Raw genomic sequence first — 276442 nt, forward strand, 5'->3', positions numbered from 1 at the left:
TCACTATACATCATTGAGCCCGTAGTAGATTATAAAGTTCAGCCTACTCAATGAAGCTTACAGTATATTTTCCGAAATACTGTTATGGGCATCTACGAGTTATAGTATATTGTTGATGTTCATTAGCTCACAATTGTTGGCCTATGTAATCTCAAGTCATTTTAAAACAAGCCATTCATAATTGATGCGGTTTTACTGTTCATCTGAAATATTCAGCACTTTCATCCATTAGTCCCTCAGTCATAAACATAAATCCGTTGTGGTCCATGAAAATGCCTCCAGTTAATTCAAAAGGGAACAGGAATTCCAGAACTGTTATGATTTATTTTCAATATATTTCAGATTAACAATTAATTCTGACAACAATGCATTCATCGATTTAACTTCAAAACACTGAAAACTGAACTAAATGATCCATCTATTCCACATTGCCTTATCAGAATACATGCATAACTGCACAGATATCACACGCAGAAAATATCCAACCAATGAAATTCCAAGCTTGACCTGAACATGCAAAACATGCACATCATTTGATTATTTAATATCATATTTGTAGAATATGTGCGGGTATGACATCACTCAGCCAATGATATCGGAGGTAGAACTCGACATCACATGCAAACGAGATCAAGATTTAACCTCCTTTCCAGCACCCACATTATTCCATTTTATGGATGATTTATTAAGGAAATCACCAAACTCTGCATTCATTATGACAACAGTGTTTGCAGTTCTGATGTTGGTCTGAAACTACTGCATGCAGACAGTTGACTTTCTGCAAAGGCTTTACTATGGCAGCCAAATGAAGTAAACTCCGGACATTGCAACTCATGCTGCAAGACATAACACTCTGGATGGAGGCACATAAATTAGTCATCAGTCAATAGAGATCAATGGGCTTATTTACACCAGGCTGAAATTAGGAGCACAGAGTTTAGCTCTTGTCCATGCAAACTGAGAGGGATAAACACATGGGCACACTGAGGAAAAGCACATGCTATTTGCTCCATATGAATTCATAAATTGCAAAGGATAAACAGTGAGCAATGAATATTTTCATGATTTGTAATCACAACATTTTTTCTTTTGTCAAATCAACTTAGATAATTAGTTCAGATAACATAATATTTTGAGTTTCTGATGATTAAATTAATCTCCTTCATTCTATTAACTCAATTTTTCCATTTCAATGAACTTAAAATTTTAAGGCAACCAGGTTACTTATTTTTTTAAGTTAAACCAACAATATTTTTTTACAGAAACATTCAACAATACCAGGGTTGAATGATTTACTTGTGATAAGATATGTAACCTCAGTTTATAAAATCAGGCATCAAATGTCATCACATATGTCTATAAACGCTTTTTTTAAAAACTAATTCTGCTGTATTTTAAACAGGAATTGAAATAACAATTTAAGTATATTTATTTTTCAATTGAAAAATTGTTTATTTTCATTTTCATATATATATATATATATATATATATATATATATACACATATACACATGTTGAAATAAGAAACATTTAAAATTTCTGAAATTCATTTTATTTTTCCAAATTGATTGTTATACTAATATATATATATATATATATATATATATATATATATATATATCCCTACTTTATTTAATTAAAATGTAATTAAATAATCTATTTAAAATATTTTTATTTGTTTTCCATTGAAAAAATAATTTATTTATTTATTTATTTTTTTTTTTTTATTTATAAAAGTCAGAAACCACTTCATAATTTTTATTTGGCACTTCAAACTTCTTGAAATCCTGAATTCTTCATTTTTGCTGTATTTTATTTCTTATATTCAACTACATTTTAAATATGAATTAAATAAACAATTTATCATTAACAATAACAATTTTATTTAAAAATTTTTTTTTTTAATAATTAAATCCAATAGTCATACGCCACTTAATTTTATTTCAGAATGTTTCTTTAAATCTTCAAAATACTCCCGGTCCAATGTGGTATAAGATGAAAAATATACAATTGAGAATGCACAGTCCATCTACACTACACTACAGAATAAAGATCATTTGGATCATTTTAAAGACCAGTCACTCAGGCCTAAATATTTGAACACTGCATCAGTTAGTGTCGCAAACATGTTGGCACATGTTGTGTCTTAAGTTAAATGCCAAGGATACTTGGTATGTGTGACTTCTACATGTTTTCAGCGAGAGTGCAGAGTGAGAGAGAGTGTAAAAGAGATTGAAAGTGACAGTAAGAGAGAAAGAGATGTTAACAGGTGGAAGCAACAGGAGAATGAGCTTTTCTCAGCTGTTAACGTCACTGGCTCTAATTTTCTGACCCGTCATTGGTGACCTAGAGTCCCGCACGCGGTCCCTGCAAAATCCCTGTCACTTCTTGCACCTACTGTACGCTCACAAGTGCAGCACATTATCACATTTCGCATGGAGTGCGGTCCATTATCATATGCTCAGTGAATCACAAGTCACAACTGTTGTTACGATTTTCACTGATCTTGTATCAGTTACTATCGAAGATGACAAAATCGACTGAAATGGTCTTTTATTTGACTGAAAGATACAAAGGGCAAAACAATGCATTTTCATTTTAACTAGGGATGTCAATAATGATTGAATTTAGCCTATACTTTTTTTATTCATACATATTTATGCGTTTTTCCTATTCGTAATAAGTATCAGACATAGGCAAAAAAATACTCTCAGTATAATTCACGTGTCACGGCCCCTTCGAGGGGTTTGTGTATGGATTTGCTTGCATGAATGCATTTTATTCTCTGCTATCATTTCTTAAGCTTTCTTTATAGTTCAGATATGCCCCAGAAGTGACTCAATGTACTGTAAGTGGTGTTCTTTCACATATTATTGAGCGGAGCCCTTGAGTGACAGGGGTTGCGCGTATCAGTTGAATTAAGCAGGCCGACAGCCTGTGTGTGGAGGGGGTGTATGAGGACAGAGCGCTACGTGATAATAATGTTAGCTTAGCGTTAGTGAGCAGAGGCCTGTGGGAAGGTGTCCGGAGGTTCTCCCACTGTGTTTATGTAACAGCACACTTCAGCTTGTGTTAGCATCTTCCCCCGTCCACTGACCTGCTTTACACAGCAGACCACGGAGAGAGGTGAGATATAGTGAGCGGTGAAAGGGAGACAAGAAAGAAAGATTGCATTTTATTCTGAGTCTGAGCTCAGCAGAGATAAGAGGAAGACTAGCAGATATTGCTAATGTGTTGCAGGGGAACTGGATTATGAATCCCAGTCTGATGAAGTTTGTGTGTGTGTGTGTGTGTGTGTGTGTGTGTGTGTGTGTGTGTGTGTGTGTGTGTGTGTGTGTGTGTGTGTGTGTGCACGCATGGTGGAACTTTGTTCGTAATGGAATACTAGCGTATACTGCAACTGCTGCTTTTTTTAACTACCATAAGTCAACATAAAATGTAAAAAAAAATTTAAGCACCTAATCTGCATGTTATCCTGATTTATAATAAAGATGACATTACATTTTAAAACAGAAAACAGTTATTTAAAACGAATAATATTTCACAATATTACTGTTTTTATTGTATTTTTTTTCTTTGTTATTTATTTATCGCTCATTTAATAAATAAATAACAAAGTTAAAGTTTTATTAGCTCAAATGGTCGGTCGCCCTGTTAGGGTTAGGGTGTGATGCACGTTCGTGACTCTCCTTTTCAAACTCGATCATCAAAATGAACAAATCTTTTCCTGAGTCAACTTGTTCATTTCGTTCTGACACGAAAAAAGATTCGTTCATTTTGATAAACGATTTCAGCATTTGAGCTTATAAAACTTAAACGTTTTTTAAATGTGCGATCGTTTCGCTTGATAAGACCCGTATTCATCGTCTGGAGTCGTTTAAAGCCCTTTGAACAGTTTGCAGTTTGCACTGAAACTGTCTTTTGGACCTTGAACCGTTTGGTTCCCATTGAAGTCCATTATATGGAGAAAAATCCTGGAATGTTTTCATCAAAAACCTTAATTTCTTTTTGACTGAAGAAAGAATGACATGGACATCTTGGATGACATGGGAGTGAGTAAATTATCAGCAAAAGTTTTTTTTAAAAGTGAACTACTCCTTTAAATGTATTTAAAGCCCATGTTAAAAATAATATAGCTATTTATAGACATAAACAGATATGTTTGTTGTTTTGTGTTTTACATATACATCATATGTACAGTTGATTAGTATTCTATTCAAATATATGCAAATTACAGAGTAGTGAGGCCGCATATAACCGTTTTAGAGATCATCTCAGTGCTGGAGGAGTGAGCAGGTGGGACTGTCCTCTCAGAACAGGGCAGATGAAGAGCTGGCCACACACACACCTCTCCTGCTCTGAATTATTAAAGAGAGAAATGGAAAGAGCCGCGCTGGACAGAACGAAATGTGTGGGGAGATTGTATGAGACGGAAGGAGAAAGACACAATTTGATGGAGAGCATGACATGCTGGGAAGAGAGATGAAACCAGATATAAGTGGATAGGCACAGAAAGACAAAACGAATGCAATTTCATTTGTTATCTCTGGAGAGCTTTCCCTCCGTCACAGTGCACATTAGGCTGCTTTTCCTGTTTTGTTATTATACCGGTTTGGTTAATGTGATGAGATGCAAGTGTACAGTGATTCTCTGACACAGTCTCTGCATTTCGTGATGCAAATCTTAAAGGAATAGATTTACCCTAAAACTCACCAGCATGTCATTCCATTTCAAGATATTTTGGTGTACATTGAAGTCCAAATAAGAAAAATGCAATATACTGTAATTTTCCCTGGGCTGGTGAAAGAAGTTTTTTTTTTTAAATAATAATACTTTAATACATTTAGCATGCTATTCAAAGAATGTAATATTCAACACTAATATTTGCACTTCTAATGTATAATGTACTTCTAATTCAACATCATTTTTTGAGGGCTGCAATTATTTGATCCAAAATACAGAAAGTTAATGATATTGAGAAATATTACTACAATTCAAAATGACTGTTTTCTATTTTTAAGTAATTCATTTTTAAAAAAATGTATTCTGTGCAAAGCTGTATTTTCAGCATCACTACTCCATTCTTCAGTGTCACATGATCCTTCATGATTTGATGCTCAAGAAACATTCCTTACTATGATCATTGTTGATTAATTTTTTTTTTGGTAACCTTATAAACGTACAGTATACTATCTCTTTTGATCAATTGAATGCATTCTTGCTGAATAAAAGTATCATTAAAAAAATAAAAAAAACTTTTGAATGGTACTATATATATATATATATGCATGATCAGACATTAGGTGACATCAACTGAAAAGTAATTAGAGGTTGGTCAAATTATCTTTTTTATCTGCAATAACATTCACTGATAAATCGTTCAAAATACAGAGTATAGGAATATGTATGGAGAAAGTAAATAGTAAATCATTTAGATTTATTCTGACTTTAAGGGCTCTTTAAAGTCAATATGACTTGTCTTCCTGTCAGCTGAGGCGACGTTTGAAGCAACCCGTGTGTGCGTAGCGTATGTAGGCTACAGTAAATGTGTGTGTGCAAATGAATGGAAATTTAAAAGGCTAACAGTAGATAAGTAGATGGAAGTAGTCCGTGCAAATGAGTGGAACAGTCATTCTGGCAGATGTTTTGACTGTACATGTGAATAATGCATGAAGACATAAACAGTGATGTACACTTAACTGCAGTCCAAGTGTCCTCATTACTCATTGTGTGCGTGTTTGTGATTTTTGCATGAGTGTGCAGACAGAGAGAGGTCATTGGCGGCACAAAGAGAGAGTCGGTTGTGTTATCTGTTGTGTGTGTGTGTGTGTGTGTGTGTAAGCTGCGTGGGTCGCTGCAGTGCTCTGAGATGGGCTGCAGTGCTGATGGTACATGACAGTTCAAATTTCTTCCTTACACCCACAGAGAAACCAAAGAGATGTTCCCCATCTCTCTATATAGCAAATTATAATATTATGATACATGGACAAATATCAGTATTACACAAATGAGTTTCATCTTTTTTTCCATTGTTCAGTCAAAATGAATCTGAAAATGAATCATAGATCGATTTTTTTGTGTGTGTGTGTCAAAATAGTTTTAAATAACTGTTCATTTTAATGTCATCATTTTATATTGTGTATACACTACCATTCAAAAGTTTGGGGTCAGCAAGATTTTTTAAAATAAGTTTCTTGTTTTACAGGGTGCATTTATTTGATCAAAACAAAGTAAAACAGCAATATTGGGAAATATTATTACAATTTAAAATAACAGTTATTGGTTTTGAAGTATTTTAGAATGTAACATTATTCCATTTATTGAATTTACCATTTATTATTGGAAACAGTTGTGCTGCATATATGTATATATATATATATATATATATATATATATATATATTTATATATATATATATATATATATATATATATATATGAACAGTTCAGATGCAAAAGCCTCTAAATGCCATTTGAAATTTTCTTCTTTAATGATGATTTTTATCAAACTTGTATATTTAAGTTCAGTAATTTCACTTAAATAAGAATTAATAGGTAATTATCATTGCCATTTAAGTGAAATCACTGAACTTAAATATACAAGCTTGATAAAAATTATCATTCTAGAAGAAAATTTCAAATGGCACTTAGAGGCTTTTGCATCTGAACTCTTCATATATATATATATATATATATATATATATATATATATATATATATATATATATATATATATATATATATGTTTAATTTACCACATTAAACAACTAGATTTGATGGATCGATTATTCAGCCAGCACAACTTTTGAGAATTCAAAGTCTAATTTAAACCTGAAAACAGAATCAATATACAGTGATATCTAATTGAAAATGTAGGATTAATCTGACTTTTGGACCCTATGTGAATACTATTCACTCAGGATTATTATGAACCTACTTCATCTTTATTATTGTATGACTATGGAGCTCATGAAGACCAAATTGTCCGATCAAATAAAGATTGCAGGGTCAATGTCTTCAAGATTTCATCCATTTTGCATTATATAGAGAGATTTCAGAACCAAGATTTCAGTCATATTTCCAGCAAGATTTAAAAAAGGTCTTACTGGATTAAGGAGGATTTTTGTTAGTTAGTTTTTGTGCATAATACACAACATTCAAAAGTTTGGGCTCAGAGTTTTTATTTATTTCTTTTTTTATAGACATTTATAATGTTACCAATGTTATAAAAGCTTTCCGTCTCAAATTAATAATCTTCGTTTTAACTCTTTATTCATAAAAGAATCCAGATTTTTTTTTTCAACATTGATAATAAGAACAATATGTATTACTTCTTAAACACCTAATTAGCCTATGATTTCTGAAGGATCATGTGACATTGAAGAAACATCCCAGTGAATGGCGGCCTTTATTTAGCCATCACTTTCATGATTATACTACAAAAAAACAACAACAACAAAAAACAAGAGAAACGAAAAGTCACCTTGAGTTACGGTGTGAAGTCGACGCCTCATCAACTGTCAGACATGACAGACTGTGAAACAGACAGACAGACTATTAGAGAGTCAGATTAGACTGACAGTAGGACACATAGCAGCGATCAACACATGGAACAAAACCCCAGAGGAGACTGTTTTTTAAATGTTTGCAGTGCTCCCCTAGTGAGCGGCAGATACAGACGAAACGTGAAGTTATCCTACAGCTGTCCTCTATGCCGCACATCACCACATGTCAATAGATGGATGACTCAGGTGAAGCTTGTGTTTGTCATGGGGGAAGGTGGGTGATGATCTCAGGAATAACTATCCTACCCTATCTCACGACCAATTCGTACGAATGATTCAAAAGTGGCTAATTCGTACTAATTCATACGACCTCACTCGTACAAATTTGTACGATTTGTCTAAACCCACGTGACGGTTATGTTTAGGGGCGGGGTCAGGGGTAGGTCATTCGTACGAATTCATACGAATTTGCTAATTCGTAAAATATGTACATCTGTCCAGTGTCATAAATAAATACCCTAACATTTAAAGTTTGGGATCTGTAAGATTTTTTTTTTTTAAATACTGTACAGTTAAACAGTAATATTGTGAAAAACAACTTGATTAAAACAACTGTTTTCTATTTGAATATATTTTAAAATGTAATTTATTCCTGTGAATGTTCAGCATCATTACAAGATCCTAGAAATCCTTCAAATATGACAATTTGCAGCTCAAAAACAAAAACAACCCAACCCCCCACTCTTGGCTGTCCAAAATCTCCCCATATAACCTCATTCACTATTGCCTACTTTACTTAAGGGAGTGAATGAAAACGAGTGAGTGAATTCGGACACCGAGTACGCCGGAAGGGCTGCCACTTTTCCAGTTGTTTGTGCTGCTTAATAATCATTTCATTTGACAATTAGCTAACCTGCAGCTTCAGTAGTAATGAAATATTCATCTTAAAACCTGTCATGAAAACTATGTCCTACAAAACCTTATTTAACAATTTAACAATTAATTAAAAAGTAATTTATACCTATGATATTAAGCTGTACCCACATTGGACAAGCAGTTTTGGAAAATGGATGGATGGATGATTCGGCATTCAGAGCATTATGAGTATTCTCTTGTTGAGTGTACATGTAGATTATTGCATTGCATTGTGGGATTGAAGAATGCACTCGATAACGTCCCCAAATGACTGTCCATTTTTGAAGGACTGACATATTTCCTTAATTGAAACCAATTTTGATAAGTGTCCTCTTTATGTTGTGACTTTAAGACGGGGGTCATAACATAAATTGGAGGCTCGTCCGGGACCTCTCTCAATTTTATAAAAGATTATCGAAGACCTGGATGTGTTTATAGCAATAAAAATGTTTAATATTTTTTTTAGTTACTTAAAGTTAAATGTTTTTTTCTCTAAATTACCAATATAATAACCTGTGACAAATGTGCAGTAAAATGATTATTTTTACAGCTACAAAGATGCGTGAAAAATACTATACTCCAGAAGACTTTTATTTCTATTTTTCAGCCATATTGCAAGAGAAACGTCCTCTTATATCAAAGACACCAGCCAGGTTACGCAGTAAAGTGTGAAACCGTGAGGCATGACTGTTTGGTGCCCTTGATGGGGAGCCGCTGAGAGCAAAGCGCGCATCCGGAGCGTCAGCGCGAACGGGTGGATGGCAATGTGGGTCAAGCCTGAGCACGTCTGCTCTAGGGTAGAGACGTTCCTTTAATAGCTGACTACGGATTAGTTTCTCGTTTTCACTTCTACTTTGCGGCTTATTGTACTCACTGCATCAGGACTGATCTGAGGTCAGGCGGAGAGGGCACTGGGAGGAGCACTCCAGGGTTCTCCTTGGCAAGTCCTCGGCGGGTACTGAACGCGGTGATAGACGAGCCAGGGGACCGAGGGAGTGCAGAGGAGTGCAGCATCCCTGCCTTCTTTTCTCATTCTTTGCTTTTTTCTTTTCTCTCTCTCTCTCTCTGTTAGCAAAAAATGCCTCATCTCTATACAGTATATATTTGACCTCACTGGATTAGAATGCACACAGCTACAATGCCTCAACAGCAAATTGCATGTCTGTATTGGTTTTTGATGTTTCACTTCATGCCCAAGCTAAAATAAGCAGGTAAACGGCCATTTTTGCTCCATTAGCAACAACAAATATAAATAAATTTGATGTTTTCGAACAGGTTTCCAGACCACGCCTCCCGTATGTTATTGGTCGAAAAACAGTCCCACTTCAAACTTTTAGTTTCAAACTTTTTTTTTTTTAAAGATACAGCAGAGTATGTCATTTCATACATGGGGTACTTTTTGGACAGATGAAACAATAGACTGATTATGGGAATTTTAAAAAAAAGTATTCAATATTTGGAATCTTACATAATCAAGATTACATGAAATCAGTTCTATATAGGGGGCTTTTCACCATTCTATGGTGTCGGACAGTGGGGCCTTTAGTAAAAAAAGATTGCAAACCACTGCAATAGAGCATACAAAGCTTTCATTCTCTGATTAGAAATGAAAATAGATATGGACCTATATATTCTGGCTTACTTTGGAGTTTGGATTCAGGGCTAGGAAAAGCAACGGCTCACACACATTCATACACACAAACGCATGCATATGCACAGCTGTGACCCATATAGCTGACAGGTGATGATGCTCGGGTAGGCAGGTGGTCATCCTGGTGGGTGGGGAAAACTGTCCTGACAGACAGACAGACACACGGACACATACAGATGGCACAAGAACTCTGCCTTCATTCTGTCTCCTTAAGAAGAATCTTAAGTTCATCTGCAGGTCTTAATCAGGACACACAGAGCTGGAGCTTCTGTGTGATTGCTCAGATATTTAAATGTGTTATGACAGAAACAGGCTATACGAGGACAGAACAGAAGACCGTGTGTGTACTATCCTCAACACACTGACACCTGCTGGATAAAGTGTTGAAATTATTCCTTAAACTGGAAGAAAACATTTCTTTTATTTTTTAAGGTGTAGGCTAAATATTATAAAATCTCATTTTATAGCCAGGCTTTGAATTTTGTTTTGTAGCATTTTTTTGTTTTCTAGGATAAATCGCTTATATTGTTGTTAAAAACATGTTAAATAAATAAATTATAGCATTTTTGTATTATTTTTTATTTTTTGTACATTTATTTTTAATATTATTTAGCATTTTGTCCCTAACACAGACTTGTACGTGGGTGTTAATTCAACTTAGTCACATCAAAACGTTTTAGAAACAGTATCCATGCATTTATTTATTTTTGCTATTTTTCATTTATTTTTCCAGGCATATATTCTCAATCTTAAAATCCATTGTAAAATATAAACGTTTGCACATTGTATAGTAAAAATTGTTTTATTACTTAAGAAATTACTACTGTCCCTCATTGTCATTTCCAAGTTTTTCAAAAGTTATAAAATGTTTGAATTTTATATTAAAAATGTCATTTCCACCACAGAATGGAATTAAAGTAGTTCACTTAAAAAAAAAAAAAAAAAAAAAAAACTTTTGCTGATAATTTACTCACCGACATGTCATCCAAAATGTCCATGTTATTCTTCTTCATTCGAAAAGAAATTAAAGTTTTTGATGAAAACATTCCAGGATTTTTCACCATATAATAGACTTTACTGGGAACCAAACTGTTCAAGGTCCAAAAGACAGTTTCAGTGCAAATTGCAAACTATAAACGATTCCAGACGATGAAGGGTCTTATCAAGCGAAACAATCCAACAGGGCCTGAAATTAACATCCGACCACCTGCCAAATGCGGGTGAATTTTGCTATTGGCAGGTAACACTGTCAATCTACCTGCCACACAGGTAGCCAATGAGAATTGAGTGATTCATTAGGATTTTTACATTTAAACGAAGTCCGCCATTGCGTTGGACTTTAGCTAAAATGTGGCGGCACATTACTGGGTTAAAGAGGCCAGCTGAAACAAACAACCAACAAAAAGATGAGGATGAAAAAAAAGAAAAGTAAAAGATATTTTAATAGAAAGTGGACAATTGGCGGCAATGGCAAAGTTCAATCATGGCTGATTTATGACAGCGACTGCTCGTAACGTTCATGAAGATGAGGCCCTTTTCTGACTATGTTTGGATGTGCCAGTATTAAACTGTTGGTGAGATGGGATGAGACAATGTAACGCTGATGTAGGCTACAGTACAATGACAGTTGCATAGATGTATGTGCGTGTGCAACTGTGCATGTTGGGAGTTGGGAACCGGTGAGAAAATGTCTGGTACCCGGTAACTCTACCAGTAATAACAATATTAATTTAGTTCATAGTTAATAGTTCCCGAACGCTGTAACTAAAAAGCTGTAAAGACCTGTCTACGTGACTGTAGCGGATGTTGGTGAGCCTGGGTCAGGTCAATTTGAGTTTTTATTTAATGGAATTTGTTTACAGTAAAGAGTACACAACAGCATTATTTTGGTTTAATAAACTTTATTTAAACTTTCGTTTGGAGGTAAGAGTGCACACTCTTTAACGTTTAGTTTAAGTTTATTCTTACCGTTCCTTTTGTTTGTTTGATACGTCTGAGGTCTGAGTCCCGTGAGCTGGTGCACCATCAAAAGGGGTTCTAGTGGAAACATTGGACATATTTATATGGTTCCGGATGATATATTTATATGGATGATCGGGCCACAACCATTCCGGTTTCTTCTCCGGGGGAACTTCAAGGACTATTTTGCTTGCTTGCTTTTCTTTTGTTTGTTAGTAAGGAGTATATTTATTAAGTGAAGTTATTATTATTTGAGGTGTTTATGTATATTGGGTGTTTTTTTTTATATTCGTTTATTGTGTGTAATGGCAATTATATGTTTGTGTATCCCCCTTTATGTGTTAATTGGTGCTGGCCACCAAGGTATAAATTTGTTAATTGTTTCCTTCTGTATGTGAGTTAGTGTTCTGTGTGAGAGAACAGTTTCTGTTAGCCCTTGGCCTCTGTAAATGTTTGAGAGGCAAATGCAGTGACCCAACGTTATTGTATGTTTGTTTTTTTTTTTTTTTTTTTTTGGTTATTTGATTTTTGGTGTGTTTGGTTTACCACCATTGGGTTAGCATTGGCTTTACTTTTGTAACCCCATCCTGTGGAAATAAACCCCTAAACGTTTGCAGTAGCCTGCTGCCTCCGTGTTCTCTTATCCTTTGGTCACATCTATCACAGTGACTAAATCAGACATCAATACAGCCGCGTGTGATTTTTGTACATACCGACCTTAGGTCTATCCACGCACACACACACACACACACACACACACACACACACATATATGTGTGTGTGTGTGTGTGTGTGTGTGTGTGTGTATATGTATGTATATACTGTATATATATGTGTGTGTGTGTGTGTGTCAATCAGTGAATAAAAAATGTATGTTCTTAGAGTTATTATTACTTGACAGCACCTAAATGTGTATTCTTACAAGTTAAAGAACAATATTGTGAAATTCCTGGGGTTTTTTTTTTTCACCTTTATGAGGCAAAAAAAAAAAATGGGTAAAAAGTCTCTGTGGCTGGTGAATTTTTAAATCCACTTGCCAGAGTGGCTGAAAAAGTTAACTTCAGGCCCCTGCTCTGTTCTGTGATGCGCGTTCGTGACTCTCCTGTTCAAACTCGTTTATCAAAATGAACAAATCTTTTTTCGTGTCATTTGGTTCATTCAACGAACAAAATGAATGAGTTGACTCGGGAAAAGATTCATTCATTTTGATGAACGAGTTCGAATAGGAGAGTCACGAACGCGCGTCACACCCTAACCCTAACAGAGCAAGGCGAGCATTTTAGCTTATAAAACTTAAACTTTGTTTTTGTTTTTTTTAAATGAGTGATCGTTTTGCTTGATAAGACCCTTATTCATCGTCTGGAATCGTTTAAAGCCCTTTCAACAGTTTGCAGTTTGCACTAAAACTGTCTTTTGGACCTTGAACTGTTTGGTTCCCATTAAAGTCCATTATATGGAGAAAAATCCTGGAATGTTTTCATCAAAAACCTTCATTTCTTTTCGACTGAAGAAAGAAAGACATGGACATCTTGGATGACATGGAGGTGAGTAAATTATCAGCAAAAGTTTTTTTTAAAGTGAACTACTCCTTTAAACAACATTAAAATTTCAATGGGCTCTATGCACGGCGTTATTTCCGGTGAAGCATTAGGGATGCTCGATAACTTCCGCCGATCATAGAGTCCAATGCAATACCGAGAATTTATATTGAATTTTATACTCCATGGTTATACTAATGAAACGTTAGTCACAAAAACAGATAAAACAGACACCCCTCGTTGTGTTTATGCTTCTTTTTAAAATTATATTAAATAAACATAACTATATATAAAATTACATCTAAACGTATGTACGTTTCGTTTCAAAGACGGGAGGACAGTAAATATTGAAGACTCTGCCATAATCCCGTTTTCTCCGGTTTTCCTCCGCTTTAATCTACACAACCGGAAATGGTCGAGCATCCTTACGTCAAATGCGGAACTTATGCGTGCATATAGCCCATTAATTAGAAAAGTATAGCATATCTCTCCCCAACAAGCCACGTGATTTGAGATGCTATTTAAATATCTAAGGTTGTAAATAATCAGCATATTGAAAACAGAGGAAGAAATGTTCAGTGATTTGGTTGCAGGTATGAGATAATCCAGCAGTCTCAGTCACAGTGCTTTTCGCGGGCTATCAAAACAGCAGTCATATGGGACAGGGACTAATCACCTCTGCCTTGGATTTAGAGAGACAGTGTTCAAAGCAGAACGTGAGGTGTGTCATGTGTGTGTGAGAGAGAGAGAGGAGGGTGGCAGGGGCCTTGTTAATGCTAAGCATCTGATGTGGGTTGCGATTGATCTCACTGCAGGTGTCAAAGGCCTGATTTGCTTCACACAAACAGGGAATTCTCCATGAGCCACAGTCTCCCTGGGTTCACTCTCCATGATGTCACAGGGCCAGCAGCGCTCTAATTGGACAGCATTTACAAGCTCCAACCGTCAAAATATTTATAAAAAAAAAAGTGGTCTTTAACATATTAAATGCATTAAACCTAGTCCTCATCACCCATGAATTACATATTTTAAATTGATAGACATATTATTATTTTTTCAGGACAGATTTTAGTGACATCTGTTAGTCATTATATTTAATAAGAGGTAGCCTATTCCAAGCAAATGTAATAACATGAATAATGTAAGCCTCTTATTTGATCTAATTTAAGTCTTATTTAGTGAACTTCAGTGTAATGTATAGGTCATTTTCATACTCTGCATACTAGGCTCAATAATACTGCTGTCTCGCTGGAAAAGGCAGATGTTGAGTTATTACCCAGGAAGTTAAAGAAAGTCTTTTAATGAACAAAAACGACAGACGAGAGGCTGAAAAAATATGATTAAAGGAAGCAGTTTCCACTTCACTTGATGAGTGCAGCAGATTTCTGTCCCGTTGGAAGTATATAATATCTTTCATTGTCTATGCTACCCTTTCCAGGAAACTGATGCTGCGTCTCAATTCGCCTATTTATACTACGGCCTAAAGCTGTGTACTATTTTTGTGAAGAAAAAGTAGATACTTTTGAGTGTGTAGCAAGTGTACACAAGCTTTGGGACATTCTATCACGTCATACCATTGCGTAACGGTTGCTCTCTGTCGCATCCTGTCACAATAAACTAGCTAATCATCTACTCAGTCATAGACATAGTTAAAGGGTTAGTTCACCAAAATGAAAATTCTGTCAGTAATTACTCACCCTCATGTTGTTCCAACCCCGTAAGACTTTCGTTCATTTTCGAAACACAAATTAAGACAGTTTTGATTAAATCTGAAAGCTGGATCCCTCCTCCATAGGCTTCTTAAAGGGATCGAAACTCGCCGGCCTAGAAAAGTTAAAGACATTTTTAAAAATCTCAATCTTAAAGGGATAGTTCACCCAAAAATGAAAATTAAGTCATTAATTACTCACTCCCCATGCTGTACCAGCCCTAAGTTACGACTTTTGTTCATCTTCAGAAAACAAATGGAAGATATTTTTGATTAAATTTGAGAGGTGGAACCCTAAGGGATCGAAACTTGAAGGCCCAGAAAGTCATTGAAGAAATGTTCAAATATTCCATGTGACTAAGTTACAGAGTCTCAAGTATAAGTTTATCAAGCGACGAGAATACTTTGTGTGAAAAAAACAGTTGTAAACAGTTTCGTAATGTATTGCTAAATTTTTGTTTGCTTAGGCTATATGTCTATTAATTTAGAATGATATACTTTGGCTTGACATTTGATAATACTTCAAAATATAATCAATTTATTGGAAGTGAGTCTTTATTGCTTTTTAATAAACAGTCTGTTAACAAACAATTTGATTAGAAGAGATATCTGCTCAGACTTATTATATTGAGGAGTGTTTGTTGGCATGTCTTTAATTCTGAATCTGACACACATGATGCAATGCGTATACCAGTCTTTCTCTGTCAAATTTTGCGGGGTTTAACCCACACCAAGGCCATCTGTATGCTCAGGGCCGGCGCTCCGCACACGCACATCACGCACTGCGCGTAGGGCACCAAGTGCTTGGGGGGGCACCAAAAAATCTGGGAGGTGAAAAATCATCACAATAGGCTACTAGTATAAATAACAAATACAATATGTCTAAAGCATGTTAATATACAAAAGCAATACAAAAGTAATATAGGCCTAGACCAAATTAGTGGAGAAAAAGGTGAATCTCCTGTGCCACTCTCCCTCTGGTGCCCCCCCTTCCCCACCTCGCAGTGGTCTGTTCCTCAATCAGTGTCAAATTTGGCAGACACCTGATCGACATCAGACATGGCCTCGAAAGAGTCGGGGGCGGAAAAAAGGAAAAAGAAGAGACAGTGGGATGATACTTGTTTGCAGGTAAGACAATGTTTTAAATAAAAGTGTTAGTTTTGTAGGCACCCTTGCTTCGTGTATGCATGTCCAGAGGGGCGTCGCTAGTTGTGCAAATGATCCAGGGCTTTGCCCTGCATGTAGAATTTTTTATTTTAACGGGGGTCCGGGGGTTTCTCCCTGGGGTTTTTTTTTTTTACTTGGGCTGTTTAAGATGCAGTTAGTTTGTTTGAGAAGAAAAGGAAGATCGCTTAGATATGTTTTTTCGTTGTTGTTCTATCGGATAATGCGGTCAAAGGCCCAAGGGCGACATCTATTGGTGAAACTGCAATTAAAAAAAAAAACACAATCTCACTGTTTGTATATTTTCATATGGAGTTGTCAAATTATTAGGGCTGGGAAAAGCGTAATCACATCCAAAATAAAAGTTTCTACATGAGTACTGTGTATAATTATTTTGTATAATATACACACATATATATATTTAAGAAATATTTGCATCATACTGTATATATTAATAGATAATTTATATATTATATATATATATATATATATATATATATATATATATATATATATATATATATATATATAAATTAAAATATTTTATATATAAATAACAAATATTTCTTAAATACATATACAAAATAATTATACACAGTACACACACATAGGCCTATATCATTAATGTAGACACAAACTTTCATTTTGGATGCGATTAATCGCGATTCATCTTTTCCCAGCCCTACAAATTATGTACAGAATTATTATACTGTGCCTCATCAGACCTCTTTTAAAGGTAGAATAGAGTTTTGAATTTTAAATGTTCCAGTGACACATAGGCCTATATTATATAAAAGACTAATGTGTGCAATATTTTTGTATACGATGGTTATTGATTCAGTACAATCCCTGAATATTTTGTCTTGTATTTCTGAATGCAGGGTCAATGCTAAAATACATGCAAGGAGCAACTCAAGGCCAGGAGGAAGAACCATCAACCAGCAGTTGTAGCCAGTTCCAAAAATGTGTTTTTAGTAATTGTGGTGGTTTTTGGTATTTATAATTTTAACCTTTTTATTATTTATTTCTTTTCATATTTGGTGCCATTGTTATGTAAATGTATTTATTTGCAGCAGTTATTTTGGAAGTAAAGAGAACCTAACTAAGAAATTCTGAATGGTTGTTATTCCTTGGGTGAGTGGGTGGTGGGGGTGGGGGTGGGGGGGGGGTGTTGTTAAGGGGGCACCACCAAGCATTTGTGCTTAGGGCACCCAAATGGCTAGCGCCGGCCCTGTGTATGCTTGTGTACTCCTAAAAAAATGACAAAACTTAATTTTTACACACTAAAGGCCAACTCTGCACTAGCATGGCATCAATAAACACATCTTTAAAGCAACCATCACATCACTTCCTTTTTTCTTGTGTGCGAGCATTGCGTGTGATCAGAAATCACGACACAAGATCTACCTCATTTGAAACAAATGAAATGAAAAGTTGTTAAATTCTTAGACTTAAAATTTCAATGTTCACTTCTGCAACATTTGGCCATCCAATTGTAACCCGAATCCAGTAAAGAAACCGAATTGAATTTGTACGGGCAGGACTCAAGTCAATGAATTAATTTATATAGTTATTTATTTGCAGTCAAATGCAACAAGAAAGACATTGAGCATATGGCCAACATAAACAAATATGGGTTAGAGACAAACACAAAATTCTTATGTACAGGAAACAAGGCTATGCTGTAGCTAAAACAGTAGAGCGTTGGTGCTTGCAACACCAAGGTCATGGGTTCGATTCCAAGGGAAAGTAAGAACTGATAAAAATGTAAATGTGTACCTTGAAATGCACTGTAAGTCGGTTTGGATAAAAGTGTCTGCCAAATCTAAAATAAAGATAAGAAAAAAGGCTATCCCTCCGTTCTTAAAGAGAACCTCACTAGGATAACTTCTCCAATAAACACACACCTCTATATAAAAGAGCTCTGTAATATTGGATAGAGATAATGATATATTTCAGAAAGTCTGTGAAAGGACTAAGATGAGCTTGTAAAAGACTTCAGAGCACTGACAAGAAAATAATCATTCAGCTCACCCAAACATCATATGCAGTTCACTTAAAGATTCAACAAAGCACACTAGCTTGACATCATTTTTAAAATGTGATTTTTAATTCTGTACATGTAATAAATGTGATGACAAGGTATTCAGTGTTGATTGCTTTTAAGGTCACAATTCCACATGTGCTTGACGTCGCTCCCTTGGAAAAGCAGTTAGAAATGGTCAGTTTCTAATGAGTCCCACACTCCACTCTCAGCAGCACAGGCCTCCACTGCACAAAGAGTAATATCCTAGAGCAGATAGACCCCACCTGCACAAAACCATAAGCCTTCACACAGATTTAGAACATAATATTAAATCATAACTGATACATGATGATCAAGCACATGTAATATACAGGTTACTAACAGACCATACAGTAAAGAAAAAAAAAAAAGAGGAATTTAAAAGGGAACTCAAATGAATGCCAGAATGCTTCTGTAATGTATGCCCAATTACTGAACCATCTGAAGGGACTCGACAACTCCCATCCTCACGAGAGGCTCATCTGAAATTCAACTCCCTGTCCGGGCATCCGTGAGGATCCATATTCCTCATCAGGACGCAGAACCAACACTAACTCATACGTTTTAGACGTATCTGCATCTTACGGTGAGGATGAGGGTGATGGCAAGACAGATAATATTCGTCGGGATCTTGAATAGCTTTCCCTCTCTTTCAAAGATAAGTTAATGCATAGACTTTTATTTCAAATAAGTTCTGAGTAAAAGACATTTTGAATGATTAACAGCACACTTCACACTCCCACAGAGTCTGTTAGGTTTTTCGCAAACATTAAAAAGGTGAAAATTACAGAAATTAGACAAGATAAACAGAACAACGGATGAAAAAGGAGAGACACGATCAGTAAGGCCAAGATTGAGAGCGATAAATCAAAGGGAAACAGAACTTAAGCAGAAAAAAACAAAACAAATAGTTGGGTAGACATGAATCTAACTTGTTCTAAAACATCTTTGATTCATATTGGAATAAAATGAAGGATTTCATTTCACTGTATTCCGAGTAGGACTAGATTAATTTCTAATTCGGTTATTTTTCTGTCCCTCCGTACCTAGAGGCCATCAAGCAGTGCTAGTGTTTCTCACAGTCAAAACACCCAGTACAATCAGCATCGAAGTTCACAGTCAAGCACACTCTAAAACCGGGTAGCTGTTCGTTTCACAAAGTGGGTTAAGCTCTAATTCAGGCTACGTAACCTGATCCCAGATCAGCTGTAGAGCGGTAACAACAGCACATCTTCTTCCCTATCCCACAGTCTCACGAGCCTGCCATCAAAAGAGGAGGAGAAGGTCGGGTCAAAACTCCCACCACTAAAACCAAAAGAACACCGTAATCTGACGAAGCAACATTTTCTTTAAAAGGTGGCATCTTCCTCAAGAGTCTGGGTGGATGAGATTATACTTGAGGAAGAGAAGATGATGGGCAAAGGGATTTGTGTTTATTATGTTAAATAAAAAGTTAAAGCGCTTCTGGGTACAGAGCCAAGGGAGGAGGAGGAGGAGGGTGGACCCGATGCTCCTAGCTCAGGAGCTGACGAATCTCCTTGTGCATGTGACACAGGAAGTCCACATAAGAGGCCCCACCATTGTTGCTCTTATCCTCCACCAGGAAGTGCTTGAAAATCAGCTCCAGCTTGTCTTCCTGTTTCACCACCATGAGCTGAAAGACAACAAGTTCAATTCATTAATTCTTAGGTTAAAAAAAATGTAATGCAAGTAAACTAATGGAGGAAAGAACATTAATAGCTGTTGGCAAAATTACAAAACCACAAAATAAATAAATAAATGTCAAAACAACAATTAGCATTTTCAAGAACCCACCCATTAAAATAAATTAATTAATTAAATCCCCAGCATGACTATGTGGTCCAGAAAGAGGCGACGGACAGTGTGAAAGCAAGCTAGGTTCTTTTTCCATTATTAGTTCCTTTTTTGGTCTAAATATGGTTATTTTAAGGAGGACTCCAGTGTAAAAACACCTTATAATCATGAGTGACCCAGTAGTGAGAAATAAATCGTACATGAACATTAATCTGGACAGGAAAATCCTCTGTTTTTCCCCTTAATCAAAGTCATGGATAATTCCTGGATTATCTTGCCTTCCTATTCCTCATGCTCAGCTCATTTTGCTAATAATTTTATTGTACTGGAAAAAAAAAAAAACACAAATGAAAAGTAAACAATCTTTTCAGCTGTCCAAATCACAAAAATCTGCAAAAGCATAATATCAAGCCCTGTGACGTATTTACCTTCATGTATCGTGAGCGCTGTGCCCTGACAGACTCAATAATCTCCCTCAGTCTCTTTGAAAAAGGATTATCCAAAGCCGGAAGAGATGTCTAAACCAGCAAAACACACAATAAAAATTGGCAATGTTCACATAACATTTTTAAAAAACAAAATTTAGCATGCAAAAACAGTTCAAGTATCTTGGTTTCACGTGCTTATAAGTTGGAGCTATAAAAAAAGCTTCTGTATGAGGTAAAAAACGAATGATTTGTGGATAATATGCTTGTTTTATTTTCTTTGAAATGTAACATTTATAAAGGGTCGTACCATGCCGGGGTCTATCTGGCTGAAGGCAGTTGTGCCAAAGATGTTCTGAAGCAGCTCCTGCTGGGCATTGACCCCCACCCAAAGGAAAATATTCAATCCGTTTTCTAAGAGGTACACTCCTCCCCTAGACAGTCTCTCCTCCGAGTCTCTCACTGCCACAGGCAGAGACATGCTCTCAACATCCAGCTGTTGCTGTAGACAAACCCAGAACGTAACCATCACAGCTCGATTACAAAATCAAATGGGCCGATGATATTGTTTGTTTCTCACCAGCGGAAGGAGCCGAGGATAGAAGAACACATGGCTTTCGGCCACATCCATAGCGCTGACCAGCTGTCTCAGGTAGGCCCGGTCATCCAGGGAGACGTCCGCCCCGGGCTGCAGAACGTCACTCTTCAACACACAGTTCAGATACACGGGCAGCAGCTTCATGCATTCTGGTAAAATCAACTGTACACAGACAAATAGACAAGAAAATATCAATACAATGTTGGATGACAGAATTATTGAGATATATAAGAGCGGTAAATAGATACAATTCATTTTTATCGTGATTAATCGCATAGGCCTACTTATTGTGAAATTAAGCATACATCATTAATCTTGTTTAACTTGTTTATTTTGTTGGTCGTCATTTGCTATATCCAGCAAAGTAAACTATCTAGGGCTGCAACAACTAATTGGTAAAATCGATTATAATAGATAATGATACAACGAAAATAATCTACAGCGAATTTTGATTAACGATTAGTCGTGTCTGCATGCTCTGACCGGAAAATAATCAGCCAATCATGTTGCTTTACAGTAGTCTATAACCCGATTTCTAAGGACAAAATGCACATGGAAAATAGCGGCATACACAGAGTGAGCTGCTGAAAGAAAGGTACATGATCTAAATTTATATAAGCACTCCATACATTAATGCACACCAAAGCACCCGTGGGAATTTTTGTTTTTGTTTTTTGTATATGAGAGAAAAAAAAAAAACAAGTAAACTATCCACCTTGACCTGACTCCATATACCTACTACAGGGATTACTAAACACAGCAACGTACACAAGACAGATAAAAACATTATTCTGAATGTGGTGAACCATGTCTGTGCATTGTGCATGAATACAATGTGCGATCAGTGCATCAAGAGTGCAAATATACTGTTTGTTTGCACATCAATATGACAAACTCACGCATGCTTACTGTACCACTCATGTACGCCACTGCAATCGTCTTTACCTTGATTATAATCTGCATCTATCAAAACTTTACAAGCGAGGATGCTAGTTTCCTTTATTCAGCCGAGAAACATAGTTTGCGTATCATCTGGCCATTCAGCGGTTTAATTTTTTGACGTTCAGTTAAGTCTGTATTTCACACAGTGTGTTAGGGCTCGCGCTCCTTAAAACATGACAGAGCTCGTGTTTTAGAGCTGAACAGACACTGGAATGGATTCATTGAAAATGGCCGCAAGTGAATCAGTTATCTCTCTAAAAAGCCAGGGTTTTTTTTATATTAGCGCTGTTTTGTACTGATTGTGTGAATGAATTTGAATTTGGAATGAAATCCAACACATTGGTTTCTAATCATCGTCATTCACATAGTTTTCCATTAAAATACAACGATTTAGGACAAATATGCACGTACTGACTTCACCCAAGGAGATCTTGTATTGTACAAGTTATTTATTGTATATACATCGCACTTTCGCTTTCCATTTGCACTGTTTTTCAAATACCTCACTTCAAACTCATCGACGCCACTGTTCATTCTACACTGAACGCGAGTACAGAAAGAAGCGAAAGACGCGACCGGTGTGCGATAAACCTGCCTGTGAGATGTCTGCTGTGTGGTGCTTCCCATCTGCTGTGCCGCCAGAGCCCTAGGAGACAATTAAGAGACTACTTTTTCCAAACCGTTCTCATAAATGCCGCATGTCCAAGACTTTTGGGCAAAAAGCACCTTAGCGTATTTATTGCCACGTGCAGGTTATTATAAAGAGAAGTCACAGAGAATTTTGTTTTTATTTTTATTTCCATTTTATTTTATTTGAACGGTATCCACAAAATATTGACCGTTTTGAAGCTGAAAATAATACAATGATTCAGAATCAGATTTAATAATAAATATATTTAAATCTAAGCTGTGACTTTGATGATCTGGTTTATTTCTGATATTTATGTTTTGGCTAGTAAATGTTCTGAATTGATGGTAAATATAAATAAATGTATTTAGTATATACAATTTTTAATTATTATATTTTAATTATATACACAAAAGCATTTTTGAAAGCATCACCATGGCTTGAAATATGTTAAATATTACAAATTAAAATAACGTTTTTATTTTAATATAGCCTATTTAAAAAATAGAATTTATTCCAGTGATGACAAAACTGAATTTTCAGCATCATTACTCCAGTCTTATGGTCACATGATCCTTCAGAAATCATTATAACATGCTGATTTGGTGGTCAAAAAAACATCAGTTGAAAAGAGCTGCTTAATATTTTTTTTTTCAGGATTCTTTGAATGAATAAAAAGTAAAAAGCAAAACAAAACAAAAAGCTTTACTGACACTTTATCAATTTTATGCAACCTTGCTGAATAAAAATATCTCTGTAATTTTGATCCAAAACATGCAGCCTCTGTGAGCATAAGAGACTTATTTCGAAAACAAATATCTTACCAACCCCAAACTTTTGATTGGTAACTTGTGTATAAAATCATTAGAAACAGTATTTGTCTTCATTTTAGCACTGTTTTTGTGGGTGGGTTTCTTTACTTACCTGTCCTGCTGAAGATGGACTGGCACAATTCTTGCGGTAACAGGCTAAGATCTGTGCACACTGATTCACCAGGCTATCACGTACATTCTTGGTAGGACTGCTGAGTATACTCCGATATGCTGCAAACACATTCAACAATATATTCGTTAAAAATTCATTCAGATGGTCCCAAAACAATAATAAAAAAAAAAAATTCAAACTGGACCTTTATGACATAAATGACCTATTTTATGATTAACTAACATGTGAAATGCAAAATAATGTCCTACAAAGCTGCTGAATATGTAGATGTTGATGGTTATGACGATCAATCATGACAATTGATTCATGAAATTCATGAGTTTAATTAAAATGTGTGTAGACGGATGAGGGAACTTTCCCTCTTGAAAACAAAGCAAACAAAAAAGTTAAATCAAAATAAAATAAAATGAAAATAAATTATAACAAAATAAAACAAAATCTTAAATGGGGTTGGGAAATCAAAAATCGATTCCAATTCTGGAATCAAATGTGATGCGATCTGTGCAGCTCTTAAAGTGACAGCATTACTGCTGCTGTAACATTAATTAAAAACAACTAAAGACAGAGAAAATTCACTCACTGTTCTTAATAACTTTTGTAACTACATTTGTAATGTATATGTAATTTATTTATAAAGTGCAGCGTTATTTTACATTTGATTTCGGAAATACCTGAAAATCTTAAAACACTTTTTAATCGTATCTTTATTTGTGTGATTGCTAATTTGTTTATTCATTCTTTTTTAATTACTGAGTGTTTACTTGTTTTTAATAATGCTTGAAATGTATATTAGTTAGGCTAGTTGTTCTTGAATTGATATTTTTAAATCCTTGTTGATTTTTATTTATCCAAGTTTATTTTTACCTTATTGAAATTGACAGTGGGAATCGATACGCAGAATCGGAATTGTTCAATTTAAAACGAAATGTTATACCAGAGGTGGCCCATAGAATACTACTGCAGGAAGCAGTGAGAAGGTTTTAATCCAACCGGTTTGAAAGGATGTGTGTGGTTTCTTACCATATTTGACGAAAAAGTTGATGATGGTGTCAGTCTCACAGTTCCTGTACAGGTCTGCCAGCTGAGAGCAGCAGTTCACTGCCATGTTATGGATCCGGAGCCGTCGCTGACCATTGCAGCTGGTGTACAGAACAGCACACTGAAGGGAGAGCAAGAAAAAAAAAAAGTACAGACAAAAAGGTCAGCACGGCTGAGGTGATTAAATGTTGAGCTGACTGAATTCAGTGTAGCTGACGCTTCACATATGTGTGCAAGACTAGACACACACACACACCTGCATTAAAGCTCCAGTTTCCTCGCTGAGCTTGTCGTCATGTCTGAACTCCACGGTAACGGTCTTGTCACAGTCTAGTCCTGCAAGTTCTACATCTGTGGTGTTGCTCATGTAGAAGGAACCAAAGAAGTCGGTTGCCCGGATACCTGCCACAGCACAAAACACAAGTTCAACTCGGCCTTTATGCCAGTATTTTAAATCAATGATTATTTAAAAAAAATAAAAATAAACAGGAAAATAAATATTAATAAATATTAATAAAACATAATAAAAACTCAGGACCCAAGAACAGTAATACAAACCAAATCATAAAATCACACATATAAATTTGGGCTTTTTGTGGGGCAATTATAAATAAATCTGTCATGGTTTTAAAGCGTCCCTCTTTGCTTTTGAAGTTGAGCACCTCTGTCATGATCAGAGGGAATTTACACCACCGTTTAAAAGTTTAAAATGCTGAAATGGTAATAAGAAATGTTTCTTGAGCACCAAATCAGCATATTAGAATCATTTCTGAATGAACATGTGACGTTGAAGCTGCCGTTTAAAAAACAATTATTTTAAATGATAATATTTTAAAACTGTTTTACAGTATTTCTGATAAATGCTGCATTCAATTAGAAACTTCATTCATAAACTTTCTCTCTTTTTTTTTTTAAATAAAAAATAAATAAATAAATAAATCATACCAACCCCAAACTTTTTGATGGTAGCGTATAAATATATTGCGGTAAGTAAATGGCAGGATGAAGAAAAATAACATTAAAAATCTTGTGTATAGAGCTGTGAATTCACCTGTGCTGGTGCGGACCCTCATCACTGCATCAAATCCCACCTGCTTCTGCACATCTCTCCGCAGGTCATTGAGGAAACGCTCCTGGTCAGTCGAAGCCTGAAATAAACCATAGCGTGAATAATCATAATGCATGTTGTTTTTGGTTAAGGAGATTTCCTTGATCTGGTCATGTATGGTAATATAACTGGGTGGTATAGTTCTCTCTTACCTGGAAGTAGGTGTATTTGTAGATGGATCCGCCTGTTGAAGTGGGGACCACCCCTAACGTTGCTACATCAACATACTGGTTGGGAAAGATGAAAAGGTCCACACAGCAACCCTGCGCCACACAATCCTTGGCTAAGGTGTTGTAAAAACTAACTTGTGGCTGGAATAATGACTGCAAAAGAAATAGAAGAAACTTCAGGATGTGTTGAATGGGGAGGGTCTCCCTAAAAAACATCCTTATAAATACCACAATAAAAATACTACTCCTGTTACAATTAGGGCATTATGGGCTTAAAAATATACAACAATATTACTGGTATATATTGTGATAATGATATTAAATCAAAATATAAATATAGTACCAATGCAATCACCACTGTTTGCACCACAAGTGATAGCAGCATGCATTCTTAAGAGCCTCAGAAACACAAATATTGATCTAAAGTAAAACACATCATCATCACATCATACCCATCATCAAATAGGCTCATATAATTTACCAATTACATAAAAGAATACAAAACAGTAAAAATCCAAACACCAGCTCTTGCAGAAATGGAAAAGCTCTAAATCAAATCTAGAGCCATATCACACTCTATTGCGTTGGGAGGGCACGTCTCTAGATCAGGGGCCCGGCCCGAGGATAGACTCGGGAAATATTGGCTAATATTGACTAATCGCGACAGGCCCAAGTGACAGAGAGTAGAGATTTGAGGAAAGGGTCATGGTGGTACCTTCTCTTTATCAGTGCCCACTAGTTTCTTATCCTCCCTGTTCTTCAGTTTGCCTGGAGCCTCAGCAATCGGAAGAGACGAGTGGAAAACAAAGAGCTTTCCAGCACAGTCTGCAGCCTAGATGACAAAACAGTCATTAAAACAGAATGTTTGCACTCAGGGTAGACAAAATACTCAAGCCAAAAAATAATCTTCCATGAATAACACTACACTTTTCTGAAATGCTCCATGTAACATCTCGAAAAGGTGCTACAAGGCTGATATCATTTTGAACCACAAGGAGTTGTGGGAATCATTAACATTCATATGATGATGTACACTCACTGTAGACTATGAAACCTGTGCTGATGCAATAAGATCACATACCTTGAGCGCTTCCAGTCCGGCCTGAATAACAGGCCCAAACACAGTCTCAGTTTCCCGTGTGTCAGCAAACATCTCAGGAATCTGATCCAACAAACTGGGGGGCAACAAACATTTTCATAATCAATCCACTTCGACAGTCAAAAATCAGAGCCCTTAATATTTCGTTTTTTATTTTTTTAAGAAATTGTTCATTTTATTCATCAAGGATGCATTAAATTGATCTAAAGACACAGTAATGAGATTTATAATTGTACAAAATAGTTTTTCAACTTTCTATTCTTCAATGAATCCTGAAAAATCCTGATTTTTTTTTATTAAGCAACACAACACTGATAATAAGAAATGTTTCTTGAGCACCAAATCAGCATTTCAGAATCATGAGAGAATGACAGCCAGAGTAATGGCTGATAAAATTCAGCTTTGCAATCACAGAATCATCATTTTAAATAGCATTATACATTACATAATATTACTGTATGTTGATCTTACCAACCCTCAAATTTTGAATGGTAGTGTACAAAAACCGAAGCCTACCTCTCAATAACCATCCGGGACTCCGAGACATTGACCAGAAATCCGTCCAGTAGGGGCACAAACATGTCAGCCACATCTGACACAACCATCATCTGTGGCTGGGCAAGGGAGGCCTTCACGTTATAGAAATGAAGCACTTTATTGTAGGTGACAAAGCCAACTCGAATGTTTGATTCCACATCAGGATTCTGTCTGCAGTAACAATAAATAGGCAATGTCAAATTTTTACTATTGTAAATGCAAAAACACCCTCTCAAAAGATTTGTGATGATTGAAACTTTGAACTCTCACCTAGGCAAGTAATCCAACAGTGTCTTCAGCTCCTGGCACACGATTCCCACCATGCCATTCTTCACAGCATTATAGGACACGTCAATCAGGAAGATGAAGGCTGGCGGTTGAGGAATCTTGTTGTTCTGTCAATAAATAATATGTAATTAAGCAATCTCACACATACCAGCACAGACTGAAGTGGCACGATTGGAACTTATACTGTACCTTACAGTAGTCCACAGTAGCCACAAACTCATAACTGCCCATTGAGAGCTCCGGTCGGTCGTAGCAGTCCACCCTCTTCCCTGTGTGATCCAGATGCTGGAAGTAATGGGGAGGCACTAGGAGAGTGAAAGGAAAACAAAAACATTAGATGTTGATTAGGATGAATTCAACATGATAAATGTGTTCCTGGATCATGACTAACCCTCGGTGACACAGCTGCAGAAGCCACACTGGAAACGACGACCACCTTCAATAAACTGCATGTACGGGCACATGTAGGCCTTACAGCGATTACAGCGGATGGGACCTGTTTCCCCATGATCCACGAGATATGGTGGTGACTGCCAGTAAAAAGCAATGACATGCCATTACCCACAGGCCCTTTTGCAATCATTTTGCAAAAGGCAATAAACAACATTCTTATGTGGCCTTTTACCTCATCTGGAGGCAGAGTGGCCAGGGGTTTAATGACAGCAGCCAGGGGCACCTGGGACTGTTTCGCCATGTCGGCATTGCAGGGCATGTTGTAGGCTGTACAACGGATGTAACGTGGACTCGCATTCCCTTTAAAGAGATGAATATAATGCAGATTTTATTCAAACCCGTAATATCGTGGAATAAAGCCTATTGTTTTACTCATGATAAAAAAAAATTATGCAGTATAAAGAATTTAGCAAGTATATTAAAGCTAGTTTTCCATTTGACACATACACTAAATGTATCTAATCTCTATTCTTACCTTGATCTCTAGCTTGGAATTTAGTGGTGACAAGAGGTGGGGCTTGACCTCTGACCCCTGTAGTAAAAGGTTCACTTCCCTTGTTTGCTTTATCATCTTCGATAACCTGAATCTGAGAGAACAAATATCAGCCTATGAAAGAGTGACACACCTTTATTCGTGAACTAACACAACCCAACCCAACCTTCCACCTGATAAACCTCTATATGCCCGTATAGAACTAATCCAAACAGGATCAGCAAGTTTAAAAATTGAGTGCCACATCTGCTAATCTAAAACAGATTAAAGGAATATTCAGGGTTGAATAAGTTAAGCTTAATAATCAGCACCTGATACATGCTGTCTCAATCTGTTTGGCCCTAATATTATTGAACAGTCCCATAGACTTCCAAAACAAGAGCATATAGTGCTACAGGAATGACTTCTAAAGACAGAAGCGAGTTAGCATTTTTTAACTTTAGGTTCCATCATCCGAAAGTAAAAATGTTCTTGGTTAAATGCCTGAAATAAAGTGTTTGGTTATAAAGCCCACTAGTTGTTTTTATTTGTAAATATTGTCTTGATGTGCAAGAAACTGCATTATTATTAGCTTATTTTATGCAAAAAGCCAATGGAAAATCTTTTTGTCAAGGGAACTCAAGAGAAATGTTAACTTCTGGGTTGGCCAACAAAATTACGTCAACCCTGCAGCTCTATCAGTGCCCTCGACAGAGCTTGAGTAGCATCTTACTCTATTCTTCCAGAATATTCCTTTACATGATGGGCCATAATGTTACATTAGAGAGAGCCCATTAAACCATAGCTAAATAAGAACATGCCAGTCATGCACACACGGTCACTATATAGCATGCGGGAATGTTGATAGGAATGGTTTTGGGTGGGTACCAATGACTGCTCTAAACATTAGAAAATACAAGTAAATTATCCCAAATCATTCAAAGAATTTATTGATTTAAATGGATAAAATGACCAAAATTGCCATTATTTACTCTCTCTCATGTCGTTACAAACCTGTATAACTTTTTTTCAAAAGAATACATTTAGAAGAAAGTTGGGAACCAAATCATTTACTTCCACAGTATGAACAAAATAAGGCATAGAAGAAAGGAAGTCACCGTTCTGGAACAACATGAGGGTGGGTAAATGCTGACTACTCTCATTTTTGGGTCAACTATCGCTTTAAGTATTCATGTTATACATGTGTGTCCATTTCAACAAGGAAGTTGGTATGTTGCACGGCGCTATCATCTAAGCTCCATAATAAGAACAGAGCATAAAATATTCATCTAGATAGTCACTGGCATCCCTTTGAGAGTAAGGAACAGAGAAATTGGGATACAGTATAACAACACAGAACGGCAGAGAGACACGAGGCACTTACTGGACTGGGGATTGCGTCTGGGTCTATTCTATGTCTTGTTTTCTGCACAGGCGGCATGTCAGAGGCTTGCTTTACATTTTAACAATTTAGTCAGCAAATTATAAGAGAGGAGAGAGAAGCCAAAACAAAAGAAAAAGAGAGAGAGAGAGCAGAGAAGATAAACAGAAGTGTAACCACAGTTATGGTTCCTCTGTTTTTTTTTCCAGGCCTAGAATTACTGATAATTAATCACATTGTTTAGCAGGCAGTATTAGAGACATGTGTGCAGTTATTGCAAGGTGGCACGTGCAGAATTTTCAAGCCTTAAATCTATGAATCTGGATGTTGTTGTTAATTATAGCCACCATAGTGCATGCACATCAGACACAGGAGACTCCAGAAGCCTTTCTTAACACAACCACATCACACATCTATATACATAGATATTCTTTGTTACTGAGCGTATGACTGTGTGTATGTGAGTGAGGGTGTATCCAAGTGCATTAGTACTGAAAATGATGGATATTATGTATATGTGTGTGTGTGTGTGGGTGTGTATGTGAACATAACGTTTAATCGTTCTGAACAGAACCGTTTTTTTAAAGTTCCCATTAACTGTTTAATAATGTTATTTTATCTTCTGTCATAAGGAAAAAAATTCCGGTGATCACGCAGGTGCCTCACGTGCAAACACACAAAACATATTGTAGCATAGAGACAGAGTGACACAAGCTATAATCTGAAAACCACGCCCACCGGGGTGGAAAACGAACCAAACCTCTACACTGACTTTGTATTACGTGAAGCTGCCACATTGTCATTTCTTACAACAATGCCTAAAAGTTGCTGTGTGACAGGGGTGTATAGCAAACAAGCTAAAAAAACCCAGAACAACATTTTTATAGGATTGGATTTTTTTTCACGTGAAGAAAACTAACCTTACCCCTTTCTAATAAAACCATTTTTGGAACGTTAATGTTACAGAAGTAACGCATGAACAGAAAAGTTCAAATATTGTTTCTGCACGGAGTGAACTAATTTTGTTTAAAGCCCTGTTAAAAACACACTTGAGAAATTAACACAGTAGATGTGTGGGACGAGGTGTGGTGGACAGTGATTGAGGTATTTGCATGCGTCAGATCTGAGCTTTTCATACCGGGCTTGGAATAGAATCAGGATCAAGCCTCTTTGGGGCGGCTGGTGCTGGGGCAGGTGCAGCGGGTGGTGCTCCATAATTTGGCTGCCCAGAATACGGTCCTGCATAGCCAGGCTGAGGACCTCTGACCTGCCCGAAAGCACCTAAAAGGGGAAAAAATATCACAGGGAAAACGATTCACAAAAATCCAAGTCTTGTGAATTATTTAGGGTTGTTAAAATTTAGTTCACCCAAAATTAAAAAATTGTAATTGTTCCAAACCTGTCACATGATTGAAAAAATTTGTTTTAGTTTTTAGTTAACAACAATGATGCACACCATTTTGCTGAGGGGGATATCCCTGCATTCCAGGCTGTGGTGGTGGCCCTGACAGGGCAGCATTGATAGGACTAGGTGGCATGCCAGGTTGTGAAGGGGGTACATGATTAGCCTGTGCCATTGGAGGGCCCTGTGATGCCATTGGAGGAGGACCTTGCATTCCAGCAAGGGGAGGCCTTGGTGGAGCACCAACTTGTGGTGGAAACCCAGTAGTGTTTGGAGGTGGGCCTGAGTGGTAAGGTGAGGGTTGGGAAACTGGTGGTTGGGGTTGCATGCCTCCTGGGAGCTGAGATGGAGTTGAGGTGGGTGGTGGCCCTCCAGGGAAATTGGAGAGTTGGGAGGTGGGAAGTGGAGGTCTTGGGAAAGAGGGCTGTGTTGGAGGAAGTGGGCCTCCATATGACTGGGTTGGACCTGGAGGCAGGGCTGTGGAAAACGGAGGCTGAGAGACAGGTGGAACTTGAGAGAAGGATTGTTGAGAAACAGGTGGTGGGGCTTGGGGCTGAGTGGGGCCAGTGGAGGAGAAAGGGTGGGCAGCATTTGGGAAAGGCTGCTGGGCAGGAGGTGGAGCTCCGTAGTAGGACCTTGGGGGAGCCTGAGCCATAGCTTCAGTAGGCGGAGGCTGTGTGGGAGCAGTGGAGGCGAGTGAGAAATTGGGAGGAGCTGCAGGTGCAGGTGTGTAGGCAGAGGAGATAGGAGCCTGGGATACAGAGGGAGGGGCTAGAAAAAAAACAAAAACAAATTGTTGATCACAGCAATGCTCTAAATCTTTTCATGACGTAAAATTTTTCAAAAAAGGTTATTTACCATAGCCTGGGCCTGCAGGGGATGGTGCAGTGGAGCCAACCTGCATGCTGGCCATCTGATTGGTCATCTGCTGCATGCTGACAGGTGGAGCTCCAAACTGCTGGTCGTACGGGGGCTGAGGACCAGAGAGATTCACCACAGCTGGAGTGTAAGGTTGAGACACTGGAAGCCTGAACGAGCAATTAAAGTAAGACCAAAGTAAGACAAGACAATGCAGAGAATGAAAAATAACTCACTTTGCTTTCATTAAGGGAAAATAATTTATAACCAATAGAAATTGATAACGGAAAGAGTGAAGGAACATGGTTATGTGCTGATATGACAGGTAACTGACCTCTGTGGTGGAGCACCCATTGGAGGTGGTCCATTTTGAGTTTCTCCTTGCCCAAACTGAGAATAGTTCTGGGCACCTGAGACAGGTGGTGCCCCTGAAGTGGGGGGTCCTCTCATACCTTTAGGAGGAGGAGAGACAATAAAGAATTAAAAAGTTTGAGTGAAGGCCAGGACACACCAAGCCGACGGTCAGCCATCGGACAAAATCGAGCAGTTTTTGATCGTTAGTCGGCTTAGTTTTTTTGGTGTGTTCCTCTAGAGGTTGGCTCTAATCGGAAGCCGTCGGGTTTTTCAGGGCTAATTCAGCATGTTGAATCTGCGTCAGGCCGTCAGTGAGAGAAAACTCTGATTCTCTGAAGTCAGTGGACGTGAATAAAAGCAAAAGTGATCAAAGAGAGCAGAGAAGTCAAGTTGGTACAGACAGAAAGCGGTTCTATTTTAAATCAATCTTACCTGAGCATTCGAACGCACAAATATTTTCAAAACGAGCCAACTGGAATGAATAAAGGGATCAGTGTGATGGATATCTAAAATGGTAAGCCAACGCTGCTTTGTTTACAGTTTGTATATCTGCAGTCCTAGTTTTGCTTCGCTATTTGAATGACGAAAATAGATTGATACCTGCTGATATAGACAGGCAATTACTTGTGCGCAGAATGTACGTGCTAATTGAGTCGCCTTTAGTCCTTTTGGTGTGTTCAAGAGCAGCTTTTTGACCCAGAAGCAGACAACAACAGAGTTAGCTTTTGTCGCTGCTAGTTCTTTGATGTCGGCTTGGTGTGTCCCAAGCTTAACACACTTTTCAAACTTTTATGATTATCTGAGCAACAAAAGGCATTTAATATAAGCAATAATGCAGCCTATAATATAGACTTGTTTGTCTTTACACTTTAGACATTTTTTCTTTCTCTCTCACTCTTTCTCATGACTTTGAATTTTTGAAAGAATTTTTTATTGCAAAGAATAAACATGCAAAAATGTGGGACCTAAACAGAGCTGGAGGGGATTGGGAAAAAAAAATATTATAGGCTAAAAGCCAAAATGTATTATGTTGCAGTTGATTACATCACCAACCAAATGTGTGCAAACTAATTCTGTATAGACAAAGGGAATTTTTGCTTGGTTTTGGTACCAGTGTCAATTTTGTACTGTGTATAAGTCTTACAAATATACCAATGCAGTCAAATAACCCCATTGATACTTGTAAGTTCACTCAATGAACATGTAAGGAGACTGAGACTATTGTAAAAAGAGAAAATTATTTTAAAAAAGTGTTGTAAATATCACAGGGAATAGAGAAGAGGACAGGCTGCTAAGCAGAATTAAACCAGTTACCTAGGTCAAGAGGAGAGGAGGAGGACAGGTCAGAGACTAAGTTTGTTGCAAGAGTCTTAGTGGGAAAGCTTGCATAAGGAGAATATCCTGCAATACAAGAAAGAGAGAAGTAAAAAATGGGAATAAAATGTGAAAACAGGAGATGACGGGTAAGAAGAGGAGGCTGGGAGGGATAAATCTGGAGGTCACTTTCTTCTTCGTGTTCTGAACAAGCACAACTTGAATATACACAAGTATACACACCTTGCAGATTGACCTTAAAGGATTAGTTCACCTCAAAATTAAAATGTCCTGATTATTTACTCATCCCAATGCCATCCAAGATGTTCATGTCTTTCTTTCTTCAGTGGAAAAGAAATTTAGTTGAGGAAAACAGGAATTTTCTCCACACAATGGACTTCAACGTTGATCAAATTGTTGAAGTCCAAATCAATGCTGTTCAAAGGGCTATGGAGAACTTCACAGGGCTCTGCACAATCCCAGCTGAGGAATAGGGTCTTATCAAGCAAAACGATCTGTCATTTTCTTTAAAAAAAAGTAAATACTTTTTAACCACAATTGTTTGTCTTGTGCTGTCTGCGCAAGGCATTACGTAATCACGTTGCAAAGGTCACGTTAGATGGAGACGGAAGTACCGCCCCATTGTTTTAAACATTCAGGATAAGCACACGAAAGGACAATTTTAAACTATAAACTGACACCGACATAAATACGTCATTCAACCTACAATAAAATTTGAACGATCCTCCCCCTCCACACTTGTAAATAATGAGGCGGTACTTCATTCTACAGCATAAATTTGGACTTCATTGAAGTCCATTGTGTGGAGAAAAATCCTTTCCTTAAAAAACTTAATTTCTTTTCCACTGAAGAAAGACAGACATGATGGCATTGAATGGCATCTTGGATGGCATTGGGTTGAGTACATTATCAGAAAACTTTCATTTTGAGGTGAACTAATCCTTTAAGGCCCTATTAAATGATAATTATCTGTCATAAACATTTTCTGAATCAGTCACAACAATCATATTGTAATTTCACCCCCTTACCTTGCGGTGGACCTTGTTGGTAAGCAGAACCCGGCCCGTTATAAGGTGCGTACTGAGCTGGATATCCCGATGGCACGTGGCCACCCCCATAGCCAGGCTGAGGGTAGCCCTGATACCCAGGCTGAGGCTGCCCATAAGGAGAGGCCATGTGAGGTTGCTGGTTGACATTCATTCTCAGTTCATCCCTAACTCTGAAGAGAGGGCAGAAAAAGGAAAAAAGGATAAGGAGAAAGTGAGTGAGCAAATCTATATTTATGAGGTACTGCTGTGAGAAGTGAACAAGAGGTCTTGTTAGTCGCTCTGATGCTTTCAGAGGTCTAAAGACATGTGCTGCTGGACTGCTGGCACAGCAAAACTCCCGACTAATCATTTAAGCTCAGACCAGTGCAGCAAATGTTGACATAAAAAGAAAAATTTGCCCGAAAAGCTCTTTCACTCTTTAAGCCAAAAATGCTTTGGGATTTCTAAAAGCAAGCAACACAAGGAAGATGATGAGCAAACAAATAACATGTGCATTTCACTTTAATTTTAAGTATCAGAATCAAAATGATTCATTTATGATGGCAAAACCCATTACAGCATAGACTTTAGCCCTGTTTAAAGTGGAATATGATTCAGTATTCGAGAAGAATCGTTAGTGGAAAACATAGGCCTACATCTCATCTGTTGTATTCTATGGTCAAATAATAAATCAAGACCCTTAAAGTAAACAATAGCAACCCTTTAAACTTGCATAATGTGATACTTCTTAAGGAAACAGTTAAAAATATTACAACCGGATTTGAATTATCAAAGGGGAATTTATTGGATCATGTTGCAGATCAGAATAGAGCGCGATGTGAATGAAAGCTTGCAGTGGATCATGGAGGACTATGTGGAGGTCAAGTTCATCCTGAAGATGGTTTTTTCACCATTCATTTGTAACACTTTAGTTTAGAGTCAAATTCTCACTATTAACTAGTTGCTTATTAGCATGCCTATTACTATATATTGGCTTATTATGATTTATTAGTACTTATAAAGCACATGTCTCATTCTGAATGACCATATTCTACATCCCTTAATCCCACCCAATACCTAAACTTAACAGCTACATTAACTATTAATAAGCAATAATTAGGTGTTTAAGACAAAAGTCATTCTTAAGTGAGAATTAGAAGTGTGAACATTAATTTTATTAAATTAATGTTAACAGGCATGACATTTTCACATTAATTGGCAAGAATTTAGTAGCCTAAAATATCCATATTTGGATATTAGTTAGCATTAACGAACAGCCCACATGGCTTTGTAAGTATTGCCAGCCAATTGATCCAAATAAGAAAGAGAAATTCAGAACCGAACATGTTATTTTGTTGTGATTAATGAAATTATGTATTATAATTAACAAATAAATAAAAGAAAATGCATTAATAAAGTAAAAAGGTTAAATTGATTTCATGTTAACTTTAAACTATGCCTGAAAAACCTTGAAGTAAACCTTGATCCTTTTAAAACTCTTCATAGGCATAACACTATTTAAGAGGACTGACAGTACCAAATTTCAAAAGAAAGCACACCCTAATTACATTCACAGAACACAGCAGATGTATGACGGCAATACTTTCACACCCATCCCAAACATCTGAAACTCATTACAAACTCACGACAACCTGAAGTAACTTCTGAAGCTGATAACATTAATAGTGTCTCCCACATATCAATTTCACAAACATCAATGAAACACAAGCAGATTGTAGTCTACTCAAATTAAACAATTAGTGCCAGCACACTTGCTTTCTTAATAGCAGATACCTTGAAATCAAAATGCATATGGAAAGTAGATTCAACAACAGCTATTATGAAATCTCTAGATCTAAATTTAAGTGTCAAAGTATCTTCTATAAAAATACTGTTCCTCAGGTTTATAGCATGTAACAGCTGAGAAGCTTGAGCACAACACAGCCTTGAATAATATGTTGAATAATTCAAGGCAATGGATACCGTAATAGTATACAGTCTCCCATGTGTGAGGACTTTCAGAGGTAAACACGCTAATTTTCCATCTATCTGTCTGAAATGAAATGACAGGTCTGCTGCATGACCTGAATATACTCATCGAAGTTGTGTACGTTACATAAAGGGAAGCCAGCAGACGTGGAAATTCAAGTCAGAGACTCAAACTCGAGTAGCAAGTCTTCTGACCCAAGCAACAGGTTTCATGACCTAAGGCTTAAAAACACTGATATTCAAACCAATCTGCCTCTAAAATTGCTTGTCCATCTGTGGAATGGATTTGACCAAAAAGCATGGTAGAAAAGTGAGATTCTCTAAAATTTTGAAATGAAAATAGAGATACATTTGTCAATAAAGGGGCGTGGTATACATTAAAATAAAACATTTCTCAGTTACCCATTAATTTACTATGGGGAACAGTAAGATTAATGTCCTTTTTAATAGATTTTCACAAAAAACTGTGAGAACCTTACTCTTGTTCAGTTTAGGTGAGCATAACTATCTTGACAACTTCATATGACACCACGTCAGAGACTCTAACGTGTCTGGAAACCAGTGTCGTGCTTTCAGTTTCATTCACACAAATTTGGAAAATGTAAACAAAAGAGAGTGACATGAGCGTGCTACGCGAATAAAAAACAAAGCAACTAAAATACAGTAATATCATGATATTAAGAGACTCCAAGTAGAAGATATGTCAAACAACTTGAGAAACTAAACATAAGTCAAACAGATGCATTAGCACCAAACTCGTGTGCTAGTATTAAAAGTAACTAAATAACATACTATTAACTGGGACATTAAGTTACATTCCACGCGTTATGCTTTAATTCATAACTATATTTTTTAAATCACTATGTGGCGTGTAAGGACATTAAATCCACTCACTCTCTCACGTCTTGCTAAGCTAATTTGAGATGTTTACCGTTGCCGGTTATTAAAACACAATCAGGAAATGACCCACTTGGTCTGCCAACACGGATCTTACCTCAATAAACCCTTATATCGTATGAATTACAGCGAAATGTGTCACTTTAACGTATTAAAAATAGATAAAACGCATTAGTGACTCGACGCTGCGGCTAGCGATGAATTTGCTAAGCTAAGCTAACAGTGACAGGGAAATAAATGTCCAAATAAAATAACAAATATCTAGCGCCATCTGACAGCTCACCTCATAAACAGCTCGATGGGTTAAGGAACGATTCGTCAGGACGCCGTTCCGGTTCTAAACGCCGGTAAACGCGACGAGGCTACCGTTCTTTCACGGAAAGAGCAGAGAGACAGACGTTTAATCCCTTCCTCACGCGCACCGGAAGAACTGAGGCTGTATGCCACGTCCACATCCGGTCAGGATGAAGTGGTAGATTATGATGAAGGACATTTAACTTTTACATTTTGGACAAATAGAAATGTGGCATGTAAGAAGTCTCTTTAGAGAATTATAAGTAACTTGGTTGCTAGCTGACCTAAAGGTGTGGCTCGGTGAATTAGTCACCACAGACAACTAGGCTAGGCTTAGTCAAAGTCCCTAAAGCTCTAACCCTAACCCATACTTTTATTTTCACCGACAGAACTAAAACTGAACAGTAAAGATGTGTTGGTTATTTGCAATAATGAGCAAACCAAACAATTTTATTAATGTATTCATTTCGAAGTAATAATAATGATTATTATTAATAATAAAACAAGTTATTTATATAGGGCTTTTATTTTGAAGTACATCATTTCCGGTAGGCCGAGTTGCTGTTTTCTTCCACAGCTCAAAATTCAGTGTTGCTGTCATGGATTTACAGACATACGAGGCTTATGGAATTACCATTTTCTAAATTTTAAAAACACCACCCCTGTCTCGACGGATAGTGGCGGGGATGCGGCATCGACATGGGAAATCTTTTCGGGAAAAAGAAAGCAACTCGGGTGACCGAGCAGGACAGAGCTGTGCTGGTGTGTGTTAGACAGCTGCTAACTGGCTAATAAGTCTTATGAGAGAAGGAAATATATATATATATAAATGCAAATACAATATATATATATATATATATATATATATATATATATATAAGTTATAAACATACTATATATATATATAGTATGTTTATATATAAATTGTATGTATATGAAAGTGCAGTTTATTTTGTAGAAAACAACTCTGCTATAGGATCATAAATCTTGTCACTTTCACTTTCATTTAATGTTTCTTTATTATTATTTGTGTGTGAGCAGCAACTGAAGCAGCAAAGAGATAAACTGAAGCAATATCAGAAGAAGATCACTTTTCATGTAGAAAAAGAGCGACAACTGGCCAAACAGTTATTGAAAGATGGAAAAAAAGAGTGAGTGTGATTTCTCTCCTCGTGTTACTCGTAGAACTAGTATAGTCTAGTTTACTAAAACAAACTGACTCTTCCTTATAATATTTTGTGTTTGTTCAGGAAAGCACTCCTACTTCTCAAGAAGAAACGCTACCAGGACCAGTTACTGAACAAAACTGAAAATCAGATAAGCAACCTGGAGCGGATGGTAAATAAAACAGATCTTACCTCGAGAATGTTTGATACATGTTTTAACATGATTGCGTCTTTTTCTGTATTATTATCTTTTTTAATTTATCTGACATTATTCATGCATATCACAATCAGATCTATTTTTATTTGACAGGTACAAGATATTGAATTTGCACAAATAGAGATAAAAGTCATTGAAGGACTGAAAGTTGGCAATGATTGTCTGAAGAAAATGCATGAGGTATGTAATGAGAAATTAAATGTTATTCTTGGTCACGTTCAGTACAATGTCCTGGTTAATTTAACTTGTACAGCCATATCTCTATTTTTTTTTTTTCCTGATGCCAGATGCTGTCCATAGAGGATGTGGAGAAGATCATGGATGAAACAAATGATGCCATTGAGTATCAGAAGGTACATTTTACTTTTCATAATCTAACTTGTAAGTTTAGTCTAAGCAGTTTCCGGCCACAGTAAAAGTCATAAGACCCTTTATTGGAATACATTTAGATATAGCCTACAGTAGGGGCCAAAGAGAAAAAAGTGCTTCTCTTTTGGATATTTTTATTACTAATTAGTGACAATTATGTATCTTCAGTTCTCATTAAAAAAAAAAAAAACTTTTTACACTTAAATGTTTCTAAATCCTAAAACTTCCAGATTTAGATGAATAGGTCTCCCACTGTACTCCTGCAGTTGGATTTGTATGTTTTAACAGATTTCTCTTCAGATTGTTATGTGCAACAAAATGATCTTTCACTGATCATTATTTGAATTTGAATTTATTGAAAGGATAGCCCCTTGAGATTTCATTTTGCGGGGGCATATGCCAGAGAAATATTTGCACTGACATCTTTGTCAAAATGGGGGAAAAAAAGTCCAAAGATAAGCAGCCATAAAAGGCTGTAATGATCTATTATACTCTACACGACATGTGCTACATCCTCAAATCTAGAAGAACTGAGAGGCAGCTGGATCTCACCCACAGACACGCTGGGTCTCTTTTGTGCTTGTTTCTATGTAAATCAACTGTGCACGATGTACAAGTGTTTTTTCCCTCATTCCTGGTTGTCTCTGTGTGTGCGCAGCAAATTGATGATATGCTGGCGGGATCTCTGACCCAGGAGGATGAGGAGGCTGTGCTAGCAGAGCTGGAGGCCATCACTCAGGTGTGTGCATGAACACACTCTGACAGTCCTTGTTTCTGATGTTGTGTCAGCTGCTGTTTTTTCATCCATCTTATTCATTTCCTATTTGTGCTCAGGGAGATGCTGACCTTGAACTTCCTGAGGTGCCTGAAGAAGAACTACCAGAGGTTCCAGAGCAAGAGCCAGGTCTGTGTTTTCTTCTCTTTTTCTGTACTATGCATAAAAGAGTGCAAAATGCAAATGCTTAGAAAACATGTTTGTAATGTTTCAGTGCGGGAGAAGGAGAGGGCGAAAAAGAAACCAGAGCGAGAAATGGTGGCAGTGTAAATAAAGATCTGTACATCCGTACCTCCATGTCTTCTCTCGAGCCATCCCACTGGAGACCCCAAGGGCTCATCCTAAACAAAACTCTGAGGAGTGATTAACAGTCCTCCTCCTCGTACATGTTGAATACCCTTCATCAATGCCATTTTTTTAAATTGTATATACACAGACAGCATACTGTACACCATTTAGTTTAGTAAGATGATCATTCTGAAGATCACTCTTAACAGTGCCTGGTATTTCTAATCACCCTTCAGTTTTGTCTGATCTTTCAATTATATATCAAAGGCATATCATGTCTAAGCTTGTCACTTTTTAATGCATGATTACTTTTATTATAACAATCTCTGTTAAAAATTATTCTCAAACTTTAGTACGCCATGTTTTGTCACAAATAACATAAACCTGAAGCGTTTCCATTATGAACATAAACTTTTACAAAATTTTCACTGTGCTGTAAGATGTCATTAAAAATTAAACTATGACAAGCCTGGCTTAAGAAGTAGTTAAAACTGATTTATAGATTGGTAAATAAACATCCTTGAAGGAAAATGCAGGTATACTACAACAGAAATGTCATTTTAAAGTCAAAACCACTTCTGTTCAGAGTCATTGCATTATGCTGTACACACAGTGTTTTGTTTGTATGCATAAGATACAAGGATATGATGTATAGAAGCATAAATAATCACATTATCCTTTTTGTTTTTGACTAACACACTGATTTATTTAAACAAATTAGCCCTCTTTTACTGTACTGTAAATTTGCTGTTCATTAAGTACATTAGTTTATAGTCTGTCTCCCTCGTTTCATTTTGTAAATATGCAACAATGGATTTTTTGTAATAATTTTTCATTACTGTTGTGCCTAACTCCCTGCATGTATATGTAGCAGCCACTAGGCAGCAGTATTATACAAGGCTGTGCTATTGCAGGCAATTATCATGCATTTACTTAAATGGTCTAGATATACAGCATCACATCTTAGTTATAGAAACAAAAGTACACAAATTAGATTTTCTTTCTTTATTAATGTTTATTATATTCTCATATAAACTACCTTTCAAAATGTGGGCAATATGGTTAGATTTTTTTGTTTACATTTTTAAAAGAAGTCTGATAAGTTCACCAAGGCTGCATTTATTTGATAAAAAATACAGTAAAAACAGTAATATGAAATTTTATAACAATTTAAAATACCTGGTTTATATTTGAATATATTTTAAAATAAGATTTATTCATGTGGACCTTACAAAGCTGAATTTTCCACAACTATTACCCTTAATGAAATCAATTTAATGCTTCCTTGCTGAATAAAATGTAATTTATTTTTATTTAAAAGCACAAAATGTTAGCATAGTAGTGTACAAAGTATGTCTATTATATATAAACACAATATAATAACTAGACGCAGCATTGACATGAAATGGAGATGTTTGTTGAAAACTCGAGCAACCCAGATTTTTCTGACAATATTCAGACAATAAATCTCAAACTTAGCTCAGATTTGCCAAGATAAAGCCTGCAATCAAAAAAAAAATAAAAAATCAAAGAACTGTTTTTTAACTAATAGTTTAGATTTACAGCAGCAAATGCATTTCATGTTACAGCCTGTTCCAGTAGAGTGCAGATTTTCTTTAGCAAGCTTAAGTTAGAACATTGTTTGTATGGTATTGACCTAAAACCAAGTACCTGTGTTGCTTTGTTGGAAGTCCATTGTCTGGAACCAGGCAGTTGGAGCTGTGTGGGGCTGCTCTTATCTCGCCTGGCACAAAGCATTATGGGAGTGGGCGGCTGCCCCCCCGAGTCTGAATGGCTCCAGCAGAGCTCAATGTGGAGTAGTTTCATACTGTTACAGTCAGACAACAGACTTTGATCTGTAAACATATGGGGGTGTGAAAAATGTGCAGTAAAGACAGAAACTGGGTTTCCTAGAAACAGAACAGACTGATATGTATAATGAGATATGGGACTCCTACACAATTTTAACTCCTTTCTTTTTAACTTTAAAGTCTTTATTTGAACATGAAACAGCTTCTATCTGTATCTTAATTCAATAACATTTGGCCTTTTCTCATAATCCCACATTTAAAATGTGTTCTGAAGCAATGCTGGTTTTAGCTGTCTGCATTGATCTCTGTTTTGCGTTTTATTTACCCTTTACATTCAGTCTTGATGCGTCCAGTAGATAAGACTTCCACTGTGATATGAAAGCAATCGATGTGGCCTCTAGACAGAAGCATCTTATCGTTCATATGCAACTAACTGAAAAAGAAACAAAAGAAAGGAAATTGTCCATTGTCTCAGATTCAACTTCTTGACCTTTGCAATCAAGAAGCGTCGCACACCAAATGCAGTTTACTCTCTCGCTTGACCTTTAAAACAGGGAAACACAGGAACTCAGTCTGGCTCTTCGGGATCTACCTTCCTGTGAAATTTAGTTCCAATTGTAATCAACAGAATCTAATTAATCAAGGTCTTGGGGTTCATTCGAAAATTACATACAGGTGTGCAACAACACAGTTTGAACTACAATTGTATGCTTTTTCTATCGAAACAGCTGAAAGGTGTTGTCAGGGCCATTATCACCAGTGTGTGGCCAAGTTCACACGCAAAAAAACATTTGTTTTTGATTAAGGTCCAAATCTTGTGGTTACTATTACTGTATAATCCTATTGGAATACTCATGAATGCACATACACATCTTTTATTATAATACACAATGTTGGGGAAAGTTACTTTTAGTAATGCGTTACAATATTGCGTAAAAAAAGTAATGTTATGTTACTTTTGTGTTACTTTTTCTCACTCGGGCTGGGCTTGCTTGTTTTTAAATAAGAAAAACACAAATGTTCTATTATTGGCTAATCAAAGGCCCTTTAACAGCAAAAGTTAAATGATTTAAAGGGATATTTTCCCCAAAAATAAAAATTCTGTCAGTGTTTACTCACCCTCTTGTTGTTCCAACCCCGTAAGACCTTCGTTCATCCTCGGAACACGAATTAAGATATTTTTAATGAAATCTGAGAGCTGGATCACTCCTCCATACTAGTCCATAGGCTTCTTGAGGAATTGACTCTTGCCGGCCTCGAAAAGTTATTAAAGACATCGTTAAAATAGTCCAAGTGACTTCAGTGGCTCAATCTTAACAACAAAATATTTCCTTAATCTAGCAATCATCTTAATGTCTATTGCCAGGCTTATACACAATTAATATTCAGAAAATATTACTGGATTACAAGAACACAAAAACTTGAACTGAATTGAGCTGAATAATAACCCAATTGTTCTGTAGAGTTGCTAAATAGTTGAAAGTGAAATTGATACATAATTGATAACCTTTTCAAGTTCAGGCTCATTTTATTTATACAGCACATTTTACAACATCAGCCACTAGCTGACCAAAGTGCTTTACAGAACAGCAGAATTAAAAAAAATAATACTTAAATTGAAATTCTGAAAAATAAAAAACGAAATAAGTAAATAAATGTGTTTTGACTAAAAAAAAAAAGTCAAATTTTGATTTAGGCTATATAGAAAAATTCTTAAATGATCTCATCAGGTGCTCTAAATCCTGAAAATGAGGTTTTATTCTTGGTTTGTGTAGTTCTCTCAGATAGTAGAGAGAGGGAGAGTGCAGCAGGGAAAGGTTGTGTGTTGGTGGTGTGGGTAGAAGCTGCTGAGGGATACAAAAGGAATCCCTGCCTACATCACACGCACAGACCCACGCATGAATTGCGCAGTGCCCACTATGCTGTACTCATCTCATCTGATCCTCCTCCAGTCCTTGGGTGATATTTGTACTATCTGAGTGAGTCATGACTCTTAATTTTGGGAATATAGGCTAAAGCAAATGTTTCTCAAAACAGAAAAAAAACCTCATCTAACTCATACATTTAGAGATAGATTTCTTATTTTTACTCAACAAATCAATGATTAATTGACTCCAATAGCTCATTCATAAAATTAGAAATCGTTTATGACGTTTATTCTAACTGACAATGTCAAATTTCATTATAACATTGTCTCGTTATTGTCTCATATCAAATTAAATGTATTTGTGTGACGTTTTTCACAATATACATACTGTTCTAAAGATCCACTTTTTTAAAAAAAAACTTTTGGGTGATAATGAATCTTGTAGCCCTCATTAGCCCTTAATCCTGTAATTGTGGACAAATGTGGGCACAGAGGGCTCAGGTGTGATCCTAATTTTTATTTATTATAAATGTTATATCACTGTCTTCGATAAAGTTTTGTCTATCCATTTATGGTGTGTTTTTTTTTATTTTGGGGGTATTTTTGAATTTATTTACTTCAAAAAGTACCATATTTTCTATGTAAATTATGCTTATTTTTCTGTTTTATTTTTTTTTTAACTACATTAAAATATCATTCCAATAAGTTCTTAGAGCTAAAACCTAAAGATGAAATAACTTTGCTGTCACCTGGTGTCTTATTTTTGGCTAATTTTAGAATGCTCTAAATTACAGTTTTTCCCATTCATTTCTATGGGTGCCCATTTTTGATCCAAATACAAGATTAAGGAGTTTTTTTTCACCCACTTAACATTGTAGAATTGAGTCAAAAAAAATGGCCAAGTCTTGTACCGCTCAGATCAAAGGAAGTATTTTTTTTTTTAATAATAAATCAAAACTATTATGCCCACATTTGTCCAGAATACGGTTTAAGGGTAAAACAAACAAATTGTTTGAACACTTTTTTGTTTGTTTGTTTGTTTACTAAAGCAAAAGTTGTGTTCGACTTGTGCTCGACGGCTGCGCAGGCCGAAAGTACCATGAGATTGGTATCGATCGATCGCCGCTTCGAAACAATCGCTTTCGAAGTCGAACACAACTTTGCTAAAAATTTATAATGCAATGACTTGCTCATTTCACACACTTTCACGAGAAAGGTCAGTGTCTTTTTTGGAGGTTTCAAACTTTCAAAAATTCAGCTCATTAAAATGAATTAAAAATGCCCCCTACTAAAAGGGCTGTCTGAAAACACCTCCTATACCATTATTTGAAGGCATAGTCATTTGTCTAAAACCATAGTGGACGTTCTCAAGTGCACTCATTCAATCCCATAATGCAACCAACGCCATAATGCACACATCATACTCGCCAGAAGTAAGGCATCCGGGTACTCTTTGCCAGGTCTTTTAGGTGTGAATTACTTTTGTCACACACTGCTTTTTGCCTATAGTAGGGAAGTAGATGCTATTTCTGAATGCTGCCCAATGTGCCCATGTTTATGCTAATATCTACAGGTATAATTAATTTCCTTTTTAATTGATTATTAATTTGTTTATTTGGTTTGTACATGCTAGTTTCCATGAGAGAGTTCAATATAGGTCTTCATTACTGGAACTGCCAAGTTTCAAATGATTATTAAAGCACAAACCATGCAAACCTTCCGGCGCAGTTCTTTTAATTCACTCCTAGCTTATAATGAAATAGGGTATACATAGGGGGCGATTTTGAACATAGCAATGGTACCCACATCCAAAGTACAGACTGTTCCTGGCACCCCCCAACACAGCGGTAACGACGCGCAAAACATGAACGCTGCAATTATGATAGTCTGCATTCTTCGAAGGCAAGCGACGTAATGTTGTAATAAATGGTCACACATCTGACTGCAGCTCTTTCACTGCCCGCGAACGCTTCTGTTATAACCAAGAAAGAAAGCTCTTTTGTCGCGTCGCGCCGCATTCGCAGCGTAGAAGGTGAAGAAGAGGAAAGGCGGAGTCCGTTGGAATATCAAGCGCAGTTCCAGTGACGAGGATGAACGCGCACGGTGGATTCCCGCCACTCCGGCGGCTGCGCGTGGGCATCAGTGAGAGAGTTCCATATAAAAGCTCCCGCATCCTCCTCAGCCTCTGACACTCTCTGTTTGAACGATACAGTGTCTCCTCTACCTCCTCCTGCTCCTCCTACTCCAGTGTTTTCTCGGAAACATTTTCCTGCAGTAGAAATTAAAATTCTCGTCTATGGTTCTGACTCAAGCTTCCAAAATGTCCCGGACCGACGAGGTGCATCGTATAACGGAGAATGTCTATAAGGTGAGTTTCACTGTTATTATTAAATAGGCAGATTTATAGTGTTGTATTTGTAATAACGCTGCATTGGTTGCATTTTATGTATTCTCTGTTAGATTTATTTATTCATATTGTAAAATTAAACTAAAATGTGTATGCAAAGGGTTTCTCTTTTAAAGTTACTTGCTGATTAATAACTTGCTTAAAGGGACAGTACGCCCAAAAATCTTTTACAATGAAAGTGAATAGTGACTGAGACTAGATTATGACAGATGTTATATTACTAGTGAACTATTCCTTTAAATGATGCAGAGTAGAGGCTCATGTACTTAAAGGCAGAAATATCTGGTTTCAGTGTAGAACCAGTTTAGCCAAATATTTGAACCTGTAATCTCACTGCTGGGAGACAAGTGAGTTTCGAGTGCCTAGAGTTTGATTTCATCACTTGTATGTGAAGAGCATGCATATGTTTCAAGTGTTTACTTTTTTAATTTTTTCTCTACTGTTGTTGTTCTTTCATGTTTGGAATTTGTGAAATGCTCAATATGTAAATGATGCACTGTATGTAACTTAGGGTTTGTTTTGAGTTTTCTGGCTGTGAAGCTGATTGTGTAAAACAGATGGAGCACATCTGAGTCCCAACAGGAAAGAGCGACTAACGCACTTCCATGGATCCCCACGGCACGCGCATGCGATAGGAACGTACATTTACTTCATTTCTCTGCCAGCTTTTCCCTGGTGGAGCTCGTGTCTGTTGTAGCGTACCTCTTTGAAACCACCTGACTCACCAAACTAAACCTTGGTGGCTGCTGAGGCTGACCCAGTGAAGCGTGTTAGTCCAATCCTCCGGACATCTGTTAAGGGACTTTAATGTTTAGGCTGTTAATTCCAACCCATGGAGCTAATATCCTTGGCTAGAGAAGGAAGGCACACTATTATTACTTGGGCATGCAGGGGTGGCATTTTTCTGAACTTTTAACTTTTCTTTGGGTTCAGAGGAAAACAGTGCACCTTTTTTAATGCCAATATTTTAATGCGATATGTGAAAATAAGGCGTCACGGCATATGTTGTACATTTCGTCCATGGGTATACAATATATATATATATATATATCACTGTAAAAAAATATTGTTGGTTTAACTTAAAATTTTAAGTTAAAATTTTCCTGGTTGCCTTAAAAAATGTTAAGTTGATTGAACCAGAAAAATACAACGAAGTTAATACAAAAATAATCATCAGAAACTCAAAATAATAACTTATTTGAACTAACTAAATTATTTAAGTTGATTTGACAAAAGAAAAAATGTTGTGATATCAAATTATGAAAAATTTAACAGTATATATATATATATATATATATATATAACGTTTTTACAGCTAAATAGTCCTGTAGTGTGACATTAATTTTGAAATGATCAAATAGTAAATAATATGAGGTCATAAAATGTTTATGTATGGTAATTAATGTTTATGAATGGTAATATCAAAAATAGGAAAATATATATTTGATAATATTAGTTGAGTTAAGCTTTTAAACAAACATCAATAGTAAATAGGTTTAGATTAACTTACTATGTCAAACTGCATGTTATGTAATTTTTCATAGATGATATATAGTAATATAATACACAATGCTTTTTTAGTGCTCTCTTGGATATCAGTCATCATCTCTATAGTGATTTTGTAGAGCTGACTTGTTACTATTAGGATTCTCTTTTCCTGTGATTGGATATGTATGGTATTTTTAATTGGAGGTTTTGGGAAAAAAAAAACATGATTAGTGCTTATGAGGAAATGACAACCTGCACAGTAAACAGTATGTGAACAAACAGGAAAGTTGCTCTAACTTGGTCAAAATGAGGTCATGATAATATCTCAGGTCCTAGAGGAGGTAGTTATTTCTCTTGTACTGTAAGTCTTACAAACGGAGATACATTTTTCATGAGCCTGGAGAAGTTGTGTAACCGGCCAAAAGAAAAGCTTTAGTTTAATAACTGGACGTTTCTTGACCACGTAATCCTCCTTCAGGATTATTTTGCATGCATTAGTATTATCTTCTTGTCGATGGCAGAAGTTTCAGAGTATTTACAGTCTCCAATGTTTTTATGACCCTTGATGAAAATTTCAACAATTTTTTTTTCTGCTGGATTGTACTTGATTGATTGTTTCAGGATTAACTAAAGACATCAAGCTTACGCATTACCAATCTTCTCATAGATAGGATGATTTTAAGCAGGATGAAGTCATAATTTATAAAAACTGACTACTTCAAAAAGACACTGTGGAAAGTAATTATTTCCAAGAATAATGACTTTAAACCTCTTTGTATCATTAATTCGATATCCTGTAGCATTTGTTGTATTATATGAGTGGTGAGAAGTGGCCAGTCATGACCAGTGTTACCTTTAGATTTGAGCATTGAGGTTGTTTTGTCCTTTCAGACTTTAAGTGGGAGAATATTCATTCCTCATTGGATCTCTTGGCTTCTTTAGTCTCTGTGATTTGTATAATTATGGGTATTGTGAGGCCGCAGTGGGGTTTTCTATTATAAGAAATAAAGAGATGCGGATGCAGTGGAGCAGTAAACTGCACTCACTGATAGAAGAACAAAGTAGTGGGCCTGACATTATCCGGCATCATCTTTCACTTCAGTGATTCTCAACTGGGGGGTCATGATCCAGCATTTTTGGTTTTATGACAGACAGCATGGGAAAACCTTGTTAAATTCAAAAAGATGCAATGTAACGTTATCCTATGTATTTTGTGTTGTTGGATACATAAACTCTACAGTATTTTGTAGTGTTGCACTGAAATTTTGGCAGCTTAAAATATTTGGCAGAAAGAGCAAAAGTCAATTTTCGCTTTTAGAACTGAAACCATTGACCGAAACTATGATGTTTAATTAGTGCTTTCCTGATGACGCATTTGACAGTGTCAGTGTCTATACTGTGCACACAAAGTGGATAAGGTAAACATATCAATGTGTGGACGCTCTTCACCGTGACCGAATTGGATGATAGATAGCAGTAAGAATTGTTTAGCTGAAATATAGAGTTAGCTCAGTGCCCAAGAATTTTAATACAACTTGTTTACTTTATCACCTGAGAACATGACACACTGAACAGAATACCAAGATCAATTACCCAATTAATCAAATTGAACAACCCAAGCATCATATTTGATTAAAAAAAAAAAAAAATATATATATATATATATATATATATATATATATATATATTTTATGCATAGTATTTTGCTACAAGTTAATTTACCGCAAATAAGACAGATGCCAACATGTACAGGTTACTTCCTTTATCCCCGATTCCTCACACCAAGAACAAACTTTTAGAGAATTCCAGTCCAAGTGAACCTTCTTTTTAATGGTTCACTTGTCTTGAACTAGAATACTAGAATAGACATGGTTTGTGCTGACTTCAGTGTGTTTTGTTTACATTGAAATATTGGACATTTTCAATTGTCCCATTCAGCTTATGTCATGTTTATCATTTTGCAAGTTGTTCGGCCTATTCAATTTTGTACAATAAATGGTAATGTGGTAATGTGTCGGGTTGCTACAAGTAAAATCTGGGATTTCATGGGACTGCATAGCTGTCTTTTTAATGCATTTTTAAAAAACTTTTGTTACATTTTTCTGCATTGGTTTTGGGGGAGAAATCTATGAAATGTATTTAAATTTGCTAAAATGTTTTGAATGGAGATGTAGCCTACTACACACTATTGTTTGTAAAATATGATCAAACTGTTTAATCAACACATAAGGCACAAAGCTTGTGTGGAACTTGGTGAATGACAAGCCTGCCAATTTTGGGAAATTTGCAAATCTTTCAATGGAGTTCCACGTCCCATGTAAAACTGGATCTGATGGCAATTTCTTTTGTCCAACTTCATGTGTGATTTTGGGAGCATGTCGATGTATGTTTGTGTGTACGCCAGGCAGCTGCTTAGTAATCTCACAGGACCCAGGGAGCTCGAATCCACCCGTCTGCACTTACGAGTGACTCAGCTTGCATCTGCCAGTGCGTGTGGGCAGTGTCTCACGGGCCAATGGATTATGTGTGTCAGTGCATGTGCCTCTGTCTCTGTGTGTGTGTGTGTGTGTGTGTGTGTGTGGGTGGTGTCTCGCAGACCAAACGGTCTGATTGTGCGAATGTGCCTCTGCCAAAGCGTAGGGTTTGTGTGTGAGTTCAACTTTGTGTGTGCCCACGGTGAGTAGGACAGTCAGACCTCAAGAGATATTGTCATGTGTTGGGGGCTGTTTCTTTCGTACCACGCTGCACTGCCCACAACCTGACCACATGTCCACGCTTCAATTGGCCTTGTGGTGGGTTTCATTTCTTTGATGTAGATATCAGCTCTTGTGTTGTTTGTTTTTAAGAGATATGGTGTACTTCCAAATAGGAGGTATTCTGTAATTCTGTTCAATTTACAAATTTTTTTTGTCATAATTTAAACCATGTGAAACTGTCGAAAACGCCTGCCTGGAAGTTTCTAGTAATCCTGTAATTCTTTGACCCCTCCCACCCCCCCCCCCCCTTGCGTTTTCGACCTTTTGCTACGTTTGCACCTCCCGTCCAGACTAAAACGGGAAAAACGAAGACCTAAAACGGAGAACTTTAGAAACGCTGCAGCTCTGTTTTGCGTTTTGAATCTCCGAAGGCCGTTTTAGTGGACGAGGCTGACGCTTGGCTCCACGATTGGGTGTTATCAGTCATGACGTATCCTTCCCTGATTCGTCAATCACTGTTTACACCGGCACGCGCATGCCCAGTGTTGGTGAATGGTCACGTGATCCGCGTTTTCAGTCGTTTTAATGTGGACGGAGATCATTTCTAATACGCAGATAAAACGCTGGTGTGGATGGAGTATTCGTATTCGTTTTAATTCTCCGTTTTTTAATGAAAACGCAGTAGTGTTGACCGGGCCTTAAACTCACCGTCCCTTTGGGGTCATGCCAGTAATGAAAGTAGTGCTGAATAGGCGAGAGTTCAACTGGTGAAACTGTCAAAGATCATCTTATATAAATTGTGTTTGAAAACACAATGAAACAGTGCTTATATCCACCCAAAGTTCCTTTGTTTGATGGATCTCCACCTTATTCCAAAATCAACATTATCTGTGTGTGTGTGTGTGTGTTTGTTTTGTGTTTAGGTGTGGGTCATCAATGAAATGAAGTGTTCGTGTTCAGGGTGGAGTGGGGATTTCTTTTTAGGCTTGCTATGAGTTTTGGGAGAGGTCAGTTGGGTTTTCTCTGTTTTGATTACACATTTCATATGCATAGCAATTAGAGTGGCACAGTATGCATCCCTTTGGCATTATATAACCAGTCCTAGTTTCAACTTTTCCTCTTATCTTACTCCAAGTCATCTGGAGAGCCTTAAAAGAATATAGATGTCATTAAAAAATGTTTTGTTTGTTTTTGTGTTGTAAGCTGTCAGATAGAAGACAGATGGCAGCTTAACAGCATGTTGGACGAAAGCTGTTGGAGTGTGTTTGTGTTTTTTGACTGTCTGTGCCTGTGGTACCTCTGAAGGCAATGGGATTCTTATTTGAGAAAAGTAGATCACGAAAGCTTCTGAAAAAGGCAAAGCTTATGACTTAATGCAAAAACCTGGTATTTACAGATGGCCACATTATGAATGGACTGCCTTATATCATAATGCCATGTTTTAATGATTAATTTATGTCCTGCTTTCTGGACTCTTGGCTAAAGCCGAACACCACAGTACCTGTGTTGTTGCTTTTCTACTTTGAAAATATGTTTTGACAGTAGATTGGCTTTTAATGTATTGGTTTTCTTCTAAATATAGCTAGTAATAGACACATGTATGTCTAATGGTTAAAGCTAAGGTAACCAAATTCAATAGTTTTATGGGCATCCAGATGGAGAGAGAGAGAGACTGCACTGTTGTCACTGTGTGATTTGTAGGTGAGAGGCTGGCCAGCTGTTTGAATGTCAGAGATGATGAAAGAGTGAATGAGAAAATGGAGGAAAATATTTTATTTTGCCAGCAGCGCATCATCAGATTATCGTGTTCTCATAGGCACAAAATGTTTTTGTGCTTCAAACAAATCACACAGATATACTCCTGGAGCACTAAACAGAGACATCTGTGTGCCCTAATGAATTCTTTTATAATTGTTTGTATCCCAGCAGCTTGAAGTTTGAAATCCACAGATTTATTGATAGAAAATATCTAATGGTACACGTTGCTTAGACAGATCTGCAAAGTAACTATATTAGCATAACTAGATTTAAAATTTTCTAAAGAAAGTAGATACAGTTTGTATGAACACATCTCTTTTGACATTTAATCAAGGTTGTGATATCTTTCTCTCAAACCCAAAGGTGATTTGCTTATGTGTTTCTGTTTCTGTCGTGCCTGTTATGAATGGACAGCAGGGCAAATATACTACTGTCATGTCTGCCAGGCAGAGTGGTTTTAGGATGGAGGATAGAACTGGCAAGGAATGAGAGAAACCTATTTAATATCCTTGATGCCTCTCCAACCTGCACAAATGTGTAGGTTACAGTGAAGATATTCTATATTTGTCTTGATCATCCAAAAAAAAAAATCTGCTCTGCCATTGTCAAGGAATGTCTGGGATTATTCATCTTATATTTCACGCATATAAAAAAAAAAAGAAATTATATTTCGCATACCATTACTTCCAATTCTAGGTAGCCTATTTGAACATTTTAAAATACTATACTGAAAAAATAAATTATTATATCTCAACCTAAAATATGCTTTCTTTTATTCATTGCATAATATTAATTTTCTTTTCCTTTTGATTATTGTGTCTTTAACAGTCAAAGAGTGCAAGAAGAGGAAAAACAATAGAATAAGAGACATTGAAGGTGAATGCAATGCTGATTTGATGCATATGTGTGTGTGTGTTTGAGATGGGAGGAGATGATTGGGAAATGCTGGAATCTTTGCAGTGACATTTCAATCGAGATCTCATGGGAGGGTACATCAGCAGGAAGACAAAACCGTGTCCGTGTGCTTGAGCACCCACACACAGCCCCCATTATATACATTCATTATACATAGGCACATGCACGAACACATGCATCTCAGTGGTATTTATCATTGTCTCCTTGCACTGAAATTGAAATTGCGATTCACCAAATTCTCATTGGCGATTCTGTGAATGAATTAGGCGATGGAACAAAGGGGGACACATTGTTCCATCAGTCAAAGGTAATGAGCTCTAGCAGCACAAACTCCCCCTCATGCTGCGATCAGATGGTATGATCCAAACGTGCAGGGAATAGGAATACAAGAGAGTAATGCGGGGGAATTCCGACACAACCATATATGGGCAAGGAAGTCATTCTCTCTCTATCTCACCTCTCCAAGCTCACTCTGAAGTGGGATGCACACGCAGTGCTGATGTTCACGGTGAACTCGCACAGGCACACATACACCCACGCACGTACACAGACGGGCTCATCTGAAATGGAAATTGGTAAGATGAGCACCAGGGCGGCTTGTAGGAGTGAGACAGCTGTAACAAAATGTCATGCAGCATCCGCAGTGGACACGGAAAGATCTTTGTCCATGTGGAAAGCTGGAGGGAAAATATCACATATCAGGGCCGCATACTCTTGCTGTTAGTGTCGTAATGTATTAAAATGGGGAAACTGACCTCGATTCAGTGTTGTCTTGATGCTAGGATTATGTGTGTGTGTGGAGCCACCGAGCCACAGAGAGTCTGATAGATTTAGGAAGTAAATTGTTCAATTCCAATCCTTCAAAGTCATTATGAAATGGACGTAACACCAGATCTTTTGTTCAGTATTGTGAGTGTGACATACATTCGAAAAAAATCTAAAAAGACAAACTAGGTTCTTTACGTCTATTGTTGATTGGAAGGAGAATCGGCTGAATGCGAGCTTGCAGCTGATAGTAATACTCAGTCACCAGAGACAAGTCTGTTGTTTCAACGGAAGATCAAGTTGTGACATTATTATTAGAATTATAAGGTAAAAAAAGAAAAGAAATATGATTTTAGTTACAACAAAGTCATTAACATGCTTTTTATAAATACATACACTATTAGAAGAAATGGTCCTATTTAGAACCAGAAATGGTTCCATCCCCCGCTTCATATATGGAGCTATATAGAACCATTTTTTTGGTAAAAGGTTCTATTGGCCAAGTATGGAACCCCAGGGTTCTATATAGAACCCAGAGGAACCCTTTTTTTTAAGAGTGTATAGAACCTTTTAGGGGTTCCAAATACGTAGCGCTAATAGAACCTTTTCTTCTAAGAGTGTAGGGTGAATTGGGAGATGGGTAAGATAGATATAGATGCATAGATAGATAGATAGATAGATAGATAGATAGATAGATAGATAGATAGATAGATAGATAGATAGATAGATAGATAGATAGATAGATACAGATAGATAGATACAGATAGATATGGGTAGAATGTGTGGATAGATATAGAACAATGTGTATGTATATAATGAATCATTTTGCATGATAACAAAGGTTTATGTGGTTTAAATACACATGTAATGTGTGTGTGAATTGCCTGTTGTTTTTATATCTCTTAGAAAAAGTGTTTGTGACAATGCTGAAATGTTTTGTTCACTAGTAATCTTACAATATATAAATGATAGTGTTTGAGGGAAAATGTCTCCAGTTAGAAAAATGCAAGCCTGGCTCACCTTGAGCTTAGTTATTTAGTGAGTTCATCTTCCCTGCCCACGTTTAGTTCGTTGTTCTCGCTTGCAGAATAGCATAAAGTTGCAAATTTGTCACTTTGGAATTATATAGTGGCCCCGATATTTTAAGCCACATTTAAAATTGTATGAATGTCATGCACACTTGCATTTATACAGTGTGACGTAAGTGTACAAATACTTTTTGAGGCCAACTGTGTATCATTCTAATAAATGTAAATGAAATAAATAAATGTTTAGTTTATTTCCAGCACAGAATAATATAATTAATGGACAGTGTAATGCAATGCTTTGAACAGAAGGTTAGTCGTTTAATATCAACCCCTGACATTTGGGTTCAAAAACCTATTCAGACACACTGATTAATATACATCATCATTATCCATTTCGCTACTCAACTGTCCTGAGGCCGTAGGACTCAAGAGCATTACATAACGCTGAACAGCAGGAAGCTTTTCCCAGACTGCAATTCTGCAACTCACATCAGTGGCCACACGGCTGTTTTAACTTGTGTTGATGACATAAAGATGAAAACGAGCACTTGTGCACCCACCTGACACTCAAGTTGTCAGGTGGGTAGTTATAGGACTGACACACACACACACACACTGACATAAGAGTTGATTATATTCATCAATCTGATCCAAGCTGTCTGAGACTGCAGCAATAGTTCCACATCACAGGTTTGTGCAGGTTTATATATAGGTTAGTTGATATAAGGGGGTTTTTGTGATTAATAAGGTGACCTTGCTTGTTCAACAAATACTAATCATGTATTACCATGACAAAGCCAGTTTGTTTGCATGTGCACAGAGAAAATCTGAGGCAGTGACTCATTCATATTCTCAAAGGGACCTTGTGCTTTAGTTGGTTTATCAAGGCATTCTCAGGGTAAAGTTAAATAAAAGTGGGAATTGATGCACTCAACATTTTTGCCACAAATGCTGTACATTTCTGCTGATATCTGTTAATGGACAGCCCGTTCCCAAGGTGTCATCTAACTGACGCTTTTGACCATGCGTCAACATCCAACGCACATGGCACCCTTTAGCGTTAATATGAGACGCGCCCCCTAGTGTTTTAACCCTAACCCAACCCCAGACCTAAACCTACCCGTGTCATCTAACTGATGCTAAAGGTTGCCATGTGAGTGTCAGATGACGCCCTAGGATGAGAATGCGTTGCAGTGGACTGTGAAAATTGAAACTGCACTATTTTATAGAAAAGGGAAAATTATACACTCTCTTCTTAGGTGAGCATTTGTATTATATCTAGTTCTGTAATGTATACTGTAAACTATGCACACCTTCATTTCAGGGGGAGCATTAAATTCCCTTCAGTAGTTTTTGAACGGGCAGTCCAGCTGATTGAATATGCATCAAATTAAAATCTTGCTCATTAGTCAAGATTTTTAATTACGTCCTAATGAACATGTCTGTAATGAAGTGCTGGGAAAATCACATGGTAATCTGTGTTTAGTGTCTGGTAGAGAAACTCTTATCGGGGGTTTGGTTGCTCTCGTTCATGTTTGTTAAACCTAGATTGATTGCTGTGGGACTAATCTCAAGGAAAGAAAGTTTTCCCAGTGGTGTGTTTTTAATGATTAAATGTAGGGTGGACTGTGGACATCAGCTTGGCACTGGTTCATGTATAATACTGATTTCTTTAGGACAGAGCTTTGTGGGAAATGTTGAGGAGAGGAAAAGCAGTGTGGTTAAATGTAATGGCTTGGTCCACATAGAAAAGATGAGATTTTAAGGTTTGCAATGCATTCTGGATATTCTGGATATTTTTGCAATGCATTCTTACGGACATTATACTGGTCATAAATGGGTTTTCAAAATGGGCAGAAATTAAAATGGTACACTTCACGATTGTTTACCAAAACTTGACATGCAAAAGCTTCACCCTGGTCCTTGCATGAATACCACACTCGCACATTTCACATGATCATGCACTCTCATCTCTTAGGCATGTGGTGCAGTGAGATCCATCACACTATGATTGTGTAATTCCTTACTTGATGAATACATGCCAGCTGTGCTTGCTTGCTTTGCATCCAACCAGGAATTTCTCCTGTGCCTTTATTTGATCTCATCTCTTTTGTTGGTGTTTTTTCATGGGTCTGTGTTTCCTTTTTAAAGACTTAATAATGAAGATTACTACCGCTGCCTGGACAGACTCTGCTGTATGATTGCATGCAGCAGATGATGAATTACATAAGAAATAATTGTGAGTTGAGATATTGTGTTAGATAAGACGTGACAGTGAGAGAAAGACAACAAGGTTTATGAATGATTCACTTGGAGTTGATTTAGTTGCCTTGTCTCTTTCTTATTCATCTTCCTCATTGTTTAGCTGTTTGTACAAGTTTGGCATATTTGCAAAGTTAGAAATGAAACATATTTAAAAGAATATTTACGAGTTTCGCCAATCCCTGTTTAAAGAGCCAAAGCATCTAGCATAGTTGGATATATTTTTACTAGTTGGATATATTAAATGTTATTAATTGAGGTATTTTGTTTATTTTTAATTTTTTTTAACAGTCCATTCCTCAAGACCTCTGAATCACAATTTTCTCTACAGCAAAAAAAAAACATTCTGCCTTTGTCCTCATTTTCACTGGAAACCTGTTTTCATTGAAACTGGAGCATAGGGTGGCGGGGATTTAGTATATTCCCAAGAAATCAGTTTACCGTCGACCTTAATTAATCACATAAACAGCTTCACTCCAAGTCTGTATAACCCAGAGTGGAGACTTTCATTTACATAGCTTCATTCTCTCTTAATAGCTGCCACAGTATTTGTGTTGTACAGTGCTTTATTGCTGGTTGTTTTTTTGCACATCCTCTGCTCTTCTTGGCTTTCCTAGATTCTGTCTCCTGGTATACTATTTTGAACCCTTTTTCTGTCTCTTTATATGTCGCCCTGCTATTTTGGAAGCTGTGATAAAGCCTTTAAAAACAGGAACAAACGGGACATTGGGGCAAACGTGCACAGAAAAAAATCGTCAAGTTGAGAGATTTTACTTTGAATGGAGCAGCGAAGCTCTTTTTTAAAAAAAGAGTAGTTTCAAGAAGGAGTTTCAAAAGAAAAGGAATAAATTTTAAAGGGCAACTCTTAATGTTACATTAGGTGAGTCAGGCTGTTAGTAGATCTCCACATATTCCCACAATTCTGTGCTCACAGCAACAAAAGAATGGCAAATCCCATCTGGCATGATGCCCTCCTTGTCCCACTAATGAGAGTGTTCTGAAGAGTGGGGGCGTGAGAGCTCTCTCTATATCCATCTTTCTTGGTATCTGAACATGCACTGCAACAGACAGAACTTTTATTGTAATACGGAGTTGAGACTTAGAATTAGAAGTTCACCTTGCCAATTATCTGCATCCTTAAAGATGTGACCTCCCATTCATCTTTTTGTGTTTGTCCCACTGATGTTCTTGCTAGTGGTGAGTATTTCTGTTAAACTGCTGCTGTTGTGCTGACTAAAGCTGTGCTATTTCTGTTGCAGTCCATCATGGAGCAGTTCAACCCTTGCTTGAGGAACTTTGTTGCCATGGGGAAGACTTATGAGAAGGCCCTCTCCAGTGAGTACATCAGCGGTTTGTTCATTATCACTCTTGCAGGCAATGAGCCAGCTTTTCAAGCTCTTTTTTCATTGGTCTGCTTTAATTTATGAGAAGAAATTGCTTGAAATTCATGCTTATGGGGAGCTCCGCTCCTTGACACTTTGTGGTTGCATACACTTTCACGGCTAATATAAAAACTCTTGTATAGAAATCTAGTAGAATGTTGTTTAAATGTTTGTTGAATGTTTGTTAAGAATTTATGTTTGTGGGGTTCCTTCGTACTAATGATGTCATAGAATGTTACATGTCTAAATCCATTTGCACCCTCTGAAACCCCCTAAACTTCCATCTGGTTCATGCATGTAGCATCTTCAGACCTGTCACATACATGTAACACACACACACACACGACACTCGATGATGTGCTGACCTCTGTGTGTGTTTTCAAGATGTTGACTGGGTAATGGCAAGGACGTAGGCATTTCAGAGAAGAAATATGCACTGGGAGGAAGGGAGAGTAAAGTGGAACAGAGAACAGGCGTAAATAGGCCAGAGAGAGCTCTGGGAGCAGACACAGTCCCGCAAAGGAAGCGAAAAGGGAACAGGGAAGATGTATATTCAGGACAAAAATGGTATGTCACTGCAAGAAGGACGAAGCATGGCAAAATGACAATTGGTAGCATAGTTATTTGGTGTTCAATGCAACACTTAAATGCCCTTTACTGCATCGCTTCTTTCACAATGCTTTATTCTGGGATTAATAATTACTAACATTGTCTCATTCATAACTTGGATCACTCTTGAAAAGCTGATTTTTATGACAAACCCTAACTAGGTGCGACACAACAAGATGACTAGCAATTTGTCAATCCATACTAAAGATGAAAATCAAGTGACCTACACTCTAAAAAATGCTGGGTTGTTTTAACCCATATTTTGGTAAAATATGGACAAACCAAGATGTTGGGTTAAAAGTGTAATTTAAATATTTAACCCAATGGCTGAGTTTGTCCATATTTTACCCAAATATGGGTTAAAACAACCCAGCATTTTTTTAGAGTGTAATCAATCACAAAACAACCAATTACAACAGTTTCCGCCGTTTGTGCACTCTCTTGCTCTCGCAGCACAATTAAGCATAAAAATAACAACACAAACCTTGCATTTTCATGCTTTTTCAGTTATTTAATATAATATCTGATTCTAAGTCTCTTCAGTGTCTCCACGTCCATGTGTGATGTTTAATATGTATGAGGAGTATTATCTCAGTCCAGGGAGATTTCAATGTGTGTGAGGCTGCGTGGTGCGATGCAGTAGAGAAAAAACAACTAGCAGACAAAATCTGGTGGCAGGTGAGAAACATTTTTGAAAGAGAAAGAGATAACTTTTAAATTACGTGTCCCTTTTGAAATGTTGATTCTGGTTAGATAACATTGTTAGGGAGATTTACAGTTTTAAACATATGCTAAACCTATATGATTTTCATGATAATCAGGTAAATAATGGTGCCACGTTGTCTGATCTCAGGGTATGATGTGTACAGTGTTCCTGTGTTCAGTTTAGGGGCAGAAGTTTCAGGACAAATCCCTGTAGAGTTTTAGTATTGTGCCAAGAACTGCAGAGAACCAATAATTTCACTCATCATTCCAGAGTCCATCTAATATTTTATGAGGCAGAAAATACAAGAAAAAGACCAACACTCTAGAGGATATAGACCATGACAGTGTGTGTATGTGTGCGAGAGTGTGAAGTCTGAGAGATAAAGTTAAAAATAGACCCAATAGAGTGAGATTTGTGCTCCCATCCTTGTAGATCTATGGATGTTCACAGAATACCTCATTGGGATTTGCTGGAGTTGTAAATATGCCAGGTCTTGCAGGCAGCAGAGTGGAAACACTCCACAGTACCCACTAATGATGCAAATGGTGGCCACTGGGCATTAGCAAGTTTTCGGGTTGCTTGGGAGATGATAGTAAAACTAATAGATTGTTTGGAGATAATGAAATATCTTAGTAGTACAAAAAGAAACATTGGCTGCAAATGTTCAACAGTGGCTTGCTGATCTTGGAGGCCCATTTACATGCCGTAAAGTGGATGATTATGTTGAGATGTATTGTGCATAAGCAGCTGTTAAGTCTAAAGTATCTCCCCCTTTGCCTGTTTTTTGGAAGTGTTGGAGGATTCTTAGAAATAAAGGATTGAAAGGGTTTGGAGGTTAAAAATTTTATTAGAATAAGAATAATTAGTGACCAAAGACCGTATTCAATAGAGACTTCTATATGCACTAAGCAGGAGAATATTACATATAGACAACGTGATGTGGTTTTTAACTTGGATTTAACGATTGTCTCTTGTGGCCGATCGGTGTTTCCTCAGGGATGGTTGGAGAGACTTTCTGTCCTATTTTTCAGATCTCTGTAATCCTCTTTCCTTCTGCTGCCTCTCTCGTTTCTTTACCCCTCACCACTCAGCCTAACCGCTGGAGCACCAAAGCCCCCAGATTTCCCCCTCTAATCCCTCACAACCAGGACGCACCTTATCCTGAGCATAGGATTTGTGTGGACACTAGCAAATAAGTCTATACATTCATATGTGACTGGGCTGCCGTTGGTGTAGCCTAACCACCCCCACCCAAACACTCCTTCTGCATTGAATTGGGATGGCCATACAGCATATTTAATTTGATGCGACTATTAACAAGTCTGTTAGGGACAGAAGTATGGTCTGATTAAAATGTCAGAGAACAGAAACAGATCTTTAATCTTACAACACAAGTATGTGGCAACGCTGAGAAAGCTATGCTTGGGTAATGAATTAGATGCATTTTCATTTAATGGCTGATAACTGATAAATGGCTCATATTAAAATTCAACACTATTTTCTACATAAATCAAAAGTAAAACACTAAATTCAAAGGTTTTAAATGCTACAAGTAAATTTAGATGTCACAACATTATAATGTAGCGTAGGCTACAGATGAAAATGGATATTCATTTTGAGATTTGCTAAATATTAAAATGTTATACAGTGCTATTCCTTTTGTGGTGTTTTAATGATTAATGCCAAAGTAAGATGGTGACAAAGCTCATATTAAATTGAAAAAATGAACATTCACAGTATGCTTGCTGCGGTATTCAGTGTTACACAGTGTTTGGCCATATATAGATTACATTACTTGCTTACCACGACACTGCAAATACAATAAAAACCATTTAATTTAGTTGGACCAAGGATATTACATTTACTGAAAGCATCTTCTCATCTTCTTCAGAGTTGCAGCAGGAGTCTGCTTTAATTTGAGAGAGTTTGAGAAATTGATAAACTGATTGACAGGATAGTGGAGGATTTGGTCATTAACAGATTTTTTATAGTGTAAATGTGCGGTCAGATACTGCCCGCTCCCTACACCAAAGTAAAAAGTGAAAAGTCTGTAACATTTCTTCACTATGACATCCCTATGGCACAGTTCAATTTCCAGTAATGGAACAGATACATTGTGCATCACTAGAATTGCAGGATTTAGAGACGCAACAATGAACGAAATAAACTTGCATTGTGACATGTCTGTGTTCGCATATTTAGTGTATGTTTCAGGCAATATAGTTAAATGTACCATGATATTGATTGTTCTTCTAATGAAAACTTAAAGTCTTTACAAAACATTTCCAATAGACAAAAACATGCAATGAAAATTAGATGTGAACAAAGATCCTTCAAAATATTGAATGTACCTCTATCTCTCACAGGCTTTTATATTTGCATCAAATTAAATATGCTGTGTCAGTCTGTATGATTCTTACTTGATTTTAAAATGATGAAGTCTATCAACTAAAGTCAAGGGAGAACTTGGCTTATTCCACTCTGCTACACATGCTAACCTTCGCTAACCACTTGCTCAGTACCTTCTGGTTCTAAATTTCCCTGTGCTCCAAGATACTTTGTGCTTCTTGGCACTCTCCCGCCTCGCTAAACTGCCATGATCCTCTGGCTCCGAGAGAGCCTGTTTCAGAGCCAGCCCTTCTCTTCCATGGTGACGCAGAAGAGGCACAGCTGTCCCTGTGGCGGGACCTCACACAGAATGAGTGATTGCTCTCAGTAATGGGCTATCTGGTGTGAATGTTACGTTTTGGAGGGTATCAAACGTTTTTTTTTTTGTTAAATTATTATTTTAAAGTAATAGTACTTTTGCTATTCATCGCTCACCAATCACAAGCTCCACCCCCACCTCCCCAGTTCTCTGGCCGAGACATCATAGAACATAGAGCTTAAAGCTTTCCCATCCACCACTCCTGTACCTGTGGGTTGAGGGAAGCTTCGGGTCAGCAAGTTAGCACAACCCCGATTCTTATGTCCCCAATGCTTCCATGTTTCCAGGTGTGACATTTGCAGCAAAAGGCTACTTCGACGCACTGGTGCGGATGGGAGAGCTGGCCAGCGAGAGTCACGGCTCTAAGGATCTTGGTGAGTTATAGACTGTAGCTGCAGTGGCCCCTGTGGTTGGGCGGGCGATTGCAAAAGAGAATAACTTATGGTTTCAGTGTGAATGGCTTTGGATGTATGAGTATTAGTACAGCATATCTAAAGACTGTATCTTTGGACATAACACACATGTACAAATGTACACACTCTGCAGATTCATTAATTTGCTCATTGGTGATTGGTTTGCACTATGTTCATTCTATACTGTTGTCTCATTTCCTTGTCTCTCTCTGAACAACTATCCAACTGTAACAATTAGGATTTAGATTTAGGGAGTCATGATGAGATTTTAAAACTATTCTTGACGAATCTCAACTTTTTACTTTCTTTTGCAGTAAAATATGAAAATCTAGTTACCTGCTCTGCCCTTTCATGACCTTAAACTTTATCATTCGGCTGTGCATGAGAACAAACAATGCATTAATAGTACCTGAAACCATATGAAAAAGTTTGTGTCATTTTTTTTTCGTCTTAGCAAGCCAATTCAGATGGCATCTGTCCCATTTTTTCTAGGTAAAGTCATATATTTTTTAATATTTCAGTTTAGTTGAAGTTTTTTGTGCACACCACAACACCTTTTATTATCTATAATATTTTGTCTTGCATATGTTTTTTTTAAATTAATTAAAATGAATTTAAATTTTAAATACACTATGAAGTTTTGTGCATTAATAGGGCATCTGTGAATCATTTGTTTTCGCTCCAGCCCTTGTATGAATTATGCCCTGATGAAAAATTGAATATGTGAATCCTTTTTGAGATGACATTCAGAGAACATTTCTGAAGTCACAGCACAAGCATGTTTTTCTTTCCTCAGTAATGTTGCTGTCCATTCATTATTTACAAGTGACTGTGCCTTGTAGCTAGCGGTGACTAACTGTGCAGTAAACACTATAGCAACCAATGGATGCACCAAATATCAGTATACAAATAAGTCTTTTGGCATTTACCTTTCCAGGAAGTGTTCTGTTCTTTTGGTATTTCGCTGAAAAGAACATTTTAGACCTGTAAGTCTGAATTTCATTTGATTTCAATCAGGTTAGACTAAGATTTCTTGATCTCCAAGGGGAAATTTATTGACCAGAGTGTGTTTGAACCTTCAAACATACAATCCTTGTCCAATTGTGTGTCCAGTCATCACTCTGGGTAGAGTTGGAGTCTGATTAGATGGACCTCAGTGGAATGTGAGGCTCTTGATAGGATTGGCTGTTAAATCTATTGCATAATCTATTGCATTCTTCAAGATTATGCTAAAAGCACATCAGTGTCGCAGCAGCAAATTTGAATAGACGTTTTATCTTAGAAGAGGACCGGAGGGAGAGGCTGGTTATACTTCCATTATTTATCTCAGAATAATTTTTCTGAGCATTCACTTTCTCATTTCACTGGTGGTGTCTGTCTCATTGAATACACGTTCAATGGAGATCACGATACCAGCTCTAATTTGATAACTCAAAAGCTATTATTTGAATGAATTCAGCTTCATCTCATCCTGATATTAGTTACCCGATTTACAACATTCTCAATATCTAAACAGTACAGCCGAGCTGGAGACCTTATGAGATTATATTTTGGGCTGCAGGAGAGATATTTGTCTGCTGCTGTCTCAGCATTGTAAAAAGCAGCAATATCGCTGTATGAAGAAGTTTAATGAAAAAAGTTTTATGAAAATTTCTCTTAGCCTTTTCACTAGAGACATTCATCACTAGACAAATTACAGCACGTCTGTTTGTTTTATGCCTTAATGTCATATGCATGTCATTATCATTATGCACATAATATCTTTTAATGTTGAATAGAGCCCATCAATAGAGATTTTATAAAAATACAGAATATATAGAAGAGGAAATGTCCCAAATAAGTAGTTGTTTGCTAATATATTGTTTTTTAAACTGTTTTGCAGACTACATTAGTAAACTCCCTAATGTATTAACTATCTTATGCTTCTAGTTATTCCAGTAATGCTTATGTCATTTGTCTGTGTCTGTTCTTTGCAATAAATGACAGCCAGGCATGAATTTTTTTTTTTTTACTTCCTGTACATTACCATGTGACTTTTATTAGGGATGCATGGTATATTGACATGATATTGGCCCAATATCTGCAAAAAGTTCTATTAAAATTATTATTATTATTTTAGCAGCATATATTGTATATTTAATTATTTATTATTTGGCAATCCCAGAAGTTCCTTCTCATTTTTATGTGAAATATTATGTAAGCCAAAACATATTTAAAAAAAATGCTTCATATATGGTACATTTATCTAATTAAGAGCGCTTCACACTTTTGTTGCATGTGTCTGTTATTTTGTGAGTCTCATTCTTGTCGTACATTTCTTGACACTAATAAAACGTGCCATATTACCATCCCTTCACATCCAGAGCATACCAGATGCATGGGATAACCACAAGTCATACCTGTTCCTTTGTCTGGTTGTTGTCTGAGTGAGTACTTTTGATTGATTTCCATGAGCAAGACAAAGAAGTGTGTGTTCCTCGTTGAGTGACAGGTTTTGTTAAGATCAGGTCTGTTCTGTAAGTATATGTTAAATGTCAGACAGTGTTAGTTAGGGGCCATGGGCTTTGAAAGAGCTTGCAAGAGAACATTGGCATGAAGTGGAAACTTTTATCCAATTTGGCCACAGGCAGAATGAGTCTGTGTTATGAGTTTATACTCATGCAGACAAATACGTGGGTGAGGATGCATGCATTCAAGCACGTGGAACCATAGCATCAGCCATGTGGACCCAACCGATTGCTGCGTGCCTAAATAAATCTCTTAAGTGAGGTCTTAGCCCAGTGTTAATAATTGATGCTGACTTATTTTTGGCTTTAGTATAATTGTATGCAATAAGGAAGGCAGATCTGAAGATAGGCCTTCACTGGCCTTAGATCATCGTGATGGCCTTGAAACCTTACAATCAGTCGCACAATCTCAGTCGAGCACTTTTGTCCACCACAGTCAGCTTCAAGATGTTCCTGTCTTCATGGAGTTGTTATCATGTCTGTGAGATGGACTGGAGGGTTTTAAAAGGATGTGCACCACAGCGGTCGCATTAATAATGTAAGACCTAAAGCGTAACCGGTAGCACAGTTCACATGCCTGAGGTTTGTGTGCACTTGTTGTCCCCCATTTTATAATATTTCTTATGGATGTCGACTAGTCATCCAACAATCAAGTTGATTAGTGCAATACAGTAGATCAGGCCTTATGATTTGTATTTATATGTATATTACATATATTTATTTTGTATTTATTTTCTTTGTATTTATTTATTTATTTGTATTTATTTCTTTGTATTTGTATTTATTTAAATCCTCCTAATGAAGCAACACTGCATCACATCTAACTCCCTCCATGAGTGTTGTGATTTTAAGACACTGTGATGTTCTTTGGACAAAATGTTCTTTGGATTGCAAACATGCATCGATCTTACACTGTAAAAAATGCAATCAGAGTCAGGTGAATTTAAAACCAGCCTTTAAAGGAGACTTAACCCAAAAAAGAAAAATCTGTAAGTGTCTTGCCCTTGCATTTTTGGGCATGTGACTAAAAGCACGAATCTCATTGGTTGGCTAGTGTTCATTGCAGTTCGAAGAAAACTGGAACGACTTGAGGGTGATTAAATTATGCCTGAATTTTATTTTTGAGGGAAATATTCCTTTAAGAACGAAAAGTCAACTATAGTCAGTCATGCAACCCACCCACTAGTTGATTTACAAAATCTGGTATCAGTCTAGTAATAAAATTAAATGATTTTAAGTAATCAAAATTGATAAAATTCCTTTACATCATTGCAAGAGCTTCTTTTTCGGGGTAGTGGATAATGGTAAGATTTCATTAAGTGCCGTTATCTTCCTCTTTATCGGATCTTCAACTCTGAATAACTCGCGATCTCTTGCTGTGAAGAGAGATGCACAGTGATTCTTCAATGCAGCACTTGTGCGTATCGCATCACCCAACGCCCGCAGTCAGCCTACGCACTGATGCAGGAACGCAGCCGGCCCGAGGAGAGAGAGGGAGCCGTGAGCTAAAAATAGATGAAGCACTTGCCTTAACAGGAGAAGTTCCGCTAGAGAGAGAATGAGAGAGCAAGAGTAATGTCAATGCGGCCCGTGCTGTGGATTTAGAGTCCCAGAATGCCTCCTTCGTGATGTCATGAGTTTCCAAAAACAGCTTCCCCTGTCTGCCTTTTCAATGCTGCACGAGTGTGAGGAATAATAAACAGCTTCCAGTTCCTCCTGCCCAAATAGGGGTATCAGTCGTCATGGATGTGAGATACCAGTAGGTCGTTGTCTTCTTCTCACGTTTGTAGTTTTAGCTTTGGGAGTTTTCCATCAAATTACAACTGTTTGTGCTGATAATTAGTCTAAATCCTGGAAATTCTCACTCAAGCACAAATGTTTGCAGAAAGCCAACTGTGTTCTCTGACTAAACAAGATTAATTGCGTCTGCAAGCATCTTGCTCCGGCTGTAGTCACAAAATAACTCAGGGGTGTTTGAATAATTAATGCTGGCAAATCTTGGTGCAAACTGAAATGCTCCAGCAACACATCCGGTCTCATTTTTGATAAGCTATTTAAATAAATCCTCTAAAATATGCCTCTCAGATTGGATTTCCTCATTTTTAGCTTCTTTGCTACTGTGGCACACCACAATGAATGTAATTTTTCATCTGTGGAGAATGGTCCGAAGGCTAAATCACTCATTAAGTAAATTTAGAGTGAAGAAAAATTGGACACATCTGCAAAACCATTAGCCTTTTCTGACCTCTGACTGAATAAAGGAATAAAAACACTTTAACACGTTTAAGCGATTTGATTTATGCATATATATTACAAAAAAGTTACAATTTTAAAATGTAGATTTTTTTTTCTATACTACTGTTTGTGGCCAGTACGATTTTAAAAAAAATAAGTTCATGCTTTTTATTCAGCAAGGATGTAGCCTGGTTAAAACCAGACCATTCTCAGTTGTAACTGAGTTATGGTCTGGCAAAGCGGCATAGACAAATCATTTCCAGAGGGGCGTCACCAACAGACGTCGCGGGTAGACCTAAAACCAATCAGAGCGATGAAGGAGATGACGTATGCAGAGCGGCAGCCGGCGGAGAAACATCTCCGAGTGTTGTTCTTTGCTCGGTTTTTAACAAAAAGGAAACGTTCAAATCGCTTAAAACAGACACGCTAGCTGATTCAAACAAGTGATGTTCGACGGCGGCATCCATCTTTGTAATGTAGGCTACAAAATCTGCTTCAAAATCCCAGCACTGTCAACATCGTGTAAAGCCCACCCCAACGTTTCTGATTGGTGCCGCGATTTCTTTTTATTGTAAAAAGAAACTTGTTTCTTTTATTGTCGCAACAGAACATTGCCCTCTGGTGGACAAACTATACAACTCCAACACTCATGACACGTTTCAAGCGTGTTTCGTCCATTTTTATTTTAATCTTGAAATATTCATTTATCGGCCATTATAACTGCTGATACCGATAGTTTGGAAAATGCCTAATATCGGCCGATAATATCATCCTGCCGATATATCGGTCTGGCTCTAGTTCATAATGTTCACAATTAAATTGAGCACTGCAGGTCGTGTGTGTTTTTGGGTTTACATAATAGTTCAGATGTTTAAATATTTAGTGCAGAATATACAATAAAACATGTAATAGAATACCATAAACAAATAAAAATAAAATAAACATTCAACAAGACATTTAAAACTGTGTAAATATTTTTCTGTAGACATATACAGCACCAGTCTCTCTCTCTCTCTCTCTCTCTCTCTCTCTCTCTCTCAGTTCTCAAACCTTCTTCCATTCCTGTTCACCACAGGAATAGCTGAAATAGCACTTTATTGTGTGATTGACTCTATTCTGATGTTGGGAGCACAGCAGCAGGTTGGCACAGACAAAGTTCAGGCCAGTTGTGGCCTAATGGTTAGGCAGGATATGACTGAGGTGCCCTTGAGCAAGGCACTTAACCCCCCAATCGATTCCCAGGCACAACAGCAAAAATGGCTGCCCACTGTGTGTGCATCCACAGTTTGCAGTGTGTGTGTTCTCTACTCACTACTCCTAATGTCTGTGCACTAACTTAATGCAGAGGACAATTTCCAAGTATCAATTGCCTTACTCACTTCCACCTTTTAAGTTTCATTTTCACTAGGTGGGATTGTTATAACATGGTTTGAGTATTTCCTCACCACACTGAAAGCCACTGTCTCACCCTCTGGGTATCTGTCCCTCCACACACAAACAAGCACACATACAAAAAACGGCAAATGGTTCAAACACCTCTGAGGAATGAATCACAGAGCTGATAATTGCTGCTACAGATGCCATTGCAAACAGAGGAGTCGCTTGGCAATGGATCCACTGCTGCGACTTGCATCAGGGCTGCTTTGGAGAACATTCTTTCAATAGCATTTCATCCTCTCAAAAAGGATGGTAGACAAATTAGTGGGTCATGCTATAGAGAAAAATTTGCTTATGAACATTAATAAATTAACTTGTTACTTGTAAGCCGTCCAAACCAAGCTACTTAGACAGCATTTTTAGGCATCATGTAGGTACTTTCCTTCCAAAATATCCCAGAATGAATTGTGGCAAGCCTCAAAATGAATACAAATTTGAATAAAATTAAATAATATTAATAGTAGTAAAAGTGTTGATTTGTAAAGTAAATATTGCAAAGTATAAATTTGCTATTTTCCTCAACTTTCCTGATTTTTAACTCTCATTAGAGTATATTTTTGTTAGCTTAGCAACATTCTAATGCCCGACTCCAATGGAATTAGTTGCATTCTAAATCAGTTGCTTATAAGGTTAAATTTTACTTTGAAGTAGACACACATATGTAGGTGTAGATAGTGAGGCAGCTCACTAGGTTTGGAAATAGATTTGTTTTATAATTAATTCTCAAGCTTTTGCTTCAAATTATTCATTATTTAGCCACCTGTAGGTCTAAATAAAGTTCAATAGCCATGGACAATGATAATAATGTTACTTCGATATTTGCTAAAATGAATTTGGCTGCCCAGCACATCCAACCCACAACACCCCCTCCCCGAATCTGTTCTGCTGCAGTAATCAATCTCCATTACGACCTCATCAGCTGCTCTCTAATAGTCATGTATACAGTCCTCTGCCACCAAGTAATGTCCGCAAATAACTATTTAGGAGTTTCAAGCTCAATGAGGCATCAATGCATTTCATTTTGGGTCAGTGAGTTTTACAGATTCAAATACGGCTGGATTATTATATTGAAGCATATGGATCACTTTGACTGTTTTGTTTGTTATGCCTATAGATATACAACCATATGTGAGCTTATTGGAAAGAAAGAGCTGTGCTCTAGGTTTATGTCATTTTTATTGATAAAAGTTCTGCTGTAAAGCGTCTTCCAGCGCTTTGGAGACTTTGGTTCGAAGGCACTAACGTTTATCACATCCATCTGTGTGCTGTATAATTAACCCCATATTGGTGTTTATTACTTCTACCAAGGGTAAAGCGTAAAATAATTTAAGAACATCAAGAGATGGAGAGGGAGAATTGAGTTAGTTTAATAAGAGACAGGACAACCGAAGAATGGGCAAAGAAAGAAGAAAAAGATAAGGAAAGCGTAGCACTCTCTCACTTGCTTTCTGATGAGAGTACATTATGGAGCTCATCTTCCCTTGGAAAGGTTAGGTTGACCCAGTGACTCTACGGTGTCATACAGCGATGCCGCTGCTTCGCCAACCATGGTATAAAAAGGCCACTTCTCAGTCACAACCCAATTTTTTTTTTCTCGAATATCCTGTTTTACTTTGAAAGGTATGGAGCCCCACACATGACAAGTGGAAGTAAAAAAAAAAAAGAAAAAAAGAGTTAAATCATGGTCACGTTGTTAAATCAGTCACGTTGTACTAATTTGTTCCCTCGCTTTAGTTAAATTGTGGCCAACAAGGAAACTAATTAAGTGTTGGCAACAAATTCTTAATTCGTGGCCATGATATTTTGACCTCCACGTGCATGCCATGTGCGTGGGTCCATAGAGAAGTATAATTTTACAAAAATAAAATGGGTTTCATGTTGACTTGTGCAGAGCAAATCAAAAATCATTCTCATTTTAAGCTCTTTATCTTTTTGCATTTATTCTTGCCTAAGTCCTCAGTGCTTTATTTAAAAAGTATTGATGATTGATGTTTTTGTCAAACATGACAGTTTTTAGTCGTTTTTTTAGGGTGCCGACTATGCCCCAGTGTTTCTTCAGACTGTACCTTAATTGATTCGGCCCTTTAAGAGCGGACAACAATATGTTTAAGTCTTTCAAAGCTGCAGATGTTGTGATCCGTGCTGATTACTGGTAAGCGGCTTAGAGCCCTGCCGAGCACGGCTGAATTGCAGCAGAGAGCTTCGGGGGTGTGAAGGATGAGGACGGGGAGTGGTGTCAGACCATTGTGCTGACTTAGACAGGAAATGAGAGTGTGTCGACCTACAGACGAGATCTGGACTGGGGACAACCGGGTGAGGCTAGGGCATGGTCATGCACTTTTATATAAACCGGAACTAGTATGCCCATAGGAAGAAAAATCACAGATGATATTTAATAGCTCAGTTGTTTCTCCTAGAACGCCTTGAGAAAACATCTTAGTGATCTCACATGTGTATAGACTTTCAGAAGACATCTATAGAGTGTTACAATTTGTGCTCAGATGTAATTGCAGACTTGGCAGTTCGAAATTTCTCAATTATCCTTTTTAATTTTGTATCACAATACTTTTACTGTATTTAGACAAATGCCTTGTTTATTTCTCCTAGAGAAGTTTTGAGGAAACATCTGTGATACTTTGATGAAGAATAACTGAGATCCCCATTACATCTTCCGAGCTATGAAAAAAAAAACGGCAACAATTTTTTGTTTCGAATGTTGTCGAGTCACTTGCCCATCATATCTAATGAAGTTCTTTCTGAATATTTAATTGAGGTCCCATTAGAAAACTAAGGCTATTCTTGTTTGGTACCTTAGAAAGTGTCCTATTCATGCCTGCTTCCCCTTTCTTGCTATTTTTTTCTTCATTCTACCACAACAAAAAGTATGTACTGAATTTGGATACAGCAAGATAAGCATAAGTATAATATGTGTTTGCATGTTCACCCTTATTAATCTCTCTGTTTCGTTGGACGTTACTGGTTGGATGCAGTCTGCTGACCTTGAACTCAAACAACTGTATAAAACGGACTGTCCCTCTATTTCTCAGAAGGCAGGGCTTAAAGGGAAGGCTTGATTAGATATGTACTGCAGGCTGGTGCAGTTGTCCTGGGTCCAGCTTGACGGATTCAAAGACAGAGTCACGCTTTATGAAACACACTGTGTGGAGGGATGTGCATGGATTTCAAATATAAATAAATGTGTGCATTGATATTGAATTTTTTAAATATATCTAGTAATATGGAAAATAACAGACAGCACAATTTGAGTTATCAATCACGTCCATGCAAACAATGATGGGATGAGGGATGAGTTGCCTCTACATATACAGCCCTATGAAGACTTGCATTACCAGTTCAGGAGCTAGAGAGATGTCATGCAAGAGCATGAACGTGAACGTCTGTCATTGTTCTTTTACAGTTGATTTGTTTGTAAATGCCTTGTCTTTTCAAAGTGTCTGCGGCTGATGCTGCCCTCTATGTTGCATATTGTGTGTGTGCGTTTTTATTTTTATTTTATTTCATTCGTTTTTCAAGCCAGTTCAAACCTGGTTAATGCAGAGTTAGGCAACAGTTTGATGGATGGATGGATGGATGGAAGGAAGATGTCTCAGCAGTACTCTACAATAATTTCTGTCCATGTGTAAGTGTGTATTACTAATGTAATGAATGGGCTGCTTTGATTGAGTAAAATGATTTGAGGCTTTATAAGCACACCTACAAGGATGCCACCAAATGCACTTGCATACTTTGATGGCCCTTGTAGCTTAATGCTGTATTTTTTCACTGTGGCGTTATGGATTCAGCAGCAAATAGCACTTTCCGCTTTGATATTGATATTGTAGGCCACGAGACTAGGGTAGCCCTCTGACCTGTGTTATTTATGCATTTAGTGTTTTGGGAGGTTTTACTCATTCACTCTTTCTACTGTCTTAAGGTCTTCTGTACATTTGTTCCTGCTCAAACTAGGTCTTTTGTTCCTTTTTTTTTTTACAATGCATTGCCTAATCAGAAGAGGCAGCATGTAGGTACCCCGACACTGCACAAAACACCACAACACACGTCTCAAATGGCTGCATGATTCATTCACCTCTTCTCTCTTTGTGCTTTTCTTTTGATTTTTCTTCTTTTTTCTCTCTCTCGTACCACAGAATGATACGTTGATATGAGAAAACTGTACTAACAACATGACCTTTTTGACATCTTTTCTATCGTCTTATTTGTTTCTCATGTTTATTAAACATGCACTTGCAATATGCTTTTACTGTTTCCCATGAATGTTTTATTTTGTTTTGCATCTTCATGGAAGAATATTTCAGACTAATATTACTTTTTCAGTGTGATCTCTCATTTGTTTTTGTTTGTCTTTTAATGAAACAATATGGTTTAACACTGGTGTTTTTTTTTTGTTTTGTTTTTTTTAGTTCTCATGTTTGTCAGATTCTTTCTTGCACCTATAGCTTGACTGTCGACAGGGCCAGCGCCAAGGGGTGGCATTCGCGAACCATGCCCCCCTCCAGCAAATGAGTTAATGTGCCCCCCCTTCCCACCCCGCTGCATATGATCATATTCAAAAACAAAAGTAAAAGCGAAAAGCAAACACTCAATCGAAAGCGATTACAAATATGTGCCGCTGAGACCCCCCTCCCACCCCCTGAAATATAAAGGCCCCCCACCCCCTAATTTATGTGCCCTGGCGCCAGCTCTGACTATCAGCTCACATTGTTCATAATTTGTTCGTAATTTATCTCTTTTTTTTTCTCTCTTTCCTGCACCCTTGTCTGACTGCATGGTGTTCTGATAACAGATGCAAAAGTATTAAAATGACAATTTCATCTATTTCTTCTGTCTATCTCTCTCTCTCTCCTTCTCTCTCTCTCTCTCAAGGGGATGTGCTTTTTCAGATGGCGGAGGTTCACAGACAGATCCAAATGCAGCTAGAGGACATGGTGAGTATCATTAATGTGATGAAGATCGTATTGCCTCATTGGCTCACATTTTCTCATTACATTTTCTCGTCAGGTTGTATCTAAGAGCCCACATTAGCCTCCGGGGTAAGGAAATGGAAGGGAGTGGCGTCTCTAAATGTCACATCGACTCAGACGCTTCCGTATATACATGGAGGACAATAGCCCATGGTCACATGTGTAAACACACCAACTTAGACAGAACACAGACTTTCCTGTGCTGTGACACAGCTGCATATGTTAAACAAACCAACCATATCTAAATCCTTCTGAAAATGGTAACAGGGCAGAAAAAGGAGTCAACAATGGTTCTGTAAGGCTACTATGTCAAGTGTTAATGACTTTGGTGTGAAATGTGTGATCAAATGCAGAATCAATGTTTGTCATATACAGTATGAGGAAAATTGCTGGTCTGTTGTACTGTAGTGTGTGTGTATAATATAAATTGTATTTGTCTACTGTAATTTTCAGCTGAAATCATTCCACAATGAACTACTCACAGAACTGGAGAAAAAAGTGGAATTGGATGTTCGCTATTTAAATGTAAGTATATAAGCACACACAAACACTTGCTTAAGGTACGGTCACATTTGTAAAATTATGCTGAAATTTTATTGGCAAAAAAGCTTAATTATTGTGATGAGGTTCAGTGTTTGGAAGGAAGAAGACAGGGCCCTATCTTGCACCCGGCGCAATTGACTTTATACACTAACACATTTATCATTCCTATTTTGCACCCACGCAAAGTGGGCTTTTTTCCTCCAAAAACTTGCACTACCTGGGCGGGTTGGTGCAAAAAGGAGGCGTGTGTCAGCGCAAACAATCCCTGGTGCAATTTTGCAGTTCCAGAAAACAATTGCGCCACTGACCGGAAAAAAAACTGGTCTAAAGTCAGTAGCATGTTGCGCGTACATTCAGATGCTATTTTATGGCATGCTTGGCCATAATACAGAGTGTGAACAACGCGCATACACTTTAGATGATTCTCTCATCTACACAGATGCATTTTACTTCTTGCAAATGATACATTATTATAAGGAAAAATATATAAACATGAGGGAAATCATTGTTGTGTCCATGACGATAGGAAAAATAGGCATAAATCTTACACATTTACCCAAATTACTATATGCATGTTTAACCGAAGCTAATTTGGGTGGGTTTGTCCCATCCCCAATGCCCCTTCTCTTTCTTTCACGGCCCTGACGAGAACATCGATCTCCTCGGCTGTGAACCGATGCTGAAGCGCGCCTAGCAAATGTGCCGTTAAAATAGAATTGCGCCATGGAACAATCGCACCTCGTTCATCATGCTCCGTTACGCCCAAACCACACCTATGAATAATGAAGCTACTCCAGACCAACTCCTTCTAAACTTGCGCCCGGCGCAAGAGTCATTTATCCCGCTTGTAAAATAGCAACAGCGCCCAAGACCCGCCCACAAAGTTACTTGTGCTTTGCGCTTGCTATACTTGCATTTCAGATCGTTAAAATAGGGCCCGTGGTCGGCGAGACTGGGACTCATACGTCTTATTGTACAAACTTAAAACAAAAGGCGTGCACACAACGCATTCACCGTAGCCACGCTACAGCACAAAACACTTTCACATTAATACTCTTTCCACTGGATCAGCTCAGACTCTTTCCACTTTCTCGTCGATCACTATTTTTTTCTACTTGCTGACGGCGTACTAGTTCACTCCGCAGCTGCTTCTATCCGGTCTCTCCATGCCAATTACTGCAACAAGACACAGGTGTTCATCATTTGCACTTGACCCTACCTTTCTCTCTCCTGTTACAGACCTCGCGGAACCACGCCCCCCTCACCTCAATTGCCTATTGTCAAAAGTGTTGTGATGCATAAAGCACCGCTCACGCTGAAGTCACTTTCAGCTTTCTGTTGGTCAGGCGAATCCGCATGAGCAACTTGAGTTGTGAAATCTGTGTTTAACTTTCATCCTCACATGAAATTCCTGTTTGCAATGACTGGATTTCACTCACAAAAATGTATTTCTCTGAAGTTTCTCTTTTACCCAACTTAAAAGTTAAGGGCTTTCTGTCTGTCTCGTAAAGTTAAGGGCTCTCTCTCTCTCATTTCTTCATTTAATTGTTTTAAAACATGTATAATCGCTTCCATAACATAACTAGATTTATTCTCCATTTTACCTAATTGGCTTTATCCACCCCCAAATACCATTACTTTTAAATGCAATAACTGAGTTTACTGCATGTAATGAAATTGACAGTATTACTTACCACCATTAACACTAACATTTTCTAAAAGGCTAGTCTTCTGGTTTGTGTTAAGTCTGTTTATATGCATGAAAGCATCTGAAATGAGGCTTTCAGCAACATAGATTGTGAAGTCTTCTTACTGAGTCTCTAAAAGGCTTGTTTGTAAATGCATTAGATTGACTCTCAGCTTATTTGCAAAAAAAAAAAAAAAAAATCAAAGGCCCATTTTTTTCGGTCACTCATTTCCAGAATTGACAAACATAATTAAACATTAACTATGCTCCCATGCTTTTTTGTTCCACACATAGTAAGGATACAAGATAAAAGTGCTCAGTCAAATGAAGCAGAAGGCTTTGGCAGTGAAGACTAGAGGAAACAAAGAGGCTTGGTCTGAAACACAATGAATCCATGAAGCAGGGAGCTCTGGGAAGACACTTTGAGGACAATGAAAGACCTTATTGGGCTAACTCAGCCAAGTTCCCATTAGTAAAGAACACATGACGACCTTCAGGTCTTTTCGATTCTGGATTCAGTTCAGTAAAGCATTGTTAAGAAACAACTGACTCACGATGGGCAAGATAAACATTTATTTTAACCTTTAAACCTCAGGATGTCCTGAGAATAAAGTTATCAAGAATACTGCCACATCTTATTCTATTCTAGTTGAAGTTAGAGTTCATCCACTCTTCTGGAATAGATGCTTTATATAGATATTTGAAATACAACCATTATTTTTCTCATCTTGTCCATTTGAAATTTCTTAGCTGCTGATTGTGATGAGAGCTGTGTTATTTCGTCTGGCAGGCAGCTCTGAAGAAATATCAGATGGAACACAAAAGTAAAGGAGAGAGTCTGGAGAAGTGCCAGGCCGAACTGAAGAAACTGCGCAGGAAGAGTCAGGGCAGCAAGAACCCCTCCAAATATGGAGACAAGGAGATGCAAGTGAGTCAGCTCTTTTCTTCACATTTCAACAAAGATAATTACTTTTAAGTAGTCTCTTTTTGGTGGACTAATTACGGCCAAAAGTACAAATTCTCTCAACATTCACCCTCATGTCATTCCCATATGACCTTCTTTTGTGTAACACAAATGAAGACGTTTTGAAGAACGTTGTTCCCAAGACCCAAACGATTTTAATTTTAGTTTTTGTCCAAATGACTGTCTTGACAGAAGACCTGAAATTTAACAAATGAGTTTATGAAGTTGAAGTAAGTATGAAGTAGGGCCAGACCGATATATCGGCAAGACGATATTATCGGCCGATATTAGGCATTTTCCAAACTATCGGTATCGGCAGTTATAATGGCCGATAAATTAATATTTCAAAAATAAAATAAAAAAAACGGAGGAAACACGCTTGAACCATGTCAGAAGTGTTGGAGTTGTATAGTTTGTCCACCAGTGGGCACTCTACACCGTTCCTGTTGGCAACACTCATTAGGTGTTTCTCAATGTCAAGGATACTTCCTTGGAAGGACGGGTCCTTCCAAGTCATTTCCTTCAGAGGCTAGGCGAGGGTCCTCTTTAGCATTCGGAGAACACGTAAATGGAACAGGCTAGCAAGTGCACGTCATTGCGTCATTACATCAGTGAAAGGTTCGCTTCGGCGCTGCAAAAAGGGGTTGTATTCGCTGTAACAACCGCCTCGCTATACATTTTCCCACTTATAACATGGCTACCTACCAAATAAATCAATAATTTGACACAAAATATTGATTTAAAAAGAAGTTTATTCATTCAAAAACGATTATATTACCTGAGTGAACAGAACTACGTCCATAGCAACATGATCTAGCTGTTAAAACATGCAATGGTAAAATATGTGACTAACAAAAAAGGCTATTACGTTATATGAAGTAAAAATGTAAAAGTTAATCACCAGTAAAAGGGAACAGCTTTAAATCCCCTTTGCAAATTTAAGCCGATATGTTAAATAGTTTAACAAACATAAAATAAATGGCTAAACTTAAAATATACTTGCTTACATTTGAAAGCATATTGCCGTTATCACTCCGACTCCGGTAACGGTCGACATTTTTATTTTTTGAACAAGCTAGCAAAGCTGCGCATAGGATTGTGGGTGATTTAAGAGCGCGAAGGCTACACATATGCATCCTTTCCTGTGAATGGGATATTTTCCGATCGAAGGACTCAGTCCTTGGTTGAAATTCTGAGGATCCTCGACATTGGAACAGTCCTTCGACGGACGTCGATGACGTAGCATCCTCGAAATTACGGCTTCCGAGGATCCTTCCTTGACATTGAGAAACGCCTATTGAGTTGGTCACGAGACATACATTGCTTGAAAAACAATTAAAAGAACATCCCCATCAGTTCTCCTAACTCAAATAAGCATGACAAAATTTGTGACTATCATGTCCAGTTTTGCTGCTGTTAAATAAGCCGAGAGTAAGCGGAATTAGCTAGTAATAGTTAGGTTATGTTGTTTGTCTTTTTAACTTTTGACAATGTGACTGAAGTATTTCTTTAATAGCGCGTGACAGCAATTTTATAGCAATGAGATGCATCATCTCTCCTTGGCCTGTTATATTGAAAATGTATGTTTTAGAATTTGTTGCGCGTTTCTGAAATAATAATTTTAAAAAAATATCGTCGGAATATTGGATTTTAAAACCAATAAATATTTGCATCAATATCGGACTTCAAAATCCTTTATCGGTCGGGCTCTAGTATGAAGTTTATGATACTTGTATGGTGTGTGCAACCTTTCTGAAGCTTGAAAGCTCCAGTCTCTAGTCCAGTTTCTAATAATTGCACTGAAAAGAGTTTCCAGTACATTCTTCCTGTTTTCTCCTGTTTCTGTTTTTTCCCATGGAAAAAGTCTGGAACAACATGAGGTTGAATGAGAGAATTTATTTTTGGATAAATTATTTCTTTAAAACGAAAAACTATGTATAAATCAATTCAATCTTTAAAAATGTATGTCCCTACACTCAGAGTTTGGCAGTAGATTGGAATGTTCCAGAACTTAGGCAAAATTTGTTTTTGATGTGTGTGATATCAAACAGAGTCTTCCTGCTGGGATTGAATATCGTGGGAATTCTATAAATCCCTCTACTTCTATAAATAATTTCCAAAAATCCACTCTTTTCTCCCTTCACAGTTTGAATATACACCTTTGAACACACTTGAGAGGATATGAGAAATTAAACATGCACATGATCATGTTTACATTGGCAATTCATGCTATTTTGTCCAACATATTTTTGTTTTGTTACATTTTGTTTTGAGTTATTAACTCTAACCCTACAGGGGGTTATAAATGTTTGAAAGTGTATTTTTCCTTTATGATATGCTGTTGCTCTTTTCATGCTCCTGCTTTGCTCTGAATCAGACAAGAAGCTGTGAAAACATTCCAGTCTTAGTCTCTTTGGCTTTTAAGGTGCTAAAGAAAATCCCACTCTGTTTGGCTGAAACCCTCCCATGCAATATTGTACTTGTTTTGTGTGGGTTTCATTTCATTGTCCTTGGGCTTTTGTTCACGAGGCCTCATTGTACGGGGGTTGAATTGTCGGGGCCGCTGTTTGTTTTGAACGTACGCCTCTCACTACCGTCGTCACCAGGTGTGAGGTCAGGGGGAAGTGGGAGTGTTATGCTGTGGACTGACCTGGGGTCAGTTCATGCCATTAGCTGTAGGTGTGCTCCTCGTAGTAGTGTGGGAACACACTGTTGCGTAAAACGCTGTGGGCTCTGCTTGCATTTTAAACACACTCAACAGGTGTGTATAAGAGAAAACACAGAAAGGAAGAAGATGAGTGGGTCATTTAAATTAAGTGAACACAGTCAGGGTAACTTCCTGTTCCTGTTCTGGAGTCTAACGGAAGCTCCATAGACCTCAACAGATTCAGTTCCAATCAGAAACAGAGGCTCTGATGTACTTATTTTCTGGAGTCGATATTTGAAGCTCCAAGTTAAAACGTCTCTGGCCACAGCCCATAAACCCCAGCGCTCGCCAGCTGAGAAAACACTGTATGTGTAAACCCTTCCCATGGTTCCCTATATGTGGCATCTCTCTCATGAGATTTCTTAAATGTCCAATGAATGTTTTTATTTTCTGTAATAGCTTTTGTCAATTATTTATAGGTGTGTGAGTGTGTTCATTCCACTTAGCAGCTCAGTATGAACCATGGATGAATTTTACATGATGGGCTCATGGTCCCTGCTGTGCATCCTGCTGTGGAGAGTCTGTCTTCAGAGATGCCATGAGCAGAACACTGAAAAACACACTACACCAAGCCTTAGGGAATATCTGAAAGACTTGATAGCTGGTACCTTATCAGTTATTTGCTGATATTGGAGATTTGTTTTATAGATTATAATTATTTTTTTAAAAATTGCCAAGGATATTTAATTTCGCATGAATATTACCCTATATTTTTCATTTAGATTTAGTGAGAATTAGATGTAAAAAAAAAGGTTAATCAGGTTAAAGGTTAATAAAAAGTTAATCTTTTAAAATAATAATAATTTTTAAATGTTATATTTGTAATCCCAAATCAATTTTCAAACTCTACATTGTAATATTGTGATGCGTAAATTCACTTTGACAAATTCTTTATCTATTTAGACAAAATCAAGATTTAATATCAACCTTTTAAAAAAAATCGGAATTTGCCCCAAAAATGCCAATATACTAGTTAATATTTTCTGCAAAAATTCTATTTATTCAGTGAATCAGCTGTTTTTATAATAGAATTATAACAAGAATAAATAAGAATAATTCTTGTTATAATTATAATAAGAATAATTATAATTTTGTAATTTTCGACAGTTGTTAAAACATTTTGTTTTATATAAGAAACGATTCAATTTCCATTTCAATTTCCTCCCTGATTACTAAAGAGAAACGCTCCAGTTCTTCACAGAACTGCTGCCAATATTAATACCGTGACTAATTTAATCTACTCATTTCTCTCTTTTTGTTTCCTTGAGGAATCATAATGCACAGAAATGATGGCGCATTGCGCTCGTATCCTGCATTCATATTCTGCATGTGTTAAAATGAGGCCACACGGAGGGCAGGCAGATTGATTTCAACTGAAGGGTCGCTTATGATTTCAGACTGCAGTAGTGTAGGATATGGACCCACATTACATCATCTTTGTGCGTGTATATGTGTGTACATTTGTATTCCCCTTGGGTATCAAACTAAAGGCACATAGTGCAGAAATCTGAATATGATTTCTGAACCCATTTACCCCGACTCCACCACAATGAGCCATACGGCTACCTACTCCCCAGCATACAAATACACTGACTATGCAGTATACAGTACCTGTTTACCAACTCTAGTGTGTAAACCTGTGTTAAATGCAGTGTTTTTATCCTGACAGCTATTTAAAGAGTGTTTACTTGCTTAAGGGTATGATCATTTTAGCCACTTCACAAGTAGTACTTAACATCATGCTAATCACACTGCCTGTCTGTTACTAAAGGAGATTGTAAATACAGATGTTGAATGCCATGTTCCTATGCATTTAAGGTCTGAAGGTGAAAATATAGTTTACATAGTTTTAAATAAATCACGAGTGAACTTATTGTCTCAGGCTGTATTGCAGTAAACATAAATCAAAGCTGACATAAAAAAACTAGTTCTCATACATTTTACTCAGCCACTAAATAAAATAAAGAGAATTACTGGCAGCAGTGAAACTCTATGTGTGCAAATTAACTAGTCCAGGGGCAGTCTGGGATCTGTAAGATGCAGAAATGTGATGAATTTGAGCTTTGCCTGTTGACAACATATTTTTGTACTTGTATCTGGCAACGGACTTTCACTGGTTTTACGTCTGCAGTTGTGTAAGTGTACTTGCTGAACCTCAAGGTTTAATCTCAGTGTGCAGCTTGTACATGTTAATGTGCTCTTCATGACTCAGACACTGAAAGAATATTTAATAGGAGCCTAAAAAGGGGTTTTGACCATGGGTCATTCAATTCAAAGAAAATCCTGCTGTATAGTGCTGTCATTATCCAGAGAGAAATGTCATATGTGATCCATTAGCGCATAAATGTATGCAGTCTACATGCAGATGTGGGCAACGACATGTTCAAATTCCAAAATAGAGATTCAATCATAAATTACTGCTGCCCACAAAAACGGCCATTTTAGTAGCTTACATACCACTTAAAGGTTTGGATTTGGTAAGATTTTTTTTAAATTTTATACAGTTGTTTTATTACAATTTAAAACAACTGGTTTCTATTTGAAAATGTAATTTATTTCTGTGATTGCAAGGCTGAATTTTCAGCAGCCATTACACCAGTCTGACCCTTCAGAAATCATTATAACATGCTCAAGAATTATTAATTTGTTTTTTGTTGTCAGTTAACAGTTGTGGTGCTTAACATTTTTGTGAAAAGCGAAAAAAAGAAGAGTAAGGATTCTTTGCAAGTCTAAAAGAACATTTCTTTAAAATAGAAATGGCTTTAAACTTAAAACTTTTTATCGGTAGTGTAAATCTCAGGTTTGTTGAAGGAAGAGTGGACCCAAATTCAGGGAAGAACTTCAGCAATCTTTATTTAGATTAAAAAAATAAAAGCAAACCAAAAGTACCCTGTTTGCGTGTCCACACAAATCATGACAACATGAATGCACACGGCCAATAATAAACACAAGCCTCATGCTACACAGACCGCGAGAACACAAGAGCGCCGTGCCAATGAACACCAGACGCTCAACAAAAGCACAATGAACACTCAACTTGCGCGCTCACAACAAGAGACTAAACATGGAGCATGAATGTCTGTAACTGAAAGTGCCAGAATCCAATCACCGTACTCAGCATATACAAGGTCCCGATCGTACGAAAGAGTGTAAGGCTCGCCCACACAAAGACAAGACGATAAGAGTGTCAGGGCTTTGTCACCAAACCAAGAAAAAACCAGACCAAAGTGACAGAACCTTAACCATATACTAGTTTGTCTTAAAAAAAAAAATGAATCCTGAGTTTCTCTTTAAGGGTGTTTACACTGGAGAACCGGACTCCAAAGGGGAGGGAAAAACCTTCAAAGAACCTAGAAAGAACAGAGGCTGTTTGAGGACAACCATGCTTTGCCCTCAGCGTTTTCTTTTCAGTCTCCTGGAATATATTTTTTTTTGCTGAGCAAGTCACAGTTCACTTTAAATAAAGTTGTCAAGATTGATAATGTGATGTGACTGACACTTTGCAGAAATATTCTGCAATCAGCTGTTTTTGTGTGCTGAGCATGTTACCTTTCACCTGTCAAACTCCCACTCATGTTCAGAGAGAATCCTGGAAATCCTGTTGCATTTACATCTTGTGTTTTACCTACAGGCGGATTACATGTATACTAGCTGGACAACCCAATATCTGCTTTTATATTTGACACTGCAACATCTTTTTTGTTGTGTTTCTCTTTAGCTTTTCATCTGTTTTCAGTCTTTCACTTTCTTTCCCACATGAGTTTTATGCTCAAGTATTACAAGATGCACATTTGATGTGCATCAGAGTAACTAAACCTACAAAGCTGTTTTGGTGCTGGTTGGATATGTACCACCAATTACATAATGTGGCATTGCTTTATTCATTTCAGTTTGGTAAGTCACTAAACTCATGACACGTCAAAGAATGACAGTCTGGGTGAACATATTGTACACATTCATACATCACTATGAACCTGTGACACAGTTCACATGATGCAATGACCTTTTCTAACCGAAAACTAATAATAGACTTGCAAACAGCGATTCCAGCCTTTTTCATTTACACTTGGTGGGAAGGAATCAGCATAACTCACTGTGGTATCACGATGCCTACACAGGTTGAGGAACCTTATGGAAGGTGTCATCTGTGTGTGTGCGTTTGGATCACATCCAGTTCCTGCAAGGTGTATGTCCTTGTTAGATGATGTTTTGACTGTAGTGTGATCTCTACCGAGGCAGCAGCCTTGATCATTTCTATGCTGTTATACAGGCCTCTTGAGTTAATGTTATGATTATTTTAGTTCATTTTTAAAATGTATTTTATTATTATTATTTATTGAATGCTAAATAATGAACATGACCCACTTTGCTACCCACTTTGGATTCTCTGATCAAACCAAATAGGAAGCCTTCACCAGCTTTGTGTGCTATGGACCATTCCCATTTGCTATCACACAATGAGAGTAACAGCAAGCCTACATGGTTGTCATTTGAAAAGTGCATGTCAATTTCTCCTAGCATGACATTACATCAGTCATCAGTCTGAGTCAAACTTGGGCATTGTTTGCCTTTTTTTTTGTTTGCTTCACACCACCTTCCCTGTCCCCCAGTACGTCGAGACCATCAGCAGCAAACAAAATGAGCTGGATAACTACATCTCTGAGAGCTACAAGAACGCCCTGTCCGAAGAGAGACGGAGGTATTGCTTTCTTGTTGACCGTCAATGTGCAGTGGCCAAAACGAGCAGCACCTACCACACCAAGGTGAGAATCCATTTTATGTTGAAGAAAATTTGGGTTGCAGAAACACTGAAATTCAGTTAATTTAAGTAAAAATATCCTTAATGCATTTTAGCACTTGTTTGCACATTTAAATGTTAAAGACAACATTTATAACACATTTAACTTCCACATTGTGACATCATTTGAAGTGAAGCTGAATAATCAGTGAGACTAATTTGATTTTATCCATATTTGGTTCAGTTAAATTGATATTTGTTAATATTATCGTTTAAGATTTAACGATAATGCCAACTTGTCAATGACCTCATTTATATCAACTTGGTTACATTACCTTTGTTACATTAGCATTTATGAAAATTATTACATTTGATCAAATATTCTGGAAAAATCTGACATGTCAAAAGACTTTTTAAGTATATATGTTCAATTTCATGTTGTCTTTAACCTTTCAGTCATGTAATGTAAGCATTAAAGGGATAGTTCACGGTCATGTTGTCCTAAACTGGTACTGTATGAGTTTCTTAAAATATAGAAGATATTTTAAAGAATTTTGGTAATCAGACAGTTAATGACTTCAACCATATACATATATATTTTTATATACTATGGAAATCAATGGCTACCGGCGTCAACTGTCTGGATATCAGTTTTAAAAAATATCTTCTTTTGTGCTCAACAGAAGAAACTCATACAGGTTTGGAAAAACATGAGGGTGAGAAAGACATAATTTTCATTTTTGGATGAACTATCTCTTTAAAGCAGATCATATACTATAAATTAAGTATCCATTTTGCCAAGTAAATAATATACTTGGACAACTTCACATTTTATGTTCAGTTGTTTCTGCTCCTAATTGCCATTTATTCAGTAATTCATTGCATTTCATTGCTGATCATTCCACCATGCTTGCTAGAGAATGTGCTTGAATGTATATTGAGGAAAGATTCATTTGCTTATCAATCGTATTAAGATTTAATCAAGGTGGTGCACCCACATTAAGGTTCACACTGATCAAAAATAGAGTAGATATTCAGTAATCTGGTGGATTCACCAGCATGCAGAAGAACACCAGTCATTCCCAAGTAAGCGAGATTCACTCCTCTGCTGTGACGCCTACTCTTCAGAGATGGTGATAGACAGAGCATTGGGAGCAACGATGGCAAGAGAAGGAAAAGAAAACGGGAGGGCCAGTCAGAGAGTGGCCCACTTTTACAAGAACAGACTGTTCAGACGATAATCACTGTTTTCATGTGTGTAGGAAGACTCTTTCTCAGCAGGCAAATGGAGAAATATTTTAGACAATGTGGCGGTACTTCATTGGGTAAATTGTATTGGTCCATTCTCTTACTGTCTTTATGATCTACTTTTGTGAGAACAGGAAGAACAAAGTGATGTGAACTAAATGACCATCTGCCAGAGTTCGTCATGGTTGGATCTTAACACTGTTGCCCACGCCAGCCATGCAATAGCAGCAGTACTTGATACTTAATCATTCGTCTGCAACTGAGGGCAGAAGTAACAAAGAAAGTATAAGAGTTTTTCTCACGCTCAGATGACTAAGATATTTTACCACTGGGATGAAAATGGAAAATAAACATGCAATAAGATTTGTATGCTTGAAGGTTTTATATATTTCTTGGGAACTAATGGGTAGTTAGTACTGGTCTCTGAATTGGATCTGTGTGAAAACAAACACAGCAAAATTTACCATTCTTATGCAGGGTCAGTCCCTTTGGAGCAACTTGGGATCAAGTGCCTAACTCTTTGAGGTATTTGAACTATATCAACATGTCAGTGAGCTTTATAACCAATATGTCAAAAGGAGGAGATGTTTTGCAGAATAATTGACTCTTCTTGTGCTTTATTGGTCTTACAATACCTTTTTATGAAGAAGAGGCTAATGTTAAATGGTTATTCGCATACTGCATTCAAAACTCTCAAATCCTATTCACTCTCCTACATTCTCAAACTTGTTTTGTGCTGTGAACCACTAGCAGCATTTTAGCTGCATTGATTAACCCACCACAATATGTCACTAAGTATCATTTTTGAATGTAAATTAATGAAATTTGATAACTACTGTATGACAGAGCAAGACTTTTAGGGAATAATAGTTTTATATTTAGATTTTAATATCAGTTTGCAATATGTGTTCCACTAAAGAAATTAATACAGGTTTGGAATGACATATGAGTAAATTATGATCAATCTTTCATTTTAAGGTGAACTAGCCCTTTAAATCAATTTTAAAACCATGTTGCTTCAACTTGGCAATTAGTTTAATTACCTTACTGAATGTCATGTCGACTCTTGATACTTTTCAGCATTTAAAATAATGAAGAATTGGAAAGTGCGCTCATCTTTTCTTCCCTATTGTGAAGTATATCTGAGTGAAATGTAGGACGGGACTTGATTTAGGGATTATTGGAGTTTACTAACTGCTTGCATGATGTGAGATCTCATTAAATGAAATTATGTTGTTGCAAAGAGAAGGGGAGTTCATATTTTTGATGAAAGATTGTGAAGGCATATGAATTTTTAAAATGATCTGCATGGATAAATTGACTTAAGTTCTGCCAATTGTGTTCAATGCAATGGAAACAGCGCTAGCGTTTTTGCTTTCATGGACCCAATGAGGTCGTGACAGAGTCTGCAGGTGCCGGACAGGCAGGCGGGTGATAATTGCTTTGGTTGGGGTGGTATGAGATTGTGACTCAGAAAAGGACCATGGGGGCTCGGTAGATGCGGTACTGACCTGTGCTGGTCAAATAGAGATATTAGAAGAACCGAGTGAAGGAGAATAAAAACAAAGATTAGATTAGAAAGGTTTTGACATGTTAAGTGAAGTTCTTAAATGTAATTTCGGGATGAGTGAACCCATTTAATCTTTCAATTAACTGCCGGACCATATAAGCATTCGATCGCCTTGCTCCGGCATCGGCTGTTTTGGTATCCCTCCATCTCCCCAGCTCCACCAACATAATTTAGGCATTTTGCTATTGTTGAAGCTGCTTCCTCGAGCCCCTTCACTCAAAGGCAAATAAGTTTAACCTTAATATAAATTTTTCACCCTAGTACAATGTGTAGTACATTTATCACACTTATGTTAAAGCAGGGGTGCCCTGTTCCTGCCTCCTGGAGACCTGCAGAGTTTAGATTCAACCCTAATCCAACACTATTTGGGTTGAATTATCAAGTTCTTAAGTAGCTGGTTCAGTTGTGTTAGATCAGGGTTGGAGCTGAACTTTGCAGGAAGGTAGACCTTCAGGAACCAGATTGGGCACCCTTGAATAAAACATAAAAAAAAGCAATGAATTATGTTCCAAACACATGTTCTGTTGTTTCCTAGTCTATAAATAATAATAAATTAACCATTTTTGTGCAGTTCTCAAATCTGATTCACACACACAAACTAAATGATAATTTTTTTCTTTATTTGAATCTTTATTTGAATGTGAATGCAAATCAGATTTCAGGGCTTCTGTTAAGGGCAAGATTATCATTGAATACAGAGATGTTTAGTACCATGTTTAGCATATGCCATATTATGGTTAATTATAACCCTATCGTAGTCATCATCTGTCAGACACCATTGAAAAAGTTCTTCATAAATTGCCCTCTTCCGGTTTGGGACAACATGCGGGTGTCAATATATTTTGGGGTGAACTATAAAAATGTCACAACACATGTGGGTCTGCAGAGTTTTAAACAAGCATCCATGCACTGCTCAAGCAGATGCTCTGAATTACAGAAAAGATAAAAATCGCACTTCCTGTGCTCTACATTCGGGGGTCTCTAGGCGTTCCTCATCTCTCTCTTTTACAGCTACTGGTCGTAACACTCAGCCAGGGCCAGGCTCACTGCCTGTGCACAGGGCAGAGTAATGAGGCTATTTCAGGCTTCAACATACTGAGAAGGGAGGTTATCAGGATAGAGAGGGATGTCTCAGAGCTTCAGAGGAACGATTGGTGAGGAGGAATCACTATATCACACTTTATCGCATTCCCTCTATCAGTCCATCAGTTGAAGAGCTCACCCCTGAAACCTCAGCTGTGCAGGATCTGAAGTTTATTTTCACATAAAGAGTCTCTATTGGTCTATTCAAGATTTACCCACATGGGTTTTCTAAATTGTTCTCTTGCAGGTATGTAAAGTTTGTCACTCATGCTGGGTGCTAATACTTGTTGTGGTGTGGATTGTTTGTTTTAGGGCAGAGACTTGCTAACGCATAAGATCCCATTGTGGCAACAAGCATGTGCCGACCCAAATAAACTCCCGGAGCGGGCGATGCTTCTGGCTCAGCAGATGGGCTCAAGAGCGGTGGGGACGCTGGGACACCACACCTCTAAATCTAACCTGACCATCTCAGACCCCATCCCTGGGGCCAAGCCACTTCCTGTGCCACCTGAGCTTGCAGCTCTCATGGGGAGCCAACAGACGGTGTGTTAGAAACCCTGTTTGACCTGAATAAAACAATGAGAGCTACAAAATTATACGTCTCAAGTGCAGCTAGAAAACGTGTAAATGGTTGCATTAATTATGTGTATAATTACGTCCTGAGGGTGTTTGGGGGTGTGAGAACCACTCACGGCCAAATGATGGATATAAAGTCATTAAAATGCTGTTTGATAATGACCACAATGCTGTGGAAAGAATAATCCGAAACCTGGGGGCATGTACAACTCTTCAGTTTACTGTTTATTATCACAAAGGCACAGCTGAAGCAAGAAGTTACTGTATAGTAGAAGTAAAGTGTTTGGTTTTGCACATGAAAACTATGTGTTTTAATTGTTCCGAAAAAATCCTCTTGCAGAGGATGATGGGAGCCGAATGTGTACCCATAATGAATGGATCAGGGGCCCATGGAGGAGAAGATTACCAACGCTGGATGGAGACCAGAGCCGCACACGAGAAACCATCCGCGCAATCTCACAGACACGGTGTAGAGACCTTCTCGAATACCCTGCCTGTCCGCAAAGGTGCTCCTGCAAAGCCTAAGAACACTCTGGGTAAGTTAAGGATGCAACAAGCGAAACATCTCCCATTGCATCTAACTCAAATGGAAGTTTTCAGTGCTGTTTATTCAATACTCAGCTACGTATATAACTTATTTATGATCTGGCATCTGCGCTTTACAGCTTTGTCAGGGTCTGTGCACCTGTGCGTTTCTCTCTCAAGAAATTAGTGAGTATTCCTCTAGTGAGTGGACAATAACAGGGCAAACACTGCTGAAAATGAAAACGGGGCAGAGCAGCTGGGAATAGAGAGGACAGCTTTAAAAATGAGTAGAAAATAGGTGAAGGTTATAGCTTCTCCTTTGAAGGAAGTATTTTTAAGAAGCAGCAGAAACAACCCCTTTTAATGAGTGTTGTACACGACCTTTACGTTTAATTTTATGATAGCACTTTATTTTACAGTCCTGTTCCCCATGTATATACTAGTATGTACTTCCTATATTTTTTTATAATAACTGGGTAGTAACTAGGTACTAACCCTGAACCTACCCCTAAACCTAACCTTAACTCATGTAGTCACCCTGGCTTATATTAACCAGTTCTTTCTTGGGTAAGTACATGTACTGTCAAATAAAGTACAACCAAATTTTAAATAGCCGCCTTGTTGTTAACTGCCTACTTTGGCAGGATACTAACTGAAACTAAATCTCGGAAGTGACCGATTTGAGCGGTCTGAGAGGTTTGACTGATCTGATTCCATTAGTTTGATGTTAGTATGTTAACAAGACAAATATTTTAAACACAAAAACAATTTATTTTATAAAATATACATGTTTGTGTATAAATACACTAACATTTCTCTTGCATAATCAATAATGAGGAATTTCTCATCTTTGACCCTAGCAGAGACACAGACCCTGCCCAGGTCAAGCTCGATGGCAGCTGGGCTGGAGAGAAATGGCCGAACACGCGTTCAGGCCCTTTTTTCCCATGCCGCCGGGGACAACAGCACTCTCCTCAGCTTTATGGAAGGAGACATCATCACACTGTTGGTGCCCGAAGCCCGAGATGGCTGGCACTACGGTGAAAACGAGAAGAACAGAATGTAAGCATCTTATGCTTAACATCTCAATAAAATTTGCTCGTGCATAGTGACTTTAGAGAAAAAGATTTTTGATGATGAAAATGTTTTAAAGCAAATTGACTGAAATTGAAAATCTGCTTCAAATGCCATGTTGTATGTGTCTTATCAGGAGAGGCTGGTTCCCGTTCTCTTACACGCGTGTAATTCCCGAACCAGACAGCAACAAACTCCACGTCAGGTAAGTTTTACAAAAGCCTTTTCAATGTCTAAATGCTGGGTGGTGATGGTGAATTGTAAGTCGCTTTGGATAAAAGCGTCAGCTAAATGTAAATGTTAAATATTGTGCTGGCTCTTAACTTATAGTATGAATGAAGTGCAATTAGAGAACAATGATCATCATGAGCTGAATAACACCCTAAAACATGCAATTTAGACAAGCTTGATGCCTGTGCATTAAGATGTTAATGTTGGCATGACAAATCAAAATGAACCTTTGATCCTCTGTGCATGTTATTCCAAGAAAAGAAATGCCAGCATCCTTTAAATGTACAGTAGTCTAGCTCAGTCTCACTTTCCTTTTCACTGATGCCACTTGGATAATGTTATCCAATTTCATAATGTTTAGACATTATTTGAGCAAATGTGAATTCAGTTTGGCACCATTCTAGTATGCAACATCCAATCAATTCCTAATGGATAAAATAAACTACATTTCTCAATTCAATATCCAAAAATGTCACATTATAGACATATAAATGAGCTGCAGATGGCAAATCACGTTGACTTGAATGGTGTGTATATATGTATGTGTTTGCAGTTTGCAGCATAACAGGAGCAGCAGCACAGGAAATCTTCTGGAGAGAGAGATGGCGTTGCCAACACCTGATTACGGCATGCCCGCACGCTTCCTCGCCCAGCAGCAGAGCACACCACACAGCCGACAGAGACCGTACAGCATGGCTGTGCCAGGATTCTCACAAGTAAGCTATGCACACACACACACACACCCTGTCTATTCTCGTTCTTGCATCCAGTACACACAGATTAAACTTGACAGATGTATGCAGATATTAGTAGCTTTCTATAAAAATAGTACCGTAGACTTAATCACCTTTCGTAGACATTTATCAGACATGCTGAAATATATAGCGGTGCGACAGTTCGATTAGAGCAGCCCAATCTCCAGCTAACCGCATAGAGGACGTTCCAGTAAATTACCCTGAACCCTGAAGGAAGCTGGCATGTTGCATGTAAGAACAAACAAAATCTAGGGTTTGGCATTTAAAACCCAACGTTTATTTTTGAGAAATATTTGCATGAGAAGTCTGTTTTTGTACTAAACTTTACTGAAATATATCCACTTGCAATGGCGCAATGGCATTACAGACTTGTATAAATAAGCATACTTCTGGGGTAGCATCAAAATGCATCACAATCTCATTCACCAGAGGTATGGTGGAACGCTTTATGTCACAGTTTCAGAAGTAGGGCTTTGTTATATAATATGTCCGTGTATAATATACCCATGTGTGTAATGAAGCCAGCAAAGTGTACATATCCACACATGCAACAAAGCCAGCAAGAACCCCTCCTTAGTGCATTCAATATTGTCATGCTTTATGTTTTTTGGACTGGAGACACATTGCTTCTGTTGATGATGCACCCAATGACCTCCTTTTTTATTCCCTGTTACAATAGTAAAGCTTTAGCAACAGCATCATCAATACTGCAGTTCATAAGTGTTCTTCTACTGCCATCTACTGTAGATGTGAAGAAAAGTAAATAACATTTTCTCTTCCTTCACAGCAAGGGCTGGAGGAGTACGAGTCTCGATTCCAAACAAGGTAAGACCAAGTTACTCATTTACCTTCTGAACAGTGACACAATATCAACAAAATGCGTTTTAGTTTGTCTAAGTTTTTTTTTTGTTTCCTATATTATTTCTCTCTGGTTTTGTTTGAATTAAAAATGTTACATTCATATTCTAAATCCGTGGCGATTATGGCAAGCAAAAAAAGTCTCGTTTGCTTGACCTGCAGCCGGAGCAGACGAACATAGCTGACGTTTCTGAAGGTCTAGCCCAAACATAAGGTGGGCGGGTGACCAAACGGCACCTAAACCCATGTTGAACAAGAGAGAAACCTCTGATTGTTTAAATGGGTTTCATTAACCTCACAATAATATAAGTCATTATGGTCATTTCCCATAGATGAGAAGCATACCTACTCTCAAACATGTTGAACCTGTACTTTTTACAATAAAAAAGAAAAGTTAACTCAAATTGGTAAAGCACCTTGTGTGACATCACTATATATAAATACATAGCGCCTTGAGGGTCATCTATGGGGAAGCCGACCATTCCCAGCTTTTATTCCAAATTCCTTAGCATCCCAAAATTTGAAGTAGGTAGAGATTACATTTCTCAAATGGTTTATTTTTTCCATTTACGTTTCCATTCCATTCTTGCTTTTGTCGTCCGTGTGTGTCTGTCTTAAATAGTCGTTAAGTGTTTTTTGTTCCAACTTTTAGTTTCTGTAGGGAATTTCTCCTGAGATGTGATTTTCCACAGGCTTCCCTGAGTATTTTAAACCTCTAGTTCACTTTACACCATTTAGATTTGACTCCCATGATGCATTTGAAACAATGGGCTCCATTTTCTCAATACAAGTGTATGAATCTGGAATTTTTTTCTGATTTTGAAAAAGTATGTTTGAATGGTTCTCATTTTACTTTTGAACCACACACACGTCTTGCAGGAAATGAAGCCCATCACATGTCTGCAACCTGCTTTAATAGAGATTAAATGAGTAACATTTAAAGGGATAATTCGCGCAAAAAATGTAATTCTGTCATCATTTATTCACCCTCACATCATTACAGAGGACTTTCTTCCTTTCTTGGAAGACAAGAAATAATGGAGATTTGCGCTTTCAGCTTCAATAAGGACCATAAACGTAGTCTAAATGACTAATTTCCTATATTCATAAGTCCACTGAAGCCATTCAATAGCTTTTTATAAAGAAAACACTAGATTTTAAATCACCCCCTACCTCTCCTTTCAGGACAGAAGCACAAAAAAGAATAATTATTTTCCATGAATTGGTTGATCAAGTTCACAAAAAATTCACGAATCTCTTTCATTTCTTGAGTTCAAGTATAGCAAACAATTCATGGACTATTTTTATGATTCTTTCATGGTGCTTTTGCAACGCATTCTCACCCCAAGGCGTCACCTTTGACCATGCTTCAATATTTGACGTTTTAGGCGCCCTTTAGCGTCACTTACATGACGTGATCCTACGGCGTCATCTAACTGACGCTAAAGGAAAGCGTCAGTTAGAGGACGCGGTTAGGTTTAGGTGTGGGGTGGGGGTAGGGTACACGCTATCCTAGGGCGTCATCTAACTGACGCTAAAGGGCGCCTAAAGCGTCAGATATTGAAGCATGTCCAAATGCTTCCCAAGGCGTCAGTTAAGTGACACCTTGGGGGTGAGAATGGGCTGGCTTTTGCCTGATAAGCTCAGTCGCCGTTCATTGTAACTTTGGTTTGGAAAAAGTGAGTAAATGATAACAGTTTTCATTTATGGGTGAACTATTCCTTGAACTTGAGTGCTTTATGCTCTCTGTGCATCAATTTGTCCCTGTCCAAAGCCAGTCTGGCAGCATCTCCCTCTCTTTGTTCCACAGTGCCGAGGGCAAATTGATTTCGACAGTGTGAGAGGACAGACAGACACACAGACACCACCCTCCCCTCCGTCCACACTCACTTCCCTGTCTTCCTTTATCTCTCAACAATCCATTCCCCTTCACTCCACCCTCAGAGGAAGAGGATCTAGATCCACCCTTTCCTCCTTCTCTTTCCCTTATTTTATCCAAGTTGGAAGCAGCCAAATGGAACCGGAATGCTGAATATTCCATGTTGACCTTCCTCACCATACGTTCCTATCATAAGGATGTTGAACTTTTTTGAATAAACATGTTAAGTTGTCTATATGTATCTCTTGCCTGTCTTTCATGCATGTACATGTCAGCAATGTATAAACTAAGTGCATCACTTTTCACATCGAGGGGGTCCATGGATTTAGTTTTTACCAGAAAATGGAAATTATTTCATTATTCTGCGTAACTTTTTTCCTCTGTGGAACACAAAGAAGCAGATTTTTTTTCCTTAAAATGAAAGTGAATGGACCTGTACAGCAATATTTTCTTTTTCTGTGATTGCCTGTTCCTTACACAAACATATGAACCACTTTTATAGTGCTTTTTATATTCATTTGAAGCTTGACAGCAACTGGTCCCAATCCACTTTCACTTTATTGAAGAGTGAAGCTCAGAAATCACAAAATTTTGTTTGTGTTCCATGCAAGAAATAGAAGTTGTATGAGCTTGAAATGACATGAGGGCAAGTAAATAATTACATTTTTTGTTGAACAAAAAAAATTACAATGAAACCGATGTGGCAATATGTTTGAATGTACAGTTTAGAGTTACAAGTCCAAGCTGAGGATTTATAAAAATACATTTATATTCAGGTGTTTTGGAATTATTAATTTGCATTGTACAATTGAATGGATATGATGTAATTATTAAAGAGGTCTCGGTGTTTTTCCATCTCATTACTTTTATTACTGATGTAAAGGGCCTCCATGATCTCATCTGGAGTGCCTTCAATAAAGTATCTGTTTTCTAATTGCCTCAAGTGTTGATTAGAGCAGGACAGATTTGATTCTGCCCTTGCATTGTCTCAAGTGAAGATTGTTGTGTTCTGAAAGCCTTGAAGCTGAATTGGAACAAATTCTTTAAATATAAATGACAATGTCAGTTGTTCCTGGAATTCATGGTTCATGCATGAAAGAAAAGACAACTGGTACCTGCATTTCCATGTCCCTTCACCACCCTCAAGTGACTCAATAAGCCGTGAGAAGCTTATGTTAGTGATTTCACCAGTGGTATAACCCACTTAACATGGTAAATCACTGTAATTGTATAAAGTATCTCATTGCTCATATACATAAAAGCAGAAAGAATAAACAACATATAAGTTGCTTAGAACTTAGAAGCAACATTTCAATATTAATGTAGATAAAGTTCAGCTTATCCAATCAGATTTTACACAGTCTTTTTTTCCTCTCCAATCCTACATCCATATTGCAGACTACATCCACAGCGATACATCCATATTAATGATATGCCAAGTCTTAAAGGTGCAGTGTGTATTTTTTAGCGACATCTAGTGGTTTGGTTGCGAGTTGCACTAAGGGCTCAGCCCACTGCTCACCCCTCCATTTCGAAGAAGCTACGGTGGCTAAAACAGGACAAACATACCGTCGTCTGAGACAGCAGAGAATAGCCAGAGTAAGCCAAGAGTAGACATATACATTAGATGTCACCTTGGGGTTCTAAGCATGAACCGCCGCCATCTTGGAACAGGGGTGTTGTCAAAGGAAGAAGCTAGATAACGCTGCTATCTCTGCCTTTACTTCGAATTAATTGATGGTGGCGGACTTTTGTGCTGTGAATGATATTCACACGAATGAAATCTGGACTAGGAAGAATGTTTTTAAAAAAACTTTTTTTTTTCTGGAATCAATGATAAACACATGTCTGACAACAACTAAACTAAAAAAACAACTAGAAAATCGCATTCATGATGATTTATGATTAAGGTGATTTTATTTCTGTTAGACCTTAGTCTACATTGACACTGATGCATTAAAGATGGCGGCTCAATTGACGCATTCGTTCTAATGAAGGCGACATCTAGAGTATATATCTATGTGTGTATCTATATGAGTTATGTAGATACAAATGTCTCATTCTAAGGTAAAAAATTACATCTTTATACACTGCTGAAAACATAGTTATGGATGTCATATTGCATTTCTGTTAATAGATACTCAAAATGTACACATTACACCTTTAATATAATCCATGTGATCCAGTGCCTTGTACATAGCACATCATATTTGTAATTATAACTTTAATCAAACACTGAATATTTCTCATTATTTTCTTTTGACATGGATGCATTTCTTTTATTTGGATCAACAAGATCCCTGTACAGCTTTTTAATTCAAAACATATGTAAACACTAGCAATAATCAAATTTGATACCATCTTTTTTTGTTGTTCAATAACAATTTACACAATCTTGTATAAAAGTTTATAATACACTTACACACTATCTTGTGTGAGTTTTATAGCCTTTTTCACAGGAGTGAAAGCTGAAGTATTTTAGTTCCAGTGTCAAAGGGAACTGATTAAATGCTTTGAAATTGCCATTTTATAAAAACAGATGGATGATTAAAAGAGGCGATAGAGTTTATGTTTCTCTGATGTGATGGAAACACCACAGTGCTTGTCTATTAGTCAGCAAAACAGTTATTGTTCAAAGATACACATTACATTTTCTCTGTATTGTACTTGAAATGCCGATATATCGCTGTACATGAAGGTGATGCACAATGAAATAAAATGCACCTTCAGTAAAGTACGTGTGAACATGTCCTTTACACTCACTTTCCCTTTAAGTTTTTTTCATGTTTTCCTGCACTGAAGATCCTGTGTCTGTCTCTCCTATAGTTCTGTGTGACTAAACTAACTAAACCAACGCTCCTTGCTGTAGCTCTGCCAACACTCTCTATCTCTGTTTTGATGAATTTAGAGACAAAAGGAGTAAGACTGGAAGCCAGTGCCAGTGTTTCTTCTTTCTGCGCTAAAGTAAAGCCATGGTACAGCCGCTACGCTCAAAGGGAGATCCACCTCTGTCGTGTTTAATTTTCTTTTTTTGGAATGCCCACAATTGGATGTAAAAGAGAAATTACAATAACTGTGGTTTAAAGTATATACACTCCAAAATGCATGTATTTTGGTCGACACTAGAACAGTGTAATGTTGCTAAATGATCATGTGACTTTCTACTCTTGAGAAGATGAATAAAGATTTCTTCAGATTTAAGCAGTGTAGATTTTCTTAATGCCCGTTTTGTCATAATTTGATTTTTAATGTCATGGTAACCTGTCTGTTGTCGTGCCATGAGGCCGATCAACAGAATATGATTGCCTACATTTTAGTCTGTTCGTCTCTCTAAATTGATCTGAAATTATTGACTTATGATAGCTAAGTGCAGTTTTTGCTGATTTTCAGTTCTCAGATTGATAACTGCAGACACTGTCAATCTGAAGTGTTTCTGCAATCTGCAACTCAACTTTCACTGCATATACACTGTAAAAATGATGATCAATTAGTTGACAACATATTTTTACATTGCTTTAACTCATCAAAATAAGTTAAGCAATTTTCAGCTTTTCTGTAAGTTCAAATGACTTAAACATCATATACTTTGTATAATCAACCTTTTTTAATAACTGTTATTAAACATGGTCAGGCTTGTAAATTACTTTTGAAGAGTACATATTGCCAAAATGATAAGCTAAATTAAAGAATATTCCCCCATTATAAAAAAAGTGTTTTCACTTTTCACAGTAGCAATAATTTCATTTCAGAGGTGAATTTAACAAATTAAGTTTTGTTAAAAAAATTCAAAAAGGCTGACGCTGGCTGGCAACTTAAAACAAAAAAAAGAGAAAGAATTAAAGATCAAAAAGCATTTAAGAACTATTAGATGTGATGACTAAACTTATCTAATTCACAATAAAAAAAAGAGCTCTCGATTGGATTGTTCATCATTTTCTGAATGTTAAGCACATTATATAATACATCTGAAAGATCCAAGTTCTATTTTGTACACTTTTCAATAAAAGTGCCTGTTGTATTTTATTTATTTTTTTAGAAAATAAAAATAAACATTAATATAATTTCATTAAAGACATATAGTCAAATTCCTATAGCCTGTTCTCATTTTTTTCCCAGTGTGGCTCCTGAAATTGAACGCTTTTGAGTGAGTAAGCTAAACAGCTAAAATATATCTCCATGATCATTTATTTATATATTAAAATTTTCAAAGAAGATTGCATGGTTATGACACCACTGAATAATTAAGTGACCCCGAAAATGATTTTCAACTTTTGGGTCTCTATATTTCTGTTTCCAGCATGTTGAAACTGATTTTACTTCAGCTTCAAGTTCTTTCCTCCCCATTTGATAAAGCCCCAGCTTTCTGAAGAATTCAATTTACAAATACAATTTCATATTTCAAAGCAAAATATGATGTGATGATTTCCTGAAATGACTTCATATTAATCTGAAATGAATCTTTTGAGCAGCCAAATAACTCAGGGAAAAGAGAACTTGAATTCTGTTTTTATGGCATGCATAATCTCGAAATTATTATTTTCATTTCCTTCCAATTTCACTCACGCAAATATCCCTTTTAACATTTTTTTTTGCATGTTTTATTGTCACTTTTAAGCGTCCTTAGAAACAATGGGTCAATCCTTTATTTGATGCTATATGGTTTATGTTTTTTTTTCTTTTAGAGTGACGGACCCTCTCCAATTCACCACATTTGCGCTCACATCTCGCCAAAGACAAAGCAATTCCATCAGCAAGCAGAAACCCAAACTCATCGCAACTGAAGACCATGGATTTCGACTCCATTGTTAGGACAAATGTTTTACAGGCCACATGAAGATACTGTACAGAACATTACCTTACACACACGATCCACAGAACGCCATCATCTGTTCATTCTACTACTGCATTACAAGTTGAGCTTAATATGGATCATATGATCCTTATGATAAAGAAACCATCACTCGACAAATGAAAATATATTTAGTAAGATCGTCCTACTTTTAGTCGATTGTACGTTTGGTCCATTGAAGAAATCTGCTCAAATGACCAGATAACATACATAGATATGTATTTGTGTCTCATACTGCACAGTTTCTGCCCTCTTTCCACCATAGGCTACAACATATTTGTTTTCTCTTGCACTTTGAATAATTCAAAATAAGGTTCAGCCTCAATAAAGTGATTCAAGCAAAACTTGAATCTTATTGTTTTTAATATGGACAGCAATGCACCTCTTCATTTAATATCATGCATTTTATGATATATTCTGCATTGTTATATAAACAATTTCTCACAATATTTCATTTATATCACCATCACGATTCTGTTTGGTGACATCAATCTGCAAAATGTTTTACTTTTTTGTATTTCACAGAAAAAGAAAAATGCACACTTCATGTGTCATAATCATTTTGCAATGATGTTTTTTCAGATATCAAAAATTCTAGGCCTACTAAGAAGGGCCTGGAGAATAGATCTCAAAGCTATTGTCTTCTCTGGATAGAAATGAATAGAGACTGCTCTCCAAGAATGTCCCACTCCCTCAACTTCCTCTTTATCTTATCTTTAAAAAAACCCTCATCACCATTTCTCAATAATCACACTTATTCAATGTTACATAAATGTTGCCAACCATTTGTGGAAAATAGCTGACGCCTGCTCACTTGCTCGCTAGATGGCGCCAAGCATCGGCACTTTACATCTGTTTTCCACAAAGCCTGGCTGTTGTATTTTCAGAATATAGACAAAATGTCAAATAAAGCTGTTCTCATCTTTATAGCCTATATCTTCTGGCTGAAAACCAGTGGCGTAACGAGCCAACACCGGGCCCTTAAGAAGGATTTTTAATGCGGCCCCCCCACCACCGGCAATGTCCACGATTCGCACAATTAAAAAACACACTGCTGGTGACGGCGCACCATAACACATTGTTACTCACTGCTATGACTACACACACATAGGCCTAGGTCCAAATACATTAAAAAAAATGCTTACTTGCGTTATAGCTGCATTTTTCCGGGCTTTCCTCTGTGCGAAGTTGTCGATTAAGATCCAGATGGCGCGCGGGGGCATTCTCAATATGGCAAGTCCAGAGAGACGACTCTGTCCCATTGAGCTCTAAGTTGAGATAGCTTTTTTTTTTTATCAGTTTCAGTTTTGAAAAAGAACGCTCTGCAGAAGCCACTGTCACTGGGATGGTGAGAAAAAGCATGAAAGCAGTGCAAACCTCCCCGAAACTCGCTCGCAGTGATGCAGCTGTTCTCGACAATCAGCAGTTGCACTGTTTGTGAGATACGGTCTTTCAAGCATGAACGAAATGATAATTCATTTGTCAAATTGCTTTTTCCGTTTGGGCCTTTGAAAGCGATTTTTGTGTTTGTAATTTGACGACTCAATCTCAAGTTCAAACTTTTTTTTTACGTTTGCGCATGCGCATGTTCACCCGGGGATTCCACAGTCCCATTTGAAACAAATTGCACCAAAATCCATTATTGTTTGTTTCAAACACATTCAATGATCAGTTCGACGCTGTCGTCATTATTTATTAAAATATATTTGCGAAAAATTAAAATGCGATCAGACTAAAAGTAGAAAATGCGATGGGGGGGCCAGCTGTCAATCAATATCTTCCAGGCACGCGGGCCCCTGATTGGTCCAGGGCAGGCCCGTAAGCAACCGCGTACCCTGCCGATAGTTGACAGACTACAAACAGCAAATCCATAAAAATCAAAATGCTAGATTGTTAGCAGTTGTTGGATTGCTAGACAGGCACAATCATTTATTATAGTTTTCGAGAAACTCGTCATGCCCTGCAACAGTTGAAAAAGAAAGACCCTTTCATGCATAGCAACTTGGCAGTTTATTGGTCTGAATGCATTATTTTGCTTTATAGTTTTTACTTTAATGAAGGTATTATGCACTACTTTCTGCTGTGATGAAATCCTGTCAAAGCTTTACGATACTTTGACATTTTGTTCTACAGCATAAATTACACACACCCATAGTGAAAACGTGAATTTTGAAGCAGTTATTAGCAGTTAAAGCAGTTATTTTTGACAATGATTGCATTGATTGATTGTATGTATTGATGCATTTCAAATTAATGTATAAATGCATTTTGAATAAATGTAGTGATTCTTTTTGAAAAAGTAGTGATTCTTTTTGAAAATGTAGCTATTCTTTTTGAAAAAGCAGTAATTCTTAATTTCTTTTCGAAAAATGTTGTGATTCTGTTTGAAAAATATAGTGATTCTTTAAAAAAATGTAATGATTCTTTTCGAAAGTGTATTGATTGTATTTATTGATTGTATGAAAAAGGTAGAGGTTCTTTTTCAAAAAAAATGTAGCGATTCTTTTCGAAAAAGTAGAAATTATTTTTGAAAATGTAGCGATTCTTTTTGAAAAACAGCTGTTCTTTTAGAAAAAGTAGTGATTCTTTTTGAAAAAAGGAGTGATTTTTTTGAAAATGTAGCAATTTTTTAAAAAGTAGCGATTCTTTGCGAAAAAGTTGTTTATTTTTTTAAAGTGTAGGGATTGTATTGATTGTATGTATTGATGCATTTTGAATAAATGTAAAGATTCTTTTCGAAAAAGGTAGCGACTTCAAAAAAGTATAAATTCTCTTTGAAAGTGTAGTGATTGTATTGATTATATGTATTGATGCATTTTTAATACAAGCAATTCTTTTCTAAAATGTAGCAATTCTTTTCGAAAGTGTATTGATTGTATTGATTAATTTTAAATAAATGTATTTTGAATAAAAGTAGCGATTCTTTTTTTAAGTAGGTATTCCTTTAAATAGTTGCAATTCTTTTAGAAAAAGTAGCGATTCTTTTTCGAAAAAAGGCAGTGATTCTTATTTTTAAAGTAATGATTCTTTTCGAAAAATGAAGCAATTCTTTAAAAAAAAAATGTGCGATTCTTTTTGAAAAACATTTTATTAAAGAAACGTTACATTTTAAAAAAAGAACCACTATATTTAAAAAATTATCGCTACATTATTAAAAAGAATCACAACATTACTATTATTATTATTATTGTTTTAATTAACATTTTTTAATCTCCACCATCATGGAATCCAACTCCTCCCACCTTACATAAACATAAACCTACCCATCTCCGCCCCGTGATCCCTAACCCCACCCCCTGATTCTAGTTACCTCCACCCCCTGAACCATAACCCCACCCCTAATCCTTCCCATCTCCACCCCTTAGATCTGGATCCAACTCCACCCCCTGGATTTCATGTAATGAGGTCCTGAAAGCGACTGAGAATAAAAAACTGCAAGAGAATACCGTCAAATAGAATGGTTTTATTTTTCTCACTAAGTTTGACAAATTTGAGAAACAGACTTACACCCACTCTCGCTTAACATTATACTGCAATTCAAAACCATCGTACAGGGAAATTTCCCAGGGAAAAAAATCAGTGAATCTGCCGCTCTGGATCAGAATAACAGGGACACCAATCCGGCGTGTGCCAAATCACGTGAAACATTTCTTTGGCAGAAAACACATACTTTTCCTTTACCTCCTAAGTTCCCATTTGATCTTTCGGTAGTTTAAAATTGTTGAATCAAATACAAAAATAGTACAGACTGTTGTCTAGTTCAATCTAAGCTAGACGGTTACATAGAATAAACGCCTTCACGGGCAAACAAACAGAACATATCGAGAGTAGCGTATGGAGATTTAACGCACAGAAGTGTGCAGGTAACATCGAATCCCTCCGCACTGTACACTGTTCTCAGTCACATCTGCAGACTCGTCCTCCTTGATCACGTCCGACGTGTTGTTTCCCAACCATATGTGAAAAAAGTCACAAGATCATGTCCATTTTGTTCAGCAGTTGAAATTGTTCCTTTTGGTCAATTTATAAAGTCCAACATCAAGTTCAGCATGACGTTCTGTTTAGCGTTGCAGCTTGCAATGCTAAAAAGCATTTATCTGTTTTCAAGGAAATATAAAACATGTGTTGGCTAATAAATAACACTCTTTATGTATATTATTAACACCCTGATCATAATAGCCTACAACCCGGCTTCAATCCTCAAAAGATAGCAGGCATGTACAGCATCATTTAACAGGGTGAATACAGGTAAAGTGCAACACTTTCTGGTCATTTGTAATCACCTTTGTTTTTGTTTTTTTAATAATATGATTCAAATGGCTAATGATAATGATTTAGATTAAGAGGCCCTCTTCACCCTCTAAATACATCATTAAATACATGTCAGATCATTGAAATCCCCCATTACATAATATGTTGTCAATTATATATTGTTTAATATTTATTTTTGAGTATTATGAAGATTTTCTACTTGCCTACTTTTAAAACTTCAATACTTTAAAAAGGTAATCATTTCACTTTATATATATAATTTCATGGATTTAGCTGCAGATATTCTAAGTCAAACTCATCAGAACATGATTTCTGCTATTTGGTTACATGTCGTTTTGGCTAAAATAACTTGGGAGATGTATGATATTACATCATGTAAGCAAAGTCAACAGTGATTATAATGTGTTTGGTTTCTTTGACATGTTCTATGCCTGTACTCTCTTCAGCTATTGTTAGACGTCTATTCAATTTTCACTTTTTCCTTGTTTTAACCTAGACGTCAGGTCTGTGTTTGGATGGCTATTAGATGGCAAAATTGCTTTCTGGGAATTAATTTGATTTGAAGAACTGAGTAATAAGTAAATAAATAACAAACATGATCTAAAACACTAAGCAAATTATGAAGAAAGAGATTTGATAATAAAGTGTGGTTATTAATAAAATGGTTTCAGAATGCCATGTCACCATAACACAATGCTACTCTCAGGCAGGTGACATACACAAGGCAGCCGTGTGTCGTGAACTTCATTTTAGTCATGAAAACACTTAAATACCCTCTTCTTTTTAAACTCCTCCTTTACAAACAACACTGCATTGGTATTTCACAGTAAAAATCAGTATGGTTTAGTTTTGTTACATTTCGCTAAGATGGTCTCTTTCGATTTTTGATGCAGTGATACCTTTAGCGTCTTTTCCAACACTTTCCAAAAATACAGTATATGATGTTGTAAACAGTCACAGTCAGTTTTCAGTAGGTCCATATGAACAAAGCAGATCCATCCAAATTCTCTTTCATCTATAATATGCTAAATTTTAGTTTGTGTTTGTTAATATGTTTAGTCATTTCCACGTGTTTTTTTCTTCTGGGCCCTTTTTTAAAAGGGCTGCTCTGAAGTGTTTGCTGTCATTAAGTGGCACTGTCTTTGAGGAAATCCAAAAACGGTTTCCAAAGAGATCCAAACCTTCTTCTCACTGAGGGGTCTGTCAGTGCAGCTCACTGTTGGTATTAGTATGATGATTCACTCTATTTCACCGTCTTCACTGCTACCTTTAAAACAGAGGAAAAACACAACTTTAAATTAGCTTTATATTTAATTAACTTATCACATATTATCGCATAATAAAAGTCTAAAGCTTTTGGAAAATAAAAAAAGATTTTACTGTAGAATAAATCTGTTCAAAGACAAAAAATGTGAAACTTAAAAAATTATGTAGGCTACTTTAAACCTGTTAATATAGTTTCCAATTTATTATTTTAATAATAATAATAAGAAGAATGTATACAGTTTAAAGGGGTCCTATTATCTCCCTATGAATAAGGTTTCATTCTTGACTTTTACTTGATTGCAGCACTTCTCTTCCTATTCAGTCTCAAATGCACTATTTAGTTCCTGTCTCGATGAAGCCCCTCCTTATGAAAAACGAAATGTGCTCTGATTTGGTTAGATGGCCCAGTGTGCTGACATTGGCAAACCACTTAGAGCGTGTTTTCCGGAAATGTCACTCCCCTTACTATAACCATGAGTTTCATCTGCTCAGGTGTCAATATTAACAATATCATCAATTTTGCCATAGCAATTTGAGGTCAATTCAGACCCTGAGTATGTTTACGAACAAGAAGATTGCACGAAATGTTTGCAAGCACGGATTTTACAGGACGTTTCAGAGTGGTAGGTTCCACAGTGAAAGTGTTTAGGGTCGTAACATTAAATGGGGGCTCGTCCGGGATATGAAGCCGGGACCTCTCGCACCCCAAGCGAGAATCATACCCCTAGTGAACAGTCTCACAAAAGCAAGAGCCCAGTAACTTAACTCTTTATCAACATTGTAATGTTGGCTAGCACGCTAACAGAACCACAAAATATTATATATACAGATGTTTAAGCTTCCATTTATGATAAAAACACTGCTTCAAACGTGCAGTCTCACCTCATGCAGAATCAATATCTGAATCCGAGACATGTGTAATGGAGAAACGTGACACATTGGATGGAGAAATGGTAAAACGAGAGACTTGTGCAACAGGTTTAGTGATGACGGTCGGTGGGCTCGGCTTTGCAGTGATGTCCGGAGGAGACCCCTCGGAAGATGTGGGAAGGGGCAACAATGGGAAATCATCTTCCCATTCAAACCCTGCACCTAAGATCAAGGACAAAGAAGGATGGTAAATAGATAGTGTGATAGATGGTTAAATGATTTGTGCAGTGAAAAAAAAGAAGAAGCTTACTCTCTTCTGATATGTTTCCATCAGAAGAGTCATCGGAGGCATTGACTTTTTCCTGTTGGTTTTGCACTTTACACTTTGCGCTCGATTTGCTTGTCTCTCCACCCAAGGGAAAACTGTGATCTGCCAACTCTCTGGTTGGACTTTCCTGAAGGCATTGACACACAATTTTATGATTAAACTTCAAAAGTACTCAAATCTGATTCAATATGTCATCGAAAACTGTCTTGAAATATCTGGACAACACATACCTGGTCAAATAGAAAGACAGTGACATCATCGAAGAATGACACCACCTTCTTTTTGCTTTCAATTTCATCAGACAGTGAATCACTGAGCACCACTGGCCTCTTAAGTAGGCTTCTGAGTTTGTGTGCATCACTGTAATCGCTCACAATAATAGGAACGGTCAAGATCTCATCCTCGCTTTCTTCGCTCTGCTCGTGGATGCTGTATGTGCGCAGCTCCTCATCGGATTCATCGCTGTCTTCAGAGTCCCCATCTTCCTCATCTGCCTCCTCTCCATCTGTGGGAGATACCCGTCCTTCTAATGGAGGAGGAGGAGAGCCAGAACGTATGGAGCTTCTTTTACGTCCTCCTTCTTCACAGTCCTTCCTCCTGGATTCCAGCCCCTCATGTGTAGAGAAACTGTGCCTTTCTGCTGTTTTCTTCTTAGACGCTAATTCCTCTTCGGAAAAAATAGTACAGCCCACATCTTTGAATATGGCCGCTTCATTCTCATCGATGAGGACCTCTGAAATGGACTCAATTTTGGTGTTTACAACATTGCCCTCAGAAGTTACTTGGTCAAGAGTCAGACTATCTTCAATGCCAACTTGTGTGAAGGAGTCCTCTTGCTTTACATCAGGACCAAGAAAAGTATTTGAATCAGATACTTCCGATTTTGGTTCTGTAGAAAGATCTGAATCTATTCCAATATTTTCATCATCAAAATGATCTTTTATGGCAGACTCTTCATTATCAGGGGGTGAGAGAGACACACTACAGATTGTGTCGCAAACAGACATACCTTCATCTATCTTAGATGGATTGTTTGAGGTGGAATCATCAGCCTTTTCTGGAGTATTTTCATGGCCCCTTGTAGATGGCATACAATATTCCTCTCCCTCTGTCTCCTTCTGTGGAGGAAGTAGCTCCTCTTTATCTATAATTTCCTCCAGTCCATCTTTCTGATCATCAAGTTCATTGATGTCCTCTTCGCTTTCTTTATCTTTCCCAGCATCGTAGTCAGAGAAATAGGCCGAATCTCTGTATGGAGTTTTATCACTCAGTGCTTTCAGCTCTCCATCATTGCTCTCAGATGTTGTAAAGGCCATTACAGTATCAAGATTGTCCTCTAGCTTCTCATCCTCTGCCCTTTCAATCTCTTCTTCTTCGCTGACAAAGATAGTCGCAGATGTTACCTTTCCCAATGGTTGGATACAAGCCTTGGAATCTTGTAGCTCATGGGGTTCCTTTAGGACAAACTCTGGAGATTCATTGTTTTCGGTGTCATAACCACTGTCCACAGTCTTGGGAGAGCTTGATGGGTGGATGGAGGCAGGGCTGAGTGTCTCACTAGAACATGCCGTAGATGGTATGTCAATGGAGTCCATGGAATCAGGCGTACCAACCTGCTTTTGTAATGACTTGAATGTTGGATTAGCGTAGTCGGCATTTTCTGCTTCTACTGTGAATTCACAAAAAATCTCTGAGGTTACATCAGTGATGTCATCATCGCTGCAGTCATCAATCTCTACCAGGCTGATACTAGAGCATCCACGGCCCACACCGCTGTCTGCTGTCTTACTCAACTCTGACTCTGGCTCTGATTTGGGTAACTCTGATAGGGATGATTTGTTCAACTGTGAAGGGATGGAGGTAATTTCAGTTTTAGGATCTGCTGGAGAAGCATCTTGATGCAAAGTTTTTTCTTGTTTTAAGTTGGTTTCCCCTGCCGCAATATGCACATATTGCTCTGAAATATCAAACTCTTTGGCTCCTTCCCTTGATGACTCTATTTTGGAGACTATATTTTCAGCAGATAAAGGTGCTTGGCCTAGATGTTGGTTTTTTGGGGGCAATGTCATGGCTTTCCCTGGAATACAGTCGATCATGAAGCAGTTCCTCACAAGTGTTCCCGTTAGAGGGTCTACAAAATGTGAACTGCTCAAAGCTTGACAACATGGTACAGGATACACTTCAGCCTCTCTGGGTTCATGGCACATATGGATATACGAGTTGCACTCGGGTGAAGGGTTTGAAGTTATGTGTCTTCCATGCACCAAGCAAGTGTTGCTTTTTACCGTTGTCTCTAAGTAGTCAACAGGTTTAGCCATATGGTACGGCAGGTTCTGCTCTTCTGGCCACGTATCCTCAATGTCTGTCATTGGCATAGTGTAGTGGAAGTCTGCATACGAATCCTGGTGACCAGACCCCTTCCTCTGATGCGAAGTCATTGTGTTTGTATTTGCTGGATTGCCAGTGGACCAGCTTCTTCCTCGTCTCTCCACAAAAATGTCTTCCTCTTCATCAGAGTCGCTGTCATCTCGTCCTACAAATATAGCACCACCAGACGCCATATCAATACAAACTGAGTGGCTACCTGGCATAGTTTTCCTCAAGGAGCCCATCATATCATAGTATCCTCCTGTAACATTCTTTCCTATTATGGAGCCTTGGATGTTCTCCAAGTAAGGATCAGCATAGCCTTGTGGAGGACTTCCAAGTGATGGTGAGTTGCCTAAAGGATCCTCCAGTTCCCCAAGTGCCTGTCTCAGGCTTCGAGACCCCCAGCTCTCGTGTGGAGGCTGTGCTGGATCTCGTATCAGATAGTGCTCCATGACCTTAGGAGGTGATGGTTCATAGTAGTAACCTCCATCCCTGTCTTTGTATGAGACATAGTGACCAGACTCCCATGCCCTAAGGGGGCTACCATGTCCCAAAAGAGGCTCCATAGTTAAAGACATGGCAGGACTGGTATCAGAATCATAGGCACTGCTTTTATGGACATCTGCTGACCAATAAATGTCTGGTTTAGCTTCAGGGGGACAGATTAAACACTCCCCAGAGTCTCCACTACCTGTTAGAAAGCTTCCACTGCTGCCCCCGAACTCTGGACTGTAAGCACACATGGTGAAGTTCATATCAATATTGCTTTGTATTGGTTCCTCAATGCGGATATAGTATTCATTACTCACTGATGGACTATGGGCACTCAGGACTGGTACCACAACAGGGTTATGAAGTTGTTTGGGCTCATAATATGAAGGAGAAACCCCTAGGGCGAGTTCTTCAAAAGAACAGCCCCCCACTATTCCACCTGGAGGGTAATATACCTCCTGACAATGTGGATTGCTTTGACCCAAAGTGCCTGTGGTGGATGAGGAATGGTAGTGCTGTTCAGCCTGTGCCTGCTCCCACTTGTACTCAAAGTTGAGGCCATGGCTGGTTTCAGTTACTGTTAGGATGTCATCTCCAGATTCTGAATTGTAGCCGTCTCCAGTGGGGAACTGCTCCAGTAGGGGGAATGATGAAGTGGTGGATGAGAGGGGCATGTTGATTGCAAGTGCACCAGCTCCATGGAGATTAACATGACTTGTGTTTGGTCTCATGGAGTTCCAGCGTCTCTCAAAGTCTTCCTCTGCCTCACTGGCTCCTTTGGCACATAGATAACTAAGCAGCAGATGAACTTCTTCTGCATTGGGCCTCTGGTCAGGCTGAAGCCAACAGAACTGCATTACTTCATACCTGGTAAAACAGAAACACTAATACATTTAAGGCAAACACTTTGAAAAATACACTGCAAAAATAACTTCTTAATGAGCTTTTATGTCTTTTGATCCATTTTCAGTGAAAATAAATCTAAAAAAAAATCTTAAAACAAGATTCATTTACTTGAGAAGCAACTCTGCATAAGATATTACATTTGTAAATAGTTTGCATATTAAATATAATTGCATTTTTTAGTACAGCTGGGAGATTTTTTTTTCCACCTGTTTTAACATTTGGCTAATACATAAAAGAGCACGAAGGAGAAGATACCATCAAAATAGTCTTTAATCCAAAATCCAAAGGATACATAGGAGAATCACCGGGGAACACAACCACATAACTTAGACGTTACAGCATTATTTTTTCAGTTCTTTTTACAGTAGGGTTTTTTTATTACAAAAATCTGACCATTCACTAAGACTAAATGTATTTTACATATTATTATAATTATTATAATTATTTTATTCAGGATACAATCTATAAAAACAAGTCTAAATATTTAACTTTAATATTGGTCCTCTAATAAATGAATTTGTAGAGATTGTAACTGGAAAATTATATTATTAAATATTAAAATATAGAGTACATTGTGTTTCAATGTTTTGTAGTGTACACTTGATTACATCTATGAAAGAAATTTGATCATGAATGTGTTATACGAATAGTTTTAAGAGCAAGGACTCCAAAAGACAAGGGTGAAAATTTAAAGCCTCTAACAAAGTGAAAATGCAGGGCTCTAACTCTGGGTAATGGTTAATTAAATGAGTAAGAAGAGCAACATAAAATCTATTAGACACCCACCAGCGGTCAGCAAGAGGGTACTTAAGAAGTGGCTTGGGCAGCTTCAATTGTTGGTCCTTCACAGCATAGCTGAGAACCTGTCGGTCTGAATAATGGCGGTACGGCTGATTCCCCAACTCAAACAGCTCCCAGATGGTTACACCAAGTGACCTATGTACAGAGAGAAAGTACAACATTATTCTGTATTCAAGCATCAATTAATAATGACATGTTATCTATCTAGCCATATAGATACTACGATAATATAGGTTATTTAAGAGGTGTGTTCTTCCTAAACAGCCTGACTGGGGGCCTAATTCAACATTATATTTATGTTATACTTCCAGCACATGGATGCAAAAATTAGCTATTTGTTGTAGCATTGAGTAAAGGTACAGACCAGATGTTGCTTTCCTTGGTTTGGTCCACCACTAGCAAGTTACCATGAACCTCATCCACCAGTTCAGGGGCAATCCAACGTAAAGGAATCCAGGTCTGGTCTGATGTCACAAAGTAGTCGTCCTGGAGATGAACAGATATGAAGAGAGAAAAGGCTCAAAACTAACTTTGAAAAGTAAATGAATGTAATCTAAAACTCATGTTAATGAGTAACGGAATCCCTCAGGGAACCATACTGGGGCCTATTCTCTTCAGCCTGTATGTGAACAAGCTGCCTGAAGTGTCACCTGAATTTGGTCTTCAGATGTACGGCGATGACACTGTGGTTTATGTGTTTGGCAAAAGCCCTGCTGTGATTGGCAGTACATTGACCAAAAGTTTTGAGAAAGTGTTTAATTGGCTAAACAAATCCTGTTTAACACTTAATCTGAGGAAAACTAAGTCTAACTCAGACAATAAATGAGCTTAACATTAAAATAATTGGCGAACTAATTGATCAGGTAAAACAAGAAAAATATTTACGAGTGATTTTAGATTCTCAGTTAAACTTTAAAAGTCATATCAAAAACATCTCAAGCAAAATTAAAGGGATTCTCCACTTTTTTTTTTTTTGAAAATAGGCTAATTTTAAAACTCCCCCAGAGTTAAACAGTTGGGTTTTATCGTTTTCGAATCCATTCAGACGATTTTTTGATATTTAGAGGAATATCAGTAACCAGACAGTTTTTGGCCTCATTCACTTCCATAGTATAGTGTTTTTTTCCTACTATGGAAGTCAATGAAACCAGAAACTGTCGGGTTACTGATCACTGATTATACTGATTACTGGTCAAAATGTATAGATTTAAATGTACATACCTTGTACTTGTTTTGCGATAGTCCATAGTCTCCAATCTTGACATTTATGTCTGATGTTAGCAGGCAATTTCTTAAAGCCAGATCACTGCATAAAATCAGAACAACATAAATAAATAAACATATGATAAGCACCTTCTGAAAATAGAACATAGCCTAAATGTTTCCATATCTCTAGCTAGCTCAAAAGATATCTGGATGTTATTTATTTAATTGGAACCACGCATAAAATGAACACAGTAGTACAGTAGTTACAAAGTAGGACAGATGCAGTGCCAGAAATAGCCATCATTTTACTTGCATTGTGAGGTTACTTTCCAAAAATAATTCTCTTGTCTTCAGGAACCTGTTTAAAGTATCTTGGCAAGGACATATTGAAGTTGCATGAAGAAGTGTGGTGACCCCCGGCAACAAAATCACTGATGCTGGAGTGGAGTAAAAACACTCAGGCAGCACCAGGAGATTGTTGCAGGGAGAAACCAGCAGGGAAAGCAGATATTCACACTCATTAACTTCATACTCATACTTGACGGTAGTCTTCCAATAGTCTATTTGAGAGTGGTAATAAAGGTTGTGATGATATTATACAGTACTTCCTAAAATTAAAGGATTCAAATGTTTTCAAAACAAGAATTTGCACAGTAAAACAGAAATTTATACATTATAATATGTATGAAAATGTTGGCTGACCTATGGGTGAAGTTGTTTTTGTGAAGGTGAAGCAGGCCTGAAGTGATCTCACACGCCATTCTCTGAAGCAGTAAGGGGTCAGGGGTCAAGGAATCTGCTGCCCGGCAGCTGCGCAGGTAACCTTTAACATCACCCTGTTATCATGGGAAAACAAATGCTAAAATACAAAGATAAGGTGTAAACTCAAATCAGTATGCATAATCATCAAAAGAGTGTGCTGTCAGACTGATTTTGCCTCAGCTATCCACTGGGGGGAGTTATATAATAAGACATTAGGTCAGCAACATTTGATGTTGTTGTTGATCTGTTGACTTAAATGATGTAGCACATGTGACCTACTGTAGCTAAGCAATGACAGGAGAAGAATGATATAAAATAAAGAAGCACACTATCATGTGTGGCTGTTGCTAAATAAAATAAATCACAATTACATACAAAACAAGCAGGCACAACATTAGGGTGTTATGCATGTTTACCATGGCATTGCTATATGGTTGCTATTATTATGAGGGGTTTTACATTGCTAAGTGGTTGAGAGGTAGTGCTAGCATGTTCTAGGTGGCTGCTATGTGGTTGCTTACAAGCCCATTTCTATAAAGACTATGATATTCTGATCTCTAGATATGGACTACAGGATTCTAATCGCCTGTTTTATCATCCACCAGGCAAAAATCATCGGGTTACTTACAGTGTTAAGGAAAGTTACTTTTAATTCTGTTACTTAGTTACTTTTTATGGAAAGAAATTTGTTACATTACTTACTTTTTCTCACCTGTGCTGGACTTTCTTGTGTGTTTTTTAATAACAAACAATTGTTTGGCAATGTAAAATCCCGTTCACGAAATTGCAAGTAACTTGTGTTACTTTGAAAGAATAATGCTTTACTTTACTTTTTACTTGAAAAAAGTAATCTGATTATGTAATTCACGTTAGCCTACTTGTAATGCGTCCTCTCAACACTGCTTACAAAAATATTAGGGCTGTCAAACAATTAATCGCGATTAATTGCATCCAAAATAAAAGTTTTGTGTTTACATAATATATGTGGGTGCACTGTGTATAATTATTTTATATATATATATATATATATATATATATATAAATACACACACATACTTGTATATATTTAAGAAATATTTTCATGTATATACTGTATATAGAAATATATAATTTATATTATATATAAATATAAATATTTTATATATAAATAATATTTTTTTCTTAAATATACATGCATGTGTGTGTATTTATATATACACAATAATTATACACAGTGCACCCACATATATTATGTAAACATTTATCGTGATTTATCGTGATTAATCATTTGATAGCTCTAAAAAAATATACTTCTTCTCCTCAAATTGACTTGATTTTAGGTATGAATTGTGTTTATGAGATAAGCCAAAATTTAACACTTTAGGTTAGAGGTTTTAGAGAGGAAAAAACACAAAAATTATAAAATAAAATAAAAACAGAAAAACAGAGCTATTAGACTAACCAGTGGGCAGAACTCCATGACCACTAAGTAGGGTGTGACCTCTGTGCACTGAGCGAGGCATTGAACTAAAGCCGGATGCTGGAGAGACCTGGAGAAAGAGTGTACCCCAATCATTGCAATACACTACAGTCAGTCTCCATTTTGGGTTTGAAGAGATCACTCAAAAAGGAATTTTCTGTCATCATTTTTATTCACCCCAGTTCGCTGTTTTTTCTCTCTCTAGTAAAAGTCAGGGGGGTCAGAGTAGTTTTCAAACCCTTTGAATGTCATTTTATGGGACAAACCTCTTCAAAATATCTTCTTTTGTGTTCAACAGAATAAAGAAAGTCAAACAAAATTTGAACAGCATGACGGTGAGTAAATGAGAGAATATTATTTTTTGAGTGAACTATCCATTAAATGTTTGTTCGTTACAAATGACATTTTTTTTAACTAGACATTTTACCCAAAGCCACTTAGGATTCCAACACAACACTGATCTCACTGACTCTATCTATCTATCTCTACTGTATGGAGAAATAAAAAGCAAACAAACAAAGACATTTTTCTAAATTGTTCTTTTGGATTCTACTACATAATAAAAAAAATGATACCGAATATTTTTAGAAGGACAATCAGGAGGGATTTGACCATCTCCTTATTCATTCTTACAAAATAAATGAAATAAAAGATATAAATGAAATGCAAGCAATGCACGATTTATTCACCGGTATGGCCGAGCCTCTTCCAGGAAATGCATCTGGTCCTGGACACTGGCACTGGCCTTTAGTTCCTTCACCACCGCCTGGGTACTGCTGAGACCAGAGTGAACCTCCCCCAACAATACCTGAGAACGACACCCCACAGACACACATATACACAAACACACAAGGGAAAGACAACAGAAACACACATACAGGTATGAACAGAGGGAAAATGGACAACACACACACACACAATTATGGACAGGGTGACACAGATAGACACAAACAGATGTGCACAAGAAGAAAATGGGCACATAGGAAGGAAGGAAGAAAGGAAAGAAGGAAGGAAGGAAGTCGAAGACAGACAAACAAACCCAAAAAGATTGAAATCAAGTCCAGGAGTCATGCGAAAAGTTGCTCAAAGGGAAATGCAGAGAGACGTATCACAAAACAAGATGAAACATTGGTAAACATGCAGCCAGAGGGACACAGACATACAGATGGACATACCCATTCAATGGAAAGTTGGGGTAATTGGGGAAGTGTGTGTTTATATATGTGTGTTACAAAGACAAAGAAGTAGAGAGAAAGAAAAGAGAATGAGAATGAAAGAGGCACAAATTATTCCTATGAAATATTAAAATACTTCTGGAATTTACTGCAACACAGAAATTCTCGCAGGGAACAGTCAAGACACAAGTCCCACAAGCTTGAGTATTACTGAGGCAAAGCTAACGCAGCATGGAAGATATTTTCTACATCCTTGGGTCTAAACTACAGAGCTAAACCGTTGATCCGTAGCAGTAAACAAGGGCATCCATGTCTACGAGGTGGACATTCAAAACAAATATCAAATAAACAATAGACCAACTAGACTTACCTTGCCAAACCAGCCATGTCCAATCTCCTTTATATAAAGCAAACTATGGCGGCCAAGATCTGTGGATCTCAGGAGCTGGACTAAAGGATGATTATCAGACAGAGACAGAGCAAGATATTAATTGGCAACATGGACCAGAGGCAAAATCTGGCATTCAAAAACGAATGAAATCAAGAAAAAAATGACGTAACACGAATAAAATATACTTCTATTGTGCAGACGATCAGATGTTCTTGCTTCTATTCTATTGCTGGAGAAGATGATCATCAGGATGATCATATGATGACAATATAATTTGAAATGAAAAAATTGATTAAATTAGAAAAACAGCAACATTTTCAGCACTTGGACCCCCATTACATAGAATACATATTAAATCCATTGCATCGTCAAATAAGCAGAAAAATACAGAAAATATAAAAAAAAATTAAACCTATGTAAAATGCAAAGAATAACAAAAAAAATAATAATATGAATAATAGGAAATTAACATCATTATTTAAACAATATTTGAACTGTTCCAACATAACAAACCCTCAGTGCACAACTGAACGCTGTAAGTGCATCAAAAATCATCCTCCAAATATCCTCTCCAAAAGGCAGTGAGCAACCTTCTGAGCAAGAGTGAGGTTAAACGGCACAAAATAAAATCAAATTCGAGAGTCTGTTTTAAGAGTTCTCGCCGTGATCTATCAAACTGCTTGAAGAGCATTTTTCTGAAATGCAGAAATCAGAGAAGTCAGGGAATGGATGTAGACAGCCGTAGTAGATTTGACCGGTGAATTTCTGTATCGTTCAACCTCCCATCTGACAGATCCTTGTATTTCTCTATCATCTCAAAATGCCATAACAGTCCCTTTCTCTCTATCTCTCATCTCATCATGCTCACACACAGACAGTTTATTGTAAGGGTGCATGACATACTGTCTCACTCCTTGTTCTCTTTTTATGCAGCAGCCATTTTTTTACGCCCATGTGGTGTTGTAGAGGCTGTTCATTCTGCCTGCCCCCTCAGAGAGACCTCGCTGGGGAGAATTCGGCTCTTTGTCATGCCGGCGGTGCTGCATGGTACCACTGAGAGGATGGAAACACTAATGCTATTATTCCTGAGGTTTCTAGTCTAAGTCTGGGAAAGCAAATGGCCGGTAAACAGATCAGAATGTGTGATGTGGGAACGGGATACTCAATATTATATTACAATGACTGTTGCAAGCAGCCATACAGCAATTTTGAAGAGACTGAAGATGTAGTTACAAATTGCATGGATTAAAATTATGTGAAATTAATTTATCAATCAAATCAGTGTGTACTGTGTATCCATCATTAGCAGCACAAAGCCAACAAGAAAGAAAGAAAACAATCAATACTTTTTGGTCTTTGAAATACAGCTGAAATAAATAGATGAAAAAAATAGTGGTACAACATGGGTTCCCTTGATTGAAAAGCTATGCATTTTCCCCATAGACTTTTGGAAAATCGCAAAAAAAATAAGATCTGTGTTCAACAAAGAGTTTTGACCCTTACACATTTTGTCTATCAAGATAATATTTACAAGTTAATCCAAAATGTATACATTTTGAAGCCTATATAAAGTTTAAAAATCACAAGCAGACACAATAAAGTTTAAAAAACCACAACCAGGTGGTCTGTTTTATATCAAAGATCAAAACGTGAAAATATTTAGAGGCTTTGATCACCACAGACCTTATTTCAGGCGGGTAACACTTTACAATAAGGTTCATTAGTTAACATGTACAATATGTGAACAATACTTCCTCAGCCTTTATTAATATTAGTTAATATTAATTCCAACATTTCCTAATACGTTATTAAAATCAAACGGTTGTATTAGTTAACATTAGTTAATGGACTGTGAACTAACATGAACGCACACTGAACGGCTGTATTTGTATTAACTAACATTAACAAAGATTAATAAACACTGTAACTAATGCATTGCTCATCATTAGTTCATGTTAGTCAATGCATTTACTAATATTAACTAATGAACCTTATTGTAAAGTGTTACCGATTTAGCAAAAGCCCATTCAAAAAAAACCATAGACTTTAGAGCGAGGGAAGCAGAAGTGCTAAAATGCAAACTCACTTCCGCGTTTTGGCTAACAAAGTGACGTCACAACTTCGGTACTCTATTGCTATTCTTAAAGGTCCCGTTCTTCGTGATTCCATGTTTCAAACTTTAGTTAGTGTGTAATGTTGCTGTTAGAACATAAATAATACCTGTAAAATTATAAAGCTGAAAGTTCAATGCCTAGCGAGATATTTTATTTAACAGAAGTCCCCTTTCAAAGCATACAGCGAACAGCCTGTTTGGACTACATCCACTACTTCCTTTTTTAATGACGTAGCTAGAACAGTTTTTTGACTAATATCCGCCAGAGGAATACACAAAAAAGGGGGCGTGGTCTTGTTGCGTTCCCATGGAGAAGAAGCACTTCAGATGCGCATGCATCTCCAATTTATGGTAAGAGGCGTGACCTTTCGTAACGTGCGATAAGCTGCTGTCCAATCACAACACAGGAACCACTGGCACAATCAGAACTTGTTACGTATTTCTGAAGGAAGGACTTCATAGAGCAAGGAAGTCATCGGCACGTTTTTTGGACAGTGAAAACAGCGACACACTGGTCAGATGACTGCTGGGAATGCAGTCGTTGGGAAAATAATGGTGAGAAATCATTCCACTCTAAACAAATAGAATTATCATACATTATCAAATGTGCTTACTGCTGCTATGCTCGTCTTGCTTTATTTGTCCCTCTAGTCTATTCTTCCCAACAATGCAAATGATAAACCGGGTGTGTGCACATGTTAAATATGATATGATGTGATTTTTAAAGTATTCCCTTGCTCAGAGGTAGGTGTGTGTGTGTGTGAGGGTGTGTTTACGAGCACAGCTGTGTTGGGGTGGATACTGCACACCAGAGAGCAATACATGATCTGTTTGGCTGAAACCTCTCAAATCAGAAGATAAACGCATACAATTAGCGTCTTCATTTCTAACTTCTCTTGTGAAGAAAGACACGTCTGATTACAGACAGATGCTACCTGTGTCACAGTGACTGAGACTTCCTGACCTCAACCTCATCCGTACGGAGTGACATCACCTCAGCCATGTCTGAAACCAGGCTGTTTATTACATTCTGTGAACTATACCATAACAGAAACCTTAGTGGGATTTTTACTTTGATAAATTTTATCGGTCAGGTGGCAAAATACTGCATCTATTATTCACTTAGCGCATAAATTAAATGCCATATCAGAGGGTTGAGTGAGAGTTCTGTGATATATGGATGACCACAACCTCTTAACCTCTGACCTTTACTAATCGCACCACATAGCTGTTAGCATCACTGTCAGGCTATAATAAATTGAGTTGTTGTTATGGGAAAGAGGGAGATGTATGGATCGGAATGTACACAGATTCCTCAGATTCCAAGGCACATTTATGTAGGCTGGCTGAGGCGACATTATGCAACAGGCAGATGTTTGTGCTGGTCAAGACTGAATAAGAGAGAGAACGACGAAAAAATGCTCGAGTGAATAATTGTTTGGATTTTAAAACAATTTGCTAGGGGGTAAGACAAATAAACTTAATTAACACAATATTCTATGTAAACAAGTGTTAATCTTCAAGGATGTTGTTACTGAAAAACAAGACAGAAATGCAATTAATTTTGAGAATTTGCTCCAGTGAAGTGCACACAAATCAAAGAACTCTGCGAATACTGACTCCAGTCTGTCTCTCTTCAATGTATTTGTTCCCGCCAGCCATGTGGTCTCGGGGCAATCCATAGATTCCGGTCCAGAGATACAGACAAAAGAAAGAACCAAAGCTCAGATTGTGCACTATTGGATTCGAAACTGACTTTTAAAGGGATAGTTCACCCAAAAAATGAAAATTCTGTCAGTATTTACTCATCCTCATGTTGTTCCAACCCCGTAAGGCCTTTGTTCATCTTTGGAAGACAAATTAAGATATTTTGATGAAATCCGAGAGCTGGATCACTCCTCCATACTAGCCCATAGGCTTTTTGAGGGATTGAAACTTGCCGGCCTCGAAAAGTTATTAAAGACATCATTAAAATAGTCCAAGTGACTTCAGTGGCTCAATCTTAACTCTACAGTATCAAACGAGGAGAATACTTTTTTTGCGCAAAAACAAACATAAATAACGACTTTATTTCAACTATTCACTTTCTTCTCTTTGCGCCTCTAGTTAAACTAGTGTAATTGCGTAGAGCTACGTCACACGTAGGCTCACTATTGGCCGACGCTGGTCATGTGTGTGATGCGTGTGACGTGCAACAATAGATCATACACTGTTAAACTAGTAAACTGAATCGAGGCCCAGAGAGAAGGACACGAATAGTTGAAATAATATCGTTATTTTGTTTGTTTTTTGCGCACAAAAAGTGTTCTCGTCGTTTGATACACTTAAGATTGAGCCACTGTAGTCACTTGGACTATTTTAACAATGTCTTTAATACCTTTTCGAAGCCGGCAAGTTTCAATCCCTCAAGAAGCCTATGGAATAGTATGGAGGAGTGATCCAGCTCTCAGATTTCATCAAAAATGTTGGAACAATATAAATACTGACAGAATTTTCATTTTTGTGTGAACTATCCCTTTAAATTCCAATTCAGTGTCTAAACAGTGTTTTGAACAGTATTGTACAGTATATATGTTTGAAATGCGACATACACTCTTAGAAATAAAAAAGGGGGTCAAAAAAGGGGTTATTGCAGCAATGCCATATGAAGAACCATGTATGATTCTCCAAAGAACCATTTAGTGGAAAGTTTTTTTTTATTTAAAGAACCTTTTTCCAATATAAATAACATTTTGTGGATTTGAAAAGTTCCATGGATGTCATAGGGTTTTTCATAGAAGCATAGAGTGAATAGAAATACTTTGCATATTTCATCATTCTTATTAAATTTACTTAAATTGGTAAATTCTTCATTGCATCATTCCCATTCAAATTCCAATTCAGCTTCATGTTGGGTGAGGACAATACAATTTAAATTCACGCTCATAAATTGTAAGGTTAATAGTTAAATTTTTAATTTTGCACAGCCATGGCCATCAGCACGGAACAGCTGGCTTGGCTTCTGAGGGCCCAGAGCAAGGCAGGGTTGTGGGACAGTGTTCATCCCAGAAGGGAAGAGTGAAGGCAGCAGCAGGGCGTTGGTCACTTCTGGATTTTACACTTGAGAACTTGTGGGTTGGAAGTGAAATATATTCAATATTCTCTGGAAAAAAATAAAACTCAGTCCAGTCCAGAGAATGTGAAACCCATATGGGATTTGCATAAGCGGGGTCAAAGCGGATTCAGGACTGGGAGGAAATCCTCAACGAGCCCAATCTGCTTTGGGTTTTCTTAAATGATATCACATCTGGTCTTACTCGTATCGAAAGCTTCTTTTTAATAATCAAACTAGGCGATGTGACAAAGACCCACCTGATCGGCCAGGTTGCTTGGCGACTGGCAGCGAGACCTCGGTGAGAGGCAGGATGTAGACGTCGGGACCGGTGTGAGATGCAGGCGATGCCGGCGTGGACATGTCCGCTGGGTATTCCTCTCCCTCTGCATTCTCAAACTCCTATGGTAGAAATGAAAAACACAGGTCAGAGATGAAGGTAGTAAATATTGACCTGAGTGAGTAAGTGTCATAAAGAAATGTAAAGGTTATTTTTCAGCCCTGGTTCAAAAATAACTTTTTTTTTAAGTTATATTTTGCATTAAGAAAATGAACTCAGTTTTTTTTTTTTTTTTTTGCATTATTTTCATGATAAGAACATTTTCCCTCAAAAATGTTTTGTCTTTAGAAGAGATCCATGTAGTCAAATTATGTTTCTCATCATGATGTGCAAGAATAAACGAGCCGTTTCTTTAAATTGAGAACAAACATCAGTGGCTGCTTTAATTGAAGAGCGTTTAACCTGATTATTTTATTTTAATTAAATTAACATAAAAAGACCATAATGCTTACTGGAACAAATGACAATTTATTAAACAGTCCATTAAAGAGCATGCCACTCTAATCAGATCAAATAATGAGCCATCAGTTTAATCTGAAGAGCTTCAAACATGTACATTGTGTTCCAATGTGTTTTTCATCTCTTTATGGATGTGGTGAAACAACAAAGAGAGAGATGAGACAGTGCTAAGATAAGACAAGAAGAAAAAAAAAAGAAACTTGGCAGGATCTAGAAATCGGAAATGCTCCTCCAGATGCAAGCTAATTTTCTGTGAACGCGAGTGCAGAGATATGGGGTTGAAGAAATGGAAAACCGTGACCTAGGGGGGTCGCACACTTAAAAGTACAAGCTAATGGACATATACACAAACATTCAAGTTCCCCAATGGGCCCCATCATCCACATCTTCACACGCCCCACACGGCTGCCATATGACCCGGCTCCTGATCTGCCCAGCACAAGGCAGCGCTACTGAACACTGTCTTGATACAGACACGCTGTGATTCGAACTAAAGGCCTGCACTAATGTGTCACCTAAAAGCACATTGCTAAGCTCAAATCACAGGATAAACATTCCTGCCAGCTGAATCACACTGCATTATTGATCACATCAGGCTAATAATCAGAAACATCTTATTTAAGCGAGTCCATTCAATGTTCAATACAAGCCAACACATCCATCCAAAAACAATGTATTCGGCAGTCACCTTTGACTAAATATTTTTATGGAAATGCCTCATAAACATCTCACTAAAAACATGCACAAAAAAAATATATATTATGAAGAATATTTTGTCACACAATATGGGGTAAATTGTCACAACGAGAACCTGTCATTAAACAGTCAATTAAAGGCTTTCAAAGTGACATTTAAACTACAACAATTATGAAACATAACAAGCTGCGTAAATATTATAAATGTAAAAGGTAACCTTTTCAGTTAGTCAACAGTATTTGTTATTTCAAAAAAGTATAAAATTGCCACACATTCTAAAACATGATCACTTGCAGCAATTAACCCTCTACGCGCCACGGTCGAGTTTACTCGACAAGATGCGGCACAAAATAAAATGGCTGATTTTGTCAAATTGGGTGTCAATTTCGTTCGACCTCCCCTCCACTAGATGCCAGACGTGTCATGCTTCATCCCTGACTCAAAAAAACGTCATGCTTCTTTATAAAATGTTCGAGTTTGAGTGCAAAATGTGATCCCTAAATAAACTTTGGGTCATCCTAAATATTTCGCTAATTTACAGAAAGTCTCTATCTTTAATCACTTTTAGCTTTTTGAAATTAAATTGAAATTTTAGGAAAAAACATCTGGCGCCTAAAGGGTTAAAGTACAAAAATACATATTTTTTATATATTATATTTAAAAAAATGTATCAATTTTTTTTTCTCAAGAAAAATTAAGAAATTATTTAAGATCCTTTGAACTAGATACCATTTAAGTTTGAAACCAACATCCAAAACCACTTGAAGGGCAAACCAGCATTTATGTAATTGGACTTTTGACACAAAGTGGCACCTTCTCCATGTGACAACTAGCCCCGGTCTGCATAATATATTGTATTTTATGTGCACCAACATCAACAATTTCAGATCTATTAAGCTACACTTTTCATTTTATAATTAATTTATTTTTTAAATATACGATAGCACACACACCACTATTGTAATTAAAACAACCTTTGAAAGCCTTCTTCTAAAAGTGCCAAGATTTCATCAATTTCCCATCTTACCTGCCCTTAATGCACGTGTTAGATCTAACAGGTTGTGCTGAATCTTTAACTCTTCGTGAACCTGCAATGCCGGGCTCTTCACCGAGCACCTGTGAGGTGTCCACATGACCCCTGATGGATCCCTCACTGGACAGAGGAACCAGCCCATGCCGCTGCACAACCGAAGAGTCCAGGTCTCGAGAATACATCATGATAACTCTCCAGAAAACATACAAATAAAGAGCAAATAGATCCTCTACTTGAGAGAGAGAGAGAGAGAGAGAATGCAGGGAGGGGCAGTTCCTGAGTTCTTCCCCTGAGAGTGTGTGGAAGATTAATAGTAGTGGAGACGCTTCCACAAAAATGTGAGGCTGAAAAAAACCCATTTCTAACAGGGCCAGACTTTCACATTCTGTGCTCATGACATCACTCTTTTTTCTTCATCCTTCCTTCCTCACGCTCATTCTTTCTCACATGTGCATGACAGACCCTTGCACAATGAGCATGCTCACATGTACAGTATGCCTGCATTTACCAACAAACACGGATATTAAAATAAGGGAAATATTCTAAACATGTTACTGTATACAGTATTTGCATGTGCATCCATTTGCAAAGGTTGGATATTGCATAACTGCTCACTGTTTTAACCACACTGTCTTTTCGAGCTGAGTACATTCCCGTTCAAATGTTTGGGGTCAGTCATTTTTCTTAATACTTTTATACAGCAAAGGACATGTTAAATTGATCAAAATTGAGAGTATTATAGTTAAAATTAGAAGGAGGGGAAAGGTAACTTTCATGGTTTCACTGTATATTGCTTTACTCGTTTAAAAAAAAAAATTCAAAAATTTTCAAAAATTACTAAGGATCATGTGACACTGAAAACACAATAATGATGCTGAAAAATGCAGCTTTGCCATCACAGGAATAAATGACATTTTTTTAAAATAAGTTAAAATATATTTAATATTCCTCTTTCTACTTCATTGATCTTAAAAATCAATCCACAAAAATCTTACAGACCAAATCAAATCAAATTAAATTCAACACAAACCCTAGAATAGAAAATACAATATACAAAACCAAATAAAATGTAGGTACAAATTGACATCAACAATGATAACTTGAATCTGCAGGTTTATACGCAGGGTCTTAAGACCCGTACACACCGGGACGAATATCAGCGCGCGTTATTCGCCAGCGTTTTTCACCGCGTTTTTTGTGTTCACACCCAAGCGATTTTCGCTGCCGATGAGCCGAGTGAACATGCAAATTCATTCCCTGACATTAGATGGCGCCCATTTGCTCTGCAATACCACTCCATATCAGTTTTCTTTTATCAAGATGTTTGTAGTCGCTGTCGCGTTTGTCATATAGTTCTTTATGTTCCACCAACGAGAACAGCATCTCTACATTCATCTTGCCTTGCATCTTCCTCGTCTTATTTCTTCCATATATCGCATATATCTTCTTCGCCGTTGCATATGTGTGCAAGACCGTTTTGTGTTTGAGCGCCCCCAAGTTGTGTTTTACTGTAACTTCAGAAGCTCCAATCACGTGAGCAAAAACACCAATCTAACGTTTTTTCAAAAGCGTGTTTAAAAAAAAAAAAAACTAACCCGAGGCGTTTTTCATAAAAAATGACGCTTTTACGCGTCGGTGTGAACACTCACATTAGCGCCCTTTGTTTAGTCACAAGACATTAAACGTCGGCGAATAATGCGCGCGAAATTCGTCCCGGTGTGAACAGGCCTTTATGCATTGAATTGTGTTACATCAAAAAAGATCATTCACAAAATTCCTTTTTAAGCATATAATGTTGCAGTACATGATGAAGTTACCACAACAGATGAATATCTCCAATTTATTCACCAACACTCGAAGAGTTTTCAATATTAACCCTGCTTACACAGCTCCAAACATACTGCATATAAAACACACTTGCACTTTATGAAAGCACTGTAGTCTCAGCTCTACCCAACAAACACATATTTTTACAGTGCTCGCATATTGTGTAAGCGTGCGTGTGACGCCTCGAGAATGCTTAAGAGGAATGAATCAATTACCTTCAGGCCTGTCAGACTTCCAACTTATGTATAAAAAGACTTTAAGTAGAGACAGGAATTGTGTTAGAGAGAGAGAGAGAGAGCTGGTGTTGAAGTGCTGAGATGTAGTTCCACTGAGGGATTGTAATTACAAATATTTGGCCTTTACTGGAGACAATGTGCTTAGAAGCATGAAAGAGCTATCCTCTTGTCACATACACAAGTTTAATTTCTCCTGTGCCTTGACCCACTTTAAAGTTGCTGCTGAAAAATGCACAGAGATCTCAGGTCATATGCCTTCTGAAGGCCTCCGCTGCTCACTACAAAAACACGTCTAGAGGAAAGTGTGCTCTCTTTGCCTTGGCTCCTTTACCCTTATGAGACAGGACTAAGTGGTTTGCTCTGCAGAAATGGCTTTTCTCTGAAACTCTTGGCCTTCAAAAGGGCAAGAGGACATCCATCCAGCTGAACAGAAAGCATGTGTGCATGTGCTGTGCTACTTTTCAAGTAGCTGATCAAAGCATTCCTACAGATCTGAAACAGGCTCAGAAGTGATTCATGAATGACGCTTTTCAGACTTCACAATTTCATTCATGACTGTACGGCAACAGGCCAAGAAGTCGCAACAGAGGGAGATGTTTTTGTGTTAATTCACTGCTGAAAAGACTGATTGAAATCTCTCCCAGCCAAAAACCGTTCTATGACACAATCGTGATTAAATCTGAATAGTGGCATTTATATCAATGTCTTAACACTTGATTGTGATTGGTCAGTGGAAATTTTGTATGATAATGGCTAAATGATAATAACTGAGACTCTAGCTAGTTTCATGGCTCATGTTTCACTCCATACTCTCTTTCTCCACGATTAATAATTTCAACTCAAATTAATATTTCATGCTCATTTATTTACTTGTTTGGTAAATATAATAAATCTTTGCCTCCGGGTCTTCCGTCACATCCTTAATGCACATATATTACATATTCATAGACAGTAGCATGCAGGGACGTGCACAGATATTTTGAGGGGCAAGCGGCTCAAGTGGAAAAAAAAGGGCACTTCTCATTATTAGTTTTTTTAAAAGTTTTTCTTAACTTTTTTGAACAAAATTCTATATATTTACACAAAAATGTATTAAAAAAAATCTTCCTCAAACTCATGCAAAAGATGTCAACAAAATAATCAGTTCACACAGAAACCATGCTCTCATTAGTATTCATGGGGTTTATAGCGCAGCACAATGTGCATGTTTTCTATGCTACTGTTTCTATCAAGTATATATTTGATACACCTGATGGTGAAATGGACTTAGTTTCACATTTGAGGAAGGACTGTATCATCATCATCAAATAAAACCTTCAAAATCCACATTTAGATTGAGTTTTTAATTGTTTGTTTTAAACCTACTATCATCCATGTTTGCATCTGTAGATTTCTTCTAAATTCACTACTTAGATTTCAAAATTTTAGGGGGAAAGACTCTTGATGTATGTAAGTCATTAACTTTAATAATAAGGCCATTAAAAGTCATAAAAACGTCCGGATTTTCCATACAAGGTCATAAATTACATTAAGCCACGTCTTAAATTGATATGCTCATTCATTCATCATCGCGATATAATTTTTCTCGATAATATCAAGTTCGAGTCCATATCGTCAATGCTCAATATCAATATCGAGTCAATACTTGATATCAATATCGAGTTCGATAAGTGTTTGATAATGTTTATGTGCTAAAAGCGGAACGAAACTCATTTGTTTGTCCGCTCGGCTCAAACTCACTGGAGGAGACGCATCGGCGCTTCAGAACTCCTGATCTGATATTTAGATACACTATTCAATAAATATGTTTGTTTGACAGGGAAGCTGTGTGCAAACAGGAATATATATTATTTAAATAAAAAATAAAAAAAAAACACCCCAGAAAAAAGTGCACTTTCTCTCCAGGAATAAAAAGGTCAGGTGCTCTAGCCAATTTTAATGTCTATGTGCACATGCCTGGTAGCATGAGAATGCCATAGCATTTACTGTACAAAACAGGATGTTATTGTTTTATCATTGTTGGTGCACTGTAGAAAATAATATTAAAATAATATCCCTAATGAATATTAAAAATGAAAACAAGATAAATTTAGTGGAGATGCAAAGCTAATTATTAGAATGCATCTTGAATTTAAGTATACATTGTCCTTTTCTACATTTTCACTAAACAATAAACATGAATGAATTTAGCTTGAAAAAAATATGATATTCTATTTTATAAAAAAAAGTCTGAAAATGCATTATGTGCTTATCATTGTTTTTTATTATGAATATTCTGATTGGAACTGATATTTACCGAGTCGGCTTATTTCAAAGATCGGGCCCTGTAAATCATGTTGGGATTTAAGAGCATTTGTTTTAAAAAGAGATTGAAATGAAAGTGGGTCTCACCTTAAAGCCAATGTCACCTCGTTTACAGCAGAGGCAAGCCAGCATGAGGAAGATGAAGGTAAAGAGTCCAGAGAAAGACACAGCCACCACAGCCAGAGAGGACGACCAGGACAGCTCACTCAGTGGAGCGCCATCTGCAGGACAGAAACATATATATATATATTTTTGTTCAACATCAAGAAATATATATAACATAAGTTTGTGTTTTTAGATGCTGTAACTGGTCACCATTCACTGCTTTTACCAATCTTTTAATTTCAGTAATTGATTTGAAATGTGAATTTTAAATCAAATTAGTTTTTAAAACAGACACATAATCTTTCAATTAATACAAGACCATAAAAATTGCATGCACAATTATGATACAATATGACTGTTGATTTAAATGGAATTTAGCATGTCACACTTTGAACTTTGTGGCCATTTTGTAACTTTAACGCTAACTATTAGCAATTTACCTCCCAGTAAAAATTATACATTTAATGATCACGTTTAAATAGAATGAGAAGCAAAAAATGTCCTGGCATCCTGAATGGTTGCGTTTAAGTCCATCTTTTATGCCCTTCTCTCGCCAACTTCCCTCCATCTCATTCACTCAGATATATGCTATTCCTTAAAGAGTTAATTCACCCAAAAATGTAATTTACTCACCCTCAAGCCATTCTAAGTGTACAATATAATGTAAGACTGAGATTTTGAAGCCCAAAAAAATCTCAATCTATCATAAAAGTCATATACACCTACATTAGGATGAGGGCGAGTAAATTATGGAATAATTTACATTTTTGGGTGAACTGTCCCTTTAAGTAGCATGGGTGCCCACTATGGGAAATGGAAAACACTTGCAATGGAGCTGATTTATTATTTGCAGTTTTTTCCCCTTATGAATTAGCTTTATACATCATGGTTAGAGTGTAGGCTTGGTCTGTTGGAGAAAATATAAAAAATTACACAAACAAAAAATGATAACAATACAATAAACTATAACAGTCAGCTACATGTATTATGCAGTCACATTACTCCAAAATCATACACCAGAGTTGTGTGGAGGTTAAGCGTGATCTGCTGTGATGTCACCATCATGTTGCATTGTGGTCTATGGATCTGCCTGAAGTGTACATATTATTAAGTAGAATTTTGAGTAGTCAAAATGAAGGGTTCACGGGTCTGTCCAAATACACTTCCCCCGCCCACTTGACGAAGTTGAACACATTTCAAAATGGTGGTGGGGGGAAAGGAAAGTGCTTAGGGAAGTTAGTAAGTATATGCCTAAATGTGGAGTTAAACACAGCCCTAGTATCTGGCTGGTACTGTGATTTCAACATAGTATCTGCTACTAGGGGTCAGGAACCTGGACTTGTTTGTAAGGTCCATCTTTAGTCTAATTTGTGTCTTTTTCGATTTGGATTTTAGATTAATTAGTAGCAAGGACTTCATTAGTATCGAATGTCTGATGCTGACTAATGGAATTAAATGATTGTGCTTTGTTGTTAATCCATATGACATACTGTTTCACCCCGGCGAGAGAGAAACGTTTGGCCTCACTTACTGAATTCAATCCACCATTTAGTTTCTTCTGTTTTCACTTTTTTCGGAATAAGCCAAACAGGCAGGTAATAAATTAAAATGCTGAAGCCAAAAGGCCCATGGGCTGAATGAATATAATGTAACATTCTGCATATAGCTTTATTTATTTATTGGACTCGCAAGGTCTTATTTTCACTCCAAATTCAGCTTCAGTAGTTGCCGTGGAAACTGGAATCTTTAGTTCGAATCTATCTATCTATCTATCTATCTATGTATCTATCTATCTATCTATCTATCTATCTATCTATCTATCTATCTATCTATCTATCTATCTATCTATCTATCTATCTATCTATCTATCTATCTATCTATCTATCTATCTATCTATCTATCTATCTATCTATCTATCTATCTATCTATCTTATCTATAAAAGCAGACCATGAAGATATAGATGAATAGATGAATGAGGTCTCATGAAATGCATTAATCTATATTTGATGCTTTCTGGTGCTGAGCAACTCACAGCAGCTGCATTACAATCAGATATAAATCATTAAGTTCAAACCAGCAGAGATACACCAGACATATGGCTAAACCACTACTATATAGAGACACTGCTCAAATAGCATTTGGGTTACCTTTTATCTTTTATGCTTTGGTAAAGGAGGTAATCGAAAATGAATTTAAGTGCAATCTAGTCTCGTTCTGACATAAACATATCTGGTTATTTTAAAGGACGAATCAAAGTGCACAGTATTAACGCTGAAATTATATTCATGAATCAAATCACAAGCAGTGATGAAACACAGAAGGGAAGTGACAAAGACCCTTTCAAGCACTCTTCAGGAAAGGTTGTTTGGAAGAAAAAATATAGTCACTGGGATTAAATTACACGCACTCTGTTAAACAGTAAGGACAACTCAATGTCCGCAAAATCATGTTTCACTACATTTGTGAGGATGTTTCCAAAAAAGAATAATCTCAAACCTTTACAACCACATACTCTTGACTGAGAGATCAATGCTATTGAGTCCTGTTTTACAGTAATGAAGACATTGAGAGGGCCCGAGAGCCTTCCACTCTTAATGAGAACAGATATTACTAATGGAAGGGCACACACACACACTTTAAAACTAAAATAAGATATCAAAATTTATTTTTACTCGCATTTTATTCTTCTCCCTCAAATAATTTATACTAAACTCCTTAAACTATTGCAGCACAGTTGGAGCAACAACTCCAACAAAATTTACATTATGCCGCAGGTCCACTAATTCATTCAATTTTAAATTTTAATAATATTTCACAAATTACATTTTTACTGTATTTCTGATTAAATAAATGCAGCCTTGGTGAACATAAGAGATTTCTTACAAAAACTGTACAACTGTAAAATCTTACTTTTAAAAGTTAGTGCCAAAGAATACCTGTGTGAACTTCATTAATCCTCTAAAAATCCTCTTCGAAAAGCAATAGCCAAAAATAGCCAGAGTGAAGTTAGTTCTGAGAAAAGCATTAGTATTTTATTGCAGATTGCTGATATTTTTATAATGATATTCATAAATGTGATCCAAGTGTCCAAATGCTTTTTGGGGCAATTGTATAAACAATATACTAAGAGAAACAGGGAATAGCAAAGTGCTATCTAAATCTAAATCTAAATAAATAATGACTGGTTACATAAGTGCACAAATCTGTCATGAGCAGAACACAGTACAAACCAGTAATGTGACAGAACTAATGATTCTGCTCTGCTCAAGTGAGAATGTACAATGATTAGATCACAATGATGACAGTCACATTAGTCATCTAACACAAGCTATTTCTGTGATGACTGTATAGTTATCTTCATCTTAACACATTCTCTGAAACACATTGTCTGGATCCTGTGAGCTTGAATTCCAGACCGTCTTTTCAAAGTGCGACTGCCGCGGTGACTCCAGTTTCGTCAAGCCATTACAAGCCTTTCAAATTCAGGTGCTCTCGAAATTTGTTGTCTCTGAGGTTTGATTTGTCCCAATCAAACTCTCAATTGGCAATCAAACTTTAGTCTGAAGTGTTTACTGGATCTGACAGAAAAATCTCATCTTAAAAGTGTTTTATAGCTTACAATGAACCCAGAGAGAATAACAATCTAAACAAAACATCTATATTAGCAGTCATCTTCAAGCACATTGGAGCCTGTTTTCAAGATAATAAGCTTGAAAGGAGAAAATAAACAGAACGCTATCAGTACCACAATGCACAGTATATTTCACGATTGACAATTGAGCTAAGCACCCCAAAAATACAGCCATTTTCATGTTTATCACATTCAACCAAATTGCCTAAAATGCCTCTTGGACTCAAACTTTAAATGTATATAATTTTCTGAAAACTTTATTTTGATAATTAGTGACAAAGGAACTCCATAATTATTTTATTTGTTTGGAGGTTTCTTTGAAATTAAACCTGACTAGTGTACAAAGGTAAAATTTAACAAATAATCCAAAGTGTTAAAATAATGATTTGATTGACACCAATTGATATTTTGAAAAATATAAGAACACATTAATTACATTCGTAATGTAACAATTAATTATTTGTTTCCAATAAATCATTTTCTTTTGAACTTTCTATTCATCACAGACAAAATCATTATCACGGTTTTCACAGTTTTGACAATAAGAAATTTTCTTAAGAAAGCACCATAAGAATGATTTCATGCGACACTGAAGACTGGAGTAAGTATGCTAAAAATTCAGCTTTGCCATCACAGTAATAAATTACATTTTAAAAATGAAAACAGTTGTTTTAAATTGTTACAATATTACTATTTTTACTGTGTTTTGATCAAATAATTTCAGCCTTGGTGATCATAATAGACTTATTAAAAAATATTAACACAAATCTTACCAACCCCAAACTTTTGAACAATAGTGTACACACTATATATTTCAATATATTTAAAGGTGCTGTATGTAACTTTTCTTCTAAAATGAGTCGTGGACAAGACATGTCAGACTACACGTTGCTTCCTGACCAGTCATCGCATGCCGTATTTAACGGCGTGCGTGATGTCATCGAGAAGGCGAAACTAGTAGCGAGTGACTTCCGGAAACGAACGTAAACAAACAATGGATGAAGCGCTGAGTGTTGTATTGGCTGTCCTGTGTTCAGAAAAAAAGTAAAAAAAGAAAGAAAACCCGACAATGGAAACGTTCCTGGATTGCTCGAAGAGGACAGTATGGGCTGTCAATCCTCCAAAGAGAAATTGAGGTAAAATATTGTTTTCTTATATATATTTACTTTTAGTTTTAACGTTAGCACCATCGTCTCGTTACGACATTTTGTAAAAGCTTCTGTGCTCCTATTGGTCAACCTCATACATGTGACAGAACCGTCGTGGACGACCGATAAAAAAAAAATAGACATGCTAGTCTTTTTCTCGTGATGTCGTGAAGCATTGCAGACGCGACGTAGGTTGTCGACATGATGATGATACGATCGAATCTTGCGTCCCGACCCCCGTCGTCGTTTACGAATCCCCACGACACCCTACCTCAAACGGATCGGGCCAAAATCGGGTAATCTGACCCAGGCATAAGACAAGTGGTTTGGAAAGTGCATGTATGGATGATAGAAGGACATTGTTCCAGTTCAATCAATGTTCCAGGTCGTCTCCCCAGCCTGGCCTCTTGCTGTCATTCCATGGGATCCAATTCCATTTATATCTCACAAATTGAAAAGGAACCTTTTCTTAAATTGTGCACAACCCTGCTTCCCAGCACACCATGCTTTAACATCTAAAAAATAAGATAGGTTGAGCAACTGCTGTTCTAGGAAAATACGAGCATGAATACAGGGAGATATGCATGACTGATATTCTCCAGGCATTTGTTATAAAAAAAGAAGCAGGAACAGAACAACGTTTTAAGAGCAAACTGTTTTTTTTTTTTAAGCAGTGAACATCTAGTGTTACAACTGACTGCTGTTTGCTCTTTCCTCTCTTTCTCCTCCAGAGGAGCTTAGGGGTTGGTACCCATTTTCAGTCAGCTCAGGAAGAGAGCAGAAGCAGCTCTAATGACTAAATGATGAGGGATGGGTGGGGGTGAACCAGAGCAAAGCCACGAGAGCTAAAGGAAACGTGTACCCTGTTCCTGGAGGGAAACCACTTCAGCTTGACAAAAGAGCCTAAGCAGAACCTTTAATTTACAGCAGTCAAGAACAACAGCATTCAATCAAGCAGATTCATTAACATAAACTATGCCCAAACTGCTAACCAATCATAAGGCTGGATACTGTTTCCATGGCGATAACTGACAGGTGATTTAAATGGAACAGTCTGGTGCTTAGACAGGTCATCCACTTTCACTTATTTCTAAAATGCCAGAACAGCATTAATGGGCCTCAAGGCATGTCAGTCAGCACACACACACACACACACACAGATTTTTCTCTGAGTGACAGGTCTGTTTGCCAAAATCAGACAGCGTGAACTGACATACACGCATTTCAATTGGTGGACTGAAATGAGGAGGCAAAGCTCCAATCTGGTCTCAGAAAAATTGAATCATCCATCCATCATCCATTTTCTCAACCAATGGTCCAATGTGGCAACAGCGTAATTTCTTACAGGATTAAATTCCTTTTAAAATGATTATCAAATTGTTTAATTAAGGTTTATACATTGTGTCCATGACAGAGTTTCAAATAGGCCAAATAGGCCATGAAACCCCAGTTTTCACTAATTCCCTTAAGTAAATTATATTAGTTGACTAATGAAGGGAATATGAATGCGGGTATGGAGGACCCAGGACCAGAATTAAGTAAGTGAGCAATCCTTTATTGTTCAGCCTTGGCTGAAAATTGGTCTTTGGTCTCGCAATTACAATCACAAAAAAAAAACAATTAACAACACACAATAGATAATACATATATATTATTAAAATAAGCATAATTCCTTCCTTTTATTTAAAAGACTTATTGCATTTGGTACGAAAGATTGTTTATATATTGCTTTAATAGCTTTTGGTGTTCTGTAACGACGACGTGATGGCAATAATTCAAATATATGATTCAAAGGGTGTGATGTATCTCTTGCTATAGTCAAAGCTTTCCTCTGAACAGCAATTTGATATAACTGTGCGACCGGTTTTTGTTCAGATCCTACAATTTTTCCAGCAACTCTTGTAATTCTGTCTAATTTTACTTTATTCATATATGTAGCTCGTCCAAACCACACAGTTATATTATACCCTATAACACTCTCGATCAAACTTGTATATACTCTTTGCAGAACATCCTGACTTCCAGAAAATTCTCTCAACTTCCTTAACAGGATTGGGAACCACTGAGCTACAGCAATTTAATGCTATTGCAGAAACAATAGTGAGATAGAAATCCTGCAAAGACAGTACATCAGCTTAAACATTGTGCTGAGAGAACCCTCTAGATGACACATACTTATCCTTACGCTGCTACTAGTTTTAATGTGCTGGCATTACTCCTCACTCGACTATCTCCAAGCAGTCAGCACAAAATCAGACAAAAAGCGAGCGATGAAAGATTAAAAATAAGGGATAGTAGAAGCTGAATGCCAAACAGAGACAGCCTGTTCAAACATGATAAAGTGTTTAATCTAATAAGCTGAAGCCTAATATTGATGAGGAGACAGAATGTAAGAACAGAAGGCGAATCAGGGGACGGGTGGAGGGGTGGAGAGGTGGAGCTGGACCACGGCCCATGACAGACAAACTGAAAATGGACATAGACATAATGAGCATATGGCCAAAGAGCTGCTCACTCTGTCAGACTGACCCCAAATACAGCCTGAGTACACGAGAAACACAGCACCCTAGAGACATCAACACATCAGAGCAAACAAACTGGCTCCATCCGGGACAAGATTCAGTTTCAAATGTGCACTGAATCGGCGGCCATGTTTGTGATCATTTGCAGAGGTATATGGTGCCAATATATACTGTAATGCAACCCTACCTAAGATGTAAATGTTAATGTTTGTGAATGTTCCATATGTTATATGGTAGGTCTCATTTTATGTCCTTTATGACAATGTTTCGCAACCGGTGGGACGCAGAGTGTGTAGTCAAAGGATTTGATATATAAAAGCGATGTTTAAATAAACGTTTTCTTCATACAGGCAAATATGTGTCATTCCAACGCGTTGTCGTCCTAGGGCGTCATATAGTGACACTTTTGAATTTTCGACTAAATCCAATGCACATGGCACCCTTTAGCTTCAATTTAACACGCACAGAGCTTTGTTCGGTTATGGTAGGTTTAGTTCTGGGGTAGGTTTAGGGTTAGACCACTAGTAGGCGCCTTCTGGCCCATATATATCGGAGAATCATATTGACGCTAAAGGGTGCCATGTGCGCTGGATGTAGGCGAAATGTCAAAAGCGTCAGTATATGACGTCTTGGGATGAGAACGGGCTCGTCATTCACTGCAGTGAAGAATGAAATAGTGAACAAGTAAACATGCATTCATTCTTTTGCATAATATTTGCATAAAATTCTGAGTTTAACACTGAGCTGAGTCTGCTGCGTGTGACAAGCAAAGACAAAATGTCCAGTTTTCTATTATCTTTAACAACTACGACGTTTCAACTATATAAGTTTCAAATAAAGTTTTTAACGAGGGAATTATTCAAGTATCTGTTTTTAAGAAGCTGCATGGATCTATCAATTCACTCTCTCTCTCACACACACACACACACACTTAAGTATGGCTGTTAGCATCTGTGTAGCTGCAGTGAAGTCTGCACCCCGTGGTGCCCCTGTCTTCATTAAAGCTTGAAGTTCTTGGAACCGTGCTGGGCTCACAAACGTGGGGATTATGTAACTCCCTGTGATATATGCCACCTTCAATGGAAAACCTCCAGTAATGTAATTGAAAATCAAACCATTAGATACCTTACTTCACCACTGCTTTGAAATTGTAATGAACACCTGCATACTTAAAGGCAGGGTAGTTAGAAATTTTCTAAAAAACTTTTTCCCAAATTTGTTAAAACTGTCTATGTCTATCTTTTATTTATATATATATATATATATATATATATATATATATATAGTGTATATATATATATATATATATATATATATATATATATATATATATATATATATAAGATATAAAGATATTTACAAGTGAAAATGGCACTATGAAAAAAATATTATTTATTTATTTTAAAATACAGCAGTTCATTAATATAAATCGACATCTAACTTACAGCCTTACCGGTGCTTGAGTTTACTTTCATTTCAAAAAAGAAATCTGCTACTGCAACTGATAGAGAATAACAAGTCAAAGTTATTTATCCTACTTTGAAAGAGACTTTGACCCAAATTCTTATGGCCTTCTTTTTGTACAGTCACCACTAAGTAGTATGACATTTTTACAGCAGGTACACAGATTGGCTTACTTCAGCACTACTGTGCAGGAAGGTCGGATACACAGCAGATAAGTGTGTGTGTATTTGTCAGAAACACCTTTGGTGTTTACTGGTGGTTATGTTATGCTATGCAACTCAATGCCCGCCAGTCCTTCCTTCCCATTCCCTTGATCCTTTTACACCTACTTTAAAAAATACAGTTCATTTATTTCAGTAGTTGGGACTTTGCCAATCTATCAAGTTTTTCCCACTGTGCTCTTTGAGCTGAATCTCATTTTCTTAACTTTCTCATTATGACTTCAATGCCTATGTTCATGTTTTATAGGCCTCATCTAAAGTATGTGTTCTTTCAAAAGCTACGGCACATCTTGAATTTACCTGGACCCAAGAAGCTCTTGATTAGGGCTCAGAAAAGCAAACTAATATCAAAGATTTTAATCATGGGATGGATAAAAGACATTCAATTATATAATTATGGATATAATTCCTGAGCAAACAAGGAAACATTGGCAAGGCAAATAAAATCTCTAGTATATCTCTATGATATATGGTTATGGATATGATATATATCATATGGAGACTGTATGATTCAAGGACCTGTCTGAACTATCAAATGCTGTTCATTTAGTTGGAACAGTTGGAAACCAACAGATCCATGCCAATAATGACTGAAGATAAATCAGAAGAAATTATCTGGTGATCAGACTTTGAAAACGGAATTTATGTCCATCTGCAAGACAAGTGATAAGTACAGATTATTTTACAGACATACTCGGAAAACAAAGAGAAGCCTCAAATTAAAATCAGTATCTTTCAAATTTGATGCCACAACCCAGGTAAACTTTATACAATACAGTGATTTGTTGTTCCTCAAAGGTCCTTATTGCTTAAACCTTGTTTAGGAGCAATTCTGCACCGACTCCTAGAAGTTGCTCAGCGCCAGTCAATCAGATTGCAAATGCCAATTTCTGCTTTCTGCCAGTTTTGTATGCAACTTTGCTGTTCCCCACTTTGCATCAGACAGTCAGTGAATGGCAGAGACCTATCAAGCCTCCTCCCTCAAACACTTTGAACAGCATTCGCATTTTAACAGAGTTTTAAGAACTAACTTTTATCTCAAAATGTGTCTTTCAGCTTCAGAATATTGATATACGGGGTATGGTGAAAAAGATGACTTGGACTTCCTGTTCAGTAATAGCACAGGAATGTGTGCCCAATGAAAACGCACACACATGAATACTGCATTCCTATCCGTGCACAGTGAGAAGCCTGTCTAATCAATAAACTCCCCTGAAGTCAGCGGGTCTACGTAATGCTTGTGACAGGAAAAGCGTCTCTGTGTGTTCTCTAAGCTCACCTGCAGCGAGGACACATCATACGGCCACTAAAAGAGTCAGTGATGGATAGAGAAATGCAAAATCAATAGGTAAACCTAACATATGGATCAATCACCTTGCTCTGTCTTTTCCTCCTCCGGTCACTTCATTGATCTGTTCCAAAATCTAGTGAGCCGCCTTGTTTTACTGTCTTTAAATACTCTGTCTCTAACCCTGCTGCTAAGAGAGCATCTTAACTGAAATGAGTGACTGATTTGGAATTTGGAAACAACATGAACATAAATAAACTGCAGGAAACTCGACTTACAAATATTACAAAAATACAAATATTGGGTAAAATATTATTTTGTGCGTGTGTAAAAAAAGAAATTGGTCAAAATGTATAAATTATGAAGCAATGTTACAAAAGATTTTTATTTGAAATAACTGCTGTTTTTTATTTTTTATTTTTTTATTACTTTTTATTCATTAAAGAATCCTGAAGAAAATGTATTATGGTTTCCACAAAAAAATAAGCAAAAATAACAAATGTTTTTGAGCACTAAATTAGCATATTAGAATTATTTCTGAAGGGTCATGTGACACTAAAGACGCTGAAAATTCAGCTTTGTCATCACATGAAAAAATTACATTTCAAATGAATATATTAAAATAAATTATATTAATATTTTACAACCTAACTGTTTATGTATTTTTGATCAAGTAAATGCAACCTTGGTGAGCAAAAGAGACTTTTTTCAAAAACCAAACAAAAACAAATCTTAAATCTTAAAAAAAAAAATCACTTCACAGCTGCATAGGGCATGCTAAAACCCAAGAATACTTTCAACATTTCTCTTACTTGTCTGTTCTATTGGATAAATTTTTCCAGTACATGATGGGATTGCCTCCATCGTGAAGAATACATACAATACTACCTTCGAATTCATCCAAAAGATATCTTGTAAGGAAAAAAATACTCCCTAACTTTTGCAACAGCCCTCGTGTTGGGAGTTTCTTAAAATGCTATATATGTAGGCAGCTCATCGGAGCTCATTTCATCCAAATTTTATCTCTCATCCATCAACATCACTGTCATTCAGGATTGACACTCTCTCCCTCTGATCTTCTCCGTCTTCCCGGGCCCTTGGGAATCTAATGTCTTATTTCTGGTCTGATCCTGCTAGACATCCCCAACAACATCTCCTCTCAGAGAAGCAGATCTCTGCATGGTTACGCACCACTCGAGTTACGTAACGTGCACTGAAAACAAATGTTGCTAGGCCTTGATGTTTTTCCACACACTCCTATATGGTTTAGGTCAGGATGTTCATATCCAGAGAGAATCCTCAAACACTGAGAACGAGAACATGACATTAAATTTTAAACACACATATGAGTGAAGTAGGAGATAATGGGGCTGTGTAACAAGGTTTCTGAGAGCTACTGCAGCATCAGGCAGCTTGATAAAATAATGATGAAGGAATAAAAAAAGGCAATGTACTACAGAAAAAAATGAGGACAAAGAATATTTGACTCTGTGTTAGAGTTTAAATGAATCTTTTCCCTGGTTTTCTTCATATTAGGAGCTGGAATGTAAGATGATCTTTTCAGCCTCTAACTATTTCTCTTATTCAGATATTTGTATTATAAACACAGGCTAAGAGTTATTTGTGTAAAATATACCAAACATGAATAACCCGTAGCAGATCTATACAGGTGGAGCTGGGGAAGGTGGAGGGTTTCTGAAAGTGCGAGTATTTGAAAGTTGAGCACCCATTCATTTTTCACAATAAGACCTTGACCATGTACACATTTCAATGGACACTCTTAGAAGAAAAGGTTCTATATAGAACCTTAAAAAGGTTCTATCAGCGCTATGTATTTGGAACCCCTAAAGGTTCTATACAGAACCCTTTTTATGAGTTCAAAGGTTCTATTTGGAACCTATTGGGTTCATTCGTTATCATTTGTTTTTGTCCTTTCTGGATTAAATATTTCATATTATTGAAAAACATCAAGACCCTAAGACGTATTTATGCATGTGAATGATTTAAGATATGGGGGTTAGAAAATGTATATATTTATATCATTTTATGTAGTTAATCAATATCACACGAAGAGTGACATTTCAGTTTTTCTCCTCCAAAAATCAGCATGACTAAAATGTGATATTAAGTTACTACAACAGTTAAATAAACAATAATTTAATTACAACTACAAAATGTTGCAGAATAATGTAATATATGAATGAACAATAGCCTATAAAGAACCTTTGTGCCAAAAGGGTTATATCTTGTCATTATAGAATCTTTTTAGCATGTAAGGTTCTTTGGAGTTGAGTAAAGAACCCTATGCTTTACATATAGAACCCCAATGAACCCTTTTTTCTAAGAGTGCAGATTGTTTTTTTCAGGCTTTGCCAAGCTGTTCTTAAAGAATGGAAGAGTAAAAACTATACAAAAGGTTTCAGAAAGTGCTGTTTCTCTTTTCAAATGCAAAGTGGCCCTTTAGTCTGAAAGCAAATAGTCAGGAAAAGATGTGTAAATTTTAAATTTAGGAAGAAGACGAAAAATAGCCTTAAAGTACATGTTTTGGTACAACCTTTACTAAGATTCTAAATTGACAGTTACCAAGGACCAAACAAACCACAGAAATGTCCAATACTACCAACACACTAATCAGCCAGTACAAGTACACCAAACGATAAGATTAGAATGGTGACTACAGCATGAACTACCAGGTGGAGAATAACAATTCAATTCAATTCAATTCAATAAAAATTAGGATTTTCCCTTCTTCTCTGAATAATGAACCTACAAGACCAGAATTCAGGCAGTGCCTCTAATTCCTTTTAAAGCCTCTATTGGTCTTCCTGCTGTTGCCGTGGTTATAGATGGCCACGGTGTGATTACTGAGAACCGAAAGATTAAGTGCGCTCACACTGTGGCATGGATGCTGAAGAGGGGTTTCCATGGAGACAGGGAGGCTACATATGTTTCATTAATTTCAATGCATATCACATGATGTGGGTTTTGAAGGTCAGGGCTCAATTATCCATAAATAGCCGGTTCGGTTCCAGCAACAGTAAAAACAGATTTTTTTCACCCACCCCAGCCTGGGTGATTGGAATGGCAGCTTTACGTAACTATTCCTTCAGTTTACCACAACAAACAGTGCAGTCTAAATTTGAGACCACCAGTAAAACGGCTTCTATATTTTCTCCTTTAAAGTGCCCCATTATGCTGTAGTAATACAGCTGTTTGTAAATTGTAAATGTAAAGGCTCTGTAAGGTTGCAAAGATCAAAGAACACAACAGTCATTGTGTCCCAAAAGAAAGATTCAATTCGGAACTGTCAGAAACAAATTTGCAAACTACCTAGCAAACAAAATCATCTTTTCCTTTCAAACACTGTAGTTGTAGCTGAGGCCTTGAAGTTTTTGTTTTGTGTTGTTGATGCACGGCGAGAGCAAATCCACTTAGTATGACTCATGCTCGAATTGATATGGTAAAAACGACGCCATCGTTACTGTTCTTATCATTGTGTAGCAAGTGCTGAGGGAGCCTACAGCCTACAATCGGGATTTTGTTTCCGACACATCTTGTAAAAGGTAGACCAATCACAACAGACTGGGCCATCTGACCAATCAGAGCAGTGTAGGCTCTTGGAAAGAAGGATCCTTGATTAAACGAAGATGATTGAAGAGGAGATTCAGCAAAGTATAGATAATCAGAAAAATAAAGTGTTTTTTGTGAACCTACTGTGGGACCAGATCAAAGCTTAATTGGAATTACTTTGCCACACGGAAAGACAGTAACGCGCAGAGACCTTCACCCGTTCTATTAGAAACCACAATTGGACTGATTTAGACTGATTTCACGTGTACATTTCTGCTCTCTTCGTTTTTTTCCTACCTCTTTCATGCACAGGTATACAGATACACATCTCTTACGTATCTTTAAAGGGACACTATGTCTCATACAGCCAGATTTTGTACTAAAAATGGAAAAACTAAATTCAACTGGTATAAGTATCCTAGACCATTGAATTCAAGGAAGAAATAAAACTTTAAGGAAGTGTATAATATATGGCTACTTTAAATAGCTACCAGCACCAACATCCTCATAAACGAAAGTTCATAAATTGCCCGGGGTGACGGAGGCGATTCAGCATCCGGTGAATGAATGCTCCCGGCTAAGCCAATCAGAGTTAGATTAATGAGACCGAAATTATGGTATGGTGTGACATCTGTGTCACAAGTTGCTATGGAGATAGATCAAAAAGCATCTGCTGTGTAAACTCACCAGCGACACTTATGTCTAACACTCCATCAGACACATAAATGCTGTGAGTCAGAGCAATACTAACGGACACTTACTGTACATGTGCTTTCATTACAAATACACTCACACGCATTAATCGCATGCAGCACATTAATGCAGTGTCTTTCTGAGCATTCCACCAAACACACACCTCTATGGCAAGCTTTCATAATCATAGAAATCATTACACTGGCTTCTAGGATGTAAAATGGCAGTTAGAAGACACATTTTTAAGGATTAAATATGTTTGATAAAAAGTAGAAAAAGTAAGTGGTTTAAGGGTGCACTCAAAGGTGTGGTCCCATTAAAATGGTCTCTGGTGTGATTGCCCTGTTAGCGTGACTGAAATATGAATACCAAATACATCTAAACAAATTCAAAAACAGGATGCGACCCTGTGGTGACGGGTCATAACTATAAATCTCATCAGAGAGTTCACACAGAACTGACAGAATCAACCTTTCTAATCTCTCCGCCATTTTTGTTCTACCCGCTTCCGAAACTTTTCACTGTGTAGCACGACGTCCGTTGGGGGCGTATTGCGTATAACGGAGCTGATTTAAACTGCCAGTGTGAAGGCGGCGTTAGGATAATGTGAGAGTTGGTCGGTCCGACCGAAAACTCGTGACCGAAAATACTTGCAGGTCCCCCACCCTCTTGACAGAAGCCAGTGCAGTCGGGAGAACCGTCTTCATTTGACAGAACTCTGACTGCACCGGTTCGAAGGGGGCTCTCTGTAATGCCATAAGAACCGATGAGCAATTTATGCAGTAAGGGTTTTCCTGTATCTCATTCAATATCTGTCTGTATTCTACAAGATCCTTTGAGAATGCCAGCTATAAAGGAGAGAGAGCATCGTAATGGATTTTATACTGAGTTTGCATATTAGACATGCTGCACTTCAACATGAAATGGGAGCAACGTAATGGACTTTGTTTTTCTCCCGGAGCTCTCCATGGTGCTGATGCAGAAGTAAAGGGTATTAATAGTCTGCTACATACAGTTTAATATAGGTATAAAGAGCACCATGTTACCATCTCGAACCAAGAATTAAAACAAGCCCATTCTTTGTGTACAATTTGTCAATTTTTTACATCAGTCAAATGCCTCATCTTAACGGTATGTCCTTTCAGGATTTTGTTCTATTGAGTGATTTTGCTGTTCAATCCATCTATGTTTTTTGGATCACAGCAGTCTGCAGTTAGTGTGATGGCGAGCAACGTCTCTCAACCAGACACTGAGGGCCATCAGCCCTGTAGAACTAAAGAAGGACAAACCGAGTAGCAGGAGGTGGTCACAGGGGGTCATGACCCATCTAGAGGGATTTGTTTAATATGTTTGCAAAACAGCTGCCAGTTTCACTCAAAAAAATGATATGTTGGCTTTAATTAACTTAACAGGTTAAGTTAATTCAACTTAACTGTTAATTAAAGTTAATTAAACTTAACTTAACTTAACTGTTAACAGGTTCCATAAATTCACATTTTTATGTCAACAGGTTCCACATAACTGAGTTACGTTTAACAAACATAATTTGTTCATGTAATTTGCGCGATTTCATGATTACAAGCGCGATTACATGCGCGATTAAAATTTTAAGCGACCCAATTAAGCTCTGAGCAGAGTGTGAAATGAACACTGAAGCAGTGTTAAAGTCGATTAACAGCACAACTAAACACACACAATGATCACCATAATGGTGACTTGTAAATTCCGGTTTTCTCCATCAAGTGTCTTCAATAATGATCAACCCTCCCTCAATTATTCACTTAATTATCTCATTAACTTTAACACTGCTTCAGTGCTTAATTTAAGTGCTTAAGTACTTAATTCCATAATGTTGAAGTTACATGAACAAATGAAGAGTTCAGATGCAAAAGCCTCTAAGTGCCATTTGAAATTTTCTTCTAGAATGATCATTTTTATCAAGCTTGCATATTTAAGTTCAGTGATTTCACTTAAATGACAATTAATAGGTAATCTTCATTGCCATTTAAGTGAAATTACTGAACTTAAATATACAAGTTTGATAAAAAATGATCACTCTAGAAGAAAATTTAAAATGGCACTTAGAGGCTTTTGCATTTGAACTTTTCAAATTATGTTCGTTTTAACATAACCCAGTTATGTGGAACCTGTTGACATAAAAAAGTTAATTATAGCCAACATATCATTTTTTTGAGTGCACTGAAGTATATAAGTTATAGCAGCATCTGCCTTTAACATAGATAACATAAATAATCCCTTAAATACATATTTGCAAAGCCCTCTTAATGTTCTGTACATAAAATGCCATTCAAAATTGTTTAGTGGGATGCCGCCTGCACATACATAGTTATTAATTTATTTATGTATATATTAATAATAATATATTTTTTCCTGACATGATTATACTGCATCACATCAAGGAAAAAAAAAACCTTGGGTACTTCAGTGCTGTTCTAGGTCACCATCCTCCTTTTCTCTTACACTGAATAGCTCCACTCAGGGCATTATTACAGATCCCTGAAATAGTCTTGCTGTCTTGCATTTGGCCTTGATTTCTCAAAGATTTGATAATATAGTTTGATAGGGATGGAATATCATTCAAATTTACTGGAAACACACATACACACAGAGAGATTAGAAAACTCTTCCTTGACTGGGGTTTTTTCTTCTTCAATGAATTATCTTATAGTCAAAGCAAACATATACCATTTGAAATATAGTGTTGCACTGGACTGGCTTAGACTGTCTACTGTTTTTTTTTAAAGCCAATATTGCGTGCAATCATATCCATTATGATTATTCTGAATCAATAAGTTCAATATAAAGAGCAAGAAAATAGTATCATTCAGACTCCATCATGGCATCTATAAATGGTTTGCCATTTTTTGGGGGGAGGGAGGGTGCACTCTTAGAAGAAATGGTTCTATTTAGAACCAGAAATGGTTCCATCCCCCGCTTCATATATGGAATTCCAAAATGTTTTTTTATAGAACCATTTTTTTTGGTAAAAGGTTCTACTGGCCAAGTATGGAACCCCAGGGTTCTATAAAGAACCCAGAGGAACCCTTTTTTTAAGAGTGTATAGAACCTTTTAAAGGGTTCCAAATATGTAGCGCTGATAGAACCTTTTAAGAGTGTGGGGGGTAGCCCTTTTCTAACTGCTCAAGTGTCTTACTTTCAATCAGGATCGATTATCTTCCACCATCTCCTGCACTCCTAAATACTCACTTCAAAAACACACGGATTCACATGCTCAAAGTAGTTCTGCAGCGATGGCACAGGCCATTTGCAACAATCATGAGAGCTTGTTTGTAACTGAACCTGAAGGAACAAATAACTGAGCTTGGAGCCAACGAGTAGGTGTGGAGAGCTTTATTTTAAAATAGAACTGATGAGAGCAAATGAAAGCTTGGTAAAGCATGTGGACACCCCCTTATAATTAACATCTTTGGCTTTTCCAGCCACATGCATAACTAACAAGTACATAAAATCAAGCAAACAGCCATGCAATATCCTTAAAAAAAACATTTTGAGAAAAATGAGGCTTACATCTTGTGTTTCAGCAACACAACGCACTTCTGCACAAAGCCCAGACCTGAATTCTGAACATCTGAGGGAAATTTGCCGAATTTTAATCAGCAAAAATGCATTAAATTGATTATTAAATCACGCACCACCACACACTGACCTATCCCAGCTTGTTTACATTACACCCGATGCCATTTCACCATCACTTGAGCATCCTGTAACAGCTACGTCTTTATAAACACAACTGAGCACAATCTCGAACACATTCTAAACACTCTTTCAGACGGTTTGAGGAATTTGTCGATGTTCACAAAATCTCATTATGGTCAATGTCAAATTTCGCCTTTCCTTTTCTTCATAAGCATATATCAACTTGCATATAATCCATTGTAACGTTTTCTTACCGATCCTTCTGTCCCTGGTCAGGCTAATAAACACAGGCAGGGAATAAACAGAAATTGGTCTTTCAGGAAGAGCCCAGTGCTACAGGACAGCCCGATTGTCTGGCGGTCAGGAAACATGAGCTCTGGAGGCTGGCATGGGATGGCCGCCAACACCACCAGCAATTACCCAACAAACACTGCTTCCAGAAAGATGATGTCATCATTACAATAGCCAAGCCTCTCCTCCATCGTTTCGATTTTTATATTACTCAGAAGTCGTAGTAAATCTCAACATACTCTCAGGAACAACTGTCTAACTAGAGCCATGCTGTTTAAATCATGGTAGTATCCTTAACAGCCACTTATTTTAGAATCCATTACGAAGATCCAGACCAGCAGTAATGATGCTGTGTGCTGCATCATCATGATTCATGGTCAAAAGTTAAAACTGTTGACTTACTTAATCATTGTGAGTCATTCACCTTCTAGCAAAACCATTAAAATGCAAATGATGGGGTGAAAGAAGACTTCTTTTCAAAATGTGTCCTTAAATTTCAGACTGCAGTGTGAAAGCATATTTTTACCCCTCTGGTGCTTTTCAGTCATTTTTTTTTTTGTTGAAAAATGTCATGTTCTTTTTTTTATTTTACTATTATTATTTACTTCATTGTAATGGTACAAAACTTGGTAAAGGTTAAGTGGTCCTGAAAAAGTCACATTTGTACTGTTCACATTGGAAACGAATGAAAAGCTAATTTCATCTAGTGGAAATGTTTGGTACTGCGCCCAAACAAATCTTACCGAAAGTTCACTTTTTGAAAATTGTGGCTATGATTTTCTCAGTTTTAGAGTAAATCTTCTTTTGAAAAGTATGCAGTTCTAAATTTTAAAAATAGCATTTATATGAATTTTTCATAATAATAAACTTCTATGACTTAAACTTCTATAAGTTTCTTCTTTAAAAATACTTTAGTCTTTGATCCAAATCATTCAAGATTTACAACAGTTTAAGTTAAGGAAATTAAATTTTCAGGTCTATATTCAAAAAGTGATTAACAAGATCATAACGATTCCATAAATATAATTTAATACCATAAAATACACTAAAAATACAAAATATTAATTAAAAAAACATTATCAAACCAAAATAAATGAAAAAAAAAATCCACGCGCAGAGCACCAGAGGCTTAACACAAAAAGCATTACATATATTGTAAAGACAGATAGTCTACAAGCTTGTTGCAAAGATTCAATGAAAGAATACGAACGAATCAATTTGAATCAGGCTTCAGTACCCTGGCCTAAAACAAGCCCAGGAGGATTTGCTTTATCTCCCTCTAATCATTCATAGCCTCTCCAGGACGAGTCCTACTTCCATTCATCACTTTGACAGATAGAGCTTGTTCCCCCCTTCATCACAATTGGACATAATTAAATTCGGAGGAGGGGAAGAGGTCTGCGACTCCAAATTGAAAATGTAAAATTGTAAAACGTGGAAATTCCAATTTGTGAAAGTTAATATGGAGACTTTGAAGAATACTGGAAAATGGGTTTGACAAAGTTAAAAATAGCACATCTCGGTACTGTAAAAATAAAAATGCAGAGAAATGTAACTGCAAACCCTCTTGGTAACCATAGGAACCATGTGAGGAGGCAACAAGCCGAGTCAAGGGATGGAATATACCATTCATCATTGGTGAACCCACATTCACCAACCCACATGATGGCTCATTTTCTCACCATAGGGAGGCTTTAAAGAGGTAGTTCACCCAAAAATTGCATCATTTACACGACCTCATGTTCTAAACGCATGCTGTTGTTTTTTTGATCCAGTGAAATGCAAAGAAATAGCTTTGTGTGGAGAACAAATATGGTGCCTTTAGATGCGTCAGATTGGATGAACAACATTGATGTCAAATTTTCCGCTATTTAGGTTTGACAGATAGTTTGTTTCTCATAAAACAATTGAATGGTTTTTGTCTTTTCTGGAGCCTGACAGACTTCGAACCGTTGTTTCATGGACAACATCTTTTTCCGAAGGGTTTTTTTCCCCCCGAATAAATAAAGGTTTGGAACAACATCAGGGTTTGTAGATGAGCTTCAAGCTGAGAATTTATTTACAGATAATTATTATTATGTATTTTATTTCAATTAAAAAAGCAGTGTGAAAAAAGTACAGTGAATAATTGTTAAAGCGGGACACTTAAGGATATAGCATTTATCATCATCTTCACTGTATATTTTTCCATTACAATTAAGCAACAACTTTATCTTAACTTTCTCATCTGAAGCAAGTGTGTAAATAAAAATATAACAGAAAATTCTGTCATGACAACTTTCTAAATGATTGGCATGGTAATGGAAATGACAAAGGTAGTTTACTTTTGCCGGAATAAATCTGCGAGCAAGTAAGACATGCAGCTGTTGTAATATATATTATACATTAATAACTCATAGCAGATCTATACATGTGGAGCTAGGGAAGGAGGAGGGTTTCTGAAAGCACATAACTAAAAAAGCTGACCAGTATTTGAAGGTTGAGCAGCAAGCTCATTGGCTACTGATACAGCAGGAACCAATCAGCTGTGCCCTGCAGAGATGCTTCATGCACATCTTTAATTGTATGCAAGTGTAATTTTAATAATGATTTCATATCAGTGTGTAGGCTTATGTCTAAAACAACCCATTTACTCCATTATCTGACCTTGTCATGACACAAACATTACTCTTCCCCATTATCAGTCATTATATTCTTAATTTCACTTATCACAAACACACACACACACACACACACACACACACACACACACACACACACACACACACACACACACCTTCCTTGAGGTTTATGGAGTGCTTGTCCAATCAGATATGGCTACCTGTGCATCAATCTCCCAGTCATACACCTCCACCTTTGGCATATGAATTAGTGGACGTGTTGAGAGACAAATTGAGTCATTTTGTTTGTCTTCGCCTATATGGCTTATGTTTTCAAAAAAATCAATAAAATGACCAGATTACCAGTTTCCCCGTGTACAACTGCAATAAACATTCATTCAAAATGAGATATCATTCTAGTAGCCCCTCATACACTGCTGAGACGAGCATTTTGCGCATCTCCAAGGAAACGGTTTTTACAGATTGCAATGTGGTATTAAATATTACAACAGTAGTTACATTAATACAATAAACATAAAAAAGCCTACCTGAGTCGAAATGAGAGCTCAGCGCAAAACTAGGGTTGAAAAACGACGCAGACATGACCAGCAGTGTTACAGTGCCTAACATGCTGAAGATAACGTGAAGTCCAGCAACGATGTCTCTGTTGTTAAAAAAAATAGTTTATTGTCTGGTCAAACAGGTCATTCCCTCGCTCCTCCATGTTAAAGAGCTAGAATAGGGGAACAGCCGGACAAATCCACCGGTTATGCGGTCTATTGTGGATGTGTTTCACCGCAAGCCATTGCCGTGTTCATTTGAATCTTCTCTGGTCATTTTCAAGGAGAGGGTCTCTGCGGTTGCTTCTTCTGCAGCAAACGACGCGCGCGCGCGCCCTGAGGAGCATTCCTTTATGTATCCGACCGGAGAAGAAAGACCGAGACTAATTCTGCCATTCGTTTCCTTCGAATGTGTTTAGCCTAATTGAAGTGTTTGTTAATAAGCCTGATGGGAGCTGTTCAGTGCTGAAAGACACAGCGCCATCTTGCTCAGAGAGTCCTGACTGATTCTGCGGGAATCCGCGGAGGGGAGGAGATTGCGCCACAAGCGCAGCTGTGACTGACGCTAATATTTAACTATCAAAAGTAATTGGCTAGAGTGTAGACAATTATTATTATTTTTTTTTTGGTACGTTACAATTCGCGGAAATGTTTTATGGTTCACAACTTTTATGTTGATGATTAGGCTACTACTGGGGGAACAGCTGGATTCTTGCATAATTGCACATAATTGCTTATTATAAAACGTAGGTTATATCTTCGACTTAGAGCTCTGATTGGATGAACTACTTTAAAAGATTATGTACAGTGCAAGTAGGCTAATTTTAACAATTAAAGGGAGTTCACTTTGAAATTAATTTTTGATATGTTTTAGCTTACCTCAAGGGCATCCAAGATCTAGGTGTCTTTGTTTCCACAGCATTTTCAAATTTGACATATTTTGGTCAAACCGTTGTTGTCTGTCAGTCCTATAAAGCAGTTTTAGGGGGTCCACCTCAAAGAGCATGCACAGAGAAGTCAAAATTAAACATGATTTAATGACTCCTGAAAGTACACACCGAGGGCCTAAAACACGAAACGAGCGGTTTGTGTGAGAAAACGAACAGTATTTATATAGTTTTTACCTCAAAGTTAACAGCTGTCGAACTGATCTGAATCAGATGTCCAACTGAACCGAACCAGAAAAAATCTTATATGACTGAACCGTGTCCAACTTTATGCCGGAAGTGATCTGTCACGCGTTGTTTACATGGCAATTTCGGAAGTTTTACCATTCACTAAACATATTTATGCTGGGTGAAAGTCACTTCACATCCTAATTGCAATCAATAAGTTAAGTGATCACACACACACACACACACACACACACACACACACATATTATATATATATATATATTTATATATATCCTCAATGGAAGGGGAAGGACTGTAACATGTTTGTCCAATCATTGCATTCAATCCGAATGTAAAAAAATAAATAATAATATTTAAAATGAAAACAATTATTTTTTCAATGTTCCAATATAAATAATATCGATTAGGTTGTGAGAAAAAAAAAGCGCTTGGATTTCATCAAAAATAACTTCATTTGTGATCTGAAGATGAACAAAGGTCTTACAGGTTTGGAACAATGTGAAAGTAAGAAATGAATGAAGGAAATTTCATTTTTGGGTGAACTAAATCAGCATATTAAAAGGATTTCAGAAGGAACATTTGACACAGAAAATTTTAGATTCAGCTTTGCCATCCCAGAAATAAATGACATTTTAAACAGTAATAAATAAATAAATAAATATAAACAATAAATAAGAATAGAAACGTTCCCTTGAAAAGCACAACAGAGATCTACGAAAGAACAAAGGCACAGGGTCTGACACTATGTATAGCAACAAGATAAAATACTTTCTCATCAAAATCAATATACTTCAGCAGTCTTTTTTTGATTTGGATTCAAAGAACATGTCCTGTTACCAAATCTGAAGACTAATGAACACATATGCCCTTACACTATGTGTTTCCTTGTCCTAAATGGAAGCTGGTTCAGAGTCTAGAGTCATAATGTAAAGTATTCTGTTTGTCTGAGACAGCATGTCACTCTGTCAGGGTTGCCGTGGAAACACTGTGGATAGCGAGCACGTTCATATAGCGCTGAGATGAATGTTAAAAGCACCTTTTTTCTTTTCTCTCTCACACTTTTCTCTAACTGCTGAAATATGCCTCTGCCTGTCGGTGAAACAGAAACCTGTATTTGTTGGTTGCTTTTCCTTCAGCAAATTCCATTAAAAACAGAAAGTGAAAGGGGCTTTCAATTAATATACATACATATAAGTCCATTAAAAGTTTGGGGTTAGTAAGACGAATAATAGTTTTATTCAATTGTTAAGTACAGATTTCCATTTCAAACATGCTGTTCTTTTAAACTTAATGGGACAATGTGTCCTTTTTTATGTATTTTATTATTTAAAATCAACATATTTATTCATAAATATGTCCTCAATGGTGTACAAATACCTCTGCCAATTATTTGACTTATCCTCGTAAACGAAGAATTTATTATCTTTAAATACATGGGACGGGTAAGTCCACGGAGGCTTCCATGTTCCGCCATCTTGAAAAATTAAAATAGCAGAGAGGGATAAAAAGTAATTTTTTTCATTATTTTCTAGTGAGTATAAAAGTATTGGTTTAGAATACTAACATGACATATCCTCAAATATATTTACAGAAAATTATAAAGATTCAACATTCATAACCCTAAACAGACCGAGATCCCAAGAAAATAGGACTCAAATGGACTTGTTGTGATTAGAATAGTATTAAAATAAGTTATTTTATTCATTTATCTTGTGCTGTTATTACTGTAGAAGAAAGCCTGAAAGGGAAGGATTGATTTGCCTTGCTACCAAACTTGTAATAATTGACTTTCACAAACATCTGTCCATTATGTGTGACTAGTGCATTATCTGACATTTGAAAGTATTGGTACTTACATACACCATTATTGCAAAATTGCAAGAGCGCATGCTATAATTTCTATACAGAAGCCATATAGTGATATTTTCTAGGAAAAGAGCTCTCAATCGATTTCTATACTATACAAGGCATTTAAACAAATTCAAACATAAAGAATCTGTTGCTCATGAGGTTTGAAGCATCTCTGAGAATCTCTGGTGTGCTCAAGACCATCTGAGCAAAGCTGAATTTGATCTGTGCATCTGTGCATTTGATCTGAATTAGAATGTCAGCAGGAAGAAAATCATTATATGAACACACACATGCAGTATAAAAAAAAAAATAGGACGACACTTTCTTTAGTGTGTAATGTTGTTATATGAGCATGAAAAAGGTCTGCAAATTTGCAACGCACAAAGTCCAATCCGAAGGAGGTTATTCTCTAAATCTGTTTCTAAACCTCCTGAAACACCTCAATTGTAGTTTGTAGATTGAGGTTTATTTATTTATTTTTTTCATGGGAATATGCACATATTCATCAAATAAATAATTCCTGCCAAAGGTAAGCTCAAAAGAAAGGGACGAGGCCTGGTTGAGTTGAGTTAATAGTGTCTTGAAATTTGCGGTTATGGTAAGGGTCAAGATATTTTCGAAACACGTTCGAAGTGGCTGACCAATCACAACACACTAGTCCAGCCGACCAATCAAAACATATTGTGCTTTTCAGAAGGAGGGGCTTCAGGGCAGTTTTTGTGGTTAAAAAGTAAAAAATGTTTTTTATAATAAGAATATTATTAGAGTCGAAAAAAAAATAGCAAAAAGCGTCAAACAAGCTCTTTAGCTCTGCCCACTCCCACGAAGCAACGCAAATGACATAATCGAGATGGTCTGCATATGCTCTCAAAATACTTACATATTTGCATGTAGAATATGTGCATATTTTGATATAATTAAAATATAGTTTTATATTTCCTGTATATATCGCAATATGCTTAGGCTAGCAAGGCATATGCCTTTAAGTACAATACTCCCACTGTTTAGTGCAATAACATAAACTCAGGTGATATTTATTGTACGTACGTAATTTAGAATTTTTAAAACACTATAAATATGCTCATGATCTGTAAATCTGTAAATGTTTATTCTGACTAAACCCATCTGTGTCATATTTATACATTTTTTATTATAATTATGTTTCTTGTTGTATTTGTATAATTATGTGCACTGAAAGCCTCAGCACCAAAACAAATTCCTTGTGTGTGCAAGCACACTTGGCAATAAAGTTCTTTCTGATTCTGATGCTTCATGGGATTGTAGGATTGTAAGTTGTTTTGTCTGATTTTCAAATACTTAGAATGCTTTAACAAATACTTAGTATTATTATTATTTTTAATCCCTATGGGTAAAATAAATGGAAAAACAATATTAATTATTTTTAATAACTAATATTTATTAATTATGAAATTAATACATAATTTAATAATTAATAAATAATTATTATAGTATAATTAATATAATTAATTATATCAATTATATTGGGGGGTTGGGGGAGGGAGAACAAAACAAACTGGGAAGGGAGGTGCAGCAACAATGTAAAATATATAAAAATTAATGCGCTTTTTAAAAATTCAAGAATGAAAACCTGTTCTAGTAGACCCCCAAACCAAAAGGCTTTGTAAAAGCATAATATGGCCTTTTGATGGCACCACATGACGTGTGATTAAATTGCATATTATGACAGCTATGAAAAATGCTTTTTCATTATGAGGCATAAATCCATTTCTAAAAGGAGAAATTTCATTTCTTTCAGGATGCATCTTCGTGTTGTGAGTCATAACAGCTTACATAATAAATTGCCATGTCTTAGGATGCTTAATTTAAACCAGAAAGCCCCCCCCCCCCTTCTTCTTTAGCCTTTCCCCCATTTGTCTTCGTCCCTCTTCTGCTCTGATCCACTTGGCTGTGTGGCAAACAGCCATCTAACTCAATTACATGCTTCTTTCTTAACCGACTGCAACAGCCAACCAAAAGCTGGACACACAGTAAAGCGATTATACACAGGAGCATAACCTCAAAGTGTGTGTGTAAACAGCTATCAGTTGTCATTTTTGAAGTAGCCTTCGGCGAAACGTGAGAGAGCAAAACACATCCACAAAATCAGCTCGATTTGTGTTTGCACATGCAGCCAACTCTTGTGCTCTGCCATATCACTATTAAGAGACTGAGAGAATTCAACTTCTAAATGTGAAGGGGAAACCATGTCAAGAGAAAGAAAGTGCACAAGAGAAACTGAGGGCTAATTTATGCATTTTACAGCTTTTGGCTCTATTTACATTGCATAACACCACGAATATGACAAAGAATAAGGTTCTTCATTCTTCATAACAGGCTATAAGCTGGTGAAATAATCTACTTCTTATTTTAGGTCTATTTTCTTTACAAATAACAGCTGGGATCATATTAACCTCAGGCCAAAAATAGATAAGTGCTGTGATGAACAATTAAGAAGATACAGAATGGAGATAAATGATGACAGATGATCAAAGTATGCATGCAGTCTGTAATTAAAGGTTGTTGGTGGTGAAACAAAAACAATAATGCTGTATATTATATCATGTTTCCAACCATGTTTTTTTAGGTCACACTTTTGCTTCATTCGAATAAGTTACATTGCCAGTTCATGGCTTTAGGGAAGTAAGATGGTGCCTCTCTGACGGGCGAGAGACACAAGATTTCATTCCCCTCATTAGTCAAATGGTGAGAGTTAATGGTCATTACAAGTATTAGGATATCCAGAACACAGGTCCTGCCAGCACTCATTTATACATGATAGCATCTTTGCCTCAGTCATTACTGAGGGCTTTATGCTTACGCAAGCATGTAGAGAGGTTCACTGGAGATAAAATGTTGTTCTAAATACACTTCCAAATGCCAGAACTAAATTTCCCATTCATTTCTCCCATTGACGTTTTGTAAAATCCACATCTAAAGAGTTTTAGAGCTTGTTTGAGGATAACCAGCTACGGCTGAACTCATAAGCATACAACATATCATTTCGAGTGAAAAAACTCAGAGAAAAAAAAAAAAAGTCAAGGGTACGTACAAGACTGTGTACATATTTTCAGCAAAGGAACTACTCATCCCATAAACCACCGCGCCTCACTGAAATCGACTGAAGCCACCGTGAAAGAGACTTTTGAGTGACTTCCAAATCTGTTATTAAAGCATTCTACGTGTTAGGAGCAGTCCATTTCCATTTCCCTCCAAAATTAAAAACAAAAACTTGAAAATTGTTATTATATGTTATAAAAATGGTATAAGCGTCGACATAATAATCAGTGTACATTATTCGTCACTAATTTCCGATAATTCCTGGAAAGACTGTATCTATCTCTTTTCTGATGACGTGTTTATTGGCGCCCTTTATCCTTTTCGAGAAGAAGATTGGGATATACGCCATTGGAATAGCTATACGCCAAAATAGGGACAAGAAAAGACTATTCTTTCCGTTTCATGCTGACTTTAAGATGCGCAAAGACAACAGTGAGTGTAAAGAAAGCAGAAACACTTCACCCACACGTTGTAATATTGTGAAATTCATCACATAACTGTAATTTCATAACTGCATTCACATCCCACCTTAACATCGTCAGCCCACTTGTAGCACTGTAGCTCCAAGTCCTCATCTCTGTCTGAATAACAAGTTTCTCAGGTAAAGTTGTTATGTCTTGTGCTCTCAGCCCCAGGCAGGCACCCCTGTCAGTTGAACTCACAGGCCGTTTTGGACACCGCAAACAGTGGGATAGAGATCGACGTCTAAAAATAAGAGGTAACCGAACCACATTCAGTGCCTCCGTAAGTCTTTCACCTCAATCAATAATTACACAGATAGCAGTCACATCACACTAAACTGGGATCTGAACATATTATTCAATATGGCTGCAATTGAAAACAATCAACACTAGATGGCAGAAGAGTATGCAAATGCACAAATTGCAACGTCCATTAGCCAAGCTTGCAGTTGACTTTAGCACAATATTTGTTCATCGTTAAAATTGTTTCTCTTTAATTAGTATCAAAAGCACACAAAACCAGTTCTTGAACACTGGGGCAACGCGCAGACTGCAGAAGCCTTTTTAAGTTTTCTGAAGCCACACCCTCGATTTCTCACGCTGAAGTGTCAACCCCGTTGAGGATAACCATCAATCAATATGAAGTATGATATTGACTGATGATGACAGGTTGTTTTTAATTTATGTATCCTAGAAATGTGATAAGATCAAACCAAACATTCCTGGAGGAACTTCTAATAAAATGTAATATAGAATGTACAACACTGTAAAGCGGTGCAAATATTTTACTTCAATAAGCCAATTGACACTGCATTTTTCAGGTCACACCTTAGGTACATAGACACTTAAACTGAAGATGATGAAAAGTATATATATATATATATATATATATATATATATATATATATGTATATAATGTGAACAAAGTGGAGCCATATCATTTATTACCAACAAGACAATTTTAAAAGATTTATTCTGAGCTTAAAAACCTGTAGGACTATCTTTCCATTTTCTAAACCCTTAACCATTTTATAAAAGTGAAGCAATTTTTAAACTCTCTAAACATGAGTGTGGTGAATTTTTAAACCAGTTAAGTTGACCAGAATAAACATAACAGTTAAATTATTCGGTAATAAAATTATTAAATATAACCAAGAGATGGCATCAAGTGACCAAACAGACCTTAACAGAATAGATACAACAAATCATAAAAGAAATTCACATTTTGATTCAAAAGTCTTGTGAAATCAACATAAGATATTGCACTTCAAATCTTCCAAGTAAACTTAACAGCGTACAAATTCCTCCTGAAAAACAGAAAGAAACCCCTTCTTGATTGACACATGATGCAACACGTGCATTTTGAATGAACCATATATTAAAACATACCTGATTAAAGGAATATGATTAAAATTAAAAATATTATTCTCTTTGGTTGATTAGTTTTGATTTTGTGTGGGGCTCTGAAGCCTTTAAACTCTGTTTCCCTCACACACAATGGTAGTCCGTCATTTGAGAAGTCCAAAGGCACGTATTCCAGAATTCTTGTACGTGGTCAAAAGCAGCATCACGATTAATCAATCTGATCGATCAATCGGAAATATGACACTTCGTATGTGTGAACAAGTACTGGCCAGTAAAACAAGATTTACTCCCGTCTATAACCCTTTTTGAAAGGCCTCTCCCCACATTAGCCAGTCATTTGTCTCTCGTGAATTCGCTACGTAGCTTCTCCTACGTACTTCTCCTAAGAACAATATATGATCTTTACCTTCCAAAGCAAAAACGCCTCATACAGAGGGGAGTATAACAGGTTTGTCCTGTGCACACCTCTCACAGGATTTTCAGTTCTGACTGAAAAAAAAACCCATCTCACACAAAGTGTGGCGTCCATCCTTTTGTGCTCACTGACGCATGAAAATATTCATCAGTCCAGCCTGATGCAGCTCTTGCCACAACCTCATTTCCATGCGCATGTCATGGTTGGCATAAAAATGCACTGGACGTCTCTGTTTGTCATAGTAGTGGTCTGAATACAAGGTGTAGTCAGGGGTCATGAACCCGTAAGCATCAACCTGTTAATAACACAAACATCATATAGTCACAAACTTTCACAAAGAATGTTTTATACAACCCAAGCTTATTTGAAATACAAGCAAGATGGCATTCCTGTAAAAAGCAACATTTTGTTATTTTTTGTTTTGTGTATTTTGCAGCAGTTTTTATTTTTAGCTGGAAACTGCAGTGATATTTTTTTGAAAAAGTGCAAGTAGAGAGATGCACTACCAATAAGCCTGAGTTTTTTTATGATGCCAATACAGCCTGCCAGGTGAGTCTTTAATATGTACTGTAGTTAACTTACAGCAGTCAACAACTGTCTGGTTAGATGACACATCTAACATATTTGAAATAAGTGCCACTAAAACAGTGTTCAAACAGTGTTTGACAACTTTTACTACTGGACGTTGTTTTCATACAATTTGAGGTATAATGTTTTATTGCCTGTACAAAACTGTCATTAGTTTCTTATCAATTGTGACCTCCTCTAAATGGATGGATGAGGATATGGGTGTTTCATCAAACATGTGTCTTATGAGTTTTTCCTGCTGTATAATGAGTATTTTACAGCAGGGCACACTCATAAGACACATGTTTGGTGTCATCTGTAAAAAGACTAAACAAACCTGGTCACATGTATGAATGGCAGCCAGGAGCATTACTGCTCCAGTGGACGGCCTGTAAATCCTTCTCGCGCCTGTTTTCAGAAGTTTCGAATGCAGGAACCTTGATGATGAAAAAGAAAAAGGTATAAAGTTAGATATTTACACTAAACAAAATTGCAACACTCTGTGGACTCATATTTATGTGTAATAACCACTGAACTGCGTAATTGACCGCTGTGTCCTGCAACGGATTTCCAATATAGCTGTGCGTCTCGTTTCACTCTGCAGGATCTTTCCTCACATATAATTTCAACTCAAATCAAGCAGTCATGTAATAAGCAGGATAATGTGCAGTCAACCGCTTTGTGTTTCTTAATCCCCCTGTCTACAATTAATTGTCCCATGACGACTGGCTGAGTGCACATTATCCCTAGTCTCTGTTTGCAAAGCTTACCTGTTTCTGAGGTAACGAATAAAGTCAGGGTGGTAGATTTTGAATTTTTCTACAGTCACATCTTCACCAAAGTATGTAGGGGGTCTGAGAGAGATATACATTCCAATTAAATTGAGTCTTAATGGTGTGTACAATGCACAAAGGAAAAATAAACAAATGTTAGTTGGGTTTTTACAATTTATTTACAATAGTGATTGAAAACAATGAGGGTTGGACTGTATCTGTTGTAACGATCAAGGATACGTTTAAGGAACCTTAGAAATATCCGTTTACATATATTTACTTTTTGCTGCGCTCAGGGCCTTTATCAATTGCTGTGTGTGTCGAAGCCGCCCTCATCAGAATGTAATCTCGGTCATGATCCGGCAGGAATATATACCTGGTCTCCTGAACAGATGGATATCAAGATGAAGAGACAGTTAGCAAACAACAACGTCACAACAACGAGGAACCTGATCATATTGTAGTCATGACTATTTCACTCTATAATAATTTTAAAAAACAGTGGAGTTACTTTGTCTGGGCACACTTTATATTTCGTGTCTTTAAGTACCATGTGCTTACATCAAAAAATAAATACATAGATATGTACATACATACAGTCAGACCCCGTTTACACCTGGTATTAAAATGCGATCTGTATCCAGATAAGTTATCCGGATAATAAGTACTGATTCCATTTACACCTGGCCACATAAATGTGTTTTTGCAAAACGGATATAAATCCGATCTTCACCTCCTGCGTTATATGCTTGGATTGCACGCCACCAAAAGCAACAGATCTGAGCGGCATTTTATTGATCATCATCAGCTAATTTCCAAATCAGAGACATCAATAAGAGAGAGTGGCAACAGGCCTGGTAAGATAATTTCGTTTCTTTACTTGAAGATGTGTTAACTGCGTCTGTGACTTACTTTCACTTTTATTTGCGATGTTTGCACGTTGAATAGACGCTCAGCTGCTCATCTGCGGTGATGCGTGTCGCGTGTCGCATCTGACTAGGCTATAACATGACATATAGCCTATATAACACGCTCTCACTCGTTTATTTTTTAGCATTTTTGGGAGGAGTAAAATATACATATGTGGTTTCAACAACCAGATTGCGTTTACACCTAGTAAAGATCCGGACACAAGCGAGCCAGACTACCTCCAGATGTGGTCAGGCAGATCCGATCACGATCCGATCACAACGCGTTTACACCTTGCATTAACATGCGTTTTTTATTATCCGGATAACTTATCTGGATACAGATCGCATTTTAATACCAGGTGTAAACGGGGTCTCAGTGTTGGGTAAGTTACTCTAAAAAAGGAACTAGTTACTAATTAGCTCTTAGATTACTCTCTCTAAAAAGCATTTAATGCTAATCTGAGTAATCTGGCTCCCTCTCTATTTTCTCTTTACATGCTTCCGTTGGGCACTATTTTAAGGAAACACAGTGTATCATTTCATCTGTATGCGGACGACACCCAAATTTACATTCCATTCAAGAAAAATGACCCTGCAGCATTAAACTGTCTTCTACTATGCTTAGAGGAAGTGAAGGCATGGCTGGCCCAAAACTTCCTCTCCCTAAATAGTGATAAGACCGAGGTCATTGTCTTCAGCCCGAGTGAAAGGTCTCAGTGCTTAAGCCCAGACTTGGGGAGCTTAGCCCCCTTTAAATCGACAGAAGTGCGAAATTTGGGTGTTCTTATTGACCAGTCGTTAAAACTTGACAAACACATATCAGGTGTCGTCAGCTCCGGTTTCTACCAACTACGTCTATTATCTAAAATCAAAGGCTTTCTTACTCCGACAACCCTGGAAATGGCAGTTCATGCTTTCATCACGTGTAGGCTCGACTATTGCAATTCACTCTACTGTGGGATATCTGCTTCTCAAATTGCCCGTCTTCAGCTGGTCCAAAACGCTGCGGCTAGACTTATTTCCAACTCTCGCAAATATGACCACATCACTCCAATTCTTGAGTCTTTACACTGGCTACCTGTCCGGCAGAGAATTGATTTTAAAGTCCTACTATTTGTCTTCAAATCGCTACATAGCCTAGCCCCAGCCTATCTCTCCGAACTTATTCATCCCTATACTCCATCCAGAAGCCTAAGATCCCACGACCAGGCTCTGCTGGTAGTCCCTCGTGTCAGACTTAAGCGCAGAGGGGAGCGTGCTTTTGCTGTGGCAGGGCCCCGTCTGTGGAACACCCTGCCCCTAGAGATTCGAACGGCCCCGAACCTGTCTATTTTTAAATCTTTGGTGAAAACCTACCTTTTCTCTTTAGCATACTGATCTCCTTTTAAGTATTTTATTATGTTATAACTGGGTCTCTGACAAGGCTATTTGTAGCTTTGCTGCCTTTTATGTTTTTTTTTGTTTGTTTGTTTTTTTTTGTTTGTTTGTTTGTTTTTAATTCTGTGTTCTGTAAAGCACTTTGGTCTGTCTGAGCGGCTGTTTAAATGTGCTATATAAATAAATGAACTTGAACTTAATTACTTTTAGTTACTAATTACTTTCAAAATCCCATATCAATCTCAACCAGCTGAATAATACAAGGATAGACATGAATCTGTTTAATTCTTTCAAATAAATACTATAAAATTGCATTATCCTTAAACTGACTAAGGTGGAGAAGGTTATTATAAAAACATACTTTTTAACATCAGACAATACATTTTGATGTTAAACCCACTATTGTTTTATGTCTGATCTCGTGACATTTCAGCCTTTTTTCATACATATTTTACAATAATTCATACGAATTTGTACGAGTGCGAAGTCCTCATAAAATGCATACGAATCGCAATGTAAATACACAGTATTTACCTCAATTACATCAGAAGTAACTGTAATTCAATTACAGAAAAATTAAGAGTAATCCCTTACTTTAAATTTTCAAGGGAAAAGTAATTAAATTACAGTAACTAATTAGTTACACCCAACACTGCATACAGTACAGACATACATGTTTTGTGGTGGGATACGAGTCATGGTTTGGGTGGGTTTAGAGAAGGGTCAACCGTGTAAATATAGATGTAATTACAGAAATGAATTACATACGGTTATTTTTTAAATACAAGTACCATGTGAAAACATGCAGGTACACAAGTGCATTGTATCAAATTATTAGTTTAAACGTTGGTACATGGTAAAGACACTTAATAATAAGCGGAGCACTGCGTCTCATCTTTGTGTGGACGTATACAAGTCTGGCATCATTGGTTACCTTTGATATGGGTGGACCTCTGTAGCCTACGCGAGCATAGCTACGCATGGAGTTTCGCATGGTGTTGGTTGAGAACGTGTAGAATGATGTCCGGGATCCCACATCTTTCTCAAACCCCTTAAGAGCCGCACCATTCACCCTGAAGATGGGAGACAGAAAAAGAGAAGCATTGTGATCTTGATCAATAAACCGTTATTTTATCCCAAAAGAAATAGCCAATTGTAAACTGCCTGAAATGGTTCGTTAGTAATTCCAGTCTTACTTTCTGCATATGGCCTTCATTGATTGTCCACGAACAATGACTACTTTAGTTGTAGCTGAGGCCTGGAAGAGTTTAGTTTACAGTATGTTGTAGAATAGGCTTGCTGCAGTAGTCGGTGTTACCGATGTTACACTGTGTTCGTCCATTCAATGATTACATTAATTGGCCACTATGGCACGCCACTGTTATAAACTCTCCTCATCCCCTTGCTGTTATTGGTAATACCGGTGTTGCCTTAAGTTTATATACCCGTGTGAAAATTTCCTCATGACATCCCTAATGTCAACATTTTCATTTTTGGGTGTAGTATCCCTTTAATGATCAACCTCCTCACCTGAAGACATAGTCATGTGCATCGATCTCCTTTCCTTTTCTTGAACCGTTCAGTATTCCGCCGTTTCCCACCACAGCACAGCGGATACACTGGGATCTGTTCTTTCTCTTCTCCCAGTCATCAAACATCAACCGGTTCGCAGTTGTATTTAAAATTCCCAGTGAGCTCTTTAAAACTGTGAACAACACACACACACACACACAACTAATCGTTTTGGTCCATCATGTTGCACATATGTTAATGTAATCACAAAAGAAATCCACAAAACAATTACACATTAAATACAGTATATTTACTTAATGAGTACTATAAAAACTTGATATTCAGTATACTAGTCATTTTTTTCTGTAACTCACTCTCTGTAAAACTGATTTTTTTGTAGAAAATGTTTATATATGCATTTTGTATGCATGTTAGTGCCTGCATTTAATAGGCAGTTAAAATCAGGGTTTCGACAGCTCCAGGAAACTTTTACCTGAACCAAACTATGCACAAAGATTTCTACAAAGATTTTCAACTATGGTATGAAAAATATATTCTATTAATATCTAGAATAACCTGATTGGCTCTAATTAAGCATATTAATTAGCATATTCTTTGGGCAACATGTTACAAAAAAGAAGTAGCTATAATACTTTGAGTAATAACTTGGCAACATTTTCATAATATCTCATATTTTAAAATAAATAAATAATTTCTTCCCTACAATGCCTGATAAGCTTGTAGTAAGTCCAGACCCCACTAAAAAAACCCCACTAGAATTGTTTTGAGAGGTCAAGTTACGACAAACAAAATTAACATTTGTTAGATTTAAATAATTACAAACTACAATATTCCCATAAGGGTGCTGAATGTAATTAGTCAATATAAGTCAAAGGCCAAGTAGAGGGAGTTGTCATGGTGAAACCTCCAAATACGAGTACATTTAAACTTTGTGGAAGACTAGCAGATTCCAAAAAACAACACACCTTCAATATTAACGCCTCCCCAGCCATGTGCTCCACCGTACTGACTCAAGCGTTGGTACTGGTCGGGGGTGAAATGTTTTGACCATTGAAGCACTGGAATAGTGTGTAGAAACTTCTCAGCAAACTGAGTCTGAGGCACACGCTTCCTAATGCTGTTGGGACAGTTCTGCAAGAGCGAGAGAGAGGAAAGGGAGAGAGTGAGTGTGTGTGTGTGTGTGTGTGTGTAAGAGAGGAGGGGGAGGGCGGTTGAGAGAGAGGGAGTGTGTGTTAATATTGTTAACATTGACAATCTACAAGGTTAGTTCTATGGGTGTGGCAAGCTGCAAAACGAAAAAGAAAAAAAATGCTGCATTTCTTTATGAAATGGAAAGACAATAGCCAGGGTTCCACGTATTTTTACATGTCTTGTTATAAAATAAAATGAATATAATTAAAAAAAAATATGAAACATGATTGCTTGAGATAAAACACTATAGATGTACACTACCATTAAAGTTTGGTAGTGTACATCTACCAACACCCCCCCCCCCCCCCGTAAACACTAATATAGTGAAATTATTACCATTCAAAATAACAGTATTTTATTTTAATATATTTTAAAGTGTGATTTATGACAGTGATGACAAAGCTGAATTTGCAGCATAATTTCTACAGTCTTCAGTGTCACACGATCCTTCAGAAAGCATTCTAATACACTCTAAACAATGCTGGGTTGTTTTAACCCAAATGTTGGGTTAAAAATGTAATTTCTAATTAATTCATAAATAATACATTTCTAACTTTCACTATCAACTGTACATTTTTTAATTGCATTTTTAACCCAACATTTGGGTTCGTCCATATTTGACCCAAATTTGGGTTGCATTTTTAGAGTGTATGATGTTGATTTGGTGCTGCAGAAACAATATATATTTTACATTTTGAAAACAGTTGTGCAGGATTCTTTAATGAAAAGAATTCAAAAGAACAGCACTTATTTTAAATACTTTTAAAGTCTTTGCTGTCATTTTAGATTAAAAAAAGTATACATTTTTGTAAAAAAAAAAAAAACCCCATCTCACTGAACCCAGACTTTTGAACAGTAGTGTATGTATTTTTTACATGGGTTTCACCGGTCACTTATTTTTTTTTTATTTAGTATTTAATCTGAATAAAATACTGCCGTTTTGTTGTGATAAGACTAATCTTTGCTCGCTACAAACTTCCGATGGCTCTTCACTGAATTTGAATGACCATTAAATTTGAATGACCACTGCATTTGTACAAATACTTGAATAAAACTGAATTTACGCAGGTTCTTCTGGAAATTGCTCACAATACTAACACAGTCACGATAGTTCACAATACTAGGCCCAAAACCACAAACAGACACTGACACTCACTGTTTGTGATGGAAAGTCATCTGTGGCGTACCGGTCACCAAAAAAGTCTGGTTCAGTGGGTTTGGTCTCATTTTTTGGCATTGGCTTTTTTGTTTTTAAATTTTCTGGATCAGCTTTGCTTGCGCTGTTTTGTAACACTGATGAATCCTCATCTGATTGCAGGGCTGATTGTCGCTCCAGTTCTTCAGCAGTGTCTAGTTTACTCTCAGCAGAATGTTGACTTTGCAAAGAACTGTTGTCACTCTTGAAAGAAAATGACCTAAGGGCAAAAAACAAACAAAAAAACAAAACATTATTTTCTCTTTATAACAGTAAGAATGAAGCTAAGAACAACCAGCTCAAGTGAAGAGGCCATTAGTACTAGCCCATCCACTAAATCATACATCAATATTCCATTGTTTTCCATGTATAACTGGGAAAAAAAGTCAGAATTGCGAGATATAAATTTGCAACTAAAAGTCGCAATTTTCTTTTACATTTTTTTCTTATTCCTTGTTGGGAACAAGCTTCCATGTAAAACCAACACTTCACTTAATAATAATAAAAACAACAACAACAATAAATCAATTACAAACACTCATTATTTATCCATTATTCTCACAGGAGTTATTACTGTGACGTGGCACAACAGGTTTTCAAAGTGCAATTTTAAAAGGCCCCAAACAACTTCTACAGAATCACAAGTTTTAATGTCAGCTAATGTGTTATTTCCTGACATTCTGTTGTTGTTTTTCCAACCATGCCTGTGTTAAAATAAGAGCTTTGCCCTTTTAAAAGAATCTGGGCTACATTTCACATAACAGACCCTACTTTCAGAGCAATGATTGTGCACTTCTCTAGACTAGAGAATCAAGCCAAACCATGATTCTACGCCTGACTGAATTAAAGGAGCAGCACTAAATCTCAGGTTGTTTGATTCTTTCCCTTACTGGAAAGTAAATGACTAGGCAAAAGAGGTATCCTTATAAGGGATACAACTGATGTCTGCCTAGAAACATCTAAGGAGGTTTATTCCTCGTCTCTAACGCTTTTAGCTGCTCACCTGAAGGTTTATAAGCCACTATTCTTTGAGAAGCTGTTTTTTTGGAACAATACCTATTTTGGAAAGCGCTGTGCAAATAAATTGAAATCCAAACCCCCCACTTCAGAAAACAAGGGCCGGGAGAGTAAAAGGACATAAAATGACTTTCTTAGCTTCTGACACCCATCTCCATAGCAATAGCGAACATGCTGAAATCATTAGCAGAGGAAGCGATCATGTGATCACTCATGGCTCTCTAGAGATAACACGACTGTGACGTTACTAACTAAATAACAAATGGAAAAACAGATAAGAAGAGTTAACTTGAATTAAAAATGGGTTGATTTAAAGACGGGCGCATTTAAAATTCGTCAGAGAGCTCTTAACTTTCACAATTATATTTTTGCAGTCTTCAGTCAATGTATATGATTTAATTGCTACTTTTTGCTTTTGTTTTGTTTTTTAAATAGTTTTAGGTCTTAGATTAAGCCAGGATTAGGCATTTGATTAAATTACCAGGTGTAAATGGGAACGCGTCTCCCTTGTCTAGTTGAGATCCGATTGACCAAGACACATCTTAATACCTTTGTGTGATGGAAAGTTTCCATTGATGTTAAAGTTTCTTCATGGAACCATAGATACCAAATAAAACAACCTTTATTTTTAAGAGAGTGTAAAAAAAAAAGTCCACATGGAATTTTAAGAGATCTGTCATTACCTGTAATATTTCAAGGGGGAGAGTCGGAGGGTCTTCATGTCCCATGGCACTTGGATCTGCAAAGCCACGCACACCACGATTAACGTCAGTATCGCGATTCCCAACAATCCAATGAACCACAGCAAAAGCCTCTGAGGCAGCTGGCCTATCATCGTGCTACTTTCCTCATGCACAAGTTCCTGTGAGTTTCCCAGAACGTCTGGTCACCATGTAAGCACATGAGCGTTCTCCTGAGGAACGGCTGCTTTGATGAAATAGGGGTTTAAAGGGCTCCTCCAGGGGAAGGGAGAGTCGCTGCTTGTTAATTAGTTCATTTTGAGCTCCGGCTTTCACACATGGGAGTCTCCAGCACCACCGAGGATATATCTGTGAGAGGAAGAAAATAAATACAATAGAGTGAAACTCCACACGGCCGTTTCTATGCTAGTAATCCTGTTTTAATTAAAGGGCCTGGTAAACCATCATCAGCATGTGATCCTAGTTTCAAAGTGCACCTTTGCTCAAAGAGCATTTCAGATGCTAATTAATGGTGTCTAAAAGACTGCAGGATTTGACTAAGGAAGAAACGAGAGGGAACGAGTGAAAGAAGAAAATACCATACAGACAGAAAATGGCGGTTTCCTGGAGTTGTATACAGAAGAGGGCGAGGAAAAGCCTGAGATATTGTGGTGAAATTGCTTGTTAGCAACTCTCCCCCCTGAGTACAGTTTTTTTTTTTTTTCTAGGAAACCAGCATTACTCCCTCAGGAAATATTACTTCATGACCACATCTTCTGCCGATGTGTCTGGAAACACATAACTTCACAAATCATTTTGTATGCAGACCAAGTATGCAACGTGTAGTTCTAGTTTTTAGCACATAAAACAATTTAAACATCTAAAACACAGTTTTCAGAGTCAGGATTTGGTCTTCACTAAAGTAATTTATGCAAAACTGGAAATACTTGTATTGACCTTTTGCTATTCAACATTCATAAACTAGTCATTATCATACCTTGAAGCTTAACCACATCTAACAAGTAAAAAAATCTGAACAAAGAAAGACAAATTGCTCTGAAAGTTTCACTTGGGTTGTTTAACATAATGGGAGAATAAAACTGAATTCAGAGGCACAAAGCCTTACATTGTGTTTTCTTTTAGAATTCTTGCTTTTCTTTTTCTGACATTTGTGGAATGACAAGAATGCTATTTGTGGGAATGAGTGTTTTAGAAAGTAGAAATGCTCCGGAAACTTGGTGTGCTTCTGTCTCAGTCTGAGTAATGTCTAAAGATTAAATTATAAACCAAAATCCATCTCCTTTAGGAGAACTGCGTACATTTCTCTTCAAATGAAGAATTAAATAAAGAAAAGAAAACTAAATCTCTCCCAAAATGCATAAAAAGCCAAAGAAACTTTAAAAACTTGTCAAAACACAAAAAGAACCATTTTCCCACTACCTCAGACAAAGTAACTGTAACACTGTCACCATATGCAACATTCAAAGACAGCCGACTCGCTGAGAAAAACTCAAAAAGAACTGACAGAATATGTAAACAGAGGAAAGAAGAACTGTAAAAGAAGTTAAAAAAAGGTTGTACCTGATGGAAAACTCCTGCCAAGCAATGAGAGGGGAAGTCGAGCTGCAATGTTTTTAACAATAAAACTCAGTCACCCACACACACACAGGGCTTTAGAGGCGGGCCGATTGTGAAATGAGTTACAGCTGCTAGCAATTGGTCAGCTCCCCTGCCCCCTCCCCCAAAGGAAGACATAAAATGCAAGGGAGGAGAGATTAAGAAAGATGGTTACAGAGCTTGGTGATCACTGACAACAGCAAACAAAACAAAGTCAGCTGACGTTCAAAGACAGATCCTGGAATGTGCAAACATGGGCATTCAGGCATCAAGATGCATGCACCCAGTGCAAAAACTACCCAAAAAAACAACATGCAGTGACATGCTGATGTTCAAAGAGCCTGAAAGAGCTTGGTCACAACTTCTAGCTGCCTCATTTACATACAAAGCAGTTATCAATACAGTCTCACACAGCCGCCCCTCAGGGGTCACAAGACTGATTCTGAGGTAAATACTGTAGGTTGCATGCAACTTTTGGTTAGCATGAAGCTGCAGAAAATAAATGCAGTGCAAAATGGGAAACACCATATGAGGGTACAGGAGTGTGGGACTTTCCTGCAAATGGATGTGACTCAGATTGAAATTTACATAAGCAGACAATTGTATACAAAGTAACTTACAAATAGCAAAACTATAACGATTTGAACTGGGGAGAAAACAACATAAGAATGGTACAGCTCTAAAGCTGAAGTGAAAGTGTTTAGTTGAGAAAATACCTGTGAAGTTTTTTTTTTTTTACCAAAGTTTGGTGTCAGTAAGATTTTTTTAAATTATTTTATTTTATAAGTTGATAAAGTGATAGTAAAGATATTTAGAATTTTTCTTCTGAACTCTTATTAAAATATATTAAGCAGCACAACGGTTTACAACATTGATTATATGTTTTTCTTGATCACCGAATAAGCATATTAGAATGGTTTTTGAAGAATAAAAAAATAAAGGAAAGAGCATATTTTATGTCCCATAACTGGTCACCAAAAAGTTCTTTTTTTTCCACATTCACTTGATCATTGTAGCCCTCAAACCGTATTCACTTTATAGCCCTTAATCCTGTAATTGTGGACAAATGTGGGCACAGAGGACTCAGGTGTGATCCTAATTTTTATTTATTATAAATGGTATATCACTGTCTTCTTTTTCAATGTAAATTATGCTTATTTTTATGTTTTATTTTTTAATTACATTACAATATCATTCCAATAATTTCTTAGAGCTAAAACCTAAAGATGAAGTGACTTTGCTATCACCTGGTGTCTTATTTTTGCTTATTTTAGAATGCTCTAAATTACAGTTTTCCCATTCATTTCTATGGGTGCCCATTTTTGATCCAAATACAAGATTAAGGATTTTTTTCCACCCACTTAACATTGTAGAATTGAGTAAAAAAAATTGTGTGTTCAGGAGGCAAACTTAGGAAAAGTAGCCAAGTCTTGTACCGCTCAGATCAAGGGAAGTATTTAAAAAAAAAAAAAAAAAATCAAAACTATTTTTCCCACATTTGTCCAGAATATGGTTTTAGGGTTAAATAGTTGACAGTGTGTCGAATTAATTAAGTACAAATATTCCTGAACTTTCATAAGGTCATGAAACTGCATGCACATTATAAACAAGTAAAATGATGACTAATATTTGGTCAACTATCAGAAGTGCAGAACAGTAGAAAAAGGACTTAAATGTGCAATTAACTATAAGAATCAAGCTTTAAATGAAAAGAAAAGAGCTGGTTGAAAGTCAATTTCTGCAGGGGATAAACACCAAGCAAAAAGCACCAGATCTGAATGGTCAGGGAGTGGACTATGGAGAACGAGAGCGATTATGTAATTGTTGGCAATCGCCAGAGGGAGGAGAAGGAAAAAAAAAAAGTCAAAACAAAAACTAATTTTCAAGATTTATTTTCATACTGACAAGATTCATTACTTCACCGTACAAAAAAAAAAAACAGCTATTAAACTCAGCATAGTAAAATACAGCATGCGTGTAAAGGAATCAAATTAAAAGCTACATTTAATTTATTTTAAAACTCAGACATGCAAAAACAAACATTTTAAAAACACAAAGAGGGAGAGTAGTTTAAACGTGAAATGATCCAGACATTAATTAAGATAATAAAAGTAGTGTTTTTTTTTTTCAGTCCACAGTTACAAAAGGCCAGGAAAATGGCGACCGGCGCTTGGCTATTAAACACTACACACAAAAGAATGGTTCATTGGCATGAGTGGGACTAACACGCACTGGCCATGCCAACCACGCTGCCATTCAAAGAGCAGAAAGTCAGCCAAGGACCTGCATCTGCTGCCAATCTGCTTCTGACCTTCACCAAACGCATCTGAAACATTCTCAGAATGTTTTAATGCTTTGAACCTCACACAAGGGTTCGAAGAAATTGCATCCAACTGACTTTGGATGCACACATACATTTTAGTGTGATGTCAACAATTATGCCAAAGAGACATCTCAGTATTTACGCTTGAGCCACATGACAGAGCCTCCTGTATTGTGCAATGGTTCTGCAGTTTAAGCTTACTCTGGCATTCCCTCTGTCCTCAAATGAGACACCTGATCCACTCATTAGAGAACAGGAATGAGGCACTTTTCAGTCTGACCTTTTCCATGTGGTTCCGTTGACTAAACAGCTCTCAAATCAGTAAGAATCTGATATAAAAAGCCATTAAACAATGGTACAAGAAAGCATTGTCTAACATTGGACAGGAAGTTACATGTAGCACATGTAGTTCAACTTTTGAGAGCAATTTAACTCGCATAAATCAACTTCTCTGACAAGGGTTGTGTTTTGTAGATAATAATAGTTAATAGATAATAATAGTCCAAACAATCAATGATTTATTTACTGGCTCTAAATGATTTAGATAAGCAGCTGCTAACAAAACAAAATGGAAGGGACTTGTAGAAAGAGACAATGGAGACTGCACCACCCCCCAAATTGCTACCACAACTTCTGCTCCGAGTTCCTCTTTTGGGTTGACCGTTTAACATTGCAGAGAGAGAATGTGATTGGAGGATTGGCATTTAGTTGTGCTTGAAACCACAGAATGAATCACAGGCATGCTATGTCTCCCCCGGCTCAAAGTAATTTCACCAAGAGAGAAGTGTTCCGGGATCAACATTACATTACATTAGTGGAGGAACAACAACAACAAGTCAATCAGAACAACAAAATCATTTCCTGGATTTCCACGACTATGTTGATTCAGGAACATCCTTCTTGGCAAACCACAGTCATCTTGTTCCATGACCCAGCTCTGCTTTCCCAAATTATACTCTTAACTTTCTATCTACCCAACTTTCTACATCCATCTCAACTCAACCTCATCTAGGTCTCTCACTTCAGTACTGTATGTGCAAAATGACTGCACATTTATGTTCCGTGAGAGCCGCTAAATCTCCTGTCAGTCCCTATCAATCTAAAGTGACACTCCATACTTATCTTTTCCACTTACTGCATTACTGTCAACAAACCTTTGAAAATCTCTATCGCCTAGCTGTGCTGCCATCATTCACTGACATCCCAACCAGAACTGGGCTTCACTGAGGGCTCTGTGCAAGCATGTTTGGGTGTCCTGGGGGCTTCTGGGAAATCTCCTGTAATTTAGAGATAGCCGTGTTAGGGGGATCGGGACAAGAGGCATATGTATGCAACACACAAAAGGCAGGGGAGTGGGGTCGGGGGTAGGTCTCTCCTCTTTAGTGTGAAGGGTTAACTTCTCTGCTCAATATCAAAGCCTTTGCTCTTCCCACTTCTCCTGTCCACTGTAATCTCCACCCATTCTAGCGCTGGAGAGAGACGGGAAGAGGGTATGAAGTTACAGAAACATCTGGAAGAGTTTACTGTGAATGCCTTTGTGCCCAGCAAAAGGAGCTTTTCCACTTATTGGGTAATCTCACAAATGCATGCAGATTTTACCCTCAAATCAAAATAACAAATGCTAGAAAAGCTCATTTTTAGGACCATTTCCATTGCCACAATGTGAGTCGTCATTATTGTGTTACTTTTTAGGGTTCCATCAGATTTCCATTTTTACTATATTATTATAAAATGACTATAATACAAGCATAAATTAAAGTTATAAAAATATCATGTTGTATAAATACTTTAAAACGTAAATAATATATTATTGCTTTGAAACAGTTTTTTTTTTTTTGCTTAATGAGCCAATTTTTTTTATGAAAATAAATAAATTTGTCATTTATATATTTTGATTCTGAGGAGAAATATGCATGAGTTTATGAGGTGAGGTTTTGTATGATTCAACAACATAACAGATCTAAACTCTAGTGCGAAAATGTTTTTTTTTGTTAATTTATCTGGCTGTGTGAAACCAGTGGCTGAAAGGAATCTGTAATTTGGTCATATCCGTGCAAGAAAAGCCTCTCCTGGAATCTCGGAGAAGATTAAATTCCTCTTATTTCTTGTATTGTTCCCATGGGAATGCCAAAGGCAGCCTTTCTGAATGAGAAATCTGGTGGAACCAAAATCAGTTCTTCCAAACAAGCAAAATAAAATAAAAAATAAAGAGAGGTGGACGTTTCTTTGTGCAAGAGGTCGGTATAACAGAATGGACGGGTTATGGTGGTGGGAGGGGGTCAATGCCCTAACTTGTCGATCATTTCCCTAACAGTTGTTTTCTCTGCTGTTCCAACAAAGATTCAAGATGATCTGCCCTCTTCACCGCAGCCTAAAAGACAAAGGAAAAGACAAGTTAGTTGTGAATAAAAATGTATGCACAACAAGCATTGCATTAACTGCAAGGAAAATATATTGAATCAAATGTGTTGCGACATACCTCATGCTGCTTCCGCAAGTTATTAACAGTCTCTTCCTTCTTCAAAATAGCTGACTTTACTCTATTAAAGGAAGAGAGAACCATTTTTATTGTGGATGAGACCAGAACCTTAACTCAAACGTAGTAAAACAGCTCATCTGCAGGTTAAAAGCTAATCATATCAACGACGAGGCACTAAAGGAAAAATAGTCTTTGCCTCTTACCTCTGATGGACTTCTGCAAGCTCCTCTTCTTTCTCTCTGCTCACTCGCTCCACCTCTAAGCGGAGTCGTGCTTTGGCTTCAGAGATTTCCATCTTCATCCTCCTATTCTCTTCCTCTGTTTCTACGAGGCGCTCGGCAAACTCTTGTCTGATCACTTCTGCAAGGCTGCGGCGCTCATCTGACAACTTATCACGAGCCTGTAGACATTTCATGAAAAGAGAAAGTGGCAAAGCATGAGGACAAAAGCTGATCGAAAACCCAGCTAAACAAAACACAATACAGCACTTACTGATTCTTGGAATTCCAAGACATTTAATTCCAAAATAAATAAATATTTATAAGTATTAAAATAGGCTTGATTTATTTTATGAAATTATAATAATGCTGGGGTCAAATATGACTCAGCAATTCTATATAATTCTCCGCTGTAGTTAAAGAGTGAAGCAACTGGCCTTGTGTGTCATAAGCAAACTCTGTTCGAAACACAATTGGTAATCTATTTCAGCCGTTTCACACACGTGGATTTACAGTCAGGTGTAACATTAACTAGAGTGTCAAAAGTCATCCAGTTTATCACACTTTAAGAGAAACAAGTACCCTAGCTTTTTACCCGAATGACTGAATCCGTCTGAGGACTTCCTGTCTTACTAAACTCAAGTTATTATTTCTATAAAGCCCGACTGAATTTGAAACTTTAGGTGCGCTCTCGAGTTCGATTGATGTTAGGGTTTGGTTTGGATGATGCGAGCGCTGTTTTCCGAACTTGGGTGCACAACTGCGAACAATACCAAAGTCTGCATAAAAAGGTTGGTGTGGGGTATGGTTCATGTGATCTCCGTTAGGATTTGGTGCTGATATGAACACAATCATACTAAATTGTAGAAGTAAACTGCTATTGATGACATATGATTCAACAAAACTGTGCTCGCCTTTAGCAGAAATGGACTCCTATGTTCTTTAGATCATTTGCAGGACATGCACCAAAGGTTCAAAAACCGAAATATAAAAGTGGTGGGCAACACTCGCCAAACTCACGTTTGGTCCAGGCAATCGAACCAAGTGTGAAAGCACCCTTAAATCTGTCTGAATGTTTATGTGAAAATGGAATCCTATTGATTCCCATCTCTACAAAGAGTACACAGTGGAGTCTGTAGATTTATAAGTCACCATTTTACTTTACGGAGCGAGCAGCAACAAGGAAGTGTCCCTGTGATGGCTGTTACCTGGGTGAGGTCGCTTATCTCTTGCTCTCGTTGTCGTAACAGTGACTGGAGTCGAAGGAGCTCAGACTCCATCTCACTGTGTTTCTCTCTCATTTCTTGCTGTTTCTGCAGTGCAGTCCGCTCAGAACGCTCCAGATCTCTGATCTCGGCCTCGTATTTCTCCCTCACGCGCTTTATCCTGCACACATCATACACATTTACATTCAGGTTGTGAAAACCACAGTTCTTCTGCCATATATGTTAAATGGATGGGCTTTTGTGACTTAAATGTAAATGGCCTCCTATCCTAAATTCAAACTATCCAGGAAGAGCTTAAATATGTGGACCACAAGCGTATTCTTTTATTCAAAAACCTGGTAGAAAAAAACACACACACACACACACACAAAAAAAACAGCATATGAGCTGAATGTAAATTTTTTTTCAAATTTGAATTACACAGAATGGGTCTCATTCATGAAACATTCGTAAATATACGAGTAAATATGAGAGTGATTTGCACGTACGTAAAGAGAACTTCCCGAAAACTCTTCTCCTGATTCACAAATACTTCGTAAATGTCAGATGTGATAGTGAAATGTGTGTGTGTGTTAATGAATTCCAACCAGTCGTAAATGGGATGCGCGTAAATGTTCTTTCTCAATTACCATAAATCCCGCCCATTATATCCGACTGACATCTATATGCATATAATAACATGAATGCGAATGAAAAAGAACGATTTCTCGGATGCAGAAATTGAAGTTTTATTATCACAAGTTCATTCAAAACGCCACATTTTATTTTCAAGCGTACATAGAGGCGCATCAGGTCCAAAAAAAGGAAGCTTGGCAGCATATTACAGATGCAGTTAATGGAGTTTCATCTGTTAATCGAACAGTCCCAGAAGTGAGAAAAAAATGGTTTGACATGAAGCTTGACAGCAAAAAACGAATTAGTTCACTTCGGAAAAATCATATTCAAACTGGAGAAGGACCGCCATCGATCACCAGATCTGCTTTTACTGGCTCTCATAATAAAAGTAAAAAGAAAAAAAACGTATGTAGGCTAATTACTAGGGGTGTAACGGTACACAAAAATCACGTTGCGGTACGTACCTCGGTTTTTAAGTCACGGTTCGGTACGTTTTCGATACAGCAAAAAGAAAGAAATGCCAGAGAAATTTCCTTGTTTAAAGAAAAAATATTTTTAAATAAGTGTGAGTTTTCCTAGATCTTGAAAATTTCAGGTTTATAAATGGGGGTCATCTTTGAAGGATGAACAATTTTGGTCATCACATTAAAAATAACATTTAAATATATATTTATTTATATAATATTTGAATTTTGAAGTGCTGGAAAAAGATGTGTGAAGTACTTGAAAGCATTTCACCATTCCAGCCAAACTGGTTCCAGTTAGTGTTACTATATTAAATCCATGGTGAATGTTGCTGGTCTGTGTACGAAAGTACTAGTTCATTCACGGCACAATGTTTCTCCTGGTTTCCATGACAGCGCTGTTTGATCTTATAGAGATCTACGGTAACGGAGAAATGTGAATGCTTCTCACTGACTAGATCTCGCAGCGATGTTATTACCTCAGTGGCGAATTCAAATGTTTTCTTAACCGGATCTCTTAGCGCGGTGTGGTAACAGTGTTGCTTGATCGAGATCGGCTCGCGCTGCACAGATGTTGCTGGTCCGAACTGATAAACGATCCATGAAGCACATAACGAGTAGTGCAGTTTCGTTCTGCTTTCATTACGCTTGCCATTTGATGTTGCGCAACATTGTGTTGGCCGCGTCAGCACGAATTTTGCCGGCAGGAAAAATGGTCCAAGCAATCGTTCGGTTTGTATGCGTACCAAACCGGAAGCCTCAAACCGAAACGGTTCAATACGAATACATGTACCGTTACACCCCTACTAATTACTATATCAAATATTTTGGTAACACTTTACAATAAGGTTCATTATTTTACATTAGTTAATGTATTAACTAACATGAACTAACCATGAGCAATACATTTGTTACAGTATTTGTTAATCTTCGTTGATGTTAGTTCATGATAATAAAGCTGTTCATTGTTTGTTCATGTTAGTTCACAGCGCATTAACTAATGTAAACAAGATTTTAATAAAGTATTAGTAAATATTGAAATAACGTTTACAAAGATTAATAAATGCTGTATAAGTGCTGTTCATTATTACTTCATGCTAACTAATGTAGTTAACTAATGTTAACTAATGAACCTTATTGTAAAGTGTTACCAATATTTTTTTTTTTCAAAATGCTGTTTAAATATGTACCCATTGGTGAATTAAAATACAGCCTTATTAATGAGCGAAACGTTCGGATGTTAAGCGCACCATTTACGCGTGGCTGGGAGCAGGTGTACATTTCTTGCGTACCAACTAACATTTGGAAAATACAAACATTTTAATGAATCCGAAAATTTACTCCAGATCCAATTTACACACGATTTACACACAAATTCGTTCTGCTCGTGTTTCATGAATGAGACCCACTGTGTGAGGGAAAAATACGAGGCAGAGATCACATACACACACATACATACATACATATATATATATATATATATACACAGTATATAAAGAGAGACAGAGTTTTTTTTTTAAATGAATTTGAATTTTTGAAGAGTGAATTTTTTATAATTTAAACTGAAGATGAACAATGTAGCCGCACTGGTCTACAAGCAAACAGGTCAGCAGGGAAATTTGTAGCACATACCACAAGCCTAACCACCAGCGGAAATAAACTGATGTAGAATTGCATTGCATGTGGGCAAAACTGTAACATCCTGTGCGATCTAAGTCTCCACAGACACAGGTTCACATAAACAGGAAGGTGGAAACAGACCTGTTGTCAGCTGCTCTCTCACACTCCTCTCTTGCCCCCCTGGTCTCCTCCTCTAGTCTCTGAATGGCCAGCTCAATCTCTTTGTCTCTTCCTCGACGCACTTCCTCTTTAAGCTCCCTCTCTCTGCTCAGCAGCCACGCTTCCTGTGAGAGGAAACACCATGTTTTGAGAACACATTGGAGACTTTGTAACCTTACACACACACTTACAGTGGTAAAACTTAGCAAACTACTTCGTTATCACCTTTAATTTTTGGGAGAGGTGGATTATTACTAGCCCAGACCAGTCTAAATAGCCTATTAGTGGTACACAGATGTTAGCAAATAAGGGCATTTGCATTTGCTATGAAATTCTGATTGGTTTAGAGCAAAACTTTATCCACAAAAGAGTCTGTAAGATGTTGGGAATCTGTCATTTTCTTAAATATTATTGAAAGAAGTTGCTCACCAAGTCTGCACTTATTGAAAAAAAATATTTGACATTTTTACCATTTAAAATAACTGTTTTATTTAATATTTTCAAATATAATTTATTAAAAATTTGATGCGTCGTTACTTCAGTGTCACATGATCTTTCAGAAATCATTCTAATATGCGGATTTGGCAATTTATTAGCATTTATTATTTACAGTTGTGCTGCGTAATATTTTGTGGATACATATTTTTCAGGATTCTTTGATGAATAGAACAAGTTAAGAACAAAAAATAGAACAGCATTTGTTTGAAACAGAAATATTTTGTAACAATACATGTCTTTACTGTCACTTTTGATCAGTTGAAAGCATCCTTGCTGAATAAAAGTATAATTTCCTAAAAAATATTATACTGCCCTCAAATTTTTGAAACGTTGTGAAAAATGAATCCTACAAAATTATTAGCATTGATGATAAAACTCAAAGACCAAAACAAATCCTTACATGTTGAATAAAAATGAACTAAATGTAATCGTAACAACTGTTAGTGAGGTGTAAATTTGAGAGTCTCAGAAAGCAGAAGATAAGTAGATTGTATTAACATAGATAGAATAATAAGTAGATTAATTCTAAAGTTTCTAAGTTTCTGTAAACATGTAAATAAGTATAGTACAAGAGAAAATATATAAACTCATTTCAAAACATGTATACATAAACACATACCTCTTTTTTCATGTAATTTTCTTCCCATGTCTGTTTCTCAATTTCAAGCCTTTCCTTCAGGGCTTTAACTTCAACCTAATGAAACATACAGACAAAAACACATTTAAAAGAACCAAAAGAATAAGACCTAAAATGCTTTTGCAACAAAAATGTGCTTTCTTGTGACTTCTTCAAACATTGCACCATCAAATACAAGACAGGTACTTTAAATTCTGGTCTGAAAGTCTCAGGCAAAAAAACAAAACAGAATGAGGTTAGACAAGGAATGATGTAGGAGATGTGTGCTGCACAGAATGACATCATTAATCAAAAGACATGTCCTGAGAACATTAAAACCGCATCAATACTTGGTATCAATTCAAGTATACTGATATACTGCATTTCCTGTTGGATTCATTTTGTTGTTCAACTTTTTTGTTAATACTACTCACAAGAAAGTATGAGATTGTAAGACTGGAAGAACTGGTTGAAGAGATCAGCCTCACCCTAGGTCCATGAGACGAAGGACACTGCTCTCAAATTAACATTTGAACAACTCTCACACACTCCTTCCCCGCATCCCCCACTCTTGCAGAGAACACCCAAACTCACTCAAGAATTTATATGGTTTTAATGTGAATGATTATCATTAAGGAAGGTGTTTAGTATCATTTTAAAGGCCTCAGTGCAAATGGTGCAAGTGTTCTATTTCCAAATAAGTAAAACAAAAGCTAATAAGGTTTTTAAGGCTTTCTTTTATTTAAGGCTTTCTTTTGATTATTTTAATTTCTTCCATGTAAAGCACCTTAGAATAGCCACTGTGTATGAAATGTGCTATATAAATAAACTTGCCTTGCCTAGTTTAGGGGTAACTGGCACACAAAGGAATGTGGTTACTGGTGAACACAGTAAATTTCCATTGTAAACTCATGTTTTACATATCAAATGAGGTCTGGCTAAAGAAATGAACAGAGAGGAATAGGGCTTTTTCTGTATCAGATCAGCCAATGAATGCTGTGTCACTGAGACTCGGTATTCATGTATCTTATAATGTCGGGTAAAAGTTTTCCTCTTTGTTCTATAACATTTGATGGTTTGTACTGATTATCTTTCAATTGATTATGAAATTGTAATAATACATTTACCTAACATAATAAATTGTTATATTAAATGAAAATGAAGTCAAAGTCTGTTAATAGTCAAACATTCACATAGATTTAATGATGCACAGATATCACTGAAAAACCTTTTCATTTATGGAGTCAGATGAAATAACGAGTTAATACATAAGATAAAATGTATTGCATTCAATTAAATTAAATATCCCTTTGCCATGAGAGAAGACGGAACAACGCGTGAGACCTTCACCTCTAATCGAATACCGCCATTGGAACGATTTAGCAGGCCTTACAAGTTACACACAGCACTGCCAACTTATGCAATTAAACAATCTATATGCAACTATATAGTCAAATCACTTAAGTTATTATTTCTATTTATGTCAAATGGGTTTTAAGCAGTATTTCATATGATTAAATATTAAATGATTAAAGCTGTTAAATATTTCAAACACTGAGCTACCAGATCAAACCAGGCAAATTAGGAAAACTAAGTAAATTAATTATATACACGAATAGGCATATTTTAGCACACTACATAGATTAAAAATACGCTACGTGATTGCTGGACAAAGCATATGGCTTGTTGCAGCATCTGCTGTTATAATTTCTGATTGCTAAACATCTCCATTTGTGTTTGATGCAAGAAAGAAGAGGCAGAGTCAAATGATGGAAGAATGCTTTACTTGAATACATAACAGTTCGTGTGGACTAACACGATTAGATGTGAGTGTTACCTGGTGACGTCTCTCCTGCTCATCCCTGCTCTTCTCCAGTTCTTCTCTTAATGCTCTTCCTGCCAATGAGCTGTTGTCTTCCAACTGCTTCCTTAGGTCTTCCAGCTCAGTATGCTGCCTATATCAAACACAAACGCATTTAGTTTTAACTTAACTTGAATGTTTCATCTCGTCCCTCTCTTTTGGAAAAAAAAAATATGGTAACATTTTAGCCTTTATTTATAATGCATTGTAAAAGGTATTCATAATATACAATATATAATGGCCTATAATGACCTGGCTGCCAGCTGTGTGATTCGCTCTTTCTCCTCTGACACTTCCTTATACAGACGCCTCCTCTGCTGCTGCAGCGAGTTCTCCTCTTCCTGCAGCTGTTTCTCAAACCTGAGACACAAACACATTCATTTACTTAATTGTGTTCTCAAAATTCAATGCATGTTTGTTCTAAGGATCTGAGAGATGAATCTACAGCCTTTGTGAGAATAACATGTAATTATGTAATCAATAAAAAGTAACTTTAATCTGATTATAAGTATTTTAAAAATGTAATATAATCTAATTGTGAGTATGTATATATCATGTATATATTTTTAATCAAATAAACCCCAATCCTTACCAACCCCAAACTTTTGAGTGCTATCCAAAACTCTATTTCAGTCTGATCTTCCCATAAAGCTATCATTTGGCTTCAGCATCATATGGGCCACGGTGCTTTTATTGTATTTATATATCTTTTAAGGAGCTTGACAGATGTGGTAAATATTAGTTTATTGTAGAGAAAAAGCTCCATGAGGAGTGTCTGACAGAAGTTTGTGTGTGAAATAAAATGTTTGTAGGTAAAAAAAAAAGAGATAAGGCCTTTGACATGTCCTACTTCAACATCTTGTTTTAACAGGAAATACATAAACACAAGAAGGAAAACTAAAACTTCAAAGAACAGCAGGGTTAGACTGAAATAATTAGCTTTATATAAAAACAGCAGACTTATAACTAAGTGTGTGTGTGTGTTCAAAAGCTGTATTTATCTTTGAGATCATGTCTAGCCAGTTTCCTCTGTCGCACTATCCAAGCCAGTTTGAGTGTTTTAGTGTTTTCTAACATCCGTGAACACATTTTCTTGGCTGCCCATCCCAGTCACTGGTTGATTGATGTCGAATGGACACATGTGAGCGTGTACCTTTGCTTAGCCAGTTCTCTCTCTCTCTGGCACTGTTCATCTCTTTCTCTCTCCAACTGCTGCCGTAACTCCTCGGACTGCCTGACGTAGCGCTGAGCGGCCCTCTCGTCTGCCTGAAGCAGCTCTGCCTCGTGAAGGACTCTCAGTTTCTTCAGCTCCTGCTTGTGTTTGGAGATCAGCTTCTGAATCTCTGGCTCCAGACCTGGAAGAAACAGTCATCAAACATTGTAAAAAGAGCGAACGTAAACATGTGCGGTATAGCATTAAAATAATCATGGGATTTCGAAGAGAAAAATAATAAAACATCACACTATTTACTGATGCAATGTTTGAATTACAATGCGTTTCAAAAGCCTTCCTTAAAAATCTGGGATTTATGGTGTCACGTTACTTTTCAGTTAAAAGTTCAACTCATTGTGTACTCAACATGATACATAATACATTCAGTGTGTGTGTGTGTGTATGTCAGATCAGGCATATGCAGTTTGACCAGTTAAAAACCAGTTAGCTTTGTCTTTAATACAGGTTACGCTGTTTAACAAAGGATTATAAAACGTGAATAAATTTCATAGGTGTGTGACACATCAGCCACCTTACTTATGTCTTTAGGGCACAGAGACCAATCCTAAACATGCGACACATTTTGGCAGAAACATGCAGACTGGGCTGAAATGGATACTGTTGAAGCATCTGGTGATGTGGCACTAATACAGACAGACACTTGTTGTCGAACTCTGCTGACCTTTCACCGTGATCTCCTTGATCTTTTTGGTCTTCTCATCGATCCATTTCTCCCGGCGGATCTTTTCTGTGGCACTCATTAACTCTTTTAGCTTCTTAATCTCCTGTGTGGAGGAAGAGAGGGATAGAAGGATTGGTTAAACAGAAAGAGAAAACATCACCAGCACCAGAAAGAGCGCAAATGAATGGGAAAGACGACAACATCTTGAGACTTGAGATTAACTCCCACCAAGCCAGTCACGATGGAAATAAAAGACTGCAGGCTTATTGCGATAACTACGATGATCTGTAGGCAGCCCAAAAAGATGTGCTTTGAGGCGTTTCCCTTTTATCGAGTCTTCAGCAATACTTGATTTTCAATCAAATAACACCAAAGCCTGTCATTTTCTTCTTACTGACCCCACACTTTTGAACAGTAGTGTAGATCTAAATCTATATTGTCATACACAGAACATCCTGACATCCACTTCAGCCCTGCACTTATAAAAGTTCATGAGAGAAGTGGTGATGACTGATTGAACTGGATCAATTGAGTGAATAAAAAGATCCACAAAGAATATTTACCACATGAATCAGACATCACTTCTCTCATTGATGTGCCAAGGTGACCATAGCCGATGTTTGAAGATTTCAGTGTATTACATCTTAAGAATGTTTCGTTTTCTCACCCAACGCTATCGTATGACTTCAGAAGTCTTGAAATATCGCCATTTGGATCACTTTTATGATGCTTTTGTCTTTTTAGAAGCTCCATTCCAAATTCACCGTAACGCATTAAAGAGAGCGACCAGCACATTCTCATAATTTCTTCTTTTAGTGCAAGTTTGGAACTGCATGACAGTGAGTAATTGATAACATAGAATACTCATTTATTGGATGAGAACTAAAATCATAACTATGGGGATGTGCTTGCATTTAAAAAGAAACTAAACAACTGATGTCACTGAATAGGTTTATACATCAACCATTGCATAGCTGGCTAGTTGCAAACACCGCTTAAACCAGTCGTAAATGTAAATAAACAGAGTTTTCATAACTTCGTAATGGTCATAGCTTCATAAAGTCCTTTGCATTGGCCTAATTTGAATCTGATTTAAATTGGACAGATTACCCTTGGCCTTGGCTAACTGCCGGTCAAAACTGATGTTAAAGTTTTTATAATGTTATAATTTGTTCTGTGCATCTTTCCATGTTGGAGATTCACTAGAGCAATCAATGGAACAGAATGATGAATAATGAATGAATGGAACATGAAAATAAAAGTATTACAGTGCTGTAAATAATTTATTACATTAAATGTGCAGTTGACATTACATATTTATTTTTATCTTTTTGGCTATTTCTGTACTTTGTTTGTGAATGCATGACAGGTCATTATAACAAGTGCCAAAGGAATGGAAACTCTAAAATACACTGATGGTATCACACACCAAATTAGCATACTGAATCGAAACTCATCTTATTCTCAGTGACTTCACCGTGATGTGTTTAATACAGACTGAAAACAAGACACATTGCAGAAGAATATGACAATGGCAAAGCAAAAGTTTTTTATACAAAATCAAAACTGAAAGCCTAAAACGATATGATTGCTGCCTTACACGATCTGCTGGTTCCTTGAAGTTTAAAAAAAAGATTGCAAGGTTAATGGCCCCAAGCAAAATGAAGCGGTCTCTGTAAGTCAGCGTTAGGAGAGGAATGGAGAATGCCAGAACAATGAAGTGATGAGGGGTTAGAGAGAAAAACAAGAGTTACCTCACACATGGGACCCAGAATTTGCCACACCTACAGGCAGACGGAAGGACAGATAAAGAGAGAAACGCACAACAAATGCAGAAAGAGAAACAGTTAGAAGTGGCAAAAGCAACACAGCAAGCGAACATGCATTTGATGGTGTGCACGAGTTAATACAAACATACTCAAGATTGTGTGCAGAAACACAGCTAACGAGAGCAGCAGAGACAACCACAAACCACAGTTAATATACTGTAAGGAATGTAGAAATCAGCACAGGTTTGGGACTGAGGCACTACAAGATGTACAATACACTTAAACGGACATTGTGGCCAAAGCTGATGCAAAAACTGCTCAGACCCTGAGGCACCTCCTCTGCAGCAGGTCCTGTTAGGATCACTGCACCACTTCATTAAAACTCACCAGCTCATGTTGCTCCTGCATCTGAGCGATCTTCTTAGTGTATTTCTGGTCCACCTGCTTGAGTTCTCCAACTACTTCCTCACACTTTTCGCTCAGGGCCTTTTTATCATCAATCAGCTGAGAGAGAGAGAGACATTAATACAAGCACAACCTCATCTAGCAGTAAGACTAGAATGCCACAATATTTCAACGTTAATTGATTTTATTTGAAAAATAACTAAAACAGGGATATTTTATAAAACAGACATTTTATTACTATTTAAAATTAACTAAAAACTATTAGTGATGATAAAGTCATTTTTTCAGCATTACCGTCAGATGATCCTTCAGAAATCATTGTAATGATCAATCATGCTGATTAGCTGTTTAAGAAACATTTCTTATTATCAATGTGGATCGGTTGTGCTGCTTGATAGTTTTTGGAAACTGGTCGATTTTTTTCAGGATTCTTTGATGAACAGCTCCAATCTTTCGTGACTTAACTATAATTTCTGATCAATTGAATGCATTCTTGTCGAATAAAAGTATTCATTTCTTTTTTGTTTCTTTTTTAAAAAGACCCGTATATACATTATAAATTTTGCAATTGCATACAACTTAGCATTTTTTATATTACATTAATATTTGTGCATATTTTTCATTAATGAACTTTACATTTCTTCATGCAAGAATGTATTGTGTACATCCACCCAATTTTAAGACTATTTTAAGCCTATGTTAATGTTTTTTTTTAATTATGACATTATGTTCATGACAACTAAGCAACTGTTTCCTCCAGAACCCTGCTTCTAATATAATCCGTCCAAAAAAATATTCTAGATTTTGTTTTGCTTGTTTTTACCACTATTCTCAATGATGATTTTTATCACTGTAATACAATGATTAAATTAGGGAATTAGGGATTATTGATGAAAGTTGCTGAACAGATAGTCTTGCGTTTAAGATTAATACCTGGTCTATAAACGTCAGGTGTCTCTGTATCGTAGCTTCATACTGCTGTTTCTGTAACTGCAACGTATGATTGAGCTCTTTCTCGGTCTCCTTCACATGCCGGATCGTCAGCTCCCTCTGCTGGGCCTAAAGACACACAATCATATTTACAAATTAGTCTCAGGCAGCACTATTCACAGATCTGCGGTTGCATATTTCACATAAACACAGGTAAAAGTCATCTGAGGTTGTGCAGAGTATTCTGAAACATACAGATGATAATATATGCATATATGTGTGAGTTTTCTTTTACCAGCGCTGTTTGTAGCATATTGACGGTGCGTTTTTTCTCATCCAGCTCCAGTTTGAGTCTCATCATAGAGCCGGTGACCTCAGCAGCTGTGGCTGAGGCTTGTTCCACAACTGCTAGATCTTCCTCTGACAACACCACCTGAACACACACACACACACACACACACACACACACACACGAATGTAAAATTCAGTGCTGATATAACATAAAACTTAATAACTTCATATAGTTAGTTCAAATGTTCACCTCTCTATGTGATCCAGAGGTGACCGAGCGTGGTCTTTCCTGCTCTGACTTCTCCATCTCATCCAGGAAGCTCATAATGGTCTGCAGTTTAGCTTCTGAAAGCAGAGCGCCCCCATCTGGAAGGACTGGAGTCTGACTAAGCTGCCTGTGCCGTTCCACGTTATCAGTTGTCAGGGAGTTGGAATCTCCATCCTAGGAAGAAAATGTATGTGTAGATTAGCCAATCATAAAAAGGTCATTTACACTGCTGTTCAAAAGTTTGAGGTCAATTAGATTTTTTTTTTTAAAGAAATACAATTTTATTTAGCAAGGATGCCTTAAAGGATTAGTTCACTTTAAAATGAAAATTAGCCCATGATTTACTCACCCTCAAGCCATCCTAGGTTTATATGACTTTATTCTTTCAGACATACAATCAGAGTTATATTAAAAAATATCCTGGCTCTTCCCAGTTTTATAATGGCAGTGGATTGCAACCGACAGATTGAAGCTCAAAAACGTACATTCAGCTTTGCCAAAGGAATGAGTTATATTTCAATATATTTCGTAATATTTCACAATACTGTTATACTGTAAATAAATGCAGCATTAGTGAGCATAAGAAACTTCCTACAAAAACATTAAAGATAAACCTTACCACCCCCAAACTTTTGAACAATAGTGTATACAGAACTGAAGAGTCTCAATTCACCTTGTCAATCCACGCATACTTGTCCTTCCTGTAGCTCTTGGCCTCTGACAGTCTCTCTGGCTCCTCTTCTAAGAGCTTTAATGTGTCTAGCAGGTCATTCAGAGTGGTTTTTGACTGCGTCCTGCTTGATGACGCACCCTGCCGCTGGTCCTCCATGCTCACAGACCTCTGGAGGATCTCCTTAGAGCATGAAGCAATGTGATGAGCAAAAGCTTTAATTTTTTTTTCACAGCTGGTGAAAATAGGGCATATAAGTTTACAATAAGTTTGTTGTAAGTGGTTACCTGTGAACACTGAGATCCCCTGCACACAGAACCAACAGGTGATGCGGCCCTCACATTCGTCACATCATCCAGATCAGGCACCACATTTACATTAGAATCTAAAAAAAGACATGCCATGACTGTGTGACCTCAATATTTTTTTCATGAAATTCACCCACAAAGTATAAAAGGACACAGAATAAGGTAGAGGAAATCGAGTGTGATCGGAGACCAAGAGTATTGCACACCTGTGTTCATAGCCTTGACATCAGTGGGAGAAGTGGGTGAACTCTTGGTGAGTTTTTTACGGCCCAATTTCCCAGCATGTCTTAGTGCCTCTATCTCCTCCTCTGCGATCTGTCGTACCTCTGCAGCACGTTGTGCTCTTTTCTGCTGAAGCTCCTGTTTAGATGCACAAATTATGCAATAATACGTTGTAACAATAATCACTGACTTAGCCAAAACAAACTACAACAGCATTGCATACCTGTATGGCGGTATGCCGAGCCAGACGAGCTTTCTCCTCCCTGATGCGTTTTCGATCATCTTCTTTCTTCTTCAATGTCTCAGTGGTTTTTTCCTCCTCTGCTCTCTGCTCCCTCTCCTAGGGAAAATACACCATTGAAACCGGCTAGATACCATGCTAACGTCCAAACCTAATCGCTAACTGTTCTCATGTCATGTACAGTTTAGGTCAAAATATAATATACAATATAATTCAAGGTATTATAGAGCTTCTTGGGTGAATACATTACCTTCTTTTTAGATGCGAGGAGGTGTTTGATTGTATTCTCATTGGCTCGCTTTCTGTTGGCATGGCGACGATACCAACGCTGGATGATAATAGCAGCATGGTTCACTTGCTGAATATACCTGTAATTTTTTTTTAATTGTGTTTAACCATGTACAAACAAAGGCCATTTTTGAAAAGTCTGAAATGTTTAAAGGCCAATCAAACATTTGCACGAAGATGATTACGTAAAAAAACAAAACAAAGTGAAAACATATGAGGGCTGGAAAACACTGCTGACCTTTCGGCCTCCTCCTCGGTCACCTCTCGTCTGCGTGGCTGACCTGGGCTTCGGGGACTACGGGGGGCGTTGTTGTTGGAGCTCGATGACGCAGAAGAGAAATTCTTCTGAGACTTAGTAAGAGAACCACTCACATCCAGAGTCGAATCATCATTTACGGTGGCTTTGATTATGTTACTGTTAAAACAGAAAGGTAAATGTGTAAGCCTGGAAACAGCATACTCTAGCAGAAATAGAGCCTTATGTCTAAGATTAGTTCACAGAGCTGTGCAATCATTTAATGGTCATAATGAACCTACTTGAAGGAGGGTTTCTGATTGGAGCTCTTGGGAGTGAGGGGTTTCTCTGAGTGGTTGTTATGGAGGATGGTGGTCACAGAGTTACCCACAGCTGCTTTATTGCTCCTGAAATTCAACACACAGACATCCTACATATTCAAATACATTTTTGCATAATAAAATATTTCATTATATTAGTATATATCAATATAATATGCTGTATATTGAAATAAGTATTTTTGAAAGTCTCTTACGCTCACCAAGGCTGCATTTACTTGATTAAAAACAGTTAAAGCTATGGCTGCATGATAAATTTAAATAAAACCGAAATCGCGATTTTGCTTAGTGCGATTGTGATTAATGATGCGATTATTAATTAAATATATGTACTGTAACACTGTGATCAGAGCGGCTCGATCGTTTCAGTAAATGCTGCTCTCACTCTGCAAACGCTGAGTTTGAGTCACTTATAATGTGCATTTGAAAAGCAAAATGCGCCAAACATTACGTTTTTACCCCAAACTCACTTCATAACGTCAGAAATAACTTGGAACTTGGATCTGAAGTGACTTCTTATCACAGAATGACAGGCAGAGAATATATTACATTGTAGTATTCTATGCTATAATTAATGCTATTAAGTCGATTAGCACTGCATTATAATTATACTTGAACACTTGAACACAAATAAACCACTTTCTTCATGTTTACTGTCTTCATGTTTAAGAAGTCAAAGCAAGCGTTTCAAATTTTTTTTTATTTCAGCTACCTACAGTGATAGCTGGATGCCTTTGTCCATATTAGGAATTTCCTGGAAGTTTTATTACTTTTCTGAGGTATATTTGGACTTTTTGCACAAGGGCGCCATTCAACTTCCATTACCAATGAAACATCCATTGCATGTGTTTATAGCGCTCTATAATGCTCACGCCACACTATTTTGGGCAAAAATATGAAAAATAATACTTCACTCAACAGAAATTTGAAGTGAAAAAGATAATCTATATGTTTTCGTTCATGTAGTGAACAGAAAAGCTCCTTTCTAATGATTTATATTTATATTGCCGCCTGCATGTTAACAGGATGCCCTGCAGTTTTTCATAAAAATATATGATACTAATATTATTGTTATAATTTTAATTATTATATTATTATATTTATTCTCAAATGTATTGGATTTTTTATTTTTAATAATGAAATAGTAATAATTCTTATTTTTGTTAATATTTTTATTTAGTATTAATAATCATAATTATTATTAGTCATATTGATGTTCAAGCACAAAATTTAGGGCCAATTTCACCCTTCAGAGTTCCGTCAATATTATGTTATTATAAATATATATATTTTTTTTTTTTGAAAATCAATTTTTGACATTTGTGAATCGATTCAGAATCGTCCACGTCCACCTCCCGATGCATCCAAGAATCGTTTTTTCCCCCACCCCAATTTAATTGACAATCAGATAAAAAGGCATAAAGTTGTCAGTGACACTGCTGTCATGGCAGCAGCAGAGTTGGAAAGCTAACCATGAGGACAATGCCTACGCTGTCGGAGAAAATGGCCTCCCACCTGTTGTTGGCAGTGAAGTTAGCAGCCAGAGAGATGCCAGCTTCCCTCTTCTTCAGCCCTGTAGGAGAATCCATACTGCAGGTACTGTGAGAGCTGCTGGGCACAGGGAACACTCTCTGCTGATCATCCTGAAAGTAAGACAGACCACATGACTTTTAATCTTGCCACTGTTTAAGGTCTTTTGACTTCATACATTCTGTTAAGGTACTTTTCATGGCATAACAATCAGAAGGGCTAGTTACCCTTTAAAAACGTTTAATAAGATCTGACAATCACACTGGCATGAGAAAGTAGTGGATGAGTCGGATATTACCAGGATGTTCCAAGTGGTACGGTCTTTGGACGTCTTGGAGAGGCCGGCCAGTTTTCTACGTCCATCAGAGCTGCTGTTGAACAGGGCCAGGAAGTCCTCTGTGTGGCCTTCACTGCAATCAGACGCAGATAGAGAGAGAGACAGGAAGGAAGGAAAGAAAGGTCAGAGTATTACACACCAAACACTCATGAGGAACATATAAACAAAACACTATACCAATAATACTGACACTTCCATTCAATTTTTTAAAAGAAGCCTATTTTAACCCTAACCAAGGCACAATTTATTTGATCTAAAGTACAGTAAAAACAGTAATATTGTGAAACGTTCTAGAAACTAAAGCAACCACTTTCTATTTTAAAATATAATTCATTAAAAAGATACAGTATATGTAATATTGCCATTACTCCAGTGTCACATGATCCTTCAGAAATCATTCTAATATGCTGATCTGTTCCTGGAAAAACAAATATTTTGTGAAAACCTTTTTTTAACATTATAAATGTCTTTACTGTCACTTTTGATCAATTTAATGTGTCATTGCTGAATAAAAGTATTCATTTAATTCATACTGACCCCAAACTTTTGAACATATAGTCTAGTGGCAGGGTTCATCTCCAATAAAACCAACCAGACTATTTAAGCTAAACATATTTTAAAAATAAACGTTCCTTTTTCAGAGGTGACAACAGCTGCCCTGGGCTCCCAGAAGAGGTATGCTACAGCAGAGGGGCAGATGTCCATAAGCATATGGCAATCGCACCCCTTAACATTTAAATTGCATCAAATGTTTAACATGATGTTCACCCCTATGTTTGACCCACTGGCATCTGCGCTACCAACTTCAGTATGCATATGTGAGTGTTTTGGGGGTGTGAGGGGCGCCTAGCGTCAGCTGGTCCAATGGAAAGCAATTCAGGGAACTACATTCCTCCACATTTCCTCTTTTTAAGTGATTCAGAGGAAAGAGGGGTCACGGAATGACAGTTATTAAACACCAGAAGGAAGGGGGAAGGGGTAGTGGGACGTTCCTTCATTTAAACCCCTCTGTGGCATCCCAGGATGCAGTGGGAGGGGAGGGGAGGGCAGGACTGGCAGCTGCCGGACAAAAGAATTTCAGCATGCACACTTCTCCTTTCACTGCGTCCTCATTCGAGTGAAACCGGAGACCCCGGCTCCCCTCTTGACAAAGCTGAACCTGGCCCCCTCTTGCTTGTCTAGTGCCGCAGCCACCAGGCCACAAAATCTATTGTCTGGGGAAAACCAAATTCACTCAAACCCCCAGCTGCTGCTGCTTTAAGGGTATAAAACCCCATCTCCACGTCTAGGAGGTGATCAACCAAGCATACCACAAGTTAGGTGAAGTGAGTGCATGAAGGCATGTGCACTAGATATGTACGTGCACAAACATGCCATCATTGCTTTAAAAAAAATCATACATGTTGAATAACCTCTCACTCATGTCCCTTGGGGATTATCCATTCTCAAGGTCTGAATAGGACAGCTGGCACATGTTGATGGGTAAATCTTACAAAACATGATCTTATTTCATCGCAAAATCAAAAGAAATCAATCAGAAATTATATGTTTCATAAATACCATTTTAGGTCCCTTTAAGACCAAGTTTTTTATTTATTTATTTTTTTGCATCGAGACAGCATTTTAATTATAATTAGTAATTAAAACAGATTTTCCTTATTTTCTTAAAAAAAGATTTATTTATTTTTTGCATCAAGACAGGATTTTAATTATAATTAGTAATTAAAACAGATTTTCCTTATTTTCTTTAAAAAAAAAGATTTATTTTTTTTGCAAAATAAACAGTATTAATAAAAATTTCTTAATACATCATTAATAATTATAATATAATATATTATTATTTATAATTTAATTATTTTAATTTATGGTGATAAAATCTCATTAGATTCAATCAATGTAGTATTTTTTAATAGTATTAAAAAAGCAAACACTACATTTTTTAAAGCAACTCAGCATAGAAATACAAATTAAATACTAACTTAATATACAAGTATAGTTTTTTGTGCAATATCCTTTTTTCTTTTTTGCACCACAGTAATGCGAATTAGAATGAAAATGTTTTATTGTAATGAAAATGATAATGTCACAAACAACCCTAAACCTAAAAGATCCTAAAAACAGGCTTAATTTTATTAAATGGGATTTAATTCTTTATTTTTTTTTTTTTAGATTCATCAGCACCAGAAGAGTCAAATGGCATGCAAACGAATGACAGATGGTTCTGTACCTGGGGCTTGTGTTGGCCTGCTGGTTCACCTGTGTGGTGCTGTTAGACCGACGCAGGTTCTTAATTGCCCGTGAGCTTCCCAATCCAGCATCAGTCTGCCAACAAGGAGCACAAAATAGTTTTAACACTACGCCTGCTGCAAACTAGAACAGGTTTAACATGGAGCATCTCTCACTTTAAAGCAGCAGTTTTAACATCATCCCATTTGGTTACAAGACAACCAATGATGTTATTGATGTCCAAACTGCACAGTTATATTATATTACTTTCAGTCTGTTCTTACACATAACGTTATCACATGGCTTTAGGCGATGCAGGAGTCACATGTATTAATTTACCCATATGGCACTTTTATACAATGTAAAAATCTATATGAAGGTGTATTAAAAAGTACATTTTTGTGATCCACAAAAAATGTGATGGTGAGTAAAAATGACAGAATTTTATATTTTGGGTGAATTAATGCTGTACTTTAAAAAAAGAAAGAATGGTGATATTAAATATCCTTATTTTTAATAAAAAATAAATCTTAAAAAAATTAGTCAAATGGCGAAGACAAACACATGCATGACAGAAAAAATGCAAGTGTCTAAGGGAAGATGGTGGCATCAAGAGTCCAATTGTATGTTTTAATTTAATGGTTCTCAATAGTGACAATGAAAACACATAATAATATTTAACTGACTCTGAATCACTCTGAAGTGCTATGTATACACAGTTATGACCATCATTGTTTATTTGATTCCCCTTATACAAGGGACACCTTTACATCATTACACAGTCTTGTAGCCAAACACACTCACCAAAGTGTTTCGCTTCCCCCGGCCATCACTGGCCACAGACACAGATATGGATCGAGAGAAGTGTTTTCCAGGTGAAGCACTGCTGGGTCTGCGGCCCATTGTGAGCTGCGAGCCGGTCAGGCTGAGGTCCAGAACGTCTCCAGTTGCTCCCGTCTGGATGGAGGCGGATGGACTGCGAGTTGTATGCATCTTAAAATTATGAGCATAAAAGAGGTCATTAAAAAAAGCAAGATCTAACCACAGGTAGTGCTGGATACTGTCAGGATTCCCACAACTTTTGACTAATGAATTTCCAATGTCATTACCAAATCACTATTATAATACAATTATTTTATACACATTGCAAGCATTTACACTGATTTAATAAACATAATATATTTTTAAATAGTCTTATATTTCCAGGTTTTCCCATGACCATTAGATCCTATATATGAGAAGAAAGGGGAACACCACAATTAATAGTATTTTATGTCAACACGAATAACGTGACTGTAAAAGATGCTGTTGAACCGGACAAGTACAATTATCCATAGGTCTGTCTCTGTGGTAACAGATTCAAAACATTAACACCGTCCATCACATATATCAAAAGATTTCCAAACACTGTTTGGTTACCCTACATAGTTTATATTATCTGTAAATTGGAAACTATATATAAAACTATACATAAATATGACAGTCTTCCCATTACAATTGTCTAACGTTACAGTTTAAACACACAAAAACAAGGACATTTAAAACCAAAGGCCTCCTTTGGTATCAGCTCAAACCTGATGAAGGTCAAAACACAATACACTGCCTCTGAGAAACATGCAAAAAAATAAAAATAAAAAATAAACAGTTGTTTTATTGAATAGTTACTGGATCCTACCACAGAATTGCATTGACTTGGCTCAGCTATGGCGAAACTGTCTTTCTTGCACCACTTCTTGCTAGCTTCACATGATAAACACGACGAATACAGTAGGATTAAATTGCCAAACCACTACTTACCTTCTCTAAAACGTCCACATTAGATGAAGCAACTGTCTTTATTCAAATAAAAGCGTTGTTATTCCCGTTTGGAGCGTCTGACAGTGATTTCTCATCTGTCTCCAACTCCACAGCGCAACATCTTTTCATTGGCAACCAGAAAACACACACGAGCTCCGCCCATCAAGAGTTTTGATTGGTGGAGCTTAGAGCAATCCGATTATCTGATTGGCTATTGTGTATTTTAGACATGATGGCTGAAAGAGGCGTGACGAACAGGCAAGTTAGGTAGGCGTGCGGCACAAGCGGCAGATGTGGTGTCAATTTGAGCTTCTGAGATAAATAATTTACTATGACTTCTAGTGAGGGAGTTTTAAATGTGGCACACTAATTAAACTAATAATTATAACTATCAAACATGACAAAAATATTTTTGTTTATTGAACGTTGAACGATTTTATAAATATAATTATTCCATTTAACCAGAGAATTGTACCAGAAACTAAAACAATGCACCCGTTAAGTGTAGAAAGTAACTGTTTATTTTCTAAAATAATTGGACAAGGTTTTGTATCTTTTGTATACAAATCACATTTAGATCAGTAATACAACTTTATTGGTCCCTGATTAATAACAAAAGTAGAATGAAGTCAAATAAATGACACAATGTCTCACAACAATACAATATTGATCAATTAATTCTTGGTCTCTGAATCCTAGTCTAAACAATAAAGTGCTTAACAATTCGAAGACATATTCAGAGTCCTACACAGATAATTTTTAATCAATTGAATAAACAATAAAACATCCAAGAAAGATTAAGGGCATTGGAATGAGTCCTATACATCTAAAATGACGAAACGCAGCAACAAAAGTAGTCCAGATCTTGTCACGTATTTTTAATTTGGTGCGACTCATTGAGAAGAACATTTCAGTGTTTGAACTCCACTGCAAGCTTCCAGATGTTTGCTGCTTTAGCCAAAGTAATTTCCTCTGGAAGACTGTCTAGACCAGGAAGAGCAGTGATGTTCTTCTTCTCCAAATGCAATTCCATGGTGGAGGCGATGCTGTGGTGGAACACAGAAAGAGACAGGAGGAAGGGTGTTCAGTGGTGTGGTTTAGGATCAACAGTTAGCTTTGGATTCTATTGTTCTCAACACACGCATTCCTATTCTTTCCGACCAGCTGCCTGCTCAGTAGGTGACCAGAACAGGGCATACTGACAGATGGGAGCCTGGAGGGGTCAAAGTGTGCCTCTCTTGGGTTTAAAGCCCACAGGTCTCCAGGGATTGACTAGGTTGAGGAGAGTGTGCATTGTTGTGATTGAAAGTGCTCATTCTGGGTAAAACTTTAAAGACCCTTATGTCAATTTTTGTTGTAGGACTTGGTATTAAATACTATAGGGTGTTTTTAAGTGCATTTGCTTTGGATGCCAAAACATTTCCTGACTTTCTATTTTGCCAATAATTACCCTGAACAATGATATTAAGGTTTAAGTAATTTGGAATTGGATTGATGTTTTCAATCATAATAAGCCACATATATCAAAATGCTCCAGTGTCATCCAGTTTTAAAATGAATTACTATTCAGATCTTCTATATACATGACTGCAGTATATTTTTGTATGATGTTTGTAGTATAACTTGTGGTTTTCAAAAAAACAATGTTCAAATCAATCAATTACTTTTCCCTTCAGTGTCATAAGACCCCTATGCTTTGTTCTAGGGTCCTGATCATTCTGTAAAGGTTTATTTTTATGATAATGAATGGCTTACTGTAGTTATCCCTTATGAAATGTACATTAAAAAAAGTCTGGCAATCAAATGCCTAGCATTATTTGAACAATGGTCAGGCCATTTTTGTGAGCAGTTTGCCTTTTGTAGCCAGTTTGCCTCAATAAACCCCACTCTCACAAATGGTGAGCCCAGAAGGCTGCAGTCCAGGCGGCTAAAATGCAGGGGAAATAAAAAAATAAGATCAGTTCTTACTCCCATTGCGGAGCGAAGCCGTCTTCCACAGTGCAGTTGAGCTGAAGGATCTCATGTAATTCCAAAGAGAAAATGTCGATATCTGTGAACCCAAGGAAAACTTTCACCTGCTTTCTTTCCTCTGAATTCAGATTATCTCGGAATTTTTCAGACAACTGCTGGAATGGATCCTGTAAAATTGTAAAATATTTAAATTAGTAAAACCATAATAAATAAAGATAAAAACATCTTTAGTATGTTCTGGAATGAAGCGTGAAAAAAAAAAAAATGCCGTACTGTCGTATTTAATCAATATGGTCCAGCTATTCAGAAGATTATTGCTTAAAAGTCTTTGAACTGTTGTTTGTGGCACACGCTCTCTTATTAAAGCGCGGCACACTCTGACCAACACTCTCCCTTGGATTTACAACCCTCGTTTGTCCACTCTCTCTGTTGTTTAGGGTCAATCAGAGGAGGTCAACAGAGGTTACTAGTAATGGGGTCAGTTTAGTGACAGGCTAAATAGCTAAGCAGAAGGGGGGTATGGATGCCTGTACAAAGAATGCACTGTGAAAACATTCATTTGACTTGAAAACATTTATGCATATACTACCATTCAAAATTTGGGGATTTTTCTTTATGTTTTATGCTAAAAAGGTTGCATCTAGTATTCAGTAAAACAGACATATTCTGAAATATTATTAAACCGTTTTCTGTTTTTTAATATATTTTAAAATCGACTTTATTCATGTGATGACAAAGCTGAATTTTCAGCATCATTACTCCAGTCTTCAGTGTCTTCTAATATACTGATTTTTAAACATATTTGATTATTATCGGTTGTGCAGCTTAACATTTTTTTTTTATATATAGGGACGGTGATGCATTTTTGTCAGGTTTCTTTGATAAACAAAGTAAGAAAGAACAGCATTTTTTTTAACAAGAAATTTTGCAATGTTATAAATGCCTTTACTGCACATTTAACTCAATTTAACGAATCCTTACTAAATAAAACTATCAATTCCTTTAAAAAAAAAAATCATACTTTGACCAAAATTTTACACAGTGTATTTTATACTAAGGCACCGGCTATTTGCACTAAGTGTAAATATTTGTTAGATGCTATTTATACTTAGTGCAAATAGCAGAAATGGCAGAATCTATTTGCACCTCAGTGTATTGTAGCATATTATAAAACAACATGTAATAATAACAACATATTCAGAGTATATTATCATATTTAAAATAATAAATAGTACTTAAAATTACCTTCCCTACACCTACTTTTACCCGTTAAACACTTCATTCCCACTATTAAAAACCCGTTTATAGGCACTTTATTTCCATATTTTCGTGTTTTTCATTTTAAATAAATGCTACTCTGAGCTGACACAAACCAGGGTCGCTCATTTTAAAAGCTAACGCCACCCACCTGTCACTGATTCTGTTGTCAGTGAGATTTATTTAGTAATTTTGGCTTTTTGGCTAATTTTAATGTAACAAGGCAGACTATTTGCACTATTAACACTCCGTTAAATACTAAATACACTTTTTTGAGAGCTATACTGAGGAAATTTTATGATTTGTGTTAATGCATGCTTCCTATTGGCTTAGTAAAGGGGATCAGAAGAAAACAAATGCTATAATTGTAATTCATAGTTTAGATGTAAAAAAAAAAAATACTATGAGATAGCTATGTGTCTTAATGACATACAGTTCTAATTGTCTCAAAACAACTTTCTTGTATGTTCCACATCATACAGTAGCTACTGTAGGCTGAATGTGAAATTACCTGTCCTTTCCTCATCATCTGTTCACTTTTCCAGCAGGTAAGGAGCTGCCAGGTGGCTGTGCACTGACTGAGCCGGTTCTCTTTTAAAGCCTGAAACCATGAAGCGTGGATTCGAATTACAGAAGCACACAGGTGATAGGCACTGAGAGTAGTGGTGAAATACCTGCTTGGTTAAATTTCCTTGAAGTTACTTCTTTAAATACATGCCTCACCTCAGCTATGTTACTTGAGATCTGTTGGTCCATTTTCAAAGAGTCTCTCAGATAGGACAGCAGCAGGGCCTGTGGGTCTCCTCCAGTTTTACCTAGGAAACGCAGTCCAATCTCCACAACATACACTGCATCACACACATCAGTGAATGAACGTAACATTGATCTCATGGAGCTGAGCAGAGAGCCCTTCAGAGGTTCCTGTCAATCAAATGGGGAAAAATGAGGATTCCTTGAGAAGAAGTGGACTTTCAATTAACTAAAAAATGTATTAATAAATAATTATATTAATTATATTATATTATATTTCTACATTAAATCACCGTAAACCAGAGGCATTTTACCTACTGTTTTTAATCAAATGATTGAAATGAAAAAAGACTGAAGAAAATTACCTGAGGTATTTTGGCTCTGACCTCATTGAGGACTTCTATAAAATTCTGATGGCGTCTTCTCAGATATTTATCAGTGTCCTGCAATACATTTTTAATAATAATTTTTTTAAGTAAACAATGAATCTGGTCATATATTGAACACCAGTATGACAATAAGGTTTAAAATGTCAAGACTCACTGTTTGAATGCGTGGTTTGCTTGCAAAAAAACGTCTGCTGAGTTCTCTCTCAATAGCCGGATAATCATAGGAGCTCACTGTCTGCTGACCCTTCTTTAGTGTGTAATGGCAGTTAGCTAACACCAGAGGGAGCAAATCCTTCTCCGGGTGACACAGGGCAAGTTGGCTCTCGGACAGCGCAGCCAATGGAACTTTATAGTCACTGACACTGTAAGTCAAAAAACCAATTAATTGACATGCATTAAGTTGTTGAAACACATTTAGGGTGCTTTTCAAATGGAAGGCTGCATGATCAAGGCTGCATATCTTGGCTGCCACGTCATCAAGCGTTGCTGAAGGCTCTCTTAATTTGAAGGATCCTTGGAAAGCTGCCTTCCTTTCGTGTCCTTTATTCACCTTTTTTTGAAGGATGCATCAAGTATATCCTTTGGATCCTTAAAATCCCCCACAATCCTTTTCATAAAACACACATTCCAATTCATAAAAAGAACTGATGGAAAATGAGTCGGCACTGCGCTTGTTGTCTGAGTTCGGAAATGAAGGTACATGTGTGACATAGCCATGTGCATTTACTAGATCGTTTCATTCCAGCATTTAATGCTTAGGGGGCTCTAGGTTACACGTCTCCGCAGGACTGGACTAAGAGGGACACAGCCTCAATAGGATGCAGTCTTCTGTTTGAGATGCACCCTTCACTTATAAACATGTAAACTTATACTCTCTGATTAAAATGATCACAACTAATACAGGTTAGAATGTGCTTATACTCTTACATATACACTATAGAATGCATACAAAAGATCAAAAGTGACAGTAAAAAAAGTTACATTTTAAAGACATTTTCGCAAATTCAGAACGTTTCAGTTTTAATGTACTGAAAAACAGGGTATATACCGCAAAAAAGGACGTATGGTATGGTCACTATGTAATGGCTCCTGAAATTCAGCTTTGCCATGACAGGAACAAATTACTTTTTAAAATTTATTGAAATAATTATAAAAATACAGTTATTTTGAAATGAATAATATTTCACAAAATGTATTTTTACAGCAATTTTAATTCAAATAAATGCAGCCTTGATGAGCATAAAATACTTTGAACAATCGTATACATTAATTCTCAAATACACACCTGTCTTCCTGGTGACAGAGTTTTCTTGCCTCTCGCACAAGACTGTTATGGGTTTCAGACAGAAGATCTATGATTGCATGGAGACATGCGCCTGGTCCGTGACGACTCGGGGAAAGAAACTGCCCGGAGCTTTCCTTAGTTAGGTCTTTTTCACAAAGTGCATGATCCAAACCCACTGAAGCTGAAATAATAAAACAATTCAGCAGGTTAGCCTATTAACTATTGTGTTTTCTATGTAAGGATGCAGAAAATATTGGTCTGTTATCCATTTTTCATTTTTTACATTATATTGTTGTGCCATTTAAATGTTTAAGCATTTATGTGTTTTATAATTTATAACCTCTAGAAGCATACCGTTGTTGGATATTTCCATTCTGAGTTGGTTCCACACCTTCATGAAGATCTCTACTCTTTCCGACAATAACTTCTTCTGGTGGCCTATATTCAGTAACACAAATTAGAGTATTAATTTTACACATATACAAAAACTTCATCAACTAGCTCTCTCCACCAGTGAGTATAAGCATGACAGACCAGCAGGAATACTGTGCAGAAGTAAAGCGATGGTGTGGGTTTGTGTTTGGGTCTCTGAAGGAAGCACTTTCAATAGATCAGACAACAGGGCAGCAAGAGCCGGCAAATGGATCAGTTGTCGTATGCAGTGCACCTGAAAAAGACAAACACACACATGTGCATATATATATATTTTTGGGAACATGATTAAAGACTACTTTAAACCATTTTTGTAACTTCCATAATGGGACACAAGGACCTGGATAATTGTATGTCTTCAGTTAACGAACCTTATTGACAAAAAGCATAAGCAGGGCTGCTTGACTCTGGTATATTTCCTGCGTTAAGCTTTCCACCGTTAGGACAGGTGAGGGGCTCCAGAAGGAAGAATGGTGAGTGGGGCAGTTAGTGGGGAGATTAAGGATTTGAGGGTTTCCCCCCATCATCTTCATCAGGGGGCTGTTAGAAAGTCGATTATCAGCTGTAATTTGCTCCTGTGCACATCTCAACATTCTGTTCATATCCTGAAAACAGAGACAAAAGTTGATAGAAGCAAGGACATGCGGTTAGATGGCTTAATATGTACACTTCAAATGTCCTCCCTTGATATTTAAAAGGATCAAGACTGACCTGTAAAACAGGACTGATGACTGTTTTACACACTGTAATCTCCCACTGCTCTCTGGACTTCCGTGTAGACAGATCCACACCAGCACCTCATGTAGAAGGGAGAAAAATATCAAACATAGGTTCTCTGACTGCACTTCTTTTTTCCTGCACTTCTCATTGTATTTATTGATTTTAGAAACATTTACATTAAAATAAGCACAGAAAAAAAAAGTTAAAAAAAATAAATAATAATAATAACAACAATGACAACATCTATACTATACAAATGTAAAGACAATGGTACATTAATAACATAATTTCTTATTCCTGGTTACACCGAAAATAAACTATTTGGTTCAGCTTCCTTTAAAAAATCTATAAAGGGGTTCTATACTTTGAAAAACTTTCCAGATTTTCTCTGACTGCACTTTAAAAAAAAAAAAATTTCTTCCAGTTTTGTTACGGTCAATAACTATTAAAAATAACTCAAGTAAAGCTGAAATAAAATATAAATATTAGATGAAAAACTTAGAAATAGAAATGTTGCTGTGGCAACTGAAATAAATAAGCTTAATCTGAAGAAAAAATAAAATAAAATAATTAATAATAAAATAATAAATAAAAGCTAATTAAAAACATGAATAAATACAGTAACACTTCACAATAAGGTTTCAATAGTTGACTACTTTAGTTTAAATGAACTAAGAATGAACAATACTTCTACAGCATTAATCTTAGTTAATGTTAAATTTAACATTTACTAAATACATTATTAAAATCAAATGTTGTATGTGTTAACATTAATTAATGCACTGTGAATTAACATGAACAATTAACTTTATTAACTAGCATTAACAAAGATGCAACAAATGTATTGCTCATTGTTAGTTCATGTTAGTCAATAAATTAACTACATTAACTATTATAAATACTATAACTATAAATAATACTAAAATAACATACTTTGTTACTACTGTAAGTAAAATGCATGCAAACTTCAAGAAGGTTTAATTTTAGTCGATATTAATATGGATACCTGAGGTGGTCTGTAGAAACCTGCTGAAGATCAGATGAATTATAATGGCAGTGTCGTCCATGTTAAGATTCAAAGTCTTTCCAAGAACCTCCATGTCCTTCTCAAGATGTTGCCAAAGGAATTCTTTGACGTCATTAACAGTCAGTCTGATCATATTTCTGATGCCCTGTGAAGAACCAAGGCATTGATTCTCTAATGCTAGTTGCCCACTAACTGACTTTAAGTAGTTGGCATTATTTAGATAAAGTTTCCAAAAACCAAGTGAGTTAGCTCATATTGCCATTAGGGTTAATTTCATTTTTTTTTTACCTGTTGGTGATGAATGGCCCCTTGTAACATGGCCAGGTGAAGACATAGACGAAGGACAAAACACTGTGCTTGAGGGAGATTCCTGTTTGGGGCTTCAGACCGGTTGTTAGCCAGCCCCAGTATATGTCCAGGTCGTGTCAGGTCTGTGATTCCATTGACTGGAGTAAAACCTTCCACTGGGATATGATTCTGGCCTCCTATAGGCACTCCACAAGTGGCACAAGTTGAAAAAGCTATTGGTTTACCACACTAAACAGGTGGAGAGAAATAAACAATCATAATCATTTCCCAGAATACAGTATCAATTCACTCAACTGAAAATGAAAGAAAATATACTTCTCACCTCTCCCACAAAGCATGCATGGCCCTTAGAACAAACTATAAGGTCGGCATGAAAAACAAATTATTTTAGTTAGGTGGCATTTAAAGAAGTATTATTATTTTCATTGACTTCATCAGCAAGTCACACTTACGGTACATCTTCAGTTTTCTTTCCTTGAGCCACTGCTGGGCCTCACTGGTGTGGTCGTCAGGCATTGTGGGTAGAAAGACTTCCTGAGGATGAGTAGAGAAGCATGGCTATTTTAATTATCATCATGATCCATTCAAAAACCAAAATATGTTTTATTCATTAAGTAGTGGTCCTTACTGTCATGTGCTGTGGTTGAGAGGCGATGTTGTAGAGGGGATTGAGCAGTCTGATTCCACTGTAAAACACTGCGCTCGCATGTACCAGGAGCTCCAGTAGAAGACGACGCTGAGCAGGTACACCTGCATTGAGACTCAGGTTAGATCCTGGACCTCCAATCTGATTGGATAACAGAGCAGTGCAGAGCTCTCTGGCATGTCCTGAGATGCTTTCTCTAATAACGTTCTCCAAGAGCCCGATCTCCTGTTCACAGAGAAGGAAATTTAGTCTGCCAGGAGTGTTTTGCCATTTTTTTATTTTTTAAAATGTCAAAGTCATTCATACAAACTTGTTACTATTACAGGTTGGATAAATTTAAAACATCAGAATGATAAATATGTGAAACTTTGTTGCAATTTGAAATGTAGTCCTACTGTGTATGGATTCCAATTGATATCTGGGTTAATAAAATCATAAAACCTAACCAACACTTACCTGTGCTTGAGGATATTTAGCTTTTTCAGTTGACATGAAGCGACAGGTGACCTGCCTGAACACAGCTAGAGTCAGCAGGACGTTTTTCAGTGGGCCAGAACCTCCCATTGTCTGAAAAAGTTTTTATTCATTTATTTATTTATAGAAAACTGTTTACACTCCAGCTCTAAGTACATTATACACCACTGTTCAGAAGTTTGGGCACAAGATTTTTAAGAAAATATTACTTTTATTCAGCAAGGATGCATTAAATTCATCAAATGTGACAATAAATAAATTCTTTACTGACATTGTAAGACATTTCAAATAATGCAAAATTTAAAATAACGCTCTTTTTAATTTTCTATTCATCATACATTTCTAAAAAATGCAAAACAATTTATATAAAAATATAGGAGGACAACCATTTTCAACATTGAGAATAATGAGAAATGTTAGTCGAGTATAAAATTAGCATATTAGAATGATTTATGCTGAAACTTCAGCTTTGCCTTCACAAAAATTAATTACATTTCAAAATACAATGAAGTAGAAAACACTTCACATACATGCATCCCTGTATATTAAATATATATATATATCTTATCATAAACATTTGAAAAGTAGTATAACATTATACAGTGCATCGACAAACAACTTGGTCAAATGTGTCCTTAATAAGACACTTGACATACATTTCTTTTAAATAAATGTATTTATTTAAAACTGTCATGAATCGCACCTCTGTGGCTCTCTCCGCTCAACCCAGAGCTCCGTCTCCTGAGTATTAAACTCCATTTCCCATAAGCCCCGTACCTAGCGCTGATTACCGGCACAGGTGAACCTCATTCCCCGTTCTATATAAACAGCCCGTTGACTCTTCATCAGTGCGAAGTCTTGTTTTGCCCCGGCGACATTTCTGAGCGTTTATCTACCGATTATTCTGGATTCCCTGTGTACTGACCCTTGACTGTTATTGGATTTGATTCTCTGTCTGCTGCCTGCCCCGACCCTTGCCTGTTCTCTCTGGATCACGATCATTGCCGCCTGTCCTGACCCCTGCCTGGTATCGTTTATGCTCTTGGACTGCCTGTTCTATGTTTGATGCTGATTGTTGACTCTTGCTTGTTTGACTACTCTTAATAAAGACACTGCATATGGATCTGCACGCCTCTGACCCTTCGTTACAGAAGACTTCGCCACCACAAGATCCAGCAGCCATGCATCATCTAGCGTCAGAACTATCCACTCAAGCTAATATCCTGGCATCTCACCAACAGCAACTGGTCAAACTGACTACACTTACCGAGCAACTAGTGAAGTCCGTTCAGTTACTCACGCCTCCTTCTGGTGCTGCGGCTATTCCCTCGGCAGCGTCCGAACCTTCTCCTCCAATAGCGGGTAATGCAACCATCAATCCCCGTTTATCCCTTCCTGAGAAATATGATGGAAGTCCCGCCAAGTGTAAAGGCTTTCTAATGCAGTGCTCTATCTTCATTAATCAACAACCCCATTTCTATCAGACTGACGCGAGTCGAGTTTCATTTATATGCTCATTGTTAACAGGCAGAGCATTGGAGTGGGCAACAGCACTTTGGGAGGGAAGTAATTTAACCTTTCCATCCTATCACGACTTTTTGCTGCAATTCAAGGAGGTTTTCGAACACCCCGCCGGAGGGAGGGAACCAGGTGAACAGCTGCTTTCTTTACGCCAGGGCGCCTCTTCAGCGGCTGATTATGCGTTATCTTTCCGTACCCTCGCTGCTCAAACAGGCTGGGGCGATGATCCACTCAAGTTGTTATATCGAAAGGGTCTAAATGCTGAGCTTCAAGGAGAACTGGCTTGTCGGGATGAGGGAAAATCACTCCATCAACTCATCGATCTGTCTATTCGTCTGGATAACCTAATACGTGCTCGGAGAGTTCCACAGAGTCCCAGAGTCAATCTACCGCTAGCGGTGAGTCAAGAGAGCGAACCCATGCAGATCGGCTATACTCATCTAACGCCAGAGGAGAGAGAGAGGAGAGTTCGCAATAGACTGTGTCTGTACTGCGGTGAGGCTGGCCACATGAGGGCGACATGCTCCAAGCGACCCATTGCCCGAAATTCTAAAGTGGTGAGTTGTTCTGTCAATTCCTCTAATGTATTTGAGATGGAGGTTACGCTTTACTTTGGGGAGGAGAGAATTAATACCACAGCACTGATAGATTCTGGGGCAGCAGGAAATTTCATTGATTTATCTTTCGCCAAAACTTACCATATCTCTCTCATTCCATGTACTTCACGGATGGCAGTAGCAGCGTTAGATGGACGCCCGTTGGGGAGTGGTGAGATACAGTATATCTCGCAGGAAGTCACGTTACAGACCAGTACCCTTCACTCTGAGAGCATCCAACTGCTTACCATTGAATCACCACGACACCCCATAATTCTAGGATTACCTTGGTTAGAGAAACATAACCCCGTCATATCATGGTCTGAGAAACAGATAATCCAGTGGTCCAATACCTGTCAGAAGGACTGTCTTCGTTCCATTACCAAGGTATCCTCACCCATCACTCATTCCGAAGTGCTTGACCTATCGAAGATTCCTGCACAATATCACGATCTCTCTTTAGCCTTCAGTGAGGACAAGGCAACCAAACTTCCTCCTCACCGCTCTTATGACTGTGCTATCGATCTCATTCCCAACGCCGTTCCTACGCGAGGAAGAGTTTTTCCTCTTTCCCAGCCTGAATCCGAGGCTATGAAGTCATACATCGAAGAACAACTATCTAAGGGCTTCATAAGACCATCTACTTCTCCTGCTTCAGCTGGGTTTTTCTTCGTGAAGAAAAAGGATGGAGGATTGCGTCCCTGTATTGATTACCGCAGTTTAAACGAGATCACCGTGAAATTTCGCTACCCCTTGCCATTAGTCCCCGCTGCTCTTGAACAGCTCCGTACCGCCAAGTATTTTACCAAGCTTGATCTGAGAAATGCTTATAACTTAATACGGATCAGAGAGGGAGATGAATGGAAGACAGCCTTCTCAACCACTACGGGGCACTATGAATATACAGTGATGCCCTTCGGATTAGCCAACAGTCCCTCAGTATTCCAGTCCTTTGTCAATGAGATCTTCCGTGACATGATAAATCAGAACCTCATTGTGTACATTGACGATATCCTGATATACTCAGAGACTTTTGAGGATCATGTGAGAGATGTGAGAGCGGTATTACAACGGCTCATGGATAACCAATTGTACGCCAAGTTACCCAAGTGCGAGTTTCATCAGACGCAGATCGCCTTCCTAGGTTACATCATCAGTGCTGAGGGGGTCACCATGGATAGCAGTAAAGTTGAAGCAGTGGTAAACTGGCCACAACCCACTAACATCAAACAACTGCAACGTTTCCTGGGCTTTGCTAACTTCTATCGACGATTCATTAAAAACTTCAGCATCATCGCAGCACCACTTACGTCCCTACTACAAGGAGGTGGACATCAGTTAAAGTGGTCATCCAGAAGCGTTTCTGCCTTTCAACAGTTAAAGGAAAGATTCACCACAGCTCCCATTCTGCACCATCCAGACCCTGAGCGGGAATTCATCGTGGAGGTAGATGCATCCGATACAGGCATTGGGGCTATACTGTCACAGCGGCAGGGGAATCCAGCAAAACTTTTTCCTTGTGCTTTCTACTCACGTAAGCTTAATGCTTCAGAGAGAAATTATGACGTAGGAGACCGGGAACTACTGGCTATGAAAGCAGCATTAGAGGAGTGGCGTCACTGGTTGGAGGGAGCTCATTTGCCTTTCACTGTTCTGACTGATCACCGTAACCTTGAGTACATCAAGACCGCCAAGAGACTGAACCCCAGACAGGCCAGGTGGTCCCTCTTCTTTAGTCGATTTAATTTTAAAGTAACTTACCGTCCAGGTTCCAAGAACGGCAAGGCTGACTCTCTCTCACGGCAGTTTGACAGCTCAATCGGTCCTCGCACATCAGAACCCATTCTTCCTCCAACTCTCATCGTGGCTCCAATCCAGTGGGACATTATGACAGAGATTTCGGCTGCACAGCACGAGGAACCAGCACCACCAGAGTGTCCACCAGAGCGCACCTATGTACCTACCCGTCTTCGCACCCGAGTATTGGAATGGGTGCATAATACCCCCAGCGCAGGTCATCCTGGGATCACAGCCACTAGCCATCTGGTAGCCAACCGATTTTGGTGGTCGACACTTCAAACAGACGTCATCTCCTTTGTACATCAATGCAATACCTGTAACATTTCCAAATCATCCCATCATAGACCGGCCGGACTACTCCAACCACTTCCAGTACCACAACGACCATGGTCCCATATTGCCATTGATTTTATCACTGATCTTCCTCCATCCCAGAATTTCACCACCATTCTCACAGTGGTTGACCGGTTCTCGAAGGCTTGCAGGTTCATTCCGTTGGCCAAACTCCCCACAGCCCTTCAGACAGCCGAAGCTTTGGTGCAACAGGTGTTCCGGATGTACGGATTACCCGAGGATATCGTGTCGGACAGGGGTCCTCAGTTCACTTCTCGGGTATGGCATGCTCTCTGTGAACGATTGAACATTAATGTCAGTTTGACTTCCGGATATCACCCACAGGCCAATGGGCAGGTAGAGAGGCTTAACCAAGAGCTCACACGTTTCTTACGGACATACTGTAACCAGAACCAGCAGGATTGGAGTCACTTTCTGGTATGGGCCGAATACGCTCAGAACTCCTTACGCAAGCCTTCTACAGGTCTTACTCCTTTCCAATGTATACTGGGTTATCAACCGCCTCTATTTCCCTGGTCAGGGGAGCCCACGGACCTTCCAGCCATTGATGCTTGGCTACAGAGAAGTGAAGAGACTTGGAACAATGCTCATGTGCATCTACAACGTGCAGTTCGACGTTTCAGAGAACAAGCAGACCGTCATCGGAGAAAGGGTCCCAACTATCAACCAGGACAGTGGGTCTGGCTTTCATCCAGGGATCTACGCCTCCGTCTTCCCTGCAAGAAGCTGAGTCCTAGGTACGTGGGTCCATTCAAAATTCTTAGACAAATTACCCCTGTGTCATACCGTCTTGCTCTACCATCTACTTACCGCATATCTCCCACTTTCCATGTCTCATTACTCAAACCCGCCGGAGCTCCGAGTGGAGAGAGGGACCAGGACGAGGTTGCGGAGACGAGCTCCCCTCCCATCATCATCGAGGGTGAGGAGGCATACCGTGTGAGGGAGATTCTCGACTCAAGACGCCGAGGCAGGGAACTACAGTATCTCATCGACTGGGAGGGGTATGGTCCTGAGGAGAGATCTTGGGTAAAGTCCCATGATATACTTGATCCTACACTGATCTCCGAGTTCCATCAGCAACACCCCACCAGACCTGCTCCGAGACCCCGTGGAAGACCTCGGCGTCGCACGCATCCTCGCTTCAGGAGCCGCTCGCAGGAGGGGGGCTCTGTCATGAATCGCACCTCTGTGGCTCTCTCCGCTCAACCCAGAGCTCCGTCTCCTGAGTATTAAACTCCATTTCCCATAAGCCCCGTACCTAGCGCTGATTACCGGCACAGGTGAACCTCATTCCCCGTTCTATATAAACAGCCCGTTGACTCTTCATCAGTGCGAAGTCTTGTTTTGCCCCGGCGACATTTCTGAGCGTTTATCTACCGATTATTCTGGATTCCCTGTGTACTGACCCTTGACTGTTATTGGATTTGATTCTCTGTCTGCTGCCTGCCCCGACCCTTGCCTGTTCTCTCTGGATCACGATCATTGCCGCCTGTCCTGACCCCTGCCTGGTATCGTTTATGCTCTTGGACTGCCTGTTCTATGTTTGATGCTGATTGTTGACTCTTGCTTGTTTGACTACTCTTAATAAAGACACTGCATATGGATCTGCACGCCTCTGACCCTTCGTTACAAAAACATATGTAGACACTGACCTGTAGAGCATCTTTGAGTCCATTTGTTGTGCCTTCCTGCAGTGTTTCTCCCACTCCATCTCTAAGAATGTGGTATGACTGACCACAACACAAAAAACGGTCCACCTCTGCAGGAATCAATCTCTGTAAAAGAGAAAATAACATAATTATAATATTATAATATTAATTATAAAAACAATTAATTTTATTATAATTTTGAATGGCCATACGTGAAGGAGTAGTATCTCCGCAGGAAATATCCATTCATAATCAGTGCTGTTGATCAGTGCTTGCAGACAGTCCATGCCAGCCTGCCTGTTGAGTGCTCGAAGCAGGTAAACTCTGTACCAGTCGTTGTTACAGTATTCAAAGACAGCCTTCACCTGCTCCAAAAGCTTTAACTCAACTTCATCAAAATGATCTGAAAGACACCAAACACAAGGAAGGATTGCACACAGTTTTGCAAATGTTGTCTACTATTATTAATTTGAGCGCATTGCAGTCATAACATCCATGAATCAGTCAGACCAGAAGACTCTCGTACCGGTTCTTTGGCTGACAGCTCTAGACAGGATACGGGCAGCAGAGTCCAGACACATTCTGAGGTGAGCCATAGACAGCAGAAACTCAGATGGGTCTTCCTGTCTGGAAGGTGTCTGTTTACGAGCCAGTCGGCTAAGGAAGCTTGAGTTGTCCTTAAGTTGTCTATGAACTCCATTGGATCCAGAACAAAACAGGGAATCCTGAATAAACATACATACGCTTTTAGAGAGATATATGCAGACTTTAGATTATAATTAATGTGGCTGAAATCAGAATACAGTCATTGGTGTACTTCATTAAAAAAAATGTTTTTAGAGCATTGTTAGGCATTTGCTAAGATACTCTGGATGGTTGCTAATGCATAGATAGGTGGTTGCTTACTGGCACAAAACAAGAGTCAAAAGAGTCCACAGGATTTTTCCTCCATTTGGTTATCCACCAAACAAAAATCTTAAAGGAGTAGTTCACTTTAAAAAAAACGTTTGCGGATAATTGTGTGACTCTCCTGTTCGAACTCTTTCATCAAAATGAACGAATCTTTTTTCGAGTCAATTTGTTCATTTTGTTTGTTGAATGAAACAATATGACTCAAAAAAAGATTCGTTCATTTTGATGAACGAGTTCGAACAGTGTCACAAACGTGCATCACAGAACAAAGCAAGGCGAGCATTTGAGCTTATAAAACTTTCATTTTTTAAATGAGTGATCGTTTCGCTTGATAAGACCCTTATTAATCGTCTGGAATTGTTTAAAGCCTTTTGAACACTTTGCAGTTTGCACTGAAACTCTCTTTTGGACCTTGAACCGTTTGGTGGCCCATTCTGGAATGTTTTCATTAAAAACCTTAATTTCTTTTCGACTGAAGAAAGAAAGACATGGATATCTTGGATAACATGGGTGTGAGTAAATTATCAGCAAAAGTTTTTTCTTTTTAAAGTGAACTACTCCTTTAAGTATGATCACACTTGATGACTCATTCATGTCCATGATACAAAACAGATTAAGTGGTAAAGTTTAGTACTTGAGCAATAGTAAAATAGTAAAGGCCAAGCCAGCACCATTATTGAGCAAATAAAAGACAAAAGGGTGTGATTATGACACACCTGGAAACAGTTAACAAAGAGTCGATAGAGTTCAGTTCTGTCCTCCTGGTCTAGAAGCTTGTCCTCCAGGTCTTCTAAGTACCTTTGAATATGTTTCTTCACCTGTTTGAAACTGAAGAGATTATCTTATTTAATTCTGCTCTTAATAAGAATGACCAAAACTCTCGAGACAACTTTGAACATAACAACTCACTATATGCTGCATATTTAAAGACATACACAAAAGGTCACATATGCCTGGTGTGTTAAAGTGTATGTATGAGTTGTCAGTATTACAGCACCTGTATTGTAGGAGGAGTTTAGGCAGCACAGAGCGCACCACAGGGCTCTGGTCAACACAGTCCAAAAATGGGGTGAGCTCTTTGGTCTTATAAACATCTCCTGTAATGTTAGATATGTAAACATAAACATTACATATTGCATAAAGATAACATATTATTATTGATATTATAGAACACATCCCTCTTTCTAGGTTATCCTTCTTTGTGATGATTTGGTTGACCTCTTTTACAAATTTAAACATCCGTTCATAGCAGTTCTCACGTTATTAGCATATTGGAGGGGGAAATTATTATATTTTAAACTTTGGCCTGTTTTTCACACAAAGCTATTGTATGATTTCGGAAGACTTGAAAAACAGAACATCGCATGGACCCGTTTTACGATATTTGAATGTTAAATTTATTTCCTTTTTGAAGCTTGAAAGCTCCAGTCCTTATTCATTGTACAGAAATTTAATTTTGAGATGGAAAATTCACCCACCTTGAGCCAAGATGAGGAGAGAGAAAAGCAGTTCCACCAGGTCCTCTGTGGGGTCTTGATCATCAGTCAGACAGAAGCGAGAAACCACCTCCAGGAAAAATGTGTTACAGCATTTTCTTATCTCTCTATGCTGCTTCAGGGCTAAGCTGTAACAGACAAAACTCAGTCTTTACAGACTATATATATCAGAAGTTACCAGGAGCAAGGAATTAAACTCACTCAATGGTTCTGGAGACAACGGGCCGGTAATTGTTCGATAGAGGTTCCCTGCACTTGGGACAGTACTTCGCTTCTTCTCTCTCCATGGATCTCCTCAGACAGGACAGACAAAACACATGCTCACAAGGAAGAGAAGTGGGCTCTGACAGATCTAACAGACACACAGAGCACGTCAAACCATATCTGTGAAGAAAGAGTATACAGAAATAAACAAAGGTTATAAATCATTCAGTAATGCTTAGTAAAATAGATAAAATATTGTTACATAGTTTCAAATAAAATCCAACATATCAAAATGTGTACCGCAGTTCTCTGATGATACACTCATTATGGTAATCATTGAGTATGCGGATGATTTTTTCAAGATTGTCTGTGGTCCTCAAATCAGGAGACCCTTCCATTAGCTGTGAGAAAGGAAATATAAGCAGCATATATGCTAAGTGCTAATATATATATATATATATATATATATATGAGAATATATGCATCTATCCTGAGAAAATTAGCTGTAAGCACTCACATTTTACTACAGCAAAAATGGCTTCAATGTCTAGTACAAAAGTAATAAACAGAGCCGACAATAAGCCTAAACTCACCCCATGCAACTGACTGCAGTGTTTCAGAGTCAGTGCGTTTATCCGCTCATCTCCAACTTCCATTTTGATGACCACCTTTTCAATGAAAGCAGCCACTAGCAGCAACCCCTGCCACACTGACCTAAGAAAAAAAAAACATTTTTACAATATGATTTGAATAAGAAATCATGACATATATACAGTATATGTCATGATATATATAAAAAAACTTTGTTAATATAAAATCAAGTTTTCAAATTATCCTATTTTCCAATTCTGGAACCTTCTTTATAACTCACTTTATAGTGTCTAGTTGTTTGAGACAGCCAGGGCTGCAGAGGGCGCTGTAGTCTCGACTAAGCACTCTCTCTAAACATGGCTGAAGTTTCTCAACTTCTTGCAAGAAGGTCCGGCATTCAAGTAGTGATGTTACGGGTAGGAGCTTTGTTTCTTCAACACATATACCAACAGCTAGAATGTCTTCACACTGTAATTAAACAGTTTCATTAGTTTAAATTTAGTTGTTTGACTGCACACTGAATGTTATACTGCTACATAGCAGTCATTTCAATAAGCACTGTAATCTAAGTCACAAGCATGTGTTGACCAACTAACAAATTTTTGCTGATTAACAGCATAACCACACTAGCAATCCTAAATCAACATGAAAATTCATGCTACATTCCTACTCCTCACCATTTCAGGGCTTTCTCTTTTTGGTCTTTCTCGTTGGATGATGTGAACCAGCTGAGGGTTGAGCTGAAGGGTATGTGATAATGTGTCCATGCGTGAGGCGTAGATTTGGGCTGCTGCAAGGATCCATGATGGAGAGAGCTCAGGAGTAACTGACATCTCCATTTGCAAAGCAAACACACAGCCCAGCACTGCAGTACGAAACACCTGCACACACCCAAACACGCCCATATTAAAACGAGAGTGGTGTGAAAAACAATGTGTTTCCATACAGGCAAAACATTTGCATCTCACCCAAAGCTCTTCCTCAGAGCGGACTTTGAAGGACAGAAGAATATGATCAGTCAAGAAGCGCTGACCCAAATCAACCTTCTCTCTCTCTGAGAGTTTCTGAATATAGCTGCCCAGTCTACTGTCTGATATAGCACTAACAAACTGTAGAATCCTTGCTTTGCTGCCTTCCACAGTGCCTGAGAGAAAATGAAAAAGCATTAGGTATAAAGTTTTGCATGATTTTTGATTTTACATTAGAAAGATAAAGGTGTTTTAAGTTCAACTGTATGTGGTATCTGGTTAGCAAACAGGCCAACCTTGTGAGACCTTACCTTGCACAAACTCTGATTCCTCCCACAAACTCTGGCAGTATGCATTTACCAGCCAGCTAAAAGGAGCAGCACAGCGTCGTTCCACTTCTCCAACAAACAGCTGACACTGCACATTAATCTCCAGGTCTTGGGAGCTAAAAGACGTAAAAATCCACCTCATCAGTTAAAGTTAGATATTTAAAACCAATTGAATGCCACATTTAATCATAACCAGGTTCCACGCATTAAAAATACCTTGCATTTTGTAAGAGAGTTAGGTCAAGGAGCTGTTGATCTTCAAAGATATCCAGCCAGAACTGAGACAGACCCTCACTGAGCCCTTCTCCATACAGTAGGTACAGATTGCAGTCTCTGTCTAACACTTCTAACACTTGGGCCAACACTGGGGTCAAAACATCCTGCAGACGGCGCCACAAAGTGTGCCTAAACACAAATACAGAAATGTTTTTGCTAGCTAATTGTTAGTTATCTCTAATCTATGGCTGATCATTCAGTGGAATAAACTTAAATTATCTTATTGTTTGATTGCTTGTATAACAGCCATGCAGAGTCACAATAGCCTTTAGTAAGGATGAAGCTTGAGATTATTTAAAGGCATTTTTGCTTTGTGAAATGCTAGATATGCAAAGCTTCCAAATCATAATTGTACAGCCATTTTTTAACAGTTCAGAGTAGTTTTAACTGTCTGAGATTTTTATCTACCCTCTTTTGATTGTCATGATATAATTGGCCCTGAGGATTGACTGTTTTTGACCATCTGGGATATATAGATGATAGATTGTTAATGCTAGTTGCAATATAGTACTGCAGTACCGAAGTGTTCCACCTTCCTGCAGAGCTTTCTGGTTCTTTGCCACATTATAAACCCAGTCTTCTGGATTATGAACCAGCTCCTCCTTCCGCATCAGTACAAACACCAGCCTCCTTAGTAACACTTCCTGGAACCGTACTGTAAATACATATATAAACAAATACATATAACTTAAGCTAATAATTTCTGACAGTTTTTAGTTTTAGTTGGACTTAAATGGGATGGTGGGGGAGGGAGGGTTAAACTGACCTCCTATCCGCCCACTGTCACCTCCCAGAAGGCCAAGCAATTGGTTCACGCGCTCCATACTCTTGGAGGGGTTTTCTATATCTCTCAGCAATGAAGCAGCTTTCTGGGTGCAGGCTCTTATTAGGGACAAACTGTGAAGATGTACTGAATGTCCCTGACAACAAATAAATTATGTTTTAGTCAGAAGGTATGCAGTTTATTCCCATATGACACATCTGGCATATATGTTTAAACATATTTGTTGCAAGCTTAAAGCATTTTACCCTCTCACTTTCTGGTCCACCTGTATCCATTTCTTCTGATTGCTTGACATCTGTAAAAGAATACAGTTTTTCTTGCATCTTGTAGGTTTTAAGATTCTTTTTAAATAAAATATTATGGCTTGGGTCTCTTCTTCAGTGCAAGTCTAAAGGATTTTTATCATCTGCCAGGTAGAAACTTTAAGACCAACCAACCACTTACTGAACACTTCTCCTCAACAAGTTAAACAATTTCAGGGATAATTTGACATTTGTTTAATATTAAGTTTAGGGGATTGCTTAAAAAAATAGCCAGCACAATAATAAATCAGAAAAATGTTTTTCTCGTTCCTCCAATTTTAGCAATTAGTGGACGTACAAATTGCAGGCAGCATTTGGTCCTTACATACCTGACTGGATTGTCTGAGAGATGAGTTTACTTATAGGTATTCCACAAAAAGCCTTAAGATTTAAGCTTATGTCATCAGAATCTCTGAGGTCATCAATATGAGCAGACAGCCAAACTCCTTTAGTAAAAAAGATAAAGAAACTTGTTATTTGACAATAATATCTGAACACGTTTCACCTACCAAAGTAGTTCCACTTACCTCCTTGAAAGCCAATGTACTTGTTGCCACTTGTTGTGCATTGCTCCCCAATTCGGGAGAGCTTTGTTATGAACACAGTATAGACATTGCATTCATCCGACTTTAAGGACAAGATTTCATTCATGGTACTGTACCTGAGGTAAGAGGAATAAAAGGATGAAATGTGAAAAAAGATGACTGACTCCTGTACGGAGTGTTCCTAAACTGAAATCTGATGCAAGTATACTGTAAAATGTGAGTAAACGTAATCCACTTTTTTTCTAATAATCTTTCTCAGAAATGTCATTGTTTTTTAGCCACCAACATCAAAAGACTCACTTCGCTGAAGCAATAAGTTCATTTTTGCACAATGACTCTTCCATGTCCATCTGAACCAAGAGAATGTGTAGAGAAAGCCCAGAATCCTTGAGGAATGACCTGTGGGAGAAGAGATAACGTACAAGAAATTGTTGACCATTTGTTGAAAGGTACTGAATTTATTAAACATATAATAAAAATAGTATCAAAATAGTATCAAACCGGATCTTGGAGCAAAAAGAAACTTCAGTGTCAAATTGGTGTAAAGAGAGCAGAAGAAGCCGCTCGGTGGACAAACCCAAGGCCGGAGCAAGATTTCTCACATCAGCTCCAGTGAGAAGATTAGAGAATGTGGTTACCTAACAGAAAAAACATGAACATTAACAAATCTCTTAAAAGTCTAAGGAAAAGTGCATCCATTTTCTGTCATCTGTAAAACATTACCTCTAAGAATTTGCTCTTGTTCTGATTGGTTTTGTTCAGATGATTTTCTAAAAGGTCTCTGAGAGACTGATGGCTTTGCTCATGGAAATACATTCTCTGAAGCTTGTTTTTCTCCTGATATCCAAATTCGGAATACTTCAACCTAAGTAGGGAGTCTGGTGTGGAACAATTCAAGAGAAAGCTTTTGGCAGTTTCATAAGCCTCCTCTTCCTCATCAATGGTTTTGTTTGACTCCATGGTTTTGACTGCCTCCATGCTGTCTTTTGCTTCAACATCAACAGGATCTTCATCCATTTTCACAAGACCAAAATCCTCTCCAAGAGTCACAATTTCTCCATGAAGCTCTGCATCCTGTACCTTATTGTCAACTTCCATTGAGGCATCCTCATCAAGACATTTGTTAATTTCCTCTTGTGACACTCTTACATCTTCACCATTGTGATGAGCCACAGGTTCCTCTATGTCCATGGCCACGTTAATGTTAGATCCCTCTTCACTTGGTTCAATGATTTCATTCTTGTAAATGGGAATGCAGTCGAGTTCATCATTTTGAGTAGCTTTATCATGGCCCAATTTTTGTATTTTCTCTAAAGCCTGCAGGAGTGCACTGGCACAAGCATCCCCATGGAAACCAACAAAGGCATCTGATAAGCTGAAATTTGCTTCAGAAGATTCAGACTGCTGAACTTGTGAGAACTCTTTCACCCACTGTTTGAGTTTTCCCAAAACTCTGTGCTGCCAAGGAGTCAAATCTGTACTCCTATCAACTTTGTGTTTCTCCAGTCTGTTTTTTAGAGGAACAGGAAACTTTCTGTAGACTTTTTCCTGGTCTTCCACCACAACTAGTCTGAAGTTTTTGTGAACTCGACACTTTACTCTATGTGAACCAAGTCCCAAATCAACATATTGCTGTCCACTGAAGTACACATAGTATTGATTCAAAGCATCATAAAGGCTTTCATATAGATTGAGGAGATTCAAAAGGATGACCGTTCGACCCGTCTCCATGCATGCCTTTATTCTACTCACATTGCGGCATATCTGGGCATACTCCTGGTCTTTGGGAAATCCTGATCCAAAGACAATTTCTGGGCATGTATAGTTCTCCTTGGAGAAAATATGGTGTTGGATTATGTACAAGGCAGCATTATTAGTTGTGAGCAACAGAAGGTAACGACATTCTTTGTCATTGTGGTGGTTAAGATTTTTTTCAATCATTGTCAATGTACTTGGCCTTTCGACATCTTGAATGTTTTGGAAGATTTCCGAGAAGTAATCAAGTGGATCAAAATCATCCGTTTGTCCACTGAAGTTTCTCAACACAGCCTCTGCCAACTCGTTGTCACATGGCTCCTTATCTGAATCGCTGACTGTTGCAAAAAGCATTTTTATCAAGCTATAATAATCTCGAAGTCCAAAGAACTGCTCACTGTCAGTTTTACAGATGTTTAGGAAGCCTTTTGCCAACTTTGGTAGAAGGTGCTTGATTTTGAGAAGAATGGTTTGTGTCGATGAGCAGATGCCTTCAGCTGTCTCAACTAAGTCCTTTTCACTTGGGTCCCAACGGGACACAAAGATACCCCTGTTCATTTTTGCTGGATCGAGAGCCCAGTTTGAGATTCCAACAAATCCAACCTTCATGTATGGTTGTGGGTTGTCACTGTCTATGCATCCATCCTCAAGAAGAGGATGCAATGTCTTCAATGGCATCTGAGGAGAGTCCTCTGCAAGTCCTATCTCATCCAGTACAACTACTGACACGTACTCTTCTAAGTTCTTATCCTTTTGGAACCGGGCACAGTTCCGGAAGGTTCCAATGATTCCTTCAGGGCTTGAGTGAGGACTGCACTGAAAGGACACCATGTGAACCTCCTTGAGTTTCTTGAATAAGTCACAGTGAGAGGCCTGGCGCTGCATTGCATCTGCTACGACAGTCTTAGCAAGAGATTTTGAGCTCCCTGGCTTGCCAACCAGAAAGAGTGGAATTCTCAACTCAATGCAGACCACCATGAGGAAGACATTCTCTTTCAAAGCGAGATTTTTGGCAATCGTTTCTCTTGTTTGGATGTTGCTTAGAAAGAAGTCTTGACATGAAGCTATCTCCAGCTCCAGTGACTCTTTAGAGTTCAACTCATAAGGAAAGTATTTGCTGATAGTCTGTAGGTATGGACTTTTGTCTTCAAGTGATGGGTAATAGCAAACACCGACTGCAAGCACCAAGCATTTCAAGATCATCTGCTTAATTTCAATTGAGCGGGAACTTGGAAAAAAATCATCTCTGTGGTTGTAAAACCAAACCAGGACACCCATTGATCTCTCCACATCCCTAAGACTTACAAAGCTGCATTCATCTGCTTGGCTGCGCATGTATTTCTGAGAGGCAGCCAAAACTTCTGTGATCACACTCTGGCATGCTAGGGGCAATCCATGATCTCTCATTTGTTTTTGCACAATCTGACGAATGTAAGAGAGTTCAGCTGAATCACTTAACTGTCCAAAATCCCAAACCAGAGGCACCATGCTTGGGGGTAACGGGTGAACACGGTACACAAGCTGTCTCATGGGAACTTTACCAAGGCGATCCTCAGTATCCTCAGCTTTCACTCTGTATCCTAAACCAGCTTTCTCCAAGCGAGCAACCATTTTGGGTGTGTGTCTCTTGTATGGATTGCAAGCAGCAATTATTTTCAGACCAGAGTTTTTCTTCAGAGGGTATCCCTGTACAGTTTTGTCACATAGCACTTCCTTAATGGCAAAGATTGCTTCGGTTGTGTTGGCTTCATCAAAAAACAGAACAGTGTCGAGTTTATGATTTTGCCAATTTTTCTGAGCAAGTTCTTCTGCTTCCCGCACCTTCCTATAGATGATGTCAGAAGTAGTACCTCCATGAACTTTGACTAATTTCATGTTTTCAACAGCTCTGCCTTCACGTTGCAGATCACAGAGAAAGCGCACAAGCCGTGTCTTCCCACAGCCAGTTTCTCCCATGATGATCACAGGAATCTCACATCTGAATCTCATATGAATAGCCAACATCTTCATAACATTGTCAGTAGTGAGTTCATACGTTGGATCTGGATCGAACTGTCCTTTTACCCAGCCTTTTTTGGCACCAACAACAATGGAAATTCTTCGTATCTTGTCTTCTCTGGACAGGTCATCAAAGTCCTCAGAAAGGTTAATTCTTTGTCGCTCAATGTCTGAAAACAGGTCTTGTGTCATCACATTTTCCATTAACACTTTGCCACTTTTCGGATCGACTGCGTTAAGAATTGTCCCATTTTTCTTGACGTGGAATCCTAAAAAAGACATGGTGAAATGATCTGCATTGAAAAAGATGTATGGGTGAGATTCATTTTCCCATCGTTTCCGAATAGACAGGATGTCTTCATTCTCAGAGAAAAAGGAGGGGCTCTGGTCAGAGATGTCAATGGAAGGAGAGGCAAAGTCTCGAGCCATGTGAATCATGAATTTTACTATGAAGCCCTTAAAGCCACTTAAATTGTCAGCAAGGAAGTCTGGATCACAGAACAAGGAATTCTCACAGTCTTTAAGCTGCAGGTTAAGAAACCAAGTAAAGTGCTTTAATTCTGCCCATGATGGGTCCTTCAACCCATAGTTCAACAAAAGATGCTGGAGACAGTCAACTGGATCACCTTCTACAGAATGAGCTTGATATTTGAAGTGATCCAAGTGGAAATTCATGTTGAACCTCTTCAGGTATTGGTAGGGTCTCTGAATGTCTTCACTTTTAAACTCTCCAATGTCCATCAGTGGATCCAAGGATGTGTACCGCCCTTTTTTTCTCATGATCTCCAAATCCTTGATAGGGGGCCTGCAGAAGATAGTAGGCAGTGCAGTCAAAAACCCATGGGTTGTCTGTAAAACAAAGAAATGCAGAATTTCAGGTTAGTCCCACAATCAAAAACATATTAATTATGACTCAAGGAGCAAAAAGTTACTAAAACATAAAAAAATTGCAAAGCAAACATTCTACCTCCATTTGGGTTTGACTCTTTTGACCTAGCTGAAGTACTTCAATTGCCACTAAGTGAGCTGCATTTCTCCTCCATATAGTTCCCTTGCTGTCACTAAGACATCCTAGAATTAGCAATTTGAATAGGAATTCCTCCAAGCCATGACGCACCTGTAGATTCAAGAAATCCATTAATAGCAATCCAAAATGTGAAAGGAAAATGTTATTAGTCACCCCAAAATAGTATATAATAGTGCACGCTATGATAGCAAAAATTAAGATATTTTTTGTAAAACATACGGCTGCAGCATCAATGTGCAACAGCAAAGGGTCCTGCTCTCTCAGGGGACCTAGTCTCTCAGACAGAGTTTGGACAAATCCATGCATGTCAACGTAAGGCTCGATGAGTCTGATTGTTTGAAAGGTGGCTGTTGGAACCTCTCTTTTGAACTGCTCAAAAAGACGCTTGACATAGAGAGACTTTCCTGCAATAAGAGTAGGAAGAACTTAGAAAGAAATTATGTCTTAGCATGTCTAGTATTGTCTACAAGAATATTATTACCATATTTAAAGCCAAGATAAAACACAACCCTTTTTATTTCCACAGAATATTTAATGACAATTTTCTATAGCACATATTTGGAGGGAATATCAACCAGAAATTAAAGTAGCTTCAAAAGCAAACTATTACAATTTGATGATGCAAAAAACCCCTTTTTTTCACGTTGACTTGTATAATAAATTCAATGCTCACCAACAGCTGGACGTTCAGATGCAATCATCCAGACAGAGAGTTCCCCTGGATAGACTTTTGAGTTTGTGACCAGCTTAGACGGTATATGGAAGTGATGGCGAATATAATTTTTCAATCTTTCTGCAGATATATTCATACCAGTTTGCACTTTATAGTTGCTGAAGAAGGAAGGAATATATCTATCCTGGTTTACAGGACAGACCATCACTAGACGGTAATGAGGCCCAGCACACCGTTCATGTGTCTCAAAGTATTCCACCAGAGCCACACTCACATCATAGGTCAGTGATCCTGGATTGACTAGAGTGTAAATCTTCTTATGACCGCTTGCAGTACCCTGTAATAGGCATCGTCGGAGGAAGATCTCCACCTCTTCTTTGGTTGTCTCCTCCTGGCACATTAATACCTCATCAGTTGTTGGAAGAGGATGCTCTGGACTCTCCGCATAAAGAGACAAAGTGGTGCTAATCAGTTCCGCATCAGAGCATTGGACAAGGTTCGGCCTTCCCTCTAGTAAAATCGGAGGAATCTTGCGTTTGATGTGCATTTGATTCATGTCAGAGAGATTGGAGAGAAACCGCCCAAGTGTTTCAACGTCCACATGGTGGGTAAGGAATCTGGACATGTTCTCCTTAAATTGCTGCCACAGGTCCTCCAAGCATTCCATTCCAACATGTAGTAAAGGCAGGCCAAATTCACTATTCTGTTCTGATTCCTCTGCCATGTCACATTGTGACATAGATTCAGTCTCAGTTGCTTTTTCATAGGCCTCTCTGATCTCATTTATGGTGCAATCTGGTTTAAGAGGAGTCAAAAGATACCACATATGTTGTGGCACAGGTTTCCTTCTGATAGTGACACTGTTGATCCATTCACAAAGATAGACCACTTGCTCTGAAGTGTAGTGATTCAGTGCATAGTACTGAGAGCGCATCTTAGTCAAGTGGCTACACCAGTCTTTATGGAAGTCCTCCAGGGAGCGACACAGCTTTTCAAGCTCCTCTGTAACCTCACCCTGGTATTTAACTAACTTGCTTAAAAGGGAAAAGCTAACTTGAATGCAGGGTTGATCTTGGTGGTTGCATGTTATCTGTGCTCCCCAGTTGCGGAAGAGCATATTACCCGATGTGCGCAACAGCAAAAGGATATGGCCCATCCTCTGAACTCCTTCAAAAACCTACAGGGTGAAAACAGAGGTAAGTCTCTACAAAACAAATTTACAAACTTTCCACACAAAAAAAAATGATGCAAATAGAAAGATGTAACATTATTGTATCTGCTCTTTATTGGGATTTATGTTTTCAGACATTGTTAGTTTAATATTGCAACATTTTGCAAAATGTTGGTGGACAATGGTGATAATGGACCCCACCTGAGTAAACTTGTTGACTTGATCCCTTCCATGCTCCCCTTTAGATGACATCAACATGAGCTTATTCTGCAGCTCTAAGAGTTCATTAAGATTGTATGTGTTTTCTTGTTCGTTCTTCGTCACTTTTACATGAAAGACATTCTCCAAACCTGCCTACAAACATATCACAACCTAGTTTTACCAAACGGATGCTCACACAATGTTTAGTAGAATATTATAATTGATTTAAGAAATCTTTTTGTGGAAGACGTAAAAGTTTGATTTTATGCCACAGAGCAGTTGTGTTTTAGGCATTTGATTTAACATTTTTTATACTAGTGTCTACTCACTTTCCCATTGAAATCTTCAGGCCAGCCCACATGATACACGCCTCCAGTGTTGATAGCTAAGGCCAGGGACAAAGATGATTGCTCTACAGAGCCATGAGTCTCCCTTAAACCTTTTAGCCAGTCCAACCACCGAGCAGAGTCTATCTACAAGATGGACATGTTTCATGAGAGTGACTTGCCAGTTTTTAATTGCATTAAAAATGAGCATAATTCAGCACATATTTGTTGGAAGAATAGAGGCGTACCGAACAATGTATAATAATTATTATAGTAGAGAACAAAATAAAAAGGTGTGCATACTCATTCAGCAGACACTTTTATCAAGCAATCTAATCTTATATTTATGAATTATGAGTTTACAGAACTAACCAGTTTATCCAGGAGTTTCTCATCTTTGTCTAGGGTGTCCCATACTTGCTTAGCATGCTTCATAAACTCTTCAAATCCTGCATTTTTGATTTGTGATAGCGAGTAAAGCAAAGGGCCATAGCCCATCACAACAGTTTCAAAACTGGCCAGCCTATCAATGTCTGCATCATTCTCTCCAGCAGAAATTGTGGCCAGTTCCATAAAAACTTTCAGATCCCTTAAACCTGGATGAAATAAGAAATTGACAGAAATGCATTGAATATGAAGAATTTTCCCACAGTATATAATAGATAAATCTGGAAAAGCTTACTTGGAATTTGCATTTTGACCCATTTAATCAGAGCATCACTCTCACTCTTCAAGAATGCCTTCAGACAGGCTGTGTGCTGGTGTTTGACATCTGCCAGCTTTTGGCTGGCGCTGATGAGATCATCACTCAGCGAACCCAGAGTTTTTTGTTTGAATGAGTCTTCTCTCTATACATAAAAACATGTATACATACATGTATACAAACATTTTTTTTTTCACAAATCTAGACAAAAACACATACATGCTAAATTGAATGTGATCCCAATAAAGATTGGTCTCTTACCACTTGAGTCAGGCAATATATTTGATTGAAGTCTCCTTGTAATTCCAACCTATCTTTAATCTTCAGTATGACCTCAGCAGATTCCGCAGCATGGTGAAGGCGTCTATATTCCTGAATCTGATTGAGACGATACTCTGGCCAGTTCTCATCCTGAAAATGATGGCTTTTCAGCATAGTGGCCATCAAAGTAAACTCTTTCTTTAGGCGATCTCCTTCACCCTGATCCCCACACCAATGCCAAGCCTGGTCCACCTCTTTAAAACAAGTTTCTCCAGTTGCAATCCGTTTGCCAAGGTTAAGGAAGTCATTAAAACAAGGCCTCCAAATTCTTTCATGGACTTCTGTAAAGTCTAGTGACAAAAGCTGAGGACCAGGCATTAAATATTCTGTTGCCTTTTCTCGCCATAAACATAGAAGAATGTTGCTGGGTTTCACTTCATACATCTCCCGTGCCATTTCTTGGACTTGCAGATTAGAAGTGTAGAATAACACTTGCCTTGTGTTGTTTTTGTTGAGATCGTCTTTAGAGAAATATGTCTGCACTTCAACCAGTTTGTGCAGTGCTTCCTCCTGAAGGTTGGTTTTGACCATGTCTTCAAGTGAAGACGTCTCCGGTACTGATATGGCAGATATGGAAAACAAAATGTCATTATTAAATTCTCCAGAGAGCTTCATAAAAGTCTTGGCAGGGGATTTCAAACTGGGGTCCACCAAAAAATGTGAGATTTTTTTTTTCACACTATTTTTTTAAAGTGTAATTCAATTAGTGTAACACATTTACTGGATTTGATATCTCATTCTGCAATCGAAGGACTGTTCAAAAATCATGAGATAGATCTTTTTTTTTACTTTATTGACAGCTTTTGATTGTAATAGAAAGAAATAACAACAAATTTGTGAAGAGAATATATATATCTATATATATATATATATATATATATAATCTTTTGATTGTACTAGAAAGAAATATCAACAAATTTGTGAACAATTTTGTGAAGAGAATATATATATATATATATATATAAATTAGGGCTGTCAAACGATTAATCGCAATTAATCGCATCCCAAATAAAAGTTTGTGTTTACATAATATATGTGGGTGCACTGTGTATAATTATTTTGTATTTATAAATACACACACATGCATGTATATTTAAGAAAAAAAATATTATTTATTTATAAAATATTTATATTTATGTATAATATAAATTATATATAAATCTATATACAGTATATACATAAAAAGATTTCTTAAATATATACAAGCATGTGTGTGTATTTATATATATATATATATATATATATATATATATATATATATATATATATAATAATACACAGTGCACCCACATATATTAAATGTAAACACAAACATTTATTTTGGATGCGATTATATACAAAGTAAATATTTTCCAGAAAATATTTTTATAATTTTCTTTATTACTAGGTAATGCAACAATATAAATGATAATAATTTTATATTTGGAAACAGCATGCTGACTTTATAATATCACACTTGTTATTTATCAGACCAGAGTATCATGGGTCTTTCATTTTTACCAAAAAAAGTTTGAAAACCACTGTCCTTCCTTACCATCTATGACATCATCAATCTTCCCCAGCATATTTATAAAGTTGGTCATGTACTCCTTCTGTTGCTCAAGGGCTTTCAAGTCATTTTCTCTCTGACTGAGTAGCTCTGACACATCAATTGAGATATTCTCTTCTTTCTTGTTTCTCTTATCTAAAGCCAAAACAAACAAAATAAGTTGGTGTCTAATGAAGCCTCTAAAAGTAATAATTAAGTAATTAAGAAATTAAATGAATAAAGGACTGTTCACACCAAGAACTATAACTATAAAAATAACTATTATGATATCTATATTAGCATCATTTGCAGCTTCAAATGCTCAGGCTCTTTTGAAAAGTCATATCGATTCTAAATGGCTATCAATGGTTTATCATTATTGTTGTGGTGTGGACTTCCCACCCTATTATCCTGGAATTGTAATAATTCATTTTATAGTTACTCTTATAGCTATTGTCCTTGGAATGAACAGCGTTAAGACTTACACTGGCTGAAAAGTCCCTGAAATTGATTCTTATATTTTAAGATAGTCTTAAGGTGGCCCAGGGGTAAACTTCCCTGGCAAAGGGTCTGAATCAGACAACCCAAGAATGACTGACTTTCTGCTATTAAACGACTGGCCTCATCTTCTAACTTCCACTGATTCCAGTTGTCTGTAAAAACGAAACAAGTCACAATGTTAATGAACAACTGCTGCCCCTACTGTATTTATATACAATGCTTCTTAAATTGCGTCCAACTATCTCTGAATAGTCACATTGTTGTTAGACCATGTTAAAACCATTAAAATTGTGAGACAGTCACTGTACCTTGAGACAAAAGGAAGTTGATTGCAGATTGTGGGTCTAGTAGACGACCTTCATGATTCTCCTCAAAGCGAGCTGCTGACTCCACAATAATGGAGGACACGATAGACCATGAAATATTCTTGGAAAAGAGAAAGCGTAAAAGGCCTCCTTCCTTCTTTGCCTGCAAGAAAAGGCCAAAAAGGCAAACATTTTTGGGTTTTTTTACAAAAAGCTACCAGAACAAGATGTACAATAAATTACAAATACACCAATCTACCTAATAATCTGTAAAGAAAAAAGAGAGTGAGTGATACATAAAAACAATACTAAAACAACATAATTCTTTCAGCTTCAAAAGGTGACATTACCTGACACTGGTTCTTAATAGCAGCCTCACACAACTCTCTGAAACAAGACTGAAGGTTTGCATGACTATTCTCAATAGCCTTTGCTGACGTCTCCAAAAAGTACACAGCAATCTTGTCAGTTTCAGAGGTCTGAAATAAAGGAGGATGGCTACATAAACGATCAACAATTCCAATGTATATGCTTCTAAAATAAGGTTTTTATCTTACCTGGGACACTCTCCGTCTCAGGTCTCGGTCTAATAAACCCATCCAGCTTTCAGAGATGCCTGGAATTGAACACTCAATCCCATACAAATCATTCCACAACTACAAAGAAGAATATAAATATAAAATGTATTACTATTTTATAGATCCAGCCACAAGGTCAAGAAATCTGACCTGAAAATTAGTTTGTGCTGATTACTTCACCTGTATTTCACTACGGTAAGTGAATCCTAAGGTCTGCATCAGAGGATTGAGGAGCAGCCCATCTCTCCACTTAGTGAAATCCATTTGCAGGTCATTAAGTTTGGACAAAAGCTGTTTGTGCTGTTGTTTCATTTCCTCTCCACCCTGCAAAATGTAATGAGTTAAAAAGACAGAATACTATGACTGACAAGAAGACCTCAATGATACAGTACCTTTGAAAACGTATCATGAAGAATTTCAGCAACTTTGAGCAGGAGCTGGAAGGAGAGCACTGTGACTTTGTAATGTGAGACGAGTCGAGCAATCTTGCAAGCACTCTTGTGAACACTTATGCACTGCTGAAGGATTAAATCCAATGACTTGAGCTCCATGATTCTATTGATTAAATAAATTTTGCATTAATACCTTACCTGCCCAATATCAAATGTCAATGAAACCCACAAGTAATGAACTTTCATACCTCCCCCTGTCCTCCTCAACCTTCTTCAACAAGAAATTCAGGACCTTTTCAGTTGGCTGGAATAAAAAACAAAAACACAGATTGATATGAAAGTTTGGCACTCTCTGTGCCAAATGCAAAACCTGTAGAGCAAGCTGTGTGCCCTTAAACAAATACCTCCAGATATTTTTCTGTGCGGTTGGGATCAGTGTATTGTTCAGTAGTTTCCTTCATTCTGTACATTAGGCTCTGGATGAGGAGTTCAGGGCCACTTCCAGTCATCTGGGCGAACTCAGGAACATCCTCAAATGCTACGATGGAAAGCCAGCCTTTCAACAAGTAAGGCTTATCTTTGGTCATTGATAAGTGATCTCGGATCATCTGAAGAACCATCCTACAAAATTAAGAACAACATGTAATCTTACACATCAAGTCATTATGAAATTTTGACAATTAAAAATTATCCTCTAAAGGTATTCAGACAAACCTCCTTTTGTCAGGGAGTCCTCTAATTCTCTCCCTAAAATATCGATACTCTATCTTTTCAAGCCCTGCCCAACTCTGTTCGTCCATAGCTGAGCCTGGATCTGACTTTGGCCCTGTGCCCTGTGCATTGAGCTTTCTCAATAAATGTAGGACAGGAAGAAGTAACACCACTTCAGAGATCAACTTCCTTGAACATTGGTTCATCAGTCCAATCACAGTGCTGCAAAAAACAAAGTTATGATGATAATTGTGCTTTAAAGCCATACCCATTCAAAATGCAAGGAATAAATAAGTATTCAGAAGTCTTTACTTTATATGGTGCTTTAGGGAAATGGATATTTTGAAAGTCGCTTTAAATAAACACGTCTGCTAAATGCATAAATGTAAATGTAGATTAAATCTACATATTTGGTAAAACCACAGATTTGTCCAATAAATCTTACTCACAACAAGTCAATTAAAGGTGCGGCTGTTTGCATTTCCCCAAGAGAAGCAGTCCTTTCAGAGACAACATGGCAGAGTTTGCCCCAGTCTTTTAGGCTGAGATCCACACTGCAGCCACAGCACACCTTAAACACTGAAAGGGCCATTTCCAAAGACACGGAGCTCTCTGAAGTTTTCCCTCCAGATTTTCCTTTTAAAATCAAACTCAGTCTTCCAGAAATCAGTCTAGAGACCTAAAACAAAGAGGGCAGATCTAATAGTCCTTCTACTCTTTTAGGAAAGTCTTTTGAAAAGGGAATAAAGTTACAGAAAGCTTGCACCTACATTTATTTGAGAAGGGGAGAAATTCTCTGGAAATTTCACACGTTCTATGACCGACTGAAAACCTTTTTGGCAACTTGTTAGGTGTTCAATGAGTATCTTGTTGTCTTCATTATTAAATGACCCCCATTTCTGAAACACTCTGTCCAGCAGTGCATGAGCGGAGGTCTCCCAGCGTTTGCAAATTTCTTCTTTTTCGTTATGAAACCAGTTTGGTAACCAGTTCTTCACTCTTTCTTTAACAGATCTTGATTTTGAACTTATATAACCTTCATAAAGGTGCAGTTCTTGAAAGGAAATACAATATAGATCAGGCATGACATCACACACAATGTACAAAGACTTACTGAAAAACTTATTTAACACTTATAACAGTACCTGTTTTGTCAGTGGGGATGTAAACATGTCTTAATGCTATTTCCTCAATGGGGTCATGTTGTTTCTGCACTGCATACTTGTAAAATATTGGAACACCCCATGTAAATCTTTCCCAAACTGAAAATGTTGCTTCAATCAAATAGCCTTCCTGTCGTAGGTCCCTATTAAGCAACAAGAAATTACATGACAGTAAAAAACACTTTACAATACAAAGATCACATTTAACTTTTACCTCAGTTATATTTACTTGCACAATTCATATTGTATTTGAAATGTAGGCTACAATATAGTGACTATGTTGTAATTATAAATGAATAAGAAACTTACAAAAAATGTGTAATTTGTAGTTCAACGCATTCATTCGCAAAACGCAGCAAAAGGGTGTCATGCTTTATGTCAAATGCAAATCTTTTGTCCAGAACAGCATAAATGTAGAAAGTGAATATCGGCTGTTCATCTGGAGCCCTCACTGGGGAAGGTTTTCTATGAAAAAATAAAATATTATTTAAATAAATCTTAAGAACAATAAGTCGTTATATACTGTATCTATTTAGGTCAAACATTTAATATAAGTGCATTATATTATAATGTTGCAAACCTTTTTTTACTATCGACCTTATCCGCTGCGGTCTGCATCTTCTCCTCCTTAGACTCTTTGGTCTTTACGGCTGCAGTAGCCGCTGCATATGATAAATGTTTTTCATTTGTGCCTTTATCTTTCTGATGATCTCCAGCTTGTTCTCTGCAACCATCTGATAGGTCAGTCCTTTCTTTTGTCTCTTTAGTAGGTTCCCTTGATTCACTCATTCTCCTTTTCTTCCTCTCTACACTTTCCTCCTTTTCTCCATCACTTTCATTTCCTTTGTTCATCGGCAGCACAGTTTCCAGCTCCATGCTAACATCTTCAGGACTGATGTCTGTTGGTTGTGACACTTCTGTGGTCTCTGTGTTGCCATTGATCTCTGTTTGAGTCTGCTGTGTTGCATGACTGACAGTCTCTGTCTGAGTCTCCTTGTTTTCCAACCTACTTGAGTCTGTTTGAATCTGAGCCTCTCTGTTCAGTGGCCTAGACTCTGTTGCACCTGTGCTGTGCCGCCCATGGCCTCTGGATCTGGATCTGGATCTGCTTGGGTGACTTGTATGCTTCCCTTTTGGTTGATTCTGTGAACTTGTTCTAAATGAAGATGTGCTGCCATCTCTTTTTTGAGCCCCCTTCTTCTGTTCACCTGCATTTCCTTTCGCTCTACCCTTTCCCTTCTTTGGCATTTCTATCTTCTTGTACCTACAGCTTGTGGCTTCCTGGTTCTTGCAAAAGAGGTTCAAAGGTCAAATATCTTCAAAAATAAATATTTTGTAAATGTGTATGTAATATAGACTATATGTCACAAGGAAAATGGTTGCAGAACAAAAAAATTGGTACTGAACATTGATGGATCAACACATTCTGTGGAGAAATCATGTGTGCGTGTGTGTTCAAAAATGGGTTTCAGAATGTAAACTATGATTTTTTTAAAAGCCAAAGTTTCCCACAGAGACTATTGCCTAATCATGGTAACGTTAGTGAGGAGACATCCATGATTTTGCCTGTGGCTAATGGTTTGGCTGCAAAAACCACAGTTTATACACGATTACTTAGCCTACTACACAATGACTTTTTCATAAGGAATCACATAATCGCCCCAGTGACTGTAACGGCAGTCCACTCAAATTCATAACAATGTTTTATGTTTTTTTCCACAGCACATCGTCAACAATAAACTCATAACCATCTCTGTTCACAAATAACAACTTCCTCGTTGCTTCTTTTAGGTTTTGAGGAATGACACTGCCTCATTGTTTCTCGAAAAGGGAAATGCAAAAAAAAAATTAAATACCGTTTGGTAAATTTTAGTTGAAATATTTCAATAAAAACGCACATCTCGAACCACAAACCTCTGTGAGAATCGTTTACAACAAACCGACAGGATAACAACATAATATATCACGGCATATGCCTACCTGAATTGATCATTGGCTTTGTAAAAAGATGATAGATACATGTTTTGGAGAGTCACTCTTCTTGAACAGTTTTCACTCCTGTCAGCAAACCAAACTATTCCAGTTCCGCTCTCTTCGCTTCTTATATTGCATTCGGGACATAACTTTCAGTTTCGTTTCGCCAGCTGGTTTCTGACCGTTCCCTCGTCATTACAACGAACACATGCATTACACTTACGAAAAACAGTAAAATGCTGCACTTCATTTTTTTTCTTACACTTGAAAGGCGATTTATTATGTATTTATTTAAGCAATTTTTCATAGTTATTGAAGCGGGGTAATTTTGTTTTACTTTAAGTTCATAATTAGGCTACTGTAGTAGATAATAAAATAAACATACATGCATCATGAATATTAATTAGATTATGCTGACGTCGATCGGGTGGGCTAGCGGCTACTACTGGAGCGAACCAGAAAAAAAAAAAAAAAACTGGATCGAACCAGAGACAATTTATTTACATTTTTATATATATATAAAGGACTTTGAGCGTGAGCGAACTCACAACTTAATTTTTATGCAGCCAATTCATTACCATATTACACCACCGAGTACTGTGGGAACAAAAAAACTAAATAAAAAAATCATATTTTTAATTTGTTTTATTTATTGTAATAATGTTAAACAATGTATTCACAAGTTAAAAAGAAAAAATTAACAGAACTGAATATATATTGAAAAAAAGAATATAAAATAGCTGCTGCCGTTGTTCATCATTACATCACTGACCCATATTGCCTAAATATTCCAAAAAGCTTACAATTTCTCACCTGAGAAACTTGGTAGAGACATTTAATGGTTTTTATTTTATTTAGTTACATTAATGTACAGTAAAGTTAGTGTCTTGTGTAGAAGATACCTGTATCAGTCCTAAACTTGTGAATTATCAGGTTTCTTAACTCTTCGCACCACCACCCTGCTCCTGCGCCCCTGTCTTGTGCCAGGCTGAGGCTCAGCTGGATTTCCCTCTCCCTCAGGAGGTGGACGCTCCACTCGAGGAGGTGAGTGACTCCTGCCGGATCGGGCTTCATCCACAAACAACTCTATGCCCTCAAACTTTGTGGTCAGCTCTGCAAGTCTCTCTTTCAAAGAGTTAAATTCCTTGTACAGGTCATTTAGAGCTTCGGATAATGGCTGAATCCTGAAAAGACCACATTAAATGGGATAAGTGTGAAAAGAGACATGTTTACACAATACACACTTTAGTTCCATTTCAAAATTAACTAAATGAATATATATACTGTATATCTATATATATATATATATATATATATATATATATATATATATATATATATATATATATATATATATATATAAACCTAGCATTTACCTTCCATAGTCTGGTAGCACTGTATTGTGATCATTCAGAAGGAGGTCTTTGACTTGGGTCATGATGGCATATTTCCAGTTATCCAAGACTAAGGTGAGATTGGCACATCCTCTCAAGTTCACTTTCTCAGCTAACAAATGAAGGGGGATATGTGTGATCATATATATATATATATATATATATATATATATATACACACACACACACACAAAAAATAACTTACATTTTCAGCAATTATATAACATTTCAAAAGCTTTTAAAGGTAAACAGTAGCTTTTATTGTACATATTCAATATTTCACCTTCAGCTCTGTAGTCCCACTCTGATGTCTGTCTTGTGCTTTTCTGAGCAGCTCCCAAGGAGAGCACAAAAAGTAACGGTATGAGACAATTCATTCCTGTGTGAACAAATAAATTCACATAATCACAAACATTTGATGGGGTTAAATAATGTATTTATTATTATTTACATATATAAGTGCTACCAATATGAAAATCAAAATAATATTTTGTGAAATTACCATTTTATTGCTAGGAAGAAGTGCATACTGTACCTGAGGTGGGTCTGGTCTCGTGAGCCAATGAAATAATAATAATAAAATGTAAAATGTGTCTTTCTGGCTTTATATATTCATCCCGACCTAATCCCGCCCACTGGCTAGGGTTGTGTCTAAAAGAACTTATGTTTCCGTTTCAATGTCACACTTTCTTTAAGACAAACAGCTTATAAATCAAGGACCAATCTGCCCTTTTCATGTATTTTCAATATACCAAACCGACTGGATACACAACTAGTATAAAAAAAAAAACTAAAAATAAAATAGGGTCAAATATCTGAGAAAAAATAATGGTCAAGGAATATCATCTAAAATATAACAACCATATAAAATGATTTAATGTTAGATTAACCCATTACAAGTATGACATATAATGTTTCCACCTACATATTTTCACTGGTGTGGATGTGTTCACATCGGCTAAAACCATACTGACAGCGACAACAACATGCCAATCACCTCTTCCTAAGTTCAAAGGTAAAAAAAATAAAACTCAAGGACCTACAACTGTCCCATAAAATTGGTCATCACTTCTGTGGAGGGAAGGTTAGAGAGAGATAAAGAGTTATGTTAAGAGGGCTAGATAGGATCCAGATGTGTCTGGGATTATAGATTGAACTTCAGAGAGCTTCAGGTAAGATGTTTGATGTCGAGTTCACTCTACCCCAGCATTCCAGCAACTCATCTGCCACACACATGATGAGGTCCTTCTGATTGGCTGGAGGTAAAACTTCAGGTCTATTCTTCAACCATTGTTTTTGTTTTTATGAATACGGTAGGTATTATGGGAACAGTAGCAGAAGACCTATTTTAAAACCAAACCTTTGAATAAGTCCACATGCTCCATTTGTTTGGGATCTACTGTATGTTGTAGAGCCCTTGAAGTACATGTTAAGCGATACATCAAGCAGCACAGGGCCTCATCTTGTCTCTCTTATCTTGGAAATGAATCATTAGGACAAAAACAATGGAATTTTGTACAACCAAAATTTGTTGCCAAACAAAATGAATGCACGAGTATTGTAAGAACAAACAAAAAAAGACAAGACGACAGCATCCAAAGTAATCAGTTTTATTGTTGAACTATTCTCTTATTTAAAAACCCCAAACCAATTGAAAGCATACAACTCAGGGCACCTGTGTTTTGTGACAATGTAAGTACAGCTATCCGCAGCTCAGAGGAAAGACTGTGTACAACCTCAAACCTCACATTTTTAAACCAAAAATAGGCTTTATCCAGTGGACAAAGATCAATGTGTGCCTATTTAAGTGAACCAATAGACTGAATTTTACAGTGCCGGATATTATGGGTGAGTTTGGGAATCAACAAATTTAAAGAAACTCTACAAAATATAACGCAATGTAAACATCTAGATCATTTCAGAAGGCTGAAACTCTCCTGAATGCATATTTAAGAGATCATGTCTTTGGACTGGTTTCTAAAACATTGAGGAAGTCATGACCAAATGGAAAAAAGTCTGTCAAAAGACAGTGTAACCCTGTGTCCAGCCAGTAAAATCTGTCCACATTACACAGACCAATCTAAAAAATCTGAGGCTGGTTTACAAAAATGTGAAGTCCAAGGGCAAAGATGTCAATCAAGTGGACTAAGTTTAGACTTTTGCTTTTATATTTGTAGCTCTGTTCCTTCCCCATCAATCAATCTCTCGATTTCCACCAGATGTGGAGCCGACAGGTGGGTGAGCGTGTTCAGAGATGGCCCTGACAGAACCCTTTAAAGGGGCAATGATGCAGGCTCCTCAAGGGTGAACGGTGGAAATAAAATCAGCATAACTGAAATCTTGACAAGCGCCAATGGGACGGAAGGGGAAATTGAAAAGGAAAGGGGTGATGGCAGTGAAATGGTGCAGAAAAGAAGAAGTCAATGGTCAATTACAATCTTAAGGAAAAGGAACCTCACTCTAGGTCTGCAGCCAAACTAACCATTCAAACTTCTAATCAAGCGTTTAGAACTGTTGCTCAAGGAAAATCATTGTCCATCAAAACAAAGTGAGGGATTATGTGAAGGAAATGAATGGAAGTGTATCAAGAAAGCATGCATGTTGGGTGAAGAAAGTGTTTTGAACTTGCAACACTAAGGTTGAAGATCTAAGAAACCGTGGTGACGTGAAAAATCTTTCAGCTGCACATTCACCTAAAAATGGGCTTGAAAAAGTCAATTCTCTCAACGTATAAAATCTTCTGAAATTAAATAACAGCATTATTCCTTCTCAGTTTATTATTTACACAACATCCTCAGTGATAGTTGGGGAAAGACGTTTAATATCAGAGAAATTGATCATGTTTCACCAATGGCGCTGAAAGACTATACTGGGTAGGGTGAAAGGAGCTTCGCCCAAGTGCTTTGTCAAAATAAAAGTCCCAGAATGCACTGGGCTCACACAGAGAGTGCTACATGGGCAAAACCCATCATCTTCGGCCATCATTCATCATCCAAGTGATGCAGCTCACAGCGTTGGATTGGGCGCATATTCAAGCACGCGGCTGGCATAGGCGTTTAGATCCGACACAGTCAGTGAGGGAGGGGAGGAGTTAAGGATTAGGCATACTACAACGGCAGGAATACAGGGAAGCACTCCCACTCTCACTGCTGTTCCCGGTGGGATGTACGGTTCAGCCCGAATTCTTGTGGTTTTAGCTGCGAGGCAAACTGCACATCTCGCAGTGCTCAGTGCCAGGTTGGTTCATAAAGGTGCAGTGGAGGCAGGACCACACAGCCGAAGAGGACTGTGGGAGAGTTTGGCCGCCCATGGCATAATCCATAGATCCCGATGGCTGCCCTCCAACTGTGTCTGGGATAAAGAGTTAAAAAAAAAGAACAAGACCCATCTTTCATCATGATATCAAAATTGGAGATGCTCTCAACAATGTACTCCTCAACAAAAACAATAAATAATAACTGCGCATGACTACTCACTGCAGAGCTGATCGATTGTGGCCCATTGCTCTGATTTCTTCCAGGTCTGAGCCAATTCCTCATTGGATGTCTTCACCGCATCCAGCAGAAGTCCGATGCTGTCCTGTAGATATAAGAGGGAAGGGGATGAGGTTGTCAGGGAAAATAAATACACTTTTTTATAAGTTGAAGTTCACGCTTGACAAAAACAACTGTAATAGTAGTATAGTACAACAAACAACAAGTATCAGTTGTGCCTACACAGGAACTAAACTAAAACTAAGCATGGTAACCTGAAGATGCAAAAAAAGGGAAGAAATTACAGGGTTAAGTAGGAGAGTGTGTTGTGTGTATATAGATAAATACAATGAAAAACTCACCTCTAAGGGCATGACCTCATTGGTTACAAGAAAGAGGAGCAGATGGAAATCTGAGACGATGCCCAGGAAGGAGGAGGAGGAAGAACACTGGGAAAGATACGTCGCTAAACTGTGGAAGTCCTGCACACACACATTTTTAAGTGAATATTTAACAAAAAAACTACATTTCCAGTGACCACCATCAAAAAAATGCTAAAAAGTAACATTTAAAAAAAATAAAAGTTAGGATTTTATTTTAAAAAAATAATAATAATTTTTTTTAAATAAAATTTTAATTGTTCGAGTTTCCATTTCAGACACAATTTATGGGAGTATTTAAATGAATCACACAACGCAATGTACTAAGGGCCGCGGTAGTCAATTTACTGGTTTTTGTGCTATTATTTAACTTCCAAAAAAAAGCATGTCTTAAACCAGATTCAGATTTGCGCTGCTCTTGGTAGATTGCGCTGGTCATTATGGAAATGATACGGCTGCGTCTGTGTTCTTTACAGTGCACATCGTCAGTAGATCACGAGCAGAATTTTCCACTCCCATCTGTGCTTTTATGGGATTTTACTCACGCTAATTTGCCATTTAGTAAATCCGTCCCTAAATGTGTACCTGGGTCTCCCCCAAAGCGTCTCTGTTTTCAATTGGGAAGCGAAAAGTAGAGGAGAAGGTGAATACAGGGTCTTTTGGGAAAGTGGTGGTGATCTGAAAAAAAAAAAAAAAAAAAAAAGAGTAATGCAAAACAAAAGATTATGATGGCATTCACTTATTTTTATAACATTAAATTAAGGAAAGTTAAGGGGGGTCACTAAGGAATGGGCCATTTGTTTACAGCCAGTTTGATGCCATGTACTATAATTGTCACATGGTTTTCCATTGGGTCTTAAAGACAGGGTATCCACTTGAGTCTTTGTATCAATGACAATGATTGTATAAATCTACCCCCAACACCATTGGCTTTTTGACTGGAATGTGTAGGTTGTAGCATGATCAGTACAAAAGTATGTGGTTGTAACAACATGACAACTACTCACATCAATGATCAAGTACTCCACTGGCAGTGGTCGGGCTAAATGCGTGATGTCATTGCCGAATTTGTCTGTATCCTGAAGGTGAAGAAAAAGATCAGAAAATTTTAACCTTTTTATGCATCACCGTCAATAAATCCCCTTCATTCCTGTGCCAGAAGTGATGCTGATAAGATGGTTAATGCACAAAGCAATAGACATTAACTTTCATTCTCTCTTTTTTAATAAATGTGACAAGCTCAGGTAAAAGGAAAGTTCAGATTGGTCAAAGACATCAGTTAAAACCTGCAAGTGATATGATCATAGTTACAGTTACATGCTGGAACAGAAAACCCCTGATAACACTTAAAAGCTGTGTGACTGTATGACTGTACTGAAAATGTGCATTTATACTTCTGTTCAAAGGTTTGGGGTCAGTAAGATTCATTTTAAAGAAAATAAATACTTTTATTCACCAATGATGCATTAAATTTATCCAAAGTAAAAGTAAAGATTTGCATGGTTACAAAAAAAAAAATCTATTTTTGCATTTTCGAACTTTCTATTCAATAAAATAATACAGGGGGGAAAAGTATAATGTTTCAACAAAAATATTAGGCTCAAAACTTTGTTTCCTGAGCACCAAATCAGCATATTAGAGTGAATTTTCAAGGATCATATGACTGAAGACTGGAGTAATGATGCTGAAAAGTAAGCTTTGCAATCACAGAATGAAATTAAGCTTTAAAATATATAAAAACAGAAAAGTTATTTTGAACGTAGTCTATTGTATGTGCATGCATCATGATTGTATGCATTTAGCATCTATGTTTCATAACATTATGTGTGAGTAGCGTTTTAGTCCAGTACCTTATAGAAGACATCAGGGACGTACTGCTCTGTGCTGGACTCTTTGGCATAGCCCAGTTCAGGAGCATCTCTGCATGGAAGTAGACAATCATCCCTCACCAGAGCCATGCACTGATTGGACACCTGATACCCCTCAAAGTGCACCTGGTTATCAGGACCACCTGCCAACACACAAATATTATAAACCTTTATTTTTCACAGGTACCAATAAAACGCTCAGTGCTAAAAAAACAGCATGAACTGAAACAGACAGTGATTTATCAGCCTTGAAGCAAATACCAAACAGGCATTTGACACAACCTTAATTTATCACCACACTGGATATCAGACCAGCAGCAGTAAATCTCATGTAAAGGAGGATGCTGCATACCTGTTGCCACCACTGTGACAAACTTGGATCCAAAATGTCCATCTGGAGAAAGCCGACACGCATTGGATTGTTGGTTCTGGAAGTGTCCAGCTGTGATGCATTCCTCTGCACTAAGGAAGTATGAATCCTGAACAGATGAAACATATCCATTGGTCAATATAATGATATTAGAACACAACATGTAGTTAGCCTCATCTTTCATTTGTCAACTCACCTTGTTTCTGGTGTAGCGAACGGTGCCTATCCTGGTGTCCTCCGACAGCAGATCTGTGAAAATCCACCCCACCTGAAAGAAAAAGCCGATATTACTAATCAAAAACAGCTTTACAGTTTCTGTGTGTCAAAACTACATTTGGAAGCTGTTTAACATGCTCAGGCACAAACAAAGGACGCTTCTATCATCCATCAGCAAGTAACTTGAAAGTATCATATGGAAGTCATAGAGGTGTGGAGAGAGAGGAATTCAAAGAATCCTATGAGACTCAAGGGATGAATAACTAGCATCCAGCCTTCCACCAATATATATATTATATATATATATATATATATATATATATATATATATATGTAAGAGAGATGCACAATTCTGGATAAATTGAGAATCACAAATGTATGTGTTTCAAATAGAAATCTTGAGATAGTATTTTAAGTGATACTAAACTAACACTTCTTTTTACTTGGGCTGTAGTCTGTTATTGTATGTGCTTTGCATATTGCCAACAGCAGATTGGTGTAATTTAGCATAATGGTCCTGATAGGAGCCACCTGTGAGATGTTGTGCTTTTGTCATTAAAGCAACCCTTCTCTTTCCTCTCCCTCAAGCAGATCATTTTAAATCCTGTTGTCTTTAATAGTTTGGGTAAAATGTGATTTCTTTGACAAACTACTATTCAAGAGGCATGGAAAAGGTCTCTCTCACCTTCCGTAGGCCCAGTTTTGCAGCCATCTCCTCAACTGCTTCTGCCTTGGGATCTTCAATCAATTCCAAGCTATTCTGGGTTCCGATCTGAGTCATATCATACGGCAGGAAAAGGAAGAGAACATGAAGCAGGAAAACAATACTTGACCTTTTTAAATCAAATAGTGCAATACATGCATGTTTAAGGAAGTACAGCAATGAAGTGCAATACTGCATAACTTTAATAATCATCGAATGGCAATTTGGATCAAATGGCAGACATGGTGATTTTTTTTAATTTACTTAATGAATTCATCAAATATATAATATATGATGCATATATGATCATCATCATATATATATATATATATATATATATATATATATATATACACCTATATGAAAACCTACATATATAAGGGAATGTAAAAAATGTGATTTCTGGATTTTTTTTGGAAATGCCAAAAAGTCATGGCCATTTTTATAATGTATATACATTTTTGTCAACTTCTAAAATTTAAAATAAAAATAACTGTAGTCACAAATTGCAAGAAAATTCCCATAAATTAATTGGTCTAAAATTACAAAACCTAAACAACATTCAGCTATTGTTACAGCTACATCCGAAATTATGGAACTTAATTATTTAAATAATTTATAATAGCTATAATTAAATTATTTTAATATATTATGACTCAGTTTCCATAAATAAAGTTAGAAAATGTACTTATTTGTGATTTAGCAGAAGTATCAGAAATATCTTTTGTCTGAGAATGGGAGCCTAACTATAAGTGTTAGTCTTTTATTGCCCTCTTGTGTTTATGTGGTACTAGTGCACATAACACACAAGAGCTTAGAGCAGGGTTCCTTAAATCCAATCTTAGAGGGCCACTGCCTTGTAGGGTTAAGTCTAACCCTAATTAAACACACCCGAACAAGCTATTCAAGGTCTTCAGATTTACTAGAAAATTGCAGGTAAATGGTTTAAGCTTAACTCTGAAGGACTGGATTTGAGGAACCCTGGCAAAGAGAATCAGTCACTAAAATTATGAAAACATACTTGGCGCTATTGTTGTATTAACAGTAAAGGATGATGGGTCACTGATTCTGTCTCAGGTCTGAGTCTCTCACCTGAGGAGGTTCATAAATGGCGGCAACCTCTGCTCGAAGGCCGAGAGGGATGTCTTTGTGCTCGGTGTAGCGTCCGTACAGGTACCCCATCCGCTGGTTACCCGTCTTCCTCCAAAAGTCAAGGAAACGGTCCGCAATGGTGTGGTTCTCAAACATGATGTTGTCCACATGTCGATATTTCTGCAAGAAGAATTTTTGCAGTTTCAATACGTGAACAGTTTGTCTGTATGTAATATTAGAGTTAGATGAAATAAAGGGTGTTTGTGATACAGACAGAGTAGTTTGGTACCTGTCTGTTGAGAGTGATGGCGCTGGGTTGGCATTTGGTACAGATGCCCTCTGGCCATGGCGGATGACCCTCACAGCCAGATTTAATCTTACAGCTGATATTCTCAAGTGCCACAAACTTTCCCCTGAGAGACAGGAAAACATCATTAAGTCACTTTATTTCCAGTCTTATTCAGGTAAGAGAAGAGAGTTCCCAGAAGCACTAACTTGTCTGCTCCGCCCGTCAGTTTCCGGATGTAGGCGTGGAAGGACATGTGCTTGACCGGTGGGTCGAGGTGGTTCAGATAGTCTTCATCAAAAGGCTATTAAAACAGAAAATGGAAGATGAAATAGCAAATGTACTTCTGTGCCATGTGTATCAGTCTTAACTGCAGTATTGTAATCAGTACTCACTGTGATGCACATCTAAGTTAGACCAGTGGTCCTCAACCGTTTTGAAATCAAGGCCCCTCATTATCCAAGACAATATTCCATGTAGACCAACATATATATTTAAGGTACTTTTTCTGTGATGACAAAGCTTCGTTTTTAAACTTTTTATTTGACAGAAACAAGGAGTGTCGATATATTAAAATAATTAAATTAAATAATTGTAATGATTACATTAAAATTTGACTAATATACATACATATACACACACATATATATATATATATACACATATACATATATATATATATATATATATATATATATATGAATTTTCCTCTTGTTTGTGATTGAGATGAATAATTAGAATACCTTTTAGCAAAAAAAAAAAAAAAAAAGATTTTAAGACTTTATTATTTACCATGACTTTTCCAGGTCTAAAAAAACACACATTTAAAAATTCCGCATCCAGGTTTTCCGAGACAATGTTCGAGTCTGGGTCTTATATAAAAATGATAGTTGTTAAAAGAACAATTGAAATAAGAAGTGAGCTTTTTATTAGCTATTTTAAAGATCGTTTTGGCTTATTCTAAGTCATCTTGGGCCCTGGTAGTTACCCAAGGGCTCCAGTTGAGAACCACTGGGTTAGCCTATTTTTCTAATCAGTACTCTGTTGTTTCAAGGGAGGATCACAAGTTTATACCTCTAAAGGTACGCAGTGCACACATTTCCCCATGAGACCATGCCGGCACCTGAGAAACAATGACAAAGAATGCCATACAAATATGTCTTGAGTACTCTGTAGTCCTCATATTGCAATGAATTCAATAAGCTGCAAATTGCAATAGCTCAAAAGTATGCTATGAAAATACTGCAGAAAATTGAGAACAATATAGATAAACAGTTTCCAAGGAAGTGTGGAAAGAAAAGCCGACTCACAGCTGGGGGTCTCTGTTTCTGTAGATCTTTCCCTCCTGTTTGGACAGATACTGGTCAATCTCATCCTCTGGGATCTGTGGTGCAGAGTGTGAGCGGGATAAGGAAGATGATGAGGAGGAGGAGGAAGGGAAGGAGGGGTATGAAGAAGAAGTGTGAGGCTGAGCTGTGTCCATGTTCTCACTGGAGGGTCCAGCTGAGGATGGGTACAGAAAAAGCATGTCCCCATGCCTAAAAGACAAAGAAAAACAACTCAGTCATTGTGTTTACTTGAGCACAATGCCAAGACACAAGCCCACACGTGCACAACAGAATAAACCCAAACTCTCACAACTGCACACTTACTTGATTTTCAGCAGGCTGAGAGTCTTATTCTGTGACAGGATCTCTCCAGTCTTGTCCCGATTCAGGTAGATTGAAAAACCATTTGAACTAAAGCCAAACTCTTCGGCAACCTGTAAAGAAGGCAACAAAGGACGTCAGAAACAATTTGTTCTTGAAACTGATGGAATTAATATGACTGCAGCACAGTTTCTCTCATTCATGGTCAATTGTGGATGTCTAATCCACCTTTTGGAGTCTCTACTATTAAGATAAAGTTGAGTTAAATAAGGGGTGCATCCAAAATGTGTGGTTTCATTATCATTTACTTTCAGATACTGCGCAGTGATGACTGCCAGACTGTGAGCCTCTCTCTAATGCCATGCAGATACAATTCCTCAAACTCTAATGAAGTTATGAGAGTAGAGTGCACAAGAGAAAGAATATGAGACGATAATGATGCAACAAAATGAGAGAGATGCAACTCATTCCCAAAAGAAATTAAGGCTTTACACAGAGACATACATAATGCAAAAATCTACTAACCAAGTAATAAGCTACTAGACCTAAACTTGATAATTATGTGTGGTCAGACAAAATATTACCAGATAAAATACTTCCAAAAATTATCATTCAAAAAGCTTGGGGTCAGTACGTCTAGGTTTTTGAAACCAAGCTAACCAAGGCTGCATTTTTATTTATTTATTAAAAATACAGAAAATATTTATCAATTTAATGTATCCTCTGTGCTGAATGAAATGATTCATTTCATTCAATAATAAAAAAATAAACATCTTACTGACCCCAAACTTTTAAAAGGTATTGCGACCAGGAAATGAATGTAGGCACTCATTGATATCTAGTTTAGCCTACTTGTCAAGTTCCTCAGATAAAAACCCTGAGTATCTTTCAAAGATGTTATGCCACTAACATAGCAAATGCAGTCATTCATTTCTTAATCAAAAGCACCTCTCACAATCACTTATAATGGGCCAATCACACAAAGCGTTTATGCAGTTAAAAATGGATCAGAAAGTAAAACACAAGGTCTATGCATTTGAAAGAAATGTAACTTATTTTAACTTGAGCGTTGTGTTTTTAGAACGCCGTGTCATGTACGAGATGCTGCAAAAGATGAGATTCAAGCACAATAGAACAAGGTTTATAGAGCAATGAAACAGTAGCGCTGTGGAATGGAAAAAACGCATTCTGTATGAACCGGCCCCAAATCATTTTTCCAAGGTGAAATAACTCATAGCTCGACATATGTAACTCTACACAGTTCATTACATATTCAACATAGAAATGTTTTAAAATGCAATATAGAGACAGAGTGACACCCATCCTAATCTGAAAACCACACCCATCGGGGGGAAAAACAATCCAACTGTCTCTACTGACTTTGTATCATTTCTGACTTGTAACCCTTTATATATACATTCTCTCTCTATTTATAATATATATATATATATATATATATATATATATATATATATATATATGGTGTTATTTTGCTCCTACCACACATTTCTCACTCAGAGCCCATAGCTAGACTCCTCTCGGTCCCTTTTCTGCTATTTAATGCCGAAATCAAACAGTGAGACGGTCTCAAATTGGTTGCTGACTCACTCTTCGCTCTCCTGATGAGAGACATGAATCTTTAATGGGCCCCGAAAGGTCTAGATCAGGCAAACACAAACCCTCTGCCCGTCTCAAAACAGCCTTTACAAAAAACATCCAAAATCCTCTATATGACATACATACATATACACAGTACACACACACATATATATTTATATATATACATACATACAAATATATAAGAATTAGATGAAAAATTTTCCTGCACTTATTCTGCATTTTGATCACCTAGTACTAATTTTCTACTAAAATGTATAACAAGATAGACCTAGAAATATAATATAATAAAATATATCCATGTTAGCCAACAAATAAAAAAGAGAAATAGACTATAGCGCAGTGTTATTTTAGTATCATGCAAACACTTTTATAATTTTTATTAATATTTTGAATTTTTTGTAGTTTCAGTATTTAAAAAAAGTCTATAGTTTTTATTGATTTTATTTCAGTTTAAGTGATTTTAGTACATCATGTTAAGCTAAATGAAAAGTTGTTTTTTTTTTTATTTTTTTTTTTTTAGTTAAAGTAACAAAAATTTAAAAATGTTGTTTCTTTTACTTTCAGCTAGTCTCACATAGCAAGACCTTCAGAGTGAGAGTAGAAGGTCTGGGCTCCATTGCAGCTTTCTTTGGCCAAAGATCGCCCAAGACAACGTCTGACCAACATGTAAAGCAACCAATAACATTTCGGTTTGCTCAGCGTTATGTTTAAGGGCACGAAAATGTAAAAAAAAAAAAAAGAATTGAAAATGTGCATACGATAGCAGACTGGTGGAAATCCTGTTCAACTCAATGACGAGTTCGAAACTGATGAAGTGTTTTCTATTTTGTGTGCATTAGACGCTTAACAAACACCAGTCTGTGGGCACGGCGTCTTAGGCTGAGGCTGAGTTTCAGCTAACTATAAAAACCCTGATATAGGTCCTTGGTGCCCAGAAGGTGCCCTTACTGCCCTACATTTTATATTGTGGCCTTTCCGTGGCATTTTGGCCCCAAACCCCGATTCATCCTGACTCTGCAGCAAACACACCACCCATCAAGCTTTGCACCACAGCGGAGATGCGTGTCGCTGCGGCCCACATCTGTGAGACTGCAGCATATGGACATACAGTAGGTCTCCTTTTTCAGAGCTGCCTCATTAATAAATCAACATGCAGCCCTCAGCAGAGAAGGAGTCTGTGCTGACACTTTTAATGACTCAGGATCTGATGCTGTGCATTTGTTGTAGTGCTATTCTCAGCTTTTTTATTGACAGGCTATGAATGTAACCGTTGCATAAGTGCAGAGGCATGACAATGGATACAATCTGTGGTGAATACTAGTAACACCTATTCTGACATAGGGAAGGGTGAGCAAATAAATTTAAGAGTATATTCAATATTCATTTCAATGATTTTGAACTACCACTTAACTTAATCTGCTTGGCTACAAAGGCTTTTTAATAAGTTACATTCCTTTCTAAGAGCAAATAGTCAGTGAGATTTTTAATGCTTTTGAAAGTATTTTATGCTCACCAAGGCTGCATTAATTTGATACTAACAGTAATATTGTGAAATATAATTACAAAAAAATCAATTTAAAATGAGATTTATTCTTGTGATGGCAAAGCCACGATTCTTCAGAAATCATTCTAATATGCTGATTTGGTGCTCAAGTAACATTTCTTATTATCATCAATGTTGAAAACAGATGTGCTGGTTAAATTTTGATGAATAGGAAAGTTCAAAAGAACAGCATTTATTGGAAATAGAAATATTTTGTGACATTATAAATGTCCTTACATTACAATTTATAGCCCACACTGTTTTGAATATACAATATTATTTGCTATATTGCAGCCCAGCCATACCGTCAATAAGAGGTTAAAAGGAGATCATTGTACAGCTTTTATCTTTTAGTTACATATGTGAGAAAGAAAATTCTAGCACAGAGAGAGATCTAGAGCCAAATTTGAATTCCCTTTACCTTCTTAAGGAAAGCTGCAGCTGTCTCACGCTTTGTTGAGGGGATTTTTTTCATTCCATCTGGAGATTGGACACGGATGATCTGTCAATGAGCAAATATAAGGGAAGGGAACTTTTAGTGCAACCGGTATGACATACAAACAAGCAAACATACAAACTTTCAAGACAATCAATCTCTGTTAGAGGCATAATACAAGTTACAAGTTAAAAGACAGGCTGCTCGCTGCAGAGCCACGGGTGGAGCATGACGTCCAGATTTGGACATCCAGCTCCCCCTGTCTGGATGTAATTTGGGATGTAATAATGGATGGAGCTAGAAGGTCCAACCACATCATAACTCTATCCCTCCACCCATTAGATCCACAAAGGTGGAGCCAGACTAGGTCAAACTCAAGCCATGGCGTCCAGAGAGGTGGAGCTGGATGTCATTTGGCTCTGCAATGAGCACCACTTGGGTTTAAACGGAATGAGAGCACAACTGTTAATCAGCCCAAAACAAGCCAGTAGTACAAATAAGAGAAAACAGGTGGCTGGAGGGCAAACCATTGACATTTGACACTCAAAGCGGTACAGACAGAGGTCTACGCATGCCACACGTCTCCATGTACAAACGTCTAACAGTGACATATTATTATTATTATTGCATATTATCATATAACAGAGCTACACTCCTGGTCTCGCAGTTTTCTCTTAATACAAAAGCTATACAAATATATAATGTGTTATTCAAAACACCTGAATAAGTTACTCAATGTCAATTCACTTCCCAGATATAAAACTATCAGAAACAAAACAGTTCAAAACAATCCTAACTTAACTGAGGTCATAGCGTAATATCTCAACTATTAACTTAAGTTAACGTTGTCTTCATTAACCTGTGCCAAGCCAAATTAAGTCAACCTAAGCAGAAATAACAAGCCCTGGCGGTTAATCATAAGTTAACGTGTCAGATGAATGGTGAACACAAGTGTTGTTAATATTTTTTAACGCGTTTCTGAACGAATCTGGATGAGTATGATCATTAGCATCATGCTAACAATTCTGCTGCCTCATCACTGGATGACAGACTTCACTTAAACTGCCAACATACACACGCAGACTGACACTTACTATGTTTTCTGCCATGATGATGGTATGATCTGTCCCTCTTGATGTCGCAGAAATGAGACTTGATCTATTTTAATATCGCTGTTTATGTGATCTGCTCGGGTCTATGCAGCGATGCCAAACTCACAGAGCCGGTGCTACATCTATATGGGTCCGGGCTATATGACGGGATCATGTTTAAAGTCACCGGATAGAAACTAGGAGACATGTGTTGTGTTCCTGTATATCTTCAGAGAAAAAGAAAAAAAAGTTGGCAATATATAGCATATTTTTTTTCCCAAAAGATAATGGATTATATATATATATATATATATATATATATATATATATATATATGTATTTTATTTTTATTTTTTTTTATTTTATTTTTTTTTTTTTACATTTTTTATAGCTTTTGCCAGAGATCTTCAACTCGTCTTTCTATTCAACCACAATACAACATTGGAGACAACATCAATCTGATTTTGGATTCTGATATCAACCTGATTTTCATTTTCAACTTTGGGTTTGGTCTTCTAAATGCACATTTTGTCATTGTTTTGGAGCACAGCTTATATAACAGTAAGGCTAACATATTCATACTAAAATCCAAAAAACTTTAAATAGGACACTGAACAGCCATTTGGGTGTCGGAAACCATTGTGAACTTTATTGAGTGCACTTATTTAATCTCACATTCAATCCCACAACTGGAACTGTGTTCTAGAAATAAATTTGATATTGATATGAGGGTAGGTACTACTAGGCAGGCATATATTCAGAGGCATAAGGTACTGTAAGTATTACATACAACAATCATAACATTTACTTTTTACTTTTAGTACTTTAAAAAAGAGTACTTCTTTAATTTTACTTAAGTAAAAAAAAGGTCTTTACAACTTTTACTTGTAACGGAGTAATATTTGCCCAGTAGTGTCTGTACTTGTCTGTAGCCTATAGATCCGTATATATTATACAAGTTTATATTTGTGTATTTTATTCAACATATGGAAGTAGATTCTTTACATTTTAGTTAATGCATTATATTTGTAAAGATGTTTTTCTTTTTTAAAACCTGTCATTTTTTACCAACTCAATAACTATTATACTGATATCGGGAGCATAAAAAATAAACAAGCAAATCATTTTTTTTTTTTTACAATTTTTTTTAAGCTTTATTTTGATCTCATCCTGTAGAGAGAAAACTTCACTTTAGTCACTGATGTTATGAAACTTTAGAAATCTGCAAAATACAAGCCAAAACAACACAGGAGAACTTCACTCAGAACTTGAGGATTCAGGAGGACACACAATCTTAATACACAAGGATCCATGTGAAAATTAACATACTGTATGTTTATACAAATGTAGAATTTACTTTGGACATATAATTTATTTTTTGGTAAATGAGGAGCTGATTGTGTGGGAAATTGGCTTTTTCTATTAGAATCCGTTAAATGAAATTAGAAATAGAGAATGACAAAACTAATAGTTAAACAAATCAATGAATGGACATAAAACATAATGGTGAAAGACAGAGCATGCAACAAAAATAAATATAGGGAAATAAACATTCTTGACACAATGACAAAAAAGTGAAAGTGAATGATGGCTAGAAAATCATAAATCTATAAAATACAGAACATTTAAATGGAGCCTTATATGATGAGTAGACCAAAATATACAATGCAATAAATTGTAATATATATTGAATTCATTTCTAGTAAAACTAAAATGGGACAAAATGATAAAGTGGGACATGATGATGAACAGGGCAAATAATGCTGATGAAAAACAACTACATGGATGAAGGACACATGCCAGCCACTGCTCCCAAACAGTCACCTTACTTACTGAAACCGAGAATTATAGCCCAAAATGAATTCAAATGATCTAATTGTGCCTGTATGTGTTAACGTATGCTATGCATGCGTTGAATGAGGGGGTTGCCAAAGCACAAAGCCAATATGATATTTAAAGAAAGTAACCGTTCCTGAGGTTATCCTTACCCAGAATACACAGACGTTAATAGTGGGAAGGTTAAAACATTTCAAAATCTGCATATTGATGGGGAAAGAGTGGGCTGAAATAAAGTTTTGGTGTCGGCCAGCAGGGTGAAGTGTCATCTCTACAGGACTTAGATCTTTTCTTACGAACTCTGCGAAGGTGGACAGAAGAGGCAACGAGGCACGTGAAATGAGAAGCCAGGCATTTCACGGTTACGACTCTTGTTTTTAACTCACTCTGAGGCTGTCTTGCTTGCGTATGTTTCGTGTTCCAGAAGAAAATGGAGGGAGAGTAGAAAAGACCAAAGAAAAGGAGCAGCAGTTTTTCTAGGCAAACGGAACGCAATCTGACGGGATCATAGACTTTTCTGTTCTACAATTTGAGCAGAATGTGTTCTCGGACTGCAAGAAAAAAGAGAAACCGGAGCAGTGGATAGTCAGAATTTTTTTTTTTTTTTGGGTAGACATTTTTTCTTAGTTTTTCCATTTTTATAAATGTTGCTCTTTTGTGTTTTTATTCTATTATAAAAAATGGAATGATCCCCTTGGAGCTGATGGCCAGGATGGAGACTGGTGGTTTGGAGACCATGGCAGGGAGGATGATGGGAAGGTGAAGGGCTCAGATGATACCATACTGGGCCAACTCGTGAAGCTCCAGATGGTTGAAGGCCTCCCAGGGGCAGATGACAGTGATGTCTGTAGGTAGAAACACAGCAACATGAGTTCATCTATCATAGCCAAAGGGAATGACTTAAAGGACAAAATGAAACTTTGGTTTAATAACCCATTGATACCTAGTCGACCATTCTCTGAGATTTATTTCATGATAATCAAAAAGAGTTGCATCTCTAAAAACTGTTTAGCGTATAACGCTAGTATATAGCGCACAGAGTAATGAAAAATAAAATCGCTAGTTAATACCACTAACAAGGCTTAAAATATCCCCACACTAACATAGTGACACAATGAGGGTCCCTACATGCAAACTGAATTATTAAGCACCTTTGTAAGTGTACGGACGGTTTAATAAGAATATATTTTATAAAGACAGTCCATTTCGCGTATACAGGCAGGAGCCATCTTTGGAAAACAGTCACGACAAATCAAACCACGAGCGCCGCGCTAAGTGAGCTGAACTGTAAGAACAGCGTTCGTGGTTTGATTGGTCGAGACTGTTTTCCAAAGATGGCTCCTGTCTGTATACATGAAGTGGACTGTGGTATTAGTGGTATTAACTAGCGATTTTTATTTTTCATTACTCTATTCCCTATATACTAGTGTTATAGCCTACGTTAAACAGTTTTTAGAGATAAAACTCTTTACATTCGATTATCATGAAAACAAAATCTCAGAGAACGGTTGACTAGGTACCAATGTGTTATTAGGCCAAAGGTTCATTTTGCACCTGAGTTGTCCTTTAACTTAATCAGCTTGAAGGCCAGGTAGCATTCAGGTCTGTTTAATCATACTGATGTCATAATGTCATTGATGATACTCAGTATGAGAGGATTGTCTGACATACATATAATGTCTGATCAGACTAACCCTGTAACCCTGTCAGACAAGGGCGGCTTAGAATAGATGGTAGGTGATGCTGTCCTGATGGTAAAACACGTGAGGAAAAATGTAAAGCAGATTATGCTTACCAGTGCCTAAACCTTCCATGCCAGGGATGTCATCTCCAAAACTGTCAAATAAAAAGTGATATATTCAATTGAAATAGTCATGTTGCAGAATTATTCAATATTATCATTTTTAAAAAGTGTTTTAAATTTATTATACTGCATTATAAGCAGAATTAGTATTAATAGATAATAATAATAATATTCATTATAATAATAATAGACAAAGAGAGAAAAATGTGTTGTAATTGAAGGTAGATTATATCTGGTTTGGGCTTGTCGTATATGTATGTGTATATGCATGTGTATATATATATATATATATATATATATATATATTTTTTTTTAAGTTTTCTGTTGTTTGTCATTTTATGTTGGTGAGGTCATCTAATTTGTTAATCTTGTTTATAGGAATGGGGTAGGAGCTTATAAGATTTTTTTCTTCATCCTACTCCTGTTCTTTTTTTGTCATGGAATGTACTTTGTGTTGGTTTGATTTGTTAAATTGTTCTTGTGGTATTTCGTGTTGCATTACCATGAAAAGAGAGAATAGAAAATAAATGAAATGAAATGAAATTATTACTGCAGTACAATAAAATATGACTGATGTGTGAAATAACACAAAGCCTTTATCATGAAAGTCATGATTTTGACAGTGCGGCTTACCCTTGGATCCCCTTCTTTGGTGGCTTGCTCTTGAACTGGCGAGTCTGCCTCTGCTTGAACTTGGGCGGCCCTTTGCGTGGTGTGGCGGGACCACCAGTGACACGGGTGGCTGATTTGATCTCTGTTTTGGGCAGCTCAAGATTCATGGCTGTTGGTCACTGTTGGTCTCTTCTCTTTGTAATCACTCTCCGTGATGTAGTGCTGATGTGAAAATATCAGAAAAAACTGGAGTGAGTTTATGGTTCACACCCTATGAAACATGGATTTTGCCAAATTTACTGCAACAGAGTTTACTGGTTCATATGGTACAGTATATGGTACCCACAATCCTCTTACTGATGAGTAATATGCAAATCCAAATACATATTCTCCTCTACTTGAATGTCTGTCATGGTCATGCTCCCTGAAATGAGCTCTGGGAATGAGTGACGGGTAGGGTGACCCATATTGTGTAATCCAGAGCTTGGATTAATAAATGTTCCCCTCTCCTAATGGTGGCAATCTGCACATGGGTTAATCTTATTAGAGCAGGGATAACACCAAACATGCTGAGCAAACAGAAAAGATAAGTGTCAAAATATGACCTTCAGGTATATTATAAGACTAATGCGAATAGATGCAATAGTGTTGCAATGGCAATGATGCCTAATGAATTCTACAAAAATTTATAATCACATAATATTTAATATTTATAATAATAAGGTCAATGATTTGTACATATTTTGCAAAAAACAAATTTTTTAAATCTTAAATATAAATACTTTTTATTTATGAATACTTAAATATTTACAATTTGAAAATCATATATATATATATATAGTATATTATGCATTATTGAATGCATATGGCCACCTCCACTCTAAATAAACAATGTTAATGAAAATAAACCATTTGTCATTATTTGAAATAGTTACATTACACGTTTTGATACTTTAGAGATGAGCTTTTTGGAATATTTTATTCTGTTTGGTCAACTTTGATATTCTGTGATCGAATAATTTAGCATTTAACTACTAAACTATATAAATTAGGCTACTTGTCCATTCAACCATTCATGTCCATTTCTCTTTTCGCGTAATGAAATAATTTAACCTCAAATCAATATTTCATGCTGTTTAATTATGTATTCGATAAGTAGCTGTATGATAAGCAAGATAATATCCGGTCAGCTATTACAAAAAAAAAGTCCTTCAAGATCCATAATATATTTTTGACATTATTTTATTTCAACCACATAGACACTTTACTGTAGAATATTATTACAGAACAACTCATCCCTTATTGATGATTAAATATTGAAAGGTTCTACTCACCGGTTGATTGACAGGCTGTTGACTGGGTGCAACTGCAGCACCGTTCCCCTTATGTATCTCTCTCCTGAGGAGGAGTGGATGTCAACGCTCGGCTTTCCTTGGGAGCGGTGCAGGGTTTACAGGCCTTTTATACTCTCTGGCCCCCTCAGAAGATTAGGAGAGGGACGCCTCGTGCCCCTGATCCCCTAGGTTCGAAAACACAATGATGAACACAATAGCACCTTTGCTTTTAGCAACTTGTTTATATATTTTTTACATAATAAAACAACATATATCCATAGTAAATTGCATATACAATGGTCTCAAACAATTTTAGGACATTTGATGAGGCCACTTTATATAACGTTAGGCCTATTAACCAAAAGCATTACGAAAGTTGTTTTGCTTGTTTAACAGTAAAAAAACAACGACAATTTTTACAAAGCTGACCTGCCGCCTTATACATAATAATATAATATAATATAATATAATATTTGTTTTGGTTTATTTTGCTTATTTATATTATATATTCATATTTATGTTACGAATTAATTAAATTATTATAATAATTCACGCATGACATACATTTGAATAATTAATATATTTGTACTGTTTTGTTCAATAATAATGGTCAAATGCTTTTCATATTGTCATACTTTTCATATTGCTTTACATATGCTTTTCAGTTTTTATAAGTTTTTTAAATTCTTAAGTACAATCAACTTGGATGTTTGAGTCAATTCAACTTAAATTACATTAAACTGACTTAAAAAAAATGAGTTGAGAAATGTTTAAGGAGAATAATTACACATATAGAGAGACAGGAATCTTTTCCAGAAGCTTTCTAGAATGGGCAAATTTTGCTTGAGAGTGGATTTGCTGATCAAATAACACCAAATAATATCATAATGGAAGATCATAACCACTGTTTGACAGAGAGTGTTCTTCTATGGTTTGTTTGTTCTCCATCTTTCTATCATTGTTACGCAACAGGCTCACATCTGTGGGGGTCGAGTGGAGTTCATTAGCATTTTCATTAAACGACTCCAGCCAAGACATGAACCCAAATGCTTTATTTTGAGACTAATAGCACAAAAATAATTACTGAAGGCACTAGATTAAAGGTTGGAGGTTTAATTAGTTGATTACATGGTCTAGATCTGCGGTCAGGATTACAGCACATGGCCATCTGTATTGCTCTGGTAATGAGAGTCTTTGTTATTGACAGGCTGTTGTCAGTTAAATAATATGAAATCTGTGATTAGGATTAACTATAACTCAAAGAGTATTTTGTTGTACAATACAGGTGGGTAAATGTAGTTATTTTTTTGTCTGTAGAATATAACGTATTGCAAAATATCTCAAGATGTCTTCCGTCTTCTTTCAATAATATAATATATATAATACACCCTATAATTAGTATCTTTAAACTATCATTAGAGTTTTGTATGACAAAATACAGAAAACAAAAATGTCTACATTGACAGACTGGGATAATTGGAATAATCAAATTTTTGAAGAAGACAAACCCTTTTTTTTAATGAGCCTAAATATATGGGTCATTGGTTGCTCATTCTTGTCTTTGCGTCAAAATTTGCCCCCACAACCTCAGAGCAAGGTCATGGGGTCGAACGTGCCCCTCTCTCTGTCTGAGTGTAATGAGATATGAAGACACAACAGAGGAATCGATCAATTATATAGAAAGCCAGTGGGTTACTGCGTCCGTGCTCTGACAATTGATAACTAGCTTGTGAGATTACTGTGATGACCCAGTTCAAACAATAAACCCGTGATCAAACTCTTATCCCTGGTAGTTATCTGAACCATTTAACCAATCGTAACACTGACCCTTTGATTTTTATGTTACTTAGTGTATTATTAGTTTTAAAATACAATATCTGGAATTTAAAATCTATAATCTATCTTTTATACAGTATATACTGTATATATACTGTATGTATACACACCAGCATGTTAGTATTTTTAAGCCAGTTATTTATATATTTTGATATAAAGTGTAAGTATGAAATATCAATTTACATTTCCAAACATTTATTTTGCCATTATTTACAACAGTTGTAGAGTGGCATCTCAAACTTCACTATGGAGGTCATTAATGACCTCAATGAACCAGTGTCACATTGTCGTCTGTAAATCTTGTTCACAGAATAGGCCTACCTAACCGCCTCAGCTGGATCACAGCCCTGCTTCCAGGCACATGGCATCAAGCCCTCATGTGCTGACTCACAGGTACTCAGATCTGGGTGGCTGTCGTCAAAGAAAGCACTCATACAAGTGCCAGCCAATAACATGAACAAACTAAGATGCTAGGCAAGCCAATGTGGGCTCTAATGCCACAAGAGCTGATCAGATAGGGAAACGTATTCTGTCTAGTGGAAACGGTATTGCGCCCAAACAAAATCTTACTTTTTGAGATATTAACCTAAAATTTGCCACACTGATTTTACAGCTTAATGTCTATTGCAGTATACAACATAAATAGAGGGGTGCAGATACAGTAAAATTCAAGAGTGAGCTTTAAGAAAAGTTTATTTTCATTACACTTCTGTAAAGAGATCTTGCAGTAATTAAAATCACTAAAAAAAGAAAAGTTAAAATGAACTTGGCATGCAATACAATATACAATTACAGTAAAAATTTTGTTCATCCTCGGCTAAATTGCATTACAATATTGGTGACCATATTTTCCATCCTACAGTACAACTGTTTTTTTAGTTTTCTAAAAAGACTTTCTCTCCCTCCATATAGGCAATCGTCTCCCAGTTCTGCAAACTATATATATATATATATATTATACTGTATGTGTAAGTAGTATAAAATCCCTGCAGATGAGCCTGTAAGCAACTTTCCTCATGAACAAGAACATGGGTCAACTACAATGCTTTGGATTTCATCAGGAACAAATGTCCTTCGACCCTGTCCCCCTTATTATTTTCCCCACTCTTTCCCTCCTACCACTAGGATTCATTTTCCAAAGCACATAATCACAGGTGGCCCTATTTATATTATTCTTCTGAGTTTCTGATTGGTGTCATCAGATTTGCTACAGTATTCAATGTTCACACATGGATAAGTGCATCCTATTTCAGTTCAGTGTGGCACTTGAGGTAATTATAGGGTGTCCTTGTGTTTTCTGAATAAGAAAATGTGTAACGGTGGTCGCCGCCTTATCTCAAATAACTCTCTTAAAGAAAAATTCGGGCGCCAGACAAGGTAAAACCTGTCAAAATTTACATTAACCCAGGATAGCCAGAATGTAACCACCTGTTACACAATAAATTTATATATATATATATTTATAAAAAAGGGAAAAAAAAATCATTTCACAAAGAATATTTATTCACAACAAATACTAATAACAAAATAGATTCTCAGAAGTTCCTGAGTCCAAGTTCCACAAACAGATTTAAATCCGTGCAGACCATAGACGGCGCAGACAACCTCGCGCGTCACACATTTGCAGGCAAGAAACAGTTTGGTGAGTATCGAGTGTCCTCTTCAACACTAGGATCAGCGGATAAAACAGCTCTGGCTTGTCGTTAAAACAGCTCAATGTTCGTTTGTCTGAGACTGCAACGACTTTCGCGCTGCACCAGACTTCAACCACAGGAAGCAACAGATCGACAAGCAGCCGTCTCTCCCCAACAATCCATCACGATTTCACTGCAAACTTCTCAATGCACAAACGGGTGACGCGCATTTTCCCAGGTACTACACACACCCTTATATTCAATTTCCTTCCTTGATTAGCGGTGATTGAGTGATTAACATACTCCACCCCTTTTGCGCAAACGTGAAAGTGAAAGTAAACAAAAAAAATAGTGACTCGTGGCACGTGGCTCTTCATTGCCACACTCTCCCCCCCTAGAAGAAAAACAACCCATGGGTGTTTTAGAGAGAGAAACCAACAATCAAAAACCTAAAAAATCTTCATCATCTGAGGCTTCTTGGAATATATCCAGGAGTTTCTTTTTTTCCTGTGACTCAATTTCCTCAGCCGTTGGATAACACATTTTTAAATTGCAAACGTGAGCTGTACGTACATCTTCTCCTGTGTCTTCAAGGGCTATTTGGTAGTTCAAAGCACCCAGCTGCTGGAGAATACGGTAAGGACCTTTCCATTTTTGGGCTAGTTTTGCACTAAATTTACGCTGTGCGTTAGACTGTGGAAAGTTGCGCAACCATACTCGGTCCTTGCTTTTGAATTTTTCATCTCTCCTATTTTTGTTATAATTTCTCAGTTGTCTCATTCTGGCTTTCTTGCTGTTCTCTTTGGCTTGAGTTTGCAGATGATGGAGATGATGAACTACATCATAGGAAGCAGCGTCTGGAGTTAGATTAGGCCCACAGAGTATTTTGTCCATTGGACTTTGGAGTTTCCTACCAAGCTGGAGTTCTGCTGGGGTTAGTCCAGTGGTCTCTTGAACAGCTGAGTTAAGGGCAAATCTAAACTCTGGTAAGAACTGGTCCCATTTCTGATGGTTGTCGTCCACATATGCGGCCATCATGCTCTTGAGAGTTCGATTCACTCTTTCCGTCATGTTGGTTTGTGGGTGATAAGCTGAAGTTAACTTGGGAGTAACACTCCAGTTCTCACATAACTCTCTGAAAACAGATGAAACAAACTGAACGCCTCTGTCGGAGAGAATGAAATCCGGTACTCCCCACCGTGTCAGGATATCTTTTCTGAAGATGGAGGCAACATTCTTGGCTGTGGCACTGCGAATGGGGAACAACTCAACCCATCTTGAATAATAATCAACAAAGACCAACAGGTATTCATTTTGGTTTGTGCTACGTGGTAATGGACCCATGATGTCCACTCCTAGCATTTGGTTTGGACGGCTGGTGGTGATTTGTTGAAGCTTTCCAGCAGGTTTTTGGTTATCACTCTTCAGAGTTTGACATTTCACACAGGTTCTCACATGTTGTTTCACAGCTGACCACATGCCAGGCCAAAAAGCTACTTCCTGAAGTCGCTTATAGGTCTTGTAGATTCCGCCATGGCCACTCATGGGAGTGGAGTGATAGTGCTGGAGAAGAATGGATCTGAGACTGCTGGGAATGTAGATTCTGTAATGCAGTTGGTTATTTGACAGGTAGGTTTTATGATACAATTTGTCCTCAATAATTTCATACTGGTCAGTCAGACTGGGACAATTATCTGCACATGCTTGCAATAATTTTGAAACTTCAGGATCTTTGTGCTGTTCTTCCCATAGGACAACATCTGACACAGGCACTGCTGGGTCTTTTCCACTGGAGTACAAGTTACATCTTGAAGTAACAGAAGACCTGGATAGAGCATCCGGAGCTACATTTAGCTTCCCTTTTCTGTACTCAATAACAAAATCGAATTTCTGCAATCGTAGGACCCAACGGATGAGTCGGCTGGTGGTTTTAGTGGAGCTCATGACCCATTGCAGCGCAGAATGATCGGTGACAACTGTGAACAACTTGTGCTCCAAGTAATGTTGCCACTTTTCCAGGGCCCAGATGACTGCAAGACATTCTTTCTCCGTTGCAGTATAATTTAGTTCGGCCCCAGTTAAGGTTCGGCTTGCATAGGCGATAACCTCTTCTCCACCAGCATCCCTCCGTTGTGCTAATATGGCACCCAGACCGGTGTCACTGGCATCGGTGTACACAATGAATGGACGTTGAAGATCGGGATGACCCAGAATAGGTGCTGAGGTGAGGCAAGTCTTTAGGTGGTCAAAAGCTTGTTGACACTGGATTGTCCAGTTAAAACTATGTCCCTTCTTTTTCAGTGCGTTGAGGGGTTCAGTAATCTTAGAAAAGTTCGGAACAAACCGGTGATACCACCCTGCTAAACCGAGGAAACGCTGAACTTCCTTCAAGTTCGCAGGCACAGGGTAGGTATGAATGGCTTGCGTCTTACATGGGTCTGCTGAAATGCCTTTGACACTTACAACATGTCCCAGGAAGGTGAGTTCTTGTAGACAGAATTTACTTTTCTTTAAGTTAATGGTGAGCCCAGCAGTTTCTAGACTACGGAGGACAGTCTGGAGGTCATGGAAATGCTGAGTTACTGAAGGCGAGTATACAATGATGTCATCAATGTACACCAAGCATATTTTTTTTAGTTCTCCCAGAACAGTCTCCATAAGCCTCTGAAAAGTTGCTGGAGCATTTTTTAATCCAAATGGCATAACATTGAATTGGAAGAGACCTGCAGGAGTGATGAAGGCTGTCTTGGCTTTGCTGTCAGGGTCCATGGTCACCTGCCAATAACCACTGTTGAGATCAATAGTAGAAAAGATGGTCGCCCCGGAGAGTGATTCCAGGATTTCTGTGATATTGGGAAGAGGGTAAGCATCACTTTCTGTTACAGAATTGACTTTTCTATAATCCACACAGAATCTGAATGTGCCATCTTTTTTAGGTACTAAGACCACCGGTGATGCCCAACCAGAGTGGGAGGGTTCAACTATCCCTTGAATCAACATTTCATCAAGTTGTTTATCCAGTGAAAGTTGCTTGATGGGAGACAAACGGTATGGTCGTTGTTTAATAGGTACTTGGCTGGTAACATAGATGCGGTGTTGGAGAACCTCGGTACGTCCAGTACGGAGAGTGCATACCTGAGGGTGGCCTTCCAGGATTTGAAGTAACTGTTGCTTACCTTCCAAGGGTAAATGAGCAGCGTCCACTGCTTTTTCAATCAATGTGTCTTCATCAATACTGTCAAGGTGTTGAATTTGCAATGGTGATGAAAGAGGGGGAATAGAAGTTAACAAGGAAAGGTTTTGTGTGGCTTTTCTAAGTTGATGTCTCTCTTTTTGGGGACTTACATTTGGCACACTTGGATTTCCTGGTTGAAAGGGGTACTCTTTTGAAAGATCAAGCTTGAAAGAGTATTTCTGATCAATAACATTGAGTTGTAGGCCACTGAAGAAAATAAAGTCCAACCCTAAGACGACAGCGTAGGCTAGAGCTTGGGAGGAAAGTACAGCAGTGGGTAAAGTAAACGCTTGGTCATGTAAATGAAATGTGGTGTTCAGCCATCCTAATGGTGTCTCTGCTTTTCCATTTGCCAGATAAAGAGGACCAAGAGACCATGGTTGAAGTTGGTCTGGTGAGGTAAGCTGCCTCAAGAGATTCTCATTTATGAGTGTATAACTTGCACCAGTGTCAACAATGGCTTTACCTGACCAAGCATCAATACACAGGGGAACAACTAATTGTTGGGGTACCGCTACATGTTCATTAGAGCTGGTAGTTGAAGATGATGTTTTTTTGGTTGCTGATTTTGACTTAGGCATTCTAGTTGCAGCAACAGAGTTGTTGGAAGGGTGTCCACTTGACTTGGGGTGATAAGGATGTTTACCGCTGGAGGAATACTGTGGACCAGATGTTTGAAGTGACTGTGGAGAGGTATAGTGTGGACATTTTCCTGGTGGATGTTGTCCTCTACATCTCCAACACTGAACTGGAATTTTTTCAGCAGGTTGGTTTGAGGAGGGCCTTTGTGATGGGGATAGATGTTTAGGATGTTTGGGGCCCATCTGACCACAGTCATAACGAAGTTGTTGTTCATAATCTTTCTCCAGTTGGTGTCCTAATTTCACCAGCTCTTCCACAGTGTTAACCCGGCTACGCAATTGGCTTGCAAGGTATGGCTTGATATTCTTGAGAATCATCTTCACAATCTCACCTTCTGTAAAATCTGCCTTCCATCTTTTACAGAGAGCTCTGTAAGAAAATGCAAAGTCTCTAATTGATTCTGTCTCTCCCTGAATTCTAGTACGGACACGTTCAGCTAGTTCGTCCTCATAATCCTCAGAAAGGAAAGCAGATAAAAAGGCAACCTCAAATTCATTCCAAGTGGTTATGGTGGACCGTCTGACTTCCCACCAGTCCCGTGCGGTTCCGTATAGGACAGTACGAAAGGTAGCCAGAATGTCTGCATCTGCCAGGGGATGTAGAGCCATAAAATCCTGACATTTGGTTAAGTACAGTAGGGGGTCTGCATCGTCTGAATGCCTTCCAAATGTGGGGAAAGTCAATTTTATATGGTCACTTTTAACCACAGATGTCAAATGAGGGGTTGAGGAAGTTGGAGTCACTGGAGCAGAATCAGATGGCAGGGATGGCATACTGGCAGTGCTGGGAACTGGTGGTGTCAATGCACTTAACTTTTGTTGATCTGCACTTTCTTTGACACTTTGAAATCCTTTCTTCACTTCACTTTTCAACTCTTTGAAACCAGTGAGACATTTATCAGTTTGTGTAACACATTGTTGTAGTTGTGAACTTATCTTATCCTGGCTTGTGTTGAAAACGTTTTGAACAGCTTTGATGTCCTGCTGAACCTCTGACTGGAGCTGATCAACCATGAAACGTAGTTCAGACACCAAGGTAGATTCCACCCTTTTGAGTTCTCCAGTGATCATCAGCTTCATTGTTTTCATCAGTTTGTCTGCTTCAGACTCCTCTTGTTGCTTAGTGGTAGTAAACAGAGTGAACACTTGACTTTTATTATCCTCCATTTTTGCAGCAAGATCAGCAATCTGACTCTGGTGGTTAGAAGAAGTTTCTTTCACTTCCTTGGTAAGTTCATTCACTTTTTTTTCTTGTCTTGTCATTAAATTAAACAAGGTATCCCAGTTCCCTTGAACCCTAGCAGTGACTTGTTGCATATCCCTTCCAGGAGTGTGTAAAATGTTGGGCAGGTCATGTTGTGCCATCGATGAAGGAGTTCCACCTTCAGATGAAGTACAAAGTTGCATGTTATCCACTTGTGGTGCCCAGGTGAGGGTTTGCACTGGAGTGCTACCAGCCCGAGCAAGAGCCGTGTGCACATGGGTTCCAGAATGAACAGGGCTGAGTTGAATGGGGTTATGATAGAAGACAGGAGCACATGGAGGTGATACCGGAGGCATCCGAGGTCCCAGTACAGGCGGCCATACTGGAGTTGAGATATCTGGTGGAGGCTCAATTTCCACAAAAGTAGATTGGGGAGGAGTGGTATTTGCCATGATGAGTGTTTGAGTGTAAGAATGTTGTGTGTGAAAAATAAAATAAAATATATCTGTAAATGAGATGTGTGTAAGTTTGTTTGTCCCCCAAAGATTTTTACAGAACAACAAAATACAAGTTTTTGTAAATGTTCAATCAATATTTTCCACCCAAACACGAAAAAACATTAAGTCAAAAACAAAAAGAATTCAAGGCAAGTGACATTCAATAATCTCTATTACTGTGACACCTAAGAGATAACACTCTAATAAGCGTTCACACAGTCAACACCCACACAAAAAAACTTTTCACCAATTGTTCATCAAATATAAAGTTCAGTCACAGGGCTCAGATTTTTTTTTTTTTTTCAAATCACTTGTTCACAATCAGTGTCAAAATGTTCAAAATAAAATGTTCAAATCTGAGGTTTCAACGTCTTTCAAGTCCCTGTTCGGGCGCCACTCTGTAACGGTGGTCGCCGCCTTATCTCAAATAACTCTCTTAAAGAAAAATTCGGGCGCCAGACAAGGTAAAACCTGTCAAAATTTACATTAACCCAGGATAGCCAGAATGTAACCACCTGTTACACAATAAATTTATATATATATATATTTATAAAAAAGGGAAAAAAAAATCATTTCACAAAGAATATTTATTCACAACAAATACTAATAACAAAATAGATTCTCAGAAGTTCCTGAGTCCAAGTTCCACAAACAGATTTAAATCCGTGCAGACCATAGACGGCGCAGACAACCTCGCGCGTCACACATTTGCAGGCAAGAAACAGTTTGGTGAGTATCGAGTGTCCTCTTCAACACTAGGATCAGCGGATAAAACAGCTCTGGCTTGTCGTTAAAACAGCTCAATGTTCGTTTGTCTGAGACTGCAACGACTTTCGCGCTGCACCAGACTTCAACCACAGGAAGCAACAGATCGACAAGCAGCCGTCTCTCCCCAACAATCCATCACGATTTCACTGCAAACTTCTCAATGCACAAACGGGTGACGCGCATTTTCCCAGGTACTACACACACCCTTATATTCAATTTCCTTCCTTGATTAGCGGTGATTGAGTGATTAACATACTCCACCCCTTTTGCGCAAACGTGAAAGTGAAAGTAAACAAAAAAAATAGTGACTCGTGGCACGTGGCTCTTCATTGCCACAAATGGTTAAACCTGTGCAAAATAATATGTAAAACAATGATAAATAATAAATTGTGCACTTTATCTAAACATATCTGTCTATAAATACATAACATTGTTATCAATTCATATCTTTTTTACCGCAGAAGTGGACATTAAAAATGTTCTTTAGATAAGGTATTATCATGGGTGTAGTCTGACATCTGTCAGTTCTGTAATATTGAACATGCCCTTCACAATTTTCACAACACACTTTCATGTATATTTCAATTCTAATAAAATGGACTATATTTTGTGAAAAGTCCTATGTAAAAAGAGTACAAAAAACTCATAGGAGTTAATTGTCATGAAATCTTATGGTCCTAAGATTAGGATTTGTTGTCTTTGTGAAATAAACAGCCTTATTTTTCTACTGATATTGAAATATTGATTTTTCTACACTAATATTTTTCTACTGATTTTAGGTGAATTATGACCCAGATATATTCTTGACAGAAAACTCAAAACTCACCTATTAAAAATGTGCAAATAGTTGCTGCTATGAAACACTTTGAACTCTGAATAAATATCCCCCCCAAAGTCCATTGTCATCAAGGCTTCTTCAGTAACTTGATCTCCATTTTAAGATAAGCCTTTAGGTTGTCATCGAGAACGTTTTCCTCAATGGCCGCCAGAGCTCTCTCTCCACCATTGCTGTAATACTTCAGCAGTTGTTCAGCATATTCGATCCACACACAGTTATGACAGCCGCTCATGCAGCAGTGGGTGGGTGGAGACGGAGGGCCCTCGTCCGCAGGTTCTGAGGCAGTCGGTGTCTGGTTTACACTGCTGATAGAGGAGGAAGAGTCTGGGCTTGAACACTGCGGTTCACAGGCGGTGAAGTGCAAAGCTCTGTTCTGAGAGGGCACAGTCCAGTGACGGGGTCTGATCTTGAAGAGAGCCATGTAGCAGATGCACAGCTGTAGAAAAGTGTTACAAATAGATTGATGCAGGTTACGTGGGAATATATAAGTGGGGCAGTGATAATGTTTATAGTTGAACAGCCTTTTCTTCCTCTAAACTTCAACTTTTTAAAATGCTAGTTTTTCCACAAGGAAAACACAAATAGTATGAAATATATATATATATATATATATATTTATATATATACACACACACACACACACACACACATGCACAGTACTAGTCAAACATTTGGAAACATAACTACTGTTAAGTAAAAAAAAAAAACTAAACAGTAATATTGTGAAATATCATTGCAATTTAAAATAATGGTTTTCTATTTTAATATACTTTAAATATAATTCATTTCTGTGATGCAAAACTAAATGTTAATCAGACATTACTCCAGTCTTTTGTGTCACAAGATGATTTGTGAAATTGTAAAAAGATGATTAAGTGTATGATTAAAAAAAATGTGATTTATATTTTTACCTTTAATTTCATTTTATTTATATTTTAACTTTTAAATTGTAAGTATCAAGTGTATGGTAAAAATATTATTTAATAAAATGTATATATGGTGGTTATTCAATATTATTTCTCAAGAATTTTGACGAAAATTCAAGGAGAAGGGACAGTATTTTGAGAAGGAATCTTTTTAACATGTCAATCATTTAATAAATAAACACGACAGACTCCGACCTCGGTATATTTTGCTCTTAGCAATTTTATCTGATTAGTATTTTATCACATTATTGGGACACAATAATCGGCCTTTGTTTTTTCAGAGAATTTTAAACCCACCCTTTGTAAACAAGCATGTGAAGGCATCGCAGGAGTAGACGACAGCTCACACAGTCTCTTCAGCAAGCTCCATTTTTTCCATGTGATTCAGTGGTTTCGCTTCAAAAGAACTGAAAAGATAAAACATTCATTTTAAACTCACACGGCAGTAGCGTTTCAACAGGACGCGTCCATTTTTGAATCATGTGTGACCTCTGTTGTGAGTGACGACAATGTCGAAACCATGTAGCGAATCAGACAGGAGAGAGAAAATTCTTTCAACCAATTAGAAGTTGAGAAAGATTTTCGGAGGCGGGTTTTATACAGAGAGCAAACAAGCGGCACTACCAAGTATATCCGCTAGATGGCAGAAATTGACTATAATCCAACACACGGAATATCGGTGAAGGCAATGGCACACTCTTGACGTTGTGATAAGTTTAAAAAACAAAAACAAGAAATGCTCTACTACCATGACTACTACTACTAATAATAATAACGATGATTGGTGTTAGTTGATGATAATACAAATACATAGCCTAAGCACATTTTACATGTTAGAGTGAAAGAAATGCTCTATAAATTTAATTTTTTTTAATGTAAACAGTGAATGTTTGTGATGTTAATTGTGTGTTAGGCGTATTTGTATTAATGCCGTGATTGTGAGTAACAAACAGCATTGCGATCATGCAGTTTTTTGTTCAAGTCTGCCTTAATTTCATTTTGATGGTCAACTTTTGATGGCCAGTTTTCCCTACATTTTCATTAATATTAAATTATAGACATTAAAGTACCCGTTATATGTCAGACCAAGAGAATAGCTTTAAAGTAAATGTGTTAAAGGTAGCTTTAAAGTATGAATGGCCTTTTTATGGTCAATCAGGTTGTAAAATATCATTGATGCATGTAATCATCCACCCATTCAGTGTATTTTAGAGGCACATCCATAGAAACAGAACACACAGTATTGTATATATGGGCTGAAGTCACCCTCTGTTTTAGGTCATAATATTTATCTCTAATTTGATACTGTATTTACATCTTATAACCGATACTGATGACTCAGAATCAATTACAAGTTCCCACGAACAAAACCAGTTTTACTCTTTAGAGAAAAACAAGGCTTGGTTTTCCTGTGATTAAGTCAGAAAAAACAAGGCATGCCCTTCAAATGATTAGCTTAGAACATTTTACCCTAAAATGGTGCAATTTCCCTGTTCATAAGACAAGTTTAATCATGTTTTGTTAGGTGTGAAAACACTGATATCAAAAAGATTAATTAAAGGCAACTGGCCTGACAAGTTAACTGTAAGAATTGTGCAACACTATTATTTCATACACGCCTGTCCTCAGTGACACTGTTAGCAACGAGACATGTATGTAAACTGGGGTCTGAAAAATCACAAATCTGATACACAACATTATCAGAACAGAGATTAGCGTGGCTTGAACATTTTTAGTGATTGTATAAACAGGTGTGTCCATGTTGGAAGATCTTAGTCATTCCATTCAGATAATACAGAATTATATAATTACATGCTATTTTGAGACACTTGCTTGGATACATCACATTATGAAATACATGTTTTTCTACTAACATTTTGGCCACGATTATTAGAATTATTTACGAGTAAAATATCTCTAAAGTACAGTATATTCCATTCATATTTACCTTTTTTTAGCACACCAGGGTGACTAGGAACATGATGTCTAGCTATGACTTCTTGTTTCACAGGAGTTTAAATATGAGGAAACATGAAGGCCAAATCCCATTAATCATCCATCACAATGAGTAAAACCAAAGAATAGCTCTGATGTGCATCAAAAGATTGTTGAGCATCACAAGAAGTGGCTGTATCAACTAAAGATTTAGTAAATCACAAGAAGATCCAATCAACTAAAGATTTAATAAAGGAAGAGGACATATGTTTATATTGTCTTAATGCACGCTAAGAAGGGAAGTTTGAGTGGCCAAAGTCTCTCCAAGGATCACAGATGGAGAATTGCAGAGATTACAGGGGCTTTTTGGCAGCAAACCCAGAAGTGTTTGGTACAAACAGGGATAAAAAGAGTACCCTAAGCCAACGGTTAAATACACTACTGGATTTTTTAAGTTGTGGGCCTATTTTTTTGCTGGAGGTCTTGTTCAGATGGTTTTATGGATTTTAACAGATACCAAAAGACAAAAAATCAAAACCTGACCGCTTCTGCTAGAAATCTTATGGGTCGTGGTTGGATCTTCCAGTACGGTCCAAAACAAACATCAATCAACACAAAAATGAGTAACTGAGCACAAAATGAAGCTTCTGGCATGACCGTCGCAGTCCACTAAACTGAACCCTATAGAAGATGAGTGACTGAACTGAAGAGAAGAAGTGCCAATGAACTTGTGAATCTGGATCTGGAGAGATTCTGGTGGAATGATCACTGATCTCTGGTCAGGTGTTCTCCAAACTCATCAGGCATTATATCTAAGACTCAGAGCTGTTCTCTTGGCACAAAGAGGATGCAAAAGGTATTTAATAACAGGGAGCCAATAGCGTGTTTTGGAGAAAAACATTAATTTCATAATGTGATTAACCCCCACTTTCAATTCTTTTGCTTTAGAAAGGCTACATTTTTGCATTTTTTTGAAAGATCAAAAGAAAAAACAATGCAGATTTATTTTTTACTGCCATTTTTGTTCATCTTTATCAGGGGTGCCATTAATTCTGACCAGCACTGTACTTTATATGTATATGTTCAATGCACAGATGAACGAATGTCATACAGGGAACGAAATGAGGGTAAATGAAGACACAACATTTTTGTGTAAATATCCATTAAAGCAGCTAAAATATCCATAATAAATAAAATAAAATCACAGAATCATTCAATTCGTTTCTGACATGTTCTAGGCCTACATTTACATTTAGTCATTTAGCAGATGCTTTTATACAAAGCGACTTACATCTAAGGACTAAATCAAGTCATCGTGAAGAGGCAATAACAACACAAGAAGTGCTCAAAATAGTTTGACCTACATCATGTATGAACACAACTGTTTGTTAACAGAAATATATTTGCATGTGACATTTATTCTTGCCCATTTACAGGCATGGATATCATATCACTGAGTAAGGGGAAATAAAGTATGTAAAACATTTTGAAAGTAATGTGCTGCTGTCTGAACAGAACACTTGTGAACTGAAGGCTCCTCTGGATGAATCAGGAACTATGCATGGCACGTGAGTGTGTCCTCAGTTTGAGAAGAGGAAAGGTCCTTGCTTTCAAACACATATTTTGATAAGTAACCATTCATATCCAGACGTGCACACACACAGTCGATTCTACCTATGGACAAATAGGCTACGTTGCACATGTTTCAAACTCAGACAAATGTGAAAACAAGTCATTAGAAGATTTACAGAGAGTCACACAAGCGTCTCTTTCATTTCGACCCGAATCAGACTGGGACATTTTAAATACATTAATCCCAGCGACAGAAATGCTCTTTGCAGCACAATAAGCCCTGGCATATTTTCTGTCAAGGTCTGCACATTCCTGGCCCTCAGTAATGCCTTCCTGCTCTGTGTAAATGCCTGTGCCGACAGCCATGAGAACAAAAATGATGCGTTATTGTCAGGTATTTCATTGTGCAAAAGTATTACAGTTTTTATTTTGTTTACAATCGCTAGGACACATGCTTAGGTCACTTTTTCCACACAGCGAGCACAACATAAGTCTATGTGTGGGCTAAACTGTTGATAATTTATCAACATATTTATCAACATTTATCAACATTATGCTTATAATCTTTCAAATTACATTTAGTCTTTTCTCACTTCCACACAACCTCCAATTTGCACATGCTTACTGTTTTCAAAACTGTTGAAGTTCAACTCAAAACAATAACATAATGCAAAACTGAATAAGACAGCAATTTGCCACATTTCTACGGTAATATTGTAATGACATTTTGAATATAACATTTTGCGTAGATTTTTTACAATTTTATGCATGTGTGTGTCCAAACCATTTTTATGTTACTTTTTTATGCAGTCAGAAAGACTAATCATATATTCTTTCACAATATATGCAGTATATACAGTATACATGTGTATGCATAAACGTTTTTAAGAAATTATATTTTGGGTATACATTACAGTAACAGGAGTTAGAATCTGACAAATAAATCTAAGTGAATGTCATACAGGCATTCACAATACATAAGTACGCAATATAAGATCACAAACGGCACCATATGCTGAGTTATCCAAGTAGTATTCAATGAAATCATGAAAAAAGAAAGTAAACGTGGAACTAGTTCAGCTCAGCTTGTGTGCAATCTGCACATGTCTGTTTTTTATCTTTATAAACAAAGTTCTGCACCTTTTCGGACTAATTCACCTGCTGATATAAGACAACACACTGGACAAACACCTGGAATCCTCTGGGACTGTGTGTGGCGTCCTGTTTTACTGTCATTATGCTTTCTGCCACCCACCCACACACACACTTCACCATGCGTCAACAGTTCTTTAGCAATTCTGAGAAGTTGAAAATTGTCTGCACAATTGTGTGCACTGTAAGTGTGTTATTTATAGCTCTCCACACCCCACTCGAACACACAGTAGGGCTGTTATACAGCACACACCTCTGTAATACTGAGATATTTTCTTGTGAATTGGATCTTTTTGTTCAAATACTGCATGTCGGAGTTTTTTGCTTGCTTTGTTTACGGTTGTGTTGCGTGTTTGCATTGTGTCACTCACTGGAGGTGTTAGAGATCCAGAGCAGAATCCAAAGGCGGGTTTGGATGAGTGTGTGTGAGGGTCCTTCAGATGTCCTTGGCTTCCAAACCTGTAGAGGAACATTAACCTGCTTTCACACAGGTCCAGCTTTGTCCAGCTCACACAAAGACGTCACTGTTCCTCTCTTTTCCTAACAGGCTCACTGAGACGGTCACAGAATGACACCTTTGTGACAGGCTGCGCTTTTCTATCTTGTCCACGTCCAGATTTAAATGAACATGGATATTGGTGCAAATATATTGAACTATATAAAATACACTGATTTTTCGGGGAAAGCACTTTTTGTAAAGTCATGATTTGCTGTTTAGAGTGTGAGTTAATGAAGTAACTGCTAATAATTGTGCAGAAGCTTCCTCTGTTGTGTGTAATGAAAAGTCACGACTCACAAGGTAAAACAAATTGAATCCCAGCAGGGATCCCGCAAGGGCAACAAGCCAAACAATACATAGGAGTCATGAGAACGGTCCAATTAAGACCAAAGCCAGTCAACTCTTGCGGGAATTTTGGTATTCTCTCTAAAATCTGTTCGAGGCTCCTTCTTTCCAGAGACATCTGACTACAGGCAAAAAAAAATGTTTCTTTTTTATTTTATTTGGTTCTTTCAATGTAAAACATTATATAATCAATAAGAACATACGTTTTTATAATGCTTTGACTCATTAAAATCAAGTTTCAACTTTTTTGATAAGTTATATAAGACTCAACTTATGTTTTAAGTCAGTTTAATGTGATTTTAGTTGAAATTACTTAAAGCTACACTGTGCAACTCTTTTAGTTTATTCTTAGCTAAAACACTTAGTTCTTTGAAAAAAAAATATACGTGCTCATTAATGTATATTTACTTCGTTCAAGTAATAAAGTATTCTCGTGAGTGTATAATATGGCATTGAAAATACATACGGGTGTGGGGTTCTAATGTCGGTCGCCATGGTGCCCCTCCATCTTGAAAGTAGATTAGCCAAAGAGGGACATACCCGTTAATTCAAGCTTCGCCTTTCGCGTTTACGTTTGAGTTAACACTCACGGACGAGGTCGAACCGGAAGCCATGTTAATCTTGGACTGCATTGGCCACCGTAGGAGTTAAAACGAAATCGGAATTGAGAGGAACAGAAACTAATATTCATTGGATGTCATATATCTTTTCATCGCTAGATGGGGGTAAACATCACAGTGTTGCTTTAACATCCAAGGTGATTAAAAAAAATAAACATTTTTTTTACAGTGAATTTCTACTTATTTTTTAACAAATCAATAAAAGATGTGCTCAAAATTCAGAAAAAGTAGCTTTGTACAGTATACCTCAGAAGTTCAAATGAATTATTTGTGCTCATTTTTTGGTTTGTTTCACAAAAAATTTAATTTGCCATAGCCTATACAGTCAGAGTCCCAGTGGGAAGTCTTTTAAAACCTTATAATGGGTTCTATTTTTGTGGTATCAACTTCAAATTTGTAACACAATTTGGTTAGACATATGACTTTTCGGTGGGAGGTCAATAATATGCGTTTAAAAGGTATATATTTTCATCTCATGCAGACTTTTGGTGTGATTTTCAAAGCCCCTAGATGAGTGGACACTTTAAGATAGGTTTTCGATGTGACACATCAGTCACCATGCACACACGTTCAGCTAATGTTGACCAGAGTCTAATTTAGCAGTAGCTGCTGACATATATATCACTTTAAAAACACTTAAAAATACAGTGTAGCAGCTTCTATTCATCTATGTTCTTTCAGCTGGAAGGCAGCGCTTTATAAATGAGTCACTGGGTGTGTTTGATGAACTGTGAGGTGAACGGGAGTTTGCAGATGAATTAGTTCTGGTTTACTGGGTTGTATGTTTTCCAACAATTGCTTTAACTATAATGTCAAGGACACTTTGCAAACACGACATGCCCAGTTAGGTCACATTTTACACCTTTGTTTTTCTATCGTTTGAACTTTGACAAAGGGTCAGTCTTTTGAAGTTCTTTGGTAAAGAATGAAGATTGCATAATACAGAATATTACAATTGTTTAAAGGGTGAGTCAGTATGAATAAGCGAGAACTCCATAAACCAGAGAACTCATGGATCTCTGTAAAAAGACTTTTTTCCGGGTGAAAACAGCCGGTTCGAGATAATGCAAATCTGTTTGTAAACAGATCTAGTTTCGTCTTGAGTTTATTTCAGGTTTATATAGAACATGCCCTGAAGGAATGATTCCAGCCATTTCAATTGAAAAAAAAAAACTGTTCCTGTAATGAATTGCTTTGTTAAACCCATTTAAAGGGATAGGCTACTTTACCTCTGGAAAGATGAATGTGTATTTAAAATGGGTCATTTATGTAGAAGAAATGTGAAATTATTTTTGAAAGAGGTTTCTAGACTGAGAAAAGCCAGAAAATATATTTTTGGATGGATGAAAGACAACAACTCCCAGAATGCAGCTTGCTTCACTGCCCTATGTGGCCACGCCTGGTAGTGGAGCGCAGTAGTTAAACAACAAGTCTAGGCTACTAGACTTGAGCCTTTCCGAAAATGTGTTTCGAGATCGCCAAAGATTTACGGGATTCGGCTTTTGCGTTCTACAGTCGCCATTCATTTACTGTGGCGAGCAGGACGAGTGAGGGACGCGGTAGAACGGCGCGAGGCCGGTGGCGTGATTACGATGAGTAACACCTGTGAGATATACCGGTCTCTTAACTGTCACGGAGGAGCGGGAATTTTCTTAGCAATGTTAAAATGCACATCAACCGATCGCTTGTTTAGTGTTCATTTAAACACTCAGTGACGCTAAAGGGCGCCTAAAACGTCAAATATTGAAGCATGGTCAAAGGTGACGCCTTGGGGTGAGAATGCGTTGAAACACTACACTCAGATTCACCAATCGGAAGGAATTCAGTTAGATTGAAATACATGTAAACAATGAATGGCGACTGCAGAAATCAAAAGCTGAATCCCGGACAACGACGGCCGGACATGTCCGGGAAAAAGAGGATGGTAACCCCTACTACTCAGCTTTCTCCAGAGAACAAGAGCCTGCTAGCTTAGCTTCCAAAAAAGATGGCTGACACTATGTGTTCATTCTGTGAGTGAGATTCCACCCTCTATGGGCAGGTTGAAAACATACGGGACTGACTGTAGTCTTAAGCCTCTGGCCAAAAAAAGCCTCCGATGACACAAAATGACGATTTTTGCGCCATCTGAGGATTTTTTTCCAGAAAAAAGGGGGGATATGAGGGTGGAAAGCATGGTAATTCGAAAATACTACAGGTTTTCTACTAATACAAAGATTAATGCTAAATCATGTATCCTTTTAATGTGTTTTTGCAACATTGTGAAAATGAAAAAGTTGGCCACTGATCATTACAGGCAAATAATATATCACCATTTTATGTTACACATCCAAAGTTGATCATTTGAGATTACATGCTCAACAAAATTCTGATTAATATCCAAAATATAACATATTAAAGTTCTGAGCCTGGTTTAGGTGGCTAGGAGTTGTTTATGGACTAAATACATTCATGTTTATGTTAAAATATTCTTATCACATCCTGGTTTGAAGTCTTAACCAGAAATTAGATCTTATCGAAAAATGATGTGCTTCTAAACTTTGACAGTCTTGAAGATGTCTCAGTCTGACAGGTGGCAAATCAAAATCAACATGTCTTGTGAAATGTTTGCTGCCAAATTGCAAACAACTAATTTACATTAGATAGATTACATAATTTAGCCAAGTTGATGAAAATGAGGAAAACGTATACGTCTAAAACACATTTATTCATTTATCTGACACTTTTATCCAAAGCGACTTACAATTGCTATACATGTCAGAGGTCGCACGCCTCCGGAGCAACTAAGTGTCTCATAGTGGATTCAAACCTGGGTCTCTCACACCAAAGGCATGTGTCTTACCCACTGCACCATCACCACCATTAAGACCTACTCATTCATTTAATGTGTCAAATGTCCTTTTAGAATAGAAAAACAAACAGCTGCAAACATTTTAGCTATTCATTGTCATTGGAGAAAAGATGCTCGTGTCTCAAGGACAGGTTTGTATGTCTGCTTTCTCCTTAAATACGCTGCACTTTGTGCTCTCAATGTGAGGAGAAAATGCTTATCATATTACCTATAGATTCAGCATGTAGATTTTACCGGCAGCGCTCAACATTTGATACATGTCGGGACGGCTGCAGGGAAGACATCCAAGAAGGCAGCCGGGGTGAACTTGTCTGCCCCAATGACAGTCAAGAAACTGCAGACGCATCCTAAATCATGTTTTATACCATAAACTGAGAAGGTAGTTTGTGTTTTTAATGTGAATTTAGCTTGGAAATCTCTGCCAGAATGAAACGTAGGCTAAGACATGATGCTGGTGAGGATGTAAGGAAGGATATTTAAAGGGCTAGTTCAACCAAAAATGGAAAAAAGTCATAATTTACTCATTCCAGACCTGTATATTAGAATGTAAGATGACGTTTTGAACAACACTGAAGTCTAAAAAAATTGGACCCTATTGACTTTCATTGTGTGGAGGCAGATGTGCATTGATAACCTCAAACAATGCATTTGGAGGTACATTTGCATAGGTAAATGTTTATTTCGTTGTACACTTGCGTATGCGTATATAGGTAAATATATTTATTTGAATATAAAACCACTGACAATGTGCATATAGATTTACTGGAATTAAAAGCCACTATGCAAAAACTCAAAAAACAAATGTACACTCAATTGATCAGCATTGCTTCCCAAAAAACAACCTGCCATTTTTTTCATTGTGAAATCGTATAATGAATAGAAAGTTCAACATTACAGCCCTTATTTCAAATATATAATGTTTTTAATGTCACATTTGATTAATTTAATGCATCCTTGCTGAATTAAAGTATTTTTTTTTAAATAAACAAAGTATTCATTTCTTCAGCTCGAACTGATCAACTCTGAACTTACCTCAGCTGAACAATGAGAGTATTTTCTATTTAGAGCTGCTTTATTTAACTCTATTTGCATAATTGAATCATCATTTCCCTGTTTATCACTGCAAGCTGCTTTGAAACAATACGTATTGTATAAAGCGTTATATAAATAAAGGTGACATAGGTCATTAATTCATATAATAGAGTTATAAAACAAAAATAAAAACTATATGGTCCATGCTTTGGTCATGTGTTGATGTAATGGCCGCTTTTAACAACCCTCCATCTGGAACCCTGTAGCTCAGGTTGACATATCGAGAAACTTATCATCAGTATCTATGTAAATGTAATGACTGGTTAGGGTTTAGAGAATTTTCCATTTGAACTAACTTCCCTTTGGGAAGTTATCCCAATGATGTCCCTGCAATCAGTCTTGCAAGACATTTCAGAACTTAAAAAAATGTA

General features: G+C 37.3%; 11 protein-coding genes and 1 long non-coding RNA gene across 32 annotated transcripts; 2 read left to right on the forward strand and 10 right to left on the reverse strand.

The window, feature by feature from the left end:
* Positions 1 to 18527: 18527 nt before the first annotated feature.
* On the reverse strand, positions 18528 to 38811 carry sec24c (SEC24 homolog C, COPII coat complex component). Of its 5 annotated transcripts, XM_089122305.1 has the most exons (26): positions 38550 to 38811; positions 35381 to 35571; positions 34332 to 34418; positions 32998 to 33115; positions 32664 to 32833; positions 31860 to 32576; positions 31542 to 31684; positions 30407 to 30475; positions 29026 to 29137; positions 28723 to 28850; positions 28489 to 28627; positions 28287 to 28402; positions 28080 to 28204; positions 27789 to 27980; positions 27255 to 27348; positions 26889 to 27005; positions 26156 to 26326; positions 25947 to 26043; positions 25152 to 25297; positions 24878 to 25016; positions 23837 to 23955; positions 22880 to 22930; positions 21325 to 21504; positions 21055 to 21246; positions 20748 to 20837; positions 18528 to 20158 (listed from the first exon to the last, which is right to left on the reverse strand). In XM_089122305.1, exons 1-26 carry the CDS (start codon positions 38552 to 38554, stop codon positions 20018 to 20020), a joined length of 3849 nt encoding a protein of 1282 aa, XP_088978431.1. In that variant the 5' UTR covers positions 38555 to 38811; the 3' UTR covers positions 18528 to 20017. The 5 variants fall into 5 exon arrangements, with proteins under 5 accessions (XP_088978431.1, XP_039521135.2, XP_039521137.2 ...); XM_039665201.2 differs by lacking the exon at positions 22880 to 22930 and having other exon boundaries at positions 38550 to 38806; XM_039665203.2 differs by lacking the exons at positions 22880 to 22930; positions 34332 to 34418 and having other exon boundaries at positions 38550 to 38804.
* Positions 38812 to 39095: 284 nt separating this feature from the next.
* chmp6b (charged multivesicular body protein 6b) lies at positions 39096 to 42155 on the forward strand. Its single transcript, XM_039665257.2, has 8 exons — positions 39096 to 39322; positions 39602 to 39711; positions 39811 to 39898; positions 40037 to 40123; positions 40231 to 40296; positions 40971 to 41051; positions 41147 to 41216; positions 41302 to 42155. The coding sequence occupies exons 1-8, from the start codon at positions 39260 to 39262 to the stop codon at positions 41355 to 41357; spliced, it is 621 nt and encodes a 206-aa protein (XP_039521191.2). The 5' UTR covers positions 39096 to 39259; the 3' UTR covers positions 41358 to 42155.
* A 12-nt stretch (positions 42156 to 42167) lies between these two features.
* Positions 42168 to 44899, reverse strand: LOC120474716 (uncharacterized). Its single transcript, XR_005621814.2, has 2 exons — positions 43512 to 44899; positions 42168 to 43231 (listed from the first exon to the last, which is right to left on the reverse strand). It is a non-coding gene; the product is annotated as an uncharacterized LOC120474716 (long non-coding RNA).
* Positions 44900 to 46984: 2085 nt separating this feature from the next.
* Positions 46985 to 103550, forward strand: baiap2b (BAR/IMD domain containing adaptor protein 2b). 9 transcript variants are annotated; one of them, XM_039665235.2, is made up of 16 exons: positions 46992 to 47421; positions 59632 to 59707; positions 64064 to 64150; positions 74378 to 74389; positions 75253 to 75314; positions 75804 to 75875; positions 78371 to 78508; positions 85862 to 86014; positions 90203 to 90433; positions 90807 to 91002; positions 91852 to 92053; positions 92202 to 92270; positions 92850 to 93012; positions 93839 to 93876; positions 99905 to 99932; positions 100471 to 100562. In XM_039665235.2, exons 1-15 carry the CDS (start codon positions 47350 to 47352, stop codon positions 99930 to 99932), a joined length of 1599 nt encoding a protein of 532 aa, XP_039521169.2. In that variant the 5' UTR covers positions 46992 to 47349; the 3' UTR covers positions 100471 to 100562. The 9 variants fall into 9 exon arrangements, with proteins under 9 accessions (XP_039521174.2, XP_039521162.2, XP_039521165.2 ...); XM_089122310.1 differs by lacking the exon at positions 100471 to 100562 and adding an exon at positions 94072 to 94123 and having other exon boundaries at positions 99905 to 99920; XM_039665237.2 differs by lacking the exons at positions 99905 to 99932; positions 100471 to 100562 and adding exons at positions 94072 to 94123; positions 95720 to 98523.
* A 530-nt stretch (positions 103551 to 104080) lies between these two features.
* lmtkb (lemur tail kinase 1 b) lies at positions 104081 to 151331 on the reverse strand. 5 transcript variants are annotated; one of them, XM_039665200.2, is made up of 14 exons: positions 150795 to 151331; positions 129122 to 129255; positions 122400 to 122541; positions 116915 to 116994; positions 116059 to 116177; positions 115352 to 115439; positions 113851 to 113984; positions 113164 to 113248; positions 112307 to 112428; positions 111928 to 112077; positions 107604 to 111102; positions 107356 to 107500; positions 107058 to 107267; positions 104081 to 106176 (listed from the first exon to the last, which is right to left on the reverse strand). In XM_039665200.2, exons 1-13 carry the CDS (start codon positions 150874 to 150876, stop codon positions 107059 to 107061), a joined length of 4989 nt encoding a protein of 1662 aa, XP_039521134.2. In that variant the 5' UTR covers positions 150877 to 151331; the 3' UTR covers positions 104081 to 106176; position 107058. The 5 variants fall into 5 exon arrangements, with proteins under 5 accessions (XP_039521134.2, XP_088978427.1, XP_088978428.1 ...); XM_089122301.1 differs by lacking the exon at positions 150795 to 151331 and adding an exon at positions 147610 to 147687; XM_089122302.1 differs by lacking the exons at positions 129122 to 129255; positions 150795 to 151331 and adding an exon at positions 124662 to 124810.
* Positions 151332 to 158288: 6957 nt separating this feature from the next.
* st6galnac (ST6 (alpha-N-acetyl-neuraminyl-2,3-beta-galactosyl-1,3)-N-acetylgalactosaminide alpha-2,6-sialyltransferase) lies at positions 158289 to 170080 on the reverse strand. Of its 2 annotated transcripts, none has more exons than XM_039665244.2 (10): positions 169938 to 170080; positions 168360 to 168725; positions 166621 to 166879; positions 165239 to 165404; positions 164271 to 164445; positions 163675 to 163813; positions 160733 to 160836; positions 160450 to 160533; positions 160017 to 160116; positions 158289 to 159407 (listed from the first exon to the last, which is right to left on the reverse strand). In XM_039665244.2, the coding sequence occupies exons 2-10, from the start codon at positions 168509 to 168511 to the stop codon at positions 159237 to 159239; spliced, it is 1350 nt and encodes a 449-aa protein (XP_039521178.2). In that variant the 5' UTR covers positions 168512 to 168725; positions 169938 to 170080; the 3' UTR covers positions 158289 to 159236. The 2 variants fall into 2 exon arrangements, with proteins under 2 accessions (XP_039521178.2, XP_088978438.1); XM_089122312.1 differs by lacking the exon at positions 169938 to 170080 and adding an exon at positions 168961 to 169070.
* A 1769-nt stretch (positions 170081 to 171849) lies between these two features.
* On the reverse strand, positions 171850 to 195950 carry cep131 (centrosomal protein 131). 2 transcript variants are annotated; one of them, XM_039665206.2, is made up of 27 exons: positions 195803 to 195950; positions 194810 to 194998; positions 194007 to 194101; positions 191741 to 191852; positions 191428 to 191555; positions 189877 to 189981; positions 189578 to 189754; positions 189302 to 189419; positions 189034 to 189150; positions 188795 to 188948; positions 188568 to 188665; positions 188284 to 188463; positions 187593 to 187784; positions 187347 to 187484; positions 187055 to 187180; positions 186104 to 186220; positions 185702 to 185731; positions 183948 to 184050; positions 183206 to 183407; positions 182305 to 182412; positions 182029 to 182146; positions 180195 to 180269; positions 179060 to 179202; positions 176202 to 176379; positions 174979 to 175175; positions 174776 to 174836; positions 171850 to 174667 (listed from the first exon to the last, which is right to left on the reverse strand). In XM_039665206.2, the coding sequence occupies exons 2-27, from the start codon at positions 194996 to 194998 to the stop codon at positions 174596 to 174598; spliced, it is 3333 nt and encodes a 1110-aa protein (XP_039521140.2). In that variant the 5' UTR covers positions 195803 to 195950; the 3' UTR covers positions 171850 to 174595. The 2 variants fall into 2 exon arrangements, with proteins under 2 accessions (XP_039521140.2, XP_039521142.2); XM_039665208.2 differs by lacking the exon at positions 185702 to 185731.
* Positions 195951 to 196314: 364 nt separating this feature from the next.
* Positions 196315 to 232863, reverse strand: rnf213b (ring finger protein 213b). Of its 3 annotated transcripts, none has more exons than XM_089122300.1 (63): positions 232726 to 232863; positions 231326 to 232032; positions 231055 to 231210; positions 230728 to 230888; positions 230353 to 230636; positions 230032 to 230261; positions 229586 to 229804; positions 229276 to 229492; positions 229120 to 229175; positions 228872 to 229034; positions 228660 to 228803; positions 228459 to 228557; positions 228252 to 228380; positions 227905 to 228064; positions 227581 to 227748; positions 227102 to 227251; positions 225508 to 226124; positions 225226 to 225391; positions 224916 to 225139; positions 224547 to 224690; positions 224218 to 224370; positions 222846 to 224022; positions 222392 to 222576; positions 222113 to 222262; positions 218116 to 221994; positions 217894 to 218030; positions 217693 to 217791; positions 217375 to 217508; positions 217177 to 217293; positions 216791 to 216840; positions 216528 to 216681; positions 216281 to 216416; positions 215702 to 215890; positions 215468 to 215601; positions 215157 to 215332; positions 214866 to 215069; positions 214469 to 214656; positions 214191 to 214311; positions 213898 to 213998; positions 213595 to 213777; positions 213376 to 213521; positions 212895 to 212994; positions 212614 to 212725; positions 211512 to 211710; positions 211198 to 211388; positions 210989 to 211111; positions 205045 to 205155; positions 204571 to 204813; positions 204395 to 204476; positions 204265 to 204299; positions 203922 to 204170; positions 203613 to 203778; positions 202598 to 202683; positions 202258 to 202491; positions 201989 to 202121; positions 201809 to 201892; positions 201455 to 201635; positions 200324 to 200531; positions 200146 to 200223; positions 199754 to 199951; positions 199542 to 199631; positions 197771 to 197940; positions 196315 to 196848 (listed from the first exon to the last, which is right to left on the reverse strand). In XM_089122300.1, exons 2-63 carry the CDS (start codon positions 231991 to 231993, stop codon positions 196713 to 196715), a joined length of 15177 nt encoding a protein of 5058 aa, XP_088978426.1. In that variant the 5' UTR covers positions 231994 to 232032; positions 232726 to 232863; the 3' UTR covers positions 196315 to 196712. The 3 variants fall into 3 exon arrangements, with proteins under 3 accessions (XP_088978426.1, XP_088978424.1, XP_088978425.1); XM_089122298.1 differs by having other exon boundaries at positions 204395 to 204500; XM_089122299.1 differs by having other exon boundaries at positions 204395 to 204500; positions 231326 to 232026; positions 232726 to 232845.
* Positions 232864 to 233445: 582 nt separating this feature from the next.
* Positions 233446 to 234669, reverse strand: LOC148971527 (uncharacterized). Its single transcript, XM_089122316.1, has 4 exons — positions 234649 to 234669; positions 234397 to 234492; positions 234096 to 234225; positions 233446 to 233903 (listed from the first exon to the last, which is right to left on the reverse strand). Exons 2-4 carry the CDS (start codon positions 234488 to 234490, stop codon positions 233633 to 233635), a joined length of 495 nt encoding a protein of 164 aa, XP_088978442.1. The 5' UTR covers positions 234491 to 234492; positions 234649 to 234669; the 3' UTR covers positions 233446 to 233632.
* Positions 234670 to 235707: 1038 nt separating this feature from the next.
* nploc4 (NPL4 homolog, ubiquitin recognition factor) lies at positions 235708 to 249004 on the reverse strand. The gene is made up of 17 exons (XM_039665227.2): positions 248844 to 249004; positions 247735 to 247815; positions 244154 to 244263; positions 243812 to 244039; positions 243576 to 243624; positions 242711 to 242805; positions 242505 to 242628; positions 242216 to 242395; positions 241106 to 241192; positions 240401 to 240472; positions 240187 to 240313; positions 239817 to 239977; positions 238974 to 239045; positions 238552 to 238644; positions 237949 to 238068; positions 237590 to 237692; positions 235708 to 237464 (listed from the first exon to the last, which is right to left on the reverse strand). Exons 1-17 carry the CDS (start codon positions 248856 to 248858, stop codon positions 237307 to 237309), a joined length of 1875 nt encoding a protein of 624 aa, XP_039521161.1. The 5' UTR covers positions 248859 to 249004; the 3' UTR covers positions 235708 to 237306.
* Positions 249005 to 249976: 972 nt separating this feature from the next.
* Positions 249977 to 254605, reverse strand: pde6gb (phosphodiesterase 6G, cGMP-specific, rod, gamma, paralog b). The gene is made up of 4 exons (XM_039665260.2): positions 254427 to 254605; positions 253114 to 253314; positions 252472 to 252512; positions 249977 to 251521 (listed from the first exon to the last, which is right to left on the reverse strand). Exons 2-4 carry the CDS (start codon positions 253257 to 253259, stop codon positions 251445 to 251447), a joined length of 264 nt encoding a protein of 87 aa, XP_039521194.1. The 5' UTR covers positions 253260 to 253314; positions 254427 to 254605; the 3' UTR covers positions 249977 to 251444.
* Positions 254606 to 264045: 9440 nt separating this feature from the next.
* oxld1 (oxidoreductase-like domain containing 1) lies at positions 264046 to 266499 on the reverse strand. Its single transcript, XM_039665259.2, has 2 exons — positions 266303 to 266499; positions 264046 to 265515 (listed from the first exon to the last, which is right to left on the reverse strand). The coding sequence occupies exons 1-2, from the start codon at positions 266327 to 266329 to the stop codon at positions 265147 to 265149; spliced, it is 396 nt and encodes a 131-aa protein (XP_039521193.2). The 5' UTR covers positions 266330 to 266499; the 3' UTR covers positions 264046 to 265146.
* Between the last annotated feature and the right edge of the window lie 9943 nt (positions 266500 to 276442).

The sequence above is a fragment of the Pimephales promelas genome, chromosome 17 (genome assembly GCF_988280905.1).
Source record: "Pimephales promelas chromosome 17, fPimPro1.hap1.1, whole genome shotgun sequence".
NCBI lineage: Eukaryota > Metazoa > Chordata > Actinopteri > Cypriniformes > Leuciscidae > Pimephales > Pimephales promelas.

Bases quoted from the DNA above. Each gene is read 5' to 3' on its own strand.
- chmp6b (XM_039665257.2), top strand. From the start codon at position 39,260: ATGGGAAATCTTTTCGGGAAAAAGAAAGCAACTCGGGTGACCGAGCAG. The intron at 39,323-39,601 runs GTGTGTGTTAGA...GTGTGTGAGCAG, and splicing joins AGCAGGACAGAGCTGTGCTG to CAACTGAAGCAGCAAAGAGA. The intron at 40,124-40,230 runs GTATGTAATGAG...TCCTGATGCCAG, and splicing joins GTCTGAAGAAAATGCATGAG to ATGCTGTCCATAGAGGATGT.
- sec24c (XM_089122305.1), bottom strand. The intron at 33,116-34,331 runs GTAACTGGTTTA...CTCCTCCTAAAG, and splicing joins CTCCTCTCCTCTTGACCTAG to GTATGAGAGGACCCCCCACT. The intron at 20,159-20,747 runs GTAAATACGTCA...GTTGTCTTTCAG, and splicing joins AGCGCTCACGATACATGAAG to CTCATGGTGGTGAAACAGGA.
- lmtkb (XM_039665200.2), bottom strand. From the start codon at position 150,876: ATGTTAGGCACTGTAACACTGCTGGTCATGTCTGCGTCGTTTTTCAAC. The intron at 116,178-116,914 runs GTAAGTCTAGTT...TGTCGTTCTCAG, and splicing joins GACATGGCTGGTTTGGCAAG to GTATTGTTGGGGGAGGTTCA. The intron at 107,268-107,355 runs GTAAGCTTCTTC...CCTTGATCTTAG, and splicing joins TGGAAACATATCAGAAGAGA to GTGCAGGGTTTGAATGGGAA.
- rnf213b (XM_089122298.1), bottom strand. From the start codon at position 231,993: ATGCCAAAGAAGGGAAAGGGTAGAGCGAAAGGAAATGCAGGTGAACAG. The intron at 230,889-231,054 runs GTAAGTTTCTTA...GTTGCTTAATAG, and splicing joins CTACAAATTACACATTTTTT to GGACCTACGACAGGAAGGCT. The intron at 213,522-213,594 runs GTGAGTTTAATT...TGTCTGTTACAG, and splicing joins GTTGTCTCCAGAACCATTGA to CTTAGCCCTGAAGCAGCATA.
- st6galnac (XM_039665244.2), bottom strand. From the start codon at position 168,511: ATGATAGGCCAGCTGCCTCAGAGGCTTTTGCTGTGGTTCATTGGATTG. The intron at 160,534-160,732 runs GTAAATATATGT...TATCTCTCTCAG, and splicing joins GGCCCTGAGCGCAGCAAAAA to ACCCCCTACATACTTTGGTG. The intron at 160,117-160,449 runs GTAAGCTTTGCA...TTCATCATCAAG, and splicing joins ATTCGTTACCTCAGAAACAG to GTTCCTGCATTCGAAACTTC.
- nploc4 (XM_039665227.2), bottom strand. The intron at 244,264-247,734 runs GTAAAGGGAATT...CCTTCTTTACAG, and splicing joins CTGCAGCTTTCCTTAAGAAG to GTTGCCGAAGAGTTTGGCTT. The intron at 239,978-240,186 runs GTATGCAGCATC...GTGTGTTGGCAG, and splicing joins TGTCACAGTGGTGGCAACAG to GTGGTCCTGATAACCAGGTG.
- oxld1 (XM_039665259.2), bottom strand. From the start codon at position 266,329: ATGCCTTCACATGCTTGTTTACAAAGG. The intron at 265,516-266,302 runs GTGGGTTTAAAA...ACTTTTCTACAG, and splicing joins CACATGCTTGTTTACAAAGG to CTGTGCATCTGCTACATGGC.
- baiap2b (XM_039665228.2), top strand. From the start codon at position 47,350: ATGGTTCTGACTCAAGCTTCCAAAATGTCCCGGACCGACGAGGTGCAT. The intron at 92,271-92,849 runs GTAAGTTTTACA...ATGTGTTTGCAG, and splicing joins AGCAACAAACTCCACGTCAG to TTTGCAGCATAACAGGAGCA. The intron at 93,877-100,470 runs GTAAGACCAAGT...TTTTTCTTTTAG, and splicing joins GAGTCTCGATTCCAAACAAG to AGTGACGGACCCTCTCCAAT.
- pde6gb (XM_039665260.2), bottom strand. From the start codon at position 253,259: ATGAATCTTGAGCTGCCCAAAACAGAGATCAAATCAGCCACCCGTGTC. The intron at 252,513-253,113 runs GTAAGCCGCACT...TTTATTTGACAG, and splicing joins CCAAAGAAGGGGATCCAAGG to TTTTGGAGATGACATCCCTG. The intron at 251,522-252,471 runs GTAAGCATAATC...TTCTACCTACAG, and splicing joins CATGGAAGGTTTAGGCACTG to ACATCACTGTCATCTGCCCC.
- cep131 (XM_039665206.2), bottom strand. From the start codon at position 194,998: ATGCATACAACTCGCAGTCCATCCGCCTCCATCCAGACGGGAGCAACT. The intron at 189,982-191,427 runs GTGGGAGGCCAT...GTTGAATTTCAG, and splicing joins AACTTCACTGCCAACAACAG to GAGCAATAAAGCAGCTGTGG. The intron at 184,051-185,701 runs GTAACTCTTGTT...TCCTCCACACAG, and splicing joins TTCTGGGTCCCATGTGTGAG to GAGATTAAGAAGCTAAAAGA.
- LOC148971527 (XM_089122316.1), bottom strand. From the start codon at position 234,490: ATGAATTGTCTCATACCGTTACTTTTTGTGCTCTCCTTGGGAGCTGCT. The intron at 234,226-234,396 runs GTGAAATATTGA...TTCATTTGTTAG, and splicing joins GTGGGACTACAGAGCTGAAG to CTGAGAAAGTGAACTTGAGA. The intron at 233,904-234,095 runs GTAAATGCTAGG...TGGTCTTTTCAG, and splicing joins GTGCTACCAGACTATGGAAG to GATTCAGCCATTATCCGAAG.